General features: G+C 41.4%; 2 protein-coding genes and 1 pseudogene across 8 annotated transcripts; 2 read left to right on the top strand and 1 right to left on the bottom strand.

The window, feature by feature from the left end:
• The first annotated feature begins 78,735 nt into the window (after positions 1–78,735).
• LOC139021487 (ankyrin repeat domain-containing protein 26-like) lies at positions 78,736–269,216 on the top strand. 7 transcript variants are annotated; one of them, XM_070431883.1, is made up of 19 exons: positions 160,493–160,541; positions 161,811–161,908; positions 163,968–164,035; positions 165,887–165,943; positions 169,898–169,954; positions 171,924–172,058; positions 174,723–174,756; positions 179,733–179,820; positions 198,687–198,847; positions 216,649–216,826; positions 219,150–219,590; positions 223,175–223,281; positions 227,341–227,470; positions 233,900–234,181; positions 234,737–234,945; positions 237,173–237,310; positions 251,935–252,098; positions 252,813–252,849; positions 267,157–269,216. In XM_070431883.1, the coding sequence occupies exons 1-18, from the start codon at positions 160,515–160,517 to the stop codon at positions 252,842–252,844; spliced, it is 2,406 nt and encodes an 801-aa protein (XP_070287984.1). In that variant the 5' UTR covers positions 160,493–160,514; the 3' UTR covers positions 252,845–252,849; positions 267,157–269,216. The 7 variants fall into 7 exon arrangements, with proteins under 7 accessions (XP_070288003.1, XP_070287984.1, XP_070287979.1 ...); XM_070431878.1 differs by lacking the exon at positions 267,157–269,216 and adding an exon at positions 254,187–254,819; XM_070431891.1 differs by lacking the exon at positions 267,157–269,216 and adding an exon at positions 253,536–253,719.
• LOC138998832 (ankyrin repeat domain-containing protein 26-like) lies at positions 80,667–99,294 on the top strand. Its single transcript, XM_070400841.1, has 7 exons — positions 80,667–80,741; positions 82,916–83,028; positions 84,555–84,684; positions 90,345–90,629; positions 91,157–91,368; positions 93,378–93,573; positions 99,232–99,294. The coding sequence occupies exons 1-7, from the start codon at positions 80,667–80,669 to the stop codon at positions 99,292–99,294; spliced, it is 1,074 nt and encodes a 357-aa protein (XP_070256942.1).
• On the bottom strand, positions 120,078–121,360 carry LOC138998823 (nicotinamide phosphoribosyltransferase pseudogene; annotated as a pseudogene).
• Positions 269,217–288,358: the final 19,142 nt, after the last annotated feature.

Raw genomic sequence — 288,358 nt, 5'->3', positions numbered from 1 at the left:
TTTACTTTTCTACAGTTATTGTAAAGAGGAATTCAACCCTGTTTAGTTGGAGAGAATTGTCAGTGCAATTTTTTTCTTTTCTTTATTGGAACGTTCATGCTATAGAACTTGTTGTCAATCATTAGGCTCCTGTATTTTCTATTCTGAGTAAAAGTATCATTTCTTGTTTCATATTATTTTCTGAAATCATTGTTTCATTCATCCCTTTTCTGCTTTTATTCCAATAGCTACGGATCTACAGGAATCTCCTAAATCACCACAAACCAAAACAAAATCAAAGACAGGTATTCTGTGAAATCAGCTTCTGACTGTAATTATGTATAATATATCAACCCAAATAATAACAATTCCACATAATGCAATTTTGTTAGAGGTTCTTAAATCCACACCTAGGTTTGCTTATTCACCAGAAAAATTTACAGGACTCAGCATATAGTTGTTCTCATACCTGAGATTTATTACAGTAAAAGCCAAAGTAAAGTCCCTAAAGAGAAAAAGTGTGTGTGACAAATGGTGGTGGACACCAGGCACAAGCTTCCAAGAGTCCTCTCCCTGTGGAGTTACCAGGATGTGCATAGTTACTCCAGTGTCAGATTCTGACAACACACGTGAAACAATGACATTTACCAGTCTTGTTAGACTCAGTGCCAAAGTTTTTATGGCACCATAGTCACATGGGCATCTGCCCCATAGCCTGTACCTAAATTCTAGATTCCCAAAAGGAAAGCAAGTGTTTTTCACGAACCGCATCGGTTGTACAAAGTATTTAGACACAGAGGGGCCACTCTTCTCAGTTAGGGAAATGGGGAATCCCTCCCCAGATTCAGGTTTTCAGACTCCAACTGAAGGGTAGCCATTTAAGCAGGGATTTCTAAGGATGGCAGCCTTAGTCCTGCTGCATGAAAATTTTCTGCACAGCCTTTAGAGCCGTGAATGAATTTTTGGTGTTGACTTAAAAATTTATTTTTAAAGCAAGTAATATTATATTATAACATGGCACTGGTTTCAGTTGCATCATCCATAATTGCTTGCAATGATGGTTACTATTATTACTCTTGGTGAGTATTTAATAGGTATTTGTACATAAATTATTAGTGCAATATCAGGCAATTATAAACTTTCCTTGTTATCCAATTAATGTTTCAAGATAATTTTAGATAAAATCTGTATGACAATTTCTGATTTAAAATTAGAATAAAAAGCCTCATTTAATTACATGGACGATTCAGTTGATATTGCACTAAATCCCCACTTATAATGATAAAAGAAGATATTCAATCATATTTATCAGTTATTTTCTTGCCCTAGTATACAATTAAAATTATTGGCTTTATTTATGTATTTCCATGTGCTTCACTTTATTGTGGGGATAACACCCATATTCTTTTCCCCCCAATTCTTTATTGTTGAAAGTATTACATATGTCTCCTTTTCCCCCCTTGATCTCTCCCTGCCTGCTCCTGCCCCCATCACATGCTCTCACCCCCCATTGCCCGTGTTCATTGGTTATGTATATATGCATGCATACAAGTCCTCTGGTTCATCTCCTAGGCCTCCCCTTCACCCTCCCTGGCCTTCCCTCTATAGTTTGAAGGTCTGTTCCATGCTTTTACATCTTTAATACCCACATTTTGATACTTGGATCTTTATATTAATTTCTAAGGTGACTATGTCTTCAAAATAGCATTCCTATGTTGATATATGTTAATAGCAGTTTCAGCAAATACCTATGTTTAAATAAATATTCATAATTCTTAGCTTTTAAATGAGTTTTATGATCACAGCAATATTGAGTGGAAAGTACAGAGAGTTCCTATAACCTCCACATTTCCTACACAAACAGCCTCGCTCATTTTGCATCCTGTAATAGAGCCGCGTATCAACAAAAGTCCATAGTTTACATTAAGGTTCACTCTTGGTGTTGTATATTCTATGGGTTTTGACAAATGTATGGTGACATGTATCCCCAATACAGTATACTATACAATCTTTTCACTCCCTTAAAAATCCTCTCTGCTCTGCTTATTCATCCATCCCTTCTCCCTAAACACTGGACACCGGTGATAGCAGTTTTGCCTTTTCCTGAATGTTGTATAGTTGGCATCATACTGTAGGTATCTTTTTGAGTGTTTAAAAATTAAAATTCCAAGGTAATTGGATGTATTTATCCAAGATGTCCTTTGTCCTTTGTGGTTTTCTGTTGTTATTCATTAGCTTAGGCTCTGATGACATGTGCCATATACACTCAGGAAGCATGATTTCTCTAGGCATTTGCCACCTAATGGGGAAGGTTGAGAAAAGTGACCTCACACACTCCTGCAGAGCACTAACTGTTTGGTCCATCCTGCTCTATGAGCTGGGTCCAGAGAGACTTTCACAATGAAAGGAGACAGTCTCAATAGTTCTACTTTATACAATTGGAATCCCAATGTCTCATACTTATTTTGCAATTGGAAATTGGGCAGAAAGAGTTTGGTTCTTATGTTTTGCTGTGCTGCAAAATGTAGGGCCTATCAACCAAGCTTCATTGTGATGGATTGTTACATCTGCAACTGGCTAGGCTTCACTGAAGAGCTGGAGAAGCTGTTCATGTAAGGAAAAAATAAATATACTCTCTTCCAACTGCTCTAACTGGAGGGAGTCCAGAAAACTCATGCTATTTACATTTGATATTGTTATTCTATGATTCTATTTGCACTAACAATACCATTTTCTGTCTGTCTGATGGGGTTTGATTAGAATTATATTCATTGTACATAGTTTAAAGGTAGGCAGATCCTATTTTGATAGATCCCATTCTTTTTTTTTATCTTGCATTTAAAAAAAGAAAGTAAATGTTCTTAATGTATTAATGGCCTACCAATACTATGACTAATATTCACTCTAGTATAGTCTTCAGGTGTGGTCCCAAAGGAATATTTTCCAACAAAACATAAGTCCGGTACTTTCAAATTCCTGCGTTTTTTATTATTGTTTTAAAATATATTTTAATTTTTTCTTTAATAGTGGATGAGATCTCTGCTGAAGGCTCTTTAAACAGGTAACATTTTATGAAATTTTAATAATTATATGTTAACTGAGAGAATGCTGAGAAAAGAAACTACCATTTCTAGAGTGTTCTCCTGTGGACTACACCCTATTTTATGTACTCAACCTGTGTAATGTAGTCATCATAATAACTCTGCAAAGCAGGTGTGCTATTTAGCCTATTTTTTTATTAATGAGTCAACTGTGGTTCAGGGAGGTGGATGCATTGACCCATGATTTCATAGTTAGCAAGTTGCTGACCCATGATTTGACTGTCAACTAGCGCGGCTCCCTAATCTACTGTGTTGTCACTCAACATACACTGATAAATTCCTGTGTACCACTGGCATGGAGATACATATGAGGACAACATCAACTCAGTGAAATCTGCTTGTGTGTTAACTCTGATCTAGAGTTTTTCTGAGAGGCCAGCTTAGTCCAAGCATTTAACTGACTATCTTTCACAATTTTAGTGATAAATAGGACCTTGTTCTTCTCACCAAACCTTTTAGAGCCCATTTCAGTTAGCTATGGCCACAGAACCAAAGGTTTTACCTAAGCAAGGCCTAATCAGGCAAGCGTTTTAGGTAAAATTATATCTATTCTTCTTCAGAGGAATTATTTATCTGTAAGTAATGAATATCTATGTATAGACCATGTTATGTTAATTTAATTCTGCATGTATTTAGAGGATATTTCTAATTGATTTTTCAAATTACTGACTTCCCAGTCTGGTTTCTTTTCAGGCTGGTACCTTTGCCTAGTTGTGTGAAGTTTTTGCTTTTTTCCTAGTCCGTTTTTCCCTCTTCCATGACTTTTAATGATTTTTACTTCTTCTCTGTTTTTTTTTGGTGTTTCTTTCAATGTGTTATTTGTTTCTACTTCTGCAAGCTCCAGCGTTCTCCAATTATCTATATTCAGAATCAAAGTCATGTAGAATTTCAAGAGTTTAGGGAAGCCCAGCGGTCTATAATAATAAAAGCATAACTTGCCTATTAGACTGGACAGCTGAACAATATTCTGGATGAAGCCATGGCAATGAGGATGGAGAAAGAGACTGTTATGGATGATCAGGCAGGCAGGCTGAGTGGTTAGGAACAATGAGGCAGGCAAGTAGAGTGGTTAGAGGCAATCAAGCAGGCTGGCGAGTGGTTAGGGGCGATCAGGCAGACAGGCAGAGTGTTTAGGGGCAAGCAGGTCAGCAGGCAGGTGTGTGGTTAGGAGCCAGCAGTCCCGGATTCCAAAAGGGTACAGCAGCAACCCTCCCATGTACAAATTTTGTGCACGGGGCCTCTAGTTAATTAATAAAAACACCTTATAATACATTAGCATGCGTTTAAAATCCTAGCCAAGTGGTGGATCTTCATTAAATCTTCCCCTACTTCAGACTAGTGACCTCAGCATAGTTGATTATAGGTTAGACTTTAAATTAGCAATACACAAGTGGGGCAAGAGACATCCATTTTGTCCCTTCATTTTAGCCTTTGAGGTAACCCACAAAGATGAACACCTCAGCATGTAAATGGGCAACTCTAGATAGACACACAGGGCATTAACTCGGGGGGTACACCAAATTCACTGTTTAAATAATTAGCTGTATTGAAGATGCTGAAGGGGAAGTGATCTCTGTGTTATATGCACAGCCCTCATGCTTGTTAGAAATGGCGAGTCCACAAATACAACCAGGTTTCCTCTTCAGCAAGGTACTGATGTCTTTTCTCAAGGTAACTGTGGGTGGACTGTCAAAGAATATGCTTTTGTGAGCTGTGCTAATTCGTGTTGGTTTTAAAATGGTTGTTATGACTAAACTGAGGTTTCAAACAGCTTCGCTGTTCCTTTTTATGTATCAGGTGAGATTTCATAGTTTAGTTCAGGCAGTTTGGGAATAGCAGTGGGTTAGTATTGTCATCAGCCAGAAACCAGCAAAGGCTCAATTATTAGGATGAGCAATGAGCCAGACCCTTATCTCAGAACTTTTAAGACCTTTTCCATTTCATTCCAAGTAGAACCCCTATGCATGTGATTACAAATAAAGTCTCATCTCTGATTTTTGTAATTCATTATGCGCAATTTTAAATTGTTCTCTTTAGTAGAAAAATCTGTGTTTTCTGGAGGTTATCGCCTATACTCTTCCCCTTGAATTCCTCAGGAACATAAGGGATTCCCTAAGTCCAAGGGAGACAATCTTCTTTCACAAGTCAGATGCAGAGGTAAAAAGAGGACATTCTAATCGTTCTGTTATTTCTTTTGATCTTACTGCTGCAGACTCACCACTGAAACTGGTTCTGTAGTCATGATTGATCTTTGCTCCTGGGTTGTCCTTGCTGATCCAGATTCCTGAGTCTTCATGTTGATTCTCTCTTGGATTTGAGGGTCACAGCTTTTTATTATTTTATGTACATATGCTGTCATGCTCAGCCCCTATTACAAGTACCACCATCTTATATTGGTAGCTGAGCCTCCTAGCTTTAGCACTCAAAGCTCAAAGTCTCCCCCCAACACACACACACACACACACACACACACACACACACACACACACATACTGGAAAGTTGACATGGTGCTCACTTCCTTGGCGGGACCTTTGTGGACTACTTAACTTTGAGCTTCTTGTGCGTATTTTTCTGCTTGCAGGTGTTAGTTGGGCCCGTTCTAAGCTGTCAGAGAGGTTCAAATAAAGCTTCAGGAAAAGGCCAGACATTCCTTTCTCCTTTGTTACCAGTCCTGTACCTTAGGTTCACTTTAAATCCTACAGAGAATCTTTGTTCAGATAGTGGAAGTTTGCATGTCGCAATTCCCAGAGTAGTGGGCACCAACCTGCCTGAGATTCCATAACTGAGTTTGGTCCCTTACGTGATCTCTTGGCCATAAAAAGGAAACTTTCCAAGATTACTTGAATTTACCTCAGGTTTCAAAATATTTTAAATTATGCCTCACTTGTAAGACAGAAAGCTCTTATTCAAAAGGAGATTATTGGTCATTACTATTGCAAAGGCGCCATCCATTACTTATCAGTATCCAAGTGTGACCAGTGGGATTCTATCTTCCAAGCCAATGGGGGTAGTCAGGGAGAATAAACAAATCCCATAAAGATCTGCTGGTTGACAGTATGAGGATGTAGAGAAGGGGTAGTGATAGTACAGGCCATGACCTGACTCTGATTAGGTTCTTTCTGCCCTTGGTATGATTCGCTGAAAAATTAAGGGAGCATCCTGTCATCTGACTTCATGAGGAAATATATTTTTACATAAATTTATTTGCAAGTTATATAATAAATGAGATGCCCTGAATTAGAAAACGTAAGGAAAAAACAGGTAATAACCCAACGTAATAACATTTTCTGAAAAGTTCAACATTTAAATGTTAGAGACTATGAAAAAACCACATTGGTATTAATTTGTGATTCCAAAATAGTTTCAGAAAATAAATTTCATGTTTCTTTGAGCATTTTTTTTCTGTGTTATCTCATTTAATCCTTTTAGCAATCTTCTAAAATAAGACACTAAGTTTCTTATTTTGTAGTGGAGGACCTTGAGCCAAAGAAAGTCACTTGTTTGAGAATAAATAGCTGTTGGTTACAGAGCTAGGATGTCTGAGTTCAAGACACTTGCCATTGTGTGAAGCCGACTCTACTTTATTAACTGAACTGTACTGCACTCAAATCATGACTATTTACATTTTTAAAAATGTCATGGTTCCTAAGAAGTTCATAGAACTTAAAATTTGAAGGGTATGGTCTAATTAAAGTTTTAATATTAGCTCTGATGTTATCTGAAATATCCTAAGAATTTACTATATTTAGAAAATATATTTACATTCATATTAAGGCAGTAATATTATTTATCCCCATTTATTGTGCACAGCAAGCAACAACTAACTTCTGAATATGAACAAGGAAGAGCCCAAACATTGGAAAGTAGCCTTTTTGGTAAGAATTTTGATAGTGAATTACTCTTGGTGCTCCTACCATAGATGAACTAAGATACGGAAGTTTTAACAATGAAAGAGTAGTGAAAAAATACCCAACAATGTGTAAGTTGTATGTGTAGTTTTCCTTAATCTCTGTCTTAATAGAATAGTAGTCAGTATGATTAAAATGTTAATGTAAGTAACTTAAAATCTGGTGTAATATTACTTGAAAAGAAGTTCATTTTTTAGTCTTAAACCCTAAAATCCCATATGATATCTTTATGTAAAAAAGAAAAAAGATATGTAGTTAGGATATTGTATGTTTCTATTATATTCACATTATAACAACTTGGACTTTTTCTAAAAATGGATCTTTTACATAGTTTTTACAGCAAATGTATTACATTTATTAAATGAATACTGGTAACACATAGTGTTTTGTCTTATTAAAAAGTAATTAAAATTGGCAACTCTACAATACTTTCCTGGTGCCACAAACAAATAAGCAGTAACAGCTATATCACTTAGCCAGTGTGTTTTAAGGATTGTGTTTTAAGGATTTCTGCTCATAGTACAGATGTCAGAAAGGCAATGCCTATTGAGAAGCACAGGGAATGTTACATATTACACCAACTATGTCTCACTGTTATTAACCTCCTTCCTCAGAAGTCAAGAGAACAGGATATGTTGACTTTATTAGAACAAGATGTCCCCTTCCCTCCTGTTTGTTGGATAATTGTAAGGACACTAATTCCTTTAGAACAAGATGCTCTGTTGCCATTGGTCAAAAGATAATCATAATAAATATTCAAATAGCCCAACTCAGGACTCAACAAATTATAATAAAGCATAAAATATTTCATAATAACAAAAATGCCAGTGTGCTACCCAGGTGTGGCACCTAGTTCATTGTGCAATCTGACTTGTATGAGGATGCCTAAAACTTATTAGACATTTTTCAAAGGACCTGTGTAAGTTGGTTTTGTAAGTTATAGAAAATACAGAGATCAAATATCATTTTGACCTAGTAGGTGCTCATAATGCATGAGAGTTGTCCCTGGTTTATTTCTGTGTCCTTTTAAAGAGAATTTTCAAAGTAAATGTCAAAATTCAGTTATTCATTTGTCCGCTTAGTGGTCTGTTATTTAACTCTCAGGTGTCTTTTAGTTATGGAATGCTATTCTGCTGTTGCAGAATTTTTAAAACACAGTTTCTTCCCTCCAAGAGACTGTTAGTATCATTGTCATTTCTATTATTTACTAACTTTATAACATGCTTACTAGGTTCCAGAGCACACTAGGAGCTTATAATTATCCTGGTTTATTCTTTTGTGATGGTGTGTAGGATGTGCCAGCCTCTTTAAGTCCATTATGAGGATTAGAGTTTAAAAATGTGGGTGAGGCCTTGGCCAGGTAGTTCAGTTGCTCAACATGTACCTGATATTCCAAGGATGTGGTTTTGATCCTGGTCAGGGCACATAACAAAATCACCCAATGAATGCATAAGTAAGTGGAACCACAAACCAGTGTTTCTCCCTGTGCCTCTGTCTCAGTCTCTGTCTAATCAGATTTTAAAAACCTTCTTTAAAATAAGTCAACATAAATATGTGGGTGGGTGTAATCATGCAGACCACAGAGCAGTCTCCCAGGTAACAGTGCATAAGTGTGATGTTTGGCAGGAGGAACAGGTATTGCGATGACCCATTTGGCAGCAGGAACAACAGTGGAAGGGCTGGGATGTACAAGTGCACTTTGTGATGTTTATGGGCAGTACCATTTTGATGGTGCAAAATGTGTGCAATAAGAATGGTTGGGAATGAGGTGAGTGAGTAGCTAAGCAGGCTGATGAAAGTCTTTAGTACCACAGTCTCTGGATAGAAAGGACTAGGTCATATCCTCTAGGCCTTGGGAAATTTGTCAGGTAGAATGCTTTTAGCTTCAGATAATTGGTGGCCTAATTAACAGAGGCTGAAACAATAGGAACCAGGATTGTTTTGGCGATTCAGTAATGTCATGAGGATCCCAGTTGTCGACCTGCATTCGCTGTGAGGTGGTCAGTGTTCATTTCTGCTTTCCTGGTCTGTAGGTAGCAATGGCTCCAGAGCATCCCATTCTCACACGTCCGTATGTGAAGGCCAGAAGGACTGCTTTTCCTTAGGCGTTTCTTCTTCTCTCTTAAACTTTTTGTAAAAGTTGGCATACCTCGCTGGTTTGGCTCAGTGGATAAGGCATCAGCCTGCAGACCAAAGGGTCCTGGGTTCGATTGTGGTCAAGGGCATTTACCTCAGTTGCAGATTCCTCTGGTGCTCTGCCCCTGGTCAGGGCTTGTGCTGGAGGCAACCAATTGATATGTTTCTCTCACATCAGTATTTCTCTCTGTCTTTTCCTCTCTCTTCCACTCTCTCTAAAAATCAATAGAAAAATATTCTCAGGTGAGGATTAAAAGAAAAAGTAGAGTTGGCACACATTATATTACTTTCAGGTGTACAACCACAGTGGTGTGACATTTACATACCTTAGATGTGTTCACATGTGCTCACAATAATATGTCTAGTAACCGTCTGACACCGTGCAAAGTTATTACAATATTAGAGGCCCGGGTCACAAAATTTGTGCACTTGAAGCGGGGGGAGTGTTCCTCAGCCCAGACTGAGCCCTGTTGCAGTCTGGGAGCCCTCAGGGGATATCCGGCAGATGGACATCCTTAGTGCTGCCACAGAGGCAGGAGGGGATCCCGCCACCCCGCTAGGCTTGCCAGCCATGAGCCTGGCTCAGGGCTTCTGACTGAGCGGCACTCCCCCTGTGGGAGTGCAGTGATCACCGGAGGGCAGCTCCTGCATTGAGCATATGCCCCCTGGTGGTCACTGTGTGTCATAGCAACCAGTCATTCTGTCGTTCAGTCAATTTACATATTAGCCTTTTATTATATAGGACTTGACACATTCCCTATGCTGTACACTAGATCCCTGTGGCTTATCCTATCTAATAAAAGAGAAATATGGTAATTAGCGTACGACCGCTACCCTTCCCATTGGCTAATCAGGGGGATATGCAAATTAACTATCAGCCAAGATGGCGGCATGCAGCAAGGTAGCTGGAAGCGAACATGAGGCTTGCTTGCTTCAGTGACAGAGGACTCCAATGTTCCCCGCCTGCAGCTGCCGGCCTCTGAGCTGGCAGTTTGAAACTTTGTAACAAATATAGAACCTAAAGAAAACCCCAGAAACTAGCTTTCAGCCGGCTGGGATCTCAGAGCTGGAGTTATACATTGTTTCGATTATAGAACTCAAACAAACCAGATACCTGCTTTCAGCAGCGGAAGCCTCGGAGCTAGAGCCAGAGCTAAAGCTGGCCCAGAATAAAAAAAAAAAAGAAAGAAAAAAAGGAGCAGTTGGGAGCTTCAGTCAACTGCCAGCCTGAAAGCAGCCCTAAGCCCCTCACCCAGACTGGCCAGGCACCCCAGTGGGGACCCCCACCCTGATCCAGGACACCTTTCAGGGCAATCCAGCTGGCCCCCACCCATGCACCAGGCCTCTATCCTATATAGTAAAAGGGTAATATGCCTCCCAGCACCGGGATCAGCAGAGCCATGAGGCCTCCTGGCACTGGATCAGCATGACAGGGGGCAGCGCCCAAACCACCTGATCGCCCTGCGGCTCTGTGTGTGACAGGGCGCGGGGCCACAACCCCCTGATGGGCCCTGCTCTGTGGGTGATAGAGGGTGACGCCCCAACGCCCCCCCCCCGCCACGGGCCCTGCTCTGTGTGTGATGGGGTAGAGCCATAACCTCCCCTTTGGCCCTGCCCTGAGTGTGACAGTGGCGGTGCCCCAACCCCCTGATCGGCCCTGCTCTGTGTGTGACAGGGGGTGGTGCCCTAACTTCCCTATCAGCACTACTCTTTGAGTGACAGGGGGGAGCTCCCCAACCCCCTAATTGGCCCTGCTCTGTGCATGACAGGGGGGAGCTCCCAAACCCCCTGATGGGCCCTGCTCTGTGCATGACAGGGGGCAGTGCCCAACCCCCTGATTGGCCCTGCTCTGTGTGTGACAAGGTTCGGAGCCCCAACCCCCCTGATGGGACCTGCTCTGTGTGTGACACGGGGCAGCACCTCAACCCCCTGATTGGCCCTGCTCTGTGCATGACAGGGGGTGGCGCCCCAACCTCCCCATCGACCCTGCCATGTTTGTTACAGGGGGCGGTGCCCCAACCCCCCAATTGGCCCTACCCTGAATGTACCTGAGGGTGGCAATGCAACCTCCCGATTTGCCCTGCTCTGTGCATGACAGGGGGTGGCGCCCCAACTCCCCAATCTGCCCTGCTCTGAGCCCAACCAGGGGCTGCTCCTAGGAAATGGGCCTGCCCTCTGCCACCTGGGAGCAGGACTAAGGCAGCAGGTCGTTATCTCCCGAGGGGTCCCAGACTGCGAGAGGACACAGGCCGGGCTGAGGGCCCCTCCCTTCCCCCCCAAGTGCACAAATTTTTGTGCCCCGGGCCTCTAGTATATTTTATAACTGGAAGTTTGCGCTTCTCATTCATATTCTCCTATTTATTTCATCTCCTCAACTTAATACCCTCTTCTAACCATCAGTTTGTTCTCAGTATCTGTGTCTGTTTTGTTGTTTTAGATTGCACATGTAAGTGAGATCATATGATATTTGTCTTTCTCTGTCTTATTTCATTTAGCATAACACCTTCTTGGTCCATCATTGTTGTCTTAAACAGAAAGAATTCATTGTTCTTTATGTCTGAGTAATATTTTTTTACACATATATACACGTTCTACATCTTCTTTATTCATTTATCTATTAAAAGACACCTACATTGCTTCCATATCTTGGCTACTGTAAATAACATTGCAGTGAACATAAAGGTGCAGATATCTTTTCGAATTCATTTTTAGGTTTGTGTTGGATAAATACCCAGAAGTGGAATGGCAATTTTATTTCAAATTTTTTGAGGAATCACCATGCTGCTTTCCACAATGACTGCACAAATATACAATGACATGAACATTCCACGAGGCCTTCTCTTTTCTCCATATGCTCGACAACACTTGTTAAATATGTACATTTAATCTTTATTGTTGAGAGTATTATAGATGTACCTCTTCCCCCCCCCCCCATTACTCCCCTCTACCCATTTCTTACCCGGCCCCATGCCTTCACCTCCCTATTGTCTGTGTCCAGGAGTAATACATATCCTATCTAATAAAGAGGGAATATGCTAATAGACCCTCACACTGTCCACAGGGATCGGGCCTAAACTGGCAGTCGGACATCCTTGTCTCAGATTGGAGAGGGTGCAGGCTGGGTTGAGAGACACCACCCCAGTACACAAATTTCATACACTGGGCCTCTATTCTATGTATATAAAACCTTAATATGCAAATAGACCAAATGGTGGAACAACTGAACACCCAAACAACCAGTCACTATGACATTCGCTGACAACTAGGGTGGGTGCGTGGAACATTGCAAGTGTCAGCAGTAGGAATCAGAGTGCCAAACATGGTGGGCACCACCATAGCGGGATGGTGGGTCAGGTGAGTGTTGGCACCAGACCAAGGTGGGGCACTGGTTGCTGTCATCGGTGTGAGCCCAAACCTCTGGTGGTTACTGAAAATTCTTTTTGCCTGCGCACCATGGTACTGCCGGGCACTCGCACCTGATATCAGCACCAGCTCCCATCACCCTGTAGGGCTTCTTCACGTCCCCCTGCTCCTGAGGGGCCATTGGGGCTGGCAGTTGCCTCTCACACCCACTTCCAGTTTCACCCACTCACACCCACTGCCAGAACAGATCCTGCCAGCACCTGCAGCTGGTGCCAGAGCCACCACTTACACCCACTGCCAGAGCCTGGCGCTGGTCCTGATCACTCAGCACCATCAGCGGGTGTGAGCAGCAGCTGCCGACCTTGTTATCCCAGGAGGGCTTCTCCACCTCCCCCTACTCCTGAGGGTTGACTGGGGTAGCAACTGTAGCTCGCACCTGCTGCTGGCACCATCCCCAATCACTCCACACTATCGGTGTGTGCAAGCGGGCCGTCTTTGTCAGCATGTGAGAGTGGTGCAACGAGAGCGGAGCTGCCAACACAGGGGACCAGGGGCCAAGATAGGAGGGGCTAGGCAGGGGTGTGGAGGATGGGCCAAGCCTGCCCCTGTGCCCATTGCAGACTCTGCAGCCTCGCAGCCAAGAGTTCCTTTCAAGGTACACAAATTCATGCACTGGACCCCTAGTATGCATATAAAACCTTTGATTAATTCCTTCCCATCACCCCTTTCCTATCCCTCTGAGAATCATCAGTCTATTCCATTATCCATGTCTCTGATTCTCTTTTATCCATCAGTTTCTTTTGTTTATTAGATTTCTTGTTTGTTTATTTTGATTTTCAGATTTAATTGTTAACAGGTATGTATTTATTGCCAGTTTATTCTTCATGGTTCCTCCTCCTCCTCCTCCTCCTCCTCCTCCTCTTCTTCTTCTTCTTCTTCTTCTTCTTCTTCTTCTTCTTCTTCTTCACCCTTCACCATTTCATGTAATACTGCTTTGCTGGTGATGATCTCCTTTACCTGTCTCTTATCTGTGAAGCCCTCTATCTGACCCTCAAATCTAAATAAGAGCTTTCCTATGTAGAGTATTCTTGCTTGTAGGTCCTTGATATTTATCACTTTGAATATTTCTTGCCACTCCATTCTGGCTTGTATAATTTTTTATGATAAATAAATTTAAGTAAATTCAAAACAGGAGAGAATTTTGTAACAAGACATATGTTGTATATTGGTGCTCCCTTGAAGGTAACCAACTGCTTTTCTCTTGCTGTTTTTAAGATGATCTCTGTCTTGGAATTTTAATTATGATGTGCTTAGTGTGGGCTTCTTTGGGTTCCACTTGTTTGGTAATCTCTGTGCTTCCTGGACTTGTAAGTCTCTTTCTTTCACCAGGGGAGGGAAGTTTTCTGTTATTATTTCTTGAAATGATGAAGTTGTCCCAGAGGCTCCTTTACACTGTCTTCATATTTTTTGATTATTTTTCTTTTTCTTCTTCTGATTGGTTGCTTTTTGCTTCCTCATATTGGAAATCCTTGATTTGATTCTCAGAATATTCTATTCTAATATTGGATTCCTATAAATTTTTCTTTATTTCAGCTAATGTATGCTTAATTTCTGACTGGTCCTTTGTCAGGTCTTTGAAATTCTCCTTAAGATCCTTGAAAGTCTCACAAAGTCACTTGAAGCTCTCATTAAGTCACTGAAGCTCTCATGAAGATCCTTCAGTAACTTTATAACCATTGTTTTGAACTCTGTATCCAGTAGTTTGATTGCTTTCATTTTGTTCATTTGTGTCATGTTTCTTTGTCTCTTCATTTTGGCTGCTTTTCTGTGTCTGTTTCTATGTATTAGGTAGAGCTGCTGTGTCTCCTGGCATTCGTGGAGTGGCCAGGTGTAGGAGGTGTCCTGTAGGACCCAGTGGCTCAGCCTCTCCATTTACCTGAGCTGGGCACTCTAGGTGCATCCCTGTGTGGGCGTGTGCACAGTTTTGTTGAAGGGAAAGGTAAAAACCCTCCCCAGATTCAGGTTTTCTGACACCAACTGAAGGGTAACCATTTAAGCAGGACTTTCTAAGGATAGCAGTCTTAGGCATGCTGTATGAAATGCTTCTTCACAGTAGGTATAGCTCTGACTGATTTTTATGTTGACTTAAAAATTTATTTTTAAAGCAAGTAACATGATAATATAATATGATACTGGTTTAATTTGCATCATCCATAATTACTTGCAATGCAGATTATTCCTATAAATCTTGATGCACCTTTCACAGGTATCCTGTTTAATAAAACCTTAATATGCAAATTGGCTGAATGGCAGAATGACTGGTCAGTGTGACACACACTGACTACCAAGAGGCTGATCCTCAATGCAGGAGCTGCGCCCTTGTGGTCAGTGCACTCCCACAGGGGAAATGCTGCTCAGCCAAAAGCCAGGCTCACAGTTAGTGAGTGCAGCGGCAGTGGTAGCGGGAGCCTCTCAAACATCCATGGCAGCACTAAGGACTCTTTGGCGGTCCTGGACTGTGAAAGGGTGCAGGGCGGGTTGAGGGACCCCCCACCCCCAATGCATGAATGTTGTGCACCGGGCCTCTAGTTTGTACATAAATTACTAGGGCAATATAGGCAATTATAAGCTTTCCTTTTTATCAAATGAATATTCCAAGATAATATTTAGATAAAATCACCATAATGATTTCTGACTCAAAATTTGAATATAAGTGTCTTTTTATTAAATGAATAATGCAGTTTTCATTTATGTTGCACTAAATCCCCATATCTACACTAATAAAAGAGAAACATGCAAATTGATCATCCCTCCACTATGCCAACCAGCCAATCAGAGCAACTATGCAAGTTAACCCAACAAAGATGACGGTTAATTGCATACGCAGGCATGGAGCGAAGACTGAAGACAATGTAGAAGGAAACCAAGTGCTGAAGAAGGGAGTGAAGCAGTGGAGACGGGAGGGAGCGAGGCAGTGGAGAAGGGAGCGAAGACCGCTGCGCCACTCCAATCTCAGAAAGCCCTATTCTTGCAGGAACATTCCTGCAATGTGCCTCTAGTGTAATTATAAAGCAAAATACTCAATCATTTTTATCAGTCATTTTCTCCCTCAAGTATATAATTCAAATCATTGGCTTTATTTATATTTTCCACATGCTCCACTCAGTTGCAGGGATAATACTCATAATCTGCCTGGTCAGCATGGCTCTGTGGTTAAGTGTTGACACATGAACCAAAGGTCGCAGTTGGATTCTAGGTCAGGGCCTATGTAAGGGATGCATGCTCAATTCCTTGTGTGGGGTGTGTAAGAGGGAGCCATCAATGATTTTCTCTCATCATTAATGTTTCTATATCTCTCTTCCTCTCCTTTCCCTAACAAGTCAATTAGAATATATATTTTTTAAAAATCCCATATTCTGATACTTGGATCATTATCTTAATTTCCAAGCTGACTATGTCTTGGAATAGCAATAATATGTGGCTATATGTTAATAGCATATACATTTTTTCAAAGAAAAACTGCGGAGACCGGTTTGGCTCAGTGGATAGAGCGTCGGCCTGCGGACTGAGGGGTCCCAGGTTCGATTCCGGTCAAGGGCATGTACCTGGGTTGCGGGCACATCCCCAGTGGAGATGTGCGGGAGGCAGCTGATCGATGTTTCTCTCTCATCGATGTTTCTAGCTCTCTCTCTCTCTCCCTTCCTCTCTGTGAAAAATCAATAAAATATATTTAAAAAAAAAAAAAAAAGAAAAACTGATAAGCCTTTTTTTAGAGCATTTTTAGGTTCATAGGAAAATTGAGTGGAGAGTACAGAGAGTTCCCATACACCCGCAACCCCAAACACACACAGGCGTGCTCATTTTGACATCCTGCACAAGAGAGGTATATTTATTACAATGATGGACCTGCATTGACGCATCATTATCAACCAAAGTCCATAGTTATCCTTAAGTTTCACTCTTTGTGATGTACATTCTATGGGTTTTGACAAATGTCTGATAACACGTACCCACCATTACAGTATCATATACAATCTTTTCACTGCCTTCAAAATCTGCTGTGCTCTGCTTATTCCACCCTCCCTTTTCACTAACCACTGAAAACCACTGATATTTTTTACTGTCTCCACAGTTTTGCCTTTTCTTGAATTTTTTATTGTTGGAAAAGAGACATTGGGTATCTTTTTAAAAGTTTAAGAAATTAAAAATCGCTGAAACTGGTTTGGCTCAGTGGATAGAGTGTCGGCCTGCGGACTGAAGGGTCCCAGGTTCGATTCTGGTCAGGGGCATGTACCTGGGTTGTGGGCACATCCCCAGTAGGAGATGTGCAGGAGGCGGCTGATCGATGTTTCTCTCTCATCGATGTTTCTTACTCTCTATCTCTCTCCCTTCCTCTCTGTAAAAAATCAATAAAATATATTTAAAAAAAAAAGAAATTAAAAATCCAACGTAATTGGATGTAGTTATCCCAGACTTTCTTTGACCTTGGTTGGTGGTTGTTCTTCAGCATAGGATCTGATGACATATGCCACAAAGCTGAAAAAGCATGCTTCCTCTAGGCATTTGCCACCTAGTGGGGAAGGTTGAGAAAAATGACCTCATGCACCACTGCAGAGCACTAACTGTCTCTTCCACCTGCTCTATGAGGGGGAAGAGATACACTCTAGCAATGGAAAGAGACTGTCCCAAGTAGTTCTACTTTATACAACTGGAATCCCAAAGTCTTTCCTATTTAATTGCAATTGGGAATGGGGCCAGAAGGACACTGTTTCCTGTGTTTTGCTGTGCTTAAAGGGCAGTGCCTGGCAATCAAGCTCCCTTGTGCTGGAGTGTTTCATCCTAAACAAGCTAGTCTTCCCTGAGACCTGGAGAGGTTGTCAGTGTTACTGCGTAAGAGGTGTTCTCTTTACTAACTGCTGCTATTGGAAGAAGTTCAGAAAACTAATGCTATTTTACTTTTGACATTGTTATTCTATAACCAGAGACCCGATGCACGAAATTTGTGCAAGGGGCTTGGCTCTCACTGTCCTGGTGGACTGCCTCAGCCCTCACAGCCCCAGCTTTGTCCCGAAGGTCTTCCTGGAATCACAGCAGGTGTAATTAGCATATTACACTTTTATTATCATAGATTTAGCTCCTACTAACAATACCATTTTCTGTCAGTCTGATGGGGTTTGGTTAGAATTATATTCTTTGTAAGTAACAAGTTCTCAGATAAGTATCAAATTTTGATAGATTCTATTCTTTTTTCTCTCTTGCATTTGGTATATTTAAAAAGAGAAATAGTATTAGGTGTGGTCCCAAATCATACTTTCTAAGAAAGCACTAGTCCAGTATGTTTAAAGTTCTATATTTTATTATTGTTTTAAAATGTATTTAACTTTTTTTTCTTTAATAGTGGAAGATATCCCTGAAGAAGACGCTTTAAGAAGGTTGGATTTTATGGATTTTTAAAAGTTTGTGTGTTAGCTATGAGAATGTAGAGAAAAGAAACTACCGTTTCTAGAATGTCCTATTGTGGGCTAAACCCTATATCATGTAATTATCCTGTTATATAGTCATCTCAATAGCTGTCAATGTAGCTGTGTATTGTAGCCGACTTTTTATTAATGAGTCAACTGTGGTTCAGGGAGGTGAAGGAATTGACCCATGATTCCATAGTTAGCATGGGCTGACATATGGTTAACTGTCAAACAGCTTGGATCTCAAATTATTCTGTTGTTTCTCAGCATACACTGATAAGTTCCCTGTAGCTCTGCCATGGAGATACAGATGCAAAATCAGAGCAACCCAGAAAGCCAAATCTGATTGTGTGTTAACTCTGATTTAGAGTTTTTCTAAGAGGCCCAGTTAGTCCAAGCATTTATCTTACTCTCCTTGACCATTGTAGTGGTAAATAGGACCTTGTTTTTCCCACCAAAGCTTTTAGGGCCCATTTCGGTTAGCTAGGGCCACAGAACCAAAGGTTTACCCAAGTAAGGCCTAATCAGGCAAATTTCTTTAGGTAAAATGATATTCATTCTTCTTGAGACCAATTATTTATCTGTAAATTAATAAGACCTATATATACACCATGTTTTCATTATTAAATTGATAAAATATCTAGTGGATATTTCTAATTGACTTCTCTGTTTACTGAGAATTCACAGTCCGGTTTTCCCTTCAGGCTGATACCTTTGCCTAGTTGTATGAAATTTTTTTCTTTTTCTCCTAGAGTCTTTTTCCACCTCAATGACTTTTCTTGATTTTTTAGTGTCTTCTCTGCTTTTTTGGTATTTTTTATTGTATTCTTTTTTCCACTTCTGCCAGTGTTGGTGTTCTCCATTTTTATTTACTGTAAACAGAATCAAAGGCATGTAGAATTTCAGGAGTTTATGGAAGCCCAACAATTAATTAGTCAAAGCACCTTCTAATCCTTCAACCTGTGTTTAACATCCTGGCCAAATGGTAGATCTTCATTAAATTTCTCCCACTTCAGATTAGTGACCTTAGCATAGTTTCTTATCTCGTAGAGGACTTTAAATTAGCAATATGCAAGTGGACAAGAGGTGTCCTTTTTGTCCCTTCATTTTAGCCTCGGAGGTAATTTACAAAGATGAACACTTCGGCATGCAAATGATCATTTCTAAGACAGACAACAGGGTATTAACTTGGGGAGTACATCAAGTTAGCTGTTGGAATAACATATTTGAAGATGCTGAGTGGGAAGTGATATGTTTTAGATGCACAGCCCTCATACTTGCTGAATATGAATCTGCAAATACCGTCAGGATTCTTCTTCAGCGAGATACTGATATCTTTTGTCAAGATAACTGTGGGTGGGCTGCCGAAGATTATGCTTTTGTTAGTGATTTTAATTTCTAAGTATTTGCTTTAAAATGCAGGTTATCATTAAAATGAGGTTTAAAATAGTTTCAGTGTTCCTTTGTATGCACCAGGTGAGCTTTCATAGTTCGGATCAGGCAGTTTGGGAATGGCAGTAAGTTAGTATGTGTCTTCAGCCATATACCAAGTAAAGCTCAACCAGTTAGAAGGAGCAATGGGCCAGATTCTTTACTCACAATTTTAAGGTCTTTATCTATTTTATTCCAAGTAGAAGCTCCATGCATGGGGTTACAAGTAAAGACTCATCTCTGATTTTTTTTCTAACTGGTGATTTGGGGTCTTGAAGTGCTCACTTTATCAGAAAAAAAAATGTATTTTCTGGGCCTATCTCCTATAGCCAACATTGAATTTGTCAGGAAAATAAAGCATTCCCTAATTCCAAGGGAGACAATCTTCTTTCACAAGTGAGATGGGGAGGTATAAAAGGACATTCTAACCTTTCTGTTGTTTCCATTGATTCTATTGCTGCAGAGTTGCCATTGAAACTGATCCAATATTCATGATTGATCTTTGCCTCAGGTTGGCCTTGCTAATCCAGATTCCTGAGTCTTCATGTTGATTGACACTTGGACTTGAAAGTCGCAATTTTTTTTTAGTTTACATACATATGCTTGTATAGCCACTATTCCAATTACCAGCACCCTGTTCTGGCAGCTGGGCCTCCTAGAATAAATGACTCACAGGCTCCCCCCGTCCACCGTCACCACACACTGGAAAGTCTATGTGGAGCTTCCTGCTCAGCCCAGACCTTGAGGATTATTTACCCTTTTAGCCTGTTGTTTGTATTTTCTACGAGCAGTTGTTAGTGGAGACCATTCTAAGTTGTCAGAGAGGTTCAATTAATGCTGCAGGAAAAGAGCAGACTTTCCTTTCTCCTTTGTTACCTAATCTGTCCCCTAAGGTCACTTTATGTCCTATAGAGCATCTTAGTTTTGTAGTGTAAGGTCCCACATTGCCTTTACCTGAGTAGTGGGTGCCTGTTTGCCTGAGATTCCATAACTGAGGTTGGCCCCTCCAGTGATCTCTTTTCCATAACAAGGAAACATTCCCAAGTGATTTGAATTTGCCTCAGGTTTCAAAATATTTTAAATTATGCCTCACATGGAAGCCAGTCAACAGAAAGCTCTGAATCAAAAGTAGGTTATTCCAAAGATCTTGTATGCATATGTGCATAACCCATGGACTCAGACAGTGGGGTGGAGAGGGTCTGAGACCAGGGAGTGTGTGTGTGTGGGGGGGGTGGTCTGGAGGGGTTAATAGAGAAAAAAAGGGGACATATGTAGTAATTCCTATAGTAAAGAGTTATTTTTGTTAAAAAAAAAAAACCCGATAAACAAAAGTAGGTTATTGATCTGTATAATAGCTAAGCCCCCATCCATGAATTATTAGTACCCATGTGTGACCAGTAGGATTCTATCTTCAAAGCCAATGGGGTGAACGGAGAGATTAAGGATCATTCTCATAAAGATCTGCTGGTCACAGTGTGAGTAGGTAGAGAAGGGATAGTAGTGGTCCAGGCCAGGTCCTGATTTCTATTAGTTTTCTTTCTGCCATTTGTATGATTCGCTGCAAAAATAAGGGAGCATTGTGTTATCTGACTTCAGGAGGTAATATATTTGTAGATAAATTTAGCTGCAAGTTAGATAATAGCTGAGATACCCTGATTTACAAAACACAAAGAAAGAACAGGTAATAATTAAAAGTAATCACATTTTCTGAAAACTGCAACATTTTATGTTAGAAATGTTGAAAACCCCACAATGGGACTTATTTCAGGTTCCAAAACAATTTCAACAAATAATGTTCATGAACTGATTTTTGCTTGTCTTTACTGTTTCTCTGAGCATTCTTTTTTGCTGTATTAGCTCATTTAGTCCTCCTAACGAGCTTCTAAAATAAGGCAGTAAGATTGTTAGTTTGAAAGGAGGACCTTGAGTCAAAGAAAAGTGACTTGAGCACAAATAGCTGTTGATTATAGAACTAGGATGTCTGAGTTCAAGACACTTGCCCTTATGATAAGCTAACTCTAATTAATTCATTAAACTATACTGCCCTAAAATCATGACTGTTTGTTTACTTTTTTTAAAAAATTACATGCTTCCTAAAAAACTTTTTAGATCTTACGTATTTGAAATGTATCATATAATTAAAGTTTTAATATTAGCTCCAATATTATCTAAAATATTCTAAGAATTTACTACATTTGGAAAATATATTTATAATAGTGACCCAGTGCACAGATTTGTGCACATTGAAAGGAAATTAATTAGAAGGTGGTGAGGTGGGACTGAGCAAAACGGGACAGACACACCCTGGAGCCAACCTCCTGCAGACCCTCCCTGGGGGGGGCCACACCAAGGGTGGGGTCCTTCTGGCAGGTTGGTTCCCTCCACCTGGCCATCGGGATATTGGGTCGAAACCAGCTCTCCAATATCTCCCGAGGGGTCCTGGATTATGAGAGGGCAGTTCTCGGGTGACGAACCCAGGAATCGGGCTCCCTCCTTCCTTGTTCTGGGTGCATCACCTTAGAACCAAAGCTGCCGAGTCACCGCAGCTCAGCAGCTCCTGCACTGCGCGTCTGCCTCTGGTGGTCAGTGTGCATCATAGCTACTGGTTAGACAGTCGAAAGGTTGGATGGTCACTTAGGCTTGTATATATAGACTAGGAGCCCAGTGCATGAAATTCGTGCACTGGGTGGGGGTTGGGGGAGTGTCCCTCAGCCCAGCCTGCCCCCTCTCACACACTGGGAGCTCTCAGGCATTGACCCCCATCACCCTCCAATCGCAGGATCGGCCCCTTGCCCAGGCCTGACGCCTCTGCCAGAGGCGTCAGGCCTGGGCAGGGGACCCTCATTTCCTTCCGATCACTGGTTCTGCCCCCCGCCCAGGCCTGATGCCTCTGGCCCAGGCGTCAGGCCTGGGAAGGGGACCCCCAGACCCCTCTGATTGCTGGTTCCACCCCTGGCCCAGGCCTGATGCCTCTGGCCCAGGATTCAGGCCTGGGCAAGGGACCGCACTCTCCCCCTGATCACCGGCTCCGCCCTCGCTCAGGCCTGATGCCTCAGCCAGAGGCATCGACCTCCATCACCCTCCGATCACCTGATCTGCCCCTTACCCAGGCCTGACTCCTCCACCAGAGGTGTCAGGCTTGGACAGAGGACCCCCATCTCCCCCTGATCACTGGCTCTGACCCCCGCCCAGGCCTGTTGCCTCTGGCCCAGGAATCAGGCCTGGGCAGAGGACCCCCATCTTCTTCTGATCGCTTGCTCCACCCCCTGCCCAAGCCTGACGCCTCTGGACCCAGGCTTCAGGCTTGGGCAGGGGACCCCCAGCCCCCTCTGATTGCTGGCTCCGCCCCCTGCCCAGGCCTGATGCCTTGGCCAGAAGAGTTGACCCTCATCACCGTCTGATCGCCAATCACCGGATCTGCCCCTTGGCAAGACCTAAGGCCTCTGGTGGAGGCATTAGTCCTGGGCAGAAGACCCCCAGCTCCCCACGATCTCCCGCTCTGCCCCTGCCCAGGCCTAACGCCTCTGGCCAAGGCATTAGGCCTGGGAAGGGGACCCCCAGCTCCCCGCGATTGCAGGCTCCACCCCTGCCCAGGCCTAATGTCTTTGGCCAAGGCTTTAGGCCTGGGCAAGGGATCCCTAGCTCCCGGGACTGCCGGCTCCGTCCCTGCCCTGCTCCCATTGCTGGCTCCACCCCTGCTTTCTGCTATCACTGGCCAGGGAGGCAAAGGCGCCTGGTTCTCTGATCACAGCTGGGGGGCAGGGCAAAGGTGGCCCCGAGGTCCGCCTCTGCCCTGCCCCCGGCTCTTAGCTCCCCCCGGGTTTCCGATCACCGTCAGTGGCAGGGGGCTTCTTCCGTCCTTTCCCTTTTGCCCCCCAGCATTGTGCCTACATATGCAAATTACCCGCCATCTTTGTTGGTGGTTAACCGCCATCTTGGCTGGCAGTAAATTTGCATATCACCCTGATTAGGCAATGGGAAGGGTAGCGGTCGTATGCTAATTACCATGTTTCTCTTTTATTAGATAGGACTAGAAGCCTGGTGCATGATATTTGTGCACTGGAGGGAGGGGGTGTCCCTCAACCTGGCCTGCACCCTCTCTCAGTCTGGGACTGCTCAGGGGATGTCCCCTTAGGGAGCAGGCCTAAGCAGGCAGTTGGACATCCCCTGAGGGGGATCCTTAGTGCTGCTGCCGAGGCGAGAGAAGCTCCCACTGCTGCACTCGCCAGCCATGAGCCTGGCTTCTGGCTGAGTGACCACCACGGGGCAGCTCCTGCATTGAGCTTTTGCCTCTGGTGGTCAGTGTGCATCATAGTGAACAGTCTTCTACTGTTTGGTTTATTTGCATATTAGCCTTTTATTATATAGGATTTGTATTAAGGCACTAATATTACTTATCACCATTTTTATTTTTTTGTGCACAGCAAGCAACAACTAACTTCTGAATATCAAGAAAGAAGGAGACCTCACACATCTGAAAGTACTCATCGTGGTAAGAATTCTGATAGTGAATTACTCTTGGTGCTCCTAACATAGATGCAGTAGAATGAGGAAGTTTTGATAATGAAGGAGCAGTGAAAAAATACAAAACAATGTGTAACTTGCATGTATAGTTTTTCTTAATCTCTTTCTTGATAGAATAGTATTCAGTATGATCAAAAATGTTAATTGTGGGTAATTTAAAATCTTGGGGTATTTTGTTTGAAAACAAGTTCATTTATTTATTCTGACCCCTAAAAGCCCCTATGACATCTTTATGTAAAAAAGAAAAAAGATGTTAAGTTAGAATGTTGTATGTTTCTACTATATTCACATTATAACAAATTGGACTTGTCCTAAAAATGGATCTTTTGTTTAGATTTCATACTGAATGGATTACATTTAGTAAATGAATACTTATTATACACAGTGATTTGTCTTACTAAAAAAGTAACTAAAAGTAGGCACTCATCATTACTTCTTAGAAGCACAAACAAATGGCAAACAATAGAGTTACTCACTTAGCCAGTGTGCAAGGATTTCAATGAAGTTGTTTTTGAAAGATATATACTCATGGTACAGAAGTCAGAAAGGCAATATCTGTTGAGAATCATAGGGTATTTTACATATTATACCAACTAACTCTCACTGTTATTAACTTTATTCTTCAGAAGTCAAAACAGAATGAGATATGTTGATTTACTAGAACAACATGTTATCTTTGTTTGTTAAATAAATGTCAAGACACTAATTTCTTTAGAATAAGGTGCTCTGTTGCCATTGGTCAAAAGATAATCATAAATATTCAGATAGTCCCACTCAGGACTCAGCAAATTGTCATAAAAGTACAAAAGTGTTTCACAATAACAAAAATGTCAGTTGGCCACCCAGATGTGGCACATAGTTCATTGTGTAATCTGAATGGTATGAGGACACCTTGGACTTAGTAGTCCTTTATCAAAGGACTTCTGTTGGTTTGTTGTGCAAATTATGGAAAATGCAAAGATAAAGTAGTGTTTTGACCTTGAAGGTGCTCATAATATGAGAGAAATGTTCCTGGTTTGTTTCTGTAGTTTTTAAACAGAATTTTCAAAGAAAATATCAAAATTCAGTTAATTCATTTTTCTGCTTGATGGTCACGCTATTTACATCTCAGGTGTCTTTTAGGTCCTAAGTATTATTTTGATGATGCAGAATTGAAATATATTAAAACACAGTTCTTACCCTCTAAGAGTTTATTATTATCATTTGTCATTTCTATTATTTACTATGGTTTATTCAATTCTTATTATGTGCCAGAGTGCACTAGGAGCTTATAATTATCATTGTTTATTCTTGTGTATTGTGTGTAGTATGTGCCAGCCACTTTAAGTCCATGATGAGAATTAGAGTTAGAAAAATGTGGGTGAGGACTTGGCCAGGTATCTCAGTTGCTTAAAGCCTTGTCCCTGATATGCCAAGGTTGTGGTCTTGATGCCTGGTCAGGGCACAATCCAGAATCACCCAATGAATGCATAAATAAGTGGAACTATAAACTAGTGTTTCTCTATCCCTATTTCTGTCTCTGTCTCTCTCTAATCAATGTTTTAAAAATATTTTTAAAAAATAGAAGTAAAAATGTGGGTGAGAGTTTAAGTAAGCATGCAGACCACAAAGAAGTTTTCCAGGTAAAGTGGCAGAGGATGATGTTTGGCAGGTGGAACCGCTATTGAGATTACAGGTTTGGCAGCAGGAGCAGCAGTGCAAGGGCTGAGATGACAAGTGAACTTGGAGGGGTTATGAGCAGAACCATTTCAATGTGCAAAATGTGTGTAATGGGAATGTTGGGAATGAGGTGAGTGCCTAGCTAAGGCAGGCTGATGAAAGTCTTTAGTGCTATGGAAAGGACCTGGTCTTGTCCTCTAGGCCTTGGGAAATTTATCAGATAGAATGCTTTTAGCTTCAGATAATAGGTGTTCTAATCAATAGAGGCTGAAACAATAGGAACCAGGATTGTTTTCATGGTTCAGTAATGTCATCAGGATCCTAGTTGTCCTTTTTTTTCAGCTGTGAGGTTGTCAGTGTTTATGTCTGCTTACCTGGTCAGCTACTTAGAAATGGCTCCAAAGCATCCTATTCTCACATGTCAATATGTGAAGCTTGAAGGCCTGCTTTTCCTTGGGATTTCTTTTTCCTTTCTTAAACTTCTTGTTAGAGTAGAGTTGGCACACATTATATTGCTTTCAGGTGTGCATCCATAGTGGTTGGACATTTACATACTTCATGATGTGTTCACAATGATATGTCTAGTACCCATCTGTCATTGTGCAAAGTTATTACAATACTGTAGGCCCAGTGCACGAATTCGTCCCTCGGTCTGTCTGGTGACCGGGCTGATTGGGACCTGTCTCACCCAGTCCCAATTGGGCCAATAGTGGCAGGGGGAGGGGGGGGTGGCTGCCTGGGGAGGTTGGCTATGGGAGCACACTGACCAACAGGGGGCAGCTCCTGCATTGAGCATTTGCCCCACGGTGGTCAATGCGCATTATAACTATGGGTCAGTTGTCTGGTCATTCAGTCATAATGGTCGCTTAGGCTTTTATATAGAGAGATTTGACACATTCTCTGTACTGTACACTACATCCCCGTGGCTTATATATTTTATAACTGGAAGTTTGTACTTGTTATACACATGCTTTATTTCATTCCTCTCCTCAACTTACTATCCTCTGGCAAGTAAGGGATCAGTTTGCTTTCTGAAGCTATGGGTCTATTTCTATTTTATTCTTTTAGATTGCACATGTAAGTGAGATCCTGTGGTCTTTGTCTTTCTGCACCTTATTTCACTTAGCATAACACCCTCTCAGTCCATCCACATTGCCATAAGTAGCAGGAATTCATTATTTTTTATGTCTGAGTAATATTTCATTCTGTATATATGTATATGTGCATGTGTATATGTATATAATACCCACATATTCATTATTCATTTATGTATGGAAGGACACTACATTGCTTCCATATCTTGGCTATTGTAACTTAATGCTATGGTAAACATAGGGGCACAGATATCTTTTCAAATTCATGTTCATGTTTCTGTTGATTAATACCCAGAAGTGGAACCTCAGTTCTAGTTCCAATTTTTTGAGGAGTGTCCATGCTGTTTTCCACAGTGACTGTACCAATTTACAATCAACTGTACAGTTCAAGAGGCTTTTGCTTTTTTCCGTATCCTCACCAACACTTGTTATTTATTTATATTTTGATGACAGCCATTCTTAGATAATGAGCTGGTACTTCCTATGGTTTTCATTTGCATTTCCCTGATTAGTGATGTTGATCTGTGTGTTTCCTTTAACCTTTTTCGAAATAAGTTTTTATTGTCTCTAGAGGAGACAAGGGAAGGGAGAGGGCCATAGAAACATCAATGAGACAAAGAGCCATCACATCCATCAGCTGCCTCCTGCACGCCCCCTAATGGGAGATCAAGCCTAACTGTGCCTTGACCTAGAATATAACCAGTGACCTCATGGCTCATGGAAAAATGCTCAGTCCTCTGAACCACACAGGCTGGGCCTATGTGTTTCTTTTAAAATAGGAAGAAAACTGAGTGGCCTGCAGCTCACTTCCTCTAACATTTTATAGGCTTGGGTTACATCCCATGCTCATTCCTAAACCAGACAGTGGTCAACTTGTTACTGTGATGAGCTTAGTATAATCATTTCTCTCTTTGGAGTTGGAGAGATACCACCTTCTTTGTGTATCAGGACAGTAAACGTCCAAATACAGTTGTGGTTCTCCAGCAAAAATAAAGACCAAGGTAGGGAGCCAGGAATATTTGCTGCAGGGCTTCATTGCAGTTCTTGGAAGAAGAGTAAGAAGATTATATTTGATTAGGGCCTGGTGTTTGTGGCATGAAGCAGGGATCAGCAAGCTTTTTCTGGAAACTGCCTGATTTTAGTCATGTGGTCTGCATATCTACTCAAGTCTGCCATTGCAGTGTGAGGGCAGTCCTAGAGAATCTGCAAGTGAATAGGCATGGCTGTGTTCCACTGAGACTTTATTTACAAAACCAGATGGCAGCTTGGATCTCGCCTGTGAGCCTTATTTTGCTAACCCCTCATGTAGAGCATAGATGGAAGGAAACCACATAAAGAGACTGGGAGACAAATGAAGATTTTCCCTCCTTGGACTAGCATCAGTCCATTATGAAGTTTTTACCCATTTTTGTGGAAATGAGTCAGGAAGCTCAATTATTTTCATTCAAAAATGTTAATTTTTTTCTAATTCTATGGCTTTTTCATTTGTTTTGCTTAAAAAATCATATTGATTTTATTAATTTAAGAAAGAACAATAACAATTAGTGGTATTATCTCACTGTGAGAGCCATCTGTAAAGAGCTCATGTTTGACTAGGGCAGTTGACAGTAGCAAAATAAGTGAAGACAGTAGGAGGCCGAGTTCATATGATTTCCTGGTGATTGCATGTAAAAAGTGGCGAGGAGAAAGAAATCTAAGGTGACTGACAGGTTTCCAGGTAGTGCACTGGCATTTAGATCAGACATAAAGAATAGGACTTTATCAGATGAACAGGAAAGAGCCACTGTTCCAGAGGTAAGACCAGTATTTTTCCATACATGTGGAGTTTGGTAAAATATCCCTACAGTTTGGATACAATTTCTTTGACTTTTTGACTTGTCCTGTGAAGATATGCTTTTGATAGGTGAGCCATGATTTTAGTTTAATAAGAAATTTTAAAAACTTTAGGAACAAATAAAAAGAACTTTGAAATAACTAGAACCCTATTTTGGTATATATGATAATTTTTGTTTTTCTACAGTTCTCCCAATATTGATTGATTCATGACTATTGTAGAATGTAATTAAACCCTGTTTAGTTGTATAAAATCGTCAGTGTGATGTCTTCCTTTCCTTTATAGGAACTTTGATACTATATAACATGTTGTCAATCATTAGGATTCTTTTATTTCTTATTCTGAGTAAATAGTAATGTTGCTTGTTTCACATTATTTTCTGACATCATTGCTTTCTTTATCCCTTTCATGTCTTTATTCCAATAGTTATAGATCTGCGACACACTCAAAAACAAGCATGGACTGAAAGAAAATCAAACACAGGTACTCTAAAATCAATTTCTGATTATCATCATGTATAACACACCAAATAATACCAATTTTACATAATGCAATTTTGTTAGAGGTTCCTAAACCTACACCTAGGTTTGCTGATTCCCAAGAAAAATATATAGGAGTCGGCATATAGTTTTACTCATAAAAGAAGATTTATTTCTGGGAAAGGCCAAAACAAAATCAGAAAGAGAAAAGGTGTGTGAGAGAAAGTGTGGAGGACACCAGGCACAAGCTTCCAAGAGTCCTCTCCCTGTGGAGTTACCAGCATGTGCTGAGTTACTCCAGTGTCTAATTCTGACAACACACATGAACTATATCATCTACCAGTCTTGTTAGACTCAGTGCCAAGGTTTTTATGGCACTATAATCACATGAGCATCTTCCGATAGCATGTACCAAACTTCTAGATTCCCAGAAGAGTGGTGCAGGGAGCCACTCTTCTTAGTTAGGGAAAGGTGGAAACCCTCCCCAGATTCAGGTTCAGACACCAACTGAAGGGCAGCCATTTAAGCAGGACTTTCTAAGGATAGCAGTCTTGAGCCTGCTGTAGGAAATGTTTCTGCACAGCAGGTATAGCCCTGACCGAATTTTTGGTGTTGACTTAAAAATTTATTTTTAAAACGAGCAATATGATAATGTAATATGGTACTGGTTTGTCACAGCATCCATAATTGCTTGCAATGCTGGTTACTTCTGTGATGCTTGGTGGATATTTAACAGGTATTTGGCCGTAAATTACTAGTATAATATTAGGCAATTTTAAGGTTTCCTTTTTATACAACCAATTTTTCAAGACGATTTTTCTGTAAAATCATCATAATGATTTTTTATTTAAAATTAGAAAAAAAGTGTCTTTTAATTATATGGATGATTTAATTTTAATTTATGTCATGCTAAATCTATATCTATATCTATATCTTATCTATATCTGTATCTATATCTATATCTATATCTATATCTATATCTATGGAATATGATAGTTAGCAGACCATCACCACTGCTGAGGAGGGCGCTGCATCATGACAGCTCAGGAGGAGCTGAGCAAGCAGATGTGGGGGAGGGGACTGCTTACCGCCCCCACCCTAGTGACCAGGGGGAGGCTGGGGCTGGGGGTGGGCCAGATTGGAGACACAACCCATGGAGAAGCTGAGGTGGGGGCTGGCCAGAGCTGAGACACAACACACAGGAGCACCTGCCCCCACCCCAGCGGGCACAATGAGCATAGAGCTGGCCCCCACCCCAGACACACAATGAGGTGGCTGCCGCTATGCTGGTCAGGTGCAGGTCCTGGCCAGCAGGGCACCTCCTCCCTTGATTACAATCGCGCGCTGGGCTTTTAATAATAAAGCAAGATATTCAATCATATTCATCAGTTACTTTCCTGCCCTAGTACACAGTTAAAATTATTGGCTTTATTTATGTTTTTCCATATGTTTCACTCAATTTTGGGAATAATACCAATTTTCTGGTACTTGGGTTTTTCTTAATTTCCAAGGTGACTGTGTCTTGAAAATAGTACTAATGTGGTCATGTATGTTAATAACACATTTTTCACAGAAATTCATAACCTTACTTTTTAAAACAGTATTAGGTGCACAGCAAAACTGAGCAGCAAGTATAGAAAGTTTCCTTAAGCCCTACATCCCCCTCACACAGCCTTGCTCATTTTTGACATCCTGCACCTGAGAGGTACATTTATTACAATGGGTAGATGTGCATTGATGCATCATTATAAACCAAAGTCCATAGTTTACATTAAGGTTCACACTTGGTGTCCATTCTATGGGTTTTGACAAATAGACGATGACACGTATCCACTGTTAACAGTATCTAGAGAATCACTTAACTGCCCTAAAAGTCCTCTGTGCTCTCTTATTCATCCCTCCCTTGTCCCTAGTCCCTGGAAATCACTGATCCTTTTTACTGTCTCACAGTTCTGCCTTTTCCTGAATGTTGTATAGTTGGAATCATACAGTGGGTATCTTTTTAAATGTTTAAAAATTACATCCAAGATATTTGGATGTAGTTATCAAAGATGTTCTTAGTCCTTGGTGCTTTGCTGTTGTTGTTTATCTGCTTAGGCTCTGCTGACATATACTGTACAAGCTGAAAAAATGACCTCACACACTCTTGCAGAGCACTAACTGTTTGGACCACCCTGAGCTATGATGTAGGCCCAGGTAGACTCTAGCACTGGAAGGGGACAATCTCATGTGGTTATATTTTACACAACCGAAATCACAAAATCTTTCCTACTTACCTTGAAGACGGTAATGCGGCCATAAACACTGTTTCCTATATGTTGCTGTGCTGCAAAGTGTAGTGCCAGTGACCAAGCTTCCTTGTGATAGGGTGTTTCATCCTAAACTAGCTAGTCTTCACTGAAGAGCCAGAGAAGTTGTATTGTGTTAGAGCAGAATAAGTGTACTCTCTTCTAACTGCTCTTAATGGAAGAGGTCCAGAAAACTCATGCTATTTACAATTTTCATTGTTAGTCTATGGTTCTGCTTCAACTAGTGAAACAATTTTCTCTCAGTCTGGTGGGGTTTGGTTAGGAATATGTTCATTGTAAATAATAGTTCAAAGGTAAGTTTCAAATTTTGATAGATGCCATTCTTTTTTTTCTTACATTTGGTATATTTTAAAAGAGAAAGTAAATGTTCTTAATGTGTTAATGGCCTGCCAATAATATGATTCATATTCACTCTAGTATAGTCTTTAGGTGTGGTCCCAAAGGAATACTTCCTAACAAAGCATTAGTCCAGTACTTTTAAAGTCCAGTATTTTATTGTTTTAAAATGTATTTTATGTTTTTCTTTAATAGTGTTTGAGAGCTCTGAAAAAGACTCTTTAAGCAGGTAGGATTTTATGGATTTTTAAAACTATTTGTTAACTAAGGGAGTGCAGAGACAAAACCTAACATTTCTAAAGCGTTCTGCCATGAGCCGGTCACTACTTCATGTAATTAAGCCGTGTTATATAGTGTTCACAATAGCTCTGCAAAGTAGCTGTGCTATGTAGCCTACTTTTTCTAGTGAGGCCGCTGTGGTTCCGGGAGGTGGATGAATTGACCCACGATTCCATAGTTAGCAAGGGGCTGACCCAGGGTTTGATTGTTAACCAGGCTGGCTCCCAAATTATTCTCTTGTCTCTCAACATACACTGGTAAGTTCCTGTGTAGCACAGGCATTGAGATATGGATGCAAATCAGATAACTCAGAAAGTCAAATCCGATTGTGTATTAACTCTGACTTAGAGTTTTATTAAGTGGCTCAGTTAGTCCAAGTATGTATCTTACTGTACTTGAACACTGTAGTGGCAAATAGGACCTTGTTCTTCCCACCAAAGCTTTTAGGGCACATCTCAGTTAGCTATGGCCACAGAACCAAAGGTTTTACCTCAGCAAGGCCTAATCAGGCAAGTGTTTTTACATAAAATGATATCTACTCTTCTTGACATGAATTATTTATCTGTAAGTGAATAATCTCTATGTATAGACCATGTTATGTTAATTAAATTCAGCATGTATTTAGAGGATATTCCTAATTGATTTCTCTATTTACTGACTCCTAGTGTGGATTTTCCTTCAGGTTGTAACTTTGCCCGGTTGTATGAAGTTTTTTTTCATTTTCCCTAGTGCCCTCTTTCCTCTTCCATGACATTTACTTATTTACTTATTTATTTATTTTACTTTCTTCTCTGCTTTTTTTTTTGGTGTGTCTTTTATTGTGTTATTTTTTTTCTACTCTGCCAGCTCCAGCGTTCTTCATTTTTTCATATGCAGAAAGACAGGCAGGTAGAATTTCAGGAGTTTGAGGAAGGCTATCAATTAATCAAATCAAAACTCCCTGTAGTACTTTAACTTGTTTAACATCCTGGCCCAGTGGTTGTTCACATGGAATATGGGAAACTGGTTTAAATTGACTCATGGGGATATAAAAAGGGTGGAATTCATATGTAAATTCAGGTTGCTAAGTGTAGTACTCTTCTTTATCATTCTGTTGGCTAGTTTTAATAATAGACATACAGAGATTGGGTAGTGAACACAGTCAATAGAGGAAAAGAATGGAATTAGCAGGACTGTCTAAGTTCCAAGAGGAAAACACTGGGTGAAGGTTGGAATAAGAGTTTTCGAAAGGAGATGAGTATGTTGGGGTTTGTGACAAGTTAAATAAAATATTAAGAAGGAAGGCCATAGGGTGTTGGCAGTTCTCTAGAAAGACAGATTAAAATATGGGGTTCAAAGAAGTCCTGACAAGTTTGCTGCTCTTTTGTTAGTTTGTTTAATTGGAGGAATTAGCAACATTCAAGTTTTCTCTAGAAAGATATTTTAAAAATGTGAGCTAGTGGAAAAGTCTTTTGATTGCATAAAGGATTGTGATGTCAGCTACCTGAACGCTTATTCACAGAGTGGGGCTTAGGTCTCCTTGAGGCCTAGGGAACAGGGATTGATGAACTACATAGATCTATGCCCCAAGGCAGGTGTCTTCTCACTGCTACCTGTTTTCCCAATTAGTTGATGTGCTTCTCATCTACATGGAGGGTTGGGCAAAGGTAGGACTAGATGTCAGATCAGTAATGGAGTTGGTAACACGCCTATGTTATGCGTCGATTACTGAGATTCCATTTAGATTGTTTTCAAGGAGCAAGGAAAATAGAGAGCTCCTATTCTTTGTCATTTGAGCCTGTCCTTGTTTCAGGAGACTGTGCCTCACAGGCTGAAGATGTAAATGTTGGAGACTGGCATGGAGCCTGCAAAGGGAATGGGTTCTCCTTAACAAGTGGTTTCCATGTTAAAGAAGCAAAACTGCCATTTTTTTTTTACATTGATTAGTCTTTCAATCAGGGACAGATGTTGAAGAAGAATCAGTGTATCTTCCTACCTGGATGTAGGTCATCAGATGTGTTCCAGTTCAGGGTACAAAACTTGTGTCTACCCTTAATTGGTGAAAACAAATTAAGCTCAAGCAGAGTGTACCTTCATTAAATAGATCTTAGGTTGGGAGAGGTGGTGGCAGAAATAGGTAACTAAAATATTTTTTAAAACAGAGGTCTGGTGTTACTTGTATCAAGAAACTATTCCATGTATAGGTAGCTCATCTTTCACTTAGATTTTTTGTTGCTTTTTATTTTTTTCCTTTTTTTATTGTCTAAAATTTTACATATGTCTCCTTTTCCCCAGCTTGATCTCCGCCCCCCCTGCTTTTTGTTGCTATTTTAAAGTAATAAACTCACTTGTTTTTGTTGTATATTTTACTGTAAAGGCTTTCCAGAAAATCTGGCATTGATGATGCATGCCCTACATCAAACAATGAAGACTTTAAGGTAATGTGCTCCCTTGTGAAAGTAATTTTCCTGATCTCAATATAATTTTATGTAGCAATAACTCTTAAAATTTTGTAGTGGCCTACCTGTCATGGTTTTATTTTTGTAATATAAAATGAGTCTTTTGTTGTTAAATCCTCAAGTGAGGATATATATTTTTAAATTGATTTTAGAGAGAGAGGAAGGGGGAGGGAGAGGGAGCCACTGAGAGAGAGAGAGAGAGAGAGAGAGAGAGAGAGAGAGAGAGATGTGAGAAAGAAATATTGATTTGCTGCCTTCTGCATGTGTCCCAACCAAGATTGAACTGGCAACCTGAGTATGTTCCCTGACTGGGAATTCAACCTGTGACCCTTTGGTGCATGCGACGATGCTCCAACCAACTGAGCCATGCAGGCCAGAGTGGAAAATATGTTTATTTTATTATCTGATTCCTTTTATATGTAATTTCCACAATAAGGTAATCCATAGAGACAGAAATCATACAAGTTATTGCCAGAGACTTTGATAGGAGGAATAGGGAGTTCCTATTTCATGGGAATGAGGTTCCCTTCTGGAGTGATGAAAAGTTTTGGAACTAAATAGAGATGGTCATTGCACAGCATGGTACATGTACCAAATGCTATGGAATTTCTCACTTTAAAATGGTTTATTTTATGTTTGGTGAACTTTACTATCTAAAAAAACAAGAATACTATCAGAATAATAATCAAATGATTGAATTAATATCATATTATTCCTTTTACAACAATACAATAGGTTCATTTAAAACATGTCTTCTGATGAAGTTACATTGTTAATTTGAGATTTTTCTTGTTTCTTGAGTTAGGCCTGCATTGCTTGGAATTCCTATTTTAGGACTGCTTTCACTATGTCCCATTGGTTTGTCATCTCATTTGTCTCAAGGAATAATTTGATTTCTCCTTTGATCTCATTGTTAATTCATTCACTGTTTAGTAACAGGTTATTTAGACCCTCTGTATTTGTGTGTTTTCAGGTGTGCATAATTAATTTTTAATTTGATACCATTAAGGTTGAATTTTTAAGGGAAGATCTATCCATTGATGTCAATGGGGAGTTAAACCCCCAACTATGATTGTATCAATATTTTTTAGACTCTGAGTCTAATTTTTTAGAGTCAGCTCCTATGGTAGGTGAATAATTGGTATTTCCTGCTACTTTGTCTTCTAAATTAAAGATTCTATTCTCACCCATCTGGCATAGCTCAGTGGTTGTGTGTCTTGTTGGATTGATCCCATTATCATTATGTAATGGCCTCTTTTGTCACTTGTTAAAGTCTTAGTTTTAAATTCCATTTTTTTGGAATAAATATTGCTATCCAGCTTATTTTTGTTTGCATTTGAATAATTCTTTAAATTAATCTTTATTGTTGAGATAACTACAGATGTTCCTTTTTTTCCCCCCTTACTACAGTCCACCTGGTTTCCACCCCACCCCAGGCCCTCACCACTCCATTGTCTGTGTCCTTAGGTAATGCATACATGCATATAAAATCTTAGTCTAATCTCTTCCCGCACACCCCCACACCCCATTCCTTATGAGAATCCTCAGTCTGTTCCATTTCCATGCCCCTGATTCTATTTCATTCACCAGTTTATTCTGTTCATCAGATTTTTTATTCATTTGATTTTTAGATTCAATTGTTGATAGATATGTATTTGTTATCACTTTCTTGTTCATATTTTTTATCTTTGCCTTCTTCTTTTTAAAAAATACCCTTTAGCATTTCATATAATCCTGGTTTGGTGGTGATGAACCCTTTTAGCTTTTTCTTGTCTGTGAAGATCTTTTTCTGACCTTCAATTCTAAATGATAGCTTTTCGGGGTAGAGTAATCTTGGTTGTAGGTTTTTGCTGTTCATCACTTTGAATATTTCTTGCCACTCTCTTCTGGCCTGCATAGTTTCTGTTGAGAAATCAGCTGACAGTCAGCTGACAGGCACTCCCTTCTAGGTAACTATTTTTCTCTTGCTGCTTTTAAGATTCTCTGTTTGACTTTTGCCTTTGGCATTTTAATTATACTGTGTCTTGGTTGGGTCCTCTTTGGATTCCTCTTGTTTAGGGTTCTCTGTGCTTCCTGGACTGGTAAGTGTAATTCCTTCACCAGTTAGGGAAGTTTTCTATCATTATTTCTTCAAATAGGTTTTCAATATCTTGCTCTCTTTCTTCTTCTGGCTCCCCTATAATTTGGATGTTGGTACACTTGAAGTTGTCCCAGAGGCTCCTTACACTATCCTCATATTTTTGGATTCTTTATTCTTTTTGCTCTTCTGATTGGGTATTTTTCTGCTTCCTCATATTTCAAATCATTGATGTGGTTCTTGGGATCCTCTAGTCTACTGTTGAATCCCTCTATACTATTCTTTATTTCAGTCACTGTATGCTTAAATTATGACTGCTCCTTTTCTTTTTTTCTTTTCTTTCTTTTTTTTTTTTTTTTGGCATTCTCACTAAAATCCTTGAAAGTCTCACTAAGGTCCTCAGAAGTTTCTAGAAGATTCTTGAGTAACCTTATAACTATGGTTTTGAATTCTATATCCAGTAGTTCACATTCTTCCATTTCTTTCATTTGTGACATGTTTCTATGTCTCTGCATTTTGGCTGCTTCCCTGTGCTTGTTTCTATCTATTGTGTAGCTGCTAAGTCTCCTTGAGTTGATAGAGTGGCCTTGTGTAGTAGGTGTCCTATAGGGCTCTGTGGCTTAGCCCCCCCAATCACCTAAGGTGGACACTTTTGGTACACCTCTTTGTGGGCTGTGTTCACAGTTTTGTTGTAGTTGAGCCTTGATTGCTGTTGCTGTCTCTGGGTGGAATTGACCTCCAGGCCAATTGGCTGTGGGGATCAGTTGCAACTATAGTGGGAGAGCTACTGTGCTGGAGATACCCTTATGGAGCAGGACTTGCTTCAGTGGGGCTTTGGTGCTCACTGAGTCTGTCCCTTGAGTGTGATGTTTATGGATGTGAAGAGTTGTCATCTGGTATGGTCTCACACAGACTACTGGTACACTGGCTCTTGGGTCTCCAGAGAGGTGCAAAGTCAGCCACTGCCTGGGGCCATCCAACAGGAGCTGCAGACAAATCTGCAGATTCCTCCTCTTTGTATTGGGTTTGGAAATGTCCAGATGAGGCCCAACTGTGAAGCAAGGCAGGCTTGCACTGGTGCTGGTTCTTGGGACTTTTATTGATAGGTTTGGGGCTCCCTGACCCAGCTTCAGCTTGTTTGACAGATTTTTAGCCTGAGAAAGGACAAACTATTCATATGCAAAAGCCATTGAGCACAGCTTGGAGGCTGTAAATTGGGTGGGACTGAGTCTCAGGGAATCACCAGGGCAGAGCAAACCTCAATGGCTGCCAGTCTGCTCTGCCTTGGAGAGGTCCCAGGGTCTGTGTCCTGAGGCCCCATGCAGGAACAATGAGCACAGATTGGGGGGTGTAAATTGGGTGGGACAGGGTCTCAGGGAATTACCAGGGCAGAGCAAACAGAAATGGCTACCAGTCAGCCCTGCATGGGGAAGTCTCAGCACAAGAACAATGACCGCTTCAAGCACCTCCATCTGGAAGAAAGCTGCCCCCGAGTTCCTGCTCCAATACCAGGCAGTCCAGTTCTTCCCTTATGTGTCTGGGTTTCCCAGAGCCTCGCCTGGCACTGGAGCTCAGAGGAATTGGGAGCTTGTAAATGTAGTTCATGGTGCCAGCCTTTTAAGAGGAGCAGCTGGGCTGCCAGCAGCCTGTGTGTCACTCAGCCCCAATCCACACTGGTTTTTACAGCCCATAGTTCTTCCTGCCCATAGTGACTTCTTTCCTGAGCTCTGGGACCCTGGGCTGGGGGTCTGGTGTGGGGTTGGGACCCCTCACTCCTCTGGGTGGCCTCTGCAGAGGCAGTCTCCCTCCTGATTAAAAAAGAGACACATCCGGGTGCCGACCAGCCCGTTCTGAGCCTCCGTGTCTCCTACCAGTCTCAGTGCGCTTTCTTCTTTACTTCTCTAGTTGTAGTATTTCCACTCACCCAGATTTCCAGTGGTTTTGGATGATAGTTGTTCTGTATTTTAGTTGTAATTTTGATGTGGTTGTGGGAGGCAGCAAGTACAGGCATTTACCTATACCACCACCTTGGTTCTCCTGAATAATGTTTCAACTATTTTTTTTTTTTTTTACTTATTGAGACAAAAGAAAGAAAGAGTGAGAGGCAAGCAGATAGACATAAAAAGAGACACACAGAGAGAGAAAAACATTGATTTGTTGTTGCACTTATTTATGCATTCATTGGTTGCTTCTTGTATGTGCCCTGATGAGAGACTGAACCTACAAACTTGGGACAATGCTCTAACTAACTGAGCTACCAGGACAGGGCCTTTTTACTTGGCATTTTCAAGAAATATCTTTTTCCATCACCTTACTTTTGGTCTGTGTATGTCTTTTGCCGATGTGGTTCTATTGCAGACAGCACATATTGGGGTCTTGTTTTCTTGTCCATTCACCTACTCTGTTTTTTTAATTGGAGCTTTTAAGCCATTTACATTTAAAGTGATTATTAATAGGTACACACTTATTGTCACTGGACAAGATTTTTGAAATGATTTCAGTCTTTTTAAATTTACTGAGGCTTGTTTTATGGCCTAACAGGTGGTCTATCTTGAAAAATGCACTTGAGGAAAATGTATACCTTGCAGTTTTAGGGTGTAATGCTATGAAAAAAATCAATAAAATTCATCTGGTAAAATGTATCCTTTAAGGGTGCTGTTACCTTCCTGATTTTTTTTTCCTTTGGAAGGTCTATCCATTGATGTCAATGGGGTACTTAACACCCTAACTATGATTATATCTATATTTGCATTATATATTCAAATGTTCCTCTGGTGGATGCATAAATGTTTATAAGGGTTATTTCTTCTTGTTGGATTGATCCCATATCATTATGTAATGGCCTTCTTTGTCTCTTTTTATAACCTTAGATTTAACTTCTATTTTGTCTGACATAAGTATTGCTACCCAGGCTTTTCTTTGTACTTGAAAAAAAAATTTTAAATATGTTTTATTTTATTTTTGAAAAAATATATTTTGTCATGTGCCTTGAAGAGAATGGAACACAGGATCCTTCAGCCTGCAAACTGACACTGTCCACTGAACCAAACCTGCTAAAGATGTGTTATTGATTTGAGAGAGACAGTAAGGGAAGAGGATATAGAGATATAAACATCAATGAGAGAGAAACATCAATTCTGTGCCTCCTGCATGGTCCCTACTGGGGATTGGGCCCATAACTGGGCATGTGCCCTGACTAGGAATCAAACCAGTGAACTCTTGTTTCCTGGATGGACACTTGATCTCTGAGCACACTGGCAAGGCAAAAATGTGTTTAATTATTTTTTTAACTTATTATTTTGAGAGAGAGGAAGAGGGAGACAGACAGACTGATAGAGATAGAAAGAAACATCAATTTGTTGTTCCATTTATTTATGCACTCATTGGTTTCTTCTTGTATATGCCCTGATGAGAGATTGAACCCACAAACTTGGCAAATCCGGACAATACTGTAACCAACTGAGCCAGCAGACAGGGGCCTTTTTTGTTTGCATTTTTAGGAAATATCTTTTTCCATTTCTTTATACTTTCAGTGTGTGCGTATCTTTTGCTGAGGTGGATCTTTTGTAGACAGCACATGTAGGGATCTTGTTTCCCTATCCAGCCATCTACTCTCTGTCTTCTGATTAAAGCATTTAAGCTATATACAATTTAAGGGATTATTAAAAGTACTCACATATTGCCATTTTATTCTTCATAATCATTGCTACCCTTAATAATTATGTCTCTGCCTTTTTTCTTTTTCTTTATATAGAAGTCCCTTTAATATTTCCTCTAATATTGTCTTTTTTTGAGATGAACTCCTTTAAATTATGTGGAAAGCTCAATTTTACCTGATAGCTTTACTGGGTAGAATAGTTTTGGTTGTAGGTCCTTCTTTTTCATAACTTTGAATATTTTGTATCAATCCCTACCAGCCTGAAATGTTTCTGTTGAGAAAGTATCTGATAGGTTTATTGGGCCTCCCTTGTAGGTAACTATCTGTTTTTCTCTTTTTTCTTTTAAGATCCTCTCTTTGTCTTTAGCCTTTGCCATTTTAATTATGCAGTGTCTTGCTGTGGGCCTCTTGTATGGAGCTCTCTTTACGTCCTGCACTTGTATCTCCTTTTTCTTCACCTAGACAGGGAAGTTTTCAGTCATTATTTCTTCAAATCTGTTCTCAATTTTTTGCTCGCTCTCTCTTCCCTCTCTGGTGCCCTATAATGTGGATGTTACTATGCTTTGTGTTATCCCAGAAGTCCCTTAAACTAGCCTTATTTTTTTTTTAAATTATTTCTGCTCTAATTGGGTGTTTCCTGATACCTTGTCTTCTAAATCAAAGATTCTATTTTCACTCAGCTGGCATAGCTCAGTGGTTGAGTGTTGACCTCTAAACCAGAGGTCACGCTTGTATTCCATGTCAGGACATATGCTGAGGTTGCAGGCTTGATCGCCAGTGTGGGGCATGCAGGAGGCAACTGATCAATGATTCTTTCTCATAATAGATGTTTTTATCTTTCTTTCTCCCCATACCTACCTCTCTGAAATAAATAAAAATATTTTTGTAAAAAAGATTCTATTCTCTGCTTCATTTAATCTGCTATTGATTCCTTTTTGTGTATTTTTCATTTTAGATATCATATTCTTTATTTCTGAGTGGTTATCTTATGTGATTTCTTTGTCCTTTTTTGTACTTGCTATCTCTTTGTTGACGTTCTCACTATGTTCCTTGACCATCTCTGTAACCATATTCTTGAACTCTGTATCTTGCCTTCATTTCATTTAGATTATTTTTCTGGGGATTTCTCCCGTTCTTTCATTTGGGGCATCTTTGTCTCTCCATTCTGGCTGCCACGTGGTACTTGTTTCTGTGTATTGGGTAGATCTGCTTTGCCTCCCAGGCTTAGTATAATGGCCTTATGTACTAGGTGTCTAGTGAGGCACATCGGTACAATCTTTCTGATCACATGATGTAGGTGCTCCAAGAATGTCACCTGTGTGTGTTATTGTGTTAAGTGAGCCCTCCTTTGGTGGAATTTTCATTGCTGTAGGCCTGTTGATGGATGGGGTTCATCCTCATGCTGGCTGACTACACAGCATCAAGCTGTTGTTCAAAGATTGACCCCATGTGAAGTAATTCATGCCAGCTCAGGGTGGTGCCTGCCCAGATTTCTGTTTGGGTTTCTGCTTGTGAAGATAATTGGGTCATGCTCTGAAGCCCCCCACTGAGTGTGTTGGTTCTGGGGCCTCTTGGGAGGGACTCTCTTGCAAGTCAATGTCAGCCTCTGCCTGTGATTTCCCCTGGGCTACCTGTGTGGAGCTACAAAGTGAGCCAGCTTGTGACTGCCTCTGCTGGGCCTGGGTGCGCCTGGAAGGGGCCAAGCTGCACAGCAATGCTTCCTTCTACCAGCACCAAGCTCATGGGGCAGCTGAGCAAAAAGCCCAAGTAACTCCAAGATCCACCTCCACCTACCAGCTTTCTGTTGGGGTCAGTCTCTGAAAGAGCTCCTGTTGGTATGTGAGTTGCATGAGATAAGTGAGTCATCAGGTAGGTGCAAGTGGTGTTTACCCGATTGATGCAGATTTAAACTCGGCTTCATTTCTGGGTGTGAGGCCACTCAGCACAAGTTCCAGGGTATACAAATGCCAGTTATCACCCACTGGGGACCTGTGGACCTTTCTGGTAGGGTGGGGCCAGCAGAATTCATCAGGCCCCAAGTATCAAGATTTGGCTGTGTGAAGAGAGGGCTTGGCACTAGAAAGGTGGCCTCAGTTAGACCAGCAAGGGAACAAATGCCCCCAACCCAAAGTCATACAACTCAGTCTCTGACACCCCCTGAGTCCATCTCAACCTTCTTAAGAGATCTCCATGAAAGTGTACACCATGGGCCCAGGCAGCTGGTTCTTTTGTACTGTGTAGCACCACAGGGCCAGGGACAAGGATTCAGGATGATGGGCTATTACCATGGTTGGCAAACTGCAGCTCGCGAGCCACATGCGGCTCTTTGGACCCTTGAATGTGGCTCTTCCCAAGCCTTAGGAGTACCCTAATTAAATTAATAGCAATGTACCTACCTATATAGTTTAAGTTTAAAAAATTTGGCGCTCCAAAGAAATTTCAATCATTGTACTGTTGATATTTGGCTCTGTTGACTAATGAGTTTGCCGACCACAGGGCTAGTGAATCCCCCAGGCTGATGCCATAAGGAGGGAGGACTTGACCCAAGGGTGATGGCATCTGTGGACATTGTGGGAGAGGGACTCAGCACAGGGAGGGCACCCAGGGGCCATAAAGCTCTCTCCCAGAGCCACATAAAGCAATCTCTCCTCACATGACTCCCAGTCTACTCTGAACCATCCTTTCTTCATAGGCCCAGGGTGAGTGGTGGGAATGATTTAAAAATTTAAAAATAAACATTGACTTGTGCATGGGTGATACACATAAAGCTCTCTCTGGCACCAATGAAACTTCAATTTCTAGACTCAATATAAAGGGTGAAGTTGCTAAAACCATTAAAAAGGCTTATTATTGATGAATGCACCATGGCATCCAGTTATGCTATAAACGCCATAGATAGATTACTAAGAGAAATTATCATTTGAATATTGCATTTGGTGGAAAAGTGCTCCTTGGAGGGGATTTTTGACAATGTCTCTGTGTTGTGCTGCATGTTGTGCCATTGGCTATAGTACAAACGAGCTTAAAGTACTGTACTGTTTGGGGATGTTTCAGACAGTTGTCCCTTAAAACAAATATGAGATCAGAGGATTCTGCTTATAGCAAATGGTTAGTAAAACTTGGAGATGGCAAACTAGATAACAATTTTCATTTAGGAATGGATATTATTGAAATGCCCCATGAAATGATTTGTAACGGATCTATTATTGAAGCTAGTTTTGAAAATAGTATATCTATAGATAATATTAAAAATATATTTAAACGTGTGATTCGTTGTCCTAAAGGTAAGCATGTTCATAAATTAAATGAAGAAATTTTGGATAGACTCAATGGAGATTTTCACACTTATATGAGTGATGATCCTATTTGATTCAACAGATGATGCCAGGAAAAAAAATTTTCCCATTGAATTTCTTTTTTTTTTTTTAATATATTTTATTGATTTTCTACAGAGAGGAAGGGAGAGAGATAGAGAGTTAGAAACATCGATGAGAGAGGAACATCGATCAGCTGCCTCCTGCACATCTCCTAGTGGGGATGTGCCCGCAACCCAGGTACATGCCCTTGACCGGAATCGAACCTGGGATCTTTCAGTCCGCAAGCCGACGCTCTATCCACTGAGCCAAACCGGTTTCGGCCCCATTGAATTTCTTAATAGTATTACTCCTTTGGGAATGCCATGTCATAAATTAAAATTGAAATTAGGTGCAATCATCATGCTATTGAGAAACCTTAATAGTAAATGGGGTCTTTGTAATGGTGCTAGATTTATTATCACAAGGTTGCGACCTAACATAATTGAAGCTGAAGTATTAACCGATGCTGTGAAAGGAGAGGTTGCTCTGATTCTAAGAATTGATTTCCCTGTCTGACACTGGCGTCCCATTTAAATTAATTTGAAGAGAGTTTCCCGTGATGCCAGCATTTGGGATGACTATTGAAAAATCACAAGGACAAACTCTAGACAGAGTAGGAATATTCCTACCTGAACCCGTTTTCGGACATGGTCAGTTATATGTTGCTTTCTCTCGAGGTAGAAGGGCATGTGACATTAAAGTTGTAAATATTTCATCACAAAGGAAATTAGTCAAGAACTCTGAAAGTGTTTTTACCTTTAATGTAGTATGCAGGGAGATATTAGAATAAGTTTAATCAATTTATCAGTCATTATTTTTATCAATGTTTTTATATCATATCTTTGTTGTTATATCATGTTGTTATTGTTTATTTAGTAATCAATTCAAATGTTATTTTCATATGCATCTTACTTATTTTCTTTCATCTCTGACAGTTCTATTAGAGAGAAAGGGCGACTAGAAATATTAAAATATTTCTTTTAGTTAATTTCCTTTCAATGTGCACAAATGCGTGCATCAGCCCACTAGTATTGTAAGAAGTGTGAATGGTGTCAGATGGGTATTGAAATTTCAGGGGGTTCACTTTGTAAAGTATCTGATTGTCTAACCACTATGCGACACAATGGAAAGTAATACAAATAATGTTGAATGTGAACGGTAATGTAAAGATCAAAAAATATAAAAAGAGATAGAACACCTTCCAAAACTAAAATCATGGCAATTATCATTTTGACATGTATGTATCATATATGTCACATCAATTATTTGCAATAAAATCAATATTTATCTCTATAGAAGATTCAGTTTTGAGGTTCATTGACTTTTAAAATGGAAAAAGTTTGATATATGATGCATCTTTATAAGAAAATGTGGATGAGTCCTCTCATTACACTACGGCAGTGGTTGGCAAACTGCGGCTCACAAGCCACATGCGGCTCTTTGGCTCCTTGAGTGTGGCTCTTCCACAAAATACCACATGTGGGCGCCCATGTACAGTGCGATTGAAACTTCGTGGCCCATGTGCAGAAGTCGGTATTTTGTGGAAGAGCCACACTCAAGGGGTCAAAGAGCCGCATGTGGCTCGCGAGCCGCAGTTTGCTGACCACTGCACTAAGGCATTAAATTACTTTTCAAAAGTCAAACTTAATTTACCTGATTAATTTGACAACATTTTCTGTTTACTTATCTGATTGAACACTATAGAATTATATCCTTTTTTTGGTGCCATACAATGCTAGGGATTGCATCCTTACCAAGTTTGGACAGTTCATCTAATCTTGGTTTTATTTCCATTATTAGTAGCTATGGGGCTAAAGTAAGTAGATTTTATAGTGATCGTATTACTCATTTTCCAGAATTGAACATTAACCACCAATCCATGGGTTTCACTCTGCTCCAGTGCTGTGGTAAACTGTGGTTCATATATTTTATGAGAACCACCAATTTTTTGAAGCCCTCAAAGATCTTAAAGGAAAAAGAATTGTAAAAGACAATGGGGGAAGGAATAGCTTAGTGCAGACCCAGGAAAGCTTCCTATTTGTTCCTGAAGCAAGATTTCACATCCTCTAAATCTGGTGGGTAATGCAAGATCCAGGTTTGAAAGACAGAAGAGGACACATTTTGCATCTTTGTCCTTTTATTTCTCGGTCTCTGCTAGTTAAATGGGGTGGGGGTGGGTAAGGGGAATGTTAGGTAACAAAGTGTGGGTGTGATGTGAATAAGAGCACAAAATTAAGAAAGGCCTGTTAGAAATCTTGGAAAAGTCATCTTCTTTACTGACACAAATGAAGTAGAATTGACAACAATTTTAATGACCTTTAATAATAAACCTCAATACACAAAATATTTTTATTGATTCAAGTCATAGCAATTTCATTAATTTCATAAAATTAATGAAAACACAGCCTTTTTAATGAATAATGTAATCACAATATCCTTAATATTAAACTTTCATCAAAGGTTGAGGAAAAAAAGAAGCAGAAAAGCAGCAAAAGGGAAGTGTCTGGAAACATGGATGATCGTGCTGATAAGGACACTGGCAGTATTGGACTGAGTCAGCAGAGCAACAAGGAACACACTGATCACCAGCGGCCAAATGATAAAATTAAAGAAAACACAGTCATTTTCATGAATGAGGTAATAACAAAGCCAAATAATAAAAGCCAAATGATAGAATTAATGAAAACACAGTCTTTTTTTTTTTTAAAAAAACACTACCGTGAAGCAAGTGCAAGATCTATGAGTTAGTGCTTCAGTTAATTTTACTTAAATCCTTACAAAATAATTATTCTTTTTTTTAAATTAAATCTTTATTGTTCAGATTACATTTGTTCCTCTTTCTTTCCCCCCCGCCCCCCATAACTCCCCTCCTCCCAGTTGCCGGCCCACCCTCCGCCCTCACTCCTCACCCACTGTCCTCATCCATAGGTGCACGATTTTTGTCCAGTCTCTTCCCGCATCTCCCATTCCCCTTTCCCCCCCAAGAATAGTCTGTCCATTCCCTTTCTATGTCCCTGATTCATTATAATCACCAGTTCATTCTGTACATCAGATTATTTATTCACTTGATTCTTAGATTCACTTGTTGATAGATGCATGTTTTTTGTTCACAATTTGTATCTTTACCTTTTTCTTCTTCCTCTTCTTAAAGGATACCTTTCAGCATTTCATATAATACTGGTTGAGTGGTGATGAACTCCTTTAGCTTTTCCTTATCTGTGAAGCTCTGTATCTGACCTTCAATTCTGAATGATAGCTTTGCTGGATAAAGTACTCTTGGTTGTATGTTCTTGGTATTCAGCACTTTGAATATTTCTTGCCATTCCCTTCTGGCCTGCAAAGTTTCTGTTGAGAAATCAGCTGACAGTCGTATGGGTATTCCCTTGTAGGTAATTGAGTCTCTTTCTCTTGCTGCTTTTAAGATTCTGTCTTTGTCTTTTGCTCTTGGCATTTTAATTATGATGTGTCTTGGTGTGGTCCTCTTTGGATTCCTTTTGCTTGGGGTTCTCTGAGCTTCTTGGACCTGTAAGTCCATTTCTTTCACAAGGTGGCGGAAGTTTTCTGCCATTAATTCTTCAAATAGGTTTTCAATATCTTGCTGTCTCTCATCTTCTGGCACCCCAATACACAGTCTTTTTAATGAATGAAATGATTACAATATCCCTAATATCAATCTTTCCACAAAGGTTGCAGAAAAGAAGAAGCAGAAAAGCAGCAAAAGGGAAGTGTCAGGAAACATGGGTGATCGTGCTGATAAGGACACTGGCAGTATTGGACTGAGTCAGCAGAGCAACAAGGAACACACTGATCACCAGCGGCCAAATGATAAAATTAATGAAAACACAGTCATTTTCATGAATGAGGTAATAACAAAGCCAATTAATAAAAGCCAAATGACAGAATTAATGAAAACACAGTCTTTTTAATGAATGAGATGATTACAATATCCCTAATATCAATCTTTCAACAAAGGTTGCAGAAAAGAAGAAGCAGAAAAGCAGCAAAAGGGAAGTGTCAGGAAACATGGGTGATTGTGCTGATAAGGACAGTGGCAGTATTGGACTGAGTCAGCAGAGCAACAAGGAACACACTGATCACCAGCGGCCAAATGATAAAATTAATGAAAACACAGTCATTTTCATGAATGAGGTAATAACAAAGCCAAATAATAAAAGCCAAATGATAGAATTAATGAAAACACAGTCTTTTTAATGAATGAGATGATTACAATATCCCTAATATCAATCTTTCAACAAAGGTTGCAGAAAAGAAGAAGCAGAAAAGCAGCAAAAGGGAAGTGTCAGGAAACATGGGTGATCGTGCTGATAAGGACAGTGGCAGTATTGGACTGAGTCAGCAGAGCAACAAGGAACACACTGATCACCAGCGGCCAAATGATAAAATTAATGAAAACACAGTCATTTTCATGAATGAGGTAATAACAAAGCCAAATAATAAAAGCCAAATGATAGAATTAATGAAAACACAGTCTTTTTAATGAATGAGATGATTACAATATCCCTAATATCAATCTTTCAACAAAGGTTGCAGAAAAGAAGAAGCAGAAAAGCAGCAAAAGGGAAGTGTCAGGAAACATGGGTGATCTTGCTGATAAGGACACTGGCAGTATTGGACTGAGTCAGCAGAGCAACAAGGAACACACTGATCACCAGCGGCCAAATGATAAAATTAATGAAAACACAGTCATTTTCATGAATGAGGTAATAACAAAGCCAAATAATAAAAGCCAAATGATAGAATTAATGAAAACACAGTCTTTTTAATGAATGAGATGATTACAGTATCCCTAATATCAATCTTTCAACAAAGGTTGCAGAAAAGAAGAAGCAGAAAAGCAGCAAAAGGGAAGTGTCAGGAAACATGGGTGATCGTGCTGATAAGGACAGTGGCAGTATTGGACTGAGTCAGCAGAGCAACAAGGAACACACTGATCACCAGCGGCCAAATGATAAAATTAATGAAAACACAGTCATTTTCATGAATGAGGTAATAACAAAGCCAAATAATAAAAGCCAAATGATAGAATTAATGAAAACACAGTCTTTTTAATGAATGAGATGATTACAATATCCCTAATATCAATCTTTCAACAAAGGTTGCAGAAAAGAAGAAGCAGAAAAGCAGCAAAAGGGAAGTGTCAGGAAACATGGGTGATCTTGCTGATAAGGACACTGGCAGTATTGGACTGAGTCAGCAGAGCAACAAGGAACACACTGATCACCAGCGGCCAAATGATAAAATTAATGAAAACACAGTCATTTTCATGAATGAGGTAATAACAAAGCCAAATAATAAAAGCCAAATGATAGAATTAATGAAAACACAGTCTTTTTAATGAATGAGATGATTACAGTATCCCTAATATCAATCTTTCAACAAAGGTTGCAGAAAAGAAGAAGCAGAAAAGCAGCAAAAGGGAAGTGTCAGGAAACATGGGTGATCGTGCTGATAAGGACAGTGGCAGTATTGGACTGAGTCAGCAGAGCAACAAGGAACACACTGATCACCAGCGGCCAAATGATAAAATTAATGAAAACACAGTCATTTTCATGAATGAGGTAATAACAAAGCCAAATAATAAAAGCCAAATGATAGAATTAATGAAAACACAGTCTTTTTAATGAATGAGATGATTACAGTATCCCTAATATCAATCTTTCAACAAAGGTTGCAGAAAAGAAGAAGCAGAAAAGCAGCAAAAGGGAAGTGTCAGGAAACATGGGTGATCGTGCTGATAAGGACAGTGGCAGTATTGGACTGAGTCAGCAGAGCAACAAGGAACACACTGATCACCAGCGGCCAAATGATAAAATTAAAGAAAACACAGTCATTTTCATGAATGAGGTAATAACAAAGCCAAATAATAAAAGCCAAATGATAGAATTAATGAAAACACAGTCTTTTTAATGAATGAGATGATTACAATATCCCTTATATCTTTCAACAAAGGTTGCAGAAAAGAAGAAGCAGAAAAGCAGCAAAAGGGAAGTGTCAGGAAACATGGGTGATTGTGCTGATAAGGACACTGGCAGTATTGGACTGAGTCAGCAGAGCAGCAAGGAACACACTGATCACCAGCGGCCAAATGATAAAATTAATGAAAACACAGTCATTTTCACGAATGAGGTAATAACAAAGCCAAATAATAAAAGTCAAATGATAGAATTAATGAAAACACAGTCTTTTTAATGAATGAGATGATTACAGTATCCCTAATATCAATCTTTCAACAAAGGTTGCAGAAAAGAAGAAGCAGAAAAGCAGCAAAAGGGAAGTGTCAGGAAACATGGGTGATCGTGCTGATAAGGACAGTGGCAGTATTGGACTGAGTCAGCAGAGCAACAAGGAACACACTGATCACCAGCGGCCAAATGATAAAATTAATGAAAACACAGTCATTTTCATGAATGAGGTAATAACAAAGCCAAATAATAAAAGCCAAATGATAGAATTAATGAAAACACAGTCTTTTTAATGAATGAGATGATTACAGTATCCCTAATATCAATCTTTCAACAAAGGTTGCAGAAAAGAAGAAGCAGAAAAGCAGCAAAAGGGAAGTGTCAGGAAACATGGGTGATCGTGCTGATAAGGACAGTGGCAGTATTGGACTGAGTCAGCAGAGCAACAAGGAACACACTGATCACCAGCGGCCAAATGATAAAATTAAAGAAAACACAGTCATTTTCATGAATGAGGTAATAACAAAGCCAAATAATAAAAGCCAAATGATAGAATTAATGAAAACACAGTCTTTTTAATGAATGAGATGATTACAATATCCCTTATATCTTTCAACAAAGGTTGCAGAAAAGAAGAAGCAGAAAAGCAGCAAAAGGGAAGTGTCAGGAAACATGGGTGATTGTGCTGATAAGGACACTGGCAGTATTGGACTGAGTCAGCAGAGCAGCAAGGAACACACTGATCACCAGCGGCCAAATGATAAAATTAATGAAAACACAGTCATTTTCACGAATGAGGTAATAACAAAGCCAAATAATAAAAGTCAAATGATAGAATTTGTTATGCCCAGATTTCAGGATCCCCAAGGAACCACATCAGGGAGCCAGCCAGTCCGATGCAAAAGCATAAGAGTCTTTATTCGAGCTAGCTTGGCTCCCCCACCTTGCCGACGCAGCGACAGGAAGCAGAGAGAGATAACTCTGTGTGGAGACGGGTTATATAGGGGGAGTTGGAGGAAGGGGAGGAGAAAGGACTGTGCTCTGCCGATTGGCCAGGCATCAGTCTGTGTCTTGTTCCTGGGTGTGGCTAGCAGAGGCTTAGACTTCCGGGAAGGAGCTCCCTGCCAAGCATGTGGCCAAGGTAAGATGGAGCACTTACCCTGGGGCAAGGTGGAGGGCGTAGCCCTTACCCTGGGGCAAGGTGGAGGGCCTAGCCCTTACCCTGGGGCAAGGTGGAGGGCCTAGCCCTCACCCTTTCAGAATTAATGAAAACACAGTCTTTTTAATGAATGAGATGATTACAATATCCCTAATATCAATCTTTCAACAAAGGTTGCAGAAAAGAAGAAGCAGAAAAGCAGCCAAAGGGAAGTGTCAGGAAACATGGGTGATTGTGCTGATAAGGACACTGGCAGTATTGGACTGAGTCAGCAGAGCAACAAGGAACACACTGATCACCAGCGGCCAAATGATAAAATTAATGAAAACACAGTCATTTTCATGAATGAGGTAATAACAAAGCCAATTAATAAAAGCCAAATGACAGAATTAATGAAAACACAGTCTTTTTAATGAATGAGATGATTACAATATCCCTAATATCAATCTTTCAACAAAGGTTGCAGAAAAGAAGAAGCAGAAAAGCAGCAAAAGGGAAGTGTCAGGAAACATGGGTGATCGTGCTGATAAGGACACTGGCAGTATTGGACTGAGTCAGCAGAGCAACAAGGAACACACTGATCACCAGAGGCCAAATGATAAAATTAATGAAACCACAGTCATTTTCATGAATGAGGTAATAACAAAGCCAAATAATAAAAGCCAAATGATAGAATTAATGAAAACACAGTCTTTTTAATGAATGAGATGATTACAATATCCCTAATATCAATCTTTCAACAAAGGTTGCAGAAAAGAAGAAGCAGAAAAGCAGCAAAAGGGAAGTGTCAGGAAACATGGGTGATCGTGCTGATAAGGACACTGGCAGTATTGGACTGAGTCAGCAGAGCAACAAGGAACACACTGATCACCAGCGGCCAAAATATAAAATTAATGAAAACACAGTCATTTTCACGAATGAGGTAATAACAAAGCCAAATAATAAAAGTCAAATGATAGAATTTGTTATGCCCAGATTTCAGGATCCCCAAGGAACCACATCAGGGAGCCAGCCAGTCCGATGCAAAAGCATAAGAGTCTTTATTCGAGCTAGCTCGGCTCCCCCACCTTGCCGACGCAGCGACAGGAAGCAGAGAGAGATAACTCTGTGTGGAGACGGGTTATATAGGGGGAGTTGGAGGAAGGGGAGGAGAAAGGACTGTGCTCTGCCGATTGGCCAGGCATCAGTCTGTGTCTTGTTCCTGGGTGTGGCTAGCAGAGGCTTAGACTTCCGGGAAGGAGCTCCTTGCCAAGCACGTGGCCAAGGTAAGATGGAGCACTTACCCTGGGGCAAGGTGGAGGGCGTAGCCCTTACCCTGGGGCAAGGTGGAGGGCCTAGCCGTTACCCTGGGGCAAGGTGGAGGGCCTAGCCCTCACCCTTTCAGAATTAATGAAAACACAGTCTTTTTAATGAATGAGATGATTACAATATCCCTAATATCAATCTTTCAACAAAGGTTGCAGAAAAGAAGAAGCAGAAAAGCAGCCAAAGGGAAGTGTCAGGAAACATGGGTGATTGTGCTGATAAGGACACTGGCAGTATTGGACTGAGTCAGCAGAGCAACAAGGAACACACTGATCACCAGCGGCCAAATGATAAAATTAATGAAAACACAGTCATTTTCATGAATGAGGTAATAACAAAGCCAAATAATAAAAGCCAAATGATAGAATTAATGAAAACACAGTCTTTTTAATGAATGAGATGATTACAGTATCCCTAATATCAATCTTTCAACAAAGGTTGCAGAAAAGAAGAAGCAGAAAAGCAGCAAAAGGGAAGTGTCAGGAAACATGGGTGATCGTGCTGATAAGGACAGTGGCAGTATTGGACTGAGTCAGCAGAGCAACAAGGAACACACTGATCACCAGCGGCCAAATGATAAAATTAATGAAAACACAGTCATTTTCATGAATGAGGTAATAACAAAGCCAAATAATAAAAGCCAAATGATAGAATTAATGAAAACACAGTCTTTTTAATGAATGAGATGATTACAATATCCCTAATATCAATCTTTCAACAAAGGTTGCAGAAAAGAAGAAGCAGAAAAGCAGCAAAAGGGAAGTGTCAGGAAACATGGGTGATCTTGCTGATAAGGACACTGGCAGTATTGGACTGAGTCAGCAGAGCAACAAGGAACACACTGATCACCAGCGGCCAAATGATAAAATTAATGAAAACACAGTCATTTTCATGAATGAGGTAATAACAAAGCCAAATAATAAAAGCCAAATGATAGAATTAATGAAAACACAGTCTTTTTAATGAATGAGATGATTACAGTATCCCTAATATCAATCTTTCAACAAAGGTTGCAGAAAAGAAGAAGCAGAAAAGCAGCAAAAGGGAAGTGTCAGGAAACATGGGTGATCGTGCTGATAAGGACAGTGGCAGTATTGGACTGAGTCAGCAGAGCAACAAGGAACACACTGATCACCAGCGGCCAAATGATAAAATTAATGAAAACACAGTCATTTTCATGAATGAGGTAATAACAAAGCCAAATAATAAAAGCCAAATGATAGAATTAATGAAAACACAGTCTTTTTAATGAATGAGATGATTACAGTATCCCTAATATCAATCTTTCAACAAAGGTTGCAGAAAAGAAGAAGCAGAAAAGCAGCAAAAGGGAAGTGTCAGGAAACATGGGTGATCGTGCTGATAAGGACAGTGGCAGTATTGGACTGAGTCAGCAGAGCAACAAGGAACACACTGATCACCAGCGGCCAAATGATAAAATTAAAGAAAACACAGTCATTTTCATGAATGAGGTAATAACAAAGCCAAATAATAAAAGCCAAATGATAGAATTAATGAAAACACAGTCTTTTTAATGAATGAGATGATTACAATATCCCTTATATCTTTCAACAAAGGTTGCAGAAAAGAAGAAGCAGAAAAGCAGCAAAAGGGAAGTGTCAGGAAACATGGGTGATTGTGCTGATAAGGACACTGGCAGTATTGGACTGAGTCAGCAGAGCAGCAAGGAACACACTGATCACCAGCGGCCAAATGATAAAATTAATGAAAACACAGTCATTTTCACGAATGAGGTAATAACAAAGCCAAATAATAAAAGTCAAATGATAGAATTAATGAAAACACAGTCTTTTTAATGAATGAGATGATTACAATATCCCTAATATCAATCTTTCAACAAAGGTTGCAGAAAAGAAGAAGCAGAAAAGCAGCAAAAGGGAAGTGTCAGGAAACATGGGTGATCGTGCTGATAAGGACAGTGGCAGTATTGGACTGAGTCAGCAGAGCAACAAGGAACACACTGATCACCAGTGGCCAAATGATAAAATTAATGAAAAGACAGTCATTTTCATGAATGAGGTAATAACAAAGCCAAATAATAAAAGCCAAATGATAGAATTAATGAAAACACAGTCTTTTTAATGAATGAGATGATTACAATATCCCTAATATCTTTCAACAAAGGTTGCAGAAAAGAAGAAGCAGAAAAGCAGCAAAAGGGAAGTGTCAGGAAACATGGGTGATCGTGCTGATAAGGACACTGGCAGTATTGGACTGAGTCAGCAGAGCAGCAAGGAACACACTGATCACCAGCGGCCAAATGATAAAATTAATGAAAACACAGTCATTTTCACGAATGAGGTAATAACAAAGCCAAATAATAAAAGTCAAATGATAGAATTTGTTATGCCCAGATTTCAGGATCCCCAAGGAACCACATCAGGGAGCCAGCCAGTCCGATGCAAAAGCATAAGAGTCTTTATTCGAGCTAGCTTTGCTCCCCCACCTTGCCCACGCAGCGACAGGAAGCAGAGAGAGATAACTCTGTGTGGAGACGGGTTATATAGGGGGAGTTGGAGGAAGGGGAGGAGAAAGGACTGTGCTCTGCCGATTGGCCAGGCATCAGTCTGTGTCTTGTTCCTGGGTGTGGCTAGCAGAGGCTTAGACTTCCGGGAAGGAGCTCCCTGCCAAGCATGTGGCCAAGGTAAGATGGAGCACTTACCCTGGGGCAAGGTGGAGGGCGTAGCCCTTACCCTGGGGCAAGGTGGAGGGCCTAGCCCTTACCCTGGGGCAAGGTGGAGGGCCTAGCCCTCACCCTTTCAGAATTAATGAAAACACAGTCTTTTTAATGAATGAGATGATTACAATATCCCTAATATCAATCTTTCAACAAAGGTTGCAGAAAAGAAGAAGCAGAAAAGCAGCCAAAGGGAAGTGTCAGGAAACATGGGTGATTGTGCTGATAAGGACACTGGCAGTATTGGACTGAGTCAGCAGAGCAACAAGGAACACACTGATCACCAGCGGCCAAATGATAAAATTAATGAAAACACAGTCATTTTCATGAATGAGGTAATAACAAAGCCAATTAATAAAAGCCAAATGACAGAATTAATGAAAACACAGTCTTTTTAATGAATGAGATGATTACAATATCCCTAATATCAATCTTTCAACAAAGGTTGCAGAAAAGAAGAAGCAGAAAAGCAGCAAAAGGGAAGTGTCAGGAAACATGGGTGATCGTGCTGATAAGGACACTGGCAGTATTGGACTGAGTCAGCAGAGCAACAAGGAACACACTGATCACCAGAGGCCAAATGATAAAATTAATGAAACCACAGTCATTTTCATGAATGAGGTAATAACAAAGCCAAATAATAAAAGCCAAATGATAGAATTAATGAAAACACAGTCTTTTTAATGAATGAGATGATTACAATATCCCTAATATCAATCTTTCAACAAAGGTTGCAGAAAAGAAGAAGCAGAAAAGCAGCAAAAGGGAAGTGTCAGGAAACATGGGTGATCGTGCTGATAAGGACACTGGCAGTATTGGACTGAGTCAGCAGAGCAACAAGGAACACACTGATCACCAGCGGCCAAATGATAAAATTAATGAAAACACAGTCATTTTCACGAATGAGGTAATAACAAAGCCAAATAATAAAAGTCAAATGATAGAATTTGTTATGCCCAGATTTCAGGATCCCCAAGGAACCACATCAGGGAGCCAGCCAGTCCGATGCAAAAGCATAAGAGTCTTTATTCGAGCTAGCTCGGCTCCCCCACCTTGCCGACGCAGCGACAGGAAGCAGAGAGAGATAACTCTGTGTGGAGACGGGTTATATAGGGGGAGTTGGAGGAAGGGGAGGAGAAAGGACTGTGCTCTGCCGATTGGCCAGGCATCAGTCTGTGTCTTGTTCCTGGGTGTGGCTAGCAGAGGCTTAGACTTCCGGGAAGGAGCTCCTTGCCAAGCACGTGGCCAAGGTAAGATGGAGCACTTACCCTGGGGCAAGGTGGAGGGCGTAGCCCTTACCCTGGGGCAAGGTGGAGGGCCTAGCCGTTACCCTGGGGCAAGGTGGAGGGCCTAGCCCTCACCCTTTCAGAATTAATGAAAACACAGTCTTTTTAATGAATGAGATGATTACAATATCCCTAATATCAATCTTTCAACAAAGGTTGCAGAAAAGAAGAAGCAGAAAAGCAGCCAAAGGGAAGTGTCAGGAAACATGGGTGATTGTGCTGATAAGGACACTGGCAGTATTGGACTGAGTCAGCAGAGCAACAAGGAACACACTGATCACCAGCGGCCAAATGATAAAATTAATGAAAACACAGTCATTTTCATGAATGAGGTAATAACAAAGCCAATTAATAAAAGCCAAATGACAGAATTAATGAAAACACAGTCTTTTTAATGAATGAGATGATTACAATATCCCTAATATCAATCTTTCAACAAAGGTTGCAGAAAAGAAGAAGCAGAAAAGCAGCAAAAGGGAAGTGTCAGGAAACATGGGTGATCGTGCTGATAAGGACACTGGCAGTATTGGACTGAGTCAGCAGAGCAACAAGGAACACACTGATCACCAGAGGCCAAATGATAAAATTAATGAAACCACAGTCATTTTCATGAATGAGGTAATAACAAAGCCAAATAATAAAAGCCAAATGATAGAATTAATGAAAACACAGTCTTTTTAATGAATGAGATGATTACAATATCCCTAATATCAATCTTTCAACAAAGGTTGCAGAAAAGAAGAAGCAGAAAAGCAGCAAAAGGGAAGTGTCAGGAAACATGGGTGATCGTGCTGATAAGGACACTGGCAGTATTGGACTGAGTCAGCAGAGCAACAAGGAACACACTGATCACCAGCGGCCAAATGATAAAATTAATGAAAACACAGTCATTTTCACGAATGAGGTAATAACAAAGCCAAATAATAAAAGTCAAATGATAGAATTTGTTATGCCCAGATTTCAGGATCCCCAAGGAACCACATCAGGGAGCCAGCCAGTCCGATGCAAAAGCATAAGAGTCTTTATTCGAGCTAGCTCGGCTCCCCCACCTTGCCGACGCAGCGACAGGAAACAGAGAGAGATAACTCTGTGTGGAGACGGGTTATATAGGGGGAGTTGGAGGAAGGGGAGGAGAAAGGACTGTGCTCTGCCGATTGGCCAGGCATCAGTCTGTGTCTTGTTCCTGGGTGTGGCTAGCAGAGGCTTAGACTTCCGGGAAGGAGCTCCTTGCCAAGCACGTGGCCAAGGTAAGATGGAGCACTTACCCTGGGGCAAGGTGGAGGGCGTAGCCCTTACCCTGGGGCAAGGTGGAGGGCCTAGCCGTTACCCTGGGGCAAGGTGGAGGGCCTAGCCCTCACCCTTTCAGAATTAATGAAAACACAGTCTTTTTAATGAATGAGATGATTACAATATCCCTAATATCAATCTTTCAACAAAGGTTGCAGAAAAGAAGAAGCAGAAAAGCAGCCAAAGGGAAGTGTCAGGAAACATGGGTGATTGTGCTGATAAGGACACTGGCAGTATTGGACTGAGTCAGCAGAGCAACAAGGAACACACTGATCACCAGCGGCCAAATGATAAAATTAATGAAAACACAGTCATTTTCATGAATGAGGTAATAACAAAGCCAATTAATAAAAGCCAAATGACAGAATTAATGAAAACACAGTCTTTTTAATGAATGAGATGATTACAATATCCCTAATATCAATCTTTCAACAAAGGTTGCAGAAAAGAAGAAGCAGAAAAGCAGCAAAAGGGAAGTGTCAGGAAACATGGGTGATCGTGCTGATAAGGACACTGGCAGTATTGGACTGAGTCAGCAGAGCAACAAGGAACACACTGATCACCAGAGGCCAAATGATAAAATTAATGAAACCACAGTCATTTTCATGAATGAGGTAATAACAAAGCCAAATAATAAAAGCCAAATGATAGAATTAATGAAAACACAGTCTTTTTAATGAATGAGATGATTACAATATCCCTAATATCAATCTTTCAACAAAGGTTGCAGAAAAGAAGAAGCAGAAAAGCAGCAAAAGGGAAGTGTCAGGAAACATGGGTGATCGTGCTGATAAGGACACTGGCAGTATTGGACTGAGTCAGCAGAGCAACAAGGAACACACTGATCACCAGCGGCCAAATGATAAAATTAATGAAAACACAGTCATTTTCACGAATGAGGTAATAACAAAGCCAAATAATAAAAGTCAAATGATAGAATTTGTTATGCCCAGATTTCAGGATCCCCAAGGAACCACATCAGGCAGCCAGCCAGTCCGATGCAAAAGCATAAGAGTCTTTATTCGAGCTAGCTCGGCTCCCCCACCTTGCAGACGCAGCGACAGGAAGCAGAGAGAGATAACTCTGTGTGGAGACGGGTTATATAGGGGGAGTTGGAGGAAGGGGAGGAGAAAGGACTGTGCTCTGCCGATTGGCCAGGCATCAGTCTGTGTCTTGTTCCTGGGTGTGGCTAGCAGAGGCTTAGATTTCCGGGAAGGAGCTCCTTGCCAAGCACGTGGCCAAGGTAAGATGGAGCACTTACCCTGGGGCAAGGTGGAGGGCGTAGCCCTTACCCTGGGGCAAGGTGGAGGGCCTAGCCCTTACCCTGGGGCAAGGTGGAGGGCCTAGCCCTCACCCTTTCAGAATTAATGAAAACACAGTCTTTTTAATGAATGAGATGATTACAATATCCCTAATATCAATCTTTCAACAAAGGTTGCAGAAAAGAAGAAGCAGAAAAGCAGCAAAAGGGAAGTGTCAGGAAACATGGGTGATTGTGCTGATAAGGACACTGGCAGTATTGGACTGAGTCAGCAGAGCAACAAGGAACACACTGATCACCAGCGGCCAAATGATAAAATTAATGAAAACACAGTCATTTTCATGAATGAGGTAATAACAAAGCCAAATAATAAAAGCCAAATGATAGAATTAATGAAAACACAGTCTTTTCAATGAATGAGATGATTACAATATCCCTAATATCAATCTTTCAACAAAGTTTGCAGAAAGGAAGAAGCAGAAAAGCAGGAAAAGGGAAGTGTCAGGAAACATGGGTGATGGTGCTGATGATGACCATGACAATATTGGACTGAATCAGCAGAGCAACAAGGAACAAAGTGATGAAATGAGTGAAAGCACCGTCATTCTTGTGAAGAAGGTAATAACAAAGCCAAATGATAAAATTAGTGAAAACACAGTCTTTTTGATGAGGGAGATGATAACAATATCCCTAATATCAATCTTTCATCAAAGGTTGAAGAAAAAAAGGATGGGAAAAGCAGTAAAAGGGAAGTGTCAGGAAACATGGATGAGGGCGCTGATGACAGTGGCAGTGGTGGATTGAGTCAGCAGAGCAACAGTGAACAAACTGATCAGCAGCACGTTTCTATTATGAAGAATGATGAGTCTGACAGGTAGGCCTACAGCAGTACTTAACAGTAGGTAATTATTCTTTTCCAATAAAAAATTCCAACTTGAGCTAATATTACTGATTAACTAAGTTTATATTTTCACTAGAAGGAGTGAACCTTGCTTGATAATTAGAAAAATGCAAATCAACCAACAATGAGATACCAATTTTAGAACTGATAATGATAAGTAATTTATTAAAGAAAATAAAAACCAGAATTGGCACGTGGGAGGAAAAGGCATTCTTGTGCACTATTGGGAGATGTAATTGGCACGTCTTTTTTTGAAGGGTAATTGAGTTTGTTTCAAAATTTCAAGTATGTCATTCTTTTATCCCAATAGCGTCACTTCAAGAAATGAATCCTACGGGAAAACATGACTTGTATGAACACACATGTACACATTCTAAGGATATTAATTATATATTATTATGTATATCAAACATACAGTTGGTCATTATATGTATTATTTATATATATAAAAGCCTAAGCAACCGAATGACTGAATGGCCAAATGACTGGTTGACAGGAGCTGTTCCTGGTGGTCAGTGGGCTCCCACAGCGGGAGCACTGCTCAGCTGTCTGACCTGTCCCAGCAGCCACCAGCCTGGTGGCAGCCACTCACTCCCTCAGTAGTCATGTAGGTCCAATCTCTGGAGAACGGGCCAGGCACTGATGGACCTGCACTGTTGGCACAATCCTGACAGTGCCGCTGTCCTCCTGGAAGTCGGCCTCGGGCACCACGGCCACTTCCCCTCCCTAGAAGCTTGGCAAGGAAAAAAGACATACTAGTAAAGGCAGCTGTCAGGTGGCTCCCAACAACTGGTGCGAATGTCAGCAGGATGGATACGGATCCCAGCCCAGCAAGGGCACCTCACTGTCCACCCAGAGGGCTGATCACTGATCGCACCCCAGTCCGCCGCGCCCCCTCCCCCCAGCAATCCCCTTGGAAGGGGCAGCAGGTGCAGGGCTCATGCCTGGCGAGCACCGCTGAAGCTGTGCGAGCCTCTCCTGATTGGGAATGACTGGGCAGGTGCAGTGGGGCCTGGATGAGCAGCAGCAACAGGCAGGAGGGGCAGGCAGCATTGGACTGCCAGTTTTGGACCGAACCCACAGGCCATGCCAAGGGACCCCACCGGTGCACGATTCTGTGCGCTGGGCCTCTAGTATATATATAAAATGTGACATAGATGTTAAAGATATATCATATACACATATGCATTAAGGATATTTATATAAATGTTACAAATATACATATGTATGTTAAAGATATTTATTACAACATTGTATGCCAAAAAGTTGGAGATAGTGTAAATAGCTATTTTTAAGGAAATACTTTATTATACCCATAAAATAATGTAGTATGCAGCCACTGGAAAAAAAATGAGGGTAGTCTGGCCTACAGTATACTGATTATTAGACAACTGAAGTGTATTTAAAGCATTAGGTTTAATGTCATGTCTTAAACAAATTTTGTGTGGATACTTTTAATACCTGCTCAGTTATGATAGGAAGTTATATGCTACACCGCCACTCTACTTTGTTTCCATCTAAATTACTAGCTACTTATTTTTTGTGTGCTTGTTCCTAATTCTTGAGTGTTCAAATATTGGACCCTCAAATTAATCTGAAAGCCCAAGATTTCACAAGGCAATTTGTCCCATATCTTATATACAAATTTCAGAATATTGAGTAAAAGCTATTAAACACATCAAGGGATGAACCTGCTAGATCAGGAGTTGACAAACCTTTTTGGTAAAGGGCCAGACACTCAGTATTGTGGGCTTCATGAACCATCGGGTCTCTGAAATCTGTCATAGACACTAGATAAACCAAGGTGCTCCTCATGTCGTGAATCTTTTTGAAAGGTACCATGAGTGCATGCCTCTATCCTCCTTTTTTAAAGAGAATACATTTCAGTATGTACCTCACCCACTTTTTCAACAGGGACTGCATATTACAAAACTTACGAAAATTCAGTTTATAAAGTAAGAATATTACATGCATGTTTCCCCCTTTATTTCTATTACACAATTTTAATATGCTTGATTAGTGTACTTTGTACATTTGAGTAGTATATTCTAGAGTTGGATGATTTTCATCTAGAAAGAAATCCTTCTGTCATCTTTGTAAGCATGAGAAACATGATAATAAGGTTATTGAATATTATATATCTAGAAAAAAATTATGGCATCTTTTAGGTGTATAATTTTGTGAACAACTAGTCTGGCATGTTTTAGACCATATAGTGCCACAGGTGCATAATTAAAAAACTTTCAAGTATTACAAAAATACTTCATAGTCACTATGGAAGGATTGAAAGCTACAGCTAAATATGAAGCAGATGAGATCATCCAGGGCTGTGCCATTTAGCTACAAAGTCCTGAAAAGAATGATCTATACTCACTGATTCGAATTTCCCTTCCATGCACTCTTGAGCCCACTCTAGTACTTTTCAGTCCCACCTCGTCTCCAAAATTGTTTTTCACAAGGTTAGTGCTTGTTTTCCTCTAATAAATCTAGACATAATGTTTTAGACCTGGTTTTACATAACCTATCAGCAATATTTGACCCAATGGAAAACTCTCTCTTTTTTCATTTGTCTCTTAGAACTTTGTGTTTTCAGTGGGGAGGGGGAACATAATCACCTGGATTCCTCCTTGCCTTTCCTAGTCTCTCCTTAGTCTGGTTTCTCCTCATCTCCCTCCTTTTACACATTCAGGTGTCCCAGGATTCAGGCTTTGATCTTTTTTCTCATGACTTTTACTATCTTCTATATACTAATGATCTTCAAATTTATATCTCCAGACCAGATCTCTCTCCTTAATGCCAGACCTATATATCAAATTGCCTACTTGAGATCTTTTTTTTAATAGCCATTGGGTGTTTCAGACTTAAGATCTCCAAAATTGAACTATTGATCTTCTTTCGCATAGTTGCCCTTCATGTGGTCTTTCTTGTTTGAGTTAATGACAGTTCTTCCAATTGCTCTGCCAAAAACTTGGTGTCATCCTCAACTCCTATCTTTCTCTTTGTCTTAAACCTCACATCTAATCTGTCAGCAACTCTTGTCAGGTTATCTTCAAAATACAGAGAGACCCCAATGTAAGGGACTAATTCAGGCAAGGGGGTATCCAAAAGCCAAAAGTCTGTTATATATAATAAATTAGGTTTTCTGAATGTGTATGTGAAAAACTGACAAATTAATTTACCCGCTTTTACTTATGTAGACACATTCGTTTAAAATTAAGTGTTTATGAAAAGTTTAGTTTCACAGAAAAATTTTCTATAGATATTATTGCTTATGTACTTACCATTGTTTTGAGACTGTGATAAGTATGCAATCTAAATTAAAATAAACATTTTTCCAAAAATACACTTTAGTTATATTTAACTAAAAAATAAACAATATTCTTAAAAACAAAACAAAATTTAAATTTTATAAGAACAGAAGAAAGTTTTCCTATATAATCATCTTTGGATGGTGATATATCCAGACACTCTCATTGTGGTGTGACGTTAATGTGCGATGTAGAGGCGCTTGCTTTAGGTAATCCTGCCTTGAAAAACCTGTCAAGTTTAGTTTGAGCTTTTGAAGTCTGCTGTTTTTTATAATTAACTCCCTAATATTTCAAAAATGGGTGTAATAGAACTGCATTTCATTATCTGATGAATTGCCAATAAGTGTTATTAGATCATGGAGATGAGATCCAAGCACTGATAACTTTATGTTTGGGGCATGTTGTTTCTTCTTCCTCCTTATCTTCACTTCTACCCTCATATTCCCAGGTCATCAGCTCACCTGCTATTCACTTTCAGTCATAGTGTGGTACCCAGGGTCACCTTCATCTTCTTCTAACCATTGTAAAACCTCTTCCTCAGCTACTTGCCCACCAATATTCTGTGTTGTCCCACAGTAATCGGTGACCTCTACACCTTCTAAATGCAAGTCTCTCTTCATCATCAAGCCAGTTCTTCCAATCAGTTTCCAATGTTTGCACTTTCACTTCTTTTCATGCTGCATCAAAATTTAAAAATTGCTGATTGTAAACGGTAACTCTTTAAAACGGTAAGTTTTGTAAGATAAACTGTCCTGCTGTATGTTCATCATTACCTTCTGTCTGCAATACAACCACTACTTCCTCTAAAAATTTTTTGCGGTATATTCATTTAGTTCCCAGAATTATCCCCCAGGTCCATGGGCTGGATATGTGATGTATTTTTTGGCAAAAACATACATCTAAATTTGCCATCCTCTGAACATAAAGTATTTTTGGCTGGATGAGCAACAGCATTGTCTAAATGCAATAAACATTTTGCATCCTCTGGTGGTATTCCAAGCTCTTCGCCTTGAAACTTCCTGACTGCAGGTAAAAATGCTTTCAAAATCCAGTCTTGGAAAATGTCTGAGTTGAGCCACGCCTTTTTAGAGTTGCAATACAAAGCAGGCAGATGACTCATTCTATTTTTTAAAACTCTAGGATTATGAGTTTTGCCAGTGATTACAGGTGTCAGTTTACTAGGACGTGACCCGTCGGTGTGGGCATATAGCAGTGCCAAGATCCTGTCCTTGCTGACTTTTCTTCCCGTGTCAGTTTCCCCTATTTGCAGACTGGTGTGTTTTCAGGCACAGAAGCAGGAACAAACCGCTTTTGCCAGCATTGTAAACCTGAGGCTGTAGTGGCATTGCATTATTTATGTTCTATTAATTTTTGCCTAAATGGTTCAGACTCTTCTGTTGGAGCACTTAAATTTTCACCGTAAATTCATTTTCTCATAATTTCGTGCCCTTTGTGAAAGCGCCCAAGCCACCCATCACTTGCTTTGAATGGTGTGTTCATATGATTTGCAAACTAAACTGCTGCAGATTTCAATTTTCTGCCTGCACTGGGCCCACAGGAACGCTGTTGTGTGCACACTTAACAATGCTGCCTCAACTGAAGTGTCACCAGCCCATTCAATTGCTTTTTGGTGCCAATTTCATCAGTTTCCCATGTTTTCTGTGATTGGTGTTTACCCTGTACCACATATTAACATATTTTTTAATTTTGTCTTTGCTTTGTTTTTAACCCTCACTCGAGGATATTTTTTTCATTGATTTTTTAGAGAGAGTGGAAGTGAGGGGGGGAGAGACAGAAACCTCCATGTGAGAGAAGCACATCTAGTGGACCAGGGCTGGGGATGGAACCTGCAACCCAGTATGTGCCCTTGATCAGGAATTGAATCCGTGATCCTTTCGGTGCGCAGGCCGGCGCTCTCCCCACTTGGCCACAATGGCCAGGGCCGTCTCTGTTTCTTTTTAATGTCCAATACAGTTTGCTTTTTCTAATGCCATGTTGCTCACATATAGGAAACACATGTACTCTCGACTCTGTTTTGTATGATTTCTAATTTGTAATTTAGCATTATATTAACTCTTTTCCTTTTGTTTATATTTTAAGGTTAGGGTTACAATGATGTGTTTTACCTTACACATATAATTTTAATTTTTACTGAATAGGTCTAGAAAATGCATGCATTCACCAGTCACTGAGAATAAGCCAATGGGCAGGGCTGGGCACGGCTCAGTGCACATGGGAACATCACCGGCTCATGTTAAAACTGCTGCAGAAAGTCACTCCAATCGCCAACAGAACCAATTACCCACACGCCACGTGGTGTGATCACATCCTGATCATTTGTCCAACATTGTTTAGGAGCAGAGACTCTTGGATTTAAATATGTAGACTATAGTTGAAGATAAGTAATATGTATTTATGTTGGTGAAATTACTACAGTGGTTTTACAACATGTGGCAAATTTGCTAACGTTTGTTAAAAATAACTGAATTAATTACAAAAATAACCTGTTAATTTAATTATAAGCAGATCTTGGTTAAAAGCATTTTAAAATTAATGGGGTGTTAATTTTCACTCATGACATACAGACCAGAAGTTTTATTTGTTAAATCCAAAGTCTTTTAATTCAATGCCTGCAAAATTGAGGGTTTACTGTATGCCCAGAAACCAATCACATCTTCCATTCCACGACACTAACATCTGTTATCAACATTAGCTTAATAGTCAATTAATTGACTTCTTTCCTTTTTCCTTCCTTCCTCCCTTTTCTTCTTATTTACCTTCTTTTTATCAATTCTAGTCTTTTATTCAATTGTAAACACAGCGGGCCTATTAAAAGCTAAGTCACATTGTGTTGTTGTTCTGCTCAGTACCTTCTAATTGCCTGATGCACTCCGAGTACATGCCTCCCGCAGGCACCCCTATAGCCCTGGCCATTGTGGCTAAGTGGTGAGACCATGAACCTGCACACCCCAAGGATCACGGATTCAATTCCTGATCAAGGGCACATACCTGGGTTGCAGGTTTCATCCACAACCCTGGTCCACTTGATGTGTTTCTCTCACATGGAGGTTTCTGTCTCTCTCTCCCTCACTTCCACTCTCTCTAAAAAATCAATGGAAACGGGGAGAGATCAACCAAAAGACTTATATGCAAGCATATAGGCCTAACCAATGGACACAGACAACAGGGGCGTGAGGGCATGAGTGGGGGAGTAGGGGGTAACATGGGAATAAGGACACATATGTAATAACTTAATCAATAAAATAATTTAAAAATCAATGGAAAAAATATCCTTGAGTGAGGGTTAACAACAACAAAACCTAGGTAGGTGTCCTGACTTAGAATCAAACTTGCATTTTGGCGTAAGGAGCAATGCTCCAATCAACTGAGCCACCTGGCCAGGGCTAACCAAATGTGTTCTGTTTAAAAGTTGCCTTCCATCTGCTATGTTCAAAATAAAAACTATTTCATATTCAATAATTATAGGCTTATTTTTGAAGTTTGGGTCAAGAAGAATTGTTTAATAATTGCTCTCGGCAAGATCCTCCCCTCCTTTCTAATATCTTTTTATTAGTTTTAGAAAGAGATGAAGGGAGAGGGAGAGAGAGATAGAAACATCAGTGATGAGAGAGAATCATCAATCAGCCACCTCATACACGCTCCCTACTAAGGATCGAGCCAACAGCCCGGGCATGTGCCCTGACTGGGAATTGATCTGGTGACCTCTTGGTTCATGGGTTGATGCTCAACCACTGACATTCACAGGCCAGGAACTCTTCTTGTTTTTATTATTTTTTTTTAGATGTTTAGTGATAACCAGGAGAGTTACTTGTTTAACTATATATGTTATAATTTTATTTTAATCCTCACCTGGGGATATGTCTTACTGATTTTAGAGACAGGGTGAGAGAGAGACACACACACAGTGATGTGAGAGAGAAACATCCATCAGTTGCCTCCTGGTATGCTTCCTGTCCCGGAATTGAACCTAAAATCCAGGTATGCCTTGATGGGGAATCAAACTGGCAACTTTTTTGTGCACAGAAAGATGCTCCAATCATCTGAGCAACCTGATCAGGGCATTTTTGTACATTTGTTAAGGTATATGATAATGATATTCTTATGCATGCATTTATTCCATAAAAAAGTAATTATACTTTTCTGTTGGTAAGTTTCGCTTTTTATATTAAGACTAGAGGCCTGGTGCACAACATTCGTGCACGAGTAGGATCCCTAGGCCTGGCCAGCAATCAGGGCCAATCAGGGCCTTCCTTCCCCTGGTTGCTGGCTGCCAACCCAGGCCTTGCTCTTTTCCACTTCTCCCCCTGTTCCTACCTTCTGCACCGGCTCCTGGTGGTCAGCACATGTCATACCAAACGGTCTAACTCCTGGTTGGTTGAACTCCCGAGGAGACAATTTGCATATTAGCCTTTTATTATATAGGATTAAATATTAGCCTAAAAGTCTACAAAAGTTACCAATTAAGTTCATTTTCAAAGAAAATCACAACTAATTGGATTATTGCCATTTTCTAACTATATATATAATGACATGCAGGTATTTTATTCAACTTCTAATTTTTCCCCAGTTTATTGAGCTATAATTGACATGTAACATTGTATATTTTGAAGGGATATAGCGTGTTCATTTGATACACTTTTATGTTGTTAAATGATTAACACAGGATTCTTTGTTCACATTTCCATTACATCACATGATTACCAATTCTTTCTTTGTGGTGAGAACATTTAGATCTACTCCATTAGCAACTTCCAAGTACATAATAAAGTATTGTTAACTACAATCACCATGCTGTACATCAGACAGGGTTGAGTCATATATGACATTTATTCCAATGATGCTGGCAATATGAGAGAGCAGCAGTTCATCCAAGAAAATCTGCTCTGCACCCCCCACACCATAAGCCAGCTGCTTATATGCTGTAGAAAGACAAAGATTACATGTCGTAAGCAAAAGAAATAAGAATGGGTATGCAAATGCAATAAAAATGGGTATTACAGGCATGGGGAAGTAGGCAAAAGGAATAAAAATGGGTATAATGGTTATAGATTACAGGCAATGCAAGCTGGGACTCCATAGTTTCACCAAAAAGGTTGTGAATCTTTCCATGATAATAGGCAGTTAAAGAGGATGGACCACATTTCCAGGTTAACTCCCAAGTCCAAGGGGGTTGGTTGGGGGAAACTCCCAGCCAGATGAGAATATGTTTTCTTTAATCAGAACAAAACAATCATGGTTAACACAGCATTATTAATATTTCTTATAACTATAGGTCATCTCTACTATTCTATTTCTGCTCTTAGCAGTAGGATTTCCTTCTTTCTCATACCTGAGAAAATGCCACTGTGTGTGTGTGTGAACATATATATGTGTGTGTGTACACATATGTACTATATACATGTATATATATACACACACACATATACATGCACATTCACATACATAATACACACATATATACAAAATACATAGAAACATATACACATACATACCACATCCTCTTTATTTGTTTGTTTATTAGTGAGCACTTACTTTATATATTTTGCTATTGTGAATAAGGTTGCAGTGAACATGGGAGTGTAGCTATCTCTTTGAGGTGGTAATAAAAAATGAATGACTGTTCTATAAATGTTTGTCTGTCCATTCGGTCCAATGTTTGGTTCAAGTTTAGCATTTCCTTACTGATTTTGTGTCTAGAAGATCTATTCATTGCTGAAAGTGAAGTGTTGGTGGCCCCTGCTATTATTGTATTGTTGTCTATTTTACCTTTAGTTCTGTTAGTATTTGTTTACTATTTTTAGGGGAACCAATGTTGGGTGCACACATATTTACAGTTGTTATATCTTCTTTATGAAGTGATCCCCTTATAAAGACCTTCCTTGTCTCTTGTTACAGTTTTTGGCTTAAATTCTGTTTTGTCTGATATAGTATAGTTACAGCTATTCTCTTTTGGCTTCCACTTGCAAGGAATACCTTTTCCAACTCTTCACATTGAGCCTTTAAGTATCTTTAAGAATGAATTGTGCCCTGACCTGTATGGCTCAGTTAGTTGGAGCACCTCAAAAAGACCTTCAAACCTCAGAGCGAAGGTGGGGGGCGGGGGAGGGGGGCACGGGTAAGAGATCAACCAAAGGACTTATATCCATGCGTATGAGCATGACCAATGGACACAGAAAATAGGGGGTGGGGGCATGTGCTGGCAGGGGGGGCAGAGCCGGCAGCTGGGCAGAGGTCAATGGGGAAAAAGGAGACATAAATAATCTTTCAACAATAAAATTTTTTTAAAAAAAGAATGAATTGAGTCCTGGCCTGTGTGGTTCAGTTGGTTGGAGTACCATCCCTTATATCAGAAGTTTATAGGTTTGATTCCCAGTCAAGGCATATACCTAGGTTGTGGGTTTAATCTCCTGTCAGGGTATGTATGGGAGGCAACCAATCTGTGTTCTCTCTCACATTGATATCTGTCCGTCTGTCTGTCTGTCTGTCTTTCTCTCTTTCTATTCCTCTCTTTCTAAAACCAAGGAGCATATACTCGGGTAAGCATGAAAAATGTTTAAGAAAATGAATGAATGGAGTCTCTTGTAGGCAGTGTATAGCTGTTTCTTATTATAATCCATACAGACATTCTATGACTTTTTTCTTTCTTATTTGATCTATTGAGGTTACTCTGGTTAACAAAATTTCACAGGTTTCAGGTGCACAATTCTACAGCACAGCCTCTGTACACTGCATTGTGTGTTCACTACCCAAGTCATTCTATGCCTTTTGATTGGAGAACTCAGCCAATTTATAAAGTAACTAGAGGCCCAGTGCACAAAATTTGTGCATGGGTGGGGGGTGGTCCCTCAGCCCGGCCTGCACCCTCTCGCAATCTGGGACCATTGGCTCCTAACCACTCACCAGCCTTTCTTCCTGATCAACCCTAACCACTCTGCCTTCCTGCCTGATGCCACTAACTGCTCCCTTGCCTGCCTGATCACCACTAACCACCTCTGTCTGCCTGCCTGACCTTCCCTAACCACCTCTGCCTGCCTTCCTGATAGACCCTAACTGCTCCCCTGCCAGCCAGATCACCCCTAACTGCTCCCCTGCCTGCTTAATAGCCCTTAACTGCCCTCCCCTGCCAGCTTGGATTCCTCTAACTGCCTCTGCCTCAGCCCCCCACCACCATGGCTTTGTCTGGAAGGATGTCTGAAAGTGTTTTCCATCTAAGTACCATATTACCCTTTTATCAGTATAGATTATTAACAGTAACAACTCAGTAATGATATCTTGTTTTCAGGCTGTTTTGTGGTTCCATTATTCCATTCTTCCTCTCTTGCTGCCTTCCTTTGTGAATTGAGGATATTCCATAGTTTTTTTTTATTCCTGCGCTTTATCTTTTGTGAATCTGCTGGAGGTTTGGCTTTGTGGTTACCATATAGTTTACATAAGACATCATATAAATATAACAAGCTATCTTATGTCCATCACAGCTTTGGTTATATTTAACTGCAGATTTTCCTTAGAAGAAGAAAAAAAGAAGAGACAAAAAGTTGATCTGTTATATGAAAAAAATAGGGTGCAGTTAAGAAAAAAAGAAGAGCACTCTATTAAAGAAGTTGAAATGAACCCATGTCTTCAAACCACCATTAGAACACGAGACATTGTATCAAAGATTGTAAGAGAGAATAAGGTAAATTTATCTTTGGTAAAAATTTCTTATTTCTTACAGTATTTTATCAATATTTATATCTCTTTGACTTTAATGTATATTATTATGATTAAAACAAAATTTTTTATCTCATTCAAAATGTGAATTATGACATTTATGACTAAAATTATTAATTTATTACTATCCTTGGCATCTAACAGATACTGTGTATATGTTTTCTAAATGAAGAAATGGAACGTAAATTGATCTTAACCATTAATATAAATGTTAATTTTGGCTTTTAGAAAATTTTGACATAGAGTTTAAGTTGCCTTGAGACTGTGATGGAACTAGTCAAATTTCCATAAAGAAATTTTATTTCAGAATATTGTATTTTTGCTCTATGGCAAATACAGCTATCACTTAAAATTTGACTTTTTCATGGAGAGGAAAGATCCTTGTGCTTAAACAGGCTACTTCCTTTTCACAGTTTTTTAAGGTACTGCTCTTAAGCTTTGGACTTTTTAATGGTATGAGACCAAAAATTCAATGAAATGTGTTCCTAGGTCAGTGATGGTGAACCTATGACAGGCGTGTCAGAGGTGACATGCGAACTCATTTTTTTGGTTGATTTTTCTTTGTTAAATGGCATTTAATATATATAAAATAAATACCAAAAATATAAATCTTTGTTTTACTATGGTTGCAAATATCAAAAAATTTGTATATGTGACATGGCACCAGAGTTAAGTTAGAGTTTTCAAAATGCTGACACGCCGAGCTCAAAAGGTTCGCCATCACTGCCCTAGGTTGTAGAAGAGCAAAATTACACTCAGAGCCAACTTTCTCAAGAACAGAACGCCAGAATATTACAAGATGGAAATCTGAACAAACACCTTTGCAAACCAAAGGAGATAGAAATAACTTATGAGAAAATGAATTCTGAGGTAGTTTAGACATTTTCAAGTGTGTGTGAGTATGTGTGGGTGTGTACATATTTAAGAAACCAATACTTTACATATGGAAACTATCGAGGATTTAAAAAGTGTGTGGTGTGGTGTGTGTGTGTGTGTGTGTGTGTGTGTGTGTGTGTGATAGCGGTGACATTTTGGATAAAACTAGTGGCCCTGTGCACAAAATTCAGACACATTTAAAGGGAATTAATTAAAGGAACTATTTTAATATTGCTATTTTCCCTTTCTCTATAATAGACGTATCTGGCTGGCCCCACCCCCATTGGGCAACACCAAGACCCAGCTGGCCCCACCCCTGTCAAGCCCCGCCAGGTGGGTGATGCAGCCTCACATCCCAGCACCAGGGTGGGGAGCATGGCCTCAGGTCCCCCAGCCCTAGCGCTGGGGCGGGGGGTGCAGGCTCAGGTCCCCCCGGCCATGGCCTGTGCCACGCTGCCTCACCCAGATCCACCGTGCCATGGGACCCATCAATGCACCTCCTGGTGACCAGTTGTTTGGTTGTTGCAGATGAAAATAAAGTCATGCATTTAAGCATGCACATTCATTTTCAATGCCTGATTTGTCCACATTCTCTAAATTGCAAAATAAATAAGATCTTCAGCCAGACAACATCATAATGCCAAGTTCTTTATATAACGACACATACCATTCTCTCCACTCAGAAGGCTCCATTTGAGTGGATTAAATGTATGTGACTCATATGAAAGGCACTGCTGTTTGCTCTTAATAGAGGAAGCATTAGCTCATTACTCATCACTATAAAGTGCTATAAAGTGGTTTCTGACTTAAAGAACAGAAAGAAAAATAACAAAAAATAAATAAAATGTTCAGTGCTGTGGACAGCAGAATCGTCTCCCTATCCTTTTGTGTTTTTCTGCTTTTCCCATGAACCTATTTGCACTCTGCCTCAAAAAAAAAACACAAAAAATAAAAAACAGAGAAGACAAAATCAGATGCTGTAATCTGCATTTTATAGTGTCATTTGAGTACAAAGAGGTGTTTTTCAATCTTTACTTTTTGTTTTTAGTCAATGCAGCTCAAACTTGCTCCCAACATTCCAGGAGCCAGGCCAACATGGCTGTGCAGACACACCTTTGCTAGGTGCTGTCAGGCTTCAGGGCTGGGGCAGGGAACACGCCAGGTGTTGCTGGAAATGAATCAGCTCTCCTCTCTACATAGAAGGAGTCTTTTCATCATAAAATGCAAACAGCAGCCATTTTCCATTACCCACTCCCCACCCCTCCTCACCTGGGGCCATAGGAAGGGGCTGGGAGGATATTTATTCTCAGCTCTTTGATTTCTCTTATTTAACTGAGCCCATTTACAGCTGCTTCTCTGAGGACAATGCCAGCCACTCAGGGCTAGCCACTCCTGGAAGGCAAGTGGCAGAGCTGACCAGGGGCTTTGACCAAGCCTGAGCACGTAGGTCACAGCCACCTCAACAGGCGGGCTACTCCCGAAGATTTGAGGCCCCTCCCAGCTCTGCACCCCAGCTCCCTGCTCTCCCCCTTTCACCCACAGGTGCCACCGGCTTCGTGTGCCCCAAGGCTTTGTGTGGAGATGTCAGGGTTGCAGGTTCAAGACACTCTGCCTCCTCCTGGCACTTTGAGCCATAAGTGCCAGCAGGGACCTTTCCACTGGGTTTTGGTCTTTGGTCACTGCTGAGGTTTTCTGGACTCTCTAGGCGAGGGACAGCCAGGACCTTTGCCTCTGACCAACACCCTTCCTGCAGCCTGCCTGGGGTAACCCAAGCCCCAAGAAAGCATGGGAGCGTGTCTGGCCTGTGTGAGGGGTAGGGGGGTTTGGCTAGCCATCCCATCCTCAATTGCAGTGGGAGAGGCTGATCTGGTGTGGGGCCAGGGCAGGGACTGGGCAGGGAAGCCATCTTGTGACAGTGTTATGACATGAGGGTCACTTTGCATATTATCTCTTTATTATATAGGATGATATTGTTCATTCAAATCCATTTGTCTCTCACAGCCAAGTAGTGACATTCACAATGGCCTCATTCAAAGGGGAGGCTTTTAATATTTTCCATTGTGCATGATCTCCAAGGTATTGTTACTAACAACAGATGTTCCAAATTTGGGCAGTGATCTTATTTCCTTGATATATCAATAGAGAGGTTAGTTTTCACTTCCATTGATGGAATGGAAGAGGGTATAACCGATTCAGAGATGATATTTTAGATGTCATTCATGTACTTGTGAGAAAAGAAACAATTTGTTCCTAGTAGTATCCCATTTTAATACAAAGGACTTCTGAAGAGAATGACAGGCCATAATATATACTCCTTGATAATTTATTGGTAGGTATTTCATTCCCAGTAAAGTAGTTCAGTGTATTTTCCCTCATTTTACAATTATTACTACTTTAAACATCATGAACAAGAAATAAAAGTTATTGCATTACTGAAGCAACAACAAATCTCATGATATTCTAAGAAGAGCTCTGTAACTTTTATCTTATTCACCATTAGTTTTTTGAAACATAGACTTCTTTTGTTTTTCTATATCCACACTGGAGAAGAACTATGAACTGGTGCAAGAGCACGAATTGTGGAGTCTGAAAACCTGGGGAAAATCCTGAACTTGCTTATGTTTTTAACCCCTCCATTCCAGATTGTGATAACAGAATGAGGTCATTGATGGATGTAGAAGTGCTTAGGAAAATGTTCGCTTATCAGTTAATAGTAGAGGTAGTTTTTGTAACTAACTCTGAAAGTATTAGAAAAGTAGAATATCTATGGGTTAATATTGGGAGAAAATAATTTTAGGAAATTTAGTTTATCCTATTATAAGCATGGTTAATACTCTTACTGTGGGGTAACTATAGGTTCAGACTATAATCTCAATTTGTAAGTGTAGTTAGCGTTATCAACCTTTTACTTAAATGCATTCTGGGCTTGTGATTATTTAGAAAAAACCTTCCTAATTCTGAGACTTTTAAAATTCTCTTGTGATTTTTTTCACTTAAAAAAATTTATATTATATTACATTTTTGAACTTTGGAGAATTTATGCTTGTATAAAGTTAGAGGTTTGGATCCAACTCTATTTTTTTCCAATGGGATATCCACTTATTGCAATTTTTTATTATAATAATAGATTATTCTTTAGTTTCAGAAGCTATCGTGAAATGTCATTTCAATGTTTTAGCTAAAAGTCTTCTTTGTGTTGCATAGGTTTCTGAGAGTTCTGGAAAAGAAGAAAGTCGATTGCATGGAAATCACATGTTGTGGAATGAAATTGCCAAGCTAAGACTGGAAATAGGCACAATAAAAAATCAGGTCCAGGAAATGGGAAAAAAATTTTTTGAGGCAATAGCAATTGTCAAAGAAAAGAGTGACTGTCTTGAAAAGACAAAAAGAAAAACAGTATTTCAACACAATGCGGAGCTTGAAGTTCTGAGAGCTGAGCTTATAATGCTGAACAGTAAACTGGAGGATGAAAAACAAAACAGAGGAAGACTGGAAGCAGAAGTTGAATCATACCGGTCTAGACTGGCTACCGCTGTACAGGATCATGAGCATTGTCAGACATCAAAGGGAGACCTACAACTTAATTTCCAGAGAGCAAGAGATGAAGGGTTTTGTTTATGGGACAAAATGAATTCTGATATGTCTAACCTAAAATATAACAATGAGATTCTTTCTCAACAACTTTCAAAACTGGAAAGTAAAAGCAATAATTTAGAAATTGAGCTTCATCACACAAGAGATGCTCTCAAAGAAAGGACATTGGATTTAGAAAGAGACCTCATTCAAAAGCAGTGTCAAAAGGAGGAAATTGAACACACGTGTCAAAAGGAACAAGGTAAAGTGGATAAAGACATTGGAAAGCAGGAATCCTTACAGGAGAAGTTATCTCACCTACAGAGTGAAAATATGTTGCTTCGACAGCAACTGGATCAGGCTCACAACAAAGCTGACAGGGAAGAAAAGACAGCAATTAACATCCAACATCAGATTCAGGATAAAATAAGCATATTTAATGCTGAATGTGTAAAGCAAATTCATATGCTGAATGAAAGAATTAATGAGTTAATCAATGAATGGCAGCTCTTTAAAGAAAGAATACATCAGTATGAAAATGATCATGTAGAAAAAAATGTAAGTATCCAGACAGATAAGTATTTTTCAAGTTTCCTAAGAGAAAATTCAAAGTAACATTTGATGATGGCTAAATGTTGAATCTAGTTGAATATTAAAAATATATAGATTATATATGTGTTTGCTCTATCAGCTTAAAAGCAGACATTGTATCCAGCAAATGAGCATTGGACCTAAGAGGTGTTTTTCTTTTCTTTTTTCTGAGTATTTATTTCTAATATAATTTTTAAAATTATAAGTTTATAGAATTCATTTTTAATAATTGCTGCAAAATTTCTGAAAATGTAACCACCAGGTCTGACTGAGCAGGCTCTGGCCCTCACGGTTCACTGCTACCATATTCCCAGTGTTTACTACTCAAAAGGTGCTCAGTACATATGTGTGGGAACAAAGTATAACCCTGTAGTGATTTCACTCCTAAGAATCTGCTATTCCAGAAGCAATCTAGACTGTCCTGTAAAAAGATTTTCCTACAGAAGGAAATTTTGAAAGCTACAGAAAATACCACCATCTTCCATATAACACGTTATCTTTGAAAAGGGGGTGGGTTTCTAATTTTTAGTATAAGCTCAAATGAAAAAACTGTCTCTGATAAATTCTCCTTGAGGTATTTCTTCCACAAAAACTCTTAGGCCCTGGGAAGTTAATTTGTCTGATATGCTTTAGCACCCTGTGTGGCATTATTCCCAGGATGTTCCTTGGTTCTAGCTATGGCTCTGGAAAAACAGAGCCCAATCGGTACCTCCAGGCCCCAGAGGGCACTGAGCTGGTACTGAAAACTGCTGGGAGCTCTCACTCCCTGGATTTATTCTGGTTCAGTTTGGGTCCTCTTTCTTTCTTTTTCTTTTTTGTTTGTTAATCCTCATGACAGAATATTTTATCCCTTTAATTTTAATGTATATTATTATGTTTAAAAGCAAATCAAAAAATGTCATCTCATTCAAAATCTGAACTTTGGCTGAAACCGGTTTGGTTCAGTGGATAGAGTGTGGGCCTGCGGAATGAAAGGTCCCAGGTTCGATTCCGGTCAAGGGCATGTACCTGGGTTGCAGGCACATCCCCAGTAGGAGATGTGCAGGAGGCAGCTGATCGATGTTTCTCTCTCATCGATGTTTCTAACTCTCTATCTCTCTCCCTTCCACTCTGTAAAAAAAAAGAACAATAAAATAGATATATTTTTAAAAATCTGAACTTTGACATTTATGACTAAAATTATTAATTTGTTACTAGTCATGGCATGTAACAGATGCTCTGTGTATGTTTTCTAAATGAAGAAATGGAAAATAAATTGAGCTTATTCATTAACATAAATGTTAATTTTGGCTTTTAAAAAATGTTAACATACAGGCTAAATTGCCTTGAGACTGTGATAGAACTATTCCAATGTTCATAAAGAAATTTTATTTCAGAATACTGTATTTTTGCTCTATGACAAATGTGGCAATCACTTAAAATTTGACTTTTTCATGGAGAGGAAAAATCACTGTGCCAAAACAGGCTACTTCCTTTTCACAGTTTGTTTAAGGTACTGCTCTTAAGCTTCGGTTATATTTTTTAATGGTATGAGAGCAAAAACTCACTGAAATGTGTCCCTGGGTTGTAGAAGAGTGAGATTACACTCAGAGCCAACTTTCTCCAGAACAGAATGCCAGAATATTACAAGATGGAATTCTGACCAAACACCTTTGCAAACCAAAGGAGATAGAAATAGCTCATAAGAAAATGAATTCTGAGATAGCTTATTTAGTCATTTTCAAATGTGTGTGAGTATCCATGGGTGTGTATATATTTAAAAAAAAACAATACTGTACATATGGAAACTATAGAGGATTTAGAATGTGTGTGTGTGTGTGTGTGTGTGTGTGTGTGTGTGTGTGTGATAGGGGTGACACTTTGGGTCCATTAGAGAAAATGATATTGTTAATTCAAATCCATTTGTCTCCAACAGTCAAGTAGTGACTTCACAATGGCCTCATCCTAAGGGGAGGCTTTTAATACTTTCCGTAGGAATCAATGTGTTGTCCATGATCTCAAAGATATTGTTACTAACAACAGATATTCCAAATTTGGGCAGTGATTTTATTTCCTTGATATATCAATAAAGAGGTTAGTTTCACTTCCACTGAAGGAGGGTATAACCAGTTCAAAGATGATATTTTAGATGTCATTCTTCTACTTTTGAGAAAAGTAACAATTTGTTCTAAGTAGTATCCCATTTTAATACATAGGACTTCTGAAGAGAATGGCATGCTGCAATATATACTTAGTGACAACTTATTGATAAGTATCTTATTCCTACTAAAGTAGTTCAGTGTATTCCTTCCCCCCCCACACACACACACATTGCTCACTTAGTATTACTTTAAACATCATGAACAAGAAATAAAAGTTATTGCAGCAACAAAAAACTCATGATTTGCTAAGAAGACTCTGTAAATTTCACCTTATTCATCATTTGATTTTTGAAACATAGGCTTCTTTTGTGTTTTTATATCCACACTGGAGAGGAACTATGGACTGGTGCAAGAGCACGAATTGTGGAGTCTGAAAACCTGGGGAAAATCCTGAACTTGTTTATCTTTTAACCCCTCCATTCCAGATTGTGATAACTGAATGAGGTCATTGATGGATGTAGAAGTGCTTAGGAAAATGCTTGGTTATCCGTTGTTCGTGGAGGCAGTCTTTATAACTACCTAGGAATGTATTAGAAAAATAGAATATCTATGGGATAATATTGGGGAAAAATTTTAGGAAATTTAGTTTATCCTAATATATGTAGGGTTAATACTCTTACTGTGGAGCAGCTGTGTGTTCAGACTGTAATCTCAATTTTTAAGTGTAGGAGTTAGTAATCAATTACTTAATGCATTCTGGATTTGTGGTGATTCAGGAAAACCCTTTCCAATTTTGAGACTCTTATAATTCTCTTGTGATATTTTTCATTTTAAAAATTCATAATTGTATATTAAATTTTTGAAATTTAGAGATGTTGTGCTTGGAAAAAATTAAAGAATTGGATCCAACTCTATTTTTTCCAGAAGGATACCTACTTATTGCAATTTTTAAAATTATAAACATAGTTATTCTTTAATTTCAAAAGCTATCATGGCATGTTTTTCAATGTTGTAGCTAAAAGTCTCCTTTGTGTTTTTTAGGTTCCTGAAAGTTCTGAAAAAGAAGAAAGTCTATTGATTGAAAATTGCATTTTGTGGGATGAAAATGCTAAGCTAAGACTGGAAATAAACACAGCAAAAAATCAGAAGCAAGAAATGGAAAAAGAAGATGTTGAGGACATCGCACTTGTCAAAGAAAAGCTTGACCATCTTCAAAAGACAATAAGAGAAACAGTATTTCAACACAATGAGCAGCTTGAAGTTCTGAGAGTTGAGAACACTGTGCTAAACAGTAAACTGGAGGATGAACAACAAAACAGAGGAAGACTGGAAGCAGAAGTTGAATCATACCGGTCTAGACTGGCTACCGCTGCACAGGATCATGAGCATTGCCAGACATCAAAAGGAGACCTACAACTTGCTTCCCAGACAGCAAGAGATGAAGGGTTTTGTGCGGGAAGGTCATTCTACAAACCAGTTGAAGTAGGCATATCTTTCATGTTCTCTCACTTGGAAATATTATGAAAGCATGAAAATGTTCAGATCATTGTAATATGTACATCCACAAATGACAACTAAAAAAATTAAATCTAGATCCACTAATGGATATTTTTAAAATATTGATATAATTCACACATTGTATAATTTGCCTATTTAAATTACATGAGTCAATATTTTAAACATATTCAGAGAGTTGTGCATCTATCCCCTCAGTCAATTATATAATATTTTTATCACTCCAGAAACAAACTCCACTTAGCAGTAACTACCAGTTTCTCGCAAAAACCAGTCTCATTTCTGTCTCTATTGATTAGCTTATTCTGGATATTTCATATGTATGCAATCACAGAAGTTATAGTCCTTTGGACTGGCTTCTTTCCCTTAATCTCATATTTTAAAGTGTGTGCACATTATGGCACATAACAGTATTTTATTTCTTTCTTTTTATTGCCGAACAATACTTCACCATGTGGCTCTTCCACTTATCCATTTATCAATTGATGGAAATTTGTATTGTTTTCACTTTTTGGCTGTTAGTAATTCAACTATGAGTACTATTGTACAAGTCATTGTGTGAACATAGGTTTTTCTCTTCTTGTCATGGGATTTATTTTTTTAAATATACTTTATTGATTTTTTACAGAGAGGAAGGGAGAGGGAGAGGGATACAGAGTTAGAAACATCGATTCAGCTGCCTCTTGCACGCCCCCTATTGGGGATGTGCCTACAACCCAGGTACATGACCTTGACCGGAATCGAACCTGGGACCCTTCTGTCCGCAGGCTGATGCTCTATCCACTGAGCCAAACCAGTCAGGGCGTTGTCATGGGATTTTTATCCTCTGAGATAACTGGCCTGATTTCAGCATCTCTCAGCCTTTACTCATGCTGTCCATTCTGTCTTTTCAGTTTCTTTCCCTCCTGCCTCATCCTATATCTATTCGGACCTGGCTCCCAATCTCTCCTCTATGAAGCATTCTCTGTTTCAACTCTCACTGACCTCATTCATTTCTGCACTTATCATCTCATTTGTGTGGAATGCTTTAGCCCTGAATTTCCCATTGTCTTAATTTTCTTCCCAAGAGATAATCTTGTCTTTCTATGTGTTAATTTTTCTGTGGGGGATATTATTTGATATAAGTGTACCTATCTGTGTATAAATTGAACACATTTGAGCTTAGTATTGTTAAGATACAACTAAATACTTTATATCACTGGCAGTCTTGGAATTCAAACCAAGATATTTGATCCACACAAATGTTGAGGTAAAGAGTCTTCTGCATTGGCAAGAAGAAGATAGCTCTAGCTTTCCCAAGCCTTCAAACAATATAGTTGAGATAACATGTGAAAAGAACTTCAGAAGACTTTTATTGGTCAGGTCTCTATGAAATAAGAATGTATTATTATTTTTAAAGGCAAATAATTGATAATCTGCCACTTGCAAAAATAACATTTGCATTATAAGAGAAAAACAAGACAGAGAATGCTGGTCAACATCCTAAGGGTGAAGGTGCCCCCAAACTCAGAACACAACAGTAGTACACTCAAAGTGACGCCAGTAAGAATCAACATAAAATGTACAAGCTTAGCAATCTACAAGGGCGATCCAGGTCACTCATGGTTTATGAGTGTGTGGTTGAGGATATTGTTTATGAGGAGCAAGAAGGGAAAAGGAAAAGTACAGATGACCTCAGTAAAGGGGTCAAAGCTAGAAATGTTGATTAGGGAACCTGGTTTAAAGTGTTGAGATTGAAGGATCTCTGAGAGAATTTTAAGAAGGGAACAGATTGATTTCTAGAAGTCTATTTCTATTTTGCTTGGTAGTTCAGTTTGTTTATTAAATTCCACATATGAGTGAAGTCATATAGTACTTGTCTGCTGCTCATGGTGGTGGTGTTGGGAGGTGGTATAGGGATTGAGCAAAAAAGAGAAAAATTAGAGAGGACTCATGGACACGAACAACAGTGTGGTGATTTCCAGGTGTGTTGGGGGGTTGGGTGGAGATGGAAGAGGTCATAGAGGGGATACATCATGATGGAAAGAAAATAAAAAAGAAGTGAGGTAGAAAAGAAATTAAAAATAAAAAAAATTGTGAACTTGGGCGATGAACCTATAGAGGGCCAATATAATATTCTATCTTTTGCTTGTTAGAAATTTTCTATACTAACAGGTGAAGAAAACACCCTATTGTCTTAGGTGAACACTGTCTCTATCTGCTGCTGGACTGGGGCTCCCCTAATTGATTCTTCAGAGTATTCCTCTTCTGTGTATGTCCGGGATTTCGTCCTATCAGCTTTCTGTCTTTTAGGGATTCTTAGTTTGAGGTTGTTAACTTTCTGTCTTTTTGAAATTCCTCATAATTTTTGTTGTATTGATTATATACTTACTTTCTTATGCTAAGTACATAATCTCTAGCCCTTATTTTTAGCTTAAGTATTCAAAACAAAGGTCATCAAGTTTTAAAACCAGGTATTGAGTTTCTTAAACTTGTTACATTTCCCTTGAACCTCAATATGGTTCTAGTCCATGGCATTCAATGCAGTGAAGAAAAATAAACATGCTACCACTTCCTTCCCCAAGCAAAAATAAATAAATAAAGAAGGAATAGACAGAGTGGAAGACTGTACATCATGGTTACTGTTTAGAAATGAAGTGCTGTTGGAGGGCCGGAGGGAGAGTGTGTATGTGGTCATTGTTATCAGTTGCTGCTGAGAAGTAAAGCATTAAGGGACTAAACGAAGATGACCCTCAAAAAAAGTTAGTGCAATTATAGAATGGAAAGTCAGATTCTTATGTAAAAGAAAAGAATGAGTGTTGAAAATATGAATATGTGGATGAGACCTTGCATTAAAAAATGTTAGATTTTAATGGGTGGGGACAACGGGATGACACAAAAAGCTACAAAAGTCAAGTGAAAGTTACGTTTTATATAATATAGAGAAGACACTTTATTTAAAGATAAAAGTGTATAATAGAAAAGGAGAAAATGAAACCTATGGAAGAAAGCTTACAGAGAATGAGAGTCTTTATCTCATCCTAAAGTCAGGTTACCATCATAAGGTAATGGGGACTGCATGGGAAGTTTTCAAAGATGACCTTAGTAGGATGTGGTTTAATAGAACCTGGGATATCTGGAACTATTGGTGAAAATGTTTCCAGGGCATCTTAGAAACTAAAAGGTCAATATAGCCACTCTCTTAAATATTTTTTAGCACTTAGTATTTAATATTTTATATATAAATACCTCTGTTTTAACAAACTTTGGCAATTTAAGTTTCAGAAAGAAAGTGGTAAAAAGGTAAAATAAACTTAAGCTGCTGTAAGAAGTAATTATTTTTTAAATCTGTTCATATTGGCATCAAGTTTTTTTTTTTTTTTTTTTTAAATATATTTTATTGATTTTTTACAGAGAGGAAGGGAGAGAGATAGAGAGTTAGGAACATCGATGAGAGAGAAACATCGATCAGCTGCCTCTTGCACATCTCCTACTGGGGATGTGCCCGCAACCCAGGTACATGCCCTTGACCGGAATCGAACCTGGGACCCTTCAGTTCGCAGGCCGACGCTCTATCCACTGAGCCAAACCGGTTTCGGCTTGGCATCAAGTTTATAAACTAGATTTTATAAACTTGTCTACACACGTTATTCATGAACTCATGAGAAATTGTATTTTTAAGAAAGAAAAGTGAGTCTGTCGATTTTTAATGATTTTCTTTAATTTTTTTTTCAAAGTCTCAGCACGAAAAGGAAGACTTAAAAAAATATATTGAGTCAAACATCTTTCTGCAACAGAGGTGTCAGCAAGCAGTGAATACAAAGAATGACTTAGAAAAAGAGAAGACCAGGCAAGATTTTAATATTTCAGATCATTTCTGCTGTGAATTAAGATTTAACTGTCATTTTACTTTATTAAAACTGAAATACAAATTTATTTCATCTCTGTAATTTTCATAATTAAATTATCCTATTTTAAAAATTACCACAGAAACACACAGCACAATCTGAAACTGTTTTGAGGTCCACGATATTGTACTTACTCTTTTATGATTCCTAAAACCGTAATGAGGCTGCCTTTTGCATATCCTGTCACCTGCACTCTTCATGTCCACCTTGAATTTTTATTTCTGCCACATATCTGGTCTCTCTGGTGACCTTCCCTTCTTTTGATAGTGTGTGTCCCTTCCGCCTTCCAATAGTTTAATAACTAAAACTTATCTGTGTCATTGTTTAACAACACTAAAAATTATCTTGATTTGGCTTATGTTTCTTTTTATTTTTTTTATTTATAAAAGATATCACACATACAAAATGTCCGTATGGTTTAAAGAAGAAATTGGATAATCCTGTTTTTGCCACTCATAGAAACACAATGGCATCTTTCCCATGTCTGGGGAGCCCCCACCTGGCTTCCTTTCTGTTTATTGCCTGAGTTCTTCAGTTTGTTCTCTGATTCTCATCAGTGTTTTCCCTCTCATTTAACTGTCTTTCTCTACATTGTTTCGTATCCCTTTCACTGTGTTAACACTGTGCTAGCAAAGATCTCTTGTTAAAACAGTCTTGAAGAGACTGTTACACCTTATCTCCCTGATTTCCCTTCTTCTAAAGCCTGCCTCTTTCTGATTTCCCCTTCCACTCAGACTTCAAAGATTCTTCTTTCCTGCTTCTCCTTCTGTTTTGAATGATCTCCTAGATGTTGGTAATTTTCTTTACTTCTTGTAGACTATTGTCAGTAGGTACCAAAAGGTATTTTTGTGTTTTTTCAAAACATTCACATATAACTATGCTTTTCTTCTTCACCTTGGATACTGGTCTCTGGTTTCTAGTTGATCTTTAATAATAGATTAATGATTTATAGTAACATAGTAAAATGAATATTAATAATAACTTATTTATAAGAACTCTATATAGTTACAATATTAACTATATAGCCATATCACGTATGTCATGACTTGTTTCATTTTATTTACATAAGATTATAATTTAGTTTGTAGGATTTCAAGCAGTATTAGATTAGAACAAATGAGAGCATCATAATTTATAGATTTGTTTTATATTATTTTATAAACATAATATCTGTTTAAAAAATAACTAAAGGCCCTAGCCGGTCTTGCTCAGTGGATAGAGCATCGGCCTGTGGACTGAAGCGTCCTAGGTTCGATTCAGGCCAAGGGCACATGCCTGGGTTGTGGGCTCAATCCCCAGTAGGGGGTGTGCAGGAAACAGCCAATCAATGATTCTCTCTCATCATTGATGTTTCTATCTCTCTCTCCCTCTCCCTTCCTCTCTGAAATCAATAAAGAAATATATTTTAAAAATAACTAAATATTTAATCTTAAAGAATTTGACATATTTGTCTTGTACATTTCTTCAGACTTAAAAAACTCCTAAAAGTTGCAAAACAGAAATTACATGAGTGTGATAATGAAGAGCTTAGTTTCCCTGGAGATTCAAAACCAAGTCCAGCTGACATGGAAATTCAGTCTAAAAAGCCAAAACAGAAGGTAATTTTAAATCAGTTTTGGGACCCAAAATTCACCTAATTTGGGGAAATAGATATCATTCAATGCTTTAAGTAGTGAAATATAGATTTTTCTGTTAATTTTATAGACTTGGTATCAGTGAAAAAGACAGCTTTTTCTTTATCACTTTTCTATAAAAAGGGCCTACTGTTAACTCTCTATGTCTTGAACCCTGGCACCAGCACCAAGTCCAAAACATTTTGGTGGCAGCTTTCCTGAGACATAATGAACATACCATGCAGTTCACTCATTTAAAGTGTACGGTTCAGTGCCTTTTTCTGTATTCACAGAGTTACACAGTCATCATCACAGTCAGTTTGAGGACATTTTCATCCCCCTAAAAAGTAGCCCTGTGCCCTTTAGCAACCACCCTGTGCCAGCTTCCACTTCCCTACTCTTCCTGGCCCTCAGGAACCACTACTGTCCTCTCAGTCTCTCAAGATTTGTCTGTTCTGCACATTACATATCAGTGGAATCACACAGTAGGTGCTCCTTTGTGACTGCCTTTTTTATTTAGCATAATGTTTTCAAGGTACATCTCTTTTGTAGCACGTATCACCAGTACTTCATTCCTGTTTATTGCTGAGTAACATTTCATTGCATGAAGTGACTACATTTTTAAAAATCTATTCATCGTTTGATGAACCTTTAGGTTACTTTCACTTTTTGGTGTTGTTACTAATACTGCTCTGAATCATGTACAACATTTTATGTGAACATATGTTTTCATTCTCTTGGGAATCTTATCTAATAAAGAGAGAATGTGCAAATTGACCATCAGGCTATAACGGTCAAGATAGCTGCACCCACAGGGGAGGCCAAGTTCCTGAGTTCCCTTAACGAGCCTTAAGGAGAAATCAGCAGGGACCTGAGGCTGCGTGGTGGTAGGCCAGGGCAGGGGACCTGAGGCCGCACCCTCCCTGCCCCTATGCCAGGCCGGGGGACCTCAGGCTGTGCCCCCCCCCACCCAGTGGAGCTTGACGGGGACCACAGTCCGTGGCCCCCACCCAGCAGGGCATCACAGGGGACCTCAGCTGTGCTCCCCACCCTAGCGCCAGCCTGTGGGACCTCAAGCCGCACCCCCTGGCCCAGGCCAGAAGACCTCAAGATGCACCCCCTGACCTAGGCCAGGGAATCTCAGTCCTCACCCCCCACCCTAGCACTGTGCCAAGTGACCTGAGGCCATGCCCCCCTCCCAGCGGGGCTTGATGGAGGTAGGTCTGGCTGGGTCTGGATCTAGCCCAATGTGGGTAGGGCCGGCCGGGTCTGAGTCTTATGTGATTTTGAGGTGCATGTGTGTGGGCAGAGACTTGACTCTGGTTCCTATGGCACACCCCAGACTCTGACAGGAGGAAGACTTGCATATACATTTTACTAATTTTCTTTCACCTCTGACACTTCCATTATAGAGAAAGGGCAAATGGCAATATTAAATATTTCCTCTAATTAATTCCCTTTTAATGTGCACATACTTCGTGCACCGGGCCTCTAGTATAATTATAAATGGAATTGTTGGATAAGATCTTTAGCCTTTTGAGAAACTGCCAGATTGTTTTCCACAGTGGCTGCAGCATTTTGCATTTTCATTGGCAGTGTATGAGGGTTCCAGTTTCTCCACATTCTTGGCAACACTTATCATTACCTGTTTTTTTATTGTAGCCATCCTAGTAGGTATGAAGTGGCATCTTACTGGTTTTGATTTGAAATTGTCTAATGACTAGTAGTGTTGACCATTTTTTCACATGCTTATTATCCATTTCCATATATTCTTTGAAAAACTATTCAATTTCTTTGCCTGTTTTTAATTAGATTATCTTTTTATTATTTAAGTGTAAGAGATCTTTAAATATTCTACATACAAATCCCTGACTAGATAATGGATTTTCAAACATGTCTTCCATTCAGTAGCTCACCTTTTCATTTTCCTGATGGTGACTTTCAAAGCACAGAAGGTTTTGATTTTGATGAAGTCCAGTTAATCTATTAATCTATTTTGTCTTTTGGTTTCACATCTAAACTTGAAGTAAGACAGAGGAGACTTTGTATTTAAATGGTGCCAAATCCAGTCCTGAAGATATACACCTATGTTTTCTTCTAAGTCTTTTATAGTTTTAGCTTTTACATTTTAAGTTAACTTTTATGTATGGTCTGAGGTAGAGGTCAAATTTTATTCATTTGCATGTGGATATCCAGCTGTCCCTGGACAATTTGTTTAAAAGACTACTCATATCTGATTTATTGTTTGGCACCCTTGTCAAAAAGCAGTTGGCCACAAATTGGGTTAAGTTTTGGATTCTCCCTTCTACTTCACTGATGAATAAGTCTGTCCTTATGCCAGTACCAAATCAAATGTTATGAGTATCTTTCCCAGTCATCTTGCATATTACTAGTTGCTTTATGTAATTATAAAAGTCAGTGTAGTGGAATGTTTTTACCTCTACTTTTATGGAGGTTTCTTGTTTCTTGATAAAGCTTATGGCCAGCTTATGTTTTGCTGCCTCTGTGGCATGATGGGAAAGTAGGCTTACAACGATAACACCCATTCCTTTTTTTTCTGCATTCAAACCCAGTGCCTCCCACTTCACTTCCATTTCCATGAAATTCTAGTAACAGGATCCGCTGACTTAGCCATTTCCTTCATTGTGTTTAACTCATAATTCATAGACTTGCTGGTAGGTGTCACTGCCTGGGGAGGAAATGATTAAAATCTGGACTGTCACCTTTCCTCATCAGAAATGCCTGACTTTGAAATCTCAAATTTTATTTTATTTCTTAATGTATTTCAGAGAGGGAGGGAGGGAGAGAGAGAGAGAGAGAGAGAAGCGAGAGAAATATCAGTGATTCGAGAGAATCATTGTTGGGCTGTCTCCTGCATGCCTCCTACTGGGGATTGAGCCTGCAACCCAAGCATGTGGCTTGGACCTGAATTGAACCTGGGATCCTTCAGTCTGCAGGCTGAAGCTCTGTCCACTCTCCCAAATCGGCTAGGGGTAAAATCTCAAAATGTTAAAGCCAATTTGTTTCCTATGGAGAAACACTGAGGTATAACATACAAGCAAGCTTGAAGTAAGCTAGAGAAGGTATTGTACTTAAATGGTGCCAAAAGGCATTGCAGTTGTTTTGCCCCTGAAATTTAAAATGATTTCATAATCCTCTCTGTTTCCTCACTGAGGAAAGGAAAGCTTAGTCCAAACCTTGGAGTGCTTCTCTGTGGCCCTTGGCTGTTCCCTCTGAGACTTTGCTCTGTACTTTTCATAAGAGATGACATGTGCTTGCAGCTCTTTTTGCAGCCTGCGTCCTCCCTGTGGAACATCTAAAGCCCACAGGCCCTTTTGATTGTGTACTGTCTTGGTCTCCCTTAAAGAGGCAGAGCTAGCAGGCAGGGTTTCTCCTTCTACCATTCTCTTAGGTTTGGGTATCTGTCCAGTTAATTTTACTGCGGTTCATGGCATTAAAAAAGCCACCTCACAAATAGTTTTCAGATCAGATCTTCACCTTGGGCTTCCTGGAGGTGTTGTAGGACACTGTCTTTAACATTCTTACATTCTGAAAATCCTTAAAGGAATTTGAGGCACCACATAAATGCTTCTGAGGTTTTAAGGCAGCAGTTCTCAACCTGTGGGTCACGACCCCTTTGGGGGTGGAATGATCCTTTCACAGGGGTTACCTAAGAACATCGGAAAACACATATATAATTACATGTTGTTTTGTGATTAATCACTATGCTTTAATTATGTTCAATTTGTAACAATGAAAATACATCCAGCATATCAGATATTAACATTCTGTTTCATAACAGTAGCAAAATTCCAGTTATGAAGTAGCAACGAAAATCATTTTATGGTTGGAGGTCACCACAACATGAGGAACTGTACTAAAGGGTCGCGGCATTAGGAAGGTTGAGAACCACTGTTTTAAGGAGTTTTATAAATGTTGGCTTCATCCTCTGACCATGTTTTCCTGGAACACCTTGGATTTGATGTTAGCCCAGAAGCCATTTCTTTATGTTAGGATTATTTGACAATTGGACATGTGGGAGAAGGTACAAATGGGAAATCGATATTTGAAACCCGTAAATTGGGTCCTTTTTTATTTATTTGTCTATTTTTAGCTTATGATTCTCATCGATTTCACTTTCAGCTGCTTCCTAGCGAGAATCCCTGTCATCTTCCTTTCAGTGTCATTGTGTTCACTTGCCCAGAAGACCTTGCTGTCAGCCTCCTCAGGGGCCATCAGGCCTCCACTCACCCTTTCTTGGAGGCCCTTTTGGTTTTCATTCTCACGCTTCTCTACATTATGTCGGGTTCTACCTGCCGCCTGTTCAGAGGTGCTCCCATACGTGTGTGTGTTGCTTTTTTAGTGTCAGCACTCTATTTGTAATGTCAGTATCTTGTGCCAGTTACTTATTGCTGCTCAGTAACCACCTCCAAACTTCGTGTCTTAAAGCAGCATTTACTTGTTCACAAATCTGCAGTGAGGCCAGCTCTTTTCATTTCCACTTGCCATCAGCTAGGATGACTTGAAGCTGGGAAGTTGAATCATCTCTAAAGGCTTGGTGATTCATGGGTTTCTCAGGTGCAGCAGGCTTTTGGCTGGGACGTTCGCTGGGACAGTCTCATCTGGACACTTGTTTGAGGATGACCATGTGGCTTGGGCTGCTTCGTTCTTCACAACATGGTGGCTGGGTTCCCAGGGTGAGCTTCCCTGGGGAGAGAGTCCGATGGCACCCAGACATAACAGTCACACAGCAGTCACCATATCCTATTCACCAGGACCCAGGTAACACTGAGGCCAGCACCTATTTCCTGGACAAGTGCCAGAGAATCTGGAGACGTGCTTCAAAAACTCAACATCCCTCACCTTGTCTTACCAAGTAATCATTGTATCTGAAGGAAAGTAGTTCTTCCCAAGTCATGATCACTGACATTCCAGCAAGTTTGTTGTTGTTGTTGATGATGTTGTTTTGTTTACTATGTTTCCTTAGTTTGTGGGAAGTAACAGAGAATTTCAAGATAGCACTATTGGATTAAGTCCCCATCCCCATTTTTTTTTTTTAATTCTAAAAAATGTAGGGCTCATCTCACTAAACTTTTACAGTGAGAAATGTAATTTCTCAGTAACGCAGGGAATCATTTCTTTTTGGAATGCAATTCAAGTTAGCATCAAACTTTTGTAGTTCAGTGAAAAATTTATGACATTAGAGTCCATATTTATAAGATTCATTAATTAGTCTCATTTTGAAAGTCTTACTTTGGGAGGCATTTGCTGACTCAGTCCTGAATATCTCAACATGATATCCCTAAAACATTTGTAAATATTATGAAGTGTTCAGATGGGGAAGAGGAAACAGACTTTCTCCTAAAGGGCAGCATATAGATATTTTATGGAGGACAGACATGAAAAAGTCTTCAAAAAAGGAGTATAAAATTAAGTGCAGACATTTTGTCAAAGATGACAACAGTAAATATATTTTTTTAACTCCTGGTCATTTTAACTTTGGTCTTGATTCTGAGTAATTCAAGGTTCCAATTCCAAGACTCTACCACTGTACAAGTAACATTTTATTGCAATTGAATTCATTTCAAAATTCCATACTGGCGACCGCACCTTCATAATCAAACTATATTCTTTTATTCATGCAGAATGATGAGCTTACAGCAAAAGTGCAACCGTCATCTTCAAAATGTATACCCCTGGATGAAAAAAAGACACCTCTACAGCAGTTAGCAATGGAAGCACTTCTAAAGGAGTGTGAAGAACTAGAGAATACAGCAAAGAAGTGGGAACAAGAAAATGTAAACCTCAGAACACATATGGAAATGAATATGGTAGAATCCTGTGTAGCAGAAGAGTACAAAAAGAATATTGAAGAAAGAACAGGACGGGATGAAGTAGACAAATATAAACAAATCAATTCATTTTTACAGGTTAATTTATTGATCTTTAATGTGCTGTAATTCATTTCACTGCAAATTACCTTTTAGATAAATACAGTGTATTTGTGTTTCCTCTACTTTCTTTAATAGCAATTTATTATGTAGACTTCTGGAAGGAAGGTGGCATTTGTTTTACTTTTCAGTATTTCAGTTTCTATCCTTATTATCGATAAATTGATCTTTCCAAATGATTCCTGGTAGAGTATCATTTTATTTTTAAGACCAATTGATGTAAAACAAGAGTATCAGGAAGAAAAGGTAAAAAATGTGATTAATTTTTATGTTCTACTTTTAAAACTTTAAACTGATTCTATTATTCTCTGAATGATCAGATTACATGAGTACTAATAGAAGAATATTAACTTTATAACTCAGATTTAATTCAGTGGACATTGTTGATAACTTTTCAAAATTTCAGTTTTTTTCACACTTAAAGCTGATCTCTGAGTCATTGACTCAAAAACTAAAGAAAACATATATAAATTACTTTAAAAATGTATCCTTTTTATTTGCTTTAGAGACTAAGAGAATCTCAAGAAATGTCAGAGCAGATGATAAATAATCAGGATGCAAAAAGAAGTTATTTGGAACTCAGAAATAAAGAGCTAAAATCAGAGCTCTCCAGAGTACAAGATTCTCGAGATGACAGAAAAAAAGAATTAGAAAAATATGTGCAACTCTACCAAGAGCAAGTGAAAGGCAGAAAGTTACTGGAAAATGAACTAACTGAGTAAGTCAAACACAGAGTCAGAGAAAATGAATTTAACTCAATGAGCCTCTATGCTTAAAATATAATTACTGTTGTGCCAGGTTCATGAGATTAGCAGGACGTGAAAGCCAACTAAATAGTATAACTTTGGAAAGGGATGTTAGTAAATAAACTTACCTTTCAAATGTCCCTCCAAGACAGTTTCATCTGTCCCCTTTTTTGCTTTTACCTTCCTTTATTTTCCTGTTAATATTTCCATGTGGTTAACTGGGTCTATGACTAGTCTTTAAGCTGAGTGTCTTGAAGTTGTAAAATGTAGACAGCTATCTACACTAATAAAAGATGAACATGAAAATTGGTGTCACTCCGCTACGCCTACCAGTCAGTCAGATGAGTATGCAAATTAACCCAACAAAGATGGCGGTTAATTTGCATATGCAGGCTTGGAGCGAAGACTGAAGGCTCCAGCCAGAGTGAAGACTGAAGAGTGAAGACTGAAGAGGCTTGGCTTCTCCACTGATGCCTCAGCGGAGAAGCCAAGTGGTCACAGAGCTGGAGGCTTGAGCTGCCCCCTGCATAGGAGGAAGCCAAGCTTCCCACCTGCCCTGGCCACCGCTCGAGGGAGAAAACAACACGCAGGTGGGGCCAGGAGTCGGAGAGATCAACACAGAGGGGCACCTGCTCTGAGCCTCCATGGTGCGGCTGGGGGCAGGCCCCCAGTGGACACACACACACACACACACACACACACACGGTGCCTGCTCTGAACCTCTGTGGCGTTGCTGGGGCAGCCACCAGTGAACACACACACACACACACACACACACACACACACACACACACGGTGCCTGCTCCGAGCCTTTGCTGTTGGACTGTGACTTAGGACTGCTCCCTGGGGAGCGGGCCTAAGCCATCAGTAGGACATCCACTGAGGTTCTCCTAGACTGTGAGAGGGAGCAGGCTGGGCTGAGGGACCTCCACCGTCCAGTGCATGAATTTCGTGCATTGGGCCTCCAGTATTATTATAAAACTGCTCATCAGATGCCCCTAAATAGAAATACTTATGATAACAACTTAAGCACAAAGGGCTAAGTTACTTCAACACATTCTGGTACTTGGTAATTTTACGTACTTAATTGTGATCTTGGTTATTATCCCTAGAGGACGCCTTTAGACAAACTATTCTTTATAGTTTTTCTACTCTCCATAGAGACATACATGTTAAACTAGAGGTCCAATGCACGAATTCTTGCATGGGTGGGGTCTGGCTGACGGAGGAAGGGAGGTGGGAACTTGGAAGGTTGGCTGGCCGGCCCCACCCCCTGATTGAGGGGACAATTTGCATTTTTGGCTTTTACTATACAGGATAGGGAAATATTAACATAAGGGTGAGGGGCAGTATAATTGACAAAGTGGATAAAAATAATGTGTTCTGCAGGAGGAGGGTATGGGGAAGACAGAAAGGGAAGATCCCACCTCCAACGCCTTGGTAACAATGTCATAAGCAATGGCCTCTGGAGCTGTTTTCGGTCATTTGATCACCAGCCAGGCTATCTTGTTCTCCCTTAGAGGTTGTTATCCTAAATTATGACTTGGTGTCAAGTTATTAATATCTCCAAAGTAATGAGTGTATTGTACAGGGTGGTAAAGGCAAATGCTTGGCAATGCCTTTGAGGGATTTTTTTTTTAATCTCTAAAGTGGCTGCTAAATATGTCCAAGGGCATCTTCAAGGATCTTGTAAGTACAGCCCTTCCATAGGCAGCAAGTATTACCTGATAAGCTGTCTACATCACTGATAGCCTCCCCACTTTGGATTACTTAGCTGGGACCCCCTCTCCCCCCTGTCTGGAAACATAAATACTTTTTTAGAACAATTAAGAATCTATACTTGAATAGAGTAGGTCTGCTCTGACACATTTTCATTGCTAAAATGCTATTTCATGGGAAATTCCATTTACTATCCTGGCTACTTTAAAATAATGCAAGTCACTTAGGAAAAAATAAAATACTAAGCATTTGTTGTTTACAGTTTTCACAGGACTCAGGAGAGGCTAGCAGAAGTCAGGACCGAACTTCTCCTGGAGACACAGGATAACAGGAGGCCAGTCCTGACAGCACCTTGTGTTGGAAATCTTAATAACAGTTTTCTACCCAGGAGAAATTCTACTCCAAGAGAAAACTTGGACAGTCCAACCTCAAGGTCATACACTTTAACTTTTCAGAAGGTTAGTTATATTATCTGTTTTAACCTTAGGTTTCAGATTTCTGATGAAATTCATCTGTTTAATTGGATGAAATTCTGAGTTGGTTAATTGACTTAAATAAAATTGCTTAAATAAAAAGTTGCTCAAATAAAAATCTTAATTATTGTGCTAATATAGAAAGGAGACAGAAATTTTATAATCACTTTTAAGTCCCTGGATCTCTCATTTTCAAGAGATACCTATAATTAACTTTATTCAATAAATATGACTAAAGTGACATATTTTTAAACTTCTTAAAAAGCTGCATTTCAGTTTGATTTTAGAAATTATATATTACTAGAGGCCCAGGGCACAAAATTCATGCACTTGTGGGGGGTCCTTCGGCCAAGCATGTGCCCTCTTGCGGTCCAGGAACCCTTGGGGGATGTTTGATTGACGGAGAGGAGCAGGCCTAAGCCGGCAGTTAGACATGCCTCTTGCAGTTAGGAACCCCTCGCTTCTTACTGCCTGCCTGTTCTCTACTCTTTACCTATTGGCTCACTGCTGCTTAGCACTGCCTCGAAGGCGGGAGAAGCTCCCACCACCGCCACTGGGCTTGCCAGCCATGAGCCAGGCTTTTGGCTGAGCAGACCTCCCCCTGTGAAAGTTCACTGACCACCAGGGGGCAGCACCTGAATTGAGCGTCTGCCCCCTGGTGGTCAGTGCGAGTCATAGTGACCAGTTGTTCCACCATTCAATTGATTTGCAAATAAGCATCTTATATAATTAAGAGCTAATATGCTAATTAGACCCAACAGCAGAACGACTGTCTGGCTGACCTTCTGGACTAAGCCTGGGCTGTGAGGGCCTGCCGAGGCTGCGAGGGGCTGCAAGGGGCTGTGAGAGCCGGTGGATGCTGTGAGAGGCTGCAAGGGCCCACCGAGGCTGCAAGAGGCTGCAAGGACCGTGTCCTTTGCACGAATTTCAAGCATCAGGCCTCTAGTCCTTCTAATAAAGAGGGAATATGCTAACTCACCCTCATGCTGTTGCAAAGATGGCAGCGCCCACAGCCAATAAAAGGTGAATACGCTAATTGACTGCCACACCCTCAAAGATGGTGGTGCCCACAGCCACAAGATGTTTGGCTGGGGAGAGCAGTTGGGGGCGATTGGGCAGGCAGAGGGGGCAGTTGGGGGCAATCAGGCTGGCAGGGCAGGGTTGTTGGGGGCAACCGTGCTGGCAGGGGAGCATTTAGATATTGATTAGGCTGGCAGGGGAGTGGTTAGGAGGTGATCAGGCTGGCAATCAGAAGTGGTTTGGGGCAATCAGGCAGGCAGGCAGGCAAGCGGTTGGGAGACAGCAGCCACGGATTGTGAGAGGAATGTCTGACTGCCGGTTTAGGCCCTGTGGGATCAGGCCTAAGCTGGCAGTCGGACATCTCTTGAGGGAAAATGCTTGAGCAGACATATCACTAGATTTTCTTTTTTTTTTTTAATATATATTTTATTGATTTTTTACAGAGAGGAAAGGAGAGAGATAGAGAGTCAGAAACAGCGATGAGAGAGAAACATCGATCAGCTGCCTCCTGCACATCTCCCACTGGGGATGTGCCCACAACCTAGGTACATGCCCTTGACTGGAATCGAACTCGGGACCCTTGAGTCCGCAGGCCAACGCTCTATCCACTGAGCCAAACCGGTTTCGGCCACTAGATTTTCTTGCACATGGAATTATTTTCTTAGAACTGGAAACTTAAAAATTTATTCCAGACAATTTTATAACAGAACAATTCCTCTAATTTCAACATTTTTTATATTCAACTATTTTTCTGTGTTTGTGTTCCTAACACAATGCATGTTATGATAGTCCCTTGTTGTTTTATAAATCTCTGTTACATAGAGAGACTCAATTTGACATTGATTGATTTTGAACTTTTGGTCCATTTCTAAAACTTTCAGAAAATATTAGAATTCCAATGATTTATTTAAGTTATAGTTTTCTATTTCTCAAATGTGTATTCAGTTAGCAAATCTTCATATACAAATACATGAAAGTTAAAACAGTTAAGATTCCTAAGACTATAACTTTGTACATGGCATATAGAACATTCAGTCTCACCAGAATGTTGAGTCACAATTCTTCCTGACTAAACACAGGCCTCACGTTTACATCACCAAGGCAGTACCTTTCCACTCTGAATTTTACCTGTGTTCGCTCTCTCACAGTGGTTATGCTAGTTTCTCAAAAGGCAGAAACAGAGTTTACAAACTTGTTTACTGCATCAATTATGTGATCTATATAATTCCTCATGTCTTCACTTGGTTTGTCCACTTAGACAATTGCCCGTAGTCATTTTATCTTTTAAAGGATACCTATAATTGCTCAACTTTTGTTTTTCATTTTTTTTCTGTATTTAACTTTTCAGCTCTCTGATCAGCAAATTTTTCCTTAGTTTTTTTCTCTGCAGCAAAATACATGTTTTTAACATTACAAACTGATAATGTATTTCCTTCAATCATTAGCCTATTTACAGTTGGATAATGAATTGCTATGGTCTAAATGGGCAAATGTACTTGTCTTTATTATGTTTATATTAATTTATTTTATAACATTTAAAATTAGAATATCAAAATTTAACTTAAGATATCAATAGTTACTAAAAATATATTACATATGGGAATATGTATGTGTTTGTGGTTTGTATGTGTTTATCAAATTGGTTTCAAAAAGAGAAGGCAACATTATTTTCTAACCTGTAATATCAAATATAACTGAATGGAAGCTTATCAATAAATTAGTGTTAAATGAATGACACATATTTGCATTTGTTGTGTTTTGCATGGCTGTCAGCTTCTCTACATTTCTCTTTTATTATTATTTTTATTATTTATGTATTTATTTTTATTGTTTAAATATTACAAATAGTAGTACATATGTCTCCTTCCCCCCCCAGCTGACCTTACTCTAGCCTCCCCTACCCCCCAGCACATGCCCTCACCCCCCTGCCAGTGTCTTGCGTCCATTGATTATGCTTATATGAACACATACAAGTCCTTCGGTTGATCTCTTAACTCACCCTGCCCCCCAACCCTCCCAGCCTTCCCACTGTCATTTACCAGTTTGTTCGATGCTTCTCTGCCTCTGTATCTATTTTTGTTCATCAGTTTATAATGTGCTTTATTATCCATAAATTAGTGAGATCATGTGGTATTTTTCTTTCACTGACTGGCTTATTTCACTTAACATAATGCTCTCCAGTTCCATCCTTGCTGTTGCAAATGGTAAGAATTCCTTCTTTTTTTATAGCAGCATAGTATTCCATTGTGTAGATGTACCACAGTTTTCTAATCCACTCATCTGCTGATGGGCATTTAGGCTGTTTCCAAATCTTAGCTATTTGTAAATTGTGCTGCTGTGAACCTAGGGGTGCATATAACTTTTCTGATTGGTGTTTCTGTTACTTGGGATATAATCCTGGAAGTGGTATTACTGGGTCAAATGGCAGTTTCATTTTTAATTTTTTGAGGAAACGCCATACTGTTTTCCACAGTGGCTGCACCAGTGTGCATTCCCACCAGCGATAATGAAGGGTTCCTTTTTCTCCCCATCCTCTCCAGCACTTGTTGTTTGTTGATTTGTTGAAGATAGCCATTCTGAAAGGTGTGAGGTGGTACCTCATTGTTGTTTTGATTTTTATTTCTCAGATGATTAGTAACTTTGAGCAAGTTTTCATATGTCTTTTGGCTTTCTGAATGTCCTCTTTCAAAAAGTGTCTATTTAGGACATTTGCCCATTTTTTGATTAGATTGTTTATCTTCCTTTTGTTAAGTTGTATAAGTTCCCTGTAAAGGTTGAAGATTAAACCCTTATCAGAGATAACATTGGCAAATATGTTCTCCCATGCAGTGGGCTTTCTTATTGTTTTATTATGGTTTCCTTCACTGTGCAGGAGCTTTTTATTTTTATGTAGTCCCATTTGTTTATTTTCTCTTTAGTTTTCCTTCCCTAGGAGCTGTATCATTAAATATATTGCTACGAATGTCTGATATTTTGCTGCCTATGGCTTCTTCTAAGATTTTTATGGTTTCCCATCATATGTTTAAGTCCTTTATCCATTTAGACTTTATTTTTGTGTATGGTGTAAGTTGGTGGTCTAGTTTCATTTTTTATTTGCATGTATCTCTCCAGTTTCCCCAACACCATTTATTGAAGAGATTGTTTTGACTCCATTGTATGCTCTTGCCTTCTTTGCATAATATTATTTGCGCATAATGCAGTGATGGCAAACCTTTTGAGCTCGGAGTGTCAGCATTTTGAAAAATCCTAACTTAACTCTGGTGCCATGTCACATATAGAAATTTTTTGATATTTGCAACCATAGTGAAACAAAGATTTATACTTTTGATATTTATTTTATATATTTAAATGCCATTTAACAAAGAAAAATCAACCAAAAAAATGAGTTCGTGTGTCACCTTTGACACGCATATCATAAGTTCGCCATCATTGGCGTGATGGCTTGTGTCAATTTCTGGGTTCTCTGTTCTGTTCCACTGGTCTGTATGTCTGTTCTTGTGCCAGTACCAGGCAGTTTTGAGAACAATGGCTTTGTAGTATAGCTTGATATTTGGTATTGTGATCCCTCCAACATTGTTCTTCTTTCTTAAGAGTACTTCAGCTATTCAGGGTCTTTTTTTATTCCAAATGAATTTTTGGAGAATTTGTTATAAGTCTTTGAAGTATGCCGTTTGTATTTTAATGGGGATTGCATTGAATTTATAGATTTCTTTGGGTAGTATGGACATTTTAATGATGTTGATTTTACCAATCCAGGAACACAGTATATTATTCCATTTGTTCATGTCTTCCTTTATCTCTTTTTTCAATGTTCTGAAATTTTCTGAGTACAGGTCCTTTATCTCCTTGGTTGATTATTCCTAGGTATCATAATTTTTTTGTTGTTACAATGGTAAATGGGATTGCTCTTTTAATTTCTATTTCTGTGAGTTCATTATTGGTGTATAGAAAAGGTATAGATTTCTGGGTGTTAATTTTGTATCCTGCTACATTGCCAAATTCATTTATTAAGTCTTGTAGTTTTTTGATGGAGTCTTTGAGGTTTTCTAGGTACAATATCATGTCATCTACGAATAAGGACAGTTTTACTTTTCTTTCCCAAATTGGATGCCTTCTATTTCTTCTTTTTGTCTAATCACAATGGCTAGTACTTCCAGGACAATGTCAAACAGGAGTGGTGAAAGATGGCATCCCTGTCTTGTTTCTGTTCTTAGTAGAAATGGTTTTATTTTTTGCCCATTGAATTAGATGTTGGCTGTGGGTTTGTCATACATGGCTTTTATTATGTTGAAGTATGATCCTTCTATCCCCACCTTGCTGAGGGATTTTATCAAGAAAAGGTGTTGGATTTTGTCAAATGCTTTTTCTGCGTCAATGGATATGATTATATGGTTTTTATCTCTCAGTTTGTTTATATGGTGTATCACATTTATTGATTTGTGTATATTGTACCATCCTTGCATCCCCAGAACAAATCCCACTTGGTTATGGTGTATGATATTTCTAATGTGTTGCTGGATTTGGTTTTCTAGGATTTTGTTGAGGGTTTTAGAGTATATGTTTATGAGGGATATTGACCTATAATTCTTCCTTTGTACTGTCTTTATCTGCTTTTGGGATTAGGATATTGCTGGCTTTGTAGAAAGACCTTGGAAGTGCTCCTTCCTCTTGAATCTTTTGGAATAGTCTTAGGAAGATAGGTTTCATTTCTTCTTTAAATGTTTTGTAAAATTCCCCTGTGAAGCCGTCTGGACCAGGACTTTTGTTTGTTGGAAAATGTTTGATTACTGCTTCAATTTCCTCCATAGTTATCAGCCTATTCAGATTTTTTTATTCCTCCTGGCTCAGTTTTGGAAGGTTGTATTTTTCTAGGAATATGTCTATTTCTTCTAGCTTGACCAGTTTGTTGGAGTAGAGTTGCTTATAGTATATTTTTATGATTTTTCATATTTCTGTGTGTCTGTTGTTATTTCACTTCTTTTGTTTCTGATTTTATTTATTTGGGTCCTCTCTCTTTGCTTCTTGGTGAGCCTGGCTAGAGGCTCATCTATCTTGTTTGTCCTTTCCAAGAGCCAGCTCTTGGTTTCATTGATATTTTGTATGTTTTTGTTTGTTTGGTTGGTTTTTGGGGGGGTGTCTCTCTGTCATTCATTTCTGCTCTGATCTTTATTGTTTCCTTCCTCCTGCTCACCTTGGGCTTTTCTTGTTGCTCTCTTTCTAATTCTTCAAGTTGCAGAGTTATATGGTTTATTACCAATTTTTCTTGTTTTTTTGAGATAAGCCAGTAATGCTATGAACTTCCCTCTCAGTACTGCTTTCATTGTGTCCCAAAATTTTTGGATTGTTTTGTTTTTATTGTCGTTCGTTTCCAGATGTGTTTTATTTCTTCTTTGATCTCTTTGGCAACCCACTCATTGTTTAATAGTATGCTATTCAGCCTCCAAGTGTTTGAGTTTATGTGATTGTTTTTACTGTAGTTGATTTCTAATTTTATGCCATTGTGATCTGAGAAGATGCTTGATATGATTTCAATCCTCTTGGATTTGGAGAGACTTTGCCTGAGTCTCAATATGTGGTCTATCTTTGAAAATGTCCCATTTGCACTTGAGAATAATGTATATTTTGTAGTTTTGGGGTGGAATTTTCCAAACACTCTGATTAAGTCTATCTGATCTAGTGAGTCATTTAGGATTGAAGTTTCTTTGCTAATTTTTTGTCTGTAGGATTTATCCAGTGATGTTAATGGGGTATTAAATTCTCCTACTATGATTGTGTTGCTTTCAATCTCACCCCTGAAGTCTTCCAGGAGTTGTTTTTTTTTATGTATTTGGGTGCTCTTGCATTAGATGCATAAATGTTTACCAGAGTTATATTTATCCTCTTCTTGTATTGATTTAGAATTATGAAGTGGCCTTCCTTGTCTCTTGTTATGGTCTTCACTTTGAGGTCTATTTTGTCAGATATAAGTATTGTTACCCCAGATTTTTTTAAATTTCCATTTGCCTGATAGATATTTTTTCATCCCTTCACTTTCAGTCTGTGTGAGTCCTTTGTTCTGAGGTGGGTCTCCTGTAGACAGCATATATAAGGGTCATGTTTTCTTATCCATTAATTCATTTGATGTCTTTTGATTGGACCATTTAATCCATTTACGTTTAATGTTCTTATTGATAGGTACTTGTTTGTAACCATTTCTGTATTTTTAGCTTGTGTTCCTTCGTCCCTTTCTATTTCTTCTTTTTACATCATTCCCTTTAGCATTTCTTGCATTGCTGGCTTGGTAGTGATAAACTCTCTTAGCCTTATTTTGTTGGCAAAGGTCCTTATTTCTCCTTCAATTTTTATTGATAGACTTACTAGATAGAATATTCTTGGATTCAGTCCTTTGCTTTGCATCACTTTGTATACCTCTTTCCATTCCCTTCTAGCTTGATGTGTTTCTATTGAGAATTCATTTGATAATCTGATGGGGGATCCTTTGTAGGTAACACTCTGTGTCTCTCTTGCAGCCTTTAAGATTCTCTCTTTGTCATTAACATATGCCATTGTAAGTATGATGTGTCTTGGTGTGGGTCTTTTGGGATTCTTCTTGCTTGGGACTCTCTGTACTTGGGTAATTATTTTCTTCATATCAGGGAGGTTTTCTGTCATTATTTCTTCAAATAGATTTTCTAATCCTTGCTGCTCTTCTTGTCCTTCTGGCAGCCTTATTATATGTATATTACTTTGTTTTGCATTGTCTCAAAGCTCCCTTAGGCTCTCCTCCTGCTTTTTAATTTTTTCTCTCCAGTTGCTGTTCAGCTTGAGCTCGTTTCTGTATCTTATCTTTCAACTCACTAATTCGGTCTTCTGCTTCTTCTAGTCTACTGTTAAAACCTTCCATGGTGTTTTTTTTTCATAGCTATATTACTTTTGATTTCTTCCTGGTTGTTGCATATGTTGTTGATTTTCTCGTCCATCCGGTGTATGAACTGTATGACCATACTCTGAATTCTTTTTCTGTCATGTTGCATGCTTACTTTTCACTTATTCCTTTCTTGGTGATTCCTAATTTTCTTTCTTCTGGGGATTATTTCATTGCCGCCCCATTCTAACTACCACCAGAAGGTTCAACTGTCCAGTTGTGGGGGCCTGGGCCATGTGCTGTGGGAACTTCCCACCCCCGAGTGTCACTAAAGAGCTCCGACACCAAGAGGTGTGGCTGCCATGGGTTGGTGGAAGCCACGTTTGCCCAGGATCAGGGTCACAGGTGCTCAGTGTGGCCTTGTGCCTGCACCGAGAATCAGGGACTCTGCCTGCGCTGCACTGAAACAGAGACCCCGCTGGCGTGTGCTGAAAATCAGAGTCCCCTAGCATGTGTCAGAAGTCAGAGACCCCCTGTGTCTGCACCGAGAACTGAATATCAGAGTCTTTGTTGCTTGGTGCAGCCTCACGCCAAGAGTCAGGGTCCCTGTGTGAGCATGTGCCAAGAATTGGAGTCACTGGCTCTTAGTGTGAATTTACTGAGAATCAGAGATCCTAGGCGCGCACGATGAGATACAGAGTCAAGTCACTGGTGCTCAGTGTTGCCTCCCGCATGGAGAATCAGGGTCCCTAGTCTGCTTGAGGAACTGGGTTGCACAGTAGCACTGTGTCGGCAAGAGGTCCACTCCTGCCTGCGGAAAACAGCCTTCCATGTGTGCTTGTCCTGAATCAAGGTGAGGTGGCTCTGCCATCCTGTGTGGGTGTGGGGTCTGGTCCCACAGGTGTGTACTGTGGAAAACAAACTCTCTGTGTCCATGTACCCAGGCTCAAATTCAGCCTAGCCTTCCTGCGTGGACCCAGGGTCTGGTCACAGGAAACAAACTCCTCAAGATTGTGCTCCCCGGCACAAATTTAGCGCAGCCTCCCTGAGTGGGCATGGGGTCTGGCCCAGGGAAACAAATTTCCTGTGTCCGCACACCCAGGCTCAAATTCAGGTAGGACAACTGCTGCTATGTGGGCAGGAGGTCTGTTTGAGCAGAGAGAGTCTAGCAGCCCAACCTGCACCCCCTCCAATCTGGGAGCCCTCAGGGGAGTCCTCTTCAATCAGGGAGTTTCTGTCTGTCTTTGTAATCATATGAGCAAATTGTCTGAGACCCCAAGCCAGTTTAGTTTGGTGCTCACAGAATAATAGAGATCTTTTTTTTCTTTGATCCATTGGTGGAGATTTCCTAGAAGTTGCAGGATATCTTACTTTTAATTTTGTCTTGACACTTTGACTTTACTTATGTCTCTCACCTTTGCTTTCTCTCCATTCCCCACCCGCAACAGTACCTTGCTCCAGGTTCACTTTGCTCTAGTGTCTAGGAGATCCCACAACACATCTGCCACCAGAACTATAATTCCCAGCATTCCTGGTGTTCCCCAGGCTCTTGGTTTCAGCTTCTGGGCCATGAGCTGCAGAATCCAAAAGGACTGGGAACTCCAGCCGCCCCCAGGCTTGGCTGACAGAACCTGACACTCCAGTGGCATCCCTGGGACCCCGGCTGCTTGGTGCCGGTGCACACGTTCTGGCCACAGGCTTGGAGCAGGCGGGGTCCCAGGGATGCCCGCCATGTTGCTCCAACGATGAGGCAGGCAGGCATCCCACCCCACCCCCAGCTGTTCAGTGCCTGCATGTGTGCATGCTACCCACGGACCCGCCATCTTTGTTGGGGTAATTTGCATGCTCACTCCTGCTTGGCTTTGGGCATTTCGGAGGGATGGTCAATTTACATATTTGTCTATTATTTGTTGTTGTTGTTGTTATTAATCCTCACCTGAGGACATTTTTTCCCACTGTTTTTCAGAGAGAGTGGAAGGGAGGGAGGAGGGGGAGAGAAACATTCATAAGAGAGAGGCATATCGACTGATTGCCTCCCACATGCAAACAAACTGGGGGTGGGGGGCAAACCCACAACCCAGGTATGTGCCCCAGACCACGAATCAAACCTGAAACCCTTAGGTCGACGAGCCTTTGCTCTAACCACAGAGGCAAACTGGAAGCAGCTATATATTGATTTTTTTATTCCTCAAATCAAAGATTTTCTGAAACCTTTGTTGTTCATATGAGTAAAGAAATGTATAGTCATAATACAGACAGCAACATAGTTTCAGTTATTTTTTTCCAGTAGAATGCTCATGTGACCTTATGACAGTACCACTTTTGTCATTTTAGGTTGAAAAATTAATAGCATACAACATACTTTAAGATTTTAATTTTCTAAAAGTATAAGAATAGAAAGCTCATTTTAAAGAAAAATCCATTTAAGTTAAAAAACTAAACTTTTATAAATAGCAGTTTTTATTGGAATTGCAAAGTAATGCATTCAGTGTGAAATATGATTTGACTTGCTTAACCTTCTTTGAACAAATGGTATCAAATATCACTTTTCTGAAGTTATGCTTATTCAGTAGACAATAATAATTGTATTTTTATCAGATTAATCTAAATAGCATTATATATGCCTGTTCTCTAAAATTAAAATGAATACAAGTTAATTTCACTTATGTGATTTTTTTTCTATTTGTTCAATCCTGATTGCTCTAGTCTCTAAAAGTGGTACTTAAAGGACACATTACATAACCTATATATATCATTCCTCTAATAATGTCTATTGTTTAACCTAAATACTAAAATTAATATTTGCCCTATTTCAGATGTGGCAGGAGTTTGAAGAAACACTAACTAGTGGACTAAAAGAAGGTATGTTGCCAAAATTTATTAATAATTTTAGATATCATTGACTTTGTAAATAAACTGAAATTAGGAAATGGCATCTGTTTCCATGTTTGGATAATACATAGTGCATTAAATATTTTCTTATCCATGCGAATTAAAAATGTGAAAGTATAAACATTCTTATGGGAGAATATATTTATTCCACATGTAATCGTCATGTTCTACAGCTCCTTAAACATCTCACAAGCCCATCATTTCTCTTCATTTATGACTATTCCCTTTCTTCCCTCTGCTCTTTCTATGTACTGTTGACTTGCACACTGGAACTATGGTCAGAAAATTGGCTTCATCCATTTCTCATGGTTTTGCTAGTGATATAAGGCCAGATAACCAGACTCATCTAGTAATACTGAGTCAAGCAGTTAAAGTTCATATAACCGTCAACTGAGAGGGAATTTTTAAAACTCCAGTCATTGACTTTGTAATTCACTAACCTTTTACCCTCATGAAAAATTCCAAATTCCTTTGCATAGAGTAAAGTCACTGAAATCCACTTAGTTTCTGCCAAAAAATTCTGCCTTATCTTTGATACTTCCACTACTCTGGCCCTTTGCTCTAGCAGGTAGCTAAACTAGACATTTCTAGTTCCACAAATGGTCTTCCTCACATCTAGTCCTGGCATCTGCTTCATCTCTCTTTTATTTGTCCATCAGGTATCAACTTACATATCACCTCTACCAAAAACCAACACAAAACTGGGATATCTCCTCTGTGTGCTCCAATAGTGCCCTGTGTTATACTTGTTAGTGGTATCCATGACTGAGTGCAAATTGCCTGTTCGTTTGTTGTTGTTGTTTTTTAGTGTATAGTACACTAGGGGCCCGGTGCACAAATTGGTGCATGGTGGGGTCCCTCTGGGTGGCCTGCAGCGATCGGCCGAAACCCATAGTCCAACGCTACCTGCAGCTCCTACCTGCCACTCCCACTCATCCCTGCCCCACTGTGCCTGCTGCAAGACCGTGCCCAATCAGTTCTGATCAGGAGATGCTCATGCTGCAGCAGCAGCGCTTGCCACTCATGAGCCCTGCCTCTGGAGCCCTCCCAAGGGGAGTAGCCTGTGGAATCACACTGAAACTGGCTCTCTGACATCCCCCAAGGGGTCCCGGGTTGCAAGAGGATGCAGGCCAGCCTGAGGAACCCCACCAGTGCACAATCAGGCCAGGGAGGGACCACAGGGAGGCTCCAGGGCTTGTCCAGCCCATCTCACTCAGTCCCAATCAGCCAGACTCCAGCAGAAAGCTATCCTACCAGTCAGAGCATCTGCCCCCTGGTGGTCAGTGCACATCATATCGACTGGTCGACTACTTGACTGTCTGTCCCCTGGTGGTCAGTGCACGTCATAGCAAGCTGTTGAGCAGCCTTAGCATATCATTAGCATATTACGCTTTGATTGCTTTTTCTGTTACTCTACTGTTCAGTCTATTTGCATATTACCCTCTTATTATATAGGATGAGAGGCTCGGTGCACCAAATTCATGCCCGGGGTGGGGAGGTTCCTCAGCCCGGCCTGTACCCTCTTGCAATCTGGGACTCTTCGAGGGATGTCCAGCAGTTGGACATCCCTCTCGAAAAAAGGGACTGCTGGCTCCTAAGCGCTCACCTGCTTGCCTGCCTGATCATCCCTAGCCACTCTGCCTGCCTGCCTGATCGCCCCTAACTGCTCATCTGCCTGCCTGATTGCCCCTAACTGTTTCTGCCTTGGCCCCCATCATGGTGGCTATGTTCAGAAGGATGTCTGAAATGACATCCAGAAGGTCATTCCACTGTCTAGTCTAATTAGCATATTATGTTTTTATTATTATAGATGACTGTTCAGGGGTGGGCTGTTTCATCTTCAACTTATAACTCCAGTGCTTTTCCTATTACCTTCATGCATGGTGTTGAATAAATGAATGAAGGACAGGAAAATCAGAAGGTCTGATATTTGGCCATGATAACAATTAATTCAGTGTGCAATCATGGGCAAATTATACTTCATAGTAGTCTTGTATTGTGTATTATAGTCAGATATAGATGTTTTTATTCTCCTTAACACTTATACTTAATTGTAGTTTAGATAAAGAATAGAATTATTTTTCTTTCCAGATGCTGCTGAATTTGAGGCTGAAACCTACAGAGCTTGTTCAGTGGCATCAATCTATCAGTCAAGTTCAACCCAAGATCTACTTTTGAAAACACAGCAAGAATATAGAGAGATTTTGCTGAAAAACTACATGATCTAAAACATAACCAGTAAAAGTTTATGTACTAGACTGTGCATAACATCTTGTTTACATTAGACACACGATGTAAAATCTTTACTAAAGAAAAAAAATTTTAATCATATGTGTCTGATGAAAATTTATATAGTATTTTAAACTGGGTTTTTCGGGGGCATCAAAATAAGTTTTAAGCACACTTTGTACTTGAAAGCCAGCACTTTTGAGTTATACATACTCAAACTGCCCAAATACCAGCTGTTCAAACAACACTGAAACAAACAACTTTTAATTCATACTTTAGTGATGCTAGTTGATAGATTTTTTCTTTTTTATTTTCTTTTTTATTTTTGTTTTTTAATTTTTTTATTGCTTAAAGTATTACAAAGAGTATTACATATGTGTCCTTTTTTTCCCCGCCCTTGACAATCCCCTGGCCTCTCCTACCCTCCAGTGTCTTATGTCCATTGGTTATGCTTACATGCATGCATACAAGTCCTTCGGTTGATCTCTTACCCCCCTCCCTCCTGCCCCCCAACCCTCCCCGGCATTTTTGCTGCAGTTTGACAATCTGTTTGAGGCAGCTCTGTCTCTGTATCTATTATTGTTCAAAAGTTTATAATGGTCTCTATTATCCATGAATGAGTGAGATCATGTGGTATTATTCCTTCATTGACTGGCTTATTTCACTTAGCATAATGCTCTCCAGTTCCATCCATGCCGTTGCAAATGGTAAGAGTCCTTCCTTTTTTACAGCAGCATAGTATTCTATTGTGTAGATGTACCAAAGTTTTCTAATCCATTCATCTACTGATGGGCACTTAGGCTGTTTCCAGATCTTAGCTATGGTGAATTCTGCTGTTATGAACATATGGGTGCATATATCCTTTCTGATTAGTGTTTCTGGTTTCTTGGGATATATTCCTAGAAGTGGGATCACAGGGTCAAATGGGAGTTCCATTTACAGCTTTTTAAGGAAACTCTATACTGTCTTCCATAGTGGCTGCACCAGTCTGCATTCCCACCAGCAGTGCAGGAGTGTTCCTTTTTCTCCAAGTCCTCTCCAGCACTTGTTGTTTGTTGATTTGTTGATGATAGCCATGCTGACAAGTGTGAGATGGTACCTCATTGTTGTTTTGATTTGCACCTCTCAGATGATTAGTGGCTTTGAGCATGTTTTCATATGTCTCTTGGCTTTCTGAATGTCCTGTTTTGAAAGGTGTCTATTTAGATCCTTTGCCCATTTTTTGATTGGATTGTTTATCTTCCTTTTGTTAAGTTGTATGAGTTCCATATAAATTTTGGAGATTAGGCCCTTATCAGATATAACATTTGCAAATATGTTTTCCCATGCAGTGGGTTTTCTTGTTGTTTTGTTGATGGTTTCTTTTGCTGTGCAGAAGCTTTTTATTTTGATGTAGTTCCATTTGTTCATTTCCTCTTTAGTTTCAAGTGCCCTAGGAGCTGTATCAGTGAAGAAATTGCTTTGGCATATGTCTGTGATTTTGTTGCCTTTGGATTCTTCTAGAATTTTTATGGTTTCCCATGTTACATTTAAGTCCTTTATCCATTTTGAGTTTATTTTTGTGTATGGTGTAAGGTGGTGGTCTAGTTTCATTTTCTTGCATATATCTGTCTAATTTTCCCAACACTATTTATTGAAAAGACTATCTTGGCTCCATTGTATGTTCCTGCCACCTTTGTCAAATATTAATTGGGCATATTGGTTCGGGCCGATTTCTGGGCTCTCTATTCTATTCCACTGATCTATATGTCTGTTCTTGTGCCAGTACCAGGCAGTTTAGAGAACAGTGGCTTTGTAATACAGCTTGATATCTGGTATTGAGATCCCACCTAATTTGTTCTTTCTCAGGATCACTGCAGCTATTCGGGGTCTTTTTTTATTCCAGATGAATTTTTGGAGAGTTCGTTCTAGAGCTTTGAAGAAGGCCATTGGTATTTTAATGGGAAGTGCGTTGAATTTATAGGTTGCTTTGGGTAGTATGGACATTTTAATGATGTTTACTCTACCAATCCAAGAACATGGTATGTTCTTCCATCTGTTTATGTCTTCCTCTATCTCTTTTTTCAACGTCCTGTGGTTTTCTGAGTAGAGGTATTTTACCTCTCTAGTTAAGCTTATTCCTAGGTAGCTTAATTTTTTTGGTGCGATGGTAAATGGGATTGTTTTTATAATCACTCTTTCTGAAAGTTCGCTATTGGTGTACAGAAATGCCTCAGATTTCTTTGGGTTAATTGTGTATCTTGCTACATTGCCAAATTCATGTATTAAGTCTAGTAGTTTTTGGATGGAGTCTCTAAGGTTTTGTATGTATAATATCATGTCATCTGCAAATAAGGACAGTTTTACTTCCTCTTTTCCAATTTGGATGCCTTTTATTTATTCTTCTTGTCTAATTACAATGGCTAATATTTGCAGTACTATGTTGAACAGGAGTGGTGAGAGTGGGCATCCCTGTCTTGTTCCTGTTTTTAGGGGAAATGGTGTTAGTTTTTGTCCATTGAGTATGATGCTGGCTGTGGGCCTGTCATATATGGCTTTTATTTTTATTTTTATTTTTTTAAAAATATATTTTATTGATTTTTTTACAGAGAGGAAGGGAGAGAGATAGAGAGTCAGAAACATCAATGAGAGAGAAACATCGATCAGCTGCCTCCTGCACAACCCCCACTGGGGATGTGCCCGCAACCCAGGTACATGCCCTTGACCGGAATCGAACCTGGGACCCTTCAATCCGCAGGCCGACGCTCTATCACCTGAGCCAAACCGGTTTCGGCAATATATGGCTTTTATTATGTTGAGGTATGATCCTTCTATTCCCACCTTGCTGAGAGTTTTTATCAAAACTGGGTGTTGGATTTTGTCGAATGCTTTTTCTGCATCAATTGATATGACCATATGGTTTTTTTCTTTCAATTTGTTTATGTGATGTATCACGTTTATATATTGTGCCATCCTTGCATTCCTAGGATAAATCCTACTTGGTCATGGTGTATCATCTTTCTGATGTACTGCTGGATCCAATTTGCTAAGATTTTGTTGAGGATTTTGGCATCTATGTTCATGAGGGATATTGGCCTGTAATTCTCTTTCATTGTGTTGTCTTTACCTGTTTTTGATATTAGGGTGGTGCTGGCTTCATAGAATGAGCTTGGAAGTGTTCCTTCCTCTTGAATTTTTTGTAGTAATCTGAGGAGGATAGGTTTTAGTTCTTCATTGAATGTTTGGTAAAACTCCCCACTGAAGCCATCTGGTCCTGGGCTTTTGTTTGCTGGAAGCTTTTTGATGAGTGCTTCAAATTCTTCCATAGTTATTGGCCTATTGAGATTTTTAGATTCTTCCTGATTGAGTTTTGGTATACTGTATTTTTCTAGGAATTTGTCCATTTCCTCCAGGTTGTCTACATTGTTGGAATTGAGCTGTCCATAGTATTTTTTAACAATCATTTGTATTTCTGTGCGGTCGGTTTTTATTTCACCTCTATCATTTCTAATTTTGTTTATTTGGGTCCTCTCTCTTTGCTTCTTGGTGAGCCTGGCTAGAGGTTTGTCAATCTTTTTTTTTTTTTTTTTTTTTTATCTTTACTTATGTCTTCCTTTCTTTTTTTTTTTATTTTTTTTTTTCGCTAAAAGTATTACAAAGTGTATTACATAAGTGTCCTTTTTCCCCCCCGCCCTTGACAGACCCCTGCCCTCCCTTACCCCCCAGTGTCTTATGTCCATTAGTTATGGTTATATGGATGCATACAAGTCCTTCGGTTGATCTCTTAATCCCCTCCCTCCTCCCCCCCAACCCTCCCTGGCCTTCCCACTGCAGTTTGACAATCAGTTTGAGGCAGCTCTGCCTCTGTATCTATTATTGTTCAAAAGTTTGTAATGGTCTTTATTATCCATGAATGAGTGAGATCATGTGGTATTTTTCCTTCATTGACTGGCTTATTTCACTTAGCATAATGCTCTCCAGTTCCATCCATGCTGTTGCAAATGCTTGTTTATCCTTTCAAAGAACCAGCTCTTGGTTTCATTGATTTTTCTGTATTGTCTTTTTGTTCTCTATGTCATTTATTTCTGTTCTTATCTTTATTATCTCTTTCCTTCTGCTCACTCTGGGGTTTTCTTGTTGCTCTCTTTCTAATTCTTTGAGTTGTAGCGTTAGATGATTTACTACCATTTTTTCTTGTTTTTTGAGATAGGCCTGTAGAGCTATAAACTTCCCTCTCTGAACTGCTTTCATTGCATCCCATAGGTTTTGGATTGTTGTGTTTTCATTGTCATTAGTTTCCAGGATGCTTTTAATTTCTTCTTTGATCTCATTGCTAACCCAATAAATATTTAATAACATGCTATTTAGCTTCCAATTGTTTGAGTATTTATTTTGGTTTTTTTTTTTTTATTGTAGTTCATTTCTAATATTATGCCATTGTGGTCTGAGAAGATGCTGGGTATGATTTCAATGTTCTTGATTTTGGGGAGACTTTTTTTGTGACCCCATATGTGGTCTATTTTTGAATGTGTCTTATGAGCATTTGAGTAGAATGCATATTCCGTGGCTTTGGGGTGAAGTGTTCTGAAGATGTCAATTAAGTCCATCTGATCTAGTGAGTCATTTAGGGTTGCTGTTTCTTTGCTGATTGATTGTCTAGAGGATTTATCCAGTGATGTCAGTGGTGTATTAAAGTCCTCTACTATGATTGTATTGTTGTTGATCTCTCCTTTGATATCTTCCAGGAGTTTTTTTATGTATTTGGGTGCTCCTGCGTTGGGTGCATATATGTTTACCAGGGTTATATCTTCTCGTTGTATTGATCCCTTTAGTATTATGAAGTGGCCTTCCTTATCTCTGGTTAAGGCCTTTACTTTGATGTCTATTGTGTCCGATATAAGTATTGCTACCCCAGCGTTATTTTCCATTCCATTTGCCTGAAAGATATTTTTCCATCCCTTCATTTTCATTCTGTGTAAGTCCCTTCTAATGAGGTGTGTCTCTTGTAGCCAGTAAATGTTTGGGTCATGTTTTTTTATCCATTCAGCCACTCAATGTCTTTTGGTTGGAGCATTTAGTCCATTTACATTTAAAGTTATTATTGAAATTTACTTGTTTGTAGCCCTTTCTTTTTTTGTGTGGCTGTTTTCTTTCTGAGCTTTTTCTTTTTTCTTTTTACACCAGTCCCTTTAGCATTTCTTGCATGGCTGGCTTGGTGGTGATAAACTCCCTTAGCCTTTTTTGTCTGTGAAGCTTCTCATTTCCCCTTCAATTTTGAATGATAGCCTTGCTGGTTAGAGTATTCTTGGATTCAGTCCTTTGATTTGCATCACTTTGTAAATTTCCATCCATTCTTTTCTGGCCTGATGTGTTTCTGTTGAGAAATCATTTGATAATCTAATGGGAGATCCCTTGTATGTAACTTTCCGTCTCACTCTTACAGCCTGTAAGATTCTCTCTTTGTCCTGAACATTTGCCATGGTAATTATGATGTGTCTTGGGGTGAGTCTTTTCGGGTTCACCTTGTTTGGGACTCTCTGTGCTTGTGTGACTTTTTTCTTCCCCACCTCAGGGAAGTTTTCTGATATTATTTCTTCAAATAAGTTTTCTAATCCTTGGTCCTCTTTCTGTTGTTCTGGCACCCCTATTATTCGTATGTTGTTTCGTTTCATGTTGTCCCAAAGCTCCCTTAGGCTCTCCTCCTGTCTTTAAATTTTTTTCTCCAATTTCAGTACAGTTTGGGTGTGTTTTACTTCCTTGTCTTCTAATTCACTAATTCGGTCCCCCGCTTCTCCTAGTCTACTGTTGATTCTTTCAATGGTGTTTTTTATTGCAGCTATATCGCTCTTCATTTCTTCTTGGGTCTTACATAAGTTATTGATTTTTTCATCTGTTTCTTCTTGCTTCTTGCATAAGTTATTGATTTTTTCCTCCATCCGGTTTATGCACTCTAGGACCCTTATTCTGAATTCTTTTTCTATCATGTTGCATGCCTCTGTCTCACTTAGCTGCTTTTCTGGCGAGTCCTCCTTTTCTTTCCTTTGGGGGTTTCTTTGCCTACCCATTTTTGATCTCACTGACATATCAGGATGTTGAGTCTTTCAGTGGCTGCTCCCTGGGTGGCAGTGGCTCCTTGGTCTGTGCTTGCTCCTCGAGCGGTTGCGGTAGCCACTGCTCCTCACTTGGCAGCAGCTCCTCTGGTGGTTGCTGTTCACAGCTGTGGTGTCTCTTCTGGCTGTGGGGGGAGGCTTCACGTATAGCTATTGCTCCTCAGACAGAGGGTGTGGTGATCAGGAGGCTGCTGTTGCTTGGATCTGCTGCGTTGATTTAAATCCACAAAGTACAACAGAACAAGGCACAATGTACCAGGCACTGAACACAAATATATTCACAATATTAATAACCCCAAATAAAGGTGACCACTCCAATTAAGAGAATTAGGGAATAAGGAAGAAAGAAGAGAAAAATATAAAAGAGAAAAAAGAAAAAAATAAGAAAAATAAACAAAATAGAAGTGCAAAATGAAATTGGAAAAAAAGAGGGGGGAAAAAAGAAAAAAGAGTGAAAAGAGAGAATCAAGTAGTAGAGGGGAAGAGACTATTTGTATGAGGAGAGAACTCCAATAGAACTGCCACTAATCCCAACAAATTCCAGCAACAGATCCCTGGAGATGAATGCAAACTACAAACAACGAATGATATCAAGAGAGGCAAGGGTAAACAGAAGCACAAAAATAACCAGGGGGGTGGGAGGGACATAGGGTAAAAACAAGCAGAAAAAAATAAAAAGAAAAAGCAAAAGAACCTCACAACCAGTCCTAAAAAAGAAAAACAAAAACAAACATAAAAACAAGCAAAAAAAAAAACACCCAAATAATATACTCAACAATCAAGCAAACAGCAAGAAAACAATAGAAAGATAAGGGAAAAAAATGTTTGGATAGTGAAGAAAGATAAGGGATAGGTGTATAAGGATTTAGAGCAGTGGATTGAGAATAGGATATATAAGTAGGGTGAAATTAGACAGGAGGTAAAAAGATGGAATAGGGAAAATCTAAAGCAGGAATAGGGTAAGAGAAACAGGACACCAAAAGGGGAAAGTGAGGAAGAGGGTAAATGTGACCACCTGAGTTAAGAGAATTAGGGGATAAACAAGAAAGAAAAGAAAAAGATAAAAGAAAAAAGAAAAGAAAAAAATAAATAAAAGGAGTGCAAAAATGAAATTGGGAAAAAGGAGGGGGGAAAAAGAAAAAAAAAGCAAAAAGAGAGAATGAAGTAGAAGAGGGGAAGAGACTATTTATATGAGGAGAAAACTCCTATAGAACTGCCACTAATCCCCACAAATTTCAGCAACAGATCCCTGGAGATGAATGCAAACTACAAACAACCTATAATATCAAGTGAGGCAAGGGAAAACAGAAGCACAACAATAACCGGGGGGGTGGGGGGGAGGACCAGCAGAAAAAAATAAAAACAACCTCACAACCAATCCTAAAACAAAACAAAACAAAAAAAACAACAACAATATACTCAACAATCAAGCAAACAGCAACAAAACAATAAAAAGATAAAAGAAGAAAAAATTTGGATAGTGAAGAAAGATAAGGGAGAGGTGTATGAGGATTTAGAGCAGTGAATTGAAAATAGGATATATAAGTAGGGTGAAATTTTGACAGGGGGTAAAAAGAAAGAATAGGGAAAATCTAAAGCAGGAATAGGGTAAGAGAAACAGGACAACAAAAGGGGAAAAGTGAGGAAGGGTTTTAGCATAGAGGTAAAATTGAGGTAGGGAAAATTGATGCTAAAGGAACGATGAAAATAGAATGGAGAACACTACTCCCAAAATAAAATAGAGAGAAAATAAAATGGCACTTTAAAAAATGGTAAAATGGTAGGAGTAATAATACTGGTTAAAAATAATAATGTAGTAATTAAAAGGATAAAATCAGGTGATGGAAAAATAAAAAAAATTGGTTTCTTAGTTAAAAGGCGAAAAAAGAAAAAAAAGAAAAAATTTGCAGTAGTGAAGGTCTTTCGGTTCTACTCTTCAGCCTGGCTTGCCTTAGTCCTGCCAGGTATTCAAGAGAGTGTTGAATTTCCCTGTGATACACTCTTCCTCCGTGTTGTAAATCACAGTCCTGATTTTAAAGCAGGTCATATTTGTGATCCAGACTGCCTTAATTTGTGTTCACCTAAGAGTCAGTTTGTGGCTCAGCCTCTGGGTGGCAGTGTTTTGGGGTTGGCCTCTGAGGCTGTATGGCTTCTCTATCCAGCAGCAAGGGTATATTTTCTCTATTGCACTTAAAACTGGTTTGGGGAGGTGAACTGCCCAGAGCTGGTTCTTTAATCGTTACCCTGCTCTGTGTTGTTGGTGGGCCCGAAAGTCCCTCTATAGGCCAGACCCTGGTAACTCCCAGGGACTAATCAGATTATTTGATCCTTTATCTCGTACAGGGTGGAATCTGGGTGTGGCTGTTCTCCTTGCTCAGGGGCTGGGGGGAGGAATTCCACGCTCCGGAGAGAATGGCTGCCCCAGTCCTGGGCCTAAGGGTGTCTCAGCACCCAATTCGCTGCCACCTCCCCCGGCTCCCCCTCTCTCCTCAGCCTCTCCCCAGATTCCACTCGTCCGCACCTTCTCCCTCTCTTCAGGACAGGTGAGTGTCTGTATCTGAACTGTCCTATGAGCAGGGTTCAGTGTAAACAAACAAACAAACAAATGCCAGCCTGCCGCTGAAACGCTCCTCTCTTACCGGCACTGCATGATCTGGTCAGCTCCTTAGGCTGCCCCCTTTAGGCTCAGTCCTCTGTAATCACAGAATCCAAATCTCAAATCCCCCAGCGCCAGCAATCTCGCAGAACTCCTTTCCCCACTCAGGGGCTGTGTCTGTCCCAAGAGACATGGCTGTCTGCCACTTGGTCTCCCTCCGACCCTCTGGGCTCAGAGGTCTGGCAAACTTTCCTGCCCAGATCCCTGGTTTTTTACCTTTCCAGGGGAGCTCTGCCCTTCCTGGCTGTAAACTGTCTCACCAGCTGAGTAATTTCGACAATTCAGGGTGGGTGTTATTAGTTTCAGCTGCTTACTACATTTGCTCCGGAACAAGACCTGGGACGTGTCTGCCTATATCGCCACCATCTTGCTTCTCCTAGATTTTTTTTTATATATTCCGATTTTATCACAATATTTGGCCCTAACGATTTTGATAAACATAATTTTGATATCTGCTGCTATGGCCACTAATTGGATGTATTAAAATTATTATAGTGCCATTAGACTTATGTAATTTTTTAAAAGTATTTTTTTTTATTGATTTCAGAGAGGAAGGGAGAGGGAGAGAGAGATAGAAACATCAGTGATGAGAGAGAATCATTGATCAGCTGCCTCCTGCACACCCCCTACTGGGGATTGAACCTGCAACCCGGGCATGTGCCCTTGGCCAGAATCAAACCTGGGACCCTTCAGTCTGCAGGCTGATGCTCTATCCATTGAGCCAAACTGGCCAGGGCTAGACTTAAGTAATTTTAAATGCTGATTCCAAAATCTTTCCTCATGGGGGAAATAAAGTTTGCCCAAGGCTTTTCTACCTTTCCACTTACTGATTGATTTTTTTTAGAAAGAGTCTTAAAATTACAGAAAGGTCCAAGTACAAAGAACTCTGTTGCCCTGAACTATTTGAAAGTAAATTGTTGACACTGTGCCACCAAGCCTTATTCCTTTAGAACATTCCATTTGCCTACCATACCACCTTCACAATCAGAAAATTCACCCTAATATATTCCATAATTTCATCCTCGCATCTTTTTCAATTTTTGCCACTGGTCGGTAGTATCTGTTAGAGCATAAAGACCCTGTTCAGATCCATGGGTTACGGTGAGGGCTGGTGTCTATTCTTCTCCTTCAGTCTGGAACAGGTCCTTAGTCTTTTCTTCACTTTCATGACCTTGAATCTTTTGAAGAGGAAGTTCCACTAAAGTATGTAGAATGTACTTAAATGTGGATTTTTCTGATGTTTCCTTATGATAATATTTAGATCAGACATTTTTAGCAAGAGCATCACAGAGGTAGTCCCATACTCTTCTCATTGCATCCTGTGATGTGACCTACAGTTTTGATTTGCCATTCCTGGGGCTGTTAATGTTGATCAGTGAAGGCAGTATCTGCTTGGCTTCTCTGTACTATTTCCTTTTTCACTTCACAAGTATTGCTTTACAGGGAAGGTTTATGGAGCCAGTGTAAATATCGCTTCTTCATTAAACTTTTGATTCATTTATCAATACAAACTCAATGTTTATTTCATTTAATGGGTTATAATTTGTTAAAATAAATTTTAGAATTTTTCTTTTAGAAATATTCTGTATTGGAAGTTTCAGTCTTATAGAAGAATTACAAGAATAGTACAAAGAATTCCTGGAAACCATTCCCCAAAGGTTAACATTTTACTACAATTACTTTATCCTTTCTCACTTCTTGTCTATTACCTAAATAAATGTAAATGTAGGTTGGTTAGATATAATATATGAACCATTTGTAAGTTACAGACACGATACCTCTTTACTCCTAAATACTTTAGTGTGAATTTCCTAAGAAAAGGGAATTATCTTACATAATTGTAGTATAATTATCAAAGTCAGGGAATTAAAATTGGGTCAGTATTAATATTTAATCTTGGATCTTACTCAGATATTTGCTATTGTCTCAATAATATCCTTTATATTCCAGGTAAATCCAAGATGATGTGTTATGTCCAATGTCGTGTTTCTTTAGTCTCTTTTAATCTGGGACAGTTCTGTAGGCTTCCTTTGCTTTTCATGACATTTATAGTTTGAAGAGTACAGGCCAGTTATTTGCAGACTTTCTGCTTAGGTTTTGTTTGAAGTTTCCTCATGTAGCTTCACGTTATGCCATGTGGGTAGGAATCTCACAACAGATGCTGACTTCTTCCCATGCAGCAAATCTGCAGGCATGTGCTCAGCTCCATTACTGCCAGTATTGACTATGATCATATGGTTAACAAGTGTCTGCTATGTTTGTCCAGAGTAAAGGTACTATTTACCTTTTGTATGTCACAAACATCTTGTGTGGAGGTACTCTGTCTATAAATAGTTTGTTACGCCTCAAAATTTCACCTACTATTTTTAGCATCCAGTGAAGATCCTTACATGAATCAATAATAATTATGTTGTTTGCCAAGTGATATTATGTTGTTTGCCTTGCTACAAAAATAAATGCGATAGAATAATAATAAGAATGCCATAAAAACAATAAGGTTGATTTAGCTGGAGGAAGAACAGATTCCCTCATGAGAAAGGCAAAGAGTTTGAAGGTCAGACTCCACAAAGTGAAGGGGCATTGAGCTCTGTAAGGTCAGGATAGACACATGTGGATGATGCGCCTGCTCCTAAACAGGGTTTCAGGAAATGGGTTGTGTTTTCATTGTTACTAGATCAGAAAGAGTGCCTGGGTCCCATTAAATTGAGTGAGGAAGAGAGGCAGGTTCCCAGCTGCCTGGACTGATCCCTACAGGGTGTGTCTGAAAGCTGCAGAAAGACCCCCTAGTGAAAACAAGGAGGGCCTCCAGTCACTTGGTGGGACAAAGATACGAATTGCCTACAGAATATCAGGCCAGGTTTGAGAGGGGAAATCAGGATAGATCCGTGTAAACACTCAAAAGTGAGTGACTTTTAAGGACACCACTCACTGTATGTTGTAACCTGGGGAATATGCTCAAGAAATTATGGTGAAGATTGGAGGGAAGGCACAGAAAAGATGAGCAATATGGAAGGAAGGGAAAGGGAAAGACTATCCTATTCACTGAGCTATTGTTTTTGTTATGGATGTTGGTCTGCTGGAATGATCTCTTCTGGAGGGACTATCTAAGCCAGGTCTGACCTATTTTTTTTTAATATTCAATTTAATTTTTAAAAAACTTAATAAAAATATAACAATCAAAAAATTTAAAGTATACTCACTACCCATTCCAGTAAGTCATATCAACTATAGAATAGGAAAAATAAATTCAGAAGTGTAATTACGTTAAAATACACTACCTCCACTTTTGTCAATATTCTACATTTATATATATATTCTATAGGGGACGCAGAAATCCTTTCTAAAAACATTATCTCCTTAAAATCTTGATTATAGCCACAGGCAATATTTGACATATAAAACTGTTGTACAGGCCTTTCAAATTTGGCATTTCATTGGTACAATACAATGACCAACAGGTATAATCACTGTAGAGTGCCTAGACATTCCAGTAAGAGCCATTTTTTTTTTTAATGTAGAATGATTAATATATATTCTACAAGGGGCAGTGAGGTGAGTAATTCTATAGGGTGTGTCCTGACATAACTTTAAAATTGTATAATAACACAAACAACTTTGTTAAGGCCATGTTTTATTTGCTGATTAATGGACAAAAGGCAATGTAATTTATCTTCAAGTATTTTCTTGAAAGTCTGTGCTCATAGAAATCCTGAAAAGTTGGAAAGACTGTTAAATCACTGAAACTTTAAATATATCATACACAATCTTGTTTGTACAAAAATACAAGTTAAACATAAAGCCATCATGACAATTTTATGCAAATCTGCTTTATTTGATCTTTAGTTATTTATAAAAGTTTCTCAGTTCTGTTGAGAAAATATCAGTACCAGATTAAATTACTATCTATTGGGAAAGGGCCCTAAAAAGCTTATTTTAGCATTAAACTTTTATGTGATCAAGTGCATTGCCTAATTGAGATCACCTAAACACTGCGGGGGGGAGGGGGGGCAATATGTCTAAAAACCATCAAATAATTTGGCTGTAATGTATCATAAAATAAAGAAACCTCACACATCTGTACAATGAACAGTATGTATCATACACACACACACACACACACACACACACACACACCGGTGTATACCAGCGTGCATGTACACGCACATGTAGAGGCAAGGACACACGCCCAGTCATAAAGCCTAATGAGGTGCTCTTCCAGTTCACTATTCAGCTTTGCATTTTTTCTTACTTCATCAAATCAATATCTTTTTGTCACGTTCCTTTCTTGAAGACAGTATGTAGAAGATCATGACCATATTCCTCAAGGTCTCCTTTTCCTTCCTCAAGTGTAACAAAATCTCCCTCTGGTGTTTTATGTAAAGACTAGAGACCCGATGCACGAAATCCATGCAAGGGTAGACCTTTGCAGCCCTGGCTGCCACAGCGGCTGCCTCAGCCCTCACAGTCCTGGCTTCATCTGGCAGGTTATCTGGAAAGTTGTCTGGACAGATGTTCTGCTGTTCGGCCCTTTGGTCAATTTTCATGTTACACTTTTATTATTATAAAGACTAGAAGTCTAGTGCACAAATTTGTGCATGAGTGGGGTCTGGCAGGCCTGCCATGATCAGCGGGGTTGGCCAGCGGGGGGGGGGGGAGGGGGGGGGGCGGGTGGCACAGGTGGTTGGCCGGTCAGCCACCCCCTGGTTGAACTCTGGGTTGAGGAGACAATGTGCTTATTAGCCTTTTGCTATAAGGATAATCAACCTTTTTTGGACCTTTTGTTGGGATCAGCAACTGGGTCCTTGAAGACAGTAACCCCAAGGCCATTGGTTACAACATAACTACGCTTAAAGGAACGATTCAAGAGATCTCTTGTTAATTTTTGTAGCAAAGCTCCCCAGAACCAAAGGCAATATTTTCAATACTCCATTTGTTTTGCTTCATGCCTTCTACAATCTCTTGTAAGGTACCAATATCTACTCCATCCTCTTGAATAACTTGAAGATACAGTGGCAGCAACTTGTAGCCCTTTGAGTTCTTAGTAATAGGGGATTTCTTGCCTAAAGTATCCAAAACCTTTAATACAGTGTCCAGAGGATTTCCAGAATCAGGTCTGATTATTAGTGGTGCCTCTGAACTTCTTGATACTATTAAATGTGTTGATCTTCACCCCATATTTTCTCACAAGCATTATAAATGTCATAATTATTGCTGACCACAGATGCAGGCACTGAAGAAAATTGTGTTACTATATGTTCAAAAGCATCTTTTTCATGGTCTTTCCCCCAGGCTGTTATGGTACTGTGTTCTCCTGCTGGAAGAGAACAGCCTGGAACTTGATCTTTCATTCACAGCATTTTTTTAAAGCAATTCCTGCTACCGTATCCATTCTTCTGAACTTAACCAAATAAGCAGACGCTCCCATGCCAGCAGTCTCTTGGGAAGAGACTCCTCTATAGCCAAAATACATGCAACTTGTATTCCAGACCAACTAAGTTACCAGATGTTTCTAACAAACATTTGGCCAATATTTTCTTCAACTCTCTAGAATTTGTGGCCACAGTGATTGGATACCAGGAGTGAACAGGAATTGTCTCAACCCACTGTATAAGCCATTTACACTCTTGATCTGTGTTTTTTCCACTGTGAAGAGCATATTTCCTCTGTGAATGACAGAGCCCTCAGGGACAGCTTTTACTTCTACTGGAAGATGCCCAGGGTATTTCTCCAGAATGTAGTTCCGCCCCTTTTCATTAAATACATCATCTTGGAAATGCTCTATGTACGCCTCTTTGGCTTCCTGGATCTTCTCCTTGGTCACTACTTTACCTTTTAAGTACTTATTAAGAATGTACTGCAACCCAGAAAATACTGTTTCCTCATAGTTCATCTTCCTTATTTTGGAGTTTTCTGTCTTCTTTCCATGGCATTCAAAGTAGGAATAAACTTGGCTTGTGTTAGGTGAGTATTGTTTATAGTGAGTAACCTTGTAGGAGTTGGTGGCCAGAACATGCTGAACTCAGCTTCTGCCTCAGCATTCATCTCAGGCCAGAGTGGGAACACGTAAGGGGGGCTGCCTGGCACTACTGTGAGAAGGAAGAAAAAATGGGCTTCACCTTGCTCTGTCCCTTATGTCACCGCTGGTCAGAGGAGGAGTTGAGAGGGAAACAGAGTGTAGAGGCGAGGCCTGAGGAGGGCCGGCCAGTAGCTGAAAGTGGCAGGGGTGGTAGGGGCTAGGACATGTGCACCTGGGAGTAGGATGGCCTCACCTGGGCTCCATGACCTAATTTTTTAGTGACCAAATGCATTGATGACAAACATCTTGCATGACTAAAACATTCAACGTGAAAGAGACCAGTGGATTTTGATGTAAGAGTTGGAGACATTCATAACATTGTTTCAGGTTTCTCATGGCCACTAACCTTTAAAAAACTACTTGTTATGTTTTGGTGTGGTATCGAACAATATCCACAATTATCTGAAAAGGCTATTAAAATACTCTTCTGTTTTTCAACTATGCATATATGGGATGTGGCCAAATTTTCTTTATCTACTCACCCACAACAGCAAATGACAAAAGATTGAGTACAGAAGCAAATGTGAGAATCCACTATCTTCTATTAAGGCAGACATGACAGAGATTTGTAGGAAAACTTTCACCGTTTTCAATGTGGTACGTGTTAGGGTTTTTGGCAGGTGAAGCAGGCTATGAAGGAATTCACAACTAAAAGAAGAGATAGTTTTTACTTTCCCCAAAGGGAAAGGGCCCTTGTATTGATAATCAATACATAAGCAAAGAACAAAACTTCCTTCCCTCCCTCCACCCCCTTTTAAAGCCTTGGCTACTGTTGCTAGGTGTCAAGGAAGGGAGGGGTTTTGGGGGGCGGGGAGGCTGAAACTGAGCATTCATTAGGGGCATTGTCCATTAGTCCTTCAGGAGACAGTCCACACAGATGTCTTAGGGAGGTGTCTTATCGGTATTTTCCCCAAGCCTGTAAAACATGCTTAGAGTAAAAGTTATAAAGCGTTCAAAAGAGGCTTGTTTGAAGGGGAGTGGAAAGGGAAGTTTTTAGTAATTATCCCTGAGTTGTAAACCAGCAGGGAGGAGGTGTATGCAAGAATGTAGCCTTGAGAGTAACTTGTCTTGTTGTTTGAATCAGAAGAGCTACAATCTTGGGTATTCATGACAAGGTGCTTCTCATAAATTGTGGAAGGTTACAGCAAAATAAAAGAAAGGCCTTTTTTCCTGTCCTTACAGTACCTATTCAATATTATTTCCTGTTCTTACAGTACATATACAATATTATAGCTGAATATTACTGAGCCATAAGAAAAGATGAAATACTGCCATTTTCAACAACATGGATGGATCTTGACAACATCATGCTAAGTGAAATAAGTCAGATGGGAAACGTCAATAACCATGTGATTTCACTTACATGTTGGATATAAACTGAAAACAATAAACAAAGAAGACAAACAAAAACTCATAGACACAGACAACAGTATGGTGGTTACCAGAGGGAAAGGGGAGTTGGGGAAGTAGAAACAGGTAGAGGGGGTCAAATGTGTGGTGACAGAAGGAGATAACTTGGGTGGTGAACACAATGCAGGATAAAGATGACCTACCATAGAATTGTACACTTGAAACATACATTTATTAACCAATGTCAACGCAATAAATGTAATAAAAATCTTTAAGTACCATCTTTTTCAATGTTTTTCTTTTTCAAATATAATTATTTTTTCATTAAAATCTTTATCATGTTAACATAATAGTTTTATAATAGATTTAAATGAATTACTGAAATAATTAAAACGTTTTCATTTTAGCTTTTAGTATGCTAATGTCAGTAGAATGATTGATGTAAAAAATGCCTATTAGAGATTCTGAATAATTCTTAAAAGAGTAAAGAGATTGTGATAATGATGGTCTCTAGACTAAGGAATCCAAATATAATTTAGGAAGTGAGAATAGTTTTATAATCCAAACTGTACAAGTTTTGGCTTAGAGTGGCATTTTGATTTGAAGTGTTTTTCAAATGGTAGTGTTAAAGTAGGTTATGTGGTTATCAGACTTTGTATTATTTTAAGTCATCTTATTTTGAAACATTTCTAAACCTTCATTTTTATGTTATGTCTTTAAAATACAACAGAGGAAGTGTAAAATAAAACAATATTTGCAAAGCTGTAGAGTTGTTTTTTTTGTGTGGAACATTAGTGTGTGTGTGTTGTTTGTTTTGTTTTTGATTAACGATGACTAGTTTCCTGAACTAGCTAAATAAGATATAAGAATGCTGAAAAAGATGTATGAGAATCTGGAATATTCCTGGTATCTTACATATACAGAATGACCTAAATGGAGAAAATTTTACAGTATTTAAAGAATGTACAGGCCATTGCCATTTCAGAATGTACGTGGGTGTTAATTCACCGCAATGAGAGCCCTTGCCTATTAGTGTTCACTGCTATGTAGCATCTGTGGCCACATGGTTACTGAGGTTGAGGTTTCTGGTGTCTTTTCTCCCTCTAAGCGGGCGGTCACCATCAAGTCCCTCCCAGCAGCAGGTCCGGTCAGGGCAGGCGCTGCTCAGGTCACCTCTGTGCCTGGTCACCGCCTTGGTTTGGAGCCTCACTCCCTGCGGCTGCGCTCACCCGCCGCCCGCCTTCGCTGCCCCTGCTCCTCCCCAGCGTCGCCCAAGGGTCCTCCAGCTGCGCGGAGACTGGAGACCGAGGCAGAGGGAGGACGGAGGACACAGCGCCCGCCGCTGCCGCCGGGCTCCGCACCCTCGGGAGGAACGTGAGTGCCCGCCTTCCTCCCGCAGCGCCCACTTTTCTCTTTCCCGGGGCGTGTTGCGGGGGGGGGGGGGGGGGGGGGCGGAGGCTCTTCTCCCCAAGTTGCCGGGTTTCTCCCATCTCCGGTGGGAGACGCGGCTCTTCCTCCTGGGGCAGCAGGCGCACGCAGAGCACACGCGGGGCAGCGAGGGCGGGTGCTCCCACCGCGGGCCGCCCCCTCGCCTCGCCCCCATCCCCTTCCTCCTGCCCGGCCGGCGCGGACCCCGCGGAAACCGGCCCCGGGGCTCCGGCCACCAGGGCTCCGGCCACCAGGGCTCCTGCCTCTGCTCCCCGCCCTGCTCCCCGCCGCCCACCGCCTTTCCCCGCGTCTGCGGGGCTGCGAGGGCGGGTGGGACCGGGAGCAAGACCCCTCCGCCTGACTTCCCGGCAGCGCCTTTCCCAGGGGGGCCGCTCCTTCGGGCTGGAGGTGGGAGCCAGTCTGTGCAGGCGGCACAACCCCCTGCAGGAAATTATTGTCTCTGGGGGAGAGCGGGCGGCCTTGCAGGTTGAAGGATGGCTTGTCAGAGGCCCAGGAAGGCGAGGGAGGAGGGACAGAGCCTCTAGCTGCCACTTGGTGCTGGGTCGCTGCTCTGTGCCAACAGCCCTGGGCTCAGCGCACTTAAGGGTTTCTTCCCTGTCCATTGTAGCAGGAGGCTGCACCGTGTAGCACAATACCGAACTCACATTATTCATTCCCAGCTTCTCCTGCTAAATCTATGATCTGATTTTAGTTACGTTGTATTTACAGTTAATCTCAAGACACTGGTTTTAATGAAATATGTAAATGCAACTATGTTTGGTAAAACTACATATAATTTATCCTAAACACTTTTCCTAATTTGTTGTTTTAACTGTTCAGTAATTACAAAATATGTGATGAATTCTGTAATGTAATTAAAAGCTGGAAGCTTTTTTTGTTTTGTTTTTTAAATAGTAGCAATGTGGAATACCATACTTCTTTCTACATGTTCCCCAGTTTGTTTTCATGCCTGTCTTTTTTTTGGCTTTTTTATTTTTTATTTTAATATTTTTATTCTTTAAAGTATTACAAAGTAGTAAATATGTCTCCTTTTCCCCTCTCTGCTCCCCCCCCCATGTCTGTGTTTATTGGTTATCATAATTTCCTCTTTTTCAAACGTACTCCATTGGCAGTGTTGGGAAAATTGGACAGATACATGCCCCCCAAAATGAAACTACACCACCAACTTACACCATACACAAAAATAAACTCAATATGGATAAAAAGACTTAAATGTAAGTAGTGAAACCATAAAAACCCTAGAAGAAACCATAGGCAGCAAAATCTCAGACATTTCACATAGCAATACGTTTACTGATACATCTCTTATGAAAAGGGGAACTAAGGAGAAAACAAACAAATGGGATACATCAAAATAAAAAGCTTCTGCACAGCAAAAGAAACCATTAACAAAACAAAAAGAGAGCCCACTGTATAGGAGAACATATTCGGCAATCATACATCTGACAAGGGGTTAATATCCAAAATATATAAGGAACTCATACAACTTAAAGGGAAGAAAAAAAATCCAATTAAAAAATGGCCAAAGGACCTAAATAGACACTTATCGAAAGAGGACATACAGTTGACCAAGAGACATGAAAAAATGCTCAAAGTCATGAATTATCTGAGAGATGCAAATTAAAATGACAATGAGGTACCATCTCACACATGTCAGAATGGCTACCATCAACAAGTCAACAAATGACAAGTGTTAGTGAAGCTGTGGAGAGAAAGGAACCCTAGCACACTGCTGGTGGGAATGCAGGCTGGTGCAACCATTACAGAAAACAGTGTGGAGTTTCCTCAAAAAATTAAACATGGATTTGCCATTTGACCCAATGATCCCACTTCTAGGAATATATCCTAAGAAATGTGAAGCACCGATCAGAAAGAATGTATGCACCCCTATGTTCATAGCAGCACAATTTACAACAGCTAAGATCTGGAAACAGCCCAAGTGCCCATCAGTTCATGAGTGGATAAAAAAGCTGTGGTACATTTACACCATGGAATACGATGCAGCAGTATAAAGGAAGAATATCTTACCCTTTGAGACAGCATGTAGGGACCTGGAAAGTATGCTATGTGAAATAAGTCAGTCAGAGAAACACAAATATCACATGATCACACTCATATATTGAATCTAAGTAACAAAATAAACTGATTAACAGAATGGACCCAGAGACATGGAAGCATGGAACAGAGTGAAGAATCTCAAAGGGAAGGTGGGAGAGGGTGAGTCGGGAGGGAGGTAATCAAGCAAAGACCTTGAATGGATAATCCATGGGCACAGACAAAAGGGTGCTAAAGGCCTGGGGCAGGAAGGGGAGGGACGAGAAGGGGCTGGAGGTGTCAAAGGGGAAGAAAGGGGGACATAAGTAATACTTTCAACAATAAATAATTACTTAAATAAATAAATAAATAAATAAATGTACTCCATTGGCATCTGTCAACTGGGACTTTCCCACCCATTCTATGCAAGTTATTATTTTTTATTTATTTATTTATTTATTCATTTTTAATTAAATCTTCATTGTTCAGATTATTACATTTGTTCCTCTTTTTCCCCCCATAGCTCCCTTCAACCTGGTTCCCACCCCACCTTCTGCCCTTACCCCCTCCACTGTCCACATCCATAGGTGTATGATTATTGTCCAGTCTCTTCCCGCACCCCCACACCCCTTTCTCCCCGAGAATAGTCAGTCCACTCCTTTTCTATTCCCCTGATTCTATTATATTCACCAGTTTATTCTGTTCATCAGATTATTTATTCACTTGATTTTTAGATTCACTTGTTGATAGATGTGTATTTGTTGTTCATAATTTGTATCTTTACCTTTTTCTTCTTCTTCCTCTTGTTAAAGGATACCTTTCAGCATTTCATATAATACTGGTTTGGTGGTGATGAACTCCTTTAGCTTTTTCTTGTCTGTGGAGCTCTTTATCTGACCTTCAATTCTGAATGATAGCTTTGCTAGGTAAAGTAAACTTGGTTGTAGGTTCTTGCTATTCATCACTTTGAATATTTCTTGCCACTCCCTTCTGGCCTGCATAGTTTCTGTTGAGAAATCAGCTGACAGTCGTATGGGTACTCCCTTGTAGGTAACTGACTGTTTTTCTCTTGCTGCTTTTAAGATTCTCTCTTTGTCTTTCGCCCTTGGCATTGTAATTATCATGTGTCTTGGTGTGGTCCTCTTTGGATTCCTTTTGTTTGGGATTCTCTGTGCATCCTGGACTTGTAAGTCTATTTCTTTCACCAGGTAGGGGAAGTTTTCTATCATTTCTTCAAATAGGTTTTCAATATCTTGCTCTCTTTCTTCTTCTGGCACCCCTATAATTCGGATGTTGGTGCGCTTGAAGTTGTCCCAGAGGCTCCTTACAGTATCTTCATATCTTTGGATTCTTTTTTCTTTTTGCTTTTCTGGTTGGGTATTTTTTGCTTCTTTGTATTTCAAATCTTTGATTTGATTCTTGCGATCCTCTTGTCTGCTGTTGGATCTCTGTATATTATTCTTTATTTCAGTCAGTGTATGCTTAATTTCTAGTTGGTCTTTTTTCATATCCTCCGGGGTCTCACTAAATTTATCGGCGGTTTCTAGAAAATTCTTGAAAAACCTTATAAGTATGGTTTTTAACTCTATATCCAGTAGTTTTCTTTCCTCCATTTCTGTCATTTGTGACCTGTTTCTTTGTCTTCGCCTTTTTTATGCTTCCCTGTGTTGGTAGAGTGGCTTTGTGTGCTAGGTATCCTTTAGGGCCCCGTGGCTCAGCCTCTCCAATTACCTTAGGTGGACACTCTTGGTGCACCCTTTTGTGGGCTTTGTGCACAGTCTTGTTGTAGTTAAGCCTTGATTGTTGTAGGTATCACTGGGAGGAATTGACCTCCAGGCCAATTGGCTGTGAGAATCAGCTATGTCTACGGTGGGAGAACTTCTGTGCTAAAGACACCCTTCTGGGGCAAGACTTGCTTCAGTGGGGCTTTGGTGCTCACTGAGTCTGCCCCCTGAGTGTGTCCCTTATGGATCTGAGGAGTTGTAATATGGATGGTCCCACTTTGACCACTGGGTACACTGGCTCTTGGATCTCTAAGGAGGTGCTAATTTAGCCTCTGCGTGAGGCTACCCAGCAGGAGCTACGAAGAGATCTTCAGATTCCCCTTCATTGTTTGGGGTTTTGAGGTGCCCAGATGAGGCCCAGCTGTGAAGCAATGCAAGCTGCTGTGGGGCCTTGGGCTTTCTCTTGGAAGTTCTGGGTCTGTCTGGCCCAGCTGCAGTTTGTTAGGCAATTTTCAGATTGCAAAGGGCCATGGCATTCATATGCAAAAGCCTCTGCAGCTTGGGTGGGGCAGGGTCTCAGGAAATCAACAGGGCAGATCAAGCAGCTATGGGTGATCCTCAGCCCTGCCGTAAGAGGCCAGGCGTCTCAGCATCCAGTATTCACTGCAAGCACTGCTGAGAGAAAGCAGCCCTAGGGTTCCAAGTTTGGCCCACTGCCAGACAGTCTAGCCCGGGGAGGGGGTGGGGGGTGAGCTTTTTGACTCAACGGCCACAGTGGGTTCTTAAACTGGACCGGAGGGCTGGAACAAAAGCATGGATGGAGTGTTTGTGTGAACTAATATAAATTCAAAGTAAACATCATTACATAAAAGGGTACGGTCTTTTTTTTTTTTTTAGTTTTATTAATTTCAAACAGGCCGGATCCGGCCCGCGGGCCGTAGTTTGCACATGGCTGGTCTAGCCTCTCCCCGTATGAGTCTGGGTCCCCAGAGACTTTCCTGGAACTTAAGTTCAGAGCAGTCAGGAGCTTGTGACTGCCTCCGATTCAAAAAGACAGCTGCGTCCTCAGTTGCCAGCCTTTGCTGCATGCGCCTCCGTACCTCTGCACTTTATTTCTGCACCGCACCTCCTCTGAGTCTCAGTGTACTTTTCTCTTTCCTTATAGTTGTAGAATTTCCACTCAGCCAGCCTTCCTGTAGTTCTGGATGATGTCTGTTTTGTCTTTTAGTTGTATTTTTGAAGTTGTTGTGAGAGGCAGCAATTTCAGGTGTTTACCTATGCCGCCATCTTGGTTCTCTCTCTATGCAAGTTATTTAAAGCTGAAATGAGTGTGGTCCTTTCATCTGCTCTACAGTTTCAGCATATCCAGCATTAGTTCCCAGCAGCTCAGAATCTTTAAGGAAGTATCTAAATCTAGAAATGGTGTCCATGGAGCTTACTTTGAAAGCAATGTCTGATTCAAACTTTGGCCATATATCTGGAAGAAGCCAGTGCTGCAGGAGGAGGTGGTATGAATGCAAAATGAATCCAAGGCCCTGAATTATATTTTCAGTGCAGTATTTTCCCTTTTGATATACTATAGGTATGCTGAAGTTTCTGTAAAAATATGAGGGCCCATTTACATGTATCTAGCCTTTCTCTCAGAGTATAATTTTAAGAAAATATTAATATAGGTTATTGGGTACATTGTATCCTTTCTCTTAAACATACTAAGCTGATGTGGCTCAGTTGGTTGGCATTGTCCAGTGCACTGAGGGGTTTCCAGTTTGATTCCAGGTCAGGGCACATGCCTGGGTTGCAGGCTTAATCCCAGGTAGGGGCATGCAAGGGGCAGCCTTTCAATGTGTTCTCCCATCAATGTTTCTCTCTCCCTCTCTAAAAGTCAATGAAAATGTTTAAAAAATAAAATAAAGAAGATGGAGGCCACTCTTTGGGGAAAATATTTAATGGCCTGAACTTGGCTCAGGTAATGCAAATAGAATATTGCAAGTAAAGAACAGTATTTATTTGGCAACTAATTGAATATGGAATTGAGAAATGAGTCACACATTATCACCTTGGCAGTAATGAGAATGTGAAATCTAATAATATATATTTAATCCATTAGAAGAGGAAACATGAATAGTCCATTTTAGAACTTTGGAGTTGGACTTTCTGGCCTGCCATTTAGATTATCTACTCCTTGATGACAGAGACTTTCATACTAAGTTGTTTTTATTTTTTAATTGAGCTTCATTTTTTTATTGTTGACACTATTACAGATAATCCCATTCTTCCCCCTATGCCCACCTTCACCAATCAACCCCCCCCTTTCCTCTAGCCATCATCATACTGCTGTCTGTGTCCTTGGCTTATGCATGTATGTTCTTTGATATTCCCTTCACCTTCGTTCATCTAGTCCACCCTTCCTACTGCCCCTCTGACAGCTGTCAGAGTGTTTCATGTATCCATGCCTCTGTTTCTAATTTGCTGGTCAGTTTATTCTGTGCATTAGACTCCACATGTAAGTGATCTCACATGGTATTTGTCTTTCTCTGACTGGCTTATTTCACTTAGCATAATAATTTCTAGGTCCAGCCATGCTGTCTCAAAAGGTATGAATTCCTTCTTTTTTACAGCCACATAGTGTTCAATTATGCAAAGGTACCACAGCTTTTTTATCCACTCATCTACGGATAGGCTATTTCCAGATATTGGCTATTGTAGATAATGCTGCTACGAACATAGGGGTGCATATATACTTTTGATTTGGTATTTCAGTTTCTTCGGATATACTCCCAGAAGTGGAGTCGCTGACTCAAAAGGCAGTTCCATTTTTATTTTTTTGAGGGAACTCCATACTGATTTTCCATAGTGCCTGCACCAGTCTGCATTCCCATCAACAATGCGTAAAGGTTTCATTTTCTCCACATCCTCACCGGCACTTGTTTGTTGATTTGTTGACAGTAGCCATTCTGACAGGTATGAGGTGATATCTCATTATTTAATTTGAATCTCTCTAATGATTAATGACATTGACCATTTTTTCACATGTCTGTTGGCCATCTGTATGTCCTTTTCAGAGAAGTGTCTATTCAGGTCCTCTGCCTATTTTTTAAAAAATATGTTTTTATTGATTTAGAGAGAGAATGGGAGAGGAAAAGAGAGAGAGAAACATCGGTAGAGAGCAACATCGATGTTGAGAGAGAAACATCAATAAGTTATCTCCTGCACACACTCCAACTGGAGATCCTGCAACCTGAGTATGTGCCCTGACTGAGCATCAAACAGGAAACCTTTTGGTCCATGGGACAATGCTCAACCTACTGAGCCACACTGGCCAGGGCCCTTTTGCTATTTATATTTGGATTGTTTTTCTTCCTGATGTTGAATTGTATACTTTATCTATATATTTGGGAAATTATCAGATGTATTTTTGCCCAATATTTCCTCCCATACTGTGGGTTTCCTTTTCATTTTGTTTATGGTTTCTTTTGCTATGTAGAAGCTATTTAATTTGATGTAGTCCCATTTGTTTATTTTTCTTCATTTCCCTTGCCCTAGGACACATATAGGCAAAAATATTGCTATGAGAGATGTCTGAAATTTTACTGCCTATGTTTCCTCCTAGACTTCTTATGGTTTGTGACATTAATTTAAGTCTTTTATTAATTTTGTTTATTCTTGTGTAAGTTAGTGGTCTAGTTTCTTTTTTTTTTACATGTAGCTCTCCAATGTTCCCAGCACCATTTACTAAGAGATTGTCTTTACCCCATTGCACATTCTAAAATGTTCAAAAACATGGAGGCTAAGTAGCATGTCATTAAACAATGAATGAGTTAACAATGAAATCAATGGAGAGGCAAAAATTACCTGTAAACAAATGAAAATGAACACACAACAACCCCAAATTGATGGGACACAGAGAAAGCAGTCCTAAGAGGGAAGTTCATAGCATTAAAAGCCTTCCTCAAGAAGCAAAAAAAATCTCAATTAGACAGTCTAACCCAGCTGTGGGCAAACTACAGCCCGTGGGCTGGATCCAACCCGTTTGAAATGAATAAAACTAAAAAAAAAAAGACCGTACCCTTTTATGTAATGATGTTTACTTTAAATTTATATTAGTTCACACAAACACTCCATCCATGCTTTTGTTCCAGCCCTCCGGTCCAGTTTAAGAATCCATTGTGGCCCTCGAGTCATAAAGATTGCCCACCCCTGGTCTAACCCAACACTTAAAAGAACTAGAAAAAAAAAGCAGCAACAAACAAAGCACAGAGTAAGTAGAAGGAAAAAATTAATATAAATCAGATTGGAAATAAAAGACAGAGGCTGAAAAAAAAATACAGAGGATCAATGAAACCAAGAGCTGGTTCTTTGAAAAGGTAAACAAAATTAATGCACCTTTAGCCTGACACATAAAAAAACAATGAGAGAGGACTGAAATAAAAAATCAGAAATGAAAGAGAAAGAAGAACTGACATTACAGAAATACAACGGATTATAAGCAGACCCTATGAACAACTATATGTCAACAAATTGTCAACCTGGGCAAAATGGGCAAATTCTAAAAATATACAAACTTCCAAAACTGAACTGGGAAGACTTATTCCTTCATTGTAATAAGACTATTCAGATTTTCTGGTTCAGTAATCAAAAATCTTTCAGCAAACTAAAGATTGGATGGCTTCACAGGCAAATTTTACTGAACATTCAAAAAAGAATGAACACCTGTCCTTCTCAACTATCCCAAAAAATTCAAGAAGAGTAAAGACTTCCAAGCTCTTTCTGTGAGGCCAGCATTATTCCAATTCTAAAACCAGATAAAGACTACAAAGGAAGAAAATTATATGCCAGTATCTCTGATGAGCATCCTATCTAATAAAAGACAAAAGGGTAATTAACCGTACCTCCGCTATGCTTCCCATTAGCTAATCTATGAGATATGCAAATTAACTGCCAACAAAGATGGCGACCAGCAGCCACACAGCTGAAGTGAGCAGGAGACTTGCTTTCTCCAGTGATGGAAGAAGCCAAGGTTCCCTGCCTGCCACGGCCTGGCTCTGAGCTTCAGAAGCAACAATGTTTCAATTATAGAAGCTAAACAAACCCCAGATACCTTCTTTCAGCCAGCTGCAGCCTCAGAGCTGGAAGCACCAGTGAAGGCAACAGAGTTTCAATTATAGAAGATAAATAAGTCCCAGAATAAAAAAAAAAAAGAAAAAAAGGAGAGGCTGGCAGCTTCAGTCGCAGGCCAGCCTGAACACAGCCCTTAGCCTCTCACCCAGACTGGCCAGGCACCCCAGTGGGGAACCCCACTCTGAAGGGGGTGTGGCCGGCTGCATACAGCCATTAGCCCCTTACCCAGGCTTGGCAGGCACCCAAACGGGATTCCCACCCTGATACGGGACACACTTCAGGGCAAACCAGCCGGCCCCGATCCATGCACCAGGCCTCTATCCTATATAGTAAAAGGGTAATATGCAAATTGACCCTATCATCAGAAAGACTGGGGATGACTGGTCACTATGACACACACTGACCACCAGGGGGAAGATGCTCAATGCAGGAGCTGCCCTCTGGTGGTCAGTGAGCTTCCACATGGGGGAGCTCTGCTTAGCCGCAAGCCAGGGTGATGACTGCCAGTACAGTGGTGGTGGTGGGAGCCTCTCCTGCCTCCTCAGCAGCACTAAGGATGTCTGACTGCTGCTTAGGTCTGCTCCCTGCTGGCAGATGGACATCCCCCGAGGGCTGTCAGGCTGCCAGAAGGATGTCTGATTGCCAGCTTAGGCCCAATCCCCCAGGGAGCGGGCCTAAGCCAGCAGGTGGTCATCCCCCGAGGGGTCCCAGACTGCAAGAGGGCACAGGCCCAGCTGAGAGACCCCCCCCCCACCAAGTGCACAAATTTTTGTGCACAGGGCCTCTAGTAGATACTGAAATCCTCAACAAAATATGATCAGGTCAGACCCAGCAATACACTAGAAAGACCATACACCATGATCAAGTGGGAGTTATTCTGGGCATGCACAGCTGGTACAATATTTGCAAGGCAATAAATATGAAACATCACATAAACAAAATGAAAAATAAAAATCACATGATCATGTCAATAGATCCTGAAAAAGCATTAGATAAAATCCAGCATCCATTTATGATAAAAATTCTCAGCAAAGTGGGAATAGAGACATCATCTTTCAACCTTGTAAAGACCATATATAAAAAACCTACAGCCAACATCAGACTCAGCAGGCAAAAACTAAAAGGATTTCCCTTAAGATCAAGAACAAGACAGGGATATTGCTTTCATGCATAGTAATGCAATTCCTAGCCACAGTGATCAGACAAGAAAAAGAATGTTTTCCACTTAAACATTTGTGAAAAACCCCTCTATCCCTATTTTTTAAAAAGACAGTGCTTTGTTATCATACATTTACAATATAAAACTCATTTTATACTGACAAAATGCATCAAAGTAAAAATAGCATAGTATGTTAAGTTTTTTGAAGTTGCTCCACTAGTTATTTTTATCTTATGGAATAGCAGTTTGTGTAAGAGAACCATGCACCTGGAAAGAATATTTATCTATTAGGATATGTTTTAAGTACATTATAAATGCTTAACACAGGATTTTTCTTCTCATATCAAATGAAGGTGTTTGTTCATTAATCTTAAGATTTTAACCTTGCCCCCGATACATGTAATTTAAAATAATTTTATGTCAACACATATTACTTATTTCCTTGAATTCTGAATCCATTAAATTGACTTGACTTGCAAATTAGCTTCATACAGATGAATGTATAAAGTGTTATGCAACAGCCATGTATGCTTTTTCCTGTAGGTTATATGTAATCTATTACAAAGCATTTTAAACTTTACTCCCCCTCATAAAAATATCTGCTTCAGAGAAGTTTATTTGACTTAGCTGGGCAGTTTAAAATAATTTTCTTGGAACTTGTATTAGCTTATTGCAAAAGATTTCAAAACAACCTAAGCGTGGTCTGGCATTCCAATAAGCCATAAAACATGATTCTTATATTTGATCACTAAGCAAACACCTTAATTTTCTCAAATTCTACAATTGGTAGAAGGAGCAATGTATTATCTCTACTATTACAATCATTATTCAAAAAGGAATAGTATCACATTTCATTTTTAAATAGCTATCAGATGGAATGCTTCAATTGGAATATTCATTATCTGTCTCAATTTAAAAATAATTAAAGAAGTGCTTAAATTTAATCTAGAAAACATGAAATATATTAAAATAAATTTCTAAGGAAAAGAAAAATCTTACTGTTTCAAGTTATTATTAAAGTGCAGATAACTAAGGCATTGGTATATTCCTTTTGTATTATATTCTTTCTTAAGTGGAAATAGGTGTCTGTTTAAAATGTCATATTAGCCCTGGCTGGATAACTCAGGTGGTTAGAGCATTGTCCCCATAGGCAAGGTTGTAGGTTCTATCTCTGGTCAGGGCACAAACAACAATCAACCTATGAATGCATAAGTAAGTATAAAAACCAACCAAACGCCCCCCCCTTCCTCTCTTTCTAAATTTAATAAATTCAATGCCATATCTAAGTCACTTACCTGGTATACTTCGGTGATCACTTAGCCTAACATTTTGGGTTGATTATATTCCATAATATATTCTACATTATACTCTTACGGGAAGAGAAAACCTGCCACTATTATACTAAAACTCTATATTCTGTAGTTTAAGTGTGTATATTCTGTATTTTACAGAATATTCTGTATTCTGTGTTTTCTATACTTCCGTATTTCAGTATCAAAATTTTAATATGCCAATCATATTCCCCTTATAAAAATGATTTAGTTTAACTGTATATTGTCCAAAAATTACATATTGGTAAAAAGCAAGTGTCTATTTACAAAGGCCAGTGTGTAGAACTAAAAGGGGATAAAACAACTAAAAAATAAGTGCATTTAAAAATGTTGTATGCTCTAATAAACTTTAACCAGTATATATGAGTTCTGAGTATTCTGAGGAGTACATATGCATGCATTACAGCACACACACACACACCTGCAGAAGAAAGTAAATTAATGCACATGAAATAACTGCAGAACAAAAGATTATTAATTTTGAAATAAAATTTTTAAAATAGAAAACAGATTAGTGGTTGCACAGGTTAGGAACAAGAGGGAAGAGGGTGTGGTTATAAAAGGGCAACACAGAGAGGCATCCTTGTGGTGATGAAAGCCTTTTGCATGTTGACTATTGTGGTGATGGATACACACAGAAAAAATTTCATACCACACGCACACCACACAAATAAGTACAAGTGAAACTGGGGAAACCTGAATTAAATCCATGAAGTATCAAAATCAACTCCTGGTTGTGATATCATAATACAATTTTCAGGTATATGGGATCTTTTATTATTTCTTTGTTTGTTTGTTTTTAATTTTGTTTTATTGGTTAAAGTATCACAAAGAGTATTACATATGTCTCCTTTTTTTCCCCTTGACCTTCCCCCGGCCTTCCCTACCCCCCAGTGTCTTGTGTCCATTGGTTGTGCCTATATGCATGCATACAACCCTCCCTGGCCATCCCACTGTAGTTTGATAATCTGTTCATTGCTGCTCTGCCTCAGTATCTATTTTTGTTCATCAGTTTATAATGCTCTTTATTATCCATAAATGAGTGAGATCATGTGATATTTTTCCTTCATTGACTAGCTTATTTCACTTAGCATAATGCTCTCCAGTTCCATCCATGCTGTTGCAAATGTTAAGAATCCCTTCTTTTTTTACAGCAGAATAGTATTCCATTATGTAGATGTACCACAGTCTTCTAATCCATTCATCTACTGATGGGCACTTAAGCTGTTTCCAAATTTTAGCTATGGTGGATTGTGCTGCTATGAACATGGGGATGCATATATCCTTTCTGGTTGGTGTTTCTGGTTTCTTGGAATGTATTCCTAGAAGTGGGATCACAGGGTCAAATGGGAGTTCCATTTTTAAATTTTTGAGGAAACTCCATACTGTCCTCCACAGTGGCTGCACAAGTCTGCATTTCCACCAGTGGTAATGGAGGGTTACTTTTTTTCCAAGTCCTCTCCAGCACTTGTCGTTTGTTGATTGGTTGATATAGCCATTCTGACAGGTGTGAGATGGTACCTCATTGTTATTTTGATTTGCATCTCTCAGATGATTAGTGACTTTCAGCATGTTTTCATATGTCTCTTGGCTTTCTCTATGTCCTCTTTTGAAAAGTGTCTATTGATGTCCTTTGCCCATTTTTTGATTGGATAATTTATCTTCCTTTTAAGTTGTATGAGTTCCCTATAAATGTGATAACATTAGCAAATATGTTCTCCCATGCAGTGGGATTTCTTGTTGTTTTGTTGATGGTTTCTATTTCTGTGCAGAAGCTTTTTATTTTGATGTAGTCCCATTGGTTTATTTTCTCTTTAGTTTCCAATGCCTTAGGAGCTGTATCAGTGAAGAAATTGCTTCAGCATATGTCTGAGATTTTTTTTGCCTTTGGATTCCGATAGTATTTTTATGGTTTCCCATCTTACATTTAAGTCCTTTATCCATTTTGAGTTTATTTTTGTGTATGGTGTAAGTTGGTGGTCTAGTTTCATTTTGTTGCATGTATCTGTCCAATTTTCCCAACACCATTTATTGAAGAGACTGTCTGGACAATTTCTGGGTTCTCTATTCTATTCCATTGATCTATATGTCTGTTCTTGTGCCAATACCAGGCAATTTTGAGAACAGTGGCTTTGTAATACAGCTTGATATCTAGTATTGAGATCCCACCTACTTTGTTTTTCTTTCTCAGGATCTCTGTGGCTATTTGGGGTCTTTTTTCATTACAGAGGAATTTTTGGAAAGTTTGTTCTAGGTATTTGAAATATGCTGTTGGTATTTTAATCGGGAATGCACTGAATTTATAGATTGCTTTGGGTAGTATGGACGTTGTAATAATGTTGATTTTACCAATCCATGAACATGGTATGTTCTTCCATTTGTTTATGTCTTCCTATATCTCTTTTTCCAATGTCCTGTAGTTTTCTGAGAAGAGGTCTTTTACCTCTTTAGTGAAGTTTATTCCTAGGTAGCTTAATTTTTTTCGTGTGATGATAAATGGGATTGCTTTTTTAGCCTCTCTTTCTGTAAGTTCACTATTGGTGTATAGAAATGCCAGTGATTTCTTGGCATTAATTTTGTATCCTGCTACATTGCTGAATTCGTTTATTAAGTCTAATAGTTTTTTGATGGAGTCTTTAGTGTTTTTTATGTATAATATCATGTTATCTGCGAAGAAGGATAGTTTTATTTCTTCTTTTCAAATTTGGATGCCTTTTATTTCTTCTTCTTGTCTAATCACAATGGCTAATACTTCCAGTACTATGTCGATCAGGAGTGGTGAGAGTGGGCATTCCTGTCTTATTTCTGCTCTTAAGAGAAATCATTTTAATTTTTGCCCATTGAGTATGATGTTGGCTGTGGGTTTGTCATATATGGCTTTTATTATGTTGAGGTATGATCCTTCTATTCCAACCTTACTGCGAGTTTTCATCTAAAATGGGTGTTCGATTTTGTCAAATGCTTTTTCTGCATCAATTGATATGACTATGTGGTTTTTATCTCTCAATTTGTTTATGTGATGTATCACGTTTATTGATTTGCAGATATTGTATCATCCTTGCATCCCTGGGATAAATCCTACTTGGTCATGGTGTATGATCTCTCTGATGTATTGCTGGATCCGATTTGCTAAGATTTTGTTGAGGATTTTGGCATCTATGTTCATGAGGGATATTGGCCTGTAATTCTTTTTCATTGTGTTGTCTTTACCTGGTTTTGGTATTAGGGTGATGCTGGCTTCATAGAATGAGTTTGGAAGTGTTCCTTTCTCTTGAATTTTTTTGAATAGTCTGAGGAGGATAGGATTTAGTTCTTCGTGAATGTTTGGGAAAACTCCCCTATGAAGCTGTCTGGCCCCAAGCTTTTGTTTGCTGGAAGCTTTTTGATGACTGCTTCAATTTCTTCCATAGTTATTGGCCTCTTGAGATTCTTAGCTTCTTCCTGATTGAGTTTTGGAATGTTGTATTTTTCTAGGAATTTGTCCATTTCCTCCAGGTTGTCTAGCTTGTTGGAGTAGAGTTGTCCATAGTATTTTTTAACAATCATTTGTATTTCTGTGGGGTCTGTTGTTATTTCTCCTCTATCATTTCTGATTTTGTTTATTTGGGTCCTCTCTCTTTGCTTCTTGGTGAGCCTGGCTAGAGGTTCGTCAATCTTGTTTATGCTTTCAAAGAACCAGCTCTTGGTTTCATTGATCTGTTGTATTGTGTTTTTGGTCTGTGGGGGGGCTGTTTCTCTCTTTTCCATGTCCCACATGGAAAAGGAAACAGTCCATTTGCTGAGTGGAGGAGCTGGGGATTAAGAAATTAAAGAAAGACCAAGATGCAGAAATAGATTTTAACCTGGGGCCAGGTGGGCGCCATCCTCTCTGATGGAGAGGTGGCAAAAAGCGGCCTGAGCCACACAGCAGGTTTATTTTAAAGGCCTAGATTTACATATCTAGTTCAGCCCCTGCCTGATTAACATGTCAGCCTTATTGGGGAATCATCTTCCCAGGGCGTAGCTGCCTATGCTCTGAGTTCAGCTGAGAATAATTATAAGAAAATGCCTAGGTGCCTCCCAGGTGGCCCTCTACATTGGTCTCTATATCATTTATTTCTGCTCTAATCTTTATTATTTCCTTCCTTCTTTTCACTCTGGGATTTTCTTGTTGCTCTCTTTCTAATTCTTTGAATTGTAGAGTTAGATGATTTACTACCACTTTTTCTTGTTTTTTGAGTTAGGCAGATAGAGCTATAAACTTCCCTCTCAAGACTGCTTTCATTATGTCCCATAGTTTTTGGATTGTTGTGTTTTCACTGTCATTCATTTCAAGGATGTTTTTAATTTCTTCTTTGATCTCATTGGTAACCCAATCAATATTTAATAACATGCTATTCAGCTTCAGAGTATTTGAGTGTTTTGGATTGTTTTTATTGTAGTTTATTTCTAATAATGTAAAAAGAAATAGAAAATAAATCAACAGACAAAAACAGGAAAACAAAGAAAAAAAGAGATAACAAAATAATAAAAACTAAAAAAATAAAAATGAAAAAGTGAAGTGTTCCTATGGCTGGCTTAAGATCCCAGTCTTCTGTACTATCGTGTTTCTCAGGTTCCAATTGCTGGGACTGAAAGTCTCTCTTTAGGCCTGTCCCTTTGTACTCTCAGAAACTAATTAGGTTGTTGTTGTTTTTTTAATCCTTTGTTTTTTTGTGTCCATTCAGCGACCCAATGCTTTTTCACTGGAGCATTTAACCCAGTTACATTTAGGGTTATTATTGATAGGTGTTGGGGTCCAACCCCAGGAGGACCAGGAGTCCCCAAAGGTGTGGACGGAATCAGCCAAAAAGGAATGACATGGAGACAGATTCAGTTGATCAGCAGCCTGGCCAGGATCTCTAGCCAGGATATCCAGCCAACTTCTGTCTTTTATTGTCTTACTAGAGGCCCGGTGCATGAAAATTTGTGCACTCAGGGCGGGGAAGGGGGTCCCTCAGCCTGGCCTGTGCCCTCTTGCAGTCTGGGACCCCTCGGAAGATAACGACCTGCTGGCTTAGACCTGCTCCCGGGTGGCAGAGGGCAGGCCCAATCCCTAAGTGCAGCCCCTGGTCGGGCTCAGAGCAGGGCCGATTGGGGGTTGGGGTGCTGCCCCCTATCATGCACAGAGCAGGGTGGATCGGGAGGTTGTAATGCCACCACTAGTCACTCTCAGGGTAGAGCCAATTGGGGGGTTGGGGCACCGCCCCCTGTCACACTCAAGGCAGGGTCGATGGGGAGGTTGTGGGGCCACCCCCTGTCACACACAGAGCAGGGCTGATCAGGGGGTTGGGGGACTGCCCCCTGTCACTCACAGAGCAGTGCCCATCAGGGGGGTTGGGGCTCTGTACCCTGTCACGCACAGAGCAGGATTGATCAGGGGTTTAGGGAGCTCCCCCCATCACACACAGAGCAGGTCGATCAGGGGGTTTGGGAGATCCCCCCTGTCACACACAGAGCAAGGCCCATCAGAGGTTTGAGGAGCTCCCCCATGTCACTCACAGAGTAGGGCCAATAGGGGAGTTGGGGGACCGCTCCCTGTCACACACAGAGCAGGGCCGATCAGGGGTTTAGGAGCACCCCTCCTGTCACACACAGAGCAGGGCCCATCAGGGGGTTGGGGAGCTCCCCCCTGTCACTCACAGAGTAGGGCCGATAGGGGAGTTGGGGCACCGCCCCCTGTCACACACAGAGCAGGGCGGATCAGGGGGTTGGGACGCAGCCTCTATCACACTCAGGTCAGGGCCGATGGGGAGGTTATGGCTCTACCCCATCACACACAGAGCAGGGCCTGTGGCGGGGGGGTTGGGGCGCCACCCTCTATCACCCAGAGAGCAGGGCTGATCAGGGGGTTAGGGTGCTGCACCCTGTCACACACAGAGCAGGACTGATCAGGGGGTTGGGGCGCTGCACACTGTCACACACAGAGCTGCAGGGCTATCGGGGTTGGGGAGCTACCCCCTATCAGGCACAGAGCAGGGCTGATCAGAGGGTTGGGGCAACTTCCCTGTTATGAACAGAGCAGGCTGGATAAGGAGGTTGTGGCCCCGCCCCCTATTTCACACAGAGCTGCAGGGTGATTAGGGGGTTTGTGCGATGCCTCCTGTCACACTGATCCCGGTGCTGGGAGGCATATTACCTTTTTACGATATAGAATAGAGGCCTGGTGCACGGGTGGGGGCCGGCTGGTTTGCCCTAAAGGGTGTCCTGGATCGGGGTGTGGGTCCCCACTGGGGTGCCTGGCCAGTCTGGCTGAGGGCCTGAGGGCCATTTTCAGGCTGGCATGTGACTGAAGCTCCCAACCTCTCCTTTTTTTTTTTTTTTAAATTCTGGGCCAGCTTTACCTCTGAGGCCTCGGCTGCTGAAAGCAGGTTTCTGACCTTTGTTTACCTTCTGTATTTGATACAATGTTGCAGTCCAGCTGGCTGAATCCCGGCTGACTAAAGCAGGTTTCTGGGGTTTTGTTTAGCTTCTATATTTGCAACATAGTTGCTTAGAGTTGCAGCTGAGAGGTCGGCAAGTCAGGCAGGGAACGTTGGAGTCTGCTGTCACTGGAGCAAGCAAGCCTCCCTGTTCGCTTCAAGCTGAATGGCTGCCTGCCACCATCTTGGCCAGCAGATAGGTACTTATTTATTGCTATTTTAATTCTGTATGCCTAGGTTTCTCTCTGTGTTTCTCCTTCTCTTTATAGCAGTTCCTTTAGCATTTATTTTAATGCTGGCTTGGTGGTGATGTACTTGGTTAGCCTTTTTTTTTTGGTCTAGGAAGTTTTTTCTTTGACAATCTATATTGAATGATAGCCTTGTTAGATATAATAATTTTGTTTCAGATCCTTGTTTTTGATTACCTTGAGTACTTCATACCATTTCCATCTGGCTTAAAGGGTTTCCTTTTTTTTTTTTTTTCCAGCTAATTTATTCTTTTTCTTTTTTTTTCTTTTTTTTTAATTAAATCTTTATTGTTCAGATTATTACATTTGTTCCTCTTTGTTTCCCCCCATAACTCCCCTCCTTCCAGCTCCCACCCCACCCTCCGCCCTCACTTCCCACCCACTGTCCTCATCCATAGGTGCACAAATTTTGTCCAGTCTCTTCCCGCATCTCCCACACCCCTTTTCCCCCAAAGAATAGTCAGTCCATTCCCTTTCTATGTCCCTGATTCATTATAATCACCAGTTCATTCTGTACATCAGATTATTTATTCACTTGATTTTTAGATTCACTTGTTGATAGATGTGTATTTGTTGTTCATAATTTGTATCTTTACCTTTTTCTTCTTCTTCCTCTTCTTAAAGGATACCTTTCAACATTTCATATAATACTGGTTTGGTGGTGATGAACTCCTCTAGCTTTTCCTTATCTGTGAAGCTCTTTATCTGACCTTCAATTCTGAACAATAGCTTTGCTGGATAAAGTAATCTTGGCTGTAGGTTCTTGCTAATTATCACTTTGAATATTTCTTGCCACTCCCTTCTGGCCTGCAAAGTTTCTGTTGAGAAATCAGCTGACAGTCATATGGGTATTCCCTTGTAGGTAACTGAGTTTCTTTCTCTTGCTGCTTTTAAGATTCTCTCTTTGCCTTTTGCTCTTGGCATTTTAATTATGATGTGTCTTGGTGTGGTCCTCTTTGGATTCCTTTTGTTTGGGGTTCTCTGTGCTTCCTGGACCTGTAAGTCTATTTCTTTCACCAGGTCAGGGAAGTTTTCTGTCATTATTTCTTCAAATAGGTTTTCAATATCTTGCTGTCTCTCATCTTCTGGTACCCCTATAATTCTGATGTTGGTGCGTTTGAAGCTGTCCCAGAGGCTCCTTACACTATCTTCGTATTTTCGGGTTCTTTTTTCATTTTGCTTTTCAGGTTGGGTGTTTCTTGGTTCTTCGCATTTCAAATCTTTGACTTGATTCTTGGGCTCCTCTGGTCTGCTATTGGGAGTCTGTATAATATTCTTTATTTCAGTCAGTGTATGCTTACTTTCTAGATGGTCCTTTATCACACCATCGAGGGTCTCATTAGATTTCCTGTACATCTCATCAAGTTTATCGACAGACTCTAGAAGCCTCTTGAGAGACCTCAAAAGTGTGGTTCTGAACTCAATATCCTCCCTTGATAGTTTTGTGCTGTTTCTTTGTCTCCTCATTTTTTACGCTTTCTTGGTGCACCCCCTAGTGGTCTTTGTGCGCAGTCTTGTTGTAGTTAAGCCTTGATTGTTATAGTTAATACTAGAGGGATTTTACCTCCAGGCCGACTGGCTGTGAGAATCAGCTGTGTTTGCAGTGGGAGAACTTCTGTCCTCTAGGGAGGTGCTAATCTAGCCTTTGCCTGAGGCTATCCTGCAAATGCCTCTGTGCAGGGCTTGGGCGGGGCGGGTCCCAGGGGATCAACAGGGTGGACGAGGGAGCAGTCATGGCTGCTCTCAGTCCGTCCCCAGGGGCTCTTGCCTCTCTGTCCCAGCAACTGCTGCAAACCTTGGAGGGACCGAAGCCAGACAGTCCCGCTTCTCCCGTTTGAGTCTGGGTCCCTAGAGACTCGCCCGGATCTGGAGCTCAGAGTCTGAGGCTCCCTCCGGATTGAAACAGACAACAACGCCCTCAGCCACCAGCCCGCGCCTCGCGCACTCTGCCCCTTAGTATTTTACTTCAGCACTGCGCCTCCTCTGATTCTCGGTTCCTCCTAGTTGTAGAACCTCCACTCAGCCAGCCTTCCTGTGGTTCTGGATGATGTCCGTTTTGTCTTTTAGTTGTATTTTTGAAGTGGTTGTTCGAGGCAGCAAACTCCGGCATTAACCTATGCCGCCATCTTGGTTTCCCCCGCTTAAAGGGTTTCTGATGAGAAATCAGGTGTCAGCATTATGGGATCTCTTTTGTAGGAACAGTTTGCTTTTCTCTTGCTGCCCTTAGGATTCTCTCTTTGTCTCTAAATTTTGGCATTTTAATTATGATGTGTCTAGGGATGGGCCTGTTTTGTTTCTTCTTACTTGGGGTTCTCTATACCTCCTGAACTTATATGCCTTTTTCCTTTACCAGGTTAGTGTAGTTTTCTGCCATTATTTCTTCAAACATGTTCTCTATTCTTTTCTCCCTTTCTGCCTCTTCTGGTACACCTGCTATTCTAAAATTGTTACATTCCATGTTGTCCCACAACTCCCCTAAACTGTCCTCCTGTTTTTTAATTTTTCTTTTTTGTTGTTGTTCTCTGATTGAGTGAATTTTTTCAATCCTGTATTCTAATTCACTGATTTGATCTTCAGTTTCCCCTAATCTGCTTTGTATTTTTTCCAATGTGTTATATCATTCTTTATTTCCAACTGTTCTTTTTTCAGTTACTATATCTTTTTTCATGCTGTTGAGCATCTTTACCATCATCATTCTGAACTCTGTTTCAGATAAAATTCTTATCTCTGCTTTATTTATCTCTTCTCCTAGATAATTCTCTAGTTCTTTATGTGGGGGTTGTTTCTTTGTTTCCTCATTTTGGCTGTCTGTTTGAGTTTGTAACTATAGCTCTCAGTTTCTGGTGCAGAACACTGTTAAAGGCTGTTTCTGATTAAGTAGACCAGGTAAAGACTCAAAGCCTCCAGAGACTGCCTCTGCCTAGAATCGTGGTTCTCAACCTGTGGGTCGCGACTCCTTTGGGGATCAAATGACGCTTTCACAGGGGTCGCCTAAGACCATCAGAAAACACATATATAATTACAGATTGTTTACAGTAGCAAAATAACAGTTATGAAGTAGCAACAAAAATAATTTTGTGGTTGGGGGTCACCACAACATGAGGAACTGTATTAAAGGGTGGCAGCATTAGGAAGGTTGAGAACCACTGGCCTAGAGACTGATAGACTTGAATTGCCTCCAGGCAATCATCCTCAGGTGTGGTGAGAGATTTTTCAACAGGGTGGGACAGTTGCTTCTGCCTGGAAGCTAATTGTTATTTTTTTGTCTCTTAGGTGGCCTCAGGGCATGGTGTTTTCCAATAGGGTGAGTCAACTGTCTTCCCCCGAGGCAAGGCAGGTGTCTATGTGGGAAAGATGTCCTTTGCTGCATGAGAGAATGACTCAGCCCAGGAAACTGGGGGTGTTTGTCTTTTGGGCTCTAATCCATGAGTCTACAATCCTGGCTTCTGCTCACACAGCTCCAGTCCACTCCACCCTCCCTCTGCCAGAGCACAAGGTGGGAGACTCCACAGGGAATGTTTTGCATTGGCCCTTTAAGAAGGTGCCTGAATTTTCAGCTGTCACTCCCTGGCAGATAGCAACCTTGCTGCTTTTCACAGCCAGATGGTATGTGGGTACCGTCCTCAGTTGTGTTGCTCTCTGCTGAGGGGCCCAGCTTGGGGATTAGATTCCAGAGTTCTTAGAGGCACCCCCTTGCTCCCTCCCCTCCCCCCCCGCCACAGCTGAGATATCTCTCTGCAACTTCAGTTGCTGTCTGTAGGCATCCAACCAGCCCTTCCCCACCTCTGCCCCTCCTACCAGTCTTTATGCAGTCTCCACTTTCCGTACTTGGGTATCAGGGTTCTCTCCTGCAAGTCTTCCATTGATTATTCAGGAAGTTTTTTTGTATTTTAGTTGCAATTCCAGTTTGTTCTTGGGAGCATATCCATGCACCATCCTCTTACTCTGCCACCATTTTTAATCCCTGGGAGTTGATTTTCTTTTTCAAGGGTTGTCCTTGTTTTGTCTAATAAGTTTCCTCCAGCAAATTTGTGAAGTTTGTCCCTTCTGGAGTGTGCAGACATTCATGTATGTCCATTTATAAAATGTTTAAATCTTGCTTCCTAAGATTTGCTGCTGGGTCTGCATTGCTTAGCATTTAGCCAAAGATTGGATCAAAGTTCTCTTTACACCTCATCAGTTAGGACTTCCACTTGCTGATGGATCTGTGTGTTGGCTCACAAGGACATTCAATGATCAGGTCATTTTCAAGTCTTCCATGGTTTTGCACATCCCAGAGAATGAATGAATCGGTTGTGGAAGAGTGTTCCACATGTTTCTTGGTTGCTCTTACAGGGAAAACACATTAATGACAGCCTTTGAACTGGAATTGGAAAATGTTTGCTAAGGGATTTGGTAAGGCATCCATCTCTCAGTCATTTTTCATTACAAAACAAATACTAGTCTACACATTATGAATTCCATTAGCATAACTTAAATGAGTGTGCAGGGAAAGCTGAACCAGGGCATTATTTGAGTCTTAGATAGGCATGAGGATTCCAAGCAATACCTTTCTACAGGGCATCTGCTCTGGGTCCAAAATTAGTTCCACAAAAATCTAGGAATGGGAAATTTTAAATTCCAACTGCTCGTTTGTCCAAGGAAACACAGAAACTTAGAGTTGGCCTAACGTTTACTCTGAGTTTCTCTGGTCCATAGAGAAACTCTAGATTCCACTGACCTGGAGTCCTGGTGACTGGTTCCTACCTCTCTGCAGCCGGGTCATGTCTTTGATCCTCAGTGCAGGCTGAATCAGGAATGCCAGAGCCTTCTGGTCACCTGTCACTACAGAGAGCCTCTCCTGTAAATCTGAGGAGCAAATAAGGTACAATAGGTCATTTTCTAATTGGGCTGCTGAAGGAGGCAAATGCTTGGTCATCATAGTTTAAAACACTCCCACACCCAAAAAACCAGTTGGTCTAGCTTAGCTGAGTTGTCTTGAGAATGTTTTGTTGTTGATTTGGTTAATTGTTTTTTTACCAATGAAGGCACTCATCCCTCAGCAGGGACCCCTTCACCAGCAGCAATTTTTGCGGAAGGTCCAGGCACTCAGCTTCTGAGTTTCCATTTCCAAGCAATTTTGTGAACTATTGAACCAAAGAACAAAATGGCAATAAATGGCCTCAGAAGAATAACTCCCTAAATTAAAATCTATGTGTTTGTCTTGCTGTAAGATGTGTTTACCAAACTTTCACATTTTCCTGGTGCGTTTTATGCAATGTTGGTTTCTGTTACTCTTCATTTTGGCTAGCTCCTGAAATCATTAGCAAATGTAGTAGGAATGTGGTGAGCTCTGAGTTAGATGGTTTTGCATTAGCTGTTGCCTTGGGCCTGCTCCTGCTCCTGTGCGTTTCACCCACCATAGCAGGTGTGGTCCTATTGGAATTGCTGGATCAAGAACTACACTAAAAGGAGTCTCTCTTGGCACTCACATGTTTATACCATTTACTGTGGAATATGGAGTCAACCTATTTTACCTTCCTAAGAAATGGACTAAAGATGAAAAGACAGGAGTTGCTGATAGAGAAAGATGTAAGCAAGGGGAAATGAGTATTTAGATTTTAAGTTTGTAAATCTTAAAGAATATAGAACATGTATGGAGCACAAGAGGCTTCATAATGGTGAAGATGATCAGCACAGTAAGCGAATTACTGAAAAATTTGGCTAAAGCGATTTGAGGAAAAAATAGATATTTTATGTCATTAAAAAAATTATCTTACCCTTCAATAAAAACAGCCTCTCTTGCTTGCATTTTGCTTTTCTTGTTTTTTTATCTGCATCATAAAATTCCTCAATAAGACATCTTCCTGGTGAAATCTTTACCATCCAGTTTGCCTTCCCTGCGAACCTTCCATAAACTGTCAACTCCTTCACCGGTTACAAAAGTACAGCTTGAAAACTTCTTCAGTCTGATTGTCAACTGTAAAGATATTAATATAATAATAATTTATAATGATAATGGAAAAGTATTCCATCACAATAAAAAATGAAAAATCCTGATATGTCTAAAGTGGGCAGGATTTACAGAAGGAAAAATACTACCACATCGCCAATAGTGTCAACAACAAAAACAAACCAAAAATCCAAACATGAAAGTATCGCCCTGCCTGGGAGCTCAGTTGGTTAGAGCATCGTCCAGGTATGCCAAGATTGTGGGTTTGAATCCCAGTTCAGGCACATAGAAGAAGCAACCATGAAAGAATAAATAAGTGGGACAACAGATGTTTCTTTCTGTCTAAATAAATAAGAATATTTTAAAAAGCTTTATTTAAAAAAGTAACTACCAAAAGATAAGAGGAACATATAATAGGACTTAAATAAATTGAGAGACATCATATGTATCTGCATATACTGATTCAAGAGATTATCAGTTAAAATTAATTCTCAAGCTAATTAAAATTTCACTAAGATTTCTTTTAAAACTTGGAATACTGATTAGAACTTCATTTCAAATAATTTCAAGGTAAACATGGCCAAGAAGAGACAGAAAAAGAATATTAAAGAGGGGGAACATTGTAACTGTAAAACACTACAATACGTTTTATAAAGAAGTTAAAATAGTGCGGTGCTGATGCAAAAAGAATCAGACAGTCCAATGGATAAAACAGACCACCCCAAAACAAAAAAACATAACCTGAGAGTTTAATGCACGGTAAAGTGACATTTTAAACTAGGTGAGAAAAGGTGGTTTGGGACAGGTGAATAGCCATTTTTTAAGGAAGTTCTTAAATGTGAACACCATGCTCCAAAATAAATCTTGGATTGATTAAAGATTTATTTGGCCCACCTCTTACACAAATTAAAATGTAAGAGGTGGGCCAAAGGGGGAGGATTAAGAGGCCTGCGGAAAGGTGCTTTCATCTGGAGAGCGGGCACTGGTTTCTCATAAATTTGCACCTGCAGACACATATTTCCACAATCTCTGAAACCATGAAAACATCCTTCTGTTGTTGCATCTGCTATATTCCCTGGAGGTTGTCTGGGGCCAGAGGGATGTGGAACAGATATAAACGGGGGCACTGGGAGATTTAGAGGTGTTTTTAATGGGAGTTTTCTCAGGGACCAGACCTTGAGCATCCTGAAGTTCTACACCACCCTAGCCCTGTTCATAAGCAAAGACTGCTTTTTCACTAGGATAACTATTGCAAGCCTCTGGAAACACCTGGCCAACTCCCAGGGATGTTTGAAAAGAACCCAGACCTGCCCACAGACAATCACTTAGATTTTTTTTTATTTTAATTTTTGTTAATCCTCACGGAGTATATTATTTCCATTAATTGTTTCTTTGTGGAAGGAAGGGAAGTAGGAGAGGTGGGGGTGGCAGAGAGAGAAACACCAATGTGAAGGAGACTTTGGTTGACTTCCTCCCGAATGCACCTGATGGGACCAGGGATCTAATCTGCAACCTAGGTTCATGCCCTTGACCAGTTATGGAACCCACCACCCTCTGATGCTCAGGCAGAAGCTCTAACCAGGGAGACACATCCACCAGGCAGTCTCTGTGATTTGAGTTACTTGGGCTTTGCACATGGGCTCTGGCTGCCCTTGACCACAAGGCCCTATGCACATGCCTAGTGATGTCAGAGGCCGTTGCTTGGTTACTGCGATTCCGAGGGGAGAGATGTTAAACTGCCAAACTGCCCTGCTTGAATGCTGTGGCGTGAGGTGGTTGGCTAAGAGAGCTAGTATTGAGCTCAGGAGGCGTGAAAAGTGGAGGGAAGGTGAGGCTTCTCTGAAGCCCTGACTCTCCACCATGAAGAAGGTGTTTTCTTTTCTGAAAAGTCCCAGGGTGGCAGCCATGGACTCCCCCACCAATCCTGGGAGGAGTGGCTTGGGAGCCCCAAGGCCTCTCTTTCGAGACACAGATATGGGAGCGATCCACAAAGCTGCCAGCGTGGGCAACGTGCGGAAAGTGAAGAAAATCCTATTGTTCAGGAAAAGTGGCCTGAACGATCGGGACAGGATGAGCAGGTAATGGGGACTGGGAGGATGGGGTCCTGGGGTCCACTGGGAGGAGGTGGGTGGACTTGGGAGAGACACCCCTTGCAGGTCTCAGCAGGTGGGAGCAGCCTCCTGTCAGCCAGGGCGCTGTAGCTCCTCCCTGGTGGACACCTGACCTGGGGTCTAGCCCTCAGACCAACTTTATGAGCAAAGACAACAACATAAGGACCCTCTCACAATGCCTCTTACAGAACACTTCACTGACAACCTTTAAGTGATGTAACTGCATATCAATAATGGAAACACAATTAAGTATATACAGTATTTTGTATTAGACAGAGGCCTGGTGCACAGGATTTGATCACTGAGGGAAGGGGGGAGTCCCTCAGCCCGGCCTGCACCCTCTCACAGTCCAGGACCCTTCACTCCTTACCACCAGCCAGCCTGCACACTGCTCCTTAGTGCTGCCGCAGAGGCAAGAGAGGCTGCTGCCACCGCTGCTGCCCTCACCAGCCTTGAACCCAGCTTCTGGCTGAGTTGAGCTCCCCCTGTGGGGGCACACTCACCACCAGGGGGTAGCTCCTGCGTTGAGCATCTTCCCCCTGGTGGTCAGTGATATCATAGCGACTGGTCATTCTGCTGTTCGGTCGATTTGCATATAAGGCTTCTATTATATAGGATATACACATTTTCACACTATAATGTTACATGCTATAGAAAAATGCATAATGAGAGAAATAATTCCCATAATCAATCACCTTCTGAGCTAAAAGTTCTTTGGATAAAATCCAATACCCGCTTTATATCAGTGTGCACCTGTGTTCTTTATGGAGGGACCTCAGAAGGAACTTTGAGGTGGGAAGATGGCTGTGGTCCTGATTAAGAAGACTCACTTTCTCAAAGTGTGTGCTCTTCCTATGTTTATCAATTTTACAACCAAGTAAATATGTTTTAAAATTGTTTCACTTACATGCTATCTTTCATTGATCTGGTGAAATTAAAAACATTTTGTATAGTAGACACAGGTTTATCCTTCTAGCTATCATCAGGTGCTATAAACTTTCAGAAAGTATTTATTTACAGATAAATAGTTGGAACAGAATGGGAAATGCCCAAACACCCCAAATATATGTAAGACCTTAGAAATTGATACTGGTGACATTTCATGTTTGTAGAAAAACGTCAATTAAAAATGGTGGACATTTTATGTTAAGTATTGGGGGGAAAATAACTAGATTAAAATAAATTTCCAATTAAAAATTTTAAATATAGAAAATGAGAAAAGTACCAGAAGAAAGCACAAAGGTTTATTTATGCATTTTTAAAAAAATGTTGACCAAGACTTCAAGAGCAAGATTTCAGGAGGTTGATTGAGCAATAAAAATTCAAACCCTCTGTGTATCTGAAAATAATATTATCAAAATCAAAGAAAATGTGCTTGCAAAATATTTGCAATGTATGTGTATCAGAGGAAAAAGTATGTCTTCCTTTTACAGAGAAGCCTTTAAAATCAACAAGAAAAAACTCTAATTTGAAAGTGGACAAAGTGCTTTTTGCATAAGTATAAGTGACCAGCAGACAAAGGAAAAAATATTTAGTGTTCCTGGTAAGAAAAGGAATAAGTTAAAAAAGGAGTTAAATAATATTTTCCATCCACAAAATTTGTGAAGTTGACCAGCGATTGTCTTTATATTGCTACTTCAAATTTAAGTTGCTTTTGATTTTGAAATAGGGAATTTGATGCTGAGTACCACACTTAACATATGTATTCTCTATACCCATCAATTCTCTTTATACTAAAATATCATTATGAAATAATTAGATAAATTACACAATTTGTTTTACTCAGCACTTCTTAAAATAGCAGTGTATTAATAAGAAAGACTCAGCTTGGTTATACATACAAACAGACTATGATCTTCTGTTATGGAAAAATATGTGCAAAATGTGATAAAATTTATTTCTGAGCATTTGTATTATAAACTAGAGGCCCGGTGCACAAAAATTTGTGCACTCGGGGGGGGTCCCTCAGCCCGGCCTGTGCCCTCTTGCAGTCTGGGACACCTCGGGGGATGATCACCTGCTGGCTTAGGCCCGCTCCTGGGGAGATTTGGCCTAAGCTGGCAATCAGACATCCCTCTAGCAGCCCAGGAGCCCTCAGGGGATGTCCATTTGCCAGTGGAGAGCAAGCCTAAGCTGCAGTCAGACATCCTTAGTGCTTCTGAGGAGGCAGGAGAGGCTCCCACCATCACCACTGTACTGGCAGCTGGCAACCTGGCTTGTGGCTGAGCAGAGCTCACCCCTGTGGGAGCGCACTGACCACCAGGGGGCAGCTCCTGCATTGAGCATCTGCCCCCTGGTGGTCAGTGTGTGTCATAGTGAACAGTCATTCCCAGTTGTTCTGCTTTTAGGGTTAATTTGCATATTACCCTTTTATTATATAGGATGAACATTTCCTTTAATGAACATATACAGACATTCTAGTAAATATTATGAATTGATTTCTCACTTTCTGTTTTTTGGAAATTTTTTTGAGATTTGGTATCTTCTGACAACTATTGGCCTCTTCAGAAGTAAAGGGAATATTTTTATGTTTATTTTATGTTTACTGTTGACACTGTTACAGATGTCCCCCTTTTCACCTCCTTAGTGCCCTTCCACCCAGCCCCCTTCAGCCTTCACACATTGCTGTCTTTGTCCATGGGCTGTGCACATATGCACATATGTTCTCTGGCTAATCTCTTCCAGTTCCCCCACCCCTTCCCTCTGAGATCTGTCAGTCTGGCCCATGTATCCATGCCTCTTCTCCAATTTTGTTTGTCATTTTATTTTGTTTGTTAGATTCCACATGCAAGTGAGATCATATGGTATTTGTCTTTCTCTGACTGGCTTATTTCATTTACCATAATAACCTCCAGATCCATCCATGCTGTGGCAAAGGGTATAAGAGCTCCTTCTTTTTTACAGCAGCGTAGTATTCCATGGTGTAAATGTACTACATCTTTTTCATCTACTTATCTACTGATGGGCATTTGAGTTGTTTTTCACCTATGCCTGTAAGCACATCATATGTGTTTTACTTCATATAGCTTTATTACATATAATATGTAAATGATTATAGATAAATATTTTTAGTTGTGTGGTTATAAAAATGAAACATTCAAAATAGTGCCCTGACTAGTATGGCTCAGTTGGTGGGAGCATCGGCTGGTACCCCTCCTGTACACTGAAAGGTCTCAGGTTCTTCTCAAGTCAAGACTCCTATCCAGGTTTCTGGTTTGATCACTGCTTGGGTGGGGTGCCTATGGGAGGCAACCAATTGATGCTTCTCCTTCACCTCAGTGTTTTGCTCACTCTCTCCCTCTCCTTCCCTCTCTCTCTCAAATCAATTAAAACTAATTTTTAAAAAACATTTAAACATGTTCTTTTTGTTTTATTGTTGACAGTATTACAGACTTCTCCCATTTTTTTCCTTTTTTGTCCTCCCTCCACCCAAACCCCACCCCACCAGGCAACTTTCCCATATTATTGTCTGTGTCCATGGGTTATGCATATACGTTCTTTGATTGATCTTTTCCTGTCCTCCCACTACCACCCTGATATCTGTTGATCTATTCCATGCATCCAAAGCTCTGGATATATTTTGTTCATCAGTATGTTTTCTTCATTAGATTACACATATAAGTGAGATCATGTGATGTTTTTCTTTCTCTAACTGGGTCTTTTTCTTTAAAAAAGTAATAAAACAGAAAATATAGGAGAACCATGGCCTGTGGGGATCGGCCAAAACAGGCAGTCCAACACCACCTGCCGCTCCTGCCTGCCACTTTGGCTCATCCCAGCCCACTGCACTTGCCCCCACCGCTGTTCCTGCTGCTCTGCTGCAGTCTCCGGGCTGTGGCGGCCAGCCATAAGCCCTGTATCTGGCGCCTGTCCATCAGCTGAGCCACACTCCCTCTGTGGGAGCACACTGACAACAGGGGCAGCTTCTGTGTTCAGTCTCTGCCCCCTGGTGGTCAGTTCACATCATATTTACTGATCGAGCACTTGCATAGGCTTTTATGTTTATACTAGAGGCCAGCGCACAAAATTGAGTGTGCCTGCCCACTCACGTGCGCTCCGCTAATCGACACCCCCCACACATGTGTGAACCTCACTGTGCCTGCCTCACTGCGCCCACCTTTCCACAACCACCCGCCCACCACCCCGCCATCTGCTGGCCACCAGCTTTGCTGTGATCAGAGCTTGTGGGTTGTGGGGGAGGGACTGAGAGGTGCTCCATGCACCTCCTGGTGACTGGTCATTTGGTCATTACGGCATGAAGGCATTATGTCCACTGGCCTTTTTATAATATAGAATAATGGCCCAGGGCATGAAATTCGTGCACATTAAAAGGGAATTAATTAGAGGAAATATTTTAATATTGCTATTTGCCCTTTCTCTATAAAAGAAGTATCAGAGTTGAAAGAAAATTAGTAAAGTGTATATGAAAATCTTCCTCCTCTCAGAGTCTGGAGAACACCACGGGACCCAGAGTCAAGTTCCCAGCCACCCGCTGCACCTCGAAATCGAACGAGACCCAGACCCAGCAGAACCTAGCCCCATTGGGCAAGATCCAGCCCCAGCCAGCCCCACCACCATCAATCCTCGCCGGGTGGGGAGGAGGGGGGCGCAGCTTCAGGTCCCTTGGCCTGGCACCAGGGCAGGGGGCGTGGCCTGAGATCACCCATCTACCCCCACCAGGTGGGTGGCGCAGCCTCAGGTCCCCACCCCGACTCAGCACCATGCAGCCGCAGGTCCCTGCTGATCGCTCATTACGGCTTGTTACGGGAACCCTGCCTTTGCTGTGGGCATAGCCATCTTGTGATGGCCTGATGGAGTGAGGGTCAATTTGCGTATTATCTCTTTATTATATATAGGACTAGAGGCATGAAATTCGTGCATGGGGGGTTCCCTCAGCCCCGCCTGTACCCTCTCCAATCTGAGACCCCTCTGGGGATGTCCGATTGCCGGTTTAGGCTTGTGGGATCAGGCCTAAACTGGCACGGATCAAGCCTAAACCATCAGTAGGACATCCTTCTCACAATGCGGGACCCCTGGCTACTAACCGCTCACCTGCCTGCCTGCCTGATTGCCCCTAACCACCTCTGCCTGCCTGTCTGATGGCCCTTCACTGCTCTCCCCTGCAGGCCTGATCACCCCTTACTTCTCTCCTCTGACAGCCTGATCATCCCTAACTACTCTCCTCTGCTTGCCTGATCACCCCTAACCACCTCTGCCTTGGCCCCCACTGCCATGGCTTTGTCTGGAAGACATCTGGAAGGACATCAAAAGATGTCTGGTCTATCTGGTCTAGTTAACATATTACCCTTTTATTAGTGTAGATGATAATATTCCATTGTGTAGGTATACCACTGGTTTTTAATCCATTCATCTGCTGCTGGGCACTTAGGCTGTTTCCAAATTTTAGCTATTATAAATTGTGCTGCTATGAACATAGGGGTGCGTATATTCTTTCTGATTGGTGTTTCTTATTTCTGGTGATATTTTCCTAGAAGTGGGATTGCTGGGTCAAATGGAAGTTCCATTTTTAATTTTTTGAGGAAACTCCATACTGTTTTCCACAGTGGCTGCACCAGTCTGCACTCCCACCACAGCAGTGTAGAAGGATTCCTTTTTCTCCACATCCTCACCAGCACTTGTTGTTTATTGATTTGTTGATGATAGCCATTCTGACAGGTGTGAGATGGTACCTGGTTGTCATTTTAATTTGCTTCTCTCGGGTGATTAGTGACTTAGAGCATCTTTTTTTTTTTTTTTTTTTTTTTTTTTTTTTTTTTTTTTTTTTCAATAATAATTTTTATTTCTTAAAGTATTACAAAGAGTATTACATATGTCTCCTTTTTCCCCCCCATGACATTCCCCCGGCCCCTACCCCCCGCCCCCCCCCCCCCGTGTCTTGTGTCCATTGGTTAATCTTAAATGCATGCATATAAGTCCTTCAGTTGGTCTCTTAATCCCCCCCCAACCCTCCCCAGGCTCCCCATTGTAGTTTAACATTCTGTTCAATGTTGCTCTGCTTCTGTATCTACCCCTGTTCATCAGTCCATACTGGTCCCCTTTATTTGTCCCAACCTCACTGGAGTAGTCTCAACCTCACCAGGGCCGTCTGAGCCTCACCAGGGCCGTTTCAACCTCACCGGGGTCGTCCCTACCACACCAGGGCCGTTTCAACCTGACTGGGGTTGTCGCTACCACACCGGGGCCGTTTCAACCTGACCGGGGCTGTCCCTACCACACCGGGGCCGTTACGACCTGACCAAGGTTGTCCCTACCTCACGGGGGCCGTTTCAACCTCACCGGGGTTGTCCCAACCACACCGGGGCCGTTTCGACCTGACCGGGGTTGTCCCTACCACGCCGGGGCTGTTTCAACCTGACCGGGGTTGTCCCTACCACGCCGGGGCCGTTTCGACCTGACTGGGGTCGTCCCTACCTCACGGGGGCTGTTTCAACCTCACCGGGGTCGTCCCTACCTCACGGGGGCCGTTTCAACCTGACCGGGGTTGTCCCTACCACGCCGGGGCCGTTTCGACCTGACTGGGGTCGTCCCTACCTCACGGGGGCTGTTTCAACCTCACCGGGGTCGTCCCTACCACACCGGGGCCGTTTCGACCTAACTGGGGTCGTCCCTACCTCACGGGGGCTGTTTCAACCTCACCGGGGTCGTCCCTACCACACCGGGGCCGTTTCGACCTGACTGGGGTCGTCCCTACCTCACGGGGGCCGTTTCAACCTGACCGGGGTTGACCCTACCACGCCGGGGCCGTTTCGACCTGACTGGGGTCGTCCCTACCTCACGGGGGCCGTTTCAACCTCACCGGGGTTGTCCCTACCACACCGGGGCTGTTTCAACCTGACCGGGGTTGTCCCTACCACACCGGGGCCGTTTCGACCTGACTGGGGTCGTCCCTACCTCACGGGGGCCGTTCCAACCTGACCGGGGTTGTCCCTACCACGCCGGGGCCGTTTCGACCTGACTGGGGTCGTCCCTACCTCACGGGGGCTGTTTCAACCTCACCGGGGTCGTCCCTACCTCACGGGGGCCGTTTCAACCTGACCGGGGTTGTCCCTACCACGCCGGGGCCGTTTCGACCTGACTGGGGTCGTCCCTACCTCACGGGGGCCGTTTCAACCTCACCGGGGTCGTCCCTACCTCACGGGGGCCGTTTCAACCTGACTGGGGTTGTCCCTACCATGCCGGGGCCGTTTCGACCTGACTGGGGTCGTCCCTACCTCACGGGGGCTGTTTCAACCTCACCGGGGTCGTCCCTACCACACCGGGGCCGTTTCGACCTGACTGGGGTTGTCCCTACCTCACGGGGGCCGTTTCAACTCACCGGGGTTGTCCCTACCACACCGGGGCTGTTTCAACCTGACCGGGGTTGTCCCTACCACACCGGGGCCGTTTCGACCTGACCGGGGTCGTCCCTACCACACCTGGACCGTTTCAACCTCACCGGGGCCATCCCAGCCTTACCGGGGAAACAGGAAGTTTGGCCCTCTGTCCCCTGCCGGCGGCTCCCCACTAGACAAAATCTCCAGGCATTCCTGGTGGTTGCACATCCAGCGCTCCTGCCCTCCACCAAGTGCACAGACTGCCTGTCTGCTGTCCCCCAGCGCCCCACCAGAGACTGGGACCAGTGGGCATGTTTGTGCGCTTGCTGGTACAGCAGTTCCACAGTGCCGGCCGAGTCAGGCCCAGCCCTGGCCGGCCCCGGACCCGACTCTGCCCCCCGATTGCGTCCCTCCCAGATGCAAGGAGCTGAAATCTGCAGCCTGCTGGGATGGGCTCTGTACATGGTGCTTCAGCACATCCTACTCAGTCTCAATGCGCTTCTTTCTATGCGAGGAGTTGAAATCTGCAGTTTGTTGGGTTGGGCTCTGTACTTGGTGTCACATCCTACTCAGTCTCAATGTTCTTTCTCTCCTTCCAGTTGTAGAGCTTCCACTGGGCCAAGTTTCCCATGGTTCTGTATGATAGGTGTTTGTCTGATATTTGGTAGTTTCGATGTTGTTGTGCGAGGTAGCACGCACAGGTCTCTTCCTTATGCCGCCATCCTGGTTCTCCTGGGTCTGCTTCTTGAGTGTGTCTCTCATGGCTGCGAGCAGTTGAAGTCTGCAATTTGTTGGGATAGGCTGCAAAAGCGCAGGTGGGTCTTTTTGTGCACCTGGCACAGCTTGGATGGGGATGTAAATTGATTAGGGCTGAGTCTCAGGGAGTCGCCATGGCGAAGCAAATAGCACTGGCTGAGTCTCCGCGGCCCCTTGAATCTCTGCCAGGGCTTTGTGTCCCCCAGTGCCGGCGAACAGCTGTGCAACAGAGTCTCCCTCGCTTTCTGATGGCTGCAAGGCCGTGCTGCCTCTCCCTGTAGGGTCTGGTGCTTCATGATCCCGCCTGAACCAGCTCAGTGGATTTGAAAGTTTGCAGAAGAAAAGGCGCTTCTACTTGTGGGTCTGGCACAGCCCAGATGGGAATGTAAATTGCTTAGGGCGGGATCACCGGGAGTCGCTGGGGCGGAGACTCAGCGGCCCCTTGCCTATCCAGGACACCAGGACTTTGCGTCCCCCAGTGCCGGCGAGCAGCCGAGCGCCAGAGCCTCCCTCGCTTTCTGACCGCTGGAAGGCCGTGCCGTCTCTCGCCTTGGGGCCTGGGGCCTCAGAGACCCGCCCGAACCAGCTCAGTGGATTTGAGAGTTTGTAAAAGCACAGTCATTCCCTCTTGTGCCTCTGGCACAGCCCTGAGGGTAGGGCGGGGTCACAGGGAGTCACCAGCATGGAGGAAATAGCGATGGCGGCGTCTCCGCGCCCCTCGCCTCCCCGGGACACCAGGACTTCTTGTCCCTCGGTGCCGGCGAGCATATCAGAGCTTCCCTCGCTCTCCGACCACTGCAAGGCCGTGGCCGCCTCTCCCTGTGGGATCTGGGGCCTCAGAGACCCGCCCCGAGCAAGCCCAGAGGATTCGAGGGTTCGTAAAAAACCGAGAATCCATTTGCAGCCCGCGTGGCGTGTGACTGCGTACCTCTGGTTTTGGTGCCTCCGTAGCTCCCACTCAGTCTCACTGTGCTTCTTTCTTTTCCTCCAGTTGTAGATCTCCCACTGGGCCAACTTCCCCATGGTTCTGAGTGGCGGTTGTTTACTTCATAGTTGATAGTTTCAATTCTTAGAGCATCTTTACATATGTCTCTTGGCCTTCTGTAAGACATTCCGAATTTAAAATTGGATTCCAATGTCAGAGATGTTAAAGTGAGAGAATATAAGCATTTTAGAATAATTGAAATTCTGTGTTCTTTCTAATCTTTAAAACACATATGCAAAGTAGGTATAATGATATCAGTTTGCTAATTGACATGTTGTCTTTGTAAAGTGGCGGTAATAGTAATAATGATACTAATATCACAATTATTAAGCTGTTTTTTATGTGCAAGTTAATGTAGTAAACACTTTGCATAGATTCTCATTAAAAAAAATAGTGGTGTCCTGTGAGATTCCTATTATTTTTATCCCCATTTTGTTGATGAGGAAATTGAGGCCCAGAAAGGCCAAGTGACAGCTAATAAGTGACAATTAAAACAGGATCAGAACCAAGTTGAGCTGAATTCCCAGGTCATCCTCTCCGTATTCAAATAGGCTTTTCCTTCACTAATGTGGTGAGTAACAAAAACTAATAAAAATTGTACTGTCTCCAGAAGAAAATTAAATATTTGCTTTGAAGGCATAGAGAGAAATGTTTACAATTATGTGGATATTATATGCTTTCATCTGGTGCCCTCTAATTCTCTAAGCAGTCCTCTCACTTTCATAGGACTGCTCTGCATGTGGCCTGTGGCAAGGGCCATCCGAGAGTGGTGAGACTGCTAACACGCAGACATTGCTTATTGAACCTCTGTGACATTGACAACAAAACAGCTCTCATTCACGTATGTATTAGCCAACTATGTCAACATGAGGGGGGTTTAATTTAATTACTTAGAATAAAAATGAGTTTGTCTCATTTAACTAGAAGCCATTGGTGAAACTTGTGGAATGTTTACTTTGAATTCCTAGAACTTATAATCTATTTCTTGGCATAATACTGACAGGCTATACAATATGACCAAGAGGAATGTGCAACCATTCTTCTAGACCATGGTGCCAATCCAAATGTAATGGACATCCATGGCAACACTCCTCTTCACTATGCTGTCCTTGGCCACAATACAGGATAGTGGAAAAGCTACTTTCCTGTATGGCAAATATGGAAGCAAGAAATAAGGTATAGACCAAGTAACTTTATTTACAAAATACTTGAAATACATGTTTTTCCTTTAGTTTCAAGCCTTTTAAAAATTATATGTTCTATTAATTTTAAAGAGAAAGGAAAGGAGAGGGAGAGAGATAGAAACATCAATGATGTGAAAGAATTATCCATTGGCAGCCTCTTGCCCATCCCATCTGGGGATTCAGCCCACACACTGGACATGTGCCCTGACCTCCTGGTTCTAGGGTCAGCACTCAACCACTGAGCCACACCAGCCAGGCACAAGGACTTTCTTTCTCCTTCCTTCCTTCCTTCCTTCCTTCCTTCCTTCCTTCCTTCCTTCCTTCCTTCCTTCCTTTCACACAAAGATTTTCTTTCTCACATACATACACTGAATACAAGAGATCAGGCCCTATCACCATGGAGACACTCCAAAGCCCAATCAGGGAGGGCTGGAGAAATGTAGTGTCCATGGAAGGGGCAAAGCTCTGCCTCCCAGCTACCCTTCCACTCCAGAAGGAAGAACTTCCTGTTAGTGCCTGGGAGTGGGAGATGGGCTCAGAGCCCACTAAGGCTGAAGGCCTGGGGGAGTGAAGTGATGCTGGGGCCTGGCTGCTGTGCTGGCAGGGGCTTAGGAAATGGTGCTGCTGGGGATGGGTGGGAGGAGGAGGCCTAGTCCCCAGCAAGGGGAGCTGGGTGAGTGCAAGAGGGAAGAGGAAGCCCCAGTCCACAGGCAACAAAATAACAACAGGATACCACGATAGGAACACAGATTCTGGGAACCCGTACTGTAAATGTTGGAAGTGAGATTTGGAGAAGGATGCTGCAGTTAATCTGTTGAAGAGGAAGTGCAGGGCATTTTAAAGGGAAGAACAGCAGTGACTGCACAGGGGTGAGAAGATAGGGGATCCTTTTATTTATTTTTCCTCCTCACCAGAGTATTTCCCATCTTCCATTGATTTTAGAGAAAGTGGAAGGGAGGGAAGGATGAGGGGTGAGAGAGAGAAACATTAATGTGTGGGTACCTCTTGCATAGGCCCAGACCAGGGCTGGGGACCAAATCTGCAACCCAGGTACAATCTTTTGAATGGGAATCAAACCTGGACCCTTCCATGGGCAGACCAATGCTCTAACCAGTGAGAACACCAGCCAGGGCAAAAGGGGCTACTTTTTATTTACTTTCTATATTATATGTGTAAGTTCAGAGGATCTTTTATAAGTTTTAATGTTCAGTTTATATTTATATAATTTAATAAATTATAAACTGTTTTTCTGTTTATACAGGATGACTTCACACCACTTTCACTTGCTAAATATGAAAACAAAGAGAAAATGGTGGAGATTTTAGTAACTAGAGCTTCAAAAACCAATCACATGGAAAGGTACAATTGCTCGTTCCTTGTTTTATATTTGGAGGGTACATTTATTAAAGCTGGGGCCAGTGAAACAATGAAGGGCTGAGTTGGAACTATTCTAAGCTGTCAGAGAGACTGAAATAAAGCTGCAGGAAAAGACCAGACTTTCTCCTTTGTTACCAGACCTACCCCCCAAGGACACTAGAACATCTTTGTTCAGGTAATGGAAGGTCCCATGTCGCCTTTCCCAGAGAAGTAGGCAGCAGCCTGCCTGAGACTCCATAACTGAGGTTGGCCCCTCAAAGGATCTCTTTGCCATAAGAATGAAACATTCCCAAGTGAGTTTAATTTACCTCAGGTTTCAAAATATTTTAAATTATGCCTCACATGGAAGCCAGTTAGAAATCTCTGATTCAAGAGTAGGTTATTGGTCCTTACAATTGTTAAGGCCCCATAATGACTCATCAGTATCCATTAGTGACAGGTAGGATTCTGTCATCCAACCCAGTTGGGTGTGGACAGGGATATTAAGCATCATTCTCATAAAGATCTGCTGGTTCACAGTGTGAGTAGATAGGGAAGGGATAGTAGTGGTCCAGGCCACATCCTGACTTCTATTAGTTTTCTGCGGTCGACATGATTCACAACAAAAATAAGGGAGCATTGTGTTATCGGACTTCATGAGGTAATGTATTTATACATACATTTAGTTGCAAGTTATATAGTAGCTAAAAAACCCTGAATTATAAACCCCAAAGAAAGAATAGGTAATAACCAAAATCCTATATAATAAAAACCTAATATGCTAAGTGTCTGGTTGTCTGGTCATCCATTCAACCAATAAAAGCATAATGTGTTAATGATATGGTAAGGCTGCTCAACTGTTCACTGTGATGTGCACTGATCACCAGAGGGCAGATGCTCCAACTGGTAGGTTAGCTTGCTGCTGGGGTCCAGCCAATTGGGACTGAGCGAGATGGGCCAGACATGCCCTGGAGCTCTTCTGTGGTCCCTCCCTGGCTGGCCAACCTCCTGCTTCCCTCCCCAGCTCCAATTGTGCACCAGTGGGGTCCCTCTGCCTGGCCTGCGCCCTCCCTCAATCCAGGACCCCTCAGTGGGGCACATTGACTATCAAGTAGTTCCATCCTATATAATAAAATGCTAATAGGCAAGTCAACCAAATGGCAGAATGACCAATTGCTATGACGCACACTGACCACCAGTGGGCAGAAACTTAACACAGGAGCTTCCCCCTGGTAGTCATTGCACTCCCACAGGAGGAGTGTCACTCAGCCAGAAGCCCTGAGATGGCCTCATGACTACCAAGCACAGTGGCAGTGGCGGGAGCCTTTACCACCACCGCTGCAGCACTAAGGATGTCTGACTGCCGGCTTGAGGGCAGGCCTAAGCCGGCAGTTGGACATCCCCCGAGGGCTCCTGGACTGTGAGAGGGCACAGGCCAAGCTGAGGGACTTCCCTGCCTCGAGTGCACGAATTTTGTACACCGGGCCTCTAGTTAATATTTTCTGAGAACTGCAACATTTGAATGTTAGAAACTATGAAAAACCCACATTGGGATTTCATTTGGATTCTAAATTAGTTTCAAAAAATAAAGCTCATGATGAGAGTTTTCCTTTGCCTTGCTGTTTCTCCAAGCATCTCTTTTTGCTGTATTATGTCATTTAATTCTCCAAACAACCTTCAAAAGTAAGGTAGTAAAACTATTATTTTGTAGAGGAGGACCTTGAGCCATAGAAAAGTGACTTGTTTGAGAAAAAATAGCTGTTGGTTATAGAACAGGGATGTCTGAGTTCAAGAGACTTGCCATTATGTCAAGTTAACTCTAGTTAATTCACCAAACTATGTTACCCTCAAATCCTGACTGTTTCGTGCTTTAAAAAAAAAAATTACATGCTTCATAAGAAGTTTGTAGAACTTACAAGTTTGAAGTGTATAGTAGAATTAAAGTTTTAATATTGACTCTGATGTTATCTGAAATATTCTAAGAATTTAAAATATTAGGGAAATATTTTTATGTGTCTATTGACATAGTAATATTATTTATAACCTTTTTTTTAATTGATAGCGAACAACAACTACCTTCGAAATATAAAGAAGAAAGACCTATAAGATCTTCTGACGGTAGCAATCTTGGTAAGACTTCTGATAGTGAATTACTCTTGGTTGTCCTACCATGGATGAATTAAGAGTAAGTTTTGCTAATGAAAGAGCAATAAAAGAAAACCCACAAATAATGTGTAAGTTGCATGTATAGTTTTTCTTAATCTCTTTCTTAATAGAATAGTATTCGGTATTATTAAAACAGTTAATTATAGGTAATTTTAATACCTGGGGCAACAGTGAAAAGAGGTTCATTTATTTAGTCCTTAACCCTAAAATCCTATACGATATCTTTATGTAAAAAAGAAAAATGACTTTAAGTTACGTTGTTGTATGTTTCCTCTATATTCATTTTGTAACTAATTGGACTTGTTTTAAAAATGAATCTTTTGTTTAGTTTTTACAGCCAGTAGATTACATTTAGTAAATGAAAACCTGTTTTTTCATAGTGATTTGTCTCACTAAAAAAGTCACTAAAACTGGGAACTCAACAATATTTTCCTGGTACCACAAACAAATGGCAAAAAATAAGAACTACAGAACTTAGTTGAACTACAACGCTCAATGAGATTGTTTTTCTTGATTTCAGAGAGGAAGGACAAGGAAGAGGCATAGGATCATCAATGATGAGAGAGAATCATTGATCAGCTGCCTCCTGCACACCCCACACTGGGGATCGAGCCTGCAAAGGGAGCCTGTGCCCTGACTGTGAATCAAACTTTGATCTCCAGTTTCATAGGTCAATGATCAACCACTGAGCTGTGCTGTCAGGGCCCAATGAGGTTATTTTTCAAAGATACCTACCGACAGCACAGAAGTCAGAAAGGCCAAACCTGTTGAGAATCATGGAGTATTTCATATATAATGCCAACAAGATCTCACTGTTATCACCTTTATTCCTCAAATGTCAAGACAGAATGAGATATGATGATTCAGTAGAACAAGATGTTTCCTTCTGTTTGTTGGATAATTGTCAGGACATTGTCATTTCTTAGAACAAGATACTCTGTTACCATTGATCAGAAGGTAATCATAATAAGTATTCAAATAACCCAATTCAGGACTCCTACAAATTACAATAAAAGTACAAAAGTTTTTCACAATGACAAAAATGCCATAGTGCTACCCAGATGTGGCTCCTAGTTAATTGTGCAATTGGAAATGTATGAGGACACCTTGGACTTGGTAGACCTTTATCAGAGGACTTGTGTAGGCCGGTTTTGCAACTTTTAGGAAATACAAGGATGAAATGGTGTTTTGACCCTGAAGTTTCTCATAATATGAGAGCGCTGTCCCTGGTTTATTTCTGTTTTTTGTGTGTGTTTTTTTTCAGCAGAATTTTCAATTTTTTCCCAAAATCTAATTATTAATTTACTTACTGGTCTACTATTTAACTCTCAGGTGCCTTTTAGGTACTGAATGACATTCTTATGTTGCAGAATTGAAATATTTTAAAAACACAGTCCCTGCCCTCTAAGAATTTGTTAATGTCATTGTCATTCCTATTACTTACTATACTTTATTCAGTGCTTACCAGGTGGTAGAATGCACTAGGACTTTATAATTATCATTTATTTTATTGATGTGAAGTATGTGCCAGCCACTTTAAGTCCATGATGAGAATTAGAGTTTTAAAAATGTGGGTGAGGCCTTGGCCGTGTAGGTCAGTCCTTAAAGCATTGTTACCAATATGCCAAAGTTGTGGGTTTCATCCCTGGTCATGCTACATACCAGAACCAACCAATGAATGCATAAATAAGTGGAACAATAAGTCGAAGTTCTCTCCTTTTCTCTCTCTAATCAATGTTTTTAAGTAGTTAAAAATCAAATAAAAATAAAGGTGTGCTTGCACGCCCAAGTCTTTCTCCATTTCTTTTCCCACAGGGATGTATCTCCCAAACTCTGAGGGACCCCAGGAGGCTTACAACCAGAGCAACAATGGTCAGTGGCAATTTATCCCGGGCAAACCCTATAAACCTGTCCCCAAGACCCTCTTTTGTCTGACTACTTAGTGAGCCTAGGCTAATTTCTCCATCCCTTTCTTGTTTCACTATCCCCAACTTTAATAAATGTCCTCTAAAATTCACACACACACACTATAAAAATTTAAAAAATTAAAATCTGGGTGGGATTTAAAGTAAGCATGCAGATGGAGGAGAAGTTTGCCAGGTAAAGGGGCAGAAAGGTTATGTTTGGCAGGGGGAACAGGTATTGCAATTACACGTTAGGCAGCAGGAACAGCAGGGTAAGAGCTAAGATGCACACGTGAAGTTTATGGGATTCATGAGCAGTACCGTTTCAATGTGAAAATGTGCGCTACGGGAATGGTTGGGAATGAGGTGAGTGCTTAGCTAAGGCAGGCTTATGAAAGCCCTTAGTACTACAGAAAGGACTAGATCTTACCTTGTAGATCTTGGGAACTTATCAGATAGAATGCTGTTAGCTTCAGATAATAGGTGGCCTAATTAAGAGGCTGAAACAATAGGAACCAGGATTGTTTTGGTGGCTCAGTGATGACATAAGGATCCCAGGTGTTGTCCCTTATTCAGCTGTGAGGTTGTCAGTGTTTATGTCTGCTTTCCTGGTCAGTAATTGGCTATGGCTCCAAAGCATCCTATTCTCACATGGCAATATGTGAAGGCCAAAGCACTGCTTTGTTAATTTTTAATTTTTTTAAAAATCTACTTGGTACACAATATATTACTTTCAGGTGTATGACATAGTGGTTTGACGTTCACATATCTTATGCTGGGTTCACAGTGAAAAGTCTAGTAACCATCTGTCACCGAGCAAAGTTATTTCAATAATTAACACATTCTCTGTGCTGTGGACTAGATCCCAGTGGATTACATATTTTATAACTGGAAGTTCTTACTTCTTATTCATATTCTTTATTTCATCCCTCTCCTCAACTATCCTCTGGCAACCATCAGTTTGTTCTCTGTAGCTACAGGGTGTGTTTCTGTTTTGTTTGTTTTGTTGTTTTAGATTGCACAGGTAAGTGAGATCAAACAGTACTTGTCTTTCTTTATCTTATTTCACTTAGCATAACATCCTTTTGGTCGATGCATGTTGTCCTAAATGGAAAGATTTCATTCTTTTTTATGTCTGAGGATACATGTATATACACACATATATAATCTTATATACATATAATATATATATACTGCACCTTCTTTATTCATTTATCTATGGAAAAACATCTATGCTGCTTCCATATCCTGGCTATTGTAAATCTTGCTGCAGTGAATATGGGTGTGAATATCTTTTCAAATTCGTGTTCATGTTTCTGTTGGATACATACCCCGAAGTGGAATGGCAGTTCTATTTCCAATTTTTTGAGGAGTGTCCATGCTGCTTTCCACAGTGACTGTACCAATTTACAATCACTTGAACAGTGCATGAGGCTTTCTCTTTTCTCCATATTCTCGCCAAAACTTGTTAGTTATTCATATTTTGATGACAGCCATTTTGAGAGGAGTGAGCTGGTACTTCATTAAGGCTTTCATCTGCATATCCCTGGTTAGTGATGTTGAGATATGTGCTTTCTTTAACTTAAAAAAATAAAACAACAAACAGACTGTCAAACTACAGCAGGAAGACCTGGGAGGGTTGGAGAGGGAGGGGGTAAGAGATCAACCAAAGGACTTGTATGCGTGCGTATAAGCATAACCAATGGACACAAGACACTGCGGGGTAGGGGAGGCTGGGGAAAGTCAAGGGGGGGAAAAAGGAGACATATGTAATACTCTTTGTAATACTTTAAGCAATAAAACAAATTTTGAAAAAAGAATAATAACCGAGATTGAAATGTAATTGAACTCTTTATGTGATTAAAAATGTTTTGACAAATTAGTTTACACATCAAAAAAAATATGGTTTTATTGATATTTAGTGAGAGAGGATAGGAAAGGGAGAGAGAGATGGAAATAGCAATGAGAACCATCACATTGATCTGATGCCTACTGCCCACCCCTTCTGGGTATCAAGCTTGCAACCCATGTGGCCTGACTAGGAATAGAACCAGCGACCTCTTGGTGCATGGGACAATGCTCAAGCCTCTGAACCACACTGGCCTGGCCTATGTGTTTCCTGTAAATAGGGAGAAAATGGACAGACTTTCAGTTGACTTCCTCTAGCAGTGGTTCTCAACCTTCCTAATGCCAAGACCCTTTAATACAGTTCCTCATGTTGTGGTGACCCCCAACCATAAAATTATTTTTGTTGCTACTTCATAACTGTAATTTCTCTACTGTTATGAATCATAATGTAAATATCTGATATGTGGGATGTGTTTTCATTGTTACAAATTGAACATAATTAAAGCATAGTGATTAATCACAAAAACAATATATAATTATATATGTGTTTTCCGATGGTCTAAGGCCACCCTTGTGAAAGGATTGTTCGACCCCAAAGGGGTCGCAACCCACAGGTTGAGAACCACTTTAGAGTGAAGTTTTATAGGCCTGAGTTACATCACATGCTCATTCCTAAACCAGTTATTGGTAAACTAGGTACTGTGATGAGCTTAGTATAATCATTTCCCTTTTTGGAGCTGGGGAGACACCACCTTCTTTGTGTATCAGGACAGTAAATGTCCAAATACAGTTGTGGTTGTCCAGCAAGAATGAAGACTGACGTAGGAAGCCAGCAGTGTTTACTGCAGGGATTCATGGGAGTTTTGAGCGGAAGAGGAACAAGATGAGATTTGATTATGGCCCTCTGGTTGTGATAGGATGGAGGGATCAGCAGGCTTTTTCTGTAAAGGGCCTGATTTTAGGCCATGTGGTCTGACATGTCTACTCAAGTCTGCCACTGTGGTGTGAGGGCAGTCCTAGAGAGTCTGTAAGTGAACAGGCATGGCTGTGTTCCAGTGAGACTTTATTTGTAAAACCAGATGGCAGCTTGTATTTGGCCTTGGGCCCTCCTTTGCTGACTGACCCCTCATGTAGTGGGTACATAGAAGGAAACCACATAAAGAAACGTGGAGACAAGGGAAGCTTTTGCCTCCTTGAACTAGCATCAGTCCATTATGAAGTTTTTACCCATCCATGCAGAAATGAGTCAGGAAACTATATTTACTCCATTTGAAATGTTAGTTTTTTTCTAGGTCTATGTCTTTCTCACTTTTTCTGCTTAAAAAAATCTTATTAATTTAATATGGAACAATAATAGTTGGTGGTATTTCCCTCCCTATGAAAGCCATTTCTTAAGAGCCCATGTTTGACGGGCAGTTGACAGTGGCAAAATAAGTGGAGACAGTAGGAGGCTAAGTTCATATGATTTCCTGGTGATTGCATGCAAAAAGTGGTGAGGAGAAAGAAATCTAAGGTGACTGATAAGTTTCCAGGTAGTGCACTGGCATTTAGGTCGGACATGAAGACTAGGACTTTTTCATATGAGCAAGAAAGAGCAACAGTTCAACTGGAAAGAGCAGTAAGTTCCCATACATGTTGAGTTTGATGGAATATCCATGGATATCCCTACATTTTGGATACAATTTCTTTACTTTGACTTGGCCTTCCAATAACTGCCTTAAACAGGTGAACCATGATTTTAGTTTTATTATAAATTAGGAACAAGTTAGGGAAGAATTCTGTAAGCACAAGGATACTATTATACTAATATGACAATTATTGTTTTTCTGTAGTTATCACAGTTACTTGATTGATTCATAACTATTCTAAAAAGGAATTAAGCCCTGTTTAGTTGAAGAAAATTGTCAGTGTGATGTTTTCCTTTTCTTGAGCGGAACTTCCATGTTATAGAACATGTTGCCAATCATTAGAGCTCTGTATTTTCTATTCTGCGTAAATAGGGTTGTTGCTTGTTTCACATTGTTTTCTGACGTCATTGTTTTATTTATCCCTTTCTATGCCTTTCTTCCAATAGCTGCAGATCTACAGGAATCTCCAAAACAAGCACTGAGCAAAACAAAATCAAAGACAGGTATTCTGTGCAATCAGCTTCTGACTGTAATTATATATAACACCTCAAATCAAATAATAACAATTTCACATAATGCAATTTTGTTAAAGATCCTAAACCATAACCTAAGTTTGCTTATTCACTAGAGAGATTTATAGGACTCAGCATATAGTTGTGCTCATACCTGAGATTTATTACAGTGAAAGACCAAAGTAAAACCAGCAAAGAGAAAAGGTTTGCCTGTGACAAAGGGTGGAGGAAACCAGGCACAAGCTTCCAAGAGTCCTCTCCCTGTGGAGTTAGCAGGAGGTCTTCATTACTCCAGGGTCAAATTCTGACAACACACGTGAACTGTCATCTACCAGTCCGGTTAGACTCAGTGCCAAGGTTTTTATGTCATGCTAACCACATAGGCATCTTCCCCATAGCATGTACCAAAATTCCAGATTTCCAAAAGGAAAGCCAGTGTTCAACGTGAACACCATAGGTTGTACAAAATGTTTAGGCACAGGGAGCCTCTATTATCAGTTTGGAAAATGTGAGAACCCTGATCGGATTCAGATTTTCAGACACCAACTGAAGGCTATGCGTTTAAGCAGGACTTTCTAAGGATAGTAGACTTGAGCCTGCTGCATGAAATGTTTCTGCACAGCAGGTATAGCCCTGACTGAATCTTTGGCGCTCACCTACAATTTTATTTTAAAAGCAAGTAATATAACATGGTATTAGTTTCAGTCGCATCATCCATAATTGCCTGCAATGCTGATTACATTTGTGACTCTCGGTGAGTATTTAACAGGTATTTGTACATAAGTTACTAGTGCAATATTAGGGAATGATAAACGTTTCTTTTTATCCAATTACCGTTTCAAGATAATTTTTAGATAAAATCAGCATAATAATTTCTAATTTAAAATTAGAATATAAAGTGTCTTTTAATGACAAATAAAAAATCACTTTTTGTTTGTGTTGCACTAAATCCCCATTTATAATTATCAAGTAAGATTGGTATACTTACCAATTATTTTCTTGTCCTAGTTTACAATTAAGATTATTGGCTTTATTTACGTCTTTCCATATGCTTCACTCAATTTGGGATAATACCCATATTCTGATCTTTATGTTAATTTCTAAGGTGACTGTGTCTTCAAAATAGCATTAATATGTTGATATATATTAATAGCAGATTCAGCGGATACATTTTTTAAAGAAAAATTAATAAGCCTTATTTTTTGAGCTGTTTTAGATGCACAGCAACATTGAGCTGAATGTACAGAGTTCCCATCAACCCCACAGCCCCTACACACACAGCCTCGCTCATTTTTTATTTCCTGCACCAGAGAGGTACATTTATTACAATAGATGGACGTGCATTGACACATCAGTATCAACGAAAGCCCATAGTTTACCTGAAGATTCACTCTTGGTGTTGTACATTCTATGGGTTTTGACAAATGTATGATGGCACATATCCACCATCAAGAGTATCGTATAGAATTGTTTCATTATCCTAAAAATTCTCCCTGCTCTGCTTATTCATTCCTACCTCCTCCCTAACCCTTGGAAACCACTGAACTTTTTTTTTTTTTTTACTGTCTCCATAGTTGTGTATTTTCCTGAGTGTTGTATAGCAGAAATTATGCAGTGGGTATCTTTTTGAGTGTTTAAAAAATTAAAATGCTAAGGTAATTGGATGTAGTGATCCAAGATGCTCTTTGAACTTTGTGGTTTGTTGTTGTTGTTCATCAGCATAGGCTATGATGACATATGCGGTACAAGCTGAAAGAGAATGACTTCTGTAGGCATTTGCCACCTAATGTTGAGGGTTGAGAAAAATGACCTCGCGCTCTACTGCAGAGCACTAACTGTCTGGACCACCCTGCTCCATGAGCTGGGACAGATACACTGTAGCAATGGAAGGAAATAGTCTCATGGGTTCTACTTTATCAAATTGGACTCACAAAGTCTCTCCTACTTATCTTGCAACTAGAGTCTCGATGCATGAAATTGGTGCAATGGATCCGGCTCCCGCCGTTTTGGAGGCTGCCTCGGCCCCCGCCCGCCACAACAGCAGCCTCTGCCTCGGCCACTGCTGCCACGGCTTCATCCGGAAGGTCATCTGGAAGTACGTCTGGATGTCCAGTCTAATTAGCATAATACACTTTTATTATTATAGATTGGAAATGGGGCCAGAAAGAGTCTGCTTCCTATGTTTTGCTGTGCTGGAATGTGTAGTGTCTAGTGACCAAGCTTCCTTTTGATGGAGTGTTCCATCCTAAACTGGCTGTATTCACTGAGAGCTGGAGAGGTCATACTGTGCTACGCAAAGTAATGTAACTGCTCCTAAGGGAAGGAGTCCAGAAAACTAATGCTATTTGAGTTTGACATTGTTATTCTATGACTAGAGGCCCCGTGCACATATTCATGCACAGGAGGAGTCCCTTTGGGTGGCCTGTGGGGATCGGGCTGAAACCCGCAGTCCAACTCTGCCTGTAGCTCTTACCTGCCACCCCCGCTCATACTGCCCCACTGTGCCGGCCGTGGGCTGGTGCCCATTTAGTCCCTATCCAGAGAGGCTCGTACGCCAGCAGCAGTGCTTGCCACCCCTGAGCCCTACATCTGGCGCCCTCCTGAGTGGAGTGGCCTGCAGGATTGGGTCGAAACCGCCTCTCCAACATCCCCCAAGGGGTCCCAGATTATGAGAGGGTGAGGCCAGGCCAAGAGACCCCACCGGGACATAATCAGGGGTGGGAGGGACCTCAGGAGGGCTCCAGGATGTGTCCGGCCCATCTCACTCATTCCTAATAGGCCAGACACCTGCAGCAGGCTACCTATTGGTCAGAGTGTCTGCCCCTAGTGGTCAGTGCAGGTTATAGCAAGCTGTTGAGCTGCATTAGCATATCATTAGCATATTATACTTTAACTAGAGCACCAGTGCACAAAAATTTGAGCATTCGTGGGGGGAGGGGGTGCCCTAGCCTGGCCTGTGCCCTCTCGCAGTCTGGAACCCCTCAGGAGATAAGGACCTGCTGGCTTAGGCCTGCTCTCGGGTCACAGAGGGCATGCCCAATACCTAGGTGCAGCCCCTGGTCAGGCTCAGAGCAGGGCCAATCAGGGGGTTGGGGAGCTCCCCCCTGTCATGCACAGAGCAGGGCCGATCAGGGGGTTTAGGAGTTCCCCCCTGTCACTCACAGAGTAGGGCCAATAGGGCAGTTGGGGCACCGCCCGCTGTCACACACAGAGCAGGGTCAATCAGGGGGTTGGGGCGCTGCCCCCTGTCACACACAGAGCAGGGCTGATCAGGGGGTTGAGGAGCTCCCCCCTGTCACTCACAGAGTAGGGCCAATAGGAGAGTTGGGGCACCGCCCCCTGTCACACACAGAGCAGAGCGGATCAGGGGGTTGGGGTGCCACCCTCTATCACCCACAGGGCAGGGCCGATCAGGGGATTGGGGCTCCACCACTGTCACACTCAGGGCAGGGCCAATGGGGAGGTTATGGCTCTACCCCATCACACACAGAGCAGGGCCCGTGGAGGGGGGGAGATGGGGTGCCGCCCTCTATCACCCACAGAGCAGGGCCGATCAGGGACTTGGGGTGCTGCACCCTGTCACACACAGAGCCACAGGGCGATTAAGGGGTTGGGGAGCTCCCCCTTATCAGGCACAGAGCAGGGCTGATCAGGGGGTTGGGGCACCTTCCCTTGTCACAAACAGAACAGGGTGGATGGGGAGGTTGTGGCCCCGCCCCCTGTCACAGACAGAGCCGCAGGGCGAGCAGGGGGTTTGGGCGCTGCCCCTTGTCACGCTGATCCCAGTGCCGGCAGGCATATTACCCTTTTACTATATAGGATAGAGGCCTGGTGCACGGTTGGGTGCCAGCTGGTTTTCCTTGAAGGGTGTCCTGGAACAGGGTGGGGGTCCCCACTGGGGTGCCTGGCCAGTCTGGGTGAGGGGCTGAGGGCCATTTTCAGGCTGGCGGGTGACTGAAGCTCCCAACCACTCCTTTTTTTCTTTTTTTTTTTTTTAATTCTGGGCCAGCTTTAGTTCTGAGGCCTCGGCTGCTGAAAGCCAGTTTCTGGCCTTTGTTTTTCCTTCTGTATTTGATACAATGTTGCGGTCCGGCTGGCTGAAGCCCGGCTGACTGAAAGCCGGTTTCTGGGGTTTTGTTTAGCTTCTATATTTGCAACATAGTTGCTTAGAGTTGCAGCTGAGAGGCTGGCAGTGGCATGCGGGGAACGTTGGAGTCCGCCATCACTGGAGCAAGCAAGCCTCCCTGTTCGCTTCAGTGCATGGCTGCTGGCCGCCATCTTGGCTGACAGTTAATTTGCATAAGGATATGCTGATTAGCCAATGGGAAGGGTAGTGGTCGTACGCTAATTACCATGTTTCTCTTTTATTAGTGTAGATTGGTTGAACAGTTGACTGGACTACCAGACACTTAACATATTAAGTTTTTATTATATAGGATTCTTCTTCTACTAATGTTGCCATTTTCTGTCAGCCAAATGGGATTTGGTTGGGGTTATGTTCATTATAGATAACAGTTAATAGGTAGGTATCAAATTTTGAAAGAGCCCATTCTCTTTTATTCTTGGATTTGATATATTTAAAAAGCGAAAGTAAGTGTTGTTAATGGCCTGCTAATAATATAATTAATAGTCCCTCTGGTATAGTCTTTGTGTGTGGTCCTAAAGGAATACTTTATAACAAAGCATTACTCTGATACTTTTAGTGTCTTGTATTTTTCTATTGTTGTTTTAAAATGTATTTTACTTTTTTCCTTAATAGTGCATGATCTCTCTGAAGAAGACCCTTTATGCAGGTAAGATTTTATGGGTTTTTAAAAGCTATAAGTTACCTAAAGGAAAACAGAGAAAAGACAGTAAAAGTTCTAGAGTGTTCTACTGTGTGCTAGACCCTATATTATATATAACCTGTGTTATATAATCATCACAATAGCTGTCAATGTAGCTGTGTATTGTAGCCTACTTTTTATTAATGAGGCAACTATAATTCAGGGAGGTGGATGAATTGAACCATGATTCTATAGTTAGCAAGTGGCCAACCCATGACTTGACTGTCAACCTGTTTGACTTCCCAGTCTATTATGTTGTCCCTCAACATACACTGATAAGTTCCTATGTAGCGCTGGCATTGAGATATACATGTGAATCAGACCGACTCAGAAAGTGAAGTCTGATTGTGTGTTAACTCTGATTTAGAGATTTTCTAAGAGGCTTAATTAATCTAAGCATTTATCTTACTCTCCTTGACAATTGTAGTGGTAAATAGGACCTTGCTCTTTTTACCAAAGCTTTTAGGGCCCTTCTCAGTTAGCTATGGCCACAGAACCAAAGGTTGTACCTAAGCAAGGCCTCATCAGTCAAGCGTTGTTAGGTAAAATGATATCTATTTTTCTTGGAATGAATTACAGTGGGGCCTTGACTTAGGAGTTTAATTCGTGCCTTGACGGAGCTCGTAACTCAAATTACTAGTATGTCAAATCAATTGTGAACGAGTGAGACACGTGATGATGGGCTGATGTTGTGGCGTTCACTGTGACATTTGCTGTGCCAACTAGTGGTGGGGTATCTGAAGCTGGCTCATAACCTGAATTTTAGCTCGCAACTCATATCAAAAAATCGGCCGAGAGACGGCTCATATCTTGAAAAACTCATTAGTTGGGACACCCGTAAGTCAAGGCCCCACTGTACTTACCTGTAAGTAAAGAATATCTATGTATAGTTCATGTCATATTAATTAAATTCAGCATGTATTTAAAGGATATTTGTAATTGATTCCTCTATTTACTGACTTCCCAGCCTGGTTTTCTCTTCAGGCTATGACCTTTGCCTAGTTGTATGAGGTTTTTTCCTTGATCCTATGGTATTTTTTCCTCTTCCATGAATTCTTGATTTATTTTATTTTATTCTCTGCTTTTTTTTAGTGTTTCTTTCATTGTGCTTTTTTCCCCCAATGCTGCCAGCTATGGTGTTCTCCATTTTTCTATAGACAGAATCAAAGGCACATAGAATTTCAGTAGTTTAAGGAAGCCTAGTAATTAATTAAACAAAACTGCCTCTAGCTATTCAACCTGTATTTAATATCATGCCTAACTAATTGTTGGCATAGAATACTGGAAATGAAAAGAGATTAAAGTGACTCATTGGGATATATAAGGTGGTGAATCTGACTTATAAAATCAGGTTGCTAAGTGTAATACACTACCTTCTTTATCAAATCTGTAGGAAAGTTTCATAATAGAAATATGGGGAGTGGTGTGAACACAGTCAATAGGGGGTAAAAATGGAATTAGCAGGAGAATCCCAAGTTTCAAGTGGAACAACACTAGGTTGGGATTGAAGATGAGAATATTGGGGTTTGTGACAAGTTAAAGGTAAGTTATAATAAGGAAGGCCATAGGATGTTGGGAGTTCTCTAGAAAGGCAGATTAAAACATGAGGCTCAAGGAAGTCCTGAAGAGATTGCTACTCTTCTATTTGTTTGTTTAATAGAAGGAAATAGCACCATTCAAGGTTTCTTTTCAAAGATATTTAAAACATTGGAGCCACTGGAAAGATTCTTTTGATCACAAATAGGACTGTGGTCGCATCAACCTGAACTCTGATTCACAGAGTGGGACTTAGGTACCCTTGAGTCCTAGGGTGGGCTCAAATGGAAAAAAAAATAGGAGCTCCCTATTTCCCTGGCAAACAAACTAAATGGAGTCGGAGTGATCCACTCATTACATAGGTGTGTTACCCAACTCCATTACTGATGTGACATCTAGTCCTTCCCCTGCCCAACTCTCTGTGTACATGGGAAGCACATCAGCTAATTGGTTTATCCACATGCTGCTACACACAGTATACAAGCTGTTGTTTAAAGACTGACCCCATGTCAAGCAATTCATTCCAGCTCAATGGAGTGCCTGCCCAGATTTCTGTTTGGGTGTTCTCCTTTTGGAGCTAATTGGGTCATGCTCTGAAGCCCCCCACTGAGTGTGTTGGTTCTGGGGCCTCTTGGGAGGGACACTCTTGCAAGTCAATGTCAGCCTCTGCCTGTGACTTCCCCTGGGCTACCTGTGTGGAACAACAAAGCGATCCAGCTTGTGACTGCCTCTGCTGGGCCTGGGTGCACCTGGGAGGGGCCAAGCTGCAGAGCAATGCCTCCTTCTACCAGCACCAAGCCCATGGGGCAGCTAAGCAAAAAGCCCAAGTCACTCCGAGATCTACCTCCACCTACCAGCTTTCTGTTGGGGCCAGTCTCTGAAAGAGCTCCTGTTGGTATGTGAGTTGCATGAGGTAAGTGAGTCATCAGGTAGGTGCCAGTGGTGTTTACCATGTTGTTGCCGATTCAAACTTGGCTTCATTTTTTGGTATTAGGCCCAGTCAGCAAAAGTCCCAGGGTACACAAATGCCAGTTATCACCCACCAGGTACCTGTGGACCTTTGTGTTTGATGGGTCTCAGGGAGTCATTAGGATAAGGCCAGCAGAATTCATCAGGCCCCTAGGTATCAAGATTTGGCTGTGTGAAGAGAGGGCTCAGCACTGGAATGGTGGCCTCAGTTAGACCAGTAAGGGAATAAAAGCCCCAACCCAAAGTCACATAACTCAATCTCTGATACCCCCTGAGTCCATCCCGACCTCCTTAAGAGACCTCCATGAAAGTCTACACCATGGGCCCAGGCAGCTGGCTCCTTTGTACTGTATAGGTTTACAGGGTCGGGGACAAGGATTCAAGAGGTACGTTCCCCAGGCTGAGGCCATAAGGAAGGGAGGGCTTGACCCAAGGGTGATGGCATCTGGGAGAGGGACTCAGCACGGGGAGGGCACACAGAGGCCATCCCCTCAGCTCTCTCCCAGAGCCACACAAAGCAGTCTCTCATCACATGACTCCCAGTGCACTCTGAGCCACCCTTTCTTCATAGGCCCCAGAGTGAGTGGTGGGACCTTGTGTACCGGACCTTTAAGAGGGCTCTTGGGTTCCTAGCAGACTCCCACCTTTCCTGGGAGGGCAGAAGCCCTGCTTATTTTCACAGCCAGATGTCCTGTGAGCTCCTCTTCCAGGCTCTGGTTCTCAGGGCATTGTGATCATTTTCAGAAGATGACCAGGGAGAGTCTACTAGGGACTCAGGGTCTGCTTGAGATGGAGGAACAATTTTGAGAGTGGGTTCTCATTCAGGAAATATTTGTAATGCTGCAGAGACAGACATTCCAAATGCATCTTTCCTTCACAATCAAGCATTTTACCTGTCAAATTAGAAGGCATTTGTCTTAAGCTTGCTCCTTCTTTAGAGTTATCACGTAGTGGCTCTTCCTCATGGCATTCCGTCATTTTGAATTTTACAGAAAATTCATGTGACCTCTGCTTTGACTCATCTTTGGAAAGTTACAAGTTCTTCCTCTGCTCTAATGTGCCCTGTTTGATGCCCATTTCCTCCTCCTTTTGCACAGAAGGGTGTCCTGAATATGCAGATGTATCCTCTTTGTCACATGCCCTATTTATTTGTGATTCTTGAGACATTTTTTCTAAATGCAAAGGTGGGAGATGAATATGCTTGCTTTGATTTTCAGATGTCTTTGCTGTTGGGGTATATGTTTTTGAAATAATTTATCCTTGAGTAATCAAGTATGGACAAAGATAAGTTAGAAAATAATTAAAATTTAACTGTTAGGATTCTTAATCTATGATTAGTTAGTTCCAATCACAGGATTGAAACTAAGAAGTAAAGAGTAATAATAACTTGCCTTGGCCTAAATACAAATAAAAATATGAACCCTAACTCCTAATTTTGGCACTATTGGAATTATACAATTTATTAGATGCTAAATCTATCAAAATTAAATTACTAGCTGAATTTTAACATTACAGATGCTTCCTTCCTCACTTAAAATATTTCACCTCACCATATCCTAACAGTGAGCCCCTAAAGTGCAGAATTTGTTAGGGGTGCTCCAAGATGGAGGCAAAAGAGGTGAAAGTCACACTCACCTCCTCCCTGGGCCAAATTGGAACGAGAACTAAATTATATAACTACCAACCTGAAGACTCTCTGAACATTAGTCTTATACCCAAGATCTACAGAAGAAGCCTCAGCTACACTGGCAGGAAGGACAGAGATTCCAAAAGGGCTGGCCCCACATCCACTTGTGGTGGCTGAGAATGCAGAGGCATGTCTCAGGGCAATGGTCCCCCTGAGGAGCATGTGGTCTCAACCACATGCTGGGCTCCCACCGTTGTTTCAGGAGTCTGTGCCCTCATAAGCTGAAGATGTAAATGTTCTGGAGCCTGCAGAAGGGTGATCTTGGAGTGGGAAGGCTAGCAACGTAAGCATTTGTTTTTTGACATTTGGACATAGAACTTTCAACCATTTCAGGAACTTCCTGTATAGTTTTAAGGTAAAAGGAAGGAATGGGTTCTCCTTAATAGGTGGTTTCCATGCTAAAGAAGCAAGACTGCCATTTTTGACTGACATCGTTTAGTCTTTGGACCAGAGACAGATGATGAGGAAGGGACAGTGTATCTTCCTACCTTGACTTAGGTCATCAGATGTGTTCCAGTTTAGGGAATACAAGTTATGTCTGCCATTAATTGGTGAAAACAGATTAATCTCAGGCAGAGTGTGTCTTCATTAAATAGCTCACAGGTTGGAAGAGGTAGCAGCAGAAATAGATAATGGAAAGTATTTAAAAAAAAAAAAAAAACTAAGGCCCAGTGTTAATTATATTAAGACTCTTTATTTGATATATAGATAGCTGATTTTTCACTTAAATTGTTTTGTTGTTTTTTCAAAGAAATGGACTCACTCATTTGTGTTGTATATTTTACTACAAATCTCGCATTATTGATTCATGCCCTACATCAGACCATGAAGACTTGAAGGTAAAGTGATCTCTTGTGAAATTAATTTTCCTGTTCTGAATTGAATTATGTCTATCACTTACTCTTAAAGTTTCCTAGTGGCTTCCCTATCATTGTTTTATGTTTGTAATGCAAAATTAGTCATATTATTGTTAAATCTTTCAGTGAGGAAATATGTTTTGAATTGATTTTAGAGAGAGAGGAAAGGACTGGGAGAGAGAGAGAAAGAGAAACATTGATGTGAGAGAGAAACGTTGATTGGCTTTCTCCTGCATGGCCAATCATGGGAATGAACTGACAATCTGTGTATATGCCTTGACTGGGAATTGAACCCCTGACCCTTCCGTGCATGGGACAACACTCCAATCACCAAGCCCCACAGGCCAGAGTAGAAAATATATTTATTTTATTGTGTGGTTCTTTTTATATACAATGTCCACAAAAAGGTGGGTCCATAGAGACACAAATCAATCAAACAGGTGGTTGTCAGAGACTTGGGTAGGGGGGATGGGGAGTCTCTATTTCATCGGAATGAGGTTCCCTTCTGGAGAGATTGAAAAGTTTTGGAACTAAATAGAGGTGATCATTGCATAGCATGGTGTATGTGGCAAATGCTACTGAATTTTTTACTGGTTTACTTTATGTTTGGTGAACTTTAATCATTAAAAAAAGAATACTGTCACAATCAATCAATCAGTCAAATGAAGATAATGTTACCCCTTTTAAAACAATCCAATAGACTTATTTAAAACATGTCTCCTGGTGAAAGGTTACAGTGTTAATTTGAGACTTGTCCTGTTTCTTGAGGTAGGCCTATATGGTTGTGAATTTCCCTCTTAGGGTTGCTTTCATATGTCCCATAGATTTTGGGTTGTCATATTCTCATTTCATTTGTCTCTAGGTATCTTTTAATTTCCTCCTTGATCTCATTGTTAACCCATTCACTTTTTAGTAACAGGTTGTTTACCCTCCATGTGTTTGTGTGTTTTCAGCGTTAATTTGGTAATTGATTTCTAGTTTGATACCATTGTGGTTGGAGAAAATGATTTCAGAGAGAGAGGAAGGGAGAGGGACAGAGAGATATAAACATTGATGAGAGAGAAACATCAATCCTCTGACTCCTTTATGTTCCCTGCAGGGATTGGGCCCACAATCTGGGCATGTGCCCTGAAAAGGAATCAAACCAGTGACCTCTTGTTTCCCGGGTCAACACTATTTCCTATCTCCTCCCTATCTCCTCCTTCTGGTACTCCTATAATGTGGCTGTTCCTATACTTTTTGTTGTCACAGAAGTCTTTGAAACTAGCCTCATTTAAAAATATTTGTTTCCTGCACTAATGGGATATTACCTGCTCTCTTGTCTTCTAAATCAAAGATTCTATTTTCACCCAGCTGTCATGGCTCAGTGGTTGAGTGTCAAACTTTGAACCAGGAGGTCATGGTTCAATCCATGTCAGGATATATGCCAGGGTTTCAGGCTCTGAACATGTTTTAAACAAAAATGAGGAGAGTTTTTATAATGATACAGAAAATAAAAAAGTAAGGATCCCAGTAGTTATGTCTGAAGTGAAAGAAGACCAAGACTTTGCTATGCAGATGAAAAAAAATATGACCCCAAATACCACGGATTGGAAATTAGGCATGTGGGGTGTGCAGTAGGCAGATGATCAGTTATTCTCTCTCATCATTGATGGTTGCTTTTTAAATATTTTTATTGATTTTAGAGCGGAAGGTAGAGGGAGTGAGAGACAGAAACATCAATGATGAGAGAAAATCATTGGTTGGATGCCTCCTGCACATCCCCTACTGAGGATAAACTGGAATCAAACCCAGGACCCTCAGTCAATGCTCTATCCACTGAGCCAAACTGGCTAGGGCTCATCATTGATGTTTTTATCTCTTCCTATCCCTTTATCTCTGAAATCAATCAAATGTATTTTTTTAAAAAAAGATTCTGTTCTCTGCTTCATCTAATCTGCTACTGATTCTTTCTAGTGTATTTTTCATTTCAGATATTATATACTTTATGAGTGGTTATTTTATATGGTTTCTTTGTCCTTTTATATACTTGCTATCTCTTTGTTGAAGTTCTCACTACATTCCTTGATCATCCTTTTGTAACCATGTTCTTGAACTCTGTATCTGGTGAACATCTTTCCTCCATTTTATTTAGTTTGTTGTTGTTTTTTCTGAGGAATTCTCTGTTTGTGTTTTTGTTTGTTTTTTTGTTTTGACTTGGGTTATGTTTCTTTTTATTACCATTTTAGCTGCCTCACTGTACTTGTTTCTGTGTATTGGGTATATCTGCTTTGCCTCGCACTCTTGGTATAATGGCCTTATGTATTAGGAGTCATGTGAGGCTCATTGGCATATTCTTTCTGATCACCTGAGCTAGGTGCTCCTGGAATGTCACTTGTGTGTGTTATTGTGTTAGGTGAGCCTGCCTTGGTAGAGTTTTCATTGCTGTTGGTCTGTTCATGGAAATTGGGCATTGTACCTACACCTCAGTTTAGTGATCTGAAAAGCAATCTTCCTTTGTGGCTTGTCTGTGGCAATGGTTCAATTAAAAAGCCATGATATGTCTGCTGTTACAAATACTTATAAAGAAACAAAGCCAAATCAAGACTTGTTCCACAAGCCATTATGTGCAAATAATTGCAGTGCTAATTATTGTAAAAGCATGGACTCTAAATTAAAAGATGAGAGTTCCTCTGCACTGCACAATGACAGAATACCTGGAGTACCTATAATAATAAAAGCGTAATATGCTAATTACACTGGACAGCCAAACAACCTTCTGAATGTCATTCTGGACCTCCTTCCAGATGAAGCTGCAGCAGCGGAGGCCAAGGAAGAGGTGGTTAGGGGTGATGAGGCAGGCAGGTGAGCATTTAGGGGCGATAAGGCAGGCATGCAGAGTGGTTAGGGGCGATGAGGCAGACAGGCTAGCGATTAGGGGTGGACAGGCAGGAAGATGAGCAGTTTGGCGTGATCAGGCAGGCATGTAGAGTGGTTAGGGGTAATGAGACAGGCAGGCAAGTGGTTAACGACAATCAGGCAGGCAGGCAGGCAGAGGGGTTAGGAGTGATCAGGCAGGCAGGCAAGTGGTTAGGGGCAATCAGGCAGGCAGGCGAGTGGTTAGGGGCAATCAGGCAGGCAGGCAGAGGTGTTAGGGGTGATGAGGCAGGCAGGAAGCATGGTTAGGGGCAATGAGGCAGTCAGACATCTCCTGAGGGGTCCCGGATTGTGAGAGGTTGCAGGTTGGGCTGAGGGACCCCCCCTCCCCATGCATGATTTTCTTGCACCAGGCCTCTAGTATTTAAATGAAGAACTACAGCAAGATATACAAAGGCTTAAGAATGACATAGATATGGTAAAAGTAGAGAGCCTGGCTTGGAAAAAAGAGAAATTTCAACTTCAAAAAGAGGTATATTTTCACTTGCTTTTGTTCTCTTTACCAATTCTCTGATCCATTCTCATTTTCCACTACTAAAAAAAGTTTGTGTATAAAATGAGTTTGTCTAAATATGTAATTCTGCCGGAACCGGTTTGGCTCAGTGGATAGAACATCAGCCTGCGGACTGAAAGATCTCAGGTTCGATTTCGGTCAAAGGCATGTACCTGGGTTGCGGGCACATCCCCAGTAGGAGGTGTGCAGGAGGCAGCTGATCGATGTTTCTCTCCCATCGATGTTTCTAACTCTCTCTTTTTTTTTTTTTGGCTAAAAGTATTACAAAGGGTATTACATAAGTGTCCTTTCACCCCCTACCAGCCCTTGACAAGACCCTGCCATCCCTTACCCCCCAGTGTCTTATGTCCATTAGTTATGACTATATGGATGCATACAAGTCCTTTGGTTGATCTCTTACACCCCTCCCTTCTGTCCCCCAACCCTCCCTGGCCTTCCCCCTGCAGTCGGACAATCAGTTTGAGGCAGCTCTGCCTCTGTATCTATTATTGTTCAAAAGTTTGTAATGGTCTTAATTATCCATGAAAGAGTGAGATCATGTGGTATTTTTCCTTCATTGACTGGCTTGTTTCACTTAGCATAATGCTCTCCAGTTCCATCCATGCTGTTGCAAATGGTAAGAGTTCCTTCGTTTTTACAGCAGCATAGTATTCCATCGTGTAGATGTACCACAGTTTTCTAATCCATTCATCTACTGATGGGCACTTAGGCTGTTTCCAGATCTTAGCTATGGTGAATTGTGCTGCTATGAACATCGGGGTGCATATATCCTTTCTGATTGGTGTTTCTGGTTTCTTGGGATATATTCCTAGAAGTGGGATCACAGGGTCAAATGGGAGTTCCATTTCCAATTTTTTGAGGAACCTCCATACTGCCTTCCATAGTGGCTGCACCAGTCTGCATTCCCACCAGCAGTGCACAAGAGTTCCTTTTTCTACACATCCTCTCCAGCACTTGTCGTTTGTTGATTTGTTGATGATGGCCATTCTGACAGGTGTGATATGGTACCTCATTGTTGTTTTGATTTGCATCTCACGGATGATTAGTGACTTTGAGCATGTTTTCATATGTCTCTTGGCTTTCTGAATGTCTTCTTTTGAAAGGTGTCTACTTATATCCTTTGCCCATTTTTTGATTGGATTTTTTATCTTCTTTTTGTTAAGTTGTGTGAGTTCCCTATAAATTTTGGAGATTAAGCCCTTATCAGATATGACGTTGGCAAATATGTTTTCCCACGAGGTGGGTTTTCTTGTTGTTTTGTTGATTGTTTCTTTTGCTGTGCAGAAGCTTTTTATTTTGATGTAGTCCCATTTGTTCATTTTCTCTTTAGTTTCAACTGCCCTAGGAGCTGTATCAGTGAAGAAATTGTTTTGGCATATGTCTGAGATTTTGTTGCCTGTGTATTCTTCTAGAATTTTTATGGTTTCCTGTCGTACATTTAAGTCCTTTATCCATTTTGAGTTTATTCTTGTGTATGGTGTAAGTTGGTGGTCTAGTTTCATTTTCTTGCATATATCTGTCCAATTTTCCCAACACCATTTATTGAAGAGACTATCTTGGCTCCATTGTATGTTCATGCCTCCTTTGTCAAAAATTAATTGAGCATATTGGTTCGGGCTAATTTCTGGACTCTCTATTCTATTCCACTGATCTATATGTCTGTTCTTGTGCCAGTACCAGGCAGTTTTGAGAACAGTGGCTTTGTAATACAGCTTGATATCTGGCATTGAGATCCCACCTACTTTGTTCTTTCTCAGGATCGCTGCAGCTATTCGGGGTCTTTTTTTATTCCAGATGAATTTTTGGAGAGTTCGTTCTAGATCTTTGAAGAAGGCCATTGGTATTTTAATGGGAAGTGCGTTGAATGTATAGATTGCTTTGGGTAGTATGGACATTTTAATGATGTTGATTCTACCAATCCAAGAACATGGTATGTTCTTCCATCTGTTTATGTCTTCCTCTATCTCTTTTTTCAACGTCCTGTAGTTTGCTGAGTAGAGGTCTTTAACCTCTTTAGTTAAGTTTATTCCTAGGTATCTTAATTTTTTTGGTGCGATGGTAAATGGGATTGTTTTTCTAATCTCTCTTTCTGAAAGTTCACTATTGGTGTATAGAAATGCCTAAGATTTCTTGGGGTTAATTTTGTATCCTGCTACATTGCCAAATTCATGTATTAAGTCTAGTAGCTTTTTGATGGAGTCTCTAGGGTTTTGTATGTATAATATCATGTCATCTGCAAATAAGGACAGTTTTACTTCCTCTTTTCCAATTTGGATGCCTTTTATTTCTTCTTCTTGCATAATTGCAATGGCTAATACTTCCAGTACTATGTTGAACAGGAGTGGTGAGAGTGGGCATCCCTGTCTTGTTCCTGTTCTTAGGGGAAATGGTGTTAGTTTTTGTCCATTGAGTATGATGTTGGCTGTGGGCCTGTCATATATGGCTTTTATTATGTTGAGGTATGATCCTTCTATTCCCACCTTTCTGAGAGTTTTTATCAAAAATGGGTGTTGGATTTTCTTGAATGCTTTTTCTGCATCAATTGATATGACCATGTGGTTTTTTTCTTTCAATTTGTTTATGTGATGTATCACGTTTATTGATTTACGGATGTTGTACCATCCTTGCATCCCTTGGATAAATCCTACTTGGTCATGGTGTATGATCCTTCTGATGTACTGCTGGATCCGATTTGCTAAGATTTTGTTGAGGATTTTGGCATCTATGTTCATGAGGGATATTGGCCTGTAGTTCTCTTTCATTGTGTTGTCTTTACCTGGTTTTGGAATTAGGGTGATGCTAGCTTCATAGAATGTGTTTGGAAGTGTTCCTTCCTCTTGAACTTTTTGTAGTAATCTGAGGAGGATAGGTTTTAGTTCTTCCTTGAAAGTTTTGTAAAACTCCCCTGAGAAGCCGTCTGGTCCTGGGCTTTTGTTTGCTGGAAGCTTTTTGATAACTGCTTCAATTTTTTCCATAGTTATTGGCCTATTGAGATTTTTAGATTCTTCCTGATTGAGTTTTGGAATGTTGTATTTTTCTAGGAATTTGTCCATTTCCTCCAGGTTGTCTAGTTTGTTGGAGTAGAGTTGCCCGTAGTGTTGTTTAACAATCATTTGTATTTCTGTGGGGTCTGTTGTTATTTCGCCTCTATCATTTCTGATTTGGTTTATTTGGGACCTCTCTCTTTGCTTCTTGGTGAGCCTGGCTAGGGGTTTGTCAATCTTGTTTATCCTTTCAAAGAACCAGCTCTTGGTTTCATTGATTTTCTGTATTGTTTTTTTGGTCTCTATTTAATTGATTTCTGCTCTAATCTTTATTATCTCCTTCCTTCTGCTCACTCTGGGGTTTTCTTGTTGCTCTCTTTCTAATTCTTTGAGTTGGAGAGTTAGATGATTACCATTTTTTCTTGTTTTTTGAGATAGGCCTGTAGAGCTATAAACTTCCCTCTCAGGACTGCTTTCATTGTGTCCCAAAGGCTTTGGATTGTTGTGTTTTCATTGTCATTAGTGTCCAGGATGTTTTTAATTTCCTCTTTGATGTCATTGGTAACCCAATCAATATTTAATAAGATGCTATTCAGCTTCCAAGTGTTTGAGTATTTTGGGTTGTTTTTATTGTAGTTTATTTCTAACATTATGCCATCGTGGTCTGAGAAGATGCTTTTTATGATTTCAATCTTCTTGAATTTGTGGAGACTTTGCTTGTGACCCAATATGTGGTCTGTTTTCGAATATGTCCCATGAGCACCTGAGAGGAATGTATATTCTGCAGCTTTGGGGTGAAGTGTTCTGAAGATGTCAATTAAGTCCTTTTGATCTAGTGAGTCATTTAGGATTGCTGTTTCTTTGCTGAGTTTTTGTCTAGCGGATTTATCCAGTGATGTCAGTGGTGTATTAAAGTCCCCTACTATGATTGTATTGTTGTCGATTTCTCCCCTGATATCTTCCAGAAGTTTTCTTATGTATGTGGGTGCTCCTGCATTGGGTGCATATATGTTTACCAGAGTTATATCTTCTTGTTGTATTGATCCCTTTAGTATTATGAAGTGGCCTTCCTTATCTCTGGTTATGGCCTTCACTTTGAGATGTATTTTGTCCGATATAAGTATTGCTACCCCAGCTTTCTTTTCCTTTCCATTTGCGTGAAAGATATTTTTCCATCCCTTCACTTTCAGTCTGTGTGAGTCCCTTCTAATGAGGTGGGTCTCTTGTAGACAGCAGATGTATGGGTCATGTCTTTTTATCCATTCAGCCACTCGATGTCTTTTGGTTTGAGCATTTAGTCCATTTACATTTAAAGTTATTATTGAAAGGTACTTGTTTGTAGCCGTTTCTTTTTGTGTGTGTGTGGCTGTTTTCTTTCTGAGCTTGATATTTCTTCTTTTTTACACCAGTCCCTTTAGCATTTCTTGCATGGCTGGCTTGGTGGTGATAAACTCCCTTAGCCCTTTTTTGTCTGTGAAGCTTCTTATTTCCCCTTCAATTTTGAATGATAGCCTTGCTGGATAGAGTATTCTTGGATTCAGTCCTTTGCTTTGCATCACTTTGTAGATTTCCGTCCATTCTTTTCTGGCCTGATGTGTTTCCGTTGAGAAATCATTTGATAATCTAATGGGAGATCCCTTGTATGTTACTTTCTGTCTCTCTCTTGCAGCCTGTAAGATTCTCTCTTTATCCTGAACATTTGCCATGGTAATTATGATGTGTCTTGGTGTGGGTCTTTTCGGGTTCACCTTGTTTGGGACTCTCTGTGCTTGTGTGACTTTTTTCTTCCCCACCTCAGGGAAGTTTTCTGATATTATTTCTTCGAATAGGTTTTCTAATCCATGTTCATCTTTCTGTTGTTCTGGCACCCCTATTATTCGTATGTTGTTTCGTTTCATGTTGTCCCAAAGCTCCCTTAGGCTCTCCTCCTCTCTTTTAATTTTTTTCTCCATTTGCAGTACAGTTTGAGTGTGTTTTGCTTCCTTGTCTTCTAATTCACTAATTCGGTCCTCCGCTTCTCCCAGTCTACTGTTGATACTTTCAATGGTGTTTTTTATTGCAGCTATGTCGCTCTTCATTTCTTCTTGGGACTTACTTAAGTTGTTGATTTTTTCATCTGTTTCTTCTAGCTTCTTGCATAAGTAGTTGAGTTTTTCATCTGTTTCTTCTTGCTTCTTGAACATCCGGTGCATGTACTCTAGGAACCTTATTCTGAATTCTTTTTCCGTCATGTTGCATATCTCTGTCTCACTTAGCTGCTTTTCTGGCAAGCCCTCCTTTTATTTCCTTTGGGGGTTTCTTTGTCTACCCATGTTTGATCTCACTGACATGAGTAGTTGTTGAGTCGTTCAGTGGCTGGACCCTGGGTGGCAGTGGCTGCTCCCTGGGTGGCAGTGGCTCCTCGGGCTGTGGTTGCTCCTTGGGTGGTTGTGGTAGTAGCGGCTCCTCTGTTGATAGCAGAGCCTCTGGTGGGTGTTGTTCACAGCTGTGGTGGCTCTTCTGGCTGGTGGAGGGAGGCTTCACACACAGGAACTGTTCCCCAGGCAGAGCCTGTGGTGATCAGGAGGCCGCTGTTGCTTGAATCTGCTTTCCGTGCAGGGATGCAGGTCTCCTCTGGGCTCTTGCAGCTGAGCTGCTTTAGAGTCGTTGCCTCCGGGTTAGTAGCTGATCTCTGGATGCGGATAACAGCTACTCAAGACGGCGCGGTCTCGCCACTGCGCTGGCGCCCAGGGGGAGGTTTCAGCCTCAATCTCTAACCATCCCCATTTTTTAGGAGTTCTCTGTCTTTCCTGGCTGCAGACTGTCTCTCAGCTGAGCCTCCTTAGCTTGATCGGGCTGATTGTTACCCGTTTCAGCTGCTCGCCCTTATCTGCTCAGGGACAAAGCACCAACACGTCCGTCTAAGCCTCCCCCATTTTTTTTCCATCGATGTTTCTAACTCTCTATCTCTCTCCTTTCCTCTCTGTAAAAAAATCAATAAAATATATTTTAAAAAATAAATAAATATGTAATTGTATATTTAAGTAGATTCTATCAACTAAATAATAGTTTAGGAAAACATTCTCAAGTTTGTTTTTTAATTATGTCTCTCTGTTAGTCGTCCCTATGAATTGGGAAACTAAGTTAGCTTGTACATGTGACCTTCTGAACCAGTGAAAATATAAAGGAGATTGCTGAAAAAAAAATGTAATAAGCACTAGAGTTTTGTTTTCTTTTAAGTCCATTGGTTTAAATATAAATCATATCCCATAGTCTGGCTGGTGTGACTCAGTGGTTGAGCATTGACCCATGAACCAAAAGTTTCCTGTCTGGATTCAGGGTCAGGGCACATGCCTGTGTTATAACTGGATTTTCAGTAGAGGGTGTGCAGGAGGCAGCCAATCAATGTTTATCTCTCATCAATGCTTCTATCCCTCTCCCTTCTGCTCTCTTTAAAATCAACTTAAAAAAAACACCCATAAATTGCATTCTAGAAACAATAAAATGGAAGGAAGTTATGACTGAAAGAAGGGATATAAACAAATAGCCCCAGCTAAACTCATCTATTTTTGTGCTATAGTGTGTGCAATCTTCGATGGTTTACTGAAAACCTTGGAACTTAGAATTCCAATATGATCACTTCAAGATATTTTTATTTTATTTTACTTTTGAGTTATTGTTTCTGTTCAATATTATTTTTATTAGTTTCACATGGACAGCATAGTGGTTATTCATATACTTTGCATCACAGTCCCCCCAACTTTGAAGTACCCACCTGCCCTGTACCTAACCACTGGAATATTATTGAGATATTTTACTAACAAACATATATACTTTCATGTATATTTGTTATCACCACTCTCAGATGTGTTTGTTGAGTCAAACCTTTATGTTGTTTAATAAAGTATGATACTGCCATAAAAAAACAAAACCTTACCATTGTGACAGCATGGATAGGCCTAGAAGGTATTATGCTAAGTGAAATAAATCAGACAGAGAAAGATAAGTTCTGCGAGAGTCCACAGCCAGTGTGGCTTTCGAGGGTTCTAAGGCTTGGAGGAAGAGCTAATGCACAAATGATACACAAGATGAAATATTATTTTTAATACTGGGATAACCAGAGGACAACTTAACCATAGCAGTCAAGTTCTCCCTGTTGCTCCTTTCCCGGCTGCTATTATTAGCTAGAATACACAATTGCCTTTAGGAATGCAAACAGACATACCAATGGTAATTGTTTATTAAACAATAAGATTGTCAGGTTTGGGGGAATTTTGCTTTAGGCCATTGAGTCAGCAGCAGGTAACAAAATGTAGATATTCATCCTGTGAATGTCAAAAGGAGTCCTGGTCAGCCTTCTGCCAGACTCCTCACATTTATATCTGTTACTGTTGATCTTGGTCTCCAGCAAAGTTCCATCTGATTTCACTTACTAGTATATGTGGAATGTAGAAAGTAGAATAGATGATCTAATAAATTTAAAACAGACTCATAGGTAACAGAGATCTGACTGAAGGATGCCAGTGGGAAGGAGGTTGGTGGACTGGGTCAAAAGTAAAGAGATCAACAAGTACAAATTGGTAGGTACAGAATAGTCACAGGGATGCCAACTACAGCATAGAGAATATAGTCAATCATGTTGTAATAAGCATGAATGGTGTCAGATGAGTATTGAAATATCAGGAGGATTACTTTGTAAAGCGTCTGATTGTCTAACTATTTGCTGCACAACTAAAACTAATGCAAATAATGTTGAATGTGAATTGTAATGGAAAGATTAAAATATATAAAACCATAGAATACCAACCATAGAATACCTTCCAAAAATAAAAGCATAGCAATTATTATTTTTTAAAAATATTATTTATTTTTCTTTATTGATTAAGGTATTACATATATGTCCTTATTCCTCCATTCCCCACCCCCCCTCAAAGCTCATGCCCTCACCCCCCTGGTGTCTGTGTCCATTGGTTATGCTTGTATGCATGCATACAAGTCCTTTGATTGATCTCTCCCCTTTATTCCCACCCTCCCATACCTTCCCTCTGAGGTTTGAGCATCTGATCAATGCCTCTCTGTCTCTGGATCTGTTTTTGTTCATCAGTTTATGTTGTTCATAATAATGCACAAATGAGTGAGATCATGTGATATTTATCTTTCTCGGTCTGACTTATTTTGCTTATCATAATGTTCTCCAGCTCCATTCATGCGATTACAAATGGTAGGAGTTCCTTCCTTTTTACAGCAGCATAGTATTTTATTGTGTAGATGTACCAGTTTTTTAATCCACTCATCTACTGATGAGCACTTAGGCTGTTTCCAAATCTTAGCTATTGTAAACTGTGCTGCTATGAACATAGGGGTACACATATCCTTTCTAATTAGTGTTTCTAGTTTCTTTTTTTTAAAAAAAAAAGATATTTTATTGATTTTTCAAAGAGAGGAAGGGAGAGGGATAGAGAGCCAGAAACATCGATGAGAGAGAAACATCAATCAGCTGCCTCCTGCACACCCCCCACTGGGGATGTACCCGAAACCAAGGTACATGCCCCTGACCAGAAGCAAACCAGGACCCCTGAGCCCGCAGGCCAATGCTCTATCCACTGAGCCAAACCGGTTCTGGCGGTGTTTCTAGTTTCTAGAGATATATTCCTAAAAATGGGGTCACTGGGTCAAATGGCAGTTCCATTTTGTTTGTTGAGAAAACTCCGTACTATTCTCCACAGTGGCTGCACCAGTCTGCATTCCCACCAGCAATGAAGGAGGGTTCCTTTTTCTCCGCATCCTCTCCAGCATTTGCCATTTGTTGATTTGTTGATGATACCCATTCTGACAAGTGTGAGATGGTCATTTTGATTTGCATCTCTCCGATGATTTGAGCATGTTTCCATGTCTCTTGGCCTTCTGTATGTCCTCTTTCAAAAAAATATCTATTTAGGTCTGTTTCCCATTTTTTGATTGGATTGTTTATCTTCCCTTTGTTAAGTTCTATGAGTTCCCTGTAAATGTTGGAGATTAAACCATAAAGTTGGCAAATATGTTCTCCCATGCAGTGGGCTTTCCTGTTGTTTTGTTGATGGTTTCTTTTGCTGTGCAGAAACTTTATTTTGATGTAGTCCCTTTTCTTTATTTTTTCTTTAGTTTCCATTGCCCTAGGAGCTGTATAGGTGAAGATATTGCTTCAGTATATGTCTGATATTTTGCTGCCTGTGGATTCCTCTTAAGATTTTTATGATTTCCTACTTTATGTTTACATAAGTCCTTTATCCATTTTGAGATTATTTTTGTGTGTACTGTAAGTTGTTGGTCTAGTTTCATTTTTTTGCATGTATCTTTCCAATTTTTCTAACACCATGTATTGAAGAGACTGCCTTTATCCCATTGTATGCTCTTGCCTCCTTTGTCAAATATTCATTGAGCATAGTGGTTTGGGTCAATTTCTGGGTTCTCTATTCTCTTCCATTGGTCTATATGTCTGTTCTTCTGCCAGTACCAGGAAGTGTTGAGAACAGTGGATTTGTAATACAGCTTGATATCTGGTATTGAGATCCTCTTACTTTGTTCTTTTTTCTAAAGATTGCTGCAGCTATTTGAGGTCTTTTTTTATTCCAGATGAAATTTTGGAGAGTTTGTTCTAGTTCTGTGAAATATGCTGTTGGTATTTTAAGGGGGGAGGTGCATTGAATCTATAGATTGCTTTGAGTAGTATGGACATTTTAATGTTGATTCTACCAATCCAAGAACATGGTATGTTCTTCCATCTGTTTATGTCTTCCTCTATCACTTTTTTCAGTATCCTGTAGTTTTCTGAGTACAGGTCTTTTACCTCCTTAGTAAAGTTTATTCCTAGGTATCTTAATTTTTTTGGTGCAATGGTAAATGAGATTCTTTTTTTAATCTCTTTTTCTGAAAATTCACTATTGGTGTATAAAAATGCCATATATTTCTTGGCATTAATTTTGTATCTTGCTATATTGCTGAAATTGTTTATTAAGTGTAATAGTTATTTGATGGAGTTTTTAGGGTTTTTTCTATGTAAAATATTATGACATCTGGGAATAATGACAATTTTAGTTCTTTTTTTCCAATTTGGGTGCCTTTTATTTCTTCTTGTCTGATCACTATGGCTAGTACTTCCAGTACTATGTCGAACAAGAGTGGTGAAAGCGGGCATCCCTGTCTTGTTCCTGTTCTTAGGGAAAATGTATTTAGTTTTTGCACATTGAATATGATCTTGGCTGTAGGTTTGTCATATAAGGCTTTTATTATGATGTGTTATGATCCCTCTATTCCCACTTTGAGCAGTTATCATTTTGACATGTATGTTATTATCATACTAGAAACCCAGTACATGAATTCGTGCACCAATGGGGTCTCTTGACCTGGCCTGCAGGATCAGGCTGAAGCCAGATCTCTGAGATCTCTTGAGGGGTCCCGGACTTTGAGAGGGCACAGGCCAGGCCGAAGGACCCCACCAGTGCATGATGAGGGCCGGGGAGGGATGTGAGAGGTTGGCTGGCATGGGAGGGGCCGCAGGTGGTTGGCCATCCAGGGGGAGGGACCACGGGAGGTTGGCCAGCCATGGGAGGTTGGCTGTGGGAGCATACTGACCAGCAAGAGGAAGTTCCTGCATTGAGTGTCTGCCTACTGTTGGTCAGTGCACTTCATAGTGACCAGTTGACTGGTCGTTCAGTCATTCAGTCATTTGTTCACTTAGGCTTTCATATATATAGATAAGTCACAGAAATTATTTGCAATCCTCCTATATAATAAAAGGGTAAAATGCAAATTGACCCTAACAGCAGAACAACCAGAATGACCTCTGGACCAGTCACTATGAGGCACACTGACCACCTCTTGGTCTCTTTCCCTGGCCAGCAGGCTCCAATTGCCTGATGGCCACCCACGGCAGGGGAGGGGCTGACGAGCTGGCGGGAATAGCCAACCTCTCAGTCCCTTCCCCCAGCCATCAGGCACTAATCACATGATGGTGAATGGGGAATTGGCAGTGGGTGGCGGTGGGGGGTGGGGCCAGCTGCAGGAAGCTGGGGAAGATGGCCCTGATCACAGGCCAGACCTTGGGACTGTACCTGCTCATGAATTTCGTGCGCTGGGCCTCTAGTATCTAATAAAAGAGTAATATGCAAATTAACCTTCATTCTGTCACTCTGTCACAAAGATGGCAGCAGGCAGCCACAGAGCTGGAGTGAGCAGGAGGCTTGGGTTGCTCCCAGCAATGGAGGAAGCCAAGCTTCCAGCCTGCCCTGGCTGGGCCTGGGCTCCACTCAAGGCTACAAAGTTTCAATTATAGAAGATAAATAAATCCCAGATACCTGCTGAAAAAATAAAGAAAAAAGGAGAGGCTGAGAGCTTGGGTTGCTGGGGGCATGGCCAGCCTGAAAACAGTCCTCAGCCCCTCACCCAGGCTGGCCAGGAACCCCAGTGGGGACCCCGACATTGAAGGGGGTGTGGCTAGCCTGAAAATAGCCCTCATCCCCTCACCCAGGCTGGCCAAGCACCCCAAGGGGACCTCATCCCTGATCTGGGACACCTTTCAGGGCAAACCAGCCGGCCCCCACCTATGCACCAGGCCTCTATCCTATATAGTAAAAGGGTAATATACGAACTGACCCTAACAGCAGAATTACTGGGAATCACTGGTCACTATGGTACACACTGATCACCAGGGGGAAGACGCTCAATGCAGGAGCTGCCCTCTGGTGGTCAGTGCGCTCCCACAGGGAGAGCTCTGTTCAGCCACAACCCAGACTGATGGCTGCCAGCACAGCGGTGGTGGCGGGAGCCTATCCCGCCTCCTCAGCAGCGCTAAGGTTGTCTGACTGCAGCTTAGGTCTGCTCCGTGCTGGCAAGTGGACATCCCTCGAGGGCTCACAGACTGCCAGATGGATGTCTGACTGCCAGCTTAGGCCTGTTCCCCAGGGGAGCAGGCCTAAGCCAGCAGGTGGACATCCCCAAGGGGTCTGAGATTGTGAGAGGGCACAGGCTGGGCTGAGGGACCCCCCCACCCCCGAGTGCACAAATTTTTGTGTACCAGGCCTCTAGTAAACTCAATATTTGTCTCTAAAGAAGAAAACTGAGTTTTGAGTTGGAAAGAGATTGAGATATTATGCTCCTTATAAGAAAAAGTGGATGCCACCTCTCATTACACTAGGCATTAGATTACTTTTAAAAAGTTATACTTAATTTATGTGATTAATTTGATGAGATTTTATGTTTATTTATCTGATTCCGCATTATAGAATTATATCCTTTTTTTTTGGTGCCATAAAATGCTAGGTAATGCACCTTTAAGAACTTTGGACAGATCATTAAACCTTGGTTTCATTTCAGTTATCTGTAAATATGGGGCTAACATAAGTATATGTCTACTTGTATATCCTCTAGCTATAAGATTTTATAGTGATTGTTTGTGAAATTATGAAAGCATTACTTATTTTCCAGAATTATACATTAACTAACAATCCATTGATTTTACTCTCCTCCAGTGTTATGGTAAACTTTGGTTCATATATATTTTGAATACCACCACTTTTTGATACCCTCAAAGATCTTAGAAAAATTAGTTTTAAAAGGCAATGAGGAAAGGAATAGCATCCTGCAAAAAGAGGATATCTTCCTATTTGTTACTGATGCAGAATGTCATATCCTCTAAATCTAGTGGGTAATGTAAGACCCAAGTAAGAAAGACAAAAGGGGCAAATTTTGCATATTTTGTCTTCTTATTTCTTTGTCTCTGTTAGATAAACATATAGGTCACATATATTATTTGCAATAAACTTAGTATTTGTCTCTAAAAAAACTGAGAAGAGAAAACTGAGTTGGTTTTTTAATTTAAATTCTTAATTGTTTAAAGTATTACATATGTCTCCTTTTTCCCCCATTGACTTCTACTGGGCTGCGCCCAAGCCTCCCAGCACACACCCTCACCCCCCTATTGTCTGTAGCCATGGATTATGCTTATATGCATTCATATATGTCCTTTGGTTGCTCTCTTACCTTCCCCCCCCACACCTCCCCTGCCCTCCCTCTGAGGTTGTATTATCTGTTCAATGCTTCTCTGTCCGTGGATCTATTTTTGTTCATAAGTTGATGTTGTTCATTATATTCCAGAAAAGAGTGAGATCATGTGATATTTATCTTTCTCTGACTGGCTTATTTCACTTAGCAAAATGCTCTCCAAGTCCATCTATGCTGTTGCAAATGGTAAAAGTTTCTTCTTTTTTATAGCATCACTAGAGGCCTGGTGCATGAATTCATGCAGAATGGGGTCCCTTGGCCTGGCCGGCCGACTGGAGCTGTCTTGCCCAGTCCCAATCAGGGCAATTGGGGTCATCTGTGTGTGTGTGTGGTGGGGGGTTGTATTGCGGAGGTTGGTCAGCCAGAGATAGGGGCCGATCATGGCCATTGGTGGTGGGGTAGGGACACGGGTGATTGGCCGGCTGGGGTGGAGAAGAGGGACATGGGACGTTGGCTGGCCAGCCCCTTTGGGGGCCGGCCCATGGGGGAGCGGGGAGGGAGGGACCACAAGAGGTTGGCTCTGGGAGTGTACTGACCACCAGGGGGCAGCTCTTGCATTGAGTGTCTGCCCCCTGGTGGTCAGTGCGCATCATAGCAACTAGTGGTTTGGTCACTTAGGCTTTATAGAAATATAAATAGAACTAGAGGTCTGATGCACAGAATTCATGCAAAGGGCTCAGGCCTCACAGCCCCACCTTTGTCCGGAAGGTTGTCCAGACCGTCATCCTGCTGTTGGTCTAATTAGCATATTAGCTCTTTATTACATAGGAATCCATTGTGTAGATATGCCACAGTTTTTTAATCCACTCATCTGCTGCTGGGCACTTAGGCTGTTTCCCAATCTTAGCTATTGTAAATTGTGCTGTTATGATCATAGGGGTGCATATATCCTTTCTTTTTTTTTACTTGAGGATATTTTTCCATTGATTTTTAGGGAGAGTGGAAGAAAGAGGGAAAGAAAGAAAAAACATTAATGTGAGAGAAACACATTGATTGGTTGCCTCCTGCACAAGCCCAGACCAGGGCCAAGGCCGGGGAGGAGCCTGTAATTGATGTATGTGCCCTTGATTGGAATTGAAGCCAGGACCGTTTGTTCCAAAGGCTGATGCTCTATCCACTGAGCCAAACTGGTTAGGGCCATACATCCTTTCTGATTGGTGTTTCTTATTTCTTGGGATATATTCCTAGAAGTGGGATTACTGAATCAAATGGGAGTTCCATTTTTAACTCTTTGAGGAAACTCCATACTGTTTTCCACAGTGGCTGCACCAATCTACATTCCCACCAGCAGTGCAAGATGATTTCTTTTTCTCCGCATCTTCACTAGCAATTGTCATTGTTGATTTGTTGATGGTAGCCGTTCTGACAGGTGTGAGATGGTACTGCGTTGTTGCTTTGATTTACATATCCCAGATAATTAGTGACTTTAAGCATGTTTTCATGTCTCTTGGCCTCTGTATGTCCACTTTTGAAAAGTACCTATTTAGGTCCTTTGCCCAGTTTTTGATTGGTTCGTTTATTTTCCTTTTGTTAAGTTGTATGAGTTCCTTATAAATTTTGGAGATTAAACCCTTATCGTGTATAACTTGGTAAATATGTTCTCCCATGCAGTGGGCTCTCGTGTAGTTTTGTTGATGGTTTCTTCTGCTGTGCAGAAGCTTTTTATTTTGATGTAGTCCCATTTCTTTATTTTCTCCTTAGTTTCCATTGTTCTAAGAGTTGTGTCAGTAAAGATATTGCTACGACATATGCCTGATATTTTGCTGCCAGTGGGTTCCTCTAAGATTTTTACGGTTTCCCATTGTGTGTTTAACTCCTTTTTTCATTCTGAGTTTGTTTTTGTGTATGCTATAATGTGGAGGTCTAGCATGTATCTGTCCAATTTTCCCAACACCATTTATTGAAGGGACTGCCTGACTCCATTGTGTGCTCTTGCCGCCTCCTTTGTCAAATATTCATTGAGCATAATGGCTTGGGTTGATTTATGGATCCTCTGTTCCGTTCCACTGGTCTATATGTTTGATCTTGTGCCAGCACGTGGCAGTTTTTAGAACAGTGGCTTTGTAATATAGCTTGATAGTTGGTATTGTGATCCCTCCAACTTTGTGCTTCTTTCTCAAGATTGCTGTGGCTATTTGGGGTGAGAAAACTGAGTTTTAAGGTATGTTTTAGATGATATGTGAATAGCAGCTCAAAATTAAGAAAGCTCTTTGAGAAAACTTGAAAAATTCTGCTTCTTTATTAAAAAAGAAACGAGGCAGAATTTATAACAATTTTAATGATAAAATTAAACATACAAAATACTTTTATTGATTCAAGTCATAGCAACTAAACTAAGATTCAAATGATCAAATTAATGAAGTATTTTTAGTTAATAAAGTAATAACAATATCCTTAATATCCAACTTTCATCAAAGGTTGAAGAAAAAAAGGAGCAGAAAGTCAGTAAAAGGGAAACATCCAGAAACATGTACGATGGTGCTGATGACAGTGACAGTGGCGGATTGAGTCAGCAGAGCAACAGTGAACAAACTGATAAGCACCAGGTTTCTATTATGGAGAATGAAGAGTCTGACAGGTAAGCCTACAGCAGTACTTAGCAGTAGGTAATCATTCTTTTCCTATAAACAAATTCCAACTTGAGCTAATATTCCTGATTACCAAATTTTTAATTTTTACTAGACAGAGCGAACCTTGCTTGTAATCAGAAAGATGCAAATCACCGAACAATGAGATACCATTTCTTGAACTAATAATTATAATTATTTTATTAAAGAAAATAAAAACCAGAATTGGTACGTGGGAGGAAAAGGCATTCTCATGCACTCTCGGTAGATGAAATTGGCACTTTTTTTTTAAGGGAAATTGAACAAGTTTTGAAATTTCAAGTATTTCATTCCTTTATCCCAATAGCTTCACTAACAGAACTAGATCCTACAGGAAAACATGACTTGTATAAACACACACCTACACATTCAAAGGACATTAATTATATATTATTATGTATATAAAACATACAGTAGGACATTGTAATATATATATACATATATATATATGTAGATAGATAGATAGATAGATAGATATAATATGACATAGATGTTCAAGATATATAATATACACATATGCATTAAGGATATTTATATAAATGCTACAAACATATGTATGTATGCTAAGGATATTTCTTACAACATTGCATACCAAAAAGTTGCAGATAGTGTAAATACCTATCTATAAGGAAATGCATTATTATACCCACAAAATAATGTAGTATGCAGCCAAAGGAAAAAAATGAAGGTAGTTCTGGTCTACAGTATAATGATTGTTTCACAATGGAAATGTATTTAAAGCATTGGGTTTATATCATGTCTTCAGCAAATTTTGTGAGAATACTTTTATTTTTAATTTATTTATTTATTTATTTATTTATTTTTTTCGCTAAAAGTATTACAAAGAGTATTACATAAGTGTCCTTTCCCCTCCCCCCACCCTTGACAAGCCCCTGCCCTCCCTTACCCCCCAGTGTCTTATGTCCATTAGTTATGACTATATGGATGCATACAAGTCCTTCGGTTGATCTCTTACTCCCCTCCCTCCTGTCCCCCAACCCTCCCTGGCCTTCCCACTGCAGTCGGACAATCAGTTTGAGGCAGCTCTGCCACTGTATTTATTATTGTTCAAAAGTTTGTAATGGTCTTAATTATCCATGAAAGAGTGAGATCATGTGGTATTTTTCCTTCATTGACTGGCTTGTTTCACTTAGCATAATGCTCTCCAGTTCCATCCATGCTGTTGCAAATGGTAAGAGTTCCTTCTTTTTAACAGCAGCATAGTATTCCATCGTGTAGATGTACCACAGTTTTCTAATCCATTCATCTACTGATGGGCACTTAGGCTGTTTCCAGATCTTAGCTATGGTGAATTGTGCTGCTATGAACATCGGGGTGCATATATCCTTTCTGATTGGTGTTTCTGGTTTCTTGGGATATATTCCTAGAAGTGGGATCACAGGGTCAAATGGGAGTTCCATTTCCAATTTTTTGAGGAACCTCCATACTGCCTTCCATAGTGGTTGCACCAGTCTGCATTCCCACCAGCAGTGCACAAGTGTTCCTTTTTCTCCACATCCTCTCCAGCACTTGTCGTTTGTTGATTTGTTGATGATGGCCATTCTGACAGGTGTGAGATGGTACCTCATTGTTGTTTTGATTTGCATCTCTTGGATGATTAGTGACTTTGAGCATGTTTTCATATGTCTCTTGGCTTTCTGCATGTCCTCTTTTGAAAGGTGTCTATTTAGATCCTTTGCCCATTTTTTGATTGGATTGTTTATCTTCTTTTTGTTAAGTTGTGTGAGTTCCCTATAAATTTTGGAGATTAAGCCCTTATCAGATATGACCTTGGCAAATATGTTTTCCCACGAGGTGGGTTTTCTTGTTGTTTTGTTGATTGTTTCTTTTGCTGTGCAGAAGCTTTTTATTTTGATGTAGTCCCATTTGTTCATTTTCTCTTTAGTTTCAACTGCCCTAGGAGCTGTATCAGTGAAGAAATTGTTTTGGCATATGTCTGAGATTTTGTTGCCTGTGTATTCTTCTAGAATTTTTATGGTTTCCTGTCGTACATTTAAGTCCTTTATCCATTTTGAGTTTATTCTTGTGTATGGTGTAAGTTGGTGGTCTAGTTTCATTTTCTTGCATATATCTGTCCAATTTTCCCAACACCATTTATTGAAGAGACTATCTTGGCTCCATTGTATGTTCATGCCTCCTTTGTCAAAAATTAATTGAGCATATTGGTTCGGGCTAATTTCTGGACTCTCTATTCTATTCCACTGATCTATATGTCTGTTCTTGTGCCAGTACCAGGCAGTTTTGAGAACGGTGGATTTGTAATACAGCTTGATATCTGGCATTGAGATCCCACCTACTTTGTTCTTTCTCAGGATCGTTGCAGCTATTCGGGGTCTTTTTTTATTCCAGATGAATTTTTGGAGAGTTCGTTCTAGATCTTTGAAGAAGGCCATTGGTATTTTAATGGGAAGTGCGTTGAATGTATAGATTGCTTTGGGTAGTATGGACATTTTAATGATGTTGATTCTACCAATCCAAGAATATGGTATGTTCTTCCATCTGTTTATGTCTTCCTCTATCTCTTTTTTCAACGTCCTGTAGTTTGCTGAGTAGAGGTCTTTAACCTCTTTAGTTAAGTTTATTCCTAGGTATCTTAATTTTTTTGGTGCGATGGTAAATGGGATTGTTTTTCTAATCTCTCTTTCTGAAAGTTCACTATTGGTGTATAGAAATGCCTCAGATTTATTGGGGTTAATTTTGTATCCTGCTACATTGCCAAATTCATGTATTAAGTCTAGTAGCTTTTTGATGGAGTCTCTAGGGTTTTGTATGTATAATATCATGTCATCTGCAAATAAGGACAGTTTTACTTCCTCTTTTCCAATTTGGATGCCTTTTATCTCTTCTTCTTGCCTAATTGCAATGGCTAATACTTCCAGTACTATGTTGAACAGGAGTGGTGAGAGTGGGCATCCCTTTCTTGTTCCTGTTCTTAGGGGAAATGGTGTTAGCATTTGTCCATTGAGTATGATGTTGACTGTGGGCCTGTCATATATGGCTTTTATTATGTTGAGGTATGATCCTTCTATTCCCACCTTTCTGAGAGTTTTTATCAAAAATGGGTGTTGGATTTTGTTGAATGCTTTTTCTGCATCAATTGATATGACCATATCGTTTTTTTCTTTCAATTTGTTTATGTGATGTATCACATTTATTGATTTACGGATGTAGTACCATCCTTGCATCTCTGGGATAAATCCTACTTGGTCATGGTGTATGATCCTTCTGATGTACTGCTGGATCCGATTTGCTAAGATTTTGTTGAGGATTTTGGCATCTATGTTCATGAGGGATATTGGCCTGTAATTCTTTTTCATTGTGATGTCTTTACCTGGTTTTGGTATTAGGGTGATGCTGGCTTCATAGAATTAGCATGGAAGTGTTCCTTCCTCTTGAATTTTTTGTAGTAGTCTGAGGAGGGTAGGTTTTAGTTCTTCCTTGAATGTTTTTTAAAACTCCCCTGTGAAGCCGTCTGGCCCTGGGCTTTTGTTTGCTGGAAGCTTTCTGATGACTGCTTCAATTTCTTCCATAGTTATTGGCCTATTGAGGTTTTTAGATTCTTCCTGATTGAGTTTTGGAATGTTGTATTTTTCTAGGAATTTGTCCATTTCCTCCAGGTTGTCTAGTTTGTTGGAGTAGAGTTGCCCGTAGTGTTGTTTAACAATCATTTGTATTTCTGTGGGGTCTGTTGTTATTTCGCCTCTATCATTTCTGATTTGGTTTATTTGGGACCTCTCTCTTTGCTTCTTGGTGAGCCTGGCTAGGGGTTTGTCAATCTTGTTTATCCTTTCAAAGAACCAGCTCTTGGTTTCATTGATTTTCTGTATTGTTTTTTTGGTCTCTATTTCATTGATTTCTGCTCTAATCTTTATTATCTCCTTCCTTCTGCTCACTCTGGGGTTTTCTTGTTGCTCTCTTTCTAATTCTTTGAGTTGTAGAGTTAGATGATTAACTACCATTTTTTCTTGTTTTTTGAGATAGGCCTGTAGAGCTATAAACTTCCCTCTCAGGACTGCTTTCATTGTGTCCCAGAGGTTTTGGATTGTTGTGTTTTCATTGTCATTAGTGTCCAGGATGTTTTTAATTTCTTCTTTGATGTCATCGGTAATCCAATCAATATTTAATAACATGCTATTCAGCTTCCAAGTGTTTGAGTATTTTGGGTTGTTTTTATTGTAGTTTATTTCTCACATTATGCCATCGTGGTCTGAGAAGATGCTTTTTATGATTTCAATCTTCTTGAATTTGTGGAGACTTTGCTTGTGACCCAATATGTGGTCTATTTTTGAATATGTCCCATGAGCACCTGAGAAGAATGTATATTCCGCAGCTGTGGGGTGAAGTGTTCTGAAGATGTCAATTAAGTCCATCTGATCTAGTGAGTCATTTAGGATTGCTGTTTCTTTGCTGAGTTTTTGTCTAGCGGATTTATCCAGTGATGTCAGTGGTGTATTAAAGTCCCCTACTATGATTGTATTGTTGTCGATTTCTCCCCTGATATCTTCCAGAAGTTTTCTTATGTATGTGGGTGCTCCTGCATTGGGTGCATATATGTTTACCAGGGTTATATCTTCTTGTTGTATTGATCCCTTTAGTATTATGAAGTGGCCTTCCTTATCTCTGGTTATGGCCTTCACTTTGAGATGTATTTTGTCCGATATAAGTATTGCTACCCCAGCTTACTTTTCCTTTCCATTTGCATGAAAGATATTTTTCCATCCCTTCATTTTCAGTCTGTGTGAGTCCCTTCTAATGAGGTGGGTCTCTTGTAGACAGCAGATGTATGGGTCATGTTTTTTTTATCTATTTAGCCACTCAATGTCTTTTGGTTGGAGCATTTAGTCCATTTACATTTAAAGTTATTATTGAAAGGTACTTGTTTGTAGCCATTTCTTTTTTTGTGTGGCTGTTTTCTTTCTGAGCTTTTTATTTCTTCTTTTTACACCATTCCCTTTAGCATTTCTTGCATTGCTCTCTTGGTGGTGATAAACTCCCTTAGCTTTTTTTTGTCTGTGAAGCTTCTTATTTCCCCTTTAATTTTGAATGATAGCCTTGCTGGATAGAGTATTCTTGGATTCAGTCCTTTGCTTTGCATCACTTTGTAGATTTCCGTCCATTCTTTTCTGGCCTGATGTGTTTCCGTTGAGAAATCATTTGATAATCTAATGGGAGATCCCTTGTATGTTACTTTCTGTCTCTCTCTTGCAGCCTGTAAGATTCTCTCTTTATCCTGAACATTTGCCATGGTTATTATGATGTGTCTTGGTGTGGGTCTTTTCGGGTTCACCTTGTTTGGGACTCTCTGTGCTTGTGTGACTTTTTTCTTCCCCACCTCAGGGAAGTTTTCTGATATTATTTCTTCGAATAGGTTTTCTAATCCATGTTCATCTTTCTGTTGTTCTGGCACCCCTATTATTCGTATGTTGTTTCGTTTCATGTTGTCCCAAAGCTCCCTTAGGCTCTCCTCCTCTCTTTTAATTTTTTTCTCCATTTGCAGTACAGTTTGAGTGTGTTTTGCTTCCTTGTCTTCTAATTCACTAATTCGGTCCTCCGCTTCTCCCAGTCTACTGTTGATACTTTCAATGGTGTTTTTTGTTGCAGCTATGTCGCTCTTCATTTCTTCTTGGGACTTACTTAAGTTGTTGATTTTTTCATCTGTTTCTTCTAGCTTCTTGCATAAGTAGTTGAGTTTTTCATCTGTTTCTTCTTGCTTCTTGAACATCCGGTGCATGTACTCTAGGAACCTTATTCTGAATTCTTTTTCCGTCATGTTGCATATCTCTGACTCACTTAGCTGCTTTTCTGGCGAGTCTTCCTTTTCTTTCCTTTGGGGGTTTCTTTGTCTACCCATGTTTGATCTCACTGACATGAGTAGTTGTTGAGTCGTTCAGTGGCTGCTCCCTGGGTGGCAGTGGCTCCTCGGGCTGTGGTTGCTTCTTGGGTGGTTGTGGTAGCAGCGGCTCCTCTGTTGATAGCAGAGCCTCTGGTGGGTGTTGTTCACAGCTGTGGTGGCTCTTCTGGCTGGTGGAGGGAGGCTTCACACACAGCAACTGTTCCCCAGGCAGAGCTTGTGGTGATCAGGAGGCCGCTGTTGCTTGAATCTGCTGCGTTGATATAAAGGCACAAAATACAACACAACAAGGCACAACGTACCAGGCACTGAACACTATTGTATTTACGATATTACTAACCCCAAATAAAGGTGGCCACCCGAGCTAAGAGAGTTGGGAGATAAGGGGGAAAGAAGAGAAAAAGGTAGAAGAGAAAAAAGAAAGAAAGAAAAAAAGGAGTGCAAAAATGAAATTGGAAAAAGGGAGGGGAAAAAGAGGAGGAAAAAAAAAGAAAAATAGTAAGAGAGAAAAGAGAATGAAGTATAAAAGGGGAAGAGACTATTTATATGAGGAGAAAACTCCTATAGGTCCGCCACTAATACAAACAAATTACAGCAACAGATTCCTGGAGATGAATACCAACTACAAACAACCAATAATATTAAGCGACGCAAGGGGAAACAGAAGCACAGAAATAACCGGGGGGGGGGGGGGGGAGGGGGAGGGGCAGGAAAATAAAAAGAATAAGCAGTCTAACCTCACAAACAATCCTAAAAAAAAAACCCCAATATACTCATCAATCAAGCAAACAACAATAAAACAATAGAGAGAGAAAAGAAGAAGAAGAAGAGAAAAAAAAATTGGATAGTGAAGGAAGATAAGGGAAAGGTGTATAAGGATTTAGAACAGGGATTGGACGTAGGATATATAAGCAGGGTTAAATTTTGACAGGGGGTAAAAAGAGTAGGGAAAATCAAAAGCTGGAGTAGGGTAAGAGAAACAGGACAGCAAAAGGGAAAAAGTGGGGGAGATTGTTTAGCACAGAGGCAAATTGAGGTAGAGAAAAATGTTGCTAAAGGAACGATGAAAATAGAATGGAGAACATTAGTCCCAAAATAAAATAAAGACAAAATAAAATGACACTTTAAAGAGTGGTAAAATGGTAGCAGTAATAATACTAGTTAAAAATAAAAATGTAGTAGCTGAAAGGGCAAAATCAGGTGATGGAGAAAAAGAAAAAAGAAAAAAAGAAAAAAAATTTTCTTAGTTAAAGGAGAAAAAGTAATTTAAAAAAATAAAAATAAAAATAAAAATGTGCAGTAATGCAGGTGCTTCAGATCTTCTACTCTTCTTATTGGCACGCCCAGAATTCAGGAGAATGTTGAATTTCCCTCTGTTACACTGTTCCTCCGTGTTGTAAAATCCCCTTATTGCCTTATCTGTATTTACAGAAGAGTCAGTTCGTGGCTCTGCCTCTGGGTGGCAGTGTGTCTGGATTGACCTCCGAGGCTATAAGTTCTCTCTGACCAGAAGCTCTCTATTGTACCTGAACCAGCTCCGCCCAGAGCTGGTTCCCCAGGCGCCACTCCCAGCTCTGTTTCCCAGGCTCCCCAAAAACAATCTTCCCCTACAAGCTCTGCTAGTGACCCCAACTGGGCAATCACATGCACTGGGGCCAACAATCAAACTCACAGAAGTAAGAGGAAGTGTGCAAACAAGAGCCTGGGAAGCTGTTCGAACTCGCAGGGTTCCACCCTCCAGAACTGCGCGGAGTGTCTGCGAGGAATGTCTGCACGCGCTCAAGCCCCTGGCGACAAGTAGCTGGCTATCAGGGAAACTCTGAGGCTGCCCTTTTGCATCCAGTCCAACTATGGGCTCATTTATAGTGTTACCTTCTGGCAGCAGCCCTGCGGGAGCTCTCCCCACTTGCGGGTCACGCTGGCCTCTATGGGCGCGGATTTTGGAGGGGGTAGATTTCCCCCTGCGCCCGCGTGCACGCGCGCGCGTTCCTCGCTCCAACCTGAACTGCAAACCGCACCTTTGGGGTAAGTCTAACCTTTCCATGGAGGGGTGCAGGTCTCCTCTGGGCTCTTACAGTCGCGCTGCTTGCGAGTCATTGCCTCCGGGTTAGTAGCCGCCGGGTTAGTAGCCAATCTCTGAATGCCGGTAACCGCTTCCCAAGATGGCGCGGTCTTGCCGCTGCGCTGGCGCCCAGGGGGAGGTTTCAGCCTCAATCTCTAACCATCCGAATTTTTTAGGAGTTCTCTGTCTTTCCTGGCTGCAGACTGTCTCTCAGCTGAACCTCCCCAGCTTGATCTGGCTGATTGTTACCCGTTTCAGCTGCTCGCCCCTATCTGCTCCGGGATAAAGCACCAACACGTCCGTCTAAGCCTCCGCCATTTTTTCTCTCCACTTCAGAATCTGTGAGAATACTTTTAATATCTGCTCAAGTATAAAAGGAAGTCATATGCAACACTGTCACTCTACTTTGTTTCTATCTAAATTGCTAGATACTAGTTTTTTGTGTTTTGTTCCTAATACCGGAGTGCTCAAATATTGGACACTCAAATTAATAGGAAAGCCCAGGGATTTTCACAAGGCAGTTTGTTCCATGTCTTATCTACAAAGTAGAGGCCTGGTGCATGAAAATAATGCACTCGAGTTGGGGGATCCGTCAGCTTGGCCCACGCTTATGGTGAGCAGGCCTAAGCCATCAGTTGGACATCCTTGGCCCTGCAGCGGAGGCAGGAGAGGTTTCTGCCACCGCCGCTGTGCTCAGCAGCCATGTGCCATGCTTCTGGCTGAGTGGCACTCCCCTGTGGGAGCACACTGACCACCAGGGGGAGGCTCATGCATTGAGCATCTGCCCCCTGGTGGTCAGTGCATGTCATAATGACTAGTCGTTTGGCCGTTTGGTCAATTTGCATATTAGTCTTTTAATATATAGGATTTCGATATATTGAGTAAAATCTATTAAAACACATCATAAGGCTAATCTGCTAGACGAGGGGTAGACAGACCTTTTCTGTAAAGGGCCAGATAGTCTGTAATACAGTCTCTATGAACCATCAGGTCTCTGAAATCTGTCATAGACACTAGGTAAAGGAGTGGGATTGGCTGTGTTCCAATAAAACTTTATTTACAAACACAGGCTCTCGGCTGGATTTGGCCTGCAAGCATTCGTTTGTTGACCTTTGCATTATAAACCAAGGTGTTCCTAATGTAGTGAATATTCTTTTTGAAGGTATGCATGCATACTTTTATCTTTCCTTTTTAAGAAGAATGCATTTCAGTATGCACCACACACAATTTATCAACAGGGACATCATATCACACAATTGACAAAAATTCAGTTTGTAAAGTAAAATTATTACCTGCATGTTCCCCCTTTATTTATGTTACACAATTTAAAGATGACTAACTACAGTGTACTTTGTACATTTGAGTAGTGTAACATATTCTAGGATTGGATGATTTTCATCTAGCAAGAAATCCTCCTGTCGTCTTAGTAAACACGAGAAACATGATAATCAGGTTATATAATATTATATATCTAGCAACATTTCATGAGATCTTTTAGTTGTATAATTTTGTGAATTTCTTTTTTTAATTCTTAGCCTGAAATGTTTTAAACCAGTTAGTGCCACAGGTATGTAATGAAAAAATTTTTAAGTATTACAAAAATGCTTCATGGTCACTATGAAAGGATTGAAAGTGACAGCTAAACATGAAGATGATGAGATCATCCAAGATTGTGCCATTTAACTACAAAGTCCTGAAAAAAGAAAAGGTCTATACTCACTGATTCTAATTTCCCTCCCATGCTCTCTTGAACCCACTCACATAATTTTTAGTCCCACTTCTTCCGAAAAATTGTTTTTCTCAAGGTTAGTACTTATTCTCCTCTAATAAATCTAGGGATAATGTTTTAGACCTGGTCTTACCTAACCTATCAGCAATATTTGAACCAAAGAAAAACTTTTTTCATTCATCTTTCAGGACTTTGAATTTTCAGGGGGTTCGAACAGACTAACTCAGTTTCCCCCTTGCCCTTCCTAGTCTGTCCTTCTTAGTCTGTTTGGTTTATCCTCATCTCCCACCTTTTACACATTCAGGTGTCCCAGCATTCAGTCCGTGATCATATTTCTCATGACTTTTATTATCTAATATATACTAACTAGAGGCCCAGTGCACGATTTCATTCATGGGTGGGGCCCCTCTGGGTGGTCTGCAGGATTGGGCCAAAACCCGCAATCTAATGCTGCCTGCAGCTCCTACCTGTTGCTCCCACTCATCCCGGCCCCACTGTCCATGCTGCGGGCTCACCTCCAGTCAGTCCCATGAGTCCTGCATCTGGCACCCTCCTGAGGGGTGTGGCCTGTGGGATAGAGCTGAAACTGGCTCTCCTTTCACCCCCTGAGGGTTCCCGAATTTCAAGACAGCACTGGCCAGGCTAACGGACCCCACCAGTGCATGATTGGGCCTGGGAGGGACTGTGGGAGGGCTCCAGGGCATGTCCGGATGTGTCTTGCCAAGTCCCATCAGGGCCAGCTGGCTGAGAAGAGACCGCGGGAGGGCTCTAGGGTGTGTCTGCAGCAGTTGACATTTGACAGGTCTCTGGATGACTGAACACTTAGCATATTAGGCTTTTATTATATAGGATTAGATACTAGCCTAAAAGTCTACAAAAGTTCCCAAATAATTTAATTTTCAAAGAAAATCATAACTAATTGGATTATCACCATTTTCTACAATCCTATCTAATAAAAGAGAAACATGGTAATTAGCTGTACCTCCGCTACCCTTCCCAATGGCTAATCAGGGTGATATGCAAATTAACTGCCAGCCAAGATGGGGGCCAGCACCCAGGCAGCTTGAAGTGAACATGAGGCTTGCTTGCTCCACTGACGGAGGAAGCCAATGTTCCCCGCCTGCCGCTGCTGGCCTGTGAGCTTGCAGTTTGAAACATTGTTACAAATATAGAAGTTAACAAAACCCCAGAAACTTGCTTTCAGCAGGCAGGTATCTCAGAGCTGGAGTTGAAACAGTGTTTCGATTATAGAACCCAAACAAACCAGATACCTGCTTTCAGCAGCTGAGGTCTCAGAGCTGGAGCCAAGCCTCAGAGCTAAAGCTGGGGCAGAATAATAAAAAAAAAAAAAGGAGAAAAGGACAGGTTGGGAGCTTCAGTCACCTGCCAGCCTGAAAACAGCCCTCAGCCCCTCACCCAGACTGGCCAGGCACCCCAGTGGGGACCCCCACCCTGAAGGGGGTGTGACCAGCTGTAAACTGCCATCATTCCCTCACCCAGGCTGACCAGGCACCCCATTGGGGACTCCCACCCTGATCCAGGACACCCTTCAGGGCAAACCAGCCGGTCTCCACCTGTGCACCAGGCCTCTACGCTATATAGAAAAGGGTAATATGCCTCCCAGCACCAGGATCAGCGGAGCCCAGAGGACTCCCGGAACTGGGATCAGCGTGACAGGGGGCAGCACCCAAAACCCCTGATCGCCCTGCGGCTCTGTGTGTGAAAGGGGGAGGGGCCACAACCTCCCTATCCGCCCTGCTCTGTTCTTGACAGGGGAAGGTGCCCCAACTCCCTGATCGGCCCTGCTCTGTGGGTGATAGAAGGTGGCACCCCCCCACCCCCCACGGGCCCTGCTCTGTGTGTGACGGGGTAGAGCCATAACCTCTCCATCGGCCCTGCCCTGAGTGTGACAGGATGCAGCGCCCCAACCGGCTGATCTGCCCTGCTCTGTGTGTGACAGGGGGCAGTGCCCCAACTCCCCTATCGGCCCTACTCTGTGAGTGACAGGAGGAGCTCCTCAACCCCCTGATGGGCCCGGCTCTGTGCATGACAGGGGGGAGATGCCCAACCCCCTGATGGGCCCTGCTCTGTGCATGACAGAGGGGAGCTCCCCAACCCCCAATGGGCCCTGCTCTGTGCGTGACAAGGTACAGAGCCCCAACCCCCTGATTGGCCCCGCTCTGTGCGTGACAGGGGGTGGCGCTGCAACCTCCCCATCGACCCTGCCTTGAGTGTGACAGGGGGTGGTGCCCCAACCCCCCAATCGGCCCTACCCTGAGCATGACTGAAGGTGGCATCGCAACCTCCCGATATGCCCTGCTCTGTGCATGACAAGGGGCAGCGCCCCAACTCCCCAATCAGCCCTGCTCTGAGCCCGACCAGGGGCTGCACCTAGGAATTGGGCCTGCCCTCTGCCACCCGGGAGCAGGCCTAAGCCAGCAGGTCATTATCTCCCGAGAGGTCCCAGACTGCGAGAGGGCAGAGGCCGGGCTGAGGGACCGCCCTTCCCTCCGGAGTGCACCAATTTTTGTGCACCGGGCCTCTAGTCCTATATAATAGAAGCCTAATATGCTAAGTGTCTGGTCAACTGGTCATCTATTCAATCAATCAAAGCATAATATGCTAATGACATGCTAAGGCCATTCAACTGCTCACTATGACATGCACTGACCACCAGGGGGCAGATGCTCCAACCTGTAGGTTAGCTTGCTGTTTGGGTCCAGCTGATTGGGACTGAGTGACATGGGCCAGACATGCCCTGGAGCTTTCCCACAATTTCTCTCTGGCTGGCCAACCTCTCATGTCTCTCTCACATTTCCATTCTTGCACCTGTGGGGTCCCTCGGCCTGGCCTGCACCCTCTTGCAATCAGGGACCCCTTAAGGGATGTTGAAGAGCCGGTTTTGGCCTGCTCATGCAAGCCAAGCTGAGGGACCCCGCTGGTGCATGAATTCCTGTACCAGGACTCTAGTATATATATATAAAATGATATGTGAGTATTTTATTTTTTCCAATTTCTAATTTTTTCTAGTTTTTTGAGATATAATTGACAGATATCATTGTATATCTTGAAAGTATACAATTCTGTTAATTTTATACACTTTTAGGTTGTTATACTAGAGGCTCAGTGCATGAAATTCATACACGGGGGAGGAGGGAGGGGTCCATCAGCCCAGCCTGCACTCTCTCCAATCCGGGACCCCTTGGAAGATGTCCAACTGACTCTCGCAATCTGGGACCATTGGCTCCTAACCACTCACCTGCCTGCCTGCCTGATCACTCTTAACCCCTATGCCTGCTAGCCTGATTGCCCTACCTGCATGCTTGATCACCCCTAACTGCTCTCCTGCTGGCCTGTTCACCCCTAACCGCCTCTGCTTTGCCCCGCACCTAGGACCCAGGATTCCCTCATCTGGCCAGTTGTAGGCACTTGGGACACAGAATTCCCTTCCTCTGACTGGCCACAGGCAACCAGGAACTGGGCTGGGTTCATCCAGGCTGGCTGCAGCCACAGGGGACCATGGGCGGGTGGCTTTGCCTGGTAGGCAGCCACGGCTGCCCGGGACTCTGGGGTTGACAGCTTGTCCCTCTCCCAGGTGGCAGGCACAGGTGCAGCTGCTGGCACCAAGGACTGTGGGGCTGGTGGTTTGTCCCTCTCCCGGGCCACAGCAACAGCCACTGGCACCTGGGACCATGGGGCAGGCAGATTGTCCATCTCCCAGGCCCCAGCCTGACTGGTCTCCATTTCTCTCTTGTGAGCTCATTTGTGCCTGGCTGGTCCCCATTCCTCTCTCAGGAGCTCATTTGTGCCTGGCTGGTCCCCATTACTCTCTCCCGAGTGTTCAGTGTCTGAACAGCTCCAGTGCAACAGCACAAGGGCATGAGGGCATGAGGGCGTGATGACCATTTGCATATTAGCTCTTTATTAAATAGGATTAGAGGCCCAGTGCATGAAAATCATGCATGGGAAGGGGGTCCCTTCAGCCTAGCCTGCACCCTCTTCAATTTGGGATTCCTGGGATCAGGCCTAAACTGGCAGTCAGACATCCCCCTCACAATCTGGGACTGCTGGCTCCTAACTGCTTACCTGCCTGCCTGCCTGATCACACCTAACTGCCCCGCCTGCCAGCCTGAACACTCCTAATTGCTACTGCCTGCCAGCCTGATCTCCCCTAACTGCCCTCCCTGTTGACCTGGTCACCCCCAACTCCCCCTCCCACAGGCCTGGTTGCACTTTACTGCTTCCCCTGCTGGCTTGGTTGCCTCTAACTGGCCCCCCTCAGGCCTGATCGCCCCTTACTGCCTTTCCTGCAGGCCTGGTCACCCTGAACTGCCTTCCTTTGCTGGCCAGGTGGCCCCTACTGCCACCCCTTGCTGGCCTGGTTGCTGCTCACTGCCCCCTCTGCGGGCCTGGTCGCCCCACACAGCTTGCTGTTCAGTTGTTTGGTCATCCCTCACTAATCCTCCTGCCAGCCTGGTCGCCCCATGCAGCCTCCTGTTCGGTTGTCCATTGAGTTGTCTGGTCGTGATGTCTGGCTTTTTATATATTATTAGAGGCCTGGTGCACAAAAATTTGTGCACTCGGGGGGCGGGGGAGGGGGGTCCCCAGCCTGGCCTGTGCCATCTCGCAGTCTGGGGCCCCTCAGGAGATACAACCTGCTGGCATAAGCCTGCTCCCGGGTGGCCGAGGGCAGGCTCAATCCCTAAGTGCAGCCCCTGGTCGGGCTCAGAGCAGGGCCGATTGGGGAGTTGGGGTGCCGCCTCCAGTCATGCACAGAGCAGGGAGGATAGGGAGGTTGCCATGCCACCCTCAGTCACGCTAAGGGTAGGGCCGATTGGGGGGTTGGAGCACCACTCCCAGTCACACTCAAGGCAGGGTCGATGGGGAGGTTGCGGCACCACCCCCTGTCATGCACAGAGCAGGCCGATCAGGGGGTTGATGCACCGCACCCTGTCAAACACAGAGCCGCAGGGCAATCAGGGGATTGGGGAGCTCCCCCCTATCAGGCACAGAGCAGAGCTGATCAGGGGGTTGGGGTGCCTTCCCCTGTCATGAACAGAGCAGGGCGGATAGGGGGGTTGTGGCTCCGCCCCCTGTCACACACAGAGCCACAGGGTGATCAGGGGTTTGGGGAGCTCCCCCCCATCACACACAGAGCTTCAGGGCAATCAGGGGATTGGGGAGCTTCCCCCTATCAGGCACAGAGCAGGGTTGATCAGGGAGTTGGGGCGCCTTCCCTTGTCATGAACAGAGCAGGGCTGATCAGGGGGTTTTGGCGCTGCCCCCTGTCATGCTGATACCAGTGCCGGGAGGCCTTGCTGCTCCGCTGATCCAGTGCCAGGAGGCATATTCCCCTTTTACTATATAGGATAGTGGCCTGGTGCACTTGTGGGGGCTGGCTTGTTTGCCCTGAAGGTTGTCCTAGATCAGGGTGGGGATCCCCACTGGGGTTCCTGGCCAGGCTGGCTGAGGGGCTGAGCGCCATTTTCAGGCTGGCGGGTGACTGAAGCTTCCAAATGCTCCTTTTTTTCATTCTGGGCCAGCTTTAGCTCTGAGGCCTCTGCTGCTTTGTTTACCTTCTGTATTTGATACAATCTTGTGGTCCGGCTGGCTGAAGCCTGGCTGACTGAAAACTGGTTTCTAGGGTTTTGTTTAGCTTCTATATTTGCAACATAGTTGCTTAGAGTTGCAGCTGAGAGGCTGGCAAGTCAGGCGGGCAACGTTGGAGTCTGCCATCACTGGAGCAAGCAAGCCTCCCTGTTTGCTTCAGTGCATGGCTGCTGGCCGCCATCTTGGCTGACAGTTAATTTGCATAAGGATATGCTGATTAGCCAATGGGAAGGGTAGCGGTCGTACGCTAATTACTATGTTTCTCTTTTATTAGTGTAGATGATGATTACCACAGGATTCTTTGTTCACATTTCCATTACATTGCACAGTTACCAATTCTTTATTTGTGGTGAAAATCTTTAGATCTACTCCTTTAGCAACTTTCAAGTATATATTACAGTATTAACTATAATCACTATGCTGTACATCGGACAGGGTTTAATCATATATGAAGATATATGACATTTATTCCAATAATGCTGACAATATGAGAGAGCAGCAGGTCATCCAAGAAAATTTGCTTTGCAACCCCCACACCAAAAGCCAACTTATATGTGGTAGTAAGACAAAGATTACATGGGTAAGGAGGCAAAAAAAAAAAAAATAAGAGTGGGTATGATTCAAAAGCAATAAAAATGGATATTACAGGAATGGGGAAGTAGGCAAAAGAAATAAAATTGGATATAATGGTTACAGATTACACCAATGCAGGCTGGGACTCCATTGTTTCACCAACAAGGTTATTAATCTTTCCATGATAATAAGCAGTTAAGGAAGATGGACCACATTTCCAGGTTAACTCTCAAGTCTAAGGGAGCTGGGGGAAATTCCCAGACAGATGAGAATATGTTGTCTTTAATCAGAAAAAAACAATCACTGTTAATAAAGCATGATTAATATTTCTTATAATTATTTTCCACTATTCAATTTCTGCCCTTAGCAGTAGGATTTCCTTCCTTCTCATGCCTCATAAAATGCCTCTGTGTGTGTGTGTGTGTGTGTGTGTGTATTTGTGTGTATACACACATATATTATATATATACATTTAGATGCATATTCATATATATAATATGCACATACATACAAACATATATACATACCACATCCTCTTTATTTGTTTATGTATTGGTGAACACTTAATTTATAAATTTTGCTATTGTGAATAAGGTTGTAGTGAACATGGGAGTGCAGCTATCTCTTTGAGACAGTGATAAAATATGTATGACTGTTCTATAAATGTTTGTTATGTCCATTTGGTCTAATGTTTTGTTCAAGTTCAACATTTCCTTGTTGATTTTGTGTCTAGTTCATCCTTCATGGCTGAAAGTAGAGTATTGATTCCCCCTACTATTATTGTATTGTTATTTATTTCTACCTTTAGTTCTGTTAGTATTTATTTAATATTTTAGGGTAACCAATGTTGAGTACATACATATTTACGATTGTTTTATCTTCTTTATGAAGTAACCCCCTTATAAAAGTCCTTCTTTGTCTCTTGTTCCAGTTTTTGGATTAAATTCTGTTTTGTCTGATACAGGTATAATTACAACTGTTCCCATTTGATTTCTACTTGCAAGGAATATCCTTTCCATCTCTTTGTGTTGAGCCTTTAAGTATCTTTAAGAATGAATTGAGCCCTGGTCTGTGTGGCTAGGTTGATTGGAGGGCCATCCATTATACCAAAAGTTTATAGATCCATTTCCAGTCAAGTTTGATATCTGGTCTGGATATGAATGGGAGGCAGCCAATCAATACATTGGCTGCCTCACATTGATGTTTCTCTGTCTGTCTGTCTGCCTGTTTTTGCATTTCCCTCTTTCTAAAACCAATGAGCATATCCTCAGGTGAGGATTAAAATGTTTTAAAAAAATGAATGAATTGAGTCTCTTGTAGGCAGCATATAGTTGGTTCTTATTATAATCCATAAAGTCATTCTATGCCTTTCTCTTAATTGAATTTATTGAGGTGCCTTTGGTTAACAACATTATACAGGTTCCAGTTGTGCAGTTCTATAGCACACTCTCTGTCCACTGCATTGTGTGTTCATTACCCCGAGTCATCCTATGCCTTTTGATTGAAGTCAATCCATTTACAAAGTAATTATTGACAGGTAATGACTTACAATGCTCTCTTGTTGTTTTCTGGCTGTTTTGTAGTTCCATTGCTCCATTCTCCCTCTCTTGTTGCCTTGCTCTGTGAACTGAAGATTTTCCATAGTGTGGTTTGATTTCTGCTCTTTATTTTTTGTGAATCTGCTGGAGGTTTGGCTTTGTGGTTACCATGAGGTTTACACAAGACATCACCCTATATAATAAAGAGCTAATATGCTAATTAGACCAAACAGCAGAATGACCGTCCAGACGACCTTCCAGATGAAGCCGTGGCTGCAAAGGGGCTGCGAGGGTTGAGCCCCTTGCAAGAATTTTGTGCTTCGGGCCTCTAGTATAAATATAACAGGCTATCTTATGTTGATCACAGGTTTGGTTATATTTAACTGCAGATTCACCTTAAGAGAAGAAAAAGAGAAGAGAGGAAAAGCTAATCTGTTATGTGAGAAAAATAGGGTGCAGTTAAGAAAGAAAGAAGAGCACACTATTAAAGAAGTTGAAATGAACCCACAACTTGAAACCACTATTAGAACACAAAACATCACATTGGATATTATAACAGAGAATGAGGTAAATTTATCTTTGGGAAAAATCTCTTATATCTAACAGTACTTCATCAATATTTATATCCCTTTAATTTTAATGTATATTATTATGTTTAAAGCAAATCCAAAAATGTCATCTCATTCAAAACCTGAATTTTGGCCAAAACCGGTTTGGCTCAGTGGATAGAGCATCGGCCTGCCGACTGAAAGGCTCCAGGTTCGATTCCGGTCAAGGGCATGTACCTGGGTTGCAGGCACATCCCCACATCCCCAGTAGGAGATGAGCAGGAGGCAGCTGATCGATGTTTCTCTCTCATAGATGTTTCTAACTCTCTTTCTCTCCCTTCCTCTCTTTTTAAAAATAAAACAATCAATAAAATATATCGTTTTAAAAAAATCTGAACTTTGACATTTATGACTAAAATTATTAATTTGTTACTAGTCATGGCATGTAACAGATGATCTGTGTTTGTTTTTTAAATGAAGAAATGGAAAATAAATTGAGCTTATTCATTAACATAAATGCTAATTTTGGCTTTTAAAAAATGTTAACATACAGGCTAAATTGCCTTGAGACTGTGATAGAACTATTCCAATGTTCATAAAGAAATTTTATTTCAGAATTTTTGCTCTATGACAAATGCGGCAATCACTTAAAATTTGACTTTTTCATGGAGAGGAAAAATCACTGTGCTAAAACAGGCTACTTCCTTTTCACAGTTTGTTTAAGGTACTGCTCTTAAGCTTCGGTTATATTTTTTAATGGTATGAGACCAAAAACTCAATGAAATGTGTCTCTGGGTTGTAGAAGAGTGAGATTACACTCAGAGCCAATTTTCTCCAGAACAGAATGCCAGAATATTACAAGATGGAATTCTGACCAAACACCTTTGCAAACCAAAGGAGATAGAAATAGCTCATAAGAAAGTGAATTCTGAGATAGCTTATTTAGTCATTTTCAAATGTGTGTGAGTATGCATGGGTGTGTATATATTTAAAAAAACAATACTGTACATATGGAAACTATAGAGGATTTAGAAAATGTGTGTGTGTGTGTGTGTGTGTGTGTGTGTGTGTGATAGGGGTGACATTTTGGGTCCATTAGATAAAATGATATTGTTAATTCAAATCCATTTGTCTCCAACAGTCAAGTAGTGACTTCACAATGGCCTCATCCTAAGGGGAGGCTTTTAATATTTTCCGTAGGAATCAATGTGTTGTCCATGATCTCAAAGATATTGTTACTAACAACAGATATTCCAAATTTGGGCAATGATTTTATTTCCTTGATATATCAATAAAGAGGCTAGTTTTCACTTCCACTGAAGGAGGGTATAACCAGTTCAAAGATGTTATTTTAGATGTCATTCTTCTACGTTTGAGAAAAGTAACACTTTGCTCTAAGTAGCAACCCATTTTAATACATAGGACTTCTGAAAAGAATGGTATGCTGCAATATATACTTAGTGACAACTTATTGATAAGTATCTTATTCCTACTAAAGTAGTTCAGTGTATTCCCCCCCCCAACACACACATTTCACATTTAATATTACTTTAAACATCATGAACAAGAAATGAAAGTTATTGCATCAACAAAAAACTCATGATTTTCTAAGAAGACTCTGTAAACTTCACTTATTCATCATTTGTTTTTTGAAACATAGGCTTCTTTTGTGTTTTTATATCCACACTGGAGAGGAACTATGGACTGGTGTAAGAGCAGGAATTGTGGAGTCTGAAAACCTGGGGAAAATCCTGAACTTGTTTATCTTTTAACCCCTCCATTCCAGATTGTGATAACTGAATGAGGTCATTGATGGATGTAGAAGTGCTTAGGAAAATGCTTGGTTATCCGTTGTTCATGGAGGTAGTCTTTATAACTATCTAGGAATGTATTAGAAAAATAGAATATCTATGGGATAATATTGGGAAAAATTTTAGGAAATTTAGTTTATCCTAATATATGTAGGGTTAATACTCTTACTGTGGAGCAGCTGTGTGTTCAGACTGTAATCTCAATTTTTAAGTGTTGGAGTTAGTAATCAATTACTTAATGCATTCTGGATTTGTGGTGATTCAGGAAAACCCTTTCCAATTTTGAGACTCTTATAATTCTCTTGTAATATTTTTCATTTTAAAAATTCATAATTGTATATTAAATTTTTGAAATTAAGAGATTTTGTGTTTGGAAAAAGTTAAAGAATTGGATCCAACTCTATTTTTTTCCAGAAGGATACCTACTTATTGCAATTTTTGAAATTATAAACATAGTTATTCTTTAATTTCAGAAGCTATCATGGCATGTTTTTCAATGTTGTAGCTAAAAGTCTCCTTTGTGTTATTTAGGTTCCTGAAAGTTCTGAAAAAGAAGAAAGTCTATTGTGTGAAAATTGCATGTTGCAGGATGAAAATGCCAAGCTGAGACTGGAAATAGACACGGCCAAAAATCAGAAGCAAGAAATGGAAAAAGAACATTTTGAGGACATTGCAATTGTCAACGAAAAGAATGACCATCTTCAAAAGACAATAAGAGAAACAGTATTTCAACACAATGAGAAGCTTGAAGTTCTGAGAGTTGAGAACACTGTGCTAAACAGTAAACTGGAGGATGAACAACAAAACAAAGGAAGACTGGAAGCAGAAGTTGAATCATACCGGTCTAGACCGGCTACCGCCGCACAGGATCATGAGCATTGCCAGACATCAAAAGGAGACCTACAACTTGCTTCCCAGAGAGCAAGAGATGAAGGGTTTTGTGCGGGAAGGTCATTCTACAAACCAGTTGAAGTAGGCATATCTTTCATTTTTTCTCACTAGGAAATATTATGAAAGCATGGAAATGTTCAGATCATTGTAATATGTACATCCACAAATGACAACTAAAAAAATTAATTCTAGATCCACTAATGGGTATCTTTAAAATATTGATATAATTCACACATTGTATAAATTATATGATTCAATATTTTAAACATATTCAGAAAGTTGTGCATCTATCACCTCAGTCAATTATATAATATTTTTATCACTCCAGAAACAAACTCCACTTAGCAGTAACTACCAGTTTCTCACAAAAACCAGTCTCATTTCTCTCTCTATTGATTAGCTTATTCTGGATATTTCACATATATGCAATCACAGAAGTTATAGTCCTTTGGACTGGCTTCTTTCCCTTAATCTCATATTTTAAAGTGTGTGCACATTATGGCACATAACAATATTTTATTTCTTTCTTTTTATTGCCGAACAATACTTCATCATGTGGCTCTTCCACTTATCCATTTATCAATAGATGGAAATTTGTATTGTTTTCACTTTTTGGTTGTTAGTAATTCAACTAGGAGTACTATTTGTACAAGTCATTGTGTGAACACAGGTTTTTCTCTTCTTGTTATGGGATTTATTTTTTTAAATATACTTTATTGATTTTTTACAGAGAGGAAGGGAGAGGGAGAGGGATACAGAGTTAGAAACATCGATGAGAGAGAAACATCGATTCAGCTGCCTCTTGCACGCCCCCTATTGGGGATGTGCCTGCAACCCAGCCACATGCCCTTGACTGGAATCAAACCTGGGACCCTTCAGTCTGCAGGCTGATGCTCTATCCACTGAGACAAACCAGTCAGGGCGTTGTCATGGGATTTTTATCCTCTGAGATAACTGGCCTGATTTCAGCATCTCTCTGCCTTTACTCATGCTGTCCATTCTGTCTTTTCAGTTTCTTTCCCTCCTGCCTCATCCTATATCTATTTGGACCTAGCTCCCAATCTCCCCTCTATGAAGCATTCTCTGTTTCAACTCTCGGTGATCTCATTCATTTCTGCACTTGTCATCTCATTTGTGTGGAATGCTTTAGCCTTGAATTCCCCATTCTCTTAATTTTCTTCCCAAGAGATAATCTTGTCTTTGTATGTGTTAATTTGCCTGTGAGGGATATTATTTGATATAAATGTACCTATCTGTGTATACATTGAACACATTTGAGCTTAACTATAGTTAAGATACAACTAAATACTTTAGATCACTGGCTGTCTTGGAATTCAAACCAAGATATTTGATCAACAGAATGTTGAGGTAAAGAGTCTTCTGCATTGGCAAGAAGAAGATAGCTCTAGCTTTCCCAAGCCTTCAAACAATATAGTTGAGATAACATGTGAAAAGAACTTCAGAAGACTTTTATTGGTAAGGTCTCTATGAAATAAGAATGTATTATTATTTTTAAAGGCAAATAATTGATAATCTGCCACTTGCAAAAATAACATTTGCATTATAAGAGAAAAACAAGACGGAGAATGCTGGTCAACATCCTAAGGGTGAAGGTGCCCCCAAACTCAGAACACAACAGTAGTACACTCAAAGTAACGCCAGTAAGAATCAACATAAAATGTACAAGCTTAGCAATCTACAAGGGTGATCCAGGTCACTCATGGTTCATGAGTGTGTGGTTGAGGATATTGTTTATGAGGAGCAAGAAGGGAAAAGGAAAAGTACAGATGACCTCAGTAAAGGGGTCAAAGCTAGAAATGTTGATTAGGGAATCTGGTTTGAAGTGTTGAGATTGAAGTATCTCTGAGAGAATTTTAAGAAGGGAATAGACTGCTTTCTGGAAGTCTGTTTCTATTTTGCTTGGTAGTTCAGTTTGTTCATTAAATTCCATATATGAGTAAAATCATATGGTACTTGTCTGCTGCTTGCGGTGGTGGTGTTGGGGGATGGTGTAGGGATGGAACAAAAAGAGAAAAAATTAGAGAGAACTCATGGACATGGACAACAGATGATTTACAGGTGTGTGATGGAGTTGGGTGGAGATGGAAAAGGCCATAGTGGGGATACATCGTTATGGAAAGAAAATAAAAAAGAAGTAAGGTAGAAAAGAAATTAAAAATAAAATTGTGAACCAGGGCGATGAACCTATGGAGGGCCAATATAATATTCTATCTTCTTTTGTTTGTTAGAAATTTTCCATGCTAAAAGGTGAAAAAACACCCTATTGTCTTTGGTGACCACTGTCTCTAGCCACTGCTGGACTGGAGCTCCCCTAATTTATTCTTCAGGGTATTCCTCTTCTGTGTATGTCTGGGAGTTCATCCTATTAGCTTTCTGTCTTTTAGGGATTCTTTGTTAGATGCTATTATCTTTCTGTCCTTTTGAAATTCCTCATAATTTCTGTTGTATTGATTATATAGTTATTTTCTTATGCTAAGTACATAATCTCTAGCCCTTATCTTTAGCTTAAGTATTCAAAACGAAGGTCATCAAATTGTAAAACCAGGTATTGAGTTTCTTAAACTTGTTACATCTCCCTTCAACCTCAATGTAGTTCTAGTCTATGGCATTCAGCATGGTGAAGAAAAATAAACATGCTACCACTTCTTTCCCCCCAAAACCAAGCAAAAATAAATAAATAAAAAATAGACAGGGTGGAAGACTGTACATCATGTTTACTGTTTAGAAATGAAGTACAGTTGAAGGACTGCAGGGCAATGTGTATATGATCATTGTTATCAGTCGCTGCTGAGAAGTAAAGCATTAAAGGACTAAAAGAAGATGACTCTCCAAAAAATTTTAGTGAAATTATAGAATTGAAAGTCAGCTTCTTATGTAAAAAAAAAAAAGAAAGAAAGAAAGAAAGAAAGAAAGAAAGAAAGAAAGAAAGAAAGAAAGAAAAAAAAGATTGAGTGGTGAAAATATGAATATATGGGTGAGACCTTTGCATTAAAAAATGTTATATTTAATGGATGGGGACAACAGGATGACAGAAAAAGCTACAAAAATCAAGTAAAAGTTATGCTTTTATGTAATATAGAGAAGACATTTTATTTAAAGAGGAAAGTGTATAACAGAAAAGTAGAAAATGAAACCTATGGAAGAAAACTTACAGAGAATGAGATTCTACATCATCCTAAAGTCAGATTACCACCATAAGGTAATGGGGACTGCATGGGAAGCTTTCAAAGATTACCTTAGTAAGATGTGATTTAATTGAACCTGGAATATCTTGAACTATTGATGAAAATGTTTCTAGGGCATCTTTAGAAACTAAAAGGTCAATGTAGCCTTAAAAAGTATTTTAGCCCTTAGTAATTTATATGTCAAAACCTCTGTTTTCACAAACTTTGGCAATTTAATTTCCATAAAGAAAGTGGTGAAAATGTAAAATCAATTTAAGCTGCTGTAAGAAGTCATTATTTTTTAAATCTGTCCTATTGGCATCACGTTTATAAACTAGATTTTATAAACCTGTCTACTACCATTTATAAACTTGTCTACCCATGTTATTCATGAATTCATTAGAAATCATATTTTTTAAAAAAGAAGAGTCTCTAGATTTTTTTAAATAATTTTCTTTAAATTTTTTTTCAAAATGTCAGCACAAAAAAGAAGAGTTAAAGAAATATATCGACTTAAATATATTTCTGCAGCAGAGGTTGCAGCAAGAAGTAAATGATATTGGTGATTTAGAAAAAGAGATTACTCGGTAAGATTTTAATATTTCAGAACATTTCTGCCATGAATTAAGATTTAACTGTCATTTTACTTTATTAAAACTAAAATAAAATTTATTTCCTCTGTAAATTTTTATAATTAAATTATCTATTTAAAAACTTACTGGAGAAACACACATTGCAATCTGAAACTGCTTTGAATGATATGATATTGTACTTACTTTTTTATGATTCATAAAACCATAATGAGGATGCCTTTTGCATATCCTGTCAACTGTTCTTTTCATGTCTACCTTGAATTTTTAATTCTGCAAAATATCTGCTCTCTTTGGTGATATTCCCTTCTTCTCATAGTGTGCATCCCTTCTGCACTCAAATCTATCCTATCTAATAATAGACAAACATGGTAATTAACTGCAACTTCGCTACCCTTCCCATTGGCTAATCAGCGAGATATGCAAATTAACTGCCAACCAAGATGGTGGCCGGCAGCCAGGCAGCTGAAGCGAACAGGAGGCTGGCTTGCTCCAGTGATGGAGGAAGCCAAGGTTCCCCGCCTGCTGCTGCTGGCCTCTGAGCTGCACTCCAAGCAACTATGTTGCAATTATAGAAGCTAAACAGAGCCCAGAAACCTGCTTTCAGCCAGCCAGTCCTCAGAGCTGGAGCTGTAAGAGTGTTTCAATTATAGAAGCCAAACAAAAGCAGATACCTGCTTTCAGCAGCCGAGGTCTCAGAGCTGGAGCCAAGCCTCAGAGCTAAAGCTAGCTCTCAGTTCCAGTGACAGCCATAGAAAGTAAATAAATCCCAGAATCAAAAAAAAAAAAAAGAAGAAAAGGAGAGGTTGGGAGCTTCAGTCACCCGCCAGCCTGAAAACGGCCCTCAGGCTCTCACCCAGACAGGCCAGGCACCCCAGTGGGGACCCGCACCCTGAAGGGGGTGTGACCAACTGCAAATAGCCATCATCCCCTCATCCAGGCTGGCCAGGCACCCAAGCGGGACCCCCACACTGATCCAGGACACCCTTCAGGGCAAACCAGCTGGCCCCCACCCGTGCAACAGGCCTCTATCCTATATAGTAACAGGGTAATATGCAAACTGACACTAACAGCAGAAGGACTGGGACTGGCTGGTCACTGTAACACACACTGATCACCAGGGGGAAGATGCTTAATGCAGGAGCTGCCCTCTGGTGGTCAGGGTGCTCTCACATGGGAGGAGCTCTGCTCAGCCACAAGCCAGGGTGATGGCTGCCAGTACAGCGGTGGTGGTAGGAGCCTCTCCTGCCTCCTCAGAAGTGATAAGGATGTCTGACTGCAGCTTAAGTCTGCTCCCCGCTGGCAAGTGGGCATCCCCCGAGGGCTGCCAGGCTGCCAGAGGGATGTCTGTTTGCCATCTTAGGCCCAATCCCCTGGGGAGCGGGCCTAAGCCAGCAGGTGGTCATCCCTGAGGGGTCCCAGACTGCGAGAGGGCACAGGTTGGGCTGAGGGACTCCTGCTCCCCACTGCCCCTTGAGTGCATAAATTTTTGTGCACCCGGCCTCTAGTCCTATCTAATAGACAAGCTTGGTAATTAACCATACCTCCGACATGCTTCCCATTGGCTAATCTGGGTGATATGCAAATTAACTGCCAACCAAGATGGCGGTTAACCGCCAACAAAGATGGCGGATAATTTGCATACTACAGGCATGATGGGACAGCGCCATCCTGTCTGTCCCGCTGCCATCCAGGCCTGCTATCTGTGACCCTGGTGGCAGGCAGAGCGTATGGGACCCGACCCAGGGCTGGCTGGCAGGACCACAGTGATCTGCCACCGGACACGCCCACAAATGGCCTGCCCAGGGATCCCAGGTTGGCGGGTGCTAATGCACCAATCAGCCTCCGGCTACACCCGACAACAGCCCTCCCATGGGTATCCTGGTTTGGAGGGTGCTAATTCACCAATCTGCCAATGGCCATGCCCAGAAACGGCCCTTCCATGGGGATCCCGGGTTGGTGGGTGCTAATGTATGGATCTGTCAACACGCACACCTGGACCGCCTTTGCTCTGCGCAAACTATGCAACTGGGAGAGGGGAATGGGGCCCCTGGGAGCAGGGCGGGAACTGCCCGGGGTTTGCGTCAGGCAGCCCAGAGCGGTGTGCAAACTATTGCTACAGGTAGTTGCTTGCTCATTCACTTACTTGCTCATTCATTCACTCATTCACTCGCTCATTCATTCAGTCATTCACTCACTCAGCAAACCCTCTCAGGTCCCTGGTACGAGGGCAGGCACTGAAGTTGACGCAGGATAAGGCAGAGCTATGTTCTCAAGATGTCAGGCAGCCAGGAGAGGGGCGCCAGGCACTGGGAGCAGGGCGGGAACTTTCCCGCGTGGGCTTCAGGGAGCCGGGAGTGGGGCCAGAACTTCTGCCCTGTTGCCATGGCAACACGGCAGAAGTTCCTGCCCCTTAGCTGCTTGCTCATTCACTTACTCACTCATTCATTCACTCATTCACTCACTCATTATTCACTCACTCAGCAAACCTCTCAGGTCCCTGGCACCAGGACAGGCACCGAAATTTGAAGCAGGATAAGACAGCACTATGTCCTCAAGATGTTAGTAATTCAGTAGGGCAGAGCAGGCGCATGAACGAGGCAGTTGTATGCACAGATGCAGTGTACTGGGTTCAGTGAGGGCTGTAACTAACACTGACTTTGTTCCCTTGATAAAATGGGGCCTCGGGAGCCAGGCCACCCCAAGCCTGTAGGCCTGTGCCTAGGCCAGGAGTGGCCAGGGTCTCGAAACATGACAGAGGATGCAGGTCGGGCTGAGGGGTCTGGCCCCACCCCTCACCCTCACCCCTGAGTGCACAAATTTTTGTGCACCGGGCTACTAGTGTATATATAAGTGACTGTTACTACCGGTTGACTGAACGACTGGTCCACTGGTTGATATGATACCCACTGACCACCAAGGGGCAGATGCTCAATGCAGGAGCTGCCCCCTGGTGGTCAGTGCACTCACAAGGCCAACCTCCCGCAGCTGGCCTACCTCCCACAGTCCCTCCCCTTGGCCGGCCAGCCCCGATTGGCCCCAATTGGGACTGAGCAAGATGGCCAAAATCAGCCCCAATCACTGGCCAGGCCGAGTGGTGCCACCTGTGCACGAATTCGTGCACTGTGCCTCTAGTAATTTAATAACTAAAATCTATCTGTGTCACTGTTTAACAATGCCAATAATTATCTTGATTTGGCTTATGTTTCTTTCTCTTTTTTTAGTTATAAAAGAGATCACATATACAAAATGTTTGTATGATTTAAAGAAGAAGCTGGGTAATCCTGTGTTTATCACTCATAGAAACACAATGCCATTTTTCCCATGTCTGGGGAGCCCCCACATGGCTTCCTTTCTGTTTATTGGCTGAATTCTTAAGTTTGTTCTTTGATTCTCTCAGTGTGTTTCCTCTCACTTTACTGTCTTTCTCTATATTATAACCCTTTCACTTTCTTAACATTGTGCTAGCAAAGATCTTTTCTTAAAACAGTCTTGAAGAGACTGTTACACATTATCTCTCTGATTTCCCTTCTTCTAAACCCCTGCCTTTTTCTGCTTTCCCCTTCCACTCAGACTTCAAAGATTCTTCTTTCCTGATTCTATTTTGAATGACCTCCTTGATGTTGGTACTTTTCTTCCTTCTTGTAGACTATTGTCAGTAGGTACCAAAAGGTATTTTTGTGTCTTTCCAAAACATTCACATGTAATTGTGGTTTTCTTTTTCACTTTGAATACTGATTTCTGGTTTCTAGTTGATATTTAATAATAGATTAATGTTTTATATTAACATAGTCAAATGAATATAAGGAGTCTATATAGTTACAATATTAACTATATACCCATATCACATATGTCAAGACTTTTTTCATTTTATTTACAGAAGATTATAATTTAGCTAGTATGCTTTCAGAAAATATTAGATTAGAACAAATGAGAGCATCATAATTTATAGATTTATTTATTTTATATGATTTTATAAACATAATATCTGTTTAAATAATAACTAAATATTTAATCTTAAAGAATTTGACATATTTGCTTTGTACATTTCTTCAGACTTAAAAAACTCCTAAAAGTTGCAAAACAGAAATTACATGAATGTGATAATGAAGAGCTTAGTTTCCCTGGAGATTCAAAACCAAGTCCAGCTGACATGGAAATTCAGTCTAAAAAGCCAAAACAGAAGGTAATTTTAAATCAGTTTTGGGACCCAAAATTCACCTAATTTGGGGAAATAGATATCATTCAATGCTTTAAGTAGTGAAATATAGATTTTTCTGTTAATTTTATAGACTTGGTATCAGTGAAAAAGACAGCTTTTTCTTTATCACTTTTCTATAAAAAGGGCCTACTGTTAACGCTCTCTGTCAGTGGTTCTCAACCTGTGGGTCCCAACCCCTTTGGCAGTTGAACGACTCTTTCACAGGGTTTGCCTGAGACCATTCTGCATATCAGATATTTACTTTATGATTCATAACAGTAGCAACATTACAGTTATGAAGTAGCAATGAAAATAATTTTATGGTTGGGTCATGAGGAACTGTATTTAAAGGGCCAGAGGCTTGAGAACCACTGCTCTATGTCTTGAACCCTGGCACCAGCAACAAGTCCAAAAAACTTTTGGTGGAAGCTTCACTGAGTCATAATGAACATACCATGCAGTTCACTCATTTAAAGTATACAGTTCAGTGCCTTTTTCTGTATTCACAGAGTTACACAATCATCATCACAGTCAGTTTGGGGACATTTTCATCCCCCTAAAAAGTAGCCCTGTGCCCTTTACCAACCACCCTGTGCCAGCTTCCACTTCCCCACTCTTCCTGGCCCTCAGGAAGCACTACTGTCCTCTCAGTCTCTCTAGATTTGTCTGTTCTGCCCATTACATATCAGTGGAATCACAGAGTAGGTGCTCCTTTGTGACTGCCTTTTTTATTTAGCATAATGTTTTCAAGGTACATCTCTTTTGTAGCACGTATCACCAGTACTTCATTCCTGTTTATTGCTGAATAACATTTCATTGCATGAAGCGACCACATTTCTTAAAATCTATTCATCATTTGATGAACCTTTGGGTTACTTCCACGTTTTGGTGTTGTTACTAATACTGCTATGAACATTCATGTCCAACTTTTTATGTGAACATATTGTTTTCATTCTCTTGGGAATATAATTATAAATGGAATTGCTTGATCAGATCTTTAACCTTTTGAGAAACTGCCTGATTGTTTTCCAAAGTGGCTGCACCATTTGTATTTAACTGATGGTGTATGAGGGTTCCAATTTCTCCACATTCTTGCCAACACTTGTCATTACTTTTTTTTTATTGTGGCCATCCTAGTGGGTGTGAAGTGGCATCTTATTATTGGTTTTGATTTACAATTTTCTAATGACTAGTGATGTTCACTATCTTTTGACATGTATATATTCTTTGAAAAACTATCTATTCAATTCCTTTGCCCATTTTTAATTGGATTGTTTTTGTATTATTGAATTGTAAGAGTTCTTTAAATGTCCTACATACAAATCCCTTATTAGATAAAGGATTTTCAAATATTTCTTCCATTCAGTAACTTACCTTTTCAGTTTCCTGATAGTGCCTTTCAAAGCACAGACGGTTTTGATTTTGATGAAGTCCAGTTAATCTATTTTTGTCTTTTGGTTTCACATATAAACCTGAAGTAAGGCAGAGGAGACATTGTATTTAAACGATGCCAAATCCAGTCATGAAGATATACACCAATGTTTTCTTCTTAAGTCTTTTATAGTTTCAGCTTTTACATTTTAAGTTAACTTTTATGTATGGTCTGAGGTAGAGGTCAAATTTTATTCATTTGCATGTGGATATCCAGCTGTCCCTGGACAATTTGTTAAAAAGACTATTCATATCTGATTTAATTGTTTGGCACCCTTGTCAAAAAGCAGTTGGCCACAAATTGGGCTTAGATTTGGTTTCTCCCTTCTACTTCACTGATGAATAAGTCTGTCCTTATGCCAGTACCAAATCAAATTTTATGAGAATCTTTCCCAGTCATCTTGCATAGTACCAGCTGTTTTATGTAATAAAAAAAAGTCAGTGTAGTGGCATGTTTTTACCTCTACTTTCATGGAGATTTCTTGTTTCTTGATAAAGCTTATTGCCAGCTTATGTTTTGCTGACTCTGTGACATGATGGGAAAGTAGGCTTACAATGATAACACCCATTCCTTTTTGTCTGCATTTAAACCTTCAGCCTCTAACCCAGTGCCTCCCACTTCACTTCCATTTCCATGAAATCCTAGTAACAGGATCTGCTGACTTAGCCATTTCTTTCATTGTGTTTAACTCATAATTCATAGACTTGCCAGAAGCTTTCACCACCTGGGGAGGAGAAGATTAAAATCTGGACTGTCACCTTTCCTATTTAGAAATGCCTGACTTTGAAATTTCAAATTTTATTTTATTTTTAAATATCTACACTAATAAAAGAGAAACATGGTAATTAGTGTATGACCACTACCCTTCCCATTGGCTAATCAGCATATCCTTATGCAAATTAACTGTCAGCCAAGATGGCGGCCAGCAGCCATGCACTGAAGCGAACAGGAAGGCTTGCTTGCTCCAGTGATGGCAGACTCCAATGTTCCCCGCCTGACTTGCGGGCCACTCAGCTGCAACTCTAAGCAACTATGTTGCAAATATAGAAGCTAAACAAAACCCCAGAAACCGGCTTTCAGTTAGCTGGGCTTCAGCCAGCCTGACCACAACATTGTATCAAATACAGAAGGAAAAACAAAGGTCAGAAACTGGCTTTCAGCATCGAGGACTCAGAGCTAAAGCTGGCCCAGAACAGAAAAAAAAATAAGAAAAAAAAGGAGCAGTTGGGAGCTTCAGTCACCTGCCAGCCTGAACACGGCCCTCAGCCCCTCCGCCAGACTGGTCAGGCATCCCAGTGGGGGATCCCACCCTGATCCAGGACACCCTTCAGGGCAAACCAGCCGGCCCCCAAAGGGTAATATGCCTCCTGGGACCGGATCAGCAGAGCACCTAGGATCCAGGCCCCGGGATCAACATGACAGGGGGCAGCGCCCAAAACCCCTGATCACCCTGCGGCTCTGTGACAGGGGGCAGGGCCACAACCTCCATATCTGACCTGCTCTGATCATGACAGGGGAAGGCGCCCCAAACCCCTGATCAGGCCTGCTCTGTGCCTGACAGGGGGGAGCTCCCCAAACCACTGATCGCCCTGCGGCTCTGTGTGTGACAGGGTGCAGTGCCCCAACCCCCCGACCCGCCCATTGGCCCTGCTCTGTGTGTGACAGGGTAGAGCCATAAACTCCCCATCAGCCCCACCTTGAGTGTGACAGTGGTGGTGCCCCAAACCCCTGATCGGCCCTGCTCTGTGGGTGATAGAGGGTGACGCCCCAACCCCGCTCCATGGGCCTTGCTCTGTGTGTAACGGGGTAGAGCCATAACCTCCCCATCAGCCCTGCCATGAGTGTGACAGGGTGCAGCGCCCCAACCCCCTGATCCGCCCTGCTCTGTGTGTGACAGGGGGTGGTGCCCCAACTCCCCTATTGGCCCTACTCTGTGCCTGACAGGGGGGAGCTCCCCAACCCCTGATCGACCCTGGTCTGTGAGTGACAGGGGGCAGCGCCCCAACCCCCTGATTGGCCCTGCTCTGTGCGTGACAGGGTGTGGCTTCGCAACATCTCCATCGACCCTGCCTTGAGTGTGACAGGGGGCAGTGCCCCAACCCCCCAATCGGCCCTATCCTGAGCATGACTGAGGATGGCATCGCAACCTCCCAATCCGCCCTACTCTGTGCATGACAGGGGGCAGCGCCCCAACTCCCCAATTGGCCCTGCTCTGAGCCTGACCAGGGGCTGCACCTAGGGATTGGGTGTGCCCTCTGCCACCCGGGAGCATGCCTAAATCAGCAGGTCGTTATCTCCCGAAGGGTCCCAGACTGCGAGAGGGCACAGGCCAGGCTGAGGGACACCCCCTTCCCCTGGAGTGCACAAATTTTTGTGCACCGGGCCTCTAATATATATATATATATATATATATATATATATATATATATATATATTAATTTTATTGGGATTCATGGCATTAGAAAAGCCACCTCACCACTTGTTTTTAGAGAGGAAGGGGGGGGGAGAGAGAGAGGGAGAGAGAGAGAGGGAGAGAGACATCAATGACGAGAATCATTGATGGGCTATCTCCTAAATGCCCCCTACTGGGGATTGAGCCCACAACCCAGGAATGTGCCCTTACCTGAATGGAACCCATGACCCTTCAGTCTGCAGGCTGTGCTCTATCTACTTACCCAAACCAGCTAGGGCTGAAATCTCAAAATTTTAAAACCAATTTGTTTCCTATGGAGAAACACTGTGGTATAACATACAAACAAGCTTGAAGTAAGCTAGAGAAATTGTATTTAAATGGTGCCAAAAGGCATTGCTGTTGTTTTGCCACTGAGATTTAAAATGATTTCATAATCCTCTCTGTTTCCTCACTGAGGAAAGGAAAGCTTAGTCCTGACCTTTGAGTGCTTCTCTGTTGCCCTTGGCTGTTCCCTCTGAGACTTTGCTCTGTCCTTTTCATAAGAAATGGCTGGTGCTTGCAGCTCTTTTTACAGCCTGCGTCCTCCCTGTGGAACATCTAAGGCCCAGAGGCCCTTTTGATTGTGTACTGTCTCGGTCTCCCCTCAGGAGGCCAAGCTAGCATTCTCTTAGGAACTTTGAGTGTCTGTCCAGTTAATTTTATTGGGGTTCATGGCATTAGAAAAGCCACCTCACCACTTGTTTTCAGATCAGCTCTTCACCTGGGCTTCCTGGAGGTGTTATAGAACAGTGCCGTTAAAATTCTTACATTCTGAAAATCCTTTGAGGCACCACGTAAATGTTTCTACGGTCTTAAGAGTTTTATGAGTTTTGGCTTCATCCTTCAAACATGTTTTCTGGACATCCTGGATTTGATGTTAGCCCAGAAGCCATTTCTTTATGTTAGGATATTTGACAATTGGACATGTGGGAGAAGGTATAAACAAGAAATCAATATTTTAACCCGGTAAATGGGGTCCTTTTATATTTATTTGTCTATTTTTAGCTTATGTTTCTCATCAATTTCACTTTCAGCTGCTTCCTAGTGAGAATCCTTTCAGTGTCATTGTGTTCACTTGCCCAGAAGCCCTTGCTGTCAGCCTCCTCAGGGGCCATCAGGCCTCCACTCACCCTTTCTTGGAGTCCCTTTTGGTTTCTATTCTCATGCTTCTCTACATTATGCCGGGTTCTACCTGCCACCTGTTCAGAGGTGCTCCCATATGTGTGTGTGTTTCTTTTTTAGTGTCAGCACTCTATTTTTAATGTCAGTATCTGTGCCAGTTACTTATTGCTGCTCAGTAACCACCTCCAAACTTCGTGTCTTAAAGCAGCATTTACTTGTTCACAAATCTGCAGTGAGGCCAGCTCATTTGTTTTCCACTTACCATCAGCTGGGATGACTTGAAGCTGGGAAGTTGTATCATCTCTAAAGGCTTGGTCATTCACGGGTTTCTCAGGTGCAGCGGGCTTTTGGCTGGGACGTTCTCTGGGGCAGTCTCATCTGGACACCTATGTGAGGATGACCATGTGGCTTGGGCTGCTTCGTTCTTCACAACATGGTGGCTGGGTTCCCAGGGTGAGCTTCCCTCGGGAGAGAGTCCGATGGCACCCAGACATAGCAGTCACACAGCAGTCTCCATATCCTATTCACCAGAACCCAGGTAGCACTGAGGCCAGCACCTATTTCCTGGACAAGTGCCAGAGAATCTGGAGACGTGCTTCAAAAACTTAACATCCCTCACCTTGTCTTACCAAGTAATCATTGTATCTGAAGGAAAGTAGTTCTTCCCAAGTCATGATCACTGACATTCCAGCAAGTTTGTTGTTGTTGTTGATGATGTTGTTTTGTTTACTATGTTTCCTTAGTTTGTGGGAAATAACAGAGAATTTCAAGATAGCACTATTGGATTAAGCCCCATCCCCATTTTTTTTTATTATAAAAAATGTAGGGCTCATCTCGCTAAACTTTTATAGTGAGAGATGTAATTTCTCAGTAACGCAGGGAATCATTTCTTTTTGGAACGCAATTCAAATTAGCATCAAACGTTCACAGTTCAATAAAAGACATATGACATTAGAGTCTATATTTATAAGATTAATTAATTAGTCTCATTTCCAAAGTCTTATTTTGTGAGGCATTTTTTAACTCAGTCCTGAATATCTGAATACCATTCCCCTAAAACTTTTGTGTAAGATTATGAAGTGTTAAGATGGGGGAAGAGATATGAGACTTTCTATTCAGGAGCAATGCATAGTCATTTTGTGGAGGAAAGACATGAAACAGTCATAGAAAAAAAAGAGTATAAAATCAAGGACAGAAGAGATGTTGTGTGGCAAAGATGACAACAGTAAATACATTTTTGTGACTCCTGGTTGTTTTAACTTTGATCTTGATTCTGAGCAATTGAAGGTTTCACATTCTAAGATCCTACCAGAGTATAGGTAACATTTTTTTGCCACTGAATTCATTTCAAAATTTCATACTGGTGTCCACACCTTCATAACCAAACTATATTCTTTTATTCATGCAGAATGATGAGCTTATAGCAAAACTGCAACCATCATCTTCAAAATGTATACGTCTGGATGAGGAAAAGACACCTCAACAGGAGTTATCAATGGAACCACTTCTAAAGCGACGTGAAGAACTAAAGGATAGAGTAAAGAAGGCGAAACAAGAAGCAGTAAATCTCAGAAATATAGAAAAGAATATGGTAGAAATATGTGAATTAGAAGACTATAAAAAGAAGCTTGAAGAAAGAGCAATACGGGATGTAGCAGATAAAGTAGAAAAAGTCAATTCACTTTTACAGGTTAATTTTTTTGATTTATTGTGCTTTAATTCATTTCACTGCAAATTACTTTTTCGATAAATACAGTATTTTTGCCTCTCCTTTACTCCCTTTAATAGCAATTTATTTTGAAGATTTCTGGAAGGAAGGTGGCATTTGTTTTTCCTTTTCACTATTTTAGTTTCTAACATTATCACTAAATTGATCTTTCCAAATGATCCTTCATTTTAGTTTTAAGACCAGTTGATGTAAAATAAGACTATTAGGAAGAAAAGGTAAAAAACATGATTTCAAAATTGTACCATACTCTTGAATTAAGTTATATTTTTTAACTTTTAATATCTTAAACTGATTCTATTATTCTTTGAATTATCAGATTACATGAGTACTAATAGAATAATGATTAACTTTATAACTCAGATTCAATTCAGTGGACATTGATGATAACTATTTTAAATTTCAGCTTTTTTCACACTGAAAGCTGATCTCTGAGTTGGTGACTCAAAACTAAAGAAAACAAATATAAGTGTTCAGCTTATAATTACTTTAAGAACGTATCCTTTTTATTTGTTGTAGAGACAAAGAGCATCTCAAAAATTGTCAGAGCAGATGATAAATGATCAGGCTTCAACAAGTCACTTGGAACTCAGAAATAAAGAGTTGGAGTCAGAAATCTCTAAAGTGCAAACTTCTCAAGATGATATCGAAAGAGAATTGAAAAAATATGTGCGACTCTACCAAGAAGAATTGGAAGGCAGAAAGTTACTGGAAAATCAGCTAACTGAGTAAGTCAAATGCAGAATCAGAGAAAATAAATTTAATTCATTAATTAGCCTCTAAACTTTAAACATAGTTACTATTGGGCCAGGTTCATAGATTAGTAGGGCGTGAAAGCCAACTAGGTCGTTTCACTTTGGAAAGTGATATTAGTAAATAAACTTACCTTTCAAATGTCCCTCTAAGATGGTTTCATCTCTCCCCCTTTTTTGCTTTTACCTGCCTTTATTTTCCCAACTTAATATTTCCATGTAGTTATCTGGGTCTACTACTAGTCTTTAAGCTGAGTGTCTTGAAGCTCTAAAATGTAAACAGTGATATTATTATAAAACTAGTGGCCCAGTGCACGAAATTGGTGCACAGGGGAGGAGGGGTTATCCCTCAGCCCAGCCTGCACCCTCTCCAATCTGGGAACCCTTTGGGGGATGTCCGACTGCCAGTTTAGGCTTGATCCCTGTGGGAATCCCCACAGGGAACGGGCCTAAACCGGCAGTCAGATAACCCTCTTGAAATCTGGGACCGCTGGCTCCTAACTGCTCACCTGCCTGCCTGACTGATAGCCCCTAACCACTCTGTCTGCCTGCCTGCTCGACCTCAGCTGCCCCCCGACCAGCCTGATAATCCCAACTGCCCTCCCCTTTTGGCCTGATTGCCCCTAACCACCTCTGTCTTGGCCCCACCAATATGACTCTGTCTGGACAGACATCCAGAAGGTCTCCTGGTCTAATTAGCATATTACCCTTTTATTAATGTAGAAAGAGGCCTGATGCATTGGTTGGGGCTGGTTGGTCTGCCCTGAAGGGGGTCTCAGATCAGGATGTGGGTCACCTTGGGGGGCGTGGCCGGCCTGGGTGAGTGGCTGGGGTGGTTTGCAGGCCAGCCATGCCCCCATCAGGGTGGGGGCCTTCACTGGAGGGCATGGCCAGCCTGGGTGAGGGGCTAAAAGCCATTTGCAGGCTGGCCATGCCCTCATCGGGGTGGGGGTCCCCGCTGGGGGAGCATGGCCAGCCTGGGTGAGGGGCTGAGGGCCGTTTGGGGGCGGTTTGCAGGCTGGCCAAGCCTCTGGCTTTGTCAGAAGGTCTTCAGAAGGTCTCCGGTCTAATTAGCATATTACTTTTTTATTAGTATAATTGCTTGTCAGAAGCCCCCGAAATAGAAATAGTTAAGATAAAAACTTAAACACAAAGGGTTAAGTTACTCCAACACATTCTGGTACTTGGTATATTTACTTTCTTGATTGTGAACTTTGTTATTATCAATAGACTAGAGGCCCAGTGCATGAAATTGGTGCACAGATCGGGTCCCTAGGCCTGGCCAGCGATGAGAGCTTATCAGGGCTTTTGGGCTGCCAGCCTGGGCCTCCCTTCATTCCTCACCACCCCCTGGTGGTGAGCACACATCATAGCAAGTGATCAAATGCCCGGTCTTTGGTTGAACTCCCAAGGAGACACTTTGCATAACTAGAGGCCCAGCAAGCAAAATCACACAAAACCCAGACCCGCCATGCTAGCAGGACCCCAGGCCCACCGTGTGAGAGTAGCTCACTGCCTCTGCCACGCAAGCTTCAGACCCCGACTCTGTGCCAAACGGCTGGCGGGCTGGGGGGCAGCGACTGAGAGGTGCTCCATGCACCTTCTCGTGATAGGTTGTTTGGTTGTTCTGGCTTTCCAGCATTATGGCCACGGGCCTTTTATAATATAGATAGATGGCCTCTAGAGCTGTTTTCATTCATTTGATCAGCAGCCAGGATATCTTGTTCTCCCTTACAGGTTGTTGTTCTAAATAATGCCTGGGTGTTAAATGATTAATATCTCCAAGGTAATGAGTGTATTGTACAAAGGTGGTGAAGGCAAATGCTTGACAATATCTTTGAGGGATTTTTTTTTAAATCTCTAAAGTGGCTACTAAATATGTCCAAGGGCATCTTAAAAGGTCTTGTAAGTACAGCCCTTCCAGAGGCAGCAAGTATTACCTGATAAGCCGTCTGCATCACTGATAGCCTCCCCACTTTGGATTAAGTACTTAGTTAGGAACCCGCTCCCCCCACTGCCTGGAAACATAAGTACTTTTTTTAGAAAAATTAAGAACCTGTACTTGAATAGAGCAGATCTGCTCTGACATGTTTTCATTGCTAAAATGCTATTTAGTGGGCAATTCCACTTACTGTCCTGGCTACTTTAAACAATTGCAAGTCACTTAGAGAAAAATAAAATACTAAGCATTTGTTGTTTACAGTTTTCCTAGGATTAAGGAGAAGCTAGCAGAAGTCAGCAACAAACTTTTCTGGGAGAAACAGCTCAGCAAGAGAAATTCCATTCCAAGAGAAAACTTGGGGATTCCTACCTCAAGTCCATGCACTTCAACTTACCACAGGTTAGTTATATTATCTTTTTTCCTCTTGGGTTTCAGATTTCTGATATAATTCTTGTGTTTCATTTGGTGAAATTCCGAGTTGCTTGATTGACTAGTACACACTAATAAAAAGTCTTAATTATTGTGCTAATGTAGAAAGGAGACAGAAATTTTATAATCACTTTTAAGTCCCTGGATGTCTCATTTGCAAGAGATACCTATCATTAACTTTATTCAATTACTATGCCTGAAGTGACACATTTTAAACTTCTTAAAAAGCTGCATGTCACTTTGATTTTAGAAATTATATATTCTTGTCTAATAACCAGTGGTGTACTTGGAGATGCTTTGGCTTACTTTCTAATGGATTTTAAATTGGTGATGGTTCATAACCATTTTTAAGTTTTGTTGAACCCCAACTTTTCCACCCCTAACCATAAGTGAATGATTGACATCTAAATATTTAACCATTTATGGATATTTGCTACTTAAATGAAATGGAGATAAATCATTTTAATGAATTAAATAAACTTGTAGCACTAAAAGGTTAAATTTCTCTAAGTGAAAATGTTTGTCATCTTCTTAGGTCAAAGGACAGTGTTAATTGCTATTTACTTCTGCAATTTCATTCCAATTGTTATAAAATGTCTTGCTGAGCAGCTGGTCATTCATAAAATAGTTAAATTTAACAAATATTTGAATTTTTATTTTTAAATTTATGTATTAATATTTGAATTTTTAAATGAAGGGTACTTATGTCTGTTTATCTGCACAGCACTTGAATGATTGATGACTAAGATGGCAATGATAGGGAGTCTTGAAACAGCAACTAGCTTCCATTGTGTATCAGTGCTATTAAAATATTCCTTCTTCATCTTATTATTGACTTCTTCAGCAGCAGAATTTCTGTTTGGTTCTTTTTTATACTTCTCATCTGTTTGGTAAAGTACTGCTTCTGTTCATTCATTTCATTCCTGAGCTTGTTGAACTGATTTTGAGTTTTCTTGTATCTCGCTGAGTTCCTTCATGACTACTTTGCTATTTTGATTTCTCTGTTCATTTAGATCACTATCGTCCAGTATTCTGAGTTTCCTTCTGGAGAATTATCATTTTCTTTCTGTGTTAGTCTTACTATGGTGGTCCAGGCTGCTTGATGGGTTGTTCCTCTGCTGGCACATTTGAAGTGCTGAACACTTTTCTTAGGAATGTTGTGATTTTCACAATTCAGCAGGTTGATAATTTCAGGTCTTTCTTTTGTTTTCCAGTAGATGGTCTTATAGTGCAGTTTTTCTTTTCTCTTACCTGTACTACTGAAGCTTGGGGAGGGTGTGCAGTGAGTTAAAGTGTTTGAGGCTTACCCTTGGACATGGGAGCGGCAGCCTGGGTAACTAGGGTGGTGGGTGCCAGTGCTGTATCCTGGTCGCCAGGGCCTCAGGGCACCCCATGGTAGTAGGTGTGGGTGTGGCCAGTTGAGGGGAGCCAGTTTGTGAGCCTACTGAGTTGCTGCCTCATTCCCTTTGGCCACTGGCAGCATTGTGCTGTGGCCTGGAGGCTGGAAACTTGGCTCTGCTGCTGCTCCTGGTCTGTGGTGGTGTGAGCACAGCTGCAGCTGGGGAGGGATCTGGATTTGGGGAGGGGAGGGACTCCTACTGGGCAGTGGTATGGGCAGTGCACCCTGCCTCCCCCACCAGTACTGTGTTTTCAAGGGCTGTAAGTTCAGCTGTGTCCTTGGAGAACTGCAGTAGGGACCTGTCCCTGCTCCTCTCTCCATCCTGCCTCTCCTGCATATCCCAAGACGTCCACTATCGAGGTGAGTAGAGGTGCCTTTGTTGGGTTCTAGATGTTCCACTTGTTGTAGATTTAAGAGGAGACACACTTTGTCATGATGCTGATGTCACCCACTGAAATACCCATTTCAATCAATGCACGATGGTTTATGGTTTTCATTATTTTTTATGGTGTTTTTCATGCAGGGAAAGATAGCACAGGCCTGTGCTAAATGAGACTTCAACCTCTTTTTCTTAGTTTGCTTCATCATAACACAACATAGAAGAGCAAAGCTAAGAATTTCTAGACAGCCTTTAGGCCAAATATAGTCTCAGTTGTTAAAAATTTGTAAAACTGGGCTACTGGTACAAAAAAAAAAAAATCAAATGCTTTTGTAAATTGTTAAGCAATACTATGATGCAGACTTGAAATGTCCTCACCAGAAAATCAGAAAATGCAAAATGAAGAGGGAAAAGAATGTAAATGCAGAAGCAATGCAAGGGAACATATTTATGGAAATGTTTTTGTTTAATATTTTGGAAGGAATGAGGTGCTTACTCTTAGTATTTCTATATAAATTGAAAAAAATAGTTGATTTTAAACTTAACATTGTAGTTTCAAGGTATACATAGTTTCCCTGAGGGGCATTGGTTTGCCAAATCATGCTAGACTCAGGAAGAGAGAGTCTGAAGCACCAATCTATCAAGTTATAGAGATAGGCCGCCAAATTTCTTAGCAGTTGGGGTTTACAAAATTCTTAGACTTGTGGAAAGAAGGTGCCTTGTAGAGTCACTGGGAAGGTAATTATTGCCATTAGGAAAACAACTAATTCTATGAGAGATGGTAACATGCCTAAAATAATAGAAAGGGGTGGGTTTGGGGATAGGGCATTATAAAACAAACAGACTTCTAAAGATTATTGAGTTATGATTCTAAAGAGTAAATATTACAAATGCATCAATATTGAATTTGTTTATCAATCCCCTTTATTTGCAAACTTTAAACATTTTGAACTATTCCTACTGTAGTGCTCTGTCTTATTCGGCATTGTTTTTCTAACTTTAAGGACAATTCTATCTAATAATAGACAAACATGGTAATTAACCATACCTCCGACATGCTTCCCATTGGCTAATCAGGGTGATATGCAAATTAACTGCCAACCAAGATGGCGGCTGGCAGCCAAGCAGCTGAAGTGAACAGGAGGCTTGTGCTCCAGTAATGGAGGAAGCCAAGGTTCCCCGCCTGCCTTGCCGGCCTCTGAGCTGCAGTTTAAGAAACACTGTTGCAATTATAGAAGCTAAAGAAAACCCAGAAACCTGCTATCAGCCATCAGAGCTGAAGCAGCAGGACCGAAACAATGTCGCAATTATAGAACCAAAGAAACCCTAGATTCCTGCTTTTAGCAGCTGAGGCCGCAAACTGGAGCCAAGCCTCAGAGCTAAAGCTGGATCTCAACTCCAGTGATAGCCATAGAAGGTAAATAAATCCCAGAATAAAAAAAAGAAAAGAAAAGAAAAGGAGAGGTTGGGAGCTTCAGTCGCCCACCAGCCTGAAAATGGCCCTCAGCCCCTCACCCAGACTGGCCAGGCACCCCAGTGGGGACCCCCACCCTGAAGGGGATGTGACCAGCTGCAAACAGCCATCATCCCCTCATCCAGGCTGGCCAGGCACCCCAGTGGGGACCCCCACCCTGAAGCAACAAGATGGCAGCTAATTTGCATACTGAAGGCAGGCGGCAGCGGGCAAGGCTGTCCGAAGTACGGACCCGGATCTGTGACCCTGCTGGGCGGGGTCAGTGCTTGAGGCTGTCCGCGGTCTGGGACCCAGATCCATGATCTGCCAGGCGGGGGGCACTGCGAGAGGCTGTCCATGGGACCAAGACATGGATCTGTGACCCTGTTGGGCAGGGGACTGCACTTGAGGCTGTCTGTGGTCCTGGAACCCTGTTCTGTGACCTGGTGGGTGGGTGGCAGTGCTTGAGGCTGTTTTTCTTCCCAGGACCAGATCTGTGACCCTGCCAGGCGGGGGGCAGTGCTTGAGGCTGTCCGAGGTCCTGGGACCCGGATCCATGACCCTTCCTGGCGGAGGGCAGCTCACACAGGGGCAGATGGGCCGGGGTTGGGCAGGGCAGGACGCCTGGCTTCTGCCCAGCCCCAGTCACTCTGGGCAGGTGAGCAGTGCAGAGAGCCTCTGGACAGGGGAGGCAGGCAGGCGAAGGGCGGCCTGTACTCCACACATGGCAGTGGTGACAGCTGTGAGTGCACCAAGCGGATCCTTCAGGCTGAACTGAAGTAGCGCCCGCAGGCCCCAAGGAGGGGCTGTGCAAGATCCTCCTCCTGGCCCAGAAGGTGCAGGATCCCAGTGACAGCCACCATGGCGGGCCAAACTGACGTCCTCCTGGCCACAGCACAGGGGTTTGTGGATCTGCAAAGCCAGAGGCCTCCCATGTGCACATCCCCCCCTGGCGTGCAAACATCCCCCAGCACACTGTCACCCTCTCACACCTGCAACAGTTGCAAACCAAGGCGTGCACAAGTTCCCCCTGCCTCTCCACCGCACTTCCATCAACCCGGCATGCCTAACACCCCCACAGGATGTGCACACATCCCCGCTGATGCACTCACGTCCTTTGGAGAGTGTCTGGGTGTTCTGGGTGCTGAGGGCGGGCACCTGTGAGATGACAGTGAGAGGGTGGAGTGGTGATGCCCTGTTCCCATGGAGGCCAGTGCAGCTACGAGATCACCTCTGGGGTGTGGTTAATGCAGGTGCTGAGGCAGGAGCAGGTGCAGACAGACACACCTGGTGGGCACGGGGGGCCCTCGCTGAGGTGCCTTCGGTCAGCGTTCAAGATCAAGAACCCAGAGGCAGAGAGGAATTCTGTCCTCTCAGTGAAACAGTGGGATAGTTGGGGCGACTATAGAGGAGGAATATGCACTTTGGGTGCCAGCACCCATAAGCGAAGGCTGCCCTGACTGAGCCTCGCTTGCTTGGGGCCTAGTGCACTCCTGCTGGGCAGCAGATGACAGGACGTGCTTTTCCGAATTAATTAGAGAAAACATTGATTCTTCTGCTGCCCACGAAGGTGGAAAGTGAAGTGGGGAGACATGTGGGGAGTGAGCAAGGTTCCCCGCCTGGGGGTTCCAAATCTGCTGTTGGTTTCTTTCACTGCTGACTAGAGATATACAGGGTGTCCCCCCAAAATGTATACACACTTTGAATACCTACTAATTCCAATGGTTTTAAGCATAAGAAAGAAACAACAACAGGGCTGTTATCTGTTAAAAGTGTGGGCACAAACAGGACGTATGGACATTCCCTGAGGGGTCTCAGATTGGAGAGGGTAAAGGCCAGACTGAGGGGCCCCTTCCCCCCCCCACCCCAGTGCACGAATTTTGTGCACCGGGCTACTAGTCCTATATAATAAAAGAGAAACATGCAAATTAGTCATTCCTCTGCTAAGCGAAAGCCCTGCTCACAAGCCACAACCACCAGCCACGCCCACCAGTCAATGAAGAGTGAGTATGCAAATTAACCTGACAAAGGTGGTGGGTAATTTGCATAAACAGAGCAAATTACTGGGGAGCCCGCAGCTTGGGGGGATGTGGCTCCCTCAGTTGGGGAAAACCCAGAACCTGGGGAGCACCAGGAATTCTGGAAATAGTAGTTTTGGTGGCAGCCCCTGGACCTGAAGTGGAAGCCCAGAGTGCAGGGAGCACCAGGAATGCTAGGAATCCTAGTTCTTCTAGAGACTAGAGCAGTAGTTCTCAACCTGCTGGCCCTTTAAATACAGTTCCTCATGCTGTGACCCAACCACAAAATTATTTTCGTTGCTACTTCATAACTGTAATGTTGCTACTGTTATGAATAGTAATGTAAATATCTGATATGCAGGATGGTCTTAGGCGACCCCTGTGAAAGGGTCGTTCGACCGCCAAAGGGGTCGCAACCCACAGGTTGAGAACTGCTGCACTAGAGCAAAGTGAGCCTAGAGCAAGTTACTGTTGAGGTTGGGGATGAAGGGAAAGCAAAAGTGAGAGAAATAAGTAAAATCAGAGTGTCTAGGAAAAATTAAAGGGAAGATATCCTAAAACTTCCTGGAAATCTCCACCAATGAAGCAAAGAAAAAAAAATGCCTCTATTAATCTGTGAGCAACAAACCAAACTGGGTTGGGGGTCTCAGACAATTCACTCATATGATTGCAAAGACAGATAGAAACTCTCGGATTAGAGAGGGCTCCCCTGAGGGCTCCCAGATTGGAGAGGGTGTAGGTCGAGCTGAGGTTCCCCCTCCCCCCGCCGGCCACCCCCATACCCAAAGTATCGCTCCAATCTGTGATTTCAGTTCTCTTCACGTTCATGATATTTAGATTTGTTGCATTTGCTGTCATTACATGGAAGTGAGCCTTGCCCAATTGATTCCATTGTACTGGTATAGCTTGCTACTTATCTGATTTGTTCATTCTTACCATCAATTTTCACATTCTAGTTTAATTCTGGATGTTTGTCCAATACACCAGAAGTGATTTCACAGTTTTATTTAACTCTGTTATTTAGTTTATTATGATAAATTACAAAAGTTAAAATTAGCTTGAACAGACGTATCACTATATTTTCTTGCACTTGGAATTGTTTTCTTAGAACTGAAAACTTAAAAATTTATTCCCGACAATTTTATAACAGATAGAATTTCTCTGATTTCAAAATTTTTTATATTCAACTGTTTTTTAATATTTGTGTTCCTAACACAATGCATGTCACCTAGTTCCTCATTGTCCTTTCAATCTGTGTTAAATAGGGAGACTCAATTTTACATTGACTGATTTTGGACTTTTGGTGCATTTCTAAGACTTTCAGAAAACATTAGAACTCTAATAGTTTATGTAAATAATTTTTTCTATTTCTCAAATGTGTATTCAGTTAACAACTCTTGCTATACAAATACATGAAAGCTAAAACAGTTACTATTCCTAAGACTTTAGCTTTGTACATGGCAGACAGAACATTGTGTCTCCACAAAAGGTTGAGTCTCAGTGCTTCCCCATGAAACACAGACCACATGTTTACATCAACAAGGCAGTGCCTTTCTACTCTGAATTTTACCTCTTTTCAAACTCTCACAGTGGTGATGCTGGTTTCTCAGAAGGCAGAAACAGAGCTTAACAAACTTGTTTATCACATAAGTTATATGCTCTATGTAATTCCTCATGTCTTCATTTTATTTTGTCCACTTACACAATTGCCCTGTAGTCGTTTTATCTTTTAAAGGCAACCGATAATTGCTCAACTTCTTCCTATGCTTTTTTTCCATTCACTTTTCTCTGTACTTAACTTTTCAGCTCCTTGATTAGCAAATTTTTCCTTGGTTCTTTTTTTTCTGCAATGAAATACATGTTTTTGATATTTACAAGCTGATAATGTATTTCCTTCTCACATTAACCTTTTTACAATTAGATAATGAATTGCTATAGTTCAAATGTGCAAATGTACTTGATTTTATTTAGTTTATATTACATTTATTTTTATAACATTTAAAATAAGGATGATACCAAAATTTAACTTAAAAATATCAATAGTTACTGACCATATATCACACACGGGAATGTAGATGCGTGTGTCGTTTGTATATGTGTATCAATTGGTCTCAAAAGGAGAAGGCAACATTATTTTTCAACCTGTAATATCAAATGTAATAGAATGGTAGCCTATCAATAAATTAGTGTTAAATGAATGAGCATATATTTGCATTTTTTGTGTTTTGCTGTTGTTGTTGGCTTCTCTGCATTTTTCTATCAAAAATATAACTTTTCCCTCTTTAAAAGGGGGTTGTTTTGAACAACGTACATTAAGTATAAAGTCAAGGAAGGAGAAGACATTTCTGTAAGTGTAGAGTAGTCATCTTTCTTGTTGGAGCTGTGCTGGAGTAGATGGCAAATGACAGCCCTGCTTCCCTTTTGAGATTAGATCATAGAGTCAGGCAGATGGAGATGGACTTACTAGCTTGGTTACTCACACATAGTAAGGAATTGGAAAATATGGTTTAGATGTGGGGTCACAGGGCTTCTGAACACTCATCCCAAATCAGGCAGTTTCACACCCAGTTGTGAGTGGAGGGAAGAAATACCTGACACCTGTCCCTGGGCAGGCTGCTCCCTGCAGAGATGAGAGCAGACCCAAGTTCATGTGACTGTGGGCAGCCATGTCTTTTCAAAGAAGTGCTTTGGGGCTAAGCAAGCATCCTCAGTTCCTTCTCTCAAGTGCACACATCAGATATCTCTTCTGTCCCCTAGTTAGGAAGGTAGAGAGAGCCTAAGGCCTCCTGTGGAGACTGGAGGGCAGAGAAGTGAAGGTGCTCCTATGATTTCTGATGGGGTTAAGTCATAATGGAAATTAAGTTCATGTCTTGTGTACAGACCAACTAAGGATGAAAGAGGTTGGGCAGAAGTATGCCAAACAGTAAAGAGAAATCTGTTTTGTGTTTTAAATTTTGCTATAGATAACCCCCAACACAGATAATTCATTTGTTGGTTGATTTGGGTAAACCAAGTTTTATTTGGAGGGAATGGATAGTTCCTTTAAGGAAGAATTTCCTTAGTTTAACTAAAGATTTTCTCCTTCAAGTTTCTTGTCCTGTGGCTAAATAATCTGTGCTTTATTAATTGAGTGTAATGACTGCTACAAATAGGATATAGGATATTAATTTCTGTTTCTATATTTTTACTCATTGCTTAAAAATTGATAGGTGAGTTACAACGCTATTATTTTGTGTCTCATGCTAAAAAGTTAGTGAGCTACATGACAGTTTTACAGATTCATTTTCTCTGAGTTATAGTTAAAGTTTTGTTTATTTTTCCATAAATATGAGGAAGGAGCCAGCACAGAACCTTAGGCCTTAGAGCCCACTTTGGGCCTGCAGCTAATTGGTTTTCTGACCTCAGGCAACCTGTAATCTCTCTGAGCTTTTGTTGCCTCTTAGGACAAATTAGGAACTTGGACTAAGTCAGTGATTTTCATTGGTTATGCTTATATGCCTGCACCAAGTCCTCCGCTGTCCAAAAGAGAGACAAGAACCAGAAAGTAAATGAAACTCTGAGTAACCACAAGAGCTGCCACAAAATAAAAACATTAAATATTGTGCAGTTTATTCAGGGGACATTAAAGCCTTCAAGCAGAATTGTGTATTTGGAGCCAAAGTTTCAAAGTTTGCTTATCTGGTTTCTCAATTACTAACATATTAGAAATGACAATTAAGGGGAGGTAAAAAAGACTAGCTGCTAATGATAGACAAACTGACATTAGCAAGAAATACAAGAGAGAAATAGAGCATGAAGGAAGATATACCAATTCCAAATCCTGGCAGTTTGTGCATATTTTTTTGATGTTTTTGTAACTTTATTTTTCAATTACATTTCACATTGAATATTATATTAGTTTCAGGTGTACAACATAGTGATTAGACATTTATATAACTTACAAAGTGATCACCCCATAAGTCTGGCACCCCCTGGCACCATACATAATTATTACAATATTTTTTTAAATTAAATCTTTATTGTTCAGATTATTACAATTGTTCCGCTTTTGCCCCCCATAGCTCTCCTCCACCTAGTTCCCACCCCACTCTCTGCCCTTACCCCCCACCACTGTCCACATCCATAGGTGTACGATTTTTGTCCAGTCTCTTCCCACACCCCCCACATCCCTTTCCCCCCAAGAATTGTCAGTCCACTCCCTTTCTATGCCCCTGATTCCATTATATTCACCAGTTTATTCGGTTCATCAGATTATTTATACACTTGATTTTTAGATTCACTTGTTGATAGATGTGTATTTGTTGTTCATAATTTGTATCTTTACCTTTTTCTTCTTCTTGCTCTTCTTAAAGGATACCTTTCAGCATTTCATATAATACTGATTTGGTGGTGATGAACTCCTTTAACTTTTTTTTGTCTGTGAAGCTCTTTATCTGAACTTCAATTCTGAATGATAGCTTTGCTGGGTAAAGTAATCTTGGTTGTAGGTTCTTACTATTGATCACTTTGAATATTTCTTGCCACTCCCTTCTGGCCTGCATAGTTTCTGTTGAGAAATCAGCTGAGAGTCATATGGGCACTCCCTCTTAGGTAACTGACTGTTTTTCTCTTGCTGCTTTTAAGATTCTTTCTTTGTCTTTTGCTCTTGGCATTTTAATTATGATGTGTCTTGGTGTGGTACTCTTTGATTCCTTTTGTTTGGGGTTCTCTGTGCTTCCTGGGCTTGTAAGTCTATTTCTTTCACCAGGTAGGGGAAATTTTCTGTCATGATTTCTTCAAATAGGATTTCAATATCTTTCTCTCTCTCTTCTTCTGGCACCCCCATAATTCGGATGTTGGTACGCTTGAAGTTGTCCCAGAGGCTCCTTACACTATCTTCATATTTTTGGATTCTTTTTTCTTTTTGTTTTTCTGGTTGGGTGTTTTTTGCTTCTTTGTATTTCTCATCTTTGACTTGATTCTTGCAATCCTCTAGTCTGCTGTTGAAACTCTGTATAATATTCTTTATTTCAGTCAGTGTATGCTTAATTTCTAGTTGGTCCTTTTTCATAACCTCGAGGGTCTCACTAGATTTCTTGAGGGTCTCACTAAATTTATCGGCAGTTTCTAGAAAATTCTTGAAAAACCATATAAGTGTGGTTTTGAACTCTATGTCCAGTAGTTTGCTTTCCTCCATTTCTGTCATTTGTGACCCGTTCCTTTGTCTCTGCATTTTGGCTGCTTCCCTGTGTTGATAGAGTGGCTTTCTGTGCTAGGTGTCCTATAGGGCCCAGTGGCTCAGCCTCCCCAGTTACCTGAGGTGGACACTCTTGGTGCACCCCTTTCTGGGTTTTGTGCACTGTCTTGTTGTAGTTAAGCCTTGATTGTTGTAGATATCACTTGGAGGAATTGACCTCCAGGCCAGTTGGCTGTGAGAATCAGCTGTGTCTGCAGTGGGAGAACTTCTGTGCTTGAGATACCCCTCTGGGGCAAGACTTGCTTCAGTGGGGCTTTGGTGCTCACTGAGTCTGCCCCCTGAGTGTGTCCCTTATGGATCTCAGGAGTTGTAATCTGGATGGTCCCAATCTGACCACTGGGTACACTGGCTCTTGGATCTCTAAGGAGGTGCTAATTTAGCCTCTGCCTGAGGCTACCCAGCAGGAGCTATGGAGAGATCTGCAGATTCCTCTTCTTTGTTTGGGGTTTGGAGGTGCCCAGATGAGGTCCAGCTGTGAAGCAATGCAAGCTGCTGTGGGGCCTTGGGCCTTCTTTTGGAAGTTCTGGGTCTCTCTGACCAAGCTGCAGTTTGTTAGGTAATTTTCAGGTTGCAAAGTGCCAGGCCTTTCATATGCAAATGCCTCTGCACACAGCTTGGGTGGGGCAGGGTCTCAGGGGTTCAACAGGGTGGAGCAAGCAGCTATGGCTGCTACTCAGTTCTACCCTAAGAGGCACCGTGTCTCAGTGTCCCGCAGTAATCACTGCAAGCACCTCTGAGAGGAAGTCGCCCTCGAGTTCCAACCGATGCCAGACAGTCCAGTTTCTCCCTGTATGAATCCGGGTCCCCAAAGACTCGCCCAGAAGTGGAGTTCAGAGCATTTGGGAGCTTGTGACTTTCTCCTGATTAAAAAAGACAACCACGTCCTCAGTTGCCTGCCCTTTTTGCGTGCGCCTCCCTACCTCTGCACTTTACTTCCGCACCTCCTCTGAGTCTCAGTGTGCTTTTCTCTTTCCTTCTAGTTGTAGAATTTCCACTCAGCCAGCCTTCCTGTGGTTCTGGATGATGTCCTTTTTGTCTTTTAGTTATATTTTTGAAGCGGTTGTGCAAGGCAGCAATTTCTGGTGTTTACCTATGTCGCCATCTTGGTCTCCCAATTTGCTCATATTTACCTTCACTATGCTTTTTGTATGAAAGCAGAAATCTATGGAACTTTCCATGAAATATGACATATATATGCTTGATAAAAAATTAAAAAAAATAAATCAGTGATTTTCATACCTTAAATATTTTTTTAGACTAGAAATTTTATTTTTAGAATTTGCATGAAAATGTTTTATATAATACAGACAAATCGAGCTGCCTAACTAAGGGGGGATGGAGACTCTGAAGCTCTGCAATCCTGCAGGTGTCCACAGGGGAAACAGATTCCTATGGGAGAGAGTTTGGGAACTACCAGTTCTGAGAAAAATCCTTCTAATGACAAATCCTTTGAATTGAATGTTGCTGATACATTGTTTTAATGTGTATACTTTTTTCACCTTTTTATATTGTTGAAAATGACACAATAGGAATAAAATGGCAGATGTGTTCTCCTTATTAATGTTGGAACTTCAAGCTCCTTCCACCCTCTGGACAAAGTCCTCACCTAGAAATAAGCATAAACATCACAGAAGTAAATATTTAGGAAAGGAGCTTTTGTGGGAACAGAGAATAATGTTCCATGGGTAGTTTCTTAATTCAAGTTGTGTAAAAGTGTGATTCAAATAATACCTATTTTATTAATGGTGACAGAAAATTGATTCAATAAAGGCCTTGGTCTTTATCTAGTATCGAGCTATTTATTTTACAAAGTCTGTCTAGTAATGTTGCCACATTATCCATTTAATAAGCCTGTCTGTCATGCTATTGTCATAAGTGTTAATAAAAACAGCCTCCAAAAATACTGGGGAGCATGTTAGTCATAAAATTTGTCTTCATACCTGAAATTTGGCATTGGGTATCACATGATAATGATCACCACAGTGTTTAATGCTTAATATACTATTTTAAACCCTGTTTCAGGCATTGAGTGAAAAGATACCTTTTTAAAGAAAAATTTTATTAAGAACACTCTAGATCAGGACACTTTTAATATAATTGGAAGTATTCCCACACATTTCATTATTAAGTAGACTATAATTATAATTGTTTGTTTCCAAATGTAGCTCTAATTTCTAGAAAGAAAACAAGGTTATTACAATTACAGAATTATATATTGATTTTTGTTACTGTTATTTATCCTCACCTGAGGATACTTTTTCCATTGCTTTTCAGAGAGACTGGGAGGGAGGGAGGAGGGGGAGAGAGAAAAGAAACATCCATGTGAGAGAGAAATATTTAATGGTTGCCTCCCGCATGCAACCCTACTGGGGGCGGGGAGCAAACCTGCGACCCTGGTAATGCCCCAGACCAGGAATCAAACCTGCAACCCTTACGTCAAAGGGCTGAAGCTCTTTGAGGAAAACCGGCCAGGGCCATATATTGATTTTTTTATTCCTCAAATCAAAGATTTTCTGAAACTTTTGTTGTTCATATGAATAAAGAAATGTCTCAGTCGTAATACAGACAGTAGCATAGTTTCAGTTATCTTTTGCCAGCAGAATTTTCATGTGACCTTATGAAAGTACCACTTTTGTAATTTTAGATTGAAAAATTAATAGCATAGAACATATCTTAAACTTTTAATTTTCTAAAAGTATAAGAATAGAAAGCTCATTTTGTTATTATTTTTTGTCTTTTTGAAACAAGTTTATTAATTTGTTAGTAATGTATATGATTGTTAGGCAGAATGTGAAGATGAAGGGTTGCTCTCTCCTACTGGCAAATCAACTACATAATACGTTACAGTATGTGCAGACGTGTACATTGAGGAACTTGGCAAAAGTTTAATCAAATCCCGCTTTCAGTTTATTAAAGAATTTCTCAAGAGTGCCCTTGGGGGAGGTGCAGCAACTTCATGACCAAGTCACAGATCTCTTCAGAATTCATTCTTATAAAGGCAGTTTTGATTATGTTGATCCAAGTTATGCGGTGGTGGCAGGATGGGTAAAGGCAACGTTTCATTTTTAGTCTCCCCAAATGCTGTCTCACTTGATTTAGGAGGGCTTGGGAATTATCTTCCAGGGAATTTCTGCCATGTGAGTAATGTTCCTGAAAGTTTGTGCAGTCATGAGGAATGGGTCTCTCATTATCTGTGCATGATGGGGAGCTGCTTTCTCTGATAAAACTTTTCCATCTCCTAGTAAAGGGGAAGCTGTGGTAAGACAAAGAGTTTTGCCATTTGGTGAGAGAGGGGGGTGTCTTTTGTTTGTTGCAGTGAAATTCGTCAAGTGCAGTTGTGTGCTGTCTTTGCCAAGGTCTTACGGGAATCCTACGGGGCACAGGCTTTCTTGATGGCAGTTGGGGTTTTCAGTTCAATCTGTACTTGAGTCACCAGATGCAAATTAGACATTTCTCCCTTCAGCTCCCAGTATACATTTTGCATATCATCACTTGAAATACTTAGTCTTTGGAGAGCTCTGCTCTGCAGATTGTCTTCCTGAGATGGATGTGTTTGTTTGGCTTTTTGAGGCTCCATTCTGAGAGAGTTACATTCTTTTTTCATCAGTTCTAGTTCTTGTTCCAAGCCATGGATCTTCAGGTCACAACTCAGCTTTTCCACCTCCCAGTTTGATGAAGGTGGATTTAAATTCCTTATCACCTGCAGTGTTTCCACCTCTGTTCTTAGCCTGAGGACTTCTATTTCTTTAGACTGCTGCTGTTCATTCAATACTTTTAAACATTCAGGTTGCCTTTGTTCATTTTATCCAATTTTCTCTTTAAATTATCTCTATCAATGCAAACCTCTCGGCAGGCATGATAAAGCCTTATTTAATTGTTCTCGGCGCACAGAACATGTTTTTTCATCTAATAGAGCGCCTGTAAGCTTTTCTTCCAAAAATCTTACTCATTTTTTTAGGAAAGGGTTTTTTTTTCTCTGAATCCTTAAAGCGTTTTTTGATGTCTTCATCAAAAAACAGTGACAAGGGCAAAATGTGAAGCAACAGACTCATCTGAATATATTGAGTCCGAAGTCACTTATCTCTCCTATGGGCTTTTCCATGATTTAGAATGCAGACACTGTCTTCTGCCAGCATATCCATGACAACTCGAGTCAGGCTGCCTCTGGATCTCCAGCGTTGGGAACAGGGTCACCAGGGGTCACCACGGGCTCCCTCCGGTTTCCTGGAAGACACCAGACACCGCCTCTTTCCCATGAAGGCCTCTGCTCCAGGTACACCGTGGAAGGGTCCCCATTGCCTTGGCCTGGGCTGTGCCAGGACCAACCACTGGGCTGGGGCCTGGGGATCAGGAAGGAGTGGCAAGAGGGGCAGGAGAAGCTGAGGCGCCCCCGGGAGCAGACCCCTACCCAGCAACATGCCTGCGAGGCACAGAACCACGTGTGGCCCCTCAGCGCCCCCATGGGCAGCCCTCTCCCTCCGCCCCCCAGCAGGGAAAGGCAACTCAGGGGGGCTGTAGGCTAGCAGCACCTGGCCTGAAGGGGGATGTAAAGATCATTTAAAATAAAAATCAATTCAAGTAAAAAAAAAACTCACAAAAACCTAAATTTTTATAAATAGCATTTTTTCTTGGAATCGCAAAGTAATGCATTCAGTGTTAAATATGACTTGACTTGTTTAAACTTCTTTAAACCAATGGTATCAAATATTACTTTTCTGAAGTTATGGTTATTCAATGGACCAATAATAATTGTATTTCTATCAGATTAATCTAAATAGCATTATATATGCATGCTCTCTATTATCTAAAATTAAAATGAGTCTGAATTAATTTTGTTTATGTGATTATTTTTCTATTTGTGCAATCCCTAATGCTCCAGTCTCTAAAAGTAGTATTTAAAAGACACATTTCATAAGCTATATATCATTTCTCTAATAATGTCTCTTATTTAACCTAAATACTAAAAATAATATTTGACCTATTTCAGATATGGCAGGAGTATGGAGAAACCCTAACTAGAGAAGGTATGTTGCCAAAACTTATTAGATATCGTTGATTTTGTAAATAAACTGAGAATAGGAAATGGCATCTGTTTCCATGTTTGGATAATATATACTGCATTAAATATTTTTTTCCATGTGAATGAAAAATGTGAAATATAAACAGTCATAAGGAAGAATATACTTATCCCACATGTAATCACCATGTTCTATGGCTCTTTAAAGACCTCAGAAGTCTACCAGCATGCATCTCTCTTCATTTCTGGCTATTCTCTTCCTTCCCTCTGCCGTGGACTGTCGACCTGCACACTGAAACTATGGTCAGAAAACTGGCTTCATCACTTCTCATGTTTTTACTAGTGATATAAGGCCAAATAACCAGACTCATCTAGTAATACTGTCAAGCAGTTACAGTTCATGTAACTGTCAACTGAGGGGAAATATTCAAAACTCCAGTCATTGACTTGTCATTCTTTTACCTTCATGAAAACTCCAAATTCCTTTACGTGGAGTAAAAACACTGAAGTCCATTTAGTTGTTGCCAAATAATGCAGCCTTCTATTTGCTGCTCTGCCCCTTTGCTCTAGCAGCTAAACTAGACATTTCCAGTTCCACAAATGTTCTTCCTCATTTCTAGTTCTCGCATCTGCTTCATTTCTCTTTCTGGCATACTTTTTTTTTTTTTTTTTTTTTTTTTTTTTGTCCATCAGATATCAACTTACATATCACCTCCAGCAAAAAGCTGACAATATTGACACAAAACTGGGATGTCTCCTCTGTGTGCTCCAATAGTGCCCTGTGTTATATTGGTTGGTGGTATCTATGACTCTGAGTGAAATTGCTTGCTCGTTTGTTGCTTTTTCAGTTTACAGTAAACTAGAGGCCCGGTGCCCGAAATCTGTGCAAAGGTAGGGTACTTAGGCCTGGCTGGCAATCAGGGTCGATTGGGGCCTTCCAGCTCTGGGCCCGGGCCTTGCTTCATTCCGCGCCACCTCCTGGTGGGCAACACACATCATAGCAGCGTTCGAACTTCCGGTCTCCCAGTCAAACTCCTGAGGGGACACTTTGCATATTAGCCATTTATATATATAAATGATTGTTCAGGGGTGGGCTGTGTCATCTTCACCTTGTAACTCCAGTGCTTGTCACACTACCTTAGTGCATGGTGTTGAATATGGGGAAAACCAGAAGCTCTGATACTTAGCCATGATACCAATTAATACAGTGTGCAACCACTGAATTAATAATTACGTTTCATAGTATTCTTGTGTTGTATATTGTACCCAGATATAGAAGTCTTTATTGTTTTTAACACTTATACTTAGTTGTAGTTTAAAGAATACAATTCTTTTTCTTTCCAGATGCTGCTAAATTTGAAGCTGAATCCTATAGAGTTTGTCCTGTAGGATCTGTAGGATCAATCAGTCAGTCAAGTTCATGTCAAGATTTACTTTTGAAAACACAAAAAGAATATAAAGAGATTTTGCTGAAAAATTACATGATCTGAAACATAAACAGTAAAAAATTATTTACTGTACTGTTTACATAACATTTTGTTTTCCATTAGACACATGACGTGAACTTGTATTAAAGAAAAAAATTTTTGATCATATATTTGATGAAAATTTATATAGTATTTTAAACTGGAGTATTTTGGGGGCATCTAAGTAAGTTTTAAGCAGATTTTGTAAATGAAAGCCAGCACTATTGAATTATACACATTCAAATTGCTCAAATACCAACTGTTTAAACAACATCAAAGCAAACAACTTGTCCTTCATATTTTAGTGAAGCTAGTTGATAGATATTTTTACATATTCCAATTTTATCACAATATTTGATCCTAAAGATTTAGACAGAGATAATTTTGGTATCTGCTGCTATGGCTTCTGTTTAGCTATATTAAAATGTTATCATGGCATTGGACTTATGCAATTTTAAACACATATTTAAAAATTTTTCCTTGTGGGGGAAATAAAGTTTGCCTAAGGCTTTTCTACTTTTCCATTTATTGAATGAATTTTTAGAAAGAGTCTTAAAATTACAGAAAGTTCCAAGTTTTAGTTCAAAGAACTCTGTTTCCCTGAACTATTTGAGAGTAAATTGTTACACTGTGCCACCGTGCTTTATTGCTTTAGTACATTCCACTTGTCTACCATACCACCTCCACAATCAGAAAATTCACACTAATACATTCTATTGTTTCATCCTCACATCCTTTTCAAATTTTGCCACTTGTCTGTATAGCATGAAGACCCTGTTCAGATCCATAGGTTCCATTGAGCTGTAGTGGCTATTCTTTTCCTTCAGGCTGGAACAGGTCCTTAGTCTTTCCTTGACTTTCATGACATTGAATCCTTTGAAGAGGAAGTTCAACTAATGTATGTCGAACGTCCTTCAATTTCAGACCATGGATTTTTCTGATGTTTCCTTATGATAATACTAGAGGCCCAGTGCATGAATTTGTGTACCAGAGGGATCCCTTGGACTGGCCTGCAGGATTGGGCTGAAACCAGCTCTCCAACATCCCCTGAGTGGTCCTGGATTACGAGGGGGGGGGCGCGGGAGGTTGGCCAGCCAGGGAGGGACCGCGGAAGGGCTCCAGGGCATGTCCAGGCCGTCTTCATCAGCCAGACTCAAGCAGCAAGCTAATCTACTGGGTCGAGTGTCTGCTCCCTGGTGGTCAGTATATGTCATAGCAAGTGGTTGGCCTTAGCATAGCATATTACACTTTGATTGGTTGAACAGATGACCAGACACTTAGCATATTAGGCTTTTATTATGTAGGATTCAGATCAGACATTTTTAGCAAGAGCATCACAGAAGTAGTCCTATACTCTTCTCATTGCATCCTGTGATGTGACCTACAGTTTTGATTTGTCATTCTTTGTGATGTTAATGTTCATCAGTGAAGGCAGTATCTACTGGGTTTCTCCACTGTAATGTTTCTTTTTTCACTTCACAATTATTGCTTTATAGGGAAGTTTTTAGAGTCAGTGTAAATATCTCTTCTTCATTAAACTTTTAATTTATTCATTTATCAATATGAATTTGTGGTTTATTTCATAAAATGGGTTATAATGTGTTAAAATTATTTTTAAAATTTTTCTTTTAGAAATATTTTGTATTAGAAGTTTCAGTCTTATAGAAAAGTTATAACAATAGTACAAAAAAATTCCTAAAACCATTCCTCAAATGTTAACAATTTACTACATTTACTTTATCCTTTCTCCCTTCCTGTCTATTGCCTAAATAAATGTAAATGTAGGTCTGTTAGATATAATATATGAACCATTTGTAAGTTGCACACATGATACCTCTTTACTCCTAAATACTTTAGTGTGCATTTCCTAGGAAAATAGAATTATCTTACATAATCAACACTAATAAAAGACAAATATGCTAATTAAAGCAAAAGAGCCACAGAAGTCCAAAAGTGCATTTGGTATCTTAGTAGTAGTACTATTAGTAGTGCAGTATAAAAATTTTAAAAACTATTATAGTTTAAAGTGAATACTTATCTAATCTAATAAGAGAGAAACATGTAAATTGACCTCACCTCTGCTATGCCCATGCCATGCCCACCAGCCAATCAGAGCGACTATATGAAAATTAACCCAACCAAGATGGTGGCCGGCAGGCACGGAGCTGAAGCAAGCAGGAGGCTTGGTTGCCCTGGCGATGAAGCAAGCCAAGCTTCCCACCTGCTCTGGCTGACTGTGGCCTCCTCAAAAGGCAACAAAATTTCAATTATAGAAGCTAAATAAATCCCAGATACCTGCTTCCAGCCAGCCTCCACTGGGAGTTTGGGTGGCTGGGGGTTGTGGCCAGCCTGCAAACAGCCATCAGCCCCTTACCCAGGCTGGCCAGGCCCCCCAGCGGGGACCCCCACCCTGAGGGGCTGTGACCAGCCTGAAAATGATCCTCAGCCCCCTCACCCAGGCTGGCCAGGCACTCCTATATAATAAAAGGGTAATATGCAAATTCACCCTAACCGCAGAACGATGGGAATGACTGGTCACTATGACACACACAGACAACCAAGGGGCAGACACTCAACGCAGGAGCTGCCCCCTGGTGGTGGTCAGTGCAGTCCCACAGGGGGAGTTCGCTCAGCCACAAGCCAGGCTGATGGCTGCCAGTACTGTGCTGTTGGTGGGAGCCGCTCCTGCCTCCTCAGCAGCACTAAGGATGTCTGACTGCAGCTCAGGTCTGCTCCCTGCTGGCAAGTGGATATCCCCTGAGGGCTTCTGGGCAGCAAGAGAGATGTCTGACTGCCAGCTTAGGCCCATTCCCCCAGGGAGTGGGCCTAAACCAGCAGGTGGACATCCCCCGAGGGGTCCCAGACTGTGAGAGAACACAGGCCGGGCTGAGGGAGCCCTCGAGTGCACAAATTTTTGTGTACCAGGCCTCTAGTTATGTTGTGTTTAGGATGTATTCCTTTTGATTTGCTTAGTTTTGGGTTTTCATCAATTGTGGAAAATTCTGTGTTTATTTTTTCAAGTATTTCTTTGGCATTCATCCTATTCTCTTTTTCTGGAACTATGACTAGATAGTTAACATATGTTGCTAACCCTAGTTTTCATATTATCTATTTTTGTCTGTGTGTATTACATTCTCCATAATTTCGTCAGACCTATTTGCTAGTTTATCAATTCCCTTTTTATTACTTTGTTGCCTAGTCTAGCTACTAAGTTTTCTATTTCAATTACTATACTATATCCTTCATTTCTAGAAATTCAATTTGTTTCTTAATAAAATATCTTTGTTCACTTTTAAAATAGTTAATTTATTTTGTGCTCATAATTGTTATCATCTCAACTTCTTTATCGATACCAAAAATATGTTATATTATATTTTCATATAATGCAAAATGTTGGAATCTGTTTCCTTGTTCATGTTGTGATATTTTTTGGTTTGTTTTGGAATAGTAACCACTTCCTTGGAACTTTATTGTTGAGAGTTGTTGGAGCCTTAGGTTGAATGTGAGTTTTGCCAGATAGGGTCTGAATTTGCTTCTATTGAGTACTCAGAAGCCAATATTTCAGGATCACTTTTAGACAGATTTTCTTCACTGACTTTGGAACACAATTCAGCATGAAGTTATACATTTTTAGTGGATACTCTCCCACAGATAGGTTTAGCTGCTGGCCCCATCTTTAGGGCAGGTTTACCTCAAATTCACCATGACACTGGGTTCCAGCTTTGTATGGATAAGGGAGAATGATTTCTGCTATTACAGGTCTCCCAAGCTAGGCTCTAGTGTAGTCTCCTATACTCTCATAGTTCTTAAAATAAATTTCAAGTTCATTGGTGTTTTATGGAAGCCTTCAGGGTGAAAGCTAGATTAAGGGCTTATTTCTCTCTCTTATACTTTGTATTGGTGTCCTGATGATTTCCTGTTTCCTTGATAGATAAAATATACATTAAAAAAAACTTAAAATATTTTTCAGATGTTTTCATTAGTAAAAGTAAAATTTTTCATTGAGTCTTATCTACCATATTGCTAGAGATCGAATACAACATTCCATTTTTTTTAACCCTCATGGAATTGTTCCAGATTTTCTAGGCTTATGATGCAATTACAGTTAAATAAATAAAGGGCCTTTGGTATTTTCCAACAGCTATAGGGGCTGAAATTTCTATGCAGTATTAGAGGTGTAGGAGCAGGAATTGCCAGCTATTAAATTTTACTTTCTCACAGCATAAACCCACTTTTATACTAAATTCAGCCAGGTAGAATTAGGGGTTTTCCACTTTAATAAACTTTATTATCTCACTAGAGTCCCGTTTGCAGGAAGGTTCCTGCAAGAATAGGGCTTCATTCCTGTCTCTGCAGTTCCTACGCCACCCGTCTCTGCTACTCCTACCCTGCCCTTCTCTGCCACTCCTACCCCACCCTTCTCTGCCGCTTCTCTCCCACCCATCTCTGCTACCTCGGCTCTGTTGCTTGGCTTCCTTCTACGATGTCTTCAGTCTTCACTCCCAGCCAGTGTATGCAAATTAGCTGCCATCTTTGTTGGCGGGTTAATTTGCATATTGCTCTGATTAGCCAATGTTGGGCATAATGAAGGTATGGTCAATTTGCATTTTGTCTACTATTAGGATAATGAGATCTGGTTATCCACTTATTGATGAGAACAAATAATTACTGTGTTAATAAGTATACTGTATATTGGCAATATACTTGGGCAATAAACATACTTTGATAATATAAATTATATATTGACTAGAGGCCCAGTGCACAAAAATTTGTGCACTCGAATGGGTCCCTCAGCCCGGCTTGTGCCCTCTCGCAGTCTGTGGCCCCTCAGGGGCCCCTTCCCCTGGCTGCTGGGACCAGTTTTCCTCCAGGGCCCGGAACCCAGGCATTCGCTCTTTGCTGGGAGGAGCCCCGGGCCCCGGGGGCGTGGCCAAGGCCGGCGTGGCGGGCTTCCCTCTTTGCTCTTCGTTTGCCACACCGGCCTTCGCTTGCTGCTCCTGCCTGGGGCCAGCCAGCTTCCCTCCGTCGCTTGGCGCCTATGTATGCAAATTAACCGCCATCTTTCTTGTCAGTTAATTTGCGTATCGCCCTGATTAGCCTATGGGAAGCGTAGCGAAGGTACGGTCAATTACCATTTTTGTCTTTTATTAGATAGGATGGAAATAAACACTGTGTCAATTTAAAAATTTTTTCTACATTAAGACAACTTTTTTAAACCTCGAATTTTCTTTTTCTTCCCCATATTCCCCATATTCAAAATACATAGCAAATGTACATTTATAAGATTTCCATAAATCACATTTAATTCAGTTAATAATTTACTTTTCATTTATGATGTTGGTAATTTGCATATTCACATGCAACATTTACTTCTTAAGAAGAATACTTATTTATTCTGAATGGGCACAGGAAGTAGTATAGGAAAAATGCAGTCTTGTAAGCCTTAGAAATAGAAGTACAGGAAAACAAGTGAAAAAGTATGTATATACTGAGTCACATTTCTCTGGTACTTTTATGGACAATGACTATAGAATTTTTTAAAAATTAGTCTCAAAAATCACAGCATTAACTTATACCCCATCTTTATCTGTTTTACTGGAAATGTTTTAACAGGAAATGTGCCATAACTTAAATGGTGCAAGTTTAAAAAAATATTACAAAGGATATTAAAGGTATTAAATTATCTGTAGCCATATTGACTATATGGCTATATTTTGGAACATAATTTTCGCTATGTGTTTTAAGTGAAGTTTGAGGTTTCTTTTTCTCATGGTAGTTTAGAAACATACCTAATTTCATTGAAAACATATCAAGACCCTAAAGTATATGTAATGTATTATACTTGGCATCCAGTGCCCCAGTTGAGAATGGTAAAAATGTTAAGAGTTCCCAAATGAAATGCAACTACAAAGAAGTGAGTCTGATTTTTCAATGAACATAATTTCTAGATCAAATGTGTTACTTTTTCAACATATTTACTTTGGGAGGCAATATATTTATTTTGGTGATGCTGTCATTCCTCAATACAATTTGTAAAATTATTTTTAAATTTGCCTTGACAGGCAATTTTCAAACCCCTTCCCCTTTTTCCTATTATACTACACATCCTCCGATGTACATAACACACACATAAACACAAACACATGCACTTCCTTTCTTGAAAAAAGCCCAGTATTACTTAATTTGAACATCCATTTATTCAACAAATTGGTATCAGAATAATGTTTGGCTGCCTCCAAAACCAAATCTATGCCTAAAAGACAAATAGATCTCAACCCTAACAATATTCAAAACCAGGTTGAAATAAATTCCCCTCCAAAAAATTCCCCCAAATATTTTAAGTAATAACACCTTTATTGGAATAAGTTAATTGCAAACCAAGATCTTTACTTATAAAATGACACGATTAATTCGAAAGTATAAACTGAGCTGTGTTCCCTCAAACATCAGTTGCATTAACTCACAGTAATAACAAACACCTCTTATGTAGTGCTTTTCTGTTTACAAGCAATTTCTAAATCACTTTTCTCATTGGATCCCTAACATAATCCTGTGAAATAACTCAGATATAGTAGCTTAGGGACCTTAGTTATTTCATTGTGTTCATGGATATCTTTTAAAATCCTTAGTCTCAGCAAAATCTGTTAAAAATTGATGTTACTTGAGAGTTTTCATGACAAGAATTAAAATTGTAACTACGTGAGATGATAAATGTTAACTTAGCTGTTGTATAAATCATTTCACAATATATACATACTAGAGGCCCGGTGCACAAAAATTTGTGCACTCGGGGGTGGGGGGTCCTCAGCCCGGTCTATGCCTTCTCGCAGTCTGGGACCCTTCGGGGGATGACCACCTGATGGCTTAGGCCTGCTCCCCAGGGGATTGGGCCTAAGCTGGCAATCAGACATCCCTCTGGCAGCCTGGCAGCCCTCAGGGGATGTCCAGTGGCCAGCGGGGAGCAGACCTAAGCTGTAGTCGGACATCCTTAGCGCTGCTTAGGAGGCAGGAGAGGCTCCCACCACCACCGCTGTACTGGCAGCCATCAGCCTGGCTTGTGGCTGAGCAGAGCTCCCCCATGTGGGAGTGTACTGACCACCAGAGGGCAGCTCCTGTGTTGAGCGTCTTCCCCCTCGTGGTCAGTGTGTGTCACAGTGATCAGTCATTTCCAGTCTTTCTGCTGTTAGGTGTACTGGGCTGCTGTGCTGTCTGTTCCTGGAACAGACAGATAGGAAGGTACTGACATCAGGTCAGGCCTTGAGATATGGTCTCATGGTCCCTCCTCAATATACTGTGCTCTCTGTTCCCGGAAAACATAGATAGGAAGGTGATAATGCTATACTGTATCGGGAACAAATTGCGTAAACAAGGCTTTGTAACTTTGTAGTTTTTGCAAATAAATATGCTGTAACTTTTGCAGTCTACACCACAGTTCAGCCTTTTGCTTTGGCGGGGTGCTGGGACTGTGGTCAGCCGGCTGGCTTAATAAAGGCACCTAAATTTAAATTCTGAGTTGGTGGTCTATCTCGCTGAGTCAACCCATAACATTTGGAGGCCTGCAGCGAGATTCCCGGCAGGGAGGAGAGGGACCCCTTGTTTAGGACAGGAGGCTCTCCCACAGCAGGGAGCAGAGGGACCCCCTATTCAAGGCAGGAGGCTCTCCCCCACTTGTCGCCAGGCACTCAGCGAGATACCCCACACCTGTGGAGAATGACTACCAAGGAGGCCTCCAGTCCACCCAAAACTTTCAATTCGGAAACCGAGCCACCTGGACTCTCAAGAGAGGTAAGGACCTGTTGTTAAACAGGAATTGGGACGTCCCACGGAAGGACCTATATGGAGGGCTGGACACAGCGGTACTCCTGGTCCTGACCCGGGGCCACGACAGTGGCCGGGGTCCCTGGTTTGTGCGGCTGTAGGCTGCACTGGGTTTGTCTGTCTGGTATATGTTTGTCTTGCTGTTTATTGTTAAAAAGTTGTCTGCTTCTGTGTACACCCTGCTGCAATGTTTTTTGAAAAATTTCAGGACTTCAAGGAGCAAGCTGCAGGTTCCAGGCAACCTTAGGTTGCATTTGGCTGATTTATTTTGTCTTTGTTCTTTGTTGTCTTTGTCTTTGTCAAATGCGATAGGGTCAGTTATCTTTGTCGACCCCCGATCAGTCAGGCCCACTCCGGGTGAGTGGAAGGGGAGCTTGATCACCTCCCGGGAAGCTATAGAGCTCCCTCAGGAATTAGGAAATTGTTAGGAATTGTGTGGATTGTTTAAACTCTGAGTGAATGTCTGGTGAAAGTGTGTGAGTGTGGAGGGAGGGGGCCTGCCCTCTCCTCTCCTTTATGTGGCTCAACAACTACGGTTATGGAGTCCGAGTGGGCCCCAACCTGCAGTTCCATGATTCGTCATATGGCATAACGGTGACTCACCCCCATGTGGAGGTGACCAGGCCCGGGGTTTATATGGGTGCACTTTAGCTACAACGAATCTAAGCTCCCAAGGGATGCGGCCAGGCGGGCATCTGCATGAGGATCTGTGGAAACAGGTCATCCCCTCGCTTGTCTGTCTCTCATCACCGATCATCATGGGGTTGGGACAAAGTTTGTTTGTGTGGGACTAGCCAATTTACTACAGAGAAGGAGGAAAAAAGTGTAAATCATTACTGGTCTGTGTGAAGTAAGAGCTACTTTGATTTATTCTGCTTTCTGTTGATATACTTGGCTGAACGTTTGGGCTGGTCCCTTAGCAGTCTGCAAATAGTCTCTCGGCAACTGCAAGAATTATTTTTCTCAGAGTCTTTTGCTCACTGTTAAGGAGAATCAGCCCACTTAGTTAATAAAGATTTCTGTCTATCAGCTGCTCTTCCCTAGGTTGTAATTTACTGTATTAAACTGAAATTCTAGGGTAGATTTAAAGTTTATAATGTTAATTCTTTTGATTTACAGTGATTCTGTGAATGAGTGGCCCACTTTCCAGGAGAGGTGGCCGGATGCAGGGTCTTTTGACCACTGCCTACTGGGTCCATTACGTCATACACGGCCACCCAGGGCATCCAAATCAAATTCCTTATATTCAAGTTTAGGTTGACATATTGTCCAAGAAGCCCTGGTAAATGAGGGCTTGCCTCCCGAGGGAAAATTGGGACAGAGACAGACAATTCTTTTGGCCTGGCCCCAGAAGGGAAAGGCTCCCCCGGTCCTTCAGGGAGAGCAGGAAGAACCCATTAGCCGCCCCCCCCCCCTATGGTCCCCTGGCGCCGGATTCAGGTGAGCCCGGGCCTCAGGCCCAGGCCAAGCCACCAGCTTGACCCAGAGCCCCTGCCTCCCCTGATGCCAATTGTCTTCCCTCTGCACCCACCGACAGGAGGGGCTTTGTCGTCCTTCAACCCCTTCAGTCCGTCCCATACTAGACAGGGACAGCGTATGGGGGGGGGGGGGGGAGAACCTGCAGGACCTTATGACATCCGCCAGTCCTGCAGTTCCTATGTTGCCACTACTGCAGGCCGGCCCTCTAGATCTGGGCTAGACAGGCAGCCCTCTGGGGAAGCAAGGCAGACCGAGGATCTATTCCCAGCTCCAGACCAGATTAGGGAGTGAATGATCAAAGAAGGGGGGCTGGATGCCTGAGCTGCCTGCAGTGACCCTAAAAAAGAAGCAGCAGCAAGAAAATAGACCTGACATTAGCTTGCAGGCTACAGCAGTTAAGCCATAAGGCTGAGATCTATAAAAGCTGCAGATAGAGTTAGTAAAAGCTCCCTGCTTGCAAATGTACTGAAAGGGTTTAGTACCTGTTCCTGCTGGAAGAGGAGGGGCTGATATCCCCTTTCAGTACACTCCCTTCAAAGAGGCCTGGTCACTGTTCTGCCATAAAGGGGACTGGTGGGAAGACAAGGAAAGCAGGGCCCTGTAACTATAAACAGAGTTAAGAAAAGGGCACTCTCCCTGGACCTGGGAGCCATCAGGACTTTGAAATTCTCCAAGAGTGGAGAAGTCTGACTCAGAGACTAGCTGAAACCTCGTTGAGTTAGGAGGACCGGAGTCTGCATATTGAACTTATAGACTGCAATTTGCTAGGCAGAGGTCCAAGCCCAGTTGTATAGGGATTAAGCTACCTATGTACAGCAAAACAACTTTCTCCTGTGCCAGAATACATTTTAAGGAAATTGGACAAACTGTATTTGTGGCTAGAAAGAAGAACTGGCCTATGTGTAAACTGTCCATGAAAAAGGCTCTGTGGAATGAACCCAAAAAGTAAAGGGTGTCTAGCTGCCGAGAGGGCAGTTTCCCAGGTGGGCAAAGAAGAATACCTATTAAATTTTGGTCTCTTGCCGAAACCGGTTTGGCTCAGTGGATAGAGCGTCGGCCTTCGGACTGAAAGGTCCCAGGTTCGATTCCGGTCAAGGGCATGTACCTGGGTTGCGGGCACATCCCCAGTAGGAGATGTGCAGGAGGCAGCTGGTCGATGTTTCTCTCTCATCGATGTTTCTAACTCTCTATCTCTCTCCCTTCCTCTCTGTGAAAAATCAATAAAGTATATTAAAAAAAAATTTTTTTGGTCTCTATTGAGAGACAGTTGACAGTTAGCAACCTGTATACTGTCTTATAGGCTTGTGTAACCATGGCCATGTCAGGGGTGGCACAAAACCTCAACTGTAGGAAACTGGGGAAGGCCTGTCTAGAACAGAGGGGGTTAATAAAGTGGTGAATACTAGCCTTCTGTTACAGGAATTACAGACCCTGTAAGGTCCTGTGACAGATAAGACCCTGTAGGGAAATAAAGCTACTTTAGTCCATTCTGAAAGAACAAATAAAAGACAGATTAAAGGCTGTGTTTTCCTCCAGGCAACCCAACTGGAGCCCCTATAGTGACAGGGGAAAGGAGGCTCTCGATCGGTATCGCCAGACTCTATTAGGGGACATCCAAGCAGCTGCTTGGAGACCCACAAACCTCTCTAAGGTGACAGAGACAGTCCAGGGGCCTAACCCTGATGCCCTGGAAAGTCGGAGGGCTGTCAATGTTGCATTTGTTTCCAAGTCGGCCCCAAATATTAGGAAAAAATGACAGAAGTTAGAAGGCTTTGAGGGGAAATCAATCTCTAAGTTGGTTGAGGTGGCCCAGGAGGTTTTTTACAATCTGAAGGACCCACTGGCAGGTTTAAACACCTGGATGGCCAAGGTCCTCCTGGCCCTAAATGAGGAAAATGGCCCAAGGGGCCAGAGAGACAACAAGGGCAAAGAAAAGCCTCGTGGAATAAAAGGAGTTCAACCCAGGCTTGGGAAAAATCAATGTGCATTTTGCAGAAAGGAAGGACATTGGAAAAGGGAGTGCCCTGAACCTGCGGGGGAACCGACTCCCTCCCATGCTGGTGGAGGAGGTGGATTGGGATTGTCATGGCTCAGCTGGCTCCCAGGAGCCCAGAATAACCCTGACAGTGGGGGGTCAAAAGGTGGACTTCCTTGTGGAACTCATAGCACTCACTCAGGCCCTCTGGTAGGGAAAGGGGAAAAGAGTAAACATTTCAGCTTCCTGAAAACAGCTGCCTTGAACCATGCCACACTCCTCCCTGACGAGAAGGCAGAGGCCCCTTTGCCTGACTGCGAGGAGACACTGACTACCCTTACTTCCCTCCGTGAGGACCTTGTGGACCAGCCCTGCAGAATCCGGATGAGACCCTCTACACGGACGACAGGAGCAGCTTCGTAGAGGAAGGTACCTGGTAGCGGGGGGTACATGAGGAGCCAGGGGAGATCTAAGAAGCCCTGGTAAGTGCCCTGACACTGGCCCTGCCAGACCTACCTAGGGACTACAGGGATATATCTCCTCACACTGCCCTTACAGGAGGACACGGGAGCCACCTTAAAGAAGTCTCCTGACCTCAGGAGGAAAGGAAAAAGCTCCTGAGATACTTAACCACCTGGCAGCCATATAGGAGCCAAGGAATTGACTAAAAGACCAGTAGGGCCCCTAGAAGTTCTCGTAGCCCTGCCAGCATGAAGGCTCCCAGAGAAGCCTACTCATCTTCCAGAGGAACAGAGGCTAGTTGAGAAACTAAGGGCCAGGAAAGGAGAGGCTGGATGGCTAATTCTGCCAGATAGGAGGCCTATAATGCCAGAAGCCCTGGGGTGGACCATCGCTTCCCAGACCCACCAGAGCACCCACCTGGGGGAATGAAGCTATCAGAACTACTGGGAAGAGAATTTTACATCCCAGGGCTCCCGAAAATATCTCAAAAGTTGGCTAGAAGGTGCCAAGTGTGTGCCCGGGTGAATCAAGGGCCCCCTGTTGTGGCCACACCGGGACAGCGATTCCGAGGTCAGAACCCCAGAGAACACTGGGAAGTGGACTTCACCGAGATACCAGGAGGACAAGGAGGGTATAAATTCTTGCTGGTTTTCATTGATACCTTCTCTGGCTGGCCTGAGGCATACCCAACCAAGGCAGAGACAGCACAGTTAGTAGTTAGAAAACTCCTCACTGAAATCGTCCCCCGGTTTAGCCTGCCACTATACATGGGGTCCGACCATGGCCTGGCGTTTATCGCCAAAGTTACAATCCATAGTTAAGGCCCTAAGAGTTACTTGAAAATTGCATTGTGTTTATAGACCACAGAGTTCTGGACAGGTAGAGAGGATAAATTGGATCTTAAAGGAAACATTAACTAAGTTAAAATTAGAGACTGGCGAAAACTGGGTAAGTCTCCTTCCTTTTGCTCTCCTCAGAGCTAGGTGCACCCCATACATCCAAGGGCTAACTCCTTTTTGAGATAATGTTTGGGCAACCACTGCCATTGATGCCCAGGTTGAGGGAGGAGGAAGTCGCCCATCTCTCTACCTAAAATTTGCTTAAATCCTTACAGGCTTTGCAGAGCAGCGCCAAGTCAGCATGACGGGTGGCGAGAGCCATACTGGAGGAGGACTTGCTGAGATCCAGTCCAACACAGCCTGCCTTCTCTCTGGGAGATCTCGTTTGGGTGAAGTGTCATGACCCTGGCAGCCTGGAACCTAGATGGGATGGACCCTACCAGGTGGTGCTGAGCACTCCAACCGCCATCAAAGTCGCAGGAAAGAGGCACTGGATCCATCGTGTATGCAGGTTAAGAAAACAAACGACAGCGTCGAGGGATGGCGGGTCCAGAAGACCAGAGACTCGTTGAAGAGAGGTTCGACCTGGGGCCCGGAAGAAGAACTGCACGATCGGAAATTGTAACCCTGCCCTCCTCATGCCTCTCGCCTGGTGGACTGACCAATGGGAAGGGGGAAAGACCTGGGGACTAAGACTCTATGTAAGTGGCCGAGACCCTGGCCAACTCTTCACCACTCAACGCCGGACTCTTCCCTGGTGGTTCAACCCGATTGGTCCCTTGCATCCCCTAGACAAGCCAGAGAGGCCGAGCCAGCCACAGCACCCAGCCCCAGCTAAACCTCCTAGTTCCCCTGGGTCACAAAGGTCTGGGAGCCCCAGCCCTACTCCACCTGCAGCCACGACCTCGCCAGCCCTTGGGGACCTACAACAGCTTTTGGATACAGGTGCAGGAAAACCAAACCGGAAGCTGCTGGGAACCTTGGACTTAATGTTTTCTTTCCTAAATCGCACCTCCCCAAACCTGACTGCGGATTGCTGGCTGTGCCTCAACCCTGAACCCCCTTATTATGTTGGGATAGGGGCAGGGGCCCAGCTCGGGAAGGACGCTTCTGCCATCAGAAACCTTTCGGCAGAAAGTCTGCCAGACGGACTGTGTATGTGGGGACACAAACACCAAGGACTTACTCTTGGGGACATCTTAAACCCCGGGACTTGTGTGTACCTTATGAACTACCCCATTAGCAGTTCCACCTATACAGATCTATGTAATTCATCTATCATACTTCCAAAGAATTATACAGGAGAGACCCCCACCTACTTAGTAGCTCCAGAGGGGACTTGGTGGGCATGTACAACTGGTATAACCCCTTGCATCTTCTCTCCAGTCCTCCAGAATCCGATGGACCCTGGACTATGCATTCTAACTCATATCCTCCCACAGGTATATTATTATTCGGGAGAAGGGGGCAGAGAACATTTAAACCTCGAGCCCAGAAGGGTTAAAAGGGCCCCCATCCTAGTCCCCCTCCTTATTGGAATAGGACTAGCAGGGTCCACGGCCATCGGGACAGCCACCCTAGCAACCGGCCACCAGAATTATAAAGAGTTAAGTAGGCAGATAGATCAAGATTTAAGCTCTCTCGAAAAATCTGTTAGCCAACTGGAGGACTCCCTTGGTTCACTCGCAGAGGCAGTATTACAAAACAGACGAGGCCTAAATCTGCTTTTCCTGAAGCAGGGAGGCCTCTGTCTGGCCCTAGGGGAGTCTTGCTGTTTCTACACCAACCACTCGGGGGTGACCAGGGAGAGCCTTAGCCAGCTGCGAAAACGGCTGGCTGACCAAGAAGAGACTAGAAGGGCTGAAGGCAATTGGTATGAGAATTTATTTTCCTGGTCCCCCTGGCTAACTACCCTGATCTCCTCCTTGGGAGGACCAGTCGTTCTGCTCCTCCTAGGGTTCATATTTGGCCCCTGCATTGCCAAATGCCTCCTCAATTTCATATCGTAGAGGAGGGCGCTGAATCAAAGATTTGATTCGGGAATAAGACCAGTAGGGAATGTACTGGGCTGCATATCGGGTCCCTCCTCATGGTCCCTCTCATGGTCCCTCCTCAATATACTGTGCTCTCTGTTCCCGGAAAACATAGATAGGAAGGTGATAATGCTATACTGTATCGGGAACAAATTGCGTAAACAAGGCTTTGTAACTTTGTAGTTTTTGCAAATAAATATGCTGTAACTTTTGCAGTCTACACCACAGTTCAGCCTTTTGCTTTGGCGGGGTGCTGGGACTGTGGTCAGCTGGCCGGCTTAATAAAGGCACCTAAACTTAAATTCTGAGTCGGTGGTCTATCTCGCTGAGTCAACCCATAACAGTAGGACAACTAAGTTAGAAAAGTATAGTGAATGTATGTAATATACTGTATGATAAAAATGCTACAAACACCATTTAGTTGCCATCAATAAGAAATTCACTTGTTTTAAAAAAAAAAAAAAATTCTGGCATTGTCCAGAAAAATTTAACAGGTTTATTTATTTTACCTAATAATAGACAAACATGGTAATTGACCATACCTTCGCTAAGCCTCCCATTAGCTGATTAGCGAGATATGCAAATTAACTGCCAACAAAGATGGCGGCCAGAAGCCAAGGAGCTGGAATGAGCAGGAGGCTTGCTTGCTCCAGTGATGGAAGAAGCCAAGATTCCCAGCCTGTCGCAGCCGGCTCTAAGTTACACTCAAAGCAACAAAGTTTCAATTATAGAAGGTAAATAAACCCCAGATACCTGCTTTCAGCCAGCTGTGGCCACTGAGCTGGAGCCTTGGGTTGCCCCTGGCAATGGAGGAAGCCAAGCCCCGGCTGGCTCTGAGCTCCACTCCAGGCTAAAAAGTTTCAATTATAGAAGGTAAATAAATCCCAGAAAAAAAGAAAAGAAAAAAAGGAGAGGCTGGGAGCTTCTGTTGCTTGGGAGGCTTGGCCAGCCTGAAAACAGCCCTCAGCCCTTCACCTAGGCTGGCCAGGCAACCCAGTGGGGACCCCCCACCCTAAAGGTGGTGTGGCCAGCCTGCAAACATCCATCAGCCCCTCACCCAGGCTGGCCAGGCACCCCAGTGGCACTCCAGTGGGGACCCCCACCCTGAAGGGCAAACCAGCCAGCCCCTACACATACACCAGGCCTCTATCCTATATAATAAAAGGGCAATATGCAAACTGACCCTAACAGCAGAATGACTGGGAATGACTGGTCACTATGACACACACTGACCACCAGGGGGCAGATGCTTAAAGCAGGATCTGCCCCCTGGTGGTCAATGCACTCCCACAGGGGGAGCTCTGCTCAGCCACAAGCCAAGCTGATGGCTGCCATTACAGTGGTGGTGGTGGGAGCCTCTCCTGCCTCCTCAGCAGCACTAAGGATGTCAGACTGCAGCTTAGGCCTGCTCTCCACTGGCAAATGGACATCCCCCGAGGTTTCCCGGGCTGCCAGAGGGATGTCTCATTGACAGCTTAGGCCCAATTCCCTGGGGAGCAGTCCTAAACCAGCAGGTGGTCATCCCCCAAGGGGTCCCAGACTGTGAGAGGGCACAGGCCTGGCTGATGGACACGACCCCTCCCCCGTGCACAAATCTTTGTTCATCAGGCCTCTAGTATTGTTATAAAGTTGAACTGTTGAAACTTGTTTACTAAAACATTTGACTTGCATAAATGCTTTATGTCCCCACATTTATATTTAAAAAATTCACACACAAATGAAAATGGAAAAACTGCCAATACCTGATTTCTGTCCCCTATTTTCAACTTGCAATCATATATTAGGTTCCTTTTGATCCCATGGGAAAATAAAAATGACACAAAAACCTAACATTCAGAACTACCAATAAGCGGAGGAAGAAACATTTACTTTTTTTTTTTTAAACAAAGAAATGCTTCATTGTAAAATGTAGCATGCATCAGAAAAGTGTATAAAATATATATATAAGATGTAATAAATATTTCTAAAGCAAGCATGGTATAACTAGGTGCAGGTCAAGAAATATTGTGATGCTACCACCCCATATCTCTCTCTCTTTTTTTTTTAATTAAATCTTTATTGTTCAGATTATTACATTTGTTCCTCTTTTTTCCCCCCATAACTCCCCTCCTTCCAGCTCCCAGCCCTCCCTCTGCCCTCACTCCCCACCCAGTATGTTCATCCATAGGTGCACGATTTTTGTCCAGTCTCTTCCCGCATCTCCCACACCTGTTTTTCCCCCAAGAATAGTCAGTCCATTCCCTTTCTATGTCCCTGATTCTATTATAATCACCAGTTCATTCTGTACATCAGGTTATTTATTCACTTGATTCTTAGATTCATTTGTTGATAGATGCATATTTGTTGTTCATAGTTTGTATCTTTACCTTTTTCTTCTTCTTCCTCTTCTTAAAGGATACCTTTCAGCATTTCATATAATACTGGTTTGGTGGTGATGAACTCCTTTAGCTTTTCCTTATCTGTGAAGCTCTTTATCTGACCTTCAATTCTGAATGATAGCTTTGCTGGATAATCTTGGTTGTAGGTTCTTGCAATTCATCACTTTGAATATTTCTTGCCACTCCCTTCTGGCCTGCAAAGTTTCTGTTGAGAAATCAGCTGACAGTCGTATGGGTATTCCCTTGTAGGTAACTGAGTTTCTTTCTCTTGCTGCTTTTAAGATTCTCTCTTTGTCTTTTGCTCTTGGCATTTTAATTATGATGTGTCTTGGTGTGGTCCTCTTTGGATTCCTTTTGTTTGGGGTTCTCTGTGCTTCCTGGACCTGTAAGTCTATTTCTTTCACCAGGTGGGGGAAGTTTTCTGTCATTATTTCTTCAAATATGTTTTCAATATCTTGCTCTCTCTCATCTTCTGGTACCCCTATAATTCTGATGTTGGTACGTTTGAAGCTGTCCCAGAGGCTCCTTACACTATCTTCGTATTTTTGGGTTCTTTTTTCATTTTGCTTTTCTGGTTGGGTGTTTCTTGCTTCTTCGCATTTCAAATCTTTGACTTGATTCTTGCGCTCCTCTGGTCAGCTGTTGGGAGTCTGTATAATATTCTTTATTTCAGTCAGTGTATGCTTACTTCCTAGATGGTCCTTTATCACACCATCGAGGGTCTCATTAGATTTCCTGTACATCTCATCAAGTTTATCGACAGACTCTAGAAGCCTCTTGAGAGACCTCAAAAGTGTGGTTCTGAACTCAATATCCTCCCTTGATAGTTTTGTCCTGTTTCTTTGTCTCCGCATTTTTTATGCTTTCTTGGTACACCCCCTAGTGGTCTTTGTGTGCAGTCTTGTTGTAGTTAAGCCTTGATTGTTGTAGTTAATACTAGAGGGATTTGACCTCCAGGCCGACTGGCTGTGATAATCAGCTGTGTCTGCAGTGGAAGAACTTGTGTCCTCTAGGGAGGTGCTAATCTAGCCTTTGCCTGAGGCTATCCGGCAAATGCCTCTGTGCAGGGCTTGGGCGGGGTGGGTCCCACGGGATCAACAGGGCAGAGGAGGGAGCAGTTATGGCTGCTCTCAGTCCGTCCCCAGGGGCTCTGCCTCTCCAGCCCAGCAACAGCTGCAAACCTCGGAGGGACCGTAGCCACACAGCCCTGCTTCTCCCGTTTGAGTCTGGGTCCCTAGAGACTCGCCCGGATCTGGAGCTCAGAGTCTGAGGCTCCCTCCGGATTGAAACAGACAACCACGCCCTCAGCCACCAGCCCTACTGCGCGCACTCCGCACCTTAGTATTTTACTTCAGCACTGTGCCTCCTCTGATTCTCGGTTCCTCCTAGTTGTACAACTTCCATTCAGCCAGCGTTCCTGTGGTTCTGGATGATGTCCATTCCGTCTTTTAGTTGTATTTTTGAAGTGGTTGTTCGAGGCAGCAAACTCCAGCATTAACCTATGCTGCCATCTTGGTTCTCCTGGATGTATTGAGACATTTCTTTTTAAAGAATGAAATGTTTTCTGTCATAGAGGATTCTTAAGCACATTCTCCATGAATGCAGCATGCTGTACTACTTAAGCTTGGGGAGGGGATGTTTGTGACTCAAGGTGTGGAAAGCTTAACCTTGCAGGTGGAAGTGGTTGTGGGGTGACCAGGGTAGTGGGTGTTGGTGCAGAATCCAGGTTGCCTAGGTCTCAGGGCACTACCCTCCTGACAGGGATGTGGTCAGTTGAGGGGGGCCAGCTTGTGAGCCCACTGAGCTGCTACCTCATTCCCTATGGCCACTGGCAGCAAGGTACTGTGGCCTGGAGGCTGGAGACTTGGCTTTGCTGCTGCTGCTGCTGGTCTGGGATAGTGTGAGCACCTCTGCAACTGGGGAGGGATCTTGATTTGGTGGGGGAGGGATGCTGCTGAGATGTTGCCCTCTGCTGTTCCTGGTGTGAGGGCTGCACCCCCCAACTCCTCCATCATTACTGTGTTTGTGAGGCCTGTCAGCTCAGCCTTGCTGCAGTGATGTGTTTATCCCTGTTCTCCCTCCCGCGCCCTCTACCCTCATCCTGCCTCTCCTACACATTTTAAAAGCCTACCTTTGAAAGTACTGGCCTGTGGAACTTTTAGTGTGTGGGCCAGAGGAAACTTTGTTGGGTTCTGGATGTGAAACTAGTTGTAGATTTCAGGGGAGATACAAAGGGGTGTCTCACTTGGCCATGATTCTGTCACTCAGTAAAATTCCAATTTCAATCAGTGTACGTCGGCTTATGGTTTTGATGGTGCTTTCATGGTCTTAATGCAGAGAAAAATAGCACAGGCCTGTGCCAAATGAGGCTTCAACCTTGTTTTCCCATTTGGCTTTATCGGAACACATCACAGAGGAGCAAAGCTAAGGATTTTTAGAACGCCCTTTGGCCAAATAAGGTTTAAATGCTTCAAAGTTGTGAAATTGGACAATGGATATTAAAGAAAGAAAAATAAAAGAATGTCAAATACTTCTGTAAATTGGTAAGCCTGATGCAAACCTAACATGTTCGTGTTAGTTCTCACTGGGAAAGTCAGATAATGTCTCATTTCAGAAGATGAAGATGAAAGAGTATGTAAATGCAAAAGCATTGCAAGAATAAGAGAAGATTTTTTGGGGAAGCTTTTCTTTTAATATTTTGGGAAGAATATGGTGCAGGTTTTTTTGTTTTGTGTTGTTTTTGTTTGTCTCCTTTTTTGTATTCTTATATAAATTTTAAAAAATATTTTATTTTAAACTCAATGTTGCTTCCAAGGTATGCATAGTTTCCTCATAAGACATTGGTTGACCAAATTATGCTAGACTTAATAAGACAGAGTAAAAAAAGCACCACTCTGTCCTGACTGGTTTGGCTCAGCGGATAGAGCGTCGGCCTGTGGACTGAAGAGTCCTGGGTTTGATTCCGGTCAAGGGCATGTACCTGGGTTGCGAGCACATCCCCAGCAGGAGGCGTGCAGGAGGCAGCTGATTGATGTTTCTCTCTCATTGATGTTTCTACCTCTCTATCCCTCTCTCTTCCTCTCTGTAAAAAATCAATAAAATATTTTTTAAAAAAGCACCACTCTAACAAGATATAGAGATAAGTCACAAGATCCCAATAGAATTCCTTGAAAAATTTATACAGTTGTTATTTCCAGAATTCTTAGATTTAGGGAAAGAAGGTGTCTTGTAGAGTTGCTGGGAATTTCATTATTGCTACTGGGAAAACAATACTAAGAGAGGTGGTAAGATGCTGTCTAAAATGAAAGAATGGGGTGATTTTTGGGATGGGGCATTACAATAGAGCAGACTTCTAAAGGTTTTTAAGGTATGATTCTGGAGAGTCAAATGTTAAAAACACCTTAACATTGAATTTGTTTTTTAATCTCCTGTATTTGTAAAGTTTTAACATTTTGGACTATTCCTACCTTGTTTTCCCAACTTTAAGGACAATAATTATAATAAAGTATCATTTATCCATGCTTTCAGCTTCTCCATTTTCAGAATATTTATATGTGTTCTTTTCTCACCATTACATAAGGTTAGCCTTGCCCACTTGATTCCATTTAGTGATATAGATGACTGTGTATCTGTTTTGATAATTTTTATCTTTAGTGTTCACATTCTAATTTAATTTTGGATGTTTATTGTATGCATCAGAAGCAATTTCAGTTTATTCAATTGTGTTATTTAATGATATTATAAAATACAAAAGTTAAGATTAGCTTGAACACATATATCACTAGTTAGGTTTTCTTTAATTTTCTGTTTTTCTCATCCTCACAGGAAGATATGTTCCTTTAATTGCTTTTTAGTGAGAGAGGAAGGGAGATAGAGGAGAGAAAGAGAGAGAGAGAGAGAGAGAGAGAGAGAGAGAGAGAGAGAGAAACATGGATGTGAGAGAGAGACATGGATTGGTTGCTTCCAGACAGTTGATCGACTTTACAACCTAGGCATGTACCTGCTGGGAATCACAGGTGCTGCAGCCTTTTGGGGTATGGGATGATGCTCTAACCAACTGAGCCACCGGGCCAGGGACCACTGAGATTTTCTTGTACATGGAAGCTTTTACTAACAACTGAAAATTTGAAAATTTATTCTAGGCAGTTTTACACCAGATGAAATTTCTCTGGGTTCAAAATATTTTATGTTAAAGTGTTTTTCATTAGTTATGTTTCCAACACAATTCCTGGCATAATCGTTCCTCAATCACTGTTCTTTAAATCTGTGTTAAATAGGAAGAGTTCCTTTTACATTGATTGTTTTTAGACTTTGATCCATGTTTGACACTTTCAGAAAATATTTTAATGATTCATTTAGGTAATTGTTTTCCACTTCTCAAATGTGTATTCAATAGTTTAGCTACTATGTATACAAATACATGAAGGCTAAAAGAGTTAATATTCCTAAGACTTTAACTTTGTACATGGCACACAGAACATTGTGTCTCAACACATTGTTGAGTCAGATATCTTTCTGACTAAATATAGGCATCATCTTTACACCACCAAGGCAGTGCCTTTCTACTGTGAATTTTAACTCTATTCAAACTATCACAGTGGTTCCCCTAATTTTGCATAAGGCAGAGGTGAGTTTAATAAACTTGTTTATTTAAGTTACTCTATTTAATTGCTCAGGTCTGCACTGCACTTTGGTCACTTACACAATTGTCCTTAGTAATTTTGTCTTTTGAAGGATACAGATAATTGCTCAACTTCTTCCTATTCCTTTTTTTCATTCATTTTCTCTGTGCTTAACTTTTTAGTTCCATGGTGAACAAATCTGTCCTCATTTTTTTGCAGCAAAATACATGTTTTTAATATTTACAAATTTCCCAGTGTATTTTTCACACATTAACATATTCACAATTAGATAATGAATTGCAATCCTTTTAATGGCAAATGTACTTGATTTTATTTCATTTGATATTATGTTTACTTCTAAAAGATTTAAAATAAGAATGCTATCTATCGAAATTTAGCTTAAAAATATCAACAGTTACTGAAAATATATTAAATTTAAAAATGTGTACATGTATGTGGTTTGTATATGTTTATCAAATTGGTTTCAGAGAGAAAATGCAACATTATTTTTTAACCCATAATCTCAGATATAATTTAATGGGAGCCTTTTTATAATATAGAATAGGCCCGGTGAACAAAATTTGTGCACTCGCGGGGGGCAGGGGGCGGTCCCCCAGCCCGGCCTGTGCCCTCTCGCTGTCTGGGACCCCTTGGGAGATAACGACCTGCTGGCTTAGGCCTGCTCCCAGGTGGCAGAAGGGATGCCCAATCCCTAAGTGCAGCCCCTGGTCAGGCTCAGAGCAGGACCAGTTGGGGAGTTGGTGCGACGCCCCCTGTCATGCACAGAGCAGGCCGGATCAGGGGGTTGGGGTGCTGCCCCCTGTCACACACAGAGCAGGGTAGATCAGGGGGTTGGGGAGCTCTGCCCTGTCATGCACAGAGCAGGACCCATCAGGGGGTTGAGGAGCAACCCCCTGTCATGCACAGAGCAGGGCCAATCAGAGGGTTGAGGAGCTCCCCCCTGTCACTCACAGAGTAGGGCCAATAGGGGAGTTGGGGCACAGCCCCCTGTCACACACAGAGCAGGGCGGATCAGGGGGTTGGGGCGCTGTACCCTGTCACACTCAGGGCAGGGCCAATGGGGAGGTTATGGCTCTACAGCATCCCACACAGAGCAAGGACCGTGGAGGGGGGTTGGTGTGCCACCCTCTATCACCCACAGAGCAGGGCCGATCAGGGGCTTGGGGCGCCGCACTCTGTCACACACAGAGCCGCAGGGCAATCAGGGGATTGGGGAGCTCCCCCCTATCAGGCACAGAGCAGGGGTGATCAGGTGGTTGGGGCACCTTCCCCTGTCACGAACAGAGCCTCAGGGCCATCATGGGTTTGGGGAGCTCCCCCCTGTCACACACAGAGCCGCAGGGCAATCAGGGGGTTTGGGCGCTGCCCCCTGTCATGCTGATCCCGGTCTTGGGAGGCCTCGCAGCTCCGTGTATCCTGGTGCCAGGAGCATATTACCCTTTTACTATATAGAATAGAGGCCTGGTGCACGTGTGGGGGCTGGCTTGTTTGCCCTGAAGGGTGTCCTGGATCAGGGTGGGGGTCCCCACTGCGGTGCCTGGCCAGTCTGGCTGAGGGGCTGAGGGGCTGAGGGCCATTGTCTGGCTCCCAGGTGACTGAAGCTCCCAACTGCTCCTTTTTTCTTTTTTCTTTTTTTCTATTCTGGGCCAGCTTTAGCTCTGAGGCCTCGTGGCTGAAAGCAGGTTTCTGGCCTTTACCTTCTGTATTTGATACAATGTTGTGGTCCGGCTGGCTGAAGCCCGGCTGACTGAAAGCCAGTTTCTGGGGTTTTCTTTAGCTTCTATATTTGCAACATAGTTGCTTAGAGTTGCAGCTGAGAATCCGGCAAGTGTGGGGAACGTTGGAGTCTGCTGTCACTGGAGCAAGTAAGCCTCCCTGTTTGCTTCAGTGCATAGCTGCTGGCCGCCATCTTGGCTGACAGTTAATTCGCATAAGGATATGCTGATTAGCCAATGGGAAGGGTAGCGGTCGTACGCTAATTACCATGTTTCTCTTTTATTAGTGTAGACTAGTGGCCCAGGGCACGAAATTCGTGCACATTAAAAGGGAATTAGAGGAAATATTTTAATATTGCTATTTGCCCTTTCTCTGTAATAGAAGTGTCAGAGATGAAAAGAAATTAGTAAAATGTATATGAAAATCTTCCTCTGGTCAGAGTCTGGGGCACACTGTGGGACCCAGAGTCAAGTCCCTGCCCACCCAGGCATGCCTCAAAATCATGCGAGACCCAGACTTGGCTGGCCTCACCCACATTGGGTGAGATCCAGACCCAGCCAATCTCACCCACATCAAGCCCCACCAGGCTGGGGGCACAGCCTAATGTCCCCTGTCAAGCCCCACTTGGTGGGGGGCATGGCCTGAGGTCCCCCATCAAGCACCATCAGTCAGGGTGTGTGGCCTTAGGCCCCCTGTTAAGCCCCATTAGGCTGGGGGTGCAGCCTCAAGTCCCCCACCCCAGCCCAGGACCATGCAGTCTCAGGTCCCTGCTGATCAATTGTTACGGCTCATTACAGGAATCACATCTCTACTGTGGGGTGCAGCCATATTGTGATAGTGTGACAGAGTGAAGGTCAATTTGCATACTACTGCTTTATTATATAGGATTTGAAAATGTATACATGCATGTGTTTCGTATGTGTGTTTATCAAATTGGTCTCAAAAAGGGAATGCAACATTATTTTCCAACCTGTAATTTCAGATATAATTTAATGGTAGCCTTTCAATAAGTTAGTGTTGAATGAATGAACATCTACTTGTATTTGTTTTGCTTTTGATGGTATTAGCTTCAGTATCATTCTTTATTTTTAAAATATATTTTATTGATTTTTTTTTTTTTACAGAGAGGAAGGGAGAAGAATAGAGAGTTAGAAACATCAATGAGAGAGAAACATTGATCAGCTGCCTCCTGCACACCCCCCACTGGGGATGTGCCCACAACCAAGGTACATGCCCTTGACCAGAATCGAACCCAGGACCCTTCAGTCTGAAGGCCGACGCTCTATCCACTGAGCCAAACCGGTGCTGGCTAGCTTCAGTATAATTTTTTCTAAAATGTAACTTTTCCCTTGGTCAAAGTGGTGACTACAGCTGAGTCCCCGGTTTTTGGACTTATGGGTCTGTTGACGCCACAGCTGGCATGACCTATGTCAAGTGATGCCCACGGCAAGGAGGGCTCTGCTCACACCTATCTGAAGTCACACCAAGCAGAGCACTTTAGACCTGAGTTCATCGCCTACCTCCATCTCCACATCAGGACCGAGCCCTTTCCCTGGGGAGATGGTACCATACTCTATTCCATAATCCTCATCTGAATCCACTGCCAACTGGCTATGAAGATGAATAAAGAGAACCTGGACCACTACCCAGTGGGGACCACAGCACTGGTTTGGACCACACTCTGCACACAGACCAGAAAAGTGTATGGAACCTTAAGCTGACTTCTTTCCTAGTGTAAAATGACTATATACTATACTGGTCTTCCATCTCTTTGCTATGGCAGGAGATAGCTTAAATAAATAACTTTGGTTGGTCATGAAATAAACAAACTAAAAAAAAACAAATAAAATGTAACTTTTCTGCTGATAGAGTGGGACTTGATTTGGTCAATGTACATTGTGTATAAATTCAAGGAAGAAGAAAACATGACCATACATGTTGTATAATCATCTTCTTGGAGCTGTGGTGGGGTAGGTGACAAATGACAGCCCTCATTCCGTTCTTATATCAGAACATAGGAGTCAGGCAGATGGAGATGAACTTATAAGCTTGGTTACTAACACATCATAACAAACTGGAGGATACGGTTCACATATGTGGCCACATTAGTCCTTCAAACACTTATCACTTCTTCCCACAGTTGTAATCAGAGAAAACAAATGCTTTACACCTGTCCCTGCTGAGAAGCCCAGGAATTCATGTAACTGTGGGAAGACACATCTTTTCCAAGAAGAGGTTTAGTACCAGGCAATTATTCTTTCTTACTTCTCTCAAATTCACCCATCAGGTACATCTCCTCTCCTCTCATGAGGAAGGTAGAGAGAGTCTAAGTCCTCATGTGGAGACTGGAGGACAAAGAACTGAAGGTACTACTACAATTTCTGATGGGGTTAAATCATAATTGAAATTAGGTTTATGTCCTTTGTACATGACAACAAAGGTCAAGAGAGGTTGGACAGAAGTATTCTAGTCAGTAAAGAAAATCCAGTTTTGTATTTTAAATGTTGCTACAGATAATTCACAACATAGATAATTAACTTCTTCATTCAGTTGGTAAGCCAGGTTTTATTTGGGGGGAAATGAATGTTCCTTTAAGGAAGACTTTCCTCAATTTCAGCTTGCTTGATTTAACTAAAGATTTACTTCTTCAAGTTTCTTGTCATGTGCTTAAAAGAATGCTGTGCTTTATTATTTGAGTGTATTCACTTCCACTATGGATGTTATGTTAATAATTTCTGCCACTTAATGTTTATTCATTACTTTAAAACTTATCTAGTTACAAAGTTACCATTTTGGATCTCATGCCTAAACATTATGGAGGTACATGACAAAGTTTTACATACTCATCCTCTCTGAGTTATAGTTAAAAATCTATGTATTTTTCCTGAATATGAAGAAGAAGTAGCTGGTAGAGAAACTTAGATTCAGTGAGAAGACTTAGAGCCCACTTTTGGCCTGTAGATAATTGGTTTTGTGACCTCAGGCAATCTACAATATCTTATGTCAGTGGTTCTCAACATTCCTAATGCCACAACCCTTTAATACAGTTCGTCATGTTGTGGTGACCCCCAACCATAAAATTATTTTCATTGCTACTTCATAACTGTAATTTTTCTACTGTTATGAATCATAATGTAAATATATGATATGCAGGATGTATTTTCATTGTTACAAATTGAACATAATTAAAGCATAATGATTAATCACAAAAACAATATGTAGTTATATATGTGTTTTCTGATGGTCTTAGGCGACCCCTGTGAAATGGTCGTTCAACTCCCAAAAGGGTCGCGACCCACAGGTTGAGAACCTCTGTGCTAAAGGGTCTGTTGTAAAAAGAAGAAATAGGAGAGGAAAAAGGAACACAGGCATAAAGAATAAAAATGGCAACAAACAAGTACCTATCAATAAAAACTTCAAATGTACCATAAATGGATTAATGCCCCAATCAAAAGACATAGGGTACCTGAGTTGATAAGAAAACATGACCCATATATCTGCTGTCTACAAGAGACCCACCTCAGAACAAAGGACTCATACAGACTGATGATGAAGGGATGGAAAAAGGTTTTTCAGATGAATGGAAATGAAAAAAAAAAGTTGGGGTAGCAATACTTATATCTGACAAATTAGACCTCAAAGTGAAGGTCAAAACAAGAGATAAGGAAGGCTACTTCATAATACTAAAGGGCACAATTCAACAAGAAGATATAACTCTGCTAAACATATATGCAGCCAACATTGGAGCACCAAAATACATTTTAAAAAAACACACCAAAACAACTCTGGAAGATATCAATGGAGAAATTGACAGCAATAGAGTCATAGTAGGGGACTTTAATGCCCCACTAACACCACTGGACAAATCCTCTAAACAAAAAAGCAGCAAAGAAATATCAATCCTAAATGATTCACTAGAACAGATGGAATTAATGGACATCTACAAAACATTCTACCCCAAAGCCACAGAATATACATTCTTCTCAAGTGCACAATGGTAATTTTCAAAGATAGACCACATATTGAGACACAGGCAAAGTCTCTTCAAATTCAAGAAGATAGAAATCATATCAAGCATCTTCTCAGATCACAATGGCATAAAATTATAACTCAATTACAATAAAAACAATGCGAAAAAAATCAAACACCTGGAGGCTAAATAGCATGCTATTAAACAATGACTGGATCACCAAAGAGATCAAAGAATAAATAAAAAGCATCATGGGAACAAATGACAATGAAAACACAACAATCCAAAATCTATGGGACACAGTGAAACCAGTCGTGAGAGGGAAGTTCATAGCTCTACAGGCCTGCCTCAAAAAACAAGAAGCCATGGTAATAAATTACCAAACCCTACAACACAAAGACTTAGAAAGAGAGAAACAAGAAAAGTCCAGCATAAGCAGAAGGAAGGAAATAATAAAGATCAGAGAAGAGATAAACGACATAGAGACCAAAAAAATATAAAAGATCAACAAAATCAAGAGCTGGTTCCTTAAAAGTATAAACAAGATTGATGAACCTCTAGCCAGGCTCACCAAGATGCAAAGAGAGAGGACCAAAATAAACACAATTAGAAATGAAAGAGGTAAAGTAACAACTGACAACACAGAAATATAAAGGATTATGAAAAAAATACTATGAACAACTCTATTTCAACAAAATGGACTTATTCTTAGAAAAAAGCAAGCTTGGAGAAACCAAGATGGCAGCATAGGTTAATGCTGGAGTTTGCTGCCTCGAACAACCACTTCAAAAATACAACTAAAAGACGGAATGGACATCATCCAGAACCACAGGAACGCTGGCTGAATGGAAGTTGTACAACTAGGAGGAACCGAGAATCAGAGGAGGCACAGTGCTGAAGTAAAATACTAAGGTGCGCGCGGTGCGGGCTGGTGGCTGAGGGCGTGGTTGTCTGTTTCAATCCGGAGGGAACCTCAGACTCTGAGCTCCAAATCCGGGCGAGTCTCTAGGGATCCAGACTCAAACGGGAGAAGCAGGACTGTCTGGCTACAGTCCCTCCAAGGTTTGCAGCAGTTGCTGGGACAGAGAGGCAGAGCCCCTGGGGACGGACTGAGAGCAGCAATAACTGCTCCCTCCTCCGCCCTGTTGATCCCTTAGGACCCGCCCCGCCCAAGCCCTGCACAGAGGCATTTGCTGGATAGCCTCAGGCAAAGGCTAGATTAGCACCTCCCTAGAGGACACAAGTTCTTCCACTGCAGACACAGCTGATTATCACAGCCAGTCGGCCTGGAGGTCAAATCCCTCTAGTATTAACTACAACAATCAAGGCTTAACTACAACATGACTGAGCTCAAAGACCACTAGGGGGTATACCAAGAAAGCATAAAAAATGCGGAGACAAAGAAACAGGACAAAACTATCAAGGGAGGATATTGAGTTCAGAACCACACTTTTGAGGTCTCTCAAGAGGCTTCTAGAGTCTGTAGATAAACTTGATGAGATGTACAGGAAATCTAATGAGACCCTCGATGGTGTGATAAAGGACCATCTAGGAAGTAAGCATACACTGACTGAAATAAAGAATATTATACAGACTCCCAACAGCTGACCAGAGGAGCGCAAGAATCAAGTCAAAGATTTGAAATGCGAAGAAACAAGAAACACCCAACCTGAAAAGCAAAATGAAAAAAGAACCCAAAAATACGAAGATAGTGTAAGGAGCCTCTGGGACAGCTTCAAACGTACCAACATCAGAATTATAGGGGTACCAGAAGATGAGAGAGAGCAAGATATTGAAAACATATTTGAAGAAATAATGACAGAAAACTTCCCCCACCTGGTGAAAGAAATAGACTTACAGGTCCAGGAAGCACAGAGAACCCCAAACAAAAGGAATCCAAAGAGGACCACACCAAGACACATCATAATTAGAATGCCAAGAGCAAAAGACAAAGAGAGAATCTTAAAAGCAGCAAGAGAAAGAAACTCAGTTACCTACAAGGGAATACCCATACGACTGTCAGCTGATTTCGCAAGAGAAACTTTGCAGGCCAGAAGGGAGTGGCAAGAAATATTCAAAGTGATGAAAAGCAAGAACCTACAACCAAGATTACTTTATCCAGCAAAGCTATCATTCAGAATTGAAGGTCAGATAAAGAGCTTCACAGATAAGGAAAAGCTAAAGGAGTTCATCACCGCCAAACCAGTATTATATGAAATGCTGAAAGGTATCCTTTAAGAAGAGGAAGAAGAAGAAAAAGGTAAAGATACAAATTATGAACAACAAATATGCATCTATCAACAAGTGAATCTAAGAATCAAGTGAATAAATAACCTGATGTACAGAATGAACTGGTGATTATAATAGAATCAGGGACATAGAAAGGGAATGGACTGACTATTCTTGGGGGGGGAGGGGAAGGGTGTGGGAGATGCGGGAAGAGACTGGACAAAAATCATGCACCTATGGATGAGGACAGTGGGTGGGGAGTGAGGGCGGAGGGTGGGGTGGGAGCTGGAAGGAGGGGAGTTATGGGGGAAAAAAAGAGGAACAAATGTAATAATCTGAACAATAAAGATTTAATAGCACTCAAAAAAAAAAAGAAAAATGCAAGCTCCCAAAACTCAATCAAGAAGAATAAAAAACCAGAAAAGACTGATAACTACTGAAGAAACTGAAGCATGATAAAAAATCTTCCAGCAAACAAAAGCCCTGGTCTGGACAGCTTTACAGGGGAGTTCTAACAAGCATCCAAAGAAGAACTAAGACTCATGCCCCTCAGACTATTCAAAAAAATTCAAGAGGAAGGCACATGTCCAAGCTCTTTCTATGAAGCCAGCATTACCCTAATACCAAAACCAGATTAAAAAAAAAGAAAACTAAGGCCATATCCTTGATGAACATAGATGCTAAAATCCTCAACAAAATTCTAGCAAATCAGATTCAGCATTACATTAGAAAGATCATACACCGTGACCGAGTGGGATTTATTCTAGGGATGCAAGGATAGTACAATATTCACAAATCAATAAGTGTAATACAGCACATAAAAAAATAAGAGACAAAAATCACATAATCATATCAATTGGTGCAGAAAGATCATTTGACAAAATACAACACCCTTTCTTGATAAAAATTTTCAGCAAAGTAAGAATAGAGGGACATTTCTCATCAAAATAAAAGGCATATATGACAAACTAACTGCCAACATCATACTCAATGGGCAAAAACGAAAACCATTTCTCCTAAGAACAGGAACAATACAGGGGTGTCCTCTTTCACCACTCTTATTCAACATAGTACTGGAAGTCCTAGGCACCGTGATCAGAAAAGAAGAAGATATAAAAAGCATCCAAATTGGAAAGGACGAAGTAAAACTCTCCTTATTCTCAGATGACATGATACTGTACTAGAAAATACTAAAGACTCCATCAAAAAATTGCTGGATTTAATAAATAAATTCAGAAATGTAGCAGGATACAAAATTAACACTGAAAAATCGGTGGCTTTTTAATACACCGATAATAAACAAACAGAAAGAGAAACTAAACAAAAAATTCCATTTACCATTGCAACAAAAAAATTAAGATTCTTAGGAATAAAATTAACCTAGGAGGTAAATGAAAGAGCTTTTATTTGCAAGTTGACTTCCAAAAAAAAAACAAAACAGGAGGCTAGCGCCAAATCTGTCCCGCTGGTCAAGGGGCAAGATTTAAGGGGCTTTAGCACCAGATCATCCTGGACAATAGACACTTTGCTTCAGAAAGGGTTCTGGGGTTCAGGTTCTAATCATATGGTTATTTTGGATCCATGGGGGTGGAGAGTAGTTACTGGTGCACAAGTGTCACTCATGAGTGGTGTTTACCTATAAGTGGTGTATCCAAGATTTAAACATTTCGAACCTGGTTAGAAACAGCATAGGACCAGTTTAAGCTGGTTCTGTGGTCACAATTTCTTAAAATGAGAATAATAATAGCATCTTCTTAAATAGTTAACTTAGCCTGACTACCTTAGCCTTATATATAATAAGCAAATACTTACTACCAGTTGATGCATCATCTCCACATTCAAAAGTGCATTTCTGTTGTCTCTCCCCCAACAGCCCCACATTGATGACAATTACATCATTCCAGGTGTTTTGGCCAAAAGTTTGACTCCTCATCCCCTCACACTGCACATCCATTCTGTCAGGAGATTCTGTTGGTTCTACCTTCAAAATATATGCTGATCCCCAAAGCTTTCTAATGCGTTCCTTGCTCTCATCCTTGCTCCTGCCAGTTCATGCTCAGTGGAGGTGAGACTTTTAAACATCAGGCAGATCAGGTTTACTTCTCTTCTCAGAATCCCACAATGGACCCTCAATTTCACTATGAATAAAAGCTAAAGATTTTTAAATGGCCTACAAGACCCTATAAGATCTGCCACCTCTTCACATTCCTATTACCCCTCCAGCCACATCTCCAGTTCCTCTCTCCCTGCTCACTTAACTTCCCTCTCTCCCTACTCACTTACCTTCAGACTAATGGGCCTCTGTGTTCCCCAAATATACCAGGCATACCCCTGACTTACAGCCTTGGCACTGGCTGTTTGTGCTGCTTGGAAGAGTTACCTCAGGGAGCCTCTTAACTCCTTCAGACCTTTGTTCAAATTCATCTTCTCCATGAGACCAAGCCTTAACAACTTCTATAATATCATAATTGTACTTTGTTAAACTTTGTGGCTTTTATAGACCTTTTAACTTACTAATATCTATATTATTTACTTATATACTATGGTTATTAAGTATTGTCTGTGTCTCCTCACTAGAATATAAGATCCACAATTGCAGAGCTCTTTGTCTCTTCTGTTTACCAACATATCCCATACACCTAGAATAGTATTTGGCAAATATCTTTGGAATGATCAAATTGTATTTAAAGTAGAAATCTAGGTACTATGGAAGAAGTAGCAGTCCCTAAATTCCTTATTTTACTTACACTTAAACGTTACAGTGATGAATCTGAGTCATAGCAATATCTTTACTGATACAGCTCCGGGGGCAATGGAAACTAAGGAGAAAATAAACAAATGGTACTACATCAAATTAAAAAGCTTCTGCACAGCAAAAGAATCATCAATGGAAGAACAAGAAAGCCCACTGCATGGGAAAACAGATTTGCCAATTTTATCTCTGGTAAGGATTTAATCTCCAAAATTTATAGGAAACTCATACAACTTAATAAAAGAAAGATAAACAATCGAATCAAAAAATGGGCAAAGGACCTAAATAGACACTTTTCAAAAGAGAACATACAGAAGGCCAATATGAAAACACTGTTGCCCAGGGCATGGATTAGTGCACATTGAACTGCTATTGACCCTGTCTTTATAAGTGTCAGAGATGAAAGAAAATTAGTAAAATCATCAGACATATGGACAGTCACTTAGCATTATATATAGACTAGAGGCCCAATGCATGAATTCATGCACGGCAGGTGGGGGATGTCCCTCAGCCCGACCTGCACCCTCTCCAATCCGGGTCCCCTCAGGAGATCCCCTGTGGGATTGGGCCTAAACAGGCAGTCAGATATCCCTCTCACAATCCGGTACTGGTGGCTCCTAACTGCTCATCTGCCTGCTGCCCTGATTGCCCCTTAACAGCCCTCCCCTGCTGGCCTGGTTGCCTCTAAGTGCCGCTGCCTTGGCCCCCACCACCTTGGCTTTGGGCGGAAGGACATCCAGGCAGATGTCCGGTAGACTTCTGGTCTAATTAGCATGTTACTGTTTTATTAATATAGATTATACAACATAAACTTCAAGGTAGAATTGCATTAGTAGAAATGAAGAGACATTTCATTAAAAAAATGTATATTGGTTTGCTATGATTCAAATCCACTTGTTTATGGCAAAAATCAAGTCTTTAAGCATAAGATTGCTTGCCCTAGCTGGTTTGGCTCAGTGGCTAGAGCTTCAGCCTGAGGACTGAAGGGTCCCAGCTTTGATTCTGGTCAAGAGCACATGCCTGGGTTGCGGGCTTTATCCCCAGTAGGATGCGTGCAGGCGGCAGCTGATCAATGATTCTCTCTCATCATTGATGTTTCTATCTCTCTTCCTCTCCCTTCCTCTCTGAAAAAAAAAAAATATATACTTTAAAAAATGAAAGAATAAGATTGCTTTGCTACCAAAGCCAAGTAAGGTGTGTCATTCGTTGTCCCTGATGAAGTCTGAGCAGCTCAGTTGCTAAGCGACTTTGCTGGGTTCTTATCAAATACAATCTGTGGAGAAGCAAGTAAACCCACCATGCATTTAGGCTATAAAGACTGAAAGTTGTGAGGACAGAGTATTTCTGGGCTAGGAGACAGTGAGAGTCAGTGGCCAGGAGGCAGGGAAGAAGGATGCAGGAATGCCCAGTGCCTGGAAGTACCAGAGGATCTGGGATATGAAAATCTGCTGGGGGTGGGGTCAGGCCCTGTGCTTCCAGAGGTCAGGCCTGGATGGAGGGCAGGGGTGCAGTTCAAGGGTATCCCCGTCCTGCAGGGCTCCTCTTCATCCCCTTAACCCCCTAACCTGTCCATTTGGATAAAGTGGGTGGGAAGCAGGTACACAATGTCTGGGCAAGACGTCCCTCAGTCCCAGATCTCTCCAGGGCAGGGAGGGGTGTTTGTATTGGTTTATTTGATTCTTCTTACATGTTGAAGGGGGTAGCACGGGAGTGTCTGCCAGATATGGTTTCCTTCCGCTTGCTCGCCAGAGCTGCC

Source organism: Myotis yumanensis, unplaced genomic scaffold, assembly GCF_028538775.1.
Source record: "Myotis yumanensis isolate MYYU_CA2020_CCGP unplaced genomic scaffold, mMyoYum1.0.hap1 SCAF_1, whole genome shotgun sequence".
Classification (NCBI taxonomy): Eukaryota; Metazoa; Chordata; class Mammalia; order Chiroptera; family Vespertilionidae; genus Myotis; species Myotis yumanensis.
This window is presented reverse-complemented; position numbering and strand designations above follow the sequence as displayed.

What these genes read in the sequence shown, in the direction of transcription:
- LOC138998832 (XM_070400841.1), top strand. Translation starts at nt 80,667, where the DNA reads ATGCTGGTCAACATCCTAAGGGTGAAGGTGCCCCCAAACTCAGAACAC. An exon ending in CTAAAAAGCCAAAACAGAAG is followed by an intron (nt 84,685 to 90,344) that starts GTAATTTTAAAT and finishes TTATTCATGCAG; the next exon opens with AATGATGAGCTTACAGCAAA. An exon ending in ACACTTTAACTTTTCAGAAG is followed by an intron (nt 93,574 to 99,231) that starts GTTAGTTATATT and finishes TTTTGGGATTAG; the next exon opens with GATATTGCTGGCTTTGTAGA.
- LOC139021487 (XM_070431883.1), top strand. Translation starts at nt 160,515, where the DNA reads ATGGCAAATATGGAAGCAAGAAATAAG. An exon ending in ATATGGAAGCAAGAAATAAG is followed by an intron (nt 160,542 to 161,810) that starts GTATAGACCAAG and finishes CTGTTTATACAG; the next exon opens with GATGACTTCACACCACTTTC. An exon ending in CTAAAAAGCCAAAACAGAAG is followed by an intron (nt 227,471 to 233,899) that starts GTAATTTTAAAT and finishes TTATTCATGCAG; the next exon opens with AATGATGAGCTTATAGCAAA.